This window comes from Cryptomeria japonica, chromosome 10 (genome assembly GCF_030272615.1).
Source record: "Cryptomeria japonica chromosome 10, Sugi_1.0, whole genome shotgun sequence".
Lineage (NCBI taxonomy): Eukaryota > Viridiplantae > Streptophyta > Pinopsida > Cupressales > Cupressaceae > Cryptomeria > Cryptomeria japonica.
Genome location: NC_081414.1, coordinates 195412741 through 195701098, shown reverse-complemented (window position 1 = coordinate 195701098; position 288358 = coordinate 195412741).

Sequence of the window (288358 nt, the reverse complement as noted above, 5' to 3'; positions counted from 1 at the left end):
TATATCCACTATGTATATCAGATCACAATGAATGAGCTCATTGCTCTGGACTTGCAAACCAAGGCTAATTTTTCTTGGGGAAAGATACAAAAAGAGGAATTGCAAACCTGAAGCTAACTACAAAAAGGCAAGATACAAAAACAAATTGAGAAGATAGATGTCCTGATCATGAAGCTATCCTTGAACTCTACATGAAGTGACCAATATCAAAACACACAACTCAGACCTCAACTATCATCACTTAGTTTCATACCTCTGCCACAACCTCAAACAACTTGCACATCTTTCAATAACTACTCTTCTTCTCTAATCTTCACCAAATCTCTTTGACTACCTTCACACCATACACTTTCTCTTACACTCTTCCACACATCCACTTTGCTCACACATCCACACAACCACACAACATTCTTATATACAAGATAGATCATTAAAGCTTGAACCAAGTTGGCCTGAACCAAAATATAGGTTTCGAACCAAAAACACACATGCTGATCCACTCCAAGAGAAAGAGGGGACCAAAACACATCTTCCAAAATTAATTCACCAATCTGTAATCACCAGAACACAAATAAGATTATATCAACATGCAACACAACCATATAATTAATTATGGGTCAAAACATAACCTCCAGTGCAAATAACTCTAATCCGGATCTCCACATGCTATTATGAGACACATAACACATTAGATAACCTTTCATGAATCATATCTAGACCCAAATATAGGTCTAACATAGAATATCACAACCAACTATGAACAATGCCACAAAATCCAGAGAACACAAAGATATTTTCGGGCCACCAAACTAGCATATTCATAATGCAAAAAATATATTCAATGAAGATAACAATATCAAACAACATCAACGACACTTTTCCTACCCGAACACTTCCGAAATAACCAATAGAACAACTGCAACACCAATAGAACAAGATATTTGTGCACCACAGACAATCCAAACCAACAACTATCTAGAACCACAAGTTTGACATCAATGACAACCACAACAACACATACTTCCAACATTCTTCCTCCTGCACTCTACCGTTAATTGATTTGGGGGAAAACACAACTAACAATGTTTCAAAAATTTAAGCCCAACAACATGACTAGTTGTCACATACCAATAGGATGAACTCTATTATTTAGCATGATTACACTATAATTAGAACTGAAGAAAATAGAAGGGAAGCCATGTGGAGTGCATATAGAAAGAGGGGAGCGTAAGGGAAAATAATGAAAAGAAAGAAATGAAAGATGAAAGGAAAAAGTAGACAAATAAAAGGGGATAGGGAGGGCGAGAAGCAATAAAAGAGGAAATAAATTAGTATATTGTGTAAGATATGCCATTGCATGGAAAGGGGAGAGAGTGGTACCCAATGGAAGCATAAATCACAAAAAATAATAAAATAAGTACACAATTCATGAATTATTACATTAAAGATCTCAATTTCCTAAACAACCAAGAATTTCAGAGGGGTGATGGGAAACACCCAATCCCAAATTGGTAAAACTATCTAAGTGTTGGAATTTCCAAATATCCTTTATGGTATGAAAGAGTTCCTCACTAATTATTTTGATAAAGTTAACTTATAATTATCCCCCATAACATATTATTTTTGAAAATCAAGCTACACCCATGAGAAGTGAAAAATGACCCCCTGCAATAAATGAAAAAAAGTCTTCAACCTAGAGGAGTGAGAAAAGATCTTTTGCATTGAACAAAGAGGCCATTTATATTGATTCATCTTCACCTTGATGTTGAGGTTGAATTGAATCCAATTCAAAATATGGTACACCTTGTTTAGTTTCCATGTTTGCATATTTATCAGCCAATGTGTTGTCTTCAAAGTAGCAATGCATTATTTCATAAGAGTTTAGTTGATTAAGAAGCACTAGAATGTTAGTGGTTAAATATATCCTAACTTATAGTTTTTTTTGCACTTCTTTGATAGGATATTTTAAAAGAGCCTAGAATCACATTGAATTTATTAATAATGTTATTTTTTAGTGCTAAATTCAAACTCAACTAGAGAGAACTAGCCTCTGTGATATTGTTCATGTTCTCAAGAAGTTTTTCAAGTGTTACAATCACAACTTTCTTGGAAATGATCCCTTATTATTTCTCCTACACCCACTTTTCTCATATTTCCTTTAGAAGCACCATCAAAGTTCAATATAAGTTTATTCATCAATGGGGGAATCCATATATAATATTTTCTTTATCTGTAGACACCTAAATTTGTCATAGCCTAATTAAATAAATATTTCATCCCAAGTCTTCTATTAATGAAATCGATTTTTATTTATTTAATTAATTCATTTATCCTTTTCTATCCTTAAATAAATATTTTTATTTATTTAAATTATCTTTTCCCAAAACTAAATAAATATTTTTTTATTTAATTGGCCCCACTTCTTCTATTAATTAAATACATATTTATTCATTTAATTAATTCATCATATTTTTCCCTCCATGACACTTGTCATTCATCTCTTAATTTACCTTTAACCACCTCTTTAATATTTTCTCATTTTCTATAACTACCCTTTAATCCTAGCTGACCATTTATCCCTTCACCTCTTAATCCCATCCCTCCATTTCCTAAGGTATTCTCTATATAAGAGGACTCCTTCATCCTTTCCAAACCCTAACAAGCGAATCGATCTTCATTCAACCTTTCATAGCGATCAATCACTCAAATATCTACACAACCACAATCCATTCTTTGTTGAGCTCTTGTGCACAATGCAAAATCTGAGAGCAACCACATCAAACAAGATCAATGGAGATCAAACCCTACTAAGCATGTGAATGGTATAATCTTCCTATTTTGTTGTGATTTGAATGCTTTAGGTTCTTCATTGGTGTATGGTGGATTTTAATTGTAGAACTAGGGTTTTTATGTGGTTGGATCTTTATTTGGTTTTACAATAGTTTTATCATTCCATTTTCACCATATACACTATCAATTTTAGTTTTTTTGGCTATATGATCCCTTTTGAGGTAAATGGGATAAACATTTCCACCATGAGGAGAATGATTTGTTGAATGGAGTTGATTTTAAAAGATGATTCATTACATTTTTTCAAAATTGAAGCATATTTTATCTTGCACTGTTGACAAATCATTTATCTTAGTTCTAAATATGCTCTTGTTATGTTCCAACCATATTTTCCATATAAGAATGGATGGACTTACTTCCTATAGAGCTAAAAAAGTAGAGTTTTGATTTATTGTAGCCATTTCTAACATTGACTTGTAAATTTGCAATTGAGGAGGAGATGATTCATATCTTCATAAGCTCCTCCACATAATACACTTTAAAACTTGTAATTCTCAAACCTAAGAGGGAATGGTGAGAAATGATCAATTGGGAACCATGTGATTCCTCATTTGATTCCCTATCACCATCTAATATTGGTTCCTCTTCTTCTTCCTCACCCAAACCTTCGATATAGAATTTAAAAAAAAAACAATATTTATGTCCTTGAATATATTTGCTGTCATAGTTGAAACATAATCCTTATGCACTCTTCTCCTCAATTATTTTTGGAGTCAACCTATTAGGTTGACTGTGTAGGAGAGCTCTTTTCTTTTATGTTTATGATCCCTTAGTTTTTTTATTTGCAAAGGAATTTTTTATCATTGTGGTAGGCATACTTACTATCTCTAGTTTGAATATTTTTGTAAGGTCTTTTCTTGTAGTGTTTAAGTTGTAGGCTTTGTGCATCATCATTAAGAGTTTTTGACTATCAGATTTATTATAGAAAAGAGGTTCTCTATATTCATCCTAAAAAAAGATTTTGTAACCTCAATAAATATCCTAGGGCTTATGTCAACCAAACTAGGAGAGAATCTCCAAAGATGTTAAGCCCATGGTTATATAGTATGGTCACAACCAATCAAAGAAGGCTTAAAATTCACCTCCAATCTTTAAAAGAAGTTCCCTAAAATTTGTGAAAGAATGTCTTTAAAAAACAAATCTCTAAAATTTGTAAACTTATTTGAAAGGGCATTTTTTTGTGAATTTGGGAAAATTGTGAAAAAAATTAAATTAATGTAACTTTTGATAGAAAATTCAAAATTAAGTTCTATTTTTTAAAAGTGAATATTATTTATACAGATCCATTGTACATAATTTCATACTAAAATTATAAAGTTCCACTTTTCATTCAAATTGGACTTGCCTATGTAGTAAAATTATAAAGTACCAAAATTTTGGGGGGTTTCCATTACTAAACTAGGGGGGGTGGGGGGGGGGGTGTTCTTGTATTGTATCCACTTCCTTCTCTATTTTCCAATTTTCACTTCTACTTGATTGAAAAAAATTAAATTAAGCATAGATGAAAATCTACTTGTTACTCCTTTAACTCCATTTAATTATTATCAATAGAAAACTAAGGTTAAACTTATACTAAAAAATAAGGAGTTATATGTTGAACACACCACAAGACTAAGAGCGGGGGTGAATCAATCTAGACCTCAAAATGAATAACTTTTGATCTTATAAACTTCAAACCCAAACTATATAATTACTACAATAATAAATCATGAAAGCATAAAACACAACAAGCACATGAACACCAATTTTAGGTGGAAAACCCTAAGTAGGGAAAAACCATGGTGAGTGTTGGATTTTGCCAAGATCAAGAAGTCATTGAAATGTACAAGATAGAGACATAATATGGGACAAGAATAAACTGTATTCTCATCAATAGAAAATGATCAATAAATGTTACATACAATGTAGATGAGCCTGCTTATATAGGCAAGGCTAGGGATATGTATGAGCACACAAACATGACATGTGGCTCAATAAGAAACAAGGGTAGGTAGGAAATAGGTGTGGGTAGGTAGGAGAAATAATATAATATTCCACATGAGGTGGATCACCCACCGAAGGTGGAATTATCACTCCACAATAAGTGGATATGATAGTGTAATAACAAGATCATCACCATAAGAGGTGGAATTTCTCCTACACACACTATCCCAATGTGGCACAAACACCCAAGTGTCTCATATCCAAACTACTATGAAATGCATTATCCTAAGTAAACTTAAGTAAGTGTAATAATATCCATGATGAATAATTATTTACACCAACAGTGAGAATCACACTCACAATATGAATATAATTTATTACAATGTTGCCTCTGAAATACAGTGCCCCTGGGAGGACTTGCAAAACTAAGGTGCACAACCTTAGGGTAAGATACAAAAAGATACCAAGAGACTCACTATCTTCTGGTAGAGAAAGGAATAACTACATTGAAATTAACAAGATCTCTTGATTATGAAATTATCCTTGAACCACTATGTCAAGTGACCAATATCATAGCAAACACTATCTAAGGACACTGTCACACTAAAGATATCATCATCAATGCTCTTCACAATTGACTTTCACACATCCAAAACACCAAATCTTCTTACAAATCATTCACATCCACTGCACATCAATTCACACATATCACATGCCTTCACTCACACATACACACTCCTTTATATACAAGTTTATTTATTAAAACCCTTGACAAGGTCAACCATAAAAAAAATACAATATTACAAAAATTTAGCCACCTGGACCAAAAATATCCATTCTGGTCCAATCCAAGAAATAGAGAGGACTTAAATACATCACAACATATCCATCTAAGTTGACTCACGCAAACCATATTTGATAATCATATCCTCAAAATTTGGCATCAAAATAAACATGTAGAAAAATATTAAAGCACATTAACTAGTTGGCCCAAAAACTATCCTCCAATGCAAATTACATAATGCAGATCTCCACATGCCACAGTGAGAGCCAAAACACTAACCAAACTCATTATCCAAATCAAACCCTAACCAAAAGAATATGATCCAAGTAAGATGAGACAACCAGACCAACTTGAACACAACAAAACTGAGCATGCTGAACATAAAACAACATAACTTCACTTGCTAGTCAACTTGACACACAAAAATTGAACTAGAACATTGAACAAATCAAATGAAGATGTCCTCCAAAACAAAACACTTGAATCCACATATTTGGAAGCCACAAAACATTCTCTAGACTACTTCTAATAGACAACCATTGTCAGAAACAACAATAACCACCTCTACCATCTAAGCAATAGAGGACCTACAAACTTGATAGTGCAATATACACAAATCCTGAAATTTATATCTAGAGCCGCAACACATAATCTTCAGATATTAGAGGAATGCAAAGCATTCTTCCACTAAGACATAAAAAACTCTTTGTTGCATAAATATTGTTTCTTGCATATTGAAACTTCCACTACACTTTCCTTTCGGAAACACCTCAACATCTTCATTAGAACACACAACAATACCAGAATACCCATTTTCAGACCATTTGCAACACATAGTGACATCAATGACAACACAAGATAGGTTAACATCAATGACAACATAACACAACAACTCAAGTTTTCAATATTATATAGAGTGACAATGGGGACTAGAAAATAATATTTGTTGAGATTTCTAAAGTTAAGTGGTTCAACAAATGTGATAGAAAATTTGGATTCTTGTCACATCTAGATATTTATTTTGAATTTCTATTTCATGTTGAATCGTTAAATAAACCTAAAGTTTTAGATAGATTTAGAGAAAATATTTTGGAATAAAATAAACTGAGAAGCGACGAGTTGGAGAATGAGCTAATTAGTTTGAGTTCTCATTCTTTTGAAATGTTATAAGTCTTCTTCATTAGATTTAAATAACTAAGGTTGCATCTAAAGGAGTATGGAATAGAGAAAAGAAACACGATTAGTTATTTCTTTCTATCCTCTCCAAGCTAGATCCTAATTACTCAACTTTGAGTTTCACCTTCTAGTTCACCAAGAGTGCTACGGGTGTCATTTGAAAAATTACCATTTTAAATGAATTTATTACCAACCTAACTAGGGAGAAAGATAAGCTAATTTATATCTAGGGAAATTGAAGTCTATGAAAGATCATGTTGTTATTACTAGGGATGGGAAACCACAAGCTTGAAGCCAAGGGAAAAAGAAAAATGACAAGAATATTGAGAAATAATAAAAATATTAATAAATCCAAACCTAATAAAGAAAGAGGTAAGTGTGCCTATAATAAGTAGACTGAACATGATATGCACATGTATGAAGAAACATATTGATCATATTTTTCTCATCTACTTAAGAAGAATAATATAGGGGCCTTTGAGTTCATCAAACCATCCTCATCAAACTAGAAATTAAATTGTAATGGTATAAAACAAGGCTTTTCCTCTAAATTAAGATAATAAAGCCAATTATTTTACTTGGGAGACAACTAAATTGAAAGAGGGGTGAATCCAATGGATCTAGCTGATAGTTCTGATACTAAATTTAAGTACAGATCCAATAGCCAACAAGATGAGAGGGGGGGGGGGGGTGAATCATACAAATTTAATCTTCTATAAAAACATCAGATTCAACCTCGGTAACATATACTTCAGTAATATAACCAAAACTATTAAACATGCAAACTCAAAAGCATATAAACATCATAAACCTCATAACACCAGATTTAACATGGAAACCCAAATAGGGAAAAACCACTGTGGGATTTCGGACCCACTAAGAAATATACTCTTCTAGAGTATGCTCGATTAAAAGCAAATCCTGTTAAAGATTACAAACACATTGCTAGATGTGACCCGGTTAAGGGATTTCCCTCAGATTTGTTAGGATCTTCACCTTGTTAGAAGTGACCTTGTTAAAGGATTTCAAACACTCAATCAAAATGTCACCTTGCTAGAGGGTTTTACAAATAAGACTGTTAAGTCCACTCAGTTAAAAGATTTTCTGTCACTTTCACAAAATAACAGTAATAAAAATCTATCTGCAACTTCACATCTAAAATGCTAAAGCAGATTCTTATTTGTTCAATACAATCTAGACATAGAACTAATCTTGTCCATCTGCTAGGCTTCTATACTCTGTTATTCAAACAGATCTTCAAGCTTCTGTGCTCGGTAATCACTATGTAGCATCCTTGTGCATACACTTGCTCGCATGCATTGTTTATCAACAGTTCCCTATTTATAAATAATTAGCTAACCGCTTAATCTCCTTGATCACATTTCCCATGATCAATCATAGCCATCAGATCTTCAATCTTGTCGAGGTTCAATGCATCTTTTGATCTGAAAACGTTTCACCTCGCCTAGGAACTTGCATATATTTCTTGGAATTGGTGCTAGGGTATTGCGATTCAATCTACACTGTAGATATTCATGCCGATCTTCCTTTGCCATAGATTCATTAACAAACTATATTTACGACATACCAATCATTTAATCAGTTCCAGTTCATTAGCTTCCTTCATTAAATAACACATGTACCCATTTAATGCATTTTGTTATAGCTCGGTTACAACTCGGTAAATACTAAACTTCACTCGGTAGACATTCTGCCTTCATTAACCGATAGCGATAACCTTAGGGTTTACCGACTAGGTTCCTTAGGGTTTACCGACTAGGTTCTTTGCTTGGTAACATAGTAAAGTATTAACCTTACAATTTACAACATATGTATGATGTCAAAACAATCTAAACATCATGATCTCATCATTGTTTGACTCGGTAATAGTTGCCCATTGAATACCTTATTCATCATAATCTTTCCTGTGTCTTTTGATGACATCTTTATATTCTTCAAATCATACTTCTCAAGATATGGCAACAACATACTGAATTAGAAAATCAATATCTTGACATCAATGACAAAATAATAATATCAAGACAATAAACATCCATAAGCAGTTATATCCATAATCATCAACAACCTTCTCAATATCCTTATTGAAATGTCAACAATCCTTCATTGTCTCTTATAATGCTATATTGCCAACAATCTCCCCCTTTGGCATTGATGGCAAAACCAATTGATTTGACCTTAAAAGATTTGGATTGTTATGATTCTGGAATGCTGAAATGCTCTCCCCCATACATTAGACTTCTCCTCTTTTCTCAGTCTTCTTTCCAAACTTCAGTCTTCTCCCCCTTTGACAACAATACCAAAAAGTAAAGAACTAAAACATAATTTCTTCTTGTATGAAGTGAATTCTCGCTGTAATGTGTTTCAATTCAGTCTCGGTCAGAGCATTTTGTCTTCAATTCCTGTATAATTTCCTGTACACCTTTAGAAAACATCCTAAAGTGTGTAATGCAACATCAACTCCTAAAATATATTCGATAGAGTCATCGAATTGATGCTTTCACCAAACTCGGTCAGTGAGTAGAAGATAGGGGTAGGACCCCTAACTTATTTCTGAGATATTCAAAAGTGTCCCTTGGTAGTGGCTTGGTGAATATATCTGCTATTTGTTCCTTTGTGCTAACATACTCCAACACCACTTTCTTCTCTTGAGCTTCTTCTCTAAGATAATGATATTTGATAGAGATGTGCTTTGTCTTATAGTGCATAACAGGATTCTTTGAAATGTTAATGGCACTAGTATTGTCACAGAATATAGTTACTGGCTCGGTAACTTTCTCCTTTATACCTTCCAACAGTTGTTTGATCCATGCAATGTTGGTACAATTCAATGCTGCAGCAACATATTTAGCTTCTTCTGTTGACTGTGAAACACATCCTTGTTTCTTGCTAAGCCAACTCACTAGTCTTTCTCCTAAAAAGAAAGCTCCTCCACTTGTGCTTTTTCTGTCATCAATGTTGCCTGCCCAATCAGCATCAGTATAAACTTTTAAATCAAAATCATTTCCTTTCTGATATACTAAGCCATAATCCTTTGTGCCTTTCAAGTATCTAAAAATTCTTTTGATTGTTGTCATGTGTGTTTCCTTAGGATCTGCAGAGAATCTTGCAACTATACCTATTGCATGTGCTATGTCTGGTCTATTGTGAACAACATATTGTAGTTTTAAAATCATGGATCGGTAAAGTGTCTCATCAACAGATGCATATTCATCATTCTTTGACAATTTACAGTTGGTAGTCATAGGAGTACTTACTGGTTTTGAATCCTCCATTCCAAATTTCTTCAAGATTTCCTTTATGTACTTGGATTGAGTAATAAAAATCTCATTTTTCATTTGCAGTATCTGTAAACCTATAAAATACATTATCTCACCGATTAATGACATCTCAAATTCTTTACTCATTTCATTTCCAAATTTCTTGCATAAATAGTCATTTCCACAAAATATAATATCATCAACAAATATGGCTGAGATCAGTATTCCATTTTCATCATTCTTCATGTACATATTGTTGTTCTCACTTGTCCTTATAAAACCAATCTTAATCAAATAAGAGTGCAATCTTTCATACCATGCTCTAGGTGCTTGTTTCAGACCATATAAAGCTTTGTTCAATTTACATACCTGATCTCTATTATTGTCTTCAACAAATCCTTAAGGTTGTTCAATAAAAACTTCTTCTTCTAATATTCCATTCAGAAATGCAGATTTGACATCCATTTGATATACCTTGAAGTTTTTGAAAGCAGCATATGCCAATAATGTTCTTACTCCTTCAAGTCTAGCAATAGGTGAAAAAGTTTCACCATAATCAATTCCTTCTTCTTGAGCATAACCTTTGCAAACTAGTCTTGCTTTGTTTCGAATGACCTCTCCTTTTTCATTTAGCTTGTTTCTGAAAATCCACTTTGTACCAATTACATTTTTGTCCTTCGGTCTTGGGATTAATGTCTAGGTGTCATTCTTCTTGATTTGATCAATCTCTTCTTTCATAGCATTTATCCAATCTTCACTCTTAAATGCCTCTTTCACTATTCTCGGTTCAAATTCAGATATAAAACATGTGTTCTATCTCAGTTTGTTCCTTGTCATCACTAGATCATTCTTATCTCCTATAATATAACTTGGTGCATGATGTCTTCTGACATACTTGGCTAATACAGGCTCGGTAGGCTCTATATGATCTTCTTCATCACTCAGTAATTGGATATTCTCTTCATTTTCTTCAACAATCTTCTCAGTAAGACTTCTCGGTTGAACATAGACAATTTCATCATAGTTTTCTCGTTCCTTGGAATTTCCTTCATCATTTCTTTCTACAAATTCATCAATTTTCACATTTGCACTTTCAACTATTTTGTTAGATGATTTGATTAGACATTTAAATGCTTTGCTTCTAGAAGAATAACCTAGAAATGTTCCTTCTTCACTTTTCTGATCAAACTTGCCATTTCTATCATCTTTGTGAACATAGCATCTACTTCCAAAGATTTTAAAATAACTTACATTAGGTTTATTATCATACCAGATTTCATATGGTGTCTTCAAAGTACCTTTCTTCAATTGTACTCGGTTCAAAGTGTAAACTGCTGTGCTTATTGCTTCTCTCCAAAATGTTTGTGGCACCTTCTTTTCAATCATCAGTGTTCTACCACAATCCACAATAGATCTATTTCTTCTCTCAGCTATTCCATTCTGCTGTGGAGTTCTTGGTGGAGAGACTTGTCTTTTAATACCATGATCATTGTAGAATAAGTTGAATTCATCAGATGTGAACTCTCCTCCTCTATCTGATCTAAGACATTTCAGTTGTCTTCCTCTTTCATTTTTAACTCTTGTCTTGTACCATTTAAACATTTGAAAAGCTTCTGATTTTTCTTTTAAAAACATTACTGACATCATCCTTGAATAGTCATCCACAAATAATATGAAATATTTATCACCATAATAACTTTGAACTTTCATAGGACCACAAAGATCAGTGTGCACTAGATCTAAAATTCCCTTAGAAGTGTGAGACTTACTTGTAAAGTTTGATCTTGTCATCTTACCCATCTGGCATCCTCGGCACATAGCATTCTCAAGTTTTTCAAGACTTGGTAGACCTCTTACTCGGTGCTTCTTACTTATTTTGATTAGATTATCAAAATTTACATGACAAAACCTTTTATGCCATAACCATGTATCATCTATCTTTGCATACAAACACTTGTTATGAGTTGAGTCAAGGTGAAATGTGTTACCTTTTGTTTTTGTCCCAGTAGTAGCTAACTTTCCATTCTTTTCATGAACTTTGACAATTCCTTTTTGAAATTCTATTCGGTAACCTGTGTTGTTTAGCTATGCTACACTCAACAAATTGTATTTCAAACCTTCAACCCAATAAAGATCATTGCATCTTGCATTGTCAAGAAGTGTTATAGATCCTTTACCTTTCAGCAGACATGGTGCATCATTACTAAATCTAACATAGCCTCCATCATAATATTCTAATATAACAAACTTGTGTTTATCTCCTGTCATATGATGTGAGCATCCATTAGCTATGATCCAAGAATCATTAGTGTTTATGTGAGATATTAGGTATTTTTCTTCATACCTTTCTTCATCTGATCCATCTTTGATAGCCACATAAACTACTTCCTCTGTATCAGTTTCATCTGATTTATCATCATTGGATTCCTCATTGGCTATTAAGCATGTCTTTCTATCTCTTCTTCTGAAGTCTTGGTGTCCTCTGTAATGATTATCTTTTTGTCTGTCATCTCAGTAATCTCTCTTTTCAGTAGAATCTTTGTTAGGACAGTTAGAGGCCATATGTCCTATCTTATCACAATTGAAACATTTCAAAGGTAGTTTTCCTTTGTGCTTACCTTTTCCTCTCGGTAACCTTTTGGCTAATAGTGCTTCAAACTCTTCTTGCTTTTTGATTTCCTCATACAGTTTGTCTACTTCTTCCATGTTCTTACAAAATCTTTCACTTGCTCCACTGTGATCTCCTTCAGAGTACTTATATTTTCTTTCATTGAAATCATTGGATTCATCAAGATGAAAAGAACTAAATGCAGATTCAACTTTATTTACCGAAGATCCACTGTTATCAAAGTTACTTAACTCAAATGCATGTAGCTTGCCAATAGTAGCATCTAAAGAAACTGGTATATTAGGTATAGACCTCAATTCATTGATTGCAGAGACTCGGATTGCATAAGCCGGTAGAAGGGTTCTCAACAACTTACTTGCTATATCCTTTTCTTCAATAGTTCTACCTGCTCTTTTGATTTGATTGACAATCTCCTTTAGTCTTGTACTGTACTGAGTTATGTTCTCACCTTCATTAATCCTCATAGATTCAAGTTGTCCTCTTAGACTATCTACTTTTGCTCTTTGAACATGTTCATCTCCTCCATATACTGATATGAGCTTATCCCACATTGCCTTTGCATCATTGTAGCCTTCTAGATCATTAAAGTCTGAATCGATCAATGCAGATGTTATTTCACTCATTGCTCGAATATGTTCTTGCTTTGCCTTTATCTCTTCCATAGTCAATGGATAGGTGCTCGGTGTAACAAAATCATTCTCCAGATAGTATACAACATATTCTCCAACTCCTATAGATGCAGCTTCATCCTTTTTTGTCATGTAGAGAAACTTGACTTGTTCAGCTTTGGTGCATCCCTCTTATACATCTTTGGATCTTTAACTCAAGTGGCTTTAAACTTTTCTTCTAGAGTCCAAGGCTCTGATACCAATTGATAGTTCTGATACTAAATGTAAGTATAGATCCAATAGCCAACAAGATGAGAGGGGGGGGCGTGAATCATACAAACTTAATCTTCTATAAAAACATCAAATTCAACCTCAGTAACATATACTTCAGTAATATAACCAAAACTGTTAAACATGCAAACTCAAAAGCATATAAACATCATAAACCTCATAATACCAGATTTAATGTGGAAACCCAAATAGGGAAAAACCGCTATGGGATTTCGGACCCACTAAGAAATATACTCTTCTAGAGTATGCTCGGTTAAAAACAAATCCTATTAAAGATTACAAACACATTGCTAGATGTGACCTGGTTAAGGGATTTCCCTCAGCTCTGTTAGGATCTTCACCTGTTTAAAGGATTTCCAACACTCAATCAAAATGTCACCTTGCTAGAGGGTTTTACAAATAATACTGTTAAGTCCACTCAGTTAAGAGATTTTCTTTCACTTTCACAAAATAACAGTAATAAAAATCTATCTGCAACTTCACATCGAAAATGCTAAAGCAGATTCTTATTTGTTCAATACAATCTAGACATAGAACTAATCTTGTCCATCTGCTGGGCTTCTATATTCTATTATTCAAACAGGTCTTCAAGATTCTATGCTCGGTAATCACTATGTAGCATCCTTGTGCATACACTTGCCCGCATGTATTGTTTATCAACAGTTCCTTATTTATAACCGCTTAATCTCCTTGATCACATTTCCCATGATCAATCATAGCCATTAGATCTTCAATCTTGTCTAGGTTCAATGCATCTTTCGATCTGAAAACGTTTTACCTCGCCTAGGAACTTGCATATATTTCTTGGAACTTTTGCTAGGGTATTGCGTTTCAATTTGCGCTGTAGATCTTCATGCCGATCTTCCTTTGCTATAGATTCATTAACAAACTATATTTATGGCATACCAATCATTTAATCAGTTCCAGTTCATTAGCTTCCTTCACTAAATAACGCATGTAACCATTCAATGCATTCTATTATAGCTTGGTTACAACTCGGTTACAACTCGGTAAATACTAAAATTCACTTGGTAGACATCCCGCTTCATTAACCAATAGCGATAACCTTAGGGTTTACTGACTAGGTTCCTTAGGGTTTTCTGACTAGGTTCTTTGCTTGGTAACATAGTATAGTATTAACCTTACAATTTACAACATATGTATGATGTCAAAACAATCTAAACATCATGATCTCATCATTGTCTAACTCGGTAATAGTTTCCCATTGAATACCTTATTCATCCTCTTATTCATCATAATCTTTCCTGTGTCTTTTACCGACATCTTTATATTCATCAAATCATACTTCTCAAGATATGGCAACATCATACTGAATTAGAAAATCAATTTCTTGACATCAATGACAAAATAATAATATCAAGACAGTAAACATCCTTAATCAGTTATATCCATAATCATCAACAACCTTCTCAATATCCTTATTGAAATGTCAACAATCCTTCATTGTCTGTTATAATGCTATATTGCCAACATTAGCCACAATCCAAATAGGAAAAAAGCTGAAATTCTAACTAGATTCTTTGGTTTTTAGTTTTCCCCCACTTTCATTTGAAAATTGGATGTAAATTAGGAAACTAGGGAAAAACAAGGGATAATAGAGGAGAGACAACAAAAAAAGGTTGATACAAATATCCCACAGAGCCACAAACTAGGATCTAGGTTAAAGAAGAGATTCAGAACCTTCTCTCGAAAGGTTGGGTTGATTTTTCAGGACCAGGTAGTATAGCTTCACCTTGGTCCTCTAGCTTTCACTCTGTCGAAAGTTGAACCTATTTGCCATTATCAACCCTATTAAAATATTTGAGTATAGATTTTGAGTCAATTACTTATACATAGAAAGAGAGAAGAAAGTGTTGTGGATAGGGGTTTGCCTTAGGTGAAACCCTAGTTTAGGAATCAACCTTGAATTGAATAATGTAAATACTAAAGTAAATGCTAAAAGATATATCTCAGATCTGCAATTATTGACGAAAGGATTGATGATGAAACTCTCTTTGAATATAATCACAAATATTGAATGTAATGGAATGATAAATATATGAACATGAAAAACCTAATCAAATACACATGCTTGCATGAATATTGATGTAACTTTGGTCCATAGTACCTAAAGCATGAAATGCTGTCTTGAACCTCTGGAAATGCTTGATGATGAATTCTTGATAGATGAACACATATTATGGATAGGTAGTGGATGTCAAAGTGAATGGATAAGATGTCTTTATATAGGGCTATGTAGGTAAATTACTAATTAGGTTGAGCTCCAATGGTCAAGTGCAACCATGGTGACCAAATTCCATCAGGGAGGGAGAGAGCCTCTCTGATCCTAAATTAGGACCTGTTTATGGGGGCCCAGGGCATTGGGGGGAACCCTAGTCCTTGAAAATCAAGACCAAAAACTCAGAGATTGGGGGACGGTAGCTCCAAGATGGGGCCCACCCATTGGTGTCAGCAAGTGACATCAAGTTTGGAGTAAAATTGGACCACAACGAGCTTAGGGGGAATGGAAATGGGACACACTAAAGTAGGAGCATGAACATGAGGTGTAAATTGTATTGGTTATTGTTTATGATGCTACATTTAACCCTCATTTTAATGAGAGTACGAGCCTATGCAAATACTCATAGTAAAGTGGAAATATGAGAGAGAGGAGAAACTAGGAGTGCGATTACAAGGAGATAAGACATCACTAGTTTTGAGGAACCAAGCCCCCAATCTTAGGATCTTAACTCACACTATCACATGCAAGGACACACAAAACAAGACAAAGACAAAAATCTAAACAAAGACAAAAGACACACAACACAAGGGATTAGTACTAAAAACAAATAGCTCCAAGTCAACTAGTTGAAGAGACCTTAATAATCAAATGTCTGAGCCACTAATATCATTCTTGGAATGCTATCAGAAGAACAAAAGTGGTCACATAAAAAGAGAAAGAGGATACATCAAGTGATGAACCGTAATCCACAAACAACAAAGCTATGAGATTGTGGGGAGGAGAAAAGAGAGGACATGGATGCCACAGCCTAGCAAGCTACATTATGTTAGGTGATCCATAAGAAGAAGAGCAAGAGGGGCCATGTAATCGATAGGCTGACAAGCTGTGTTATGCTAGGTGACCCATGGGAACATGAATACTCATGGGACACCAAGCTGTGTTATGTTGTGTGATTCATGTAAAGAAGGAGAGTCAGAATAGTCTAGCAAGATGTGTTATGCTAGTTCCACTCATCTCGAAAAAGGAAGAGTTGAACGGTCTAGCAAGCTATATTATGCTAGTCAAATCACCCTACTACATATGTTGTTGTCTAGCTTCAGGAGTTAAGCATCACGTATAAGAGATAAGTCTAGTTTTGAGCATGCATGTACTTGTATGAGACATGAAATAAAAATAAAATATGTATAGTATTGGGAATATCTTGTATAAGAACTAGGTCTGGTTTTGAGAATGACACTCCGTATAGGACATATAAAAAGGTTGCGTTTGGTTTTGGGAATGAAGCATCTTGTGCAAGAGTTAGGTCTAGTTTTGATAATTTACACCTCATATAAAACATGCAAAATAAAAAATAATACAGTACAAAGAGGGAAATATGTATACCCCCACATTAAGATGTCATCATAGAGGTATGTTGATGTCTTAAGGAAGCTAGAAACAAAGATACACACCTTCAACACCAAGGAGATATCGTTTAGGCAATAATTTACATAAATCCAAGCCAAAGAGACTAGCCTCTTATAAGCAAGGAAAATATAGTTGTAAAAGAGATATCTTGCAGGTGGTCAGATTTCTCGCCCCCGTACTATGATAGGTCTATGTACCCGTACCAAGAGAAAGGAAGCTCCAGATTTATCATGGATGAGTTGGAGGCTATCAATAGGAAATTTATTCAAAAGAATACAAATATGTTGCATTCTTATCAGTAGGTCTCTGTTTCTTCTGGTCTTATTCTTTTTTGTGTTTTAGGTTGTTTTGTGGGCTTGGCCCAAGTTGGTTTAGCTTTTGCTAATGGTCAAGGTCTTTGATTCTTATTCTCTAGTTATTACTAAATTTTTGGGTTTTGAGTCCCTATTAAACTTGTTTAGCTTAATAAAAAACAAGTGTAAAGGGAATCCTTTGGAGGAGAAGGAGGAAGAGATCTTTGCTCAAAGACATGTGCCTCTAAGAGAAGATTTTGACCAAAAATGACATCATTGATCAAAAGAAAGGAATGAAAACAAGAATTCAAACCTTCCTCCTATTGCTAGGAAAAAGTGATTCTTGATGAAGGATAACACACTTTTGACCCAAATTGAGGTTTTTTTTTTATAATAGACATGAATTTCCAAGTGAAGAAGAGGTTGTACACAAGGATACACACCTCTTGCATAAGAGAGAATCCTTGAGAAACAAACAAATTCACACAAGGAATAGCATTTTATCATAAGAAAACACCACACAACAAAAGAAAAGTGGACCCTTAGAAAGGATAGGAGAAATCAATGCCCCCAAGCATAGGGACAAAGAGAAGGATTACACAACCTCGAAGGAGAGATTATACATAAAAGGTGTAGCACTTCAAGAAAATAAAAGATCCCAATAAAGGAAAAATTATGTACTCACATGAAGGAAGATTCTATACTATAAAATACATCAAAATATGCAAAATATAACTCAAAAGAAAAGGCAATCTTTGAAAAGGAGGAAGGATTAAATATACTATCTTTACCCCTCAATTGAGGAGACAAGGAAGAATTGTTGCTGCCCAAGTATGATTGGAAATGAAGATGAATCACCACACATGACAAAGAGCCCCTAATAAGGTTAAACTACTAGTGTTATAGGGTGAGGAGAAACATAATAAGGTGAATGGAGTGCTAAGGCATTACCTCTTCACCAAGAAAAACTGAAAGATCAATTGTAAGAGCTATGCGAGATTGATCATATTGGTCTTAAAAAAAATCTTTAAAATACTTAAAATTTCCAAGAGACTGAGAATAAAAATGATGAAAAAGGCAACACTAATCACCTTCTTTATTCTTATTGTTATATCTTATGAAAGGAAAAATAACATTCTTATCATACTTTAGTGTCCAAAATATTCTTGTAGCTAACTTCTCTTGATTGCCAATAGCCCGGTAGGTCTTGTCTCTTGAGATGTAGGACAAAATGTAATGGAAGGAGGATTGTTTTTTATTATTTTGAGTGTTCCATTATCAATGAGTCCTTGTATTTCATTTTGAAAATTAGGACATTTATTTGTATGGTGATCATTAGTTTGATGATATGTGCATAAGGGACTATTTTAGGAAGAATCACATTTATATGGATGATAGAGTTTATGTCTTGCAAGATACTCCTTAAACCTTTGAACTTTAAGGAGACAATCAATAGATGAATTATGAGGATGTCTTAGGTATTTTGTACTAGCTTGTGAAGGAGGGTTTATAGGGACCTTGATTCCTTGTACATATTTTCCAAGTCCTTGTCCACTACAACCTTGTTTTGAGATTATATTATAACCACTCATATAAGAATTTTTCAATTGTGAAGAAAAAGGACTATTATCATGAATTTCCTTAAAATTTATAGTGTAAGGGAACATAGAGTAATCAAAGGGATGAGTAGATTAAGAAGGGATATACTTTGTAAGGGATTCTCCTTTCTATCATCATTCATGTCTTGTTTGATAGGTTGGGAAGGAGGGTCCTTATCATCTAAAGATTCATCTTTACTTAATGTTATGTGAGGAGATAGGTCATAAACAAAATGTTGAACACACACTAGATGTTGAGAGGGGGGGTGGTGAATCATCATAAACTAAATTTATGAACTTCAATATTGCCCCTAACAGATTTATCAAAGCATTCACTTTAAGGAGCATTAAATGAAGTCATCATAAAACAATTCACACAAGAACAACAATATTTTCTACATGGACAAACTAAACTGGGAAAAACTACGGTGAGCACCAACTCATAGAAATGATCCACTATATAGAAATGTATTACAATAGTGAGTTCACTGGTCCAAACTTGTAGACCAAGGCTAACTACTCTTGGGGCAAGATACAAAAATGACTTGTAGACTTGATGCTAACTAGAATAGGGAAAGATATAGTATCATAACTTATAGAAAATAGAACTGTATGAATAAGATCATCTTAAAATGATGATTACAGTCTATGTTATAGCAGAAATTCTGACCTTCCTAAAATATACAGACATCCGAGTCTTTGGATCACTGATCTTATATCCATTGTCACCTTTGTACTGCAATACCTTGTAAGGTAACAAATCCACTCACATTGTCATCCTTACATCAAGTCACACTCGCATATCACTAGAATTTTCTATACTATTGCATATATTAGTGTATTCCGCACTCGCATATCATATCTCTATATTTTGTCTATCTTGTGTATGTACATGTATACCAATCAAGAGAAAAAATATCTTCACCAAGTCATCCTAAAGAAATATTGTAACTTTTATGCACATTTCTAACCCAAAATATCCAACCGAATCAAATATGAAACACATAAAATATAATTTGGACCAAAACCAAAATAGAACGAGAAACACTAGACCAAAAGAATACTTTATACATCATCACCAGACCAAAAATAAGTTTCATATCTAACTCTAATAGCATAGCCTGAACACATGTACCAATCATATCAATTTATAATGGACTAAAACAACCAACATCCGAACCAACTATCCTCACCATCAAATTGCTAATGCAACCTATCCAAGTCCAAAACAAAGCACCAATCCATAATGACCTCCAGTCCAAAAGCATAACTATAAGCACCTTATTACTATAACTGACTCTATTGATGTCTTGACTAGATCCCATCCAGATCACACTATTTGACATTAATGACAACAAAAAATGTAATTATAATACAAAATGCATAACATCATCTTGTTGATCTCATCCATGAACCAGGATTTCCCCTCAGATAGTCTAATGGAAATATGGCTCTAGGGTAGTTCCTGTCCCACCATGTGATGTAGATATATGTTGTACAACCATGTCATCATTAAATGGGACCACTATGTCTTTATCCTCATCATCTGAGTCTGTCAACTTTTTCTCATCAGCAATAGGCCTAGGGACTAGTCTCGGTCTCATGCCAGCTCGAGAATGTCATATGAAGATCGATATGGTTGACGGAACACCTTTCTCTAAACCAAATTGTCGCCTCACTCGATCAAAATGGAATGGGATGACAATGTAGCTATGGTGACCCTCTAAGAAGCAATTCCTCTGCATGAGGGAAAGCTATCTGCATTGATCTGGCCAAGTGGCCATCCACCAGTATGACCTCCACTTGATATCATCTAATCTCAACCTCTCAATAGTCACTCTCCAATATAACAAATAACCCCTCTGCCATGGTGTAATGAGTAGATAAGCATATGAATTAGGACCATCAATGTCTAAAACCATTACATGTAATGTGCTCAAACATCCATATCTACAGAAGGGTGGAAGTCATCAAACTCCATCCCTCTCCATATACAAAATCTCCTAGATCATGGTAGAGATGGGCTAGCATGTTTCGTTCCCATGAGAAAACAATGCGTTGCTCCTCCATCACACAGATAGCATATGTGAGACCCCTGTGCATGTGACTACCTCATCCATATTGAAATATGGCTAGGCCCAATGTAGCTATCATAAATATGCTCACAAGTGGAACACTGTCAGTGGGATGGAATATTCAATGAATGAGTATCTGACACCTCATCTCTCTGTGTATCGCTCGATCGATACAATATATCTGCTCTCTCCTCATTGATATCAATGTGCGATTTGTCTAATATCTAATAGTCTATCCTCTGATAAGGATTCTGAGAATGCAGTACACATCCTTTAGTGTGACTATCATCTCTCCCACAAGTAGGATGAAGGTGGAGGTATGCGAATCCCATCTCTCTATCAAAGCTATGAGCATTGCCGGATGGCACTTGATGGATGGAAAATTGCATATATACCACAAATCTACTTCCTTAAGAAAATTCCTATCCTCCTCTGATATTCATGGAATCTTTCTCCTTAGATTCTAATATGTGAGTCTTGCAGTATGCTCTCGTATGTACCACAATCTCAATGAACAATTAGTTTTCTATCCACAACCCAAATCAATCAATTCATCACATACAACCTGATCCCATGCATTCCTTTGGTCACCCTGTCTAGGGACTGTGGTGCCCCAGTGGGACTATGGCGCCATGGGAGGACTAGGGCGCCCAATAGGGACCATGGTGCCCTAGTGGGACCATGGCGTCCTGGCGGGGGCACATGGAATTAGAGTTTTTCTTTCTGCTAAGCATAGTCAACTTAGTCAAAAGAAAGGTCAACAAAAAATATATAAGTGGTTGAGTGGACCTACCTCGTGAAACAGGTGGTCCTCAATCACAAACTATCCTAGAATCTCCATCTATGTGGGCATCTTGGGTCATCGTTGAGGGATTCTAGGTGCTACATGGGCTCCTCTCATGCACTATGAGACAAAAGGGTGAAAATATCAAATGAATAGTGTCATTTTTACTATTTAAAGTTATACACTTTTCTAAACCCTGATTCTACTTTTTGTTCTTAACCATTCATATCTTGATCTAGGGAACTCTGATTTCTGCACTGTTGGTTGTGTTAGAATTGCGTCTCAATTCTCTTTCTTACCAAGTGTTCCCTGATGCCCTTCGATCTTGTATCAAGATTTGTTGTGAGCATTTATCATCACCTCCTTTCACAATTTGATGTGGTAAACATGATACCCTATTTCAACTCACTAATTAGAAAGTCAAAACATGGGGTATATAACTATCCTCAAATTTCATCATTCCTTAGTAAGCATTTAGGTTATTTCATGATTTTATCTAACAATGTGGTTTTGTAGGATGTATTTCCTAACAGTGTACTGCAGATAACGGTGGGGGCTTCGTTCGACACCTTATGGATATATCCTTTTTTAGGAATGTTTACTTTTATGTACTTTAGCTTTCATATGCAGACAATTTCATATGACCACTAAAGTGGGGGCTAAATGTAGCATCACAAATTGTACACCTTTAATTGGGTGGTACAATTTCATGCTTAGGTTAGCACCCACTTTAGTGTGTTTCATTTTGCATTTTTAAATTCCCTTTAAGCATTTAATTAAATCTAAAGTCCTCATTTTATCATTCCACACATCATATAATTGGGCCCTTAATCCTAAGTGTACCCCTTTTTATTTTATCCTTTTAATTAATCAATTCATTAAAAACCCTAATTAAGTCCCATTTCGATCTTCAAGGCCCGATTTTGCATATCTAAACATCTTGAATTTTTGCATCAACTTGGAAATCACTTTATAATCACGATACATTGCATCCCTAAAAAAATGGAAAAAAGTTTGTCGGACCATGGTAATTCACCATGGTCTCGACTTTTTCTCCTCAAATTTTGGGATCATGTTTTGGTGGTATTATAATGTTTAAATCTAGTTTTGTGCAAAAATATATCGATTCTAGGTCAACCTTTGATAAAAAACAAAGTTAGGGTTTCATACATATAGCCTTTTCTTTCCTCAATTGAAGGACCCATTCTCTAGCAATTGAAGGAGCATCTTGTGAAGTGAAAGTACAGGTTATGTGAATTCTTCAATCAGTAATCAAGCATTCATCAAGTCTACATCAACCATTCTTATCACCAATTGAAGCTTTGAAAATATTGAAGAATAATAGGAGATCACCGACTGTCGATTGACTTGTACCTCTCCCTTAGGGTTTGGTATGGCTTCATGTTATTTTCATATCTTTGTATGAGTTTCACAATATTTATTTTTAGATCTATATTATTGCTTTAGATCCGTTATTGCATTTGTGATTTGAAGCATTTCTTATTTACATAATGTTCATTTAGGGTTTATACTCAAAGCATAGGGTAGAACTATTTTTTTTGTATTTTAGCTCATTTAGGATCTTGTAAGCACATACGATTATAGCATACACATATTTCAACACATTATTATCTATTTGTGGAGGTGGAAATCACCAAAATGAGGGGTTTGAATAAGGAAAAACCCTATATAGCCACCTAAACACTATTTTCCAAGTTACAAGAGCAAGTACAGGAATCTGACGAAAGCACGATCTTTCGGGAAGAGAAAACTCGCAGGTGTAGATCCAGATCAAAAGACAGGTCTTAGTCCTCTAGGACCAAGGTGTCCAAATCCTTGGTCCTCTGAGTTTTTTGGCTTTCTGTGATAGTTTAGCTGATCAGAGTCTTAGTTTGTAGTTTCTACAGGAACAACATAGTTCAATAATAGGGACCAAAGTGCCCAGTGCCTTGGTCCTACTCAATCAAGCTCAATTTCTAGAGACAGGTGCATATTTGAGTTTTATTTTCAGTTCGGTACTTTATACCTCAGTTTTAGTTATGCATTTTTCTATATTTCAGCTTATATTAGTATTTTTAGTTATCTCCTTAGTATAGATCACATCACTATATTTTGCACATCTCCTTTGCATATCAATAAAGGAATAGAAAACCTAAAGATATTCCTTGACTCTCTCTTGCAAGAAGTGTTCAAAGTGAATCAACTCCTTAGGCTCTTTCATATTCCAATATGTGAATGAGAGTGAGATTAGGTCCTAGTTTACTCGATTCCATTTTCACCCTACACAAATAGTGAAAGCTTTAGATTCTGAATGCATAAAATAAATCTGAGTATATCTTGAGACTGTTGGCAACAATGCAACAAACTGAGAGGGAGGGGGGGGGGTGAATCGGTTTGCTCACAAACTTAACTTAATCACAATTTTAGATCTGATAATTAGTAATGAAAGCACAAATGAACAACACATCAATAACACACATAACACCAATATTTTTTGACGTGGAAAACCTGGTTAAGGGAAAAAACACGGTGGGAACCTACCCACAATGAGGTAATACCCTATTAGGAGTAAATGAAATATTACAATGGGGAATGCACATGCATTCAGGCACACTACCTAGATCTGACTGCTCAAATCACATAACAAGAGGGGCTACAACCCTAGGAAGGCTCACTGCCTTATAGAACATTTAGATTACATCTGGAGGATTATGAACTGATAGAATAGCATCTCCTCATGCCTGATTATAGTTTCGGTTAAGCACATAACACCAACTCTTCTCTTTCTCACTTCTTCACACTCCTTCACACTTCTCTTCTGCTACTAAAAGATCGAATCAATGTTGACACACACAGATAGATCTCTTGCATGATTATTGCATTTATTTATACAAATCATCAACCTATATTTCAAGGTCGGCTCAACACTCATCACAAATTACAAAAAAATAACCTCACACGCTAAAAACATACATGCATACCAAAATAATGGTAGATAAGACATAATATGGACCTAAATCAACTCCTTGAACATGCAATACCATCAAGAATTATGCATGAACATCCATAACATGCCACAATCATCATGAAAGTCACATAACAAGAAGAACACCACTGGATCAAGAAAATGATCAATAACGTGCACAATGATTAATGCAGACAAACAAAATGAATAGAACATGATATAGAAGCATCCACAAGCATCATGAATTACTAGAACAATAATCACAATATCACCACTTACTAGAATCTTCATCATCAATATACCAAACCTCAAGATCACACATTGAACTGACTGTCAAACTGAAAGATTCACTTGCAGACCTCCAAATCACGAGTTGTCTGAATTGAGGACACACTTGAATATCCCAAACACTCTGCCAAATTTGCAAACCAAGATATTGCAATTCAGGAGCAATGCAGAGAAGAATCCATAACACTGAATAACATGAACAACTGAAGAATCAACCGCAATACCGGATCACATAACTCGATTAAATCACCATGTGAACCTCTGAAAATTCTGCTGAATCAACTAGAGATACTTATCTCAAAACTCTTTAATCCATAACAACTCATCTACAACACACTAACCAAACCAACTCGTCCAATCTGACTACAACATTTTAATACACAGAGGAATATGTTGACATCAATGACAATACATCATTCCAACCAACTTCTCAACAATATCCAACATAGACATCATCAATGAAGGAAACATAATACTAAGATCTATTCATAGAGTCAACATTCCTTGGACCACATACATTCAAATGAATAAAATCTAAAAGTCTCTTAGCTTTATTAACTCCTTTAGGAAACAAATATCTATTTTATTTTCTGTAGCATCCTTAATGGTACTACCTTACAATTTAGTCTGCATTTTGGGCCCTCACCTTGGTGTGCATCCCCTAAGGCTTAATTAAGACCAAATTATGCCTTCATCATGCAAATATTAATTCATTTTCAATTCATGCACTATATGGCCCCTTAGTCTAGCCCCAAAATAGGGTAGGACTAGGGTGTGGTGCTCTAGTCCTAATTGGGAACAAGGCGCCATGCCCTGGTCATCCTTAATTTGGCCCTATCTTGGCCCCCTCTTGCATTTTCAAAAATAAGCAGGAAATCCCTCTTCGTGTCGGCTCGTGCCAAAAAAATTAGCATGTTTTTCATCGGGAAAGTATATAAGGAGGTTTTCGGCTATCATTTGCATAACACAGATATAGAGGAGACATGAAACAAGGGCAAAATTATAATCATGAAGCATTCAAGCATTGAAGTATTCATCATCAAGCATTTCTAGAGGTCTTCAAGGCTGCACTCTGTTGGCCAGGAATTGATTGTGTTGCGCTGATATTTTGTCATTGATGCCAACACTAGCTATTTGGATGCTTTACCAACACCCTTCTGGTCCTGGTGAGTTGAGTAGTTTCTGGTTGGTTTCGAGCTGACATGATCCGGTATGGTCTGGTATGGTTTGGTTATGGAATTGGCTTATTCATGATACTCATGTTCATATTTATTAAGTTGGTTTTGGTCTGGTGATCAGATGCTATCCTGTTTGCTTGGAAGATTGGCTTGTGGTTCCGATGAGGGTTTCATAGGTAGAGCTTTTGATGAAGATCTTTGATGATATGCATAAGTGGTGTTGGTGCAGCTTTTGGTGGACATTCAGGATGCTATTTGTGATTTTGTTCAAGACTTGGCGGATAGAGATCATTGCTTTTGTGTGTGGACCTATATTGGGTCCCAGTTGATCTAGGTTATGGACCGACTTAATATAACATATGGATTGGACCTCTCGATGTGTTTTTGGGATTTCTTATGTGCTGGATATTATTTGTTTGGTCTAAGGCCGACATGTTTTATAATTATGTAATTGGTTTATTGCCTGGTGGCCGACCTAATTGTTTATGGTCGAGGGTTTGTATATATATGATGTAAGATCTCATTGTAGATTATCATGGGATAGGATCATAGGTATAAGGTAAAGGAATGAGATATAATGTAATTGTTGGCATTTGGCATTATAACAAACAATGGGAGATTGTTGGCATTTCAAAAGGATATTGAGAAGGTTGTTGATGATTATGGATATAACTGATTAAGGATGTTCACTATCTTGATATTATTATTTTGTCATTGATGTCAAGAAATTGATTTTCTAATTCAGTATGATGTTGCCATATCTTGAGAAGTATGATTTGAAGAGTATAAAGATGTCGGTAAAAGACACAGAAAGAATATGATGAATAAGGGGATGAATAAGGTATTCAATGGGCAACTATTACCGAGTTAGACAATGATGAGATCATGATGTTTAGATTGTTTTAACATCATAAATATGTTGTAAATTGTAAGGTTAATACTATACTATGTTACCGAGCAAAGAAGCTAGTCGGTAAACCCTAAGGTTATTGCTATCGGTTAATGAAGGCAGAATGTCTACCGAGTGAAGTTTAGTATTTACCGAGTTGTTACCACATTGTAACTGAGCTATAACATAATACATTAAGTGGTTACATGCGTTATTTAATGAAGGAAGCTGATGAGCTGGAACTAATTAAATGATTGGTATGCCGTGCACGAAGTTTGTTAATGAATCTATGGAAAAATAAAATCGGCATGAAGATCTACAACTTAGATTGAACCGCAAATACCCTAGCACAAGTTCCAAGAAATGTATGCAAGTTCCAAGGCAGGGTAAAATGTTTTCAGATTGAAGGATACATTGAACCTAGTCAAAGTTTGAAGATCTGATGGCTATGATTGATCATGGAAAATGTGATCAGGGAGATTAAGCCGTTGGCGAATTGTTTATAAATAGGGAACTATTGATAAACAATGTATGCGGGCAAATGTATGCACAGGGATGCTACATAGTGATTACCAAGCACAGAAGCTTGAAGACCTATTTGAATAACAAAGTATAGAAGCCCAACAGATGGACAAGATTAGTTCTATGTCTAGATTGTATTGAGCAAATAAGAATCTGCTTTAGCATTTTAGATGTGAAGTTGCAGATAGATTTTTATTACTGTTATTTTGTGAAAGTGACAGAAAATCTCTTAACCGAGTGGACTTAACAGTCTTATTTGTAAAACCCTCTAGCAAGGTGACATTCTGATTGAGTGTTTGAAATCCTTTAACAAGGTCACTTCTAACAAGGTGAAGATCCTAACAGATCTGAGGGAAATCCCTTAACCGGGTCACATCTAGCAATGTGTTTGTAATCTTTAATAGGATTTGCTTTTAACCGAGCATACTCTAAGAGAGTATATTTCTTAGTGGGTCTGAAATCCCATAGTGGTTTTTCCCTATTTGGGTTTCCACGTTAAATCTGGTGTTATGAGGTTTATGATGTTTATATGCTTTTGAGTTTGCATGTTTAGCATTTTTGGTTATATTACTGAAGTATATGTTACCAAGGTTGAATTTGATGTTTTTATGGAAGATTAAGTTTGTATGATTCACGCCCCCTATCATCTTGTTGGCTATTGGATCTGTACTTACATTAAATATCAGAACTATCAGTAATATCATTCAGGCAGAGGATTTGGTCAATCATTGGAGATCGTATTGGGTTTATGTAAGAGGATTTAGTCCTTCGGTATTGAGCTTAACCAGAACTGTACTTAGGCATAGGAGATGCTATCTTTTGCAGTTCAACACTTCTCCAGATTTTAGTCTGGATTTCTATGTAGTCAGTGAGACTCCTTTTGTGATGAGCAGTGCTCTTTAGGCTGCTGGTCTTCCTGCAAGTGTAGGCCCCTCAATTATAATTCACATACTTACTGTAGAAGTATTATCTGACTATGGGTAGGCTTCCCATCGTGGTTTTTCCCTTTACTAGGTTTTCCACGTACAAATCTTGGTGTCATGTGGATGGTATTTATTCTGTGATTATTCTTTATGCTTAATTGGTTTAAGTACTATTCTAGTATTTGGATTAAGCATTCTAGTATTAATGTTTTGGGTTATGGTATTAGAGTTTTAATTGCGAAATGTTTTGGTAATCTGAGACAACTGATTCACCCCCTCTTAGTTGTCTCCCGGTTATTTGAACTGTCTAACACACTCTTCATTTATCAATTGTGGAGCATCATTATATAATTCATATGCAAGCATGTGTGCGTGATTAGGGTTTTCTCATGTTCATGCCATTTCATACAACACATGTGATTACATTCAAGAAGCAAAGCATCATTATTAGTCATTGCAGATCTGAGGTATATCTTTCCATTATTTATTATAGTATTTAAAATAATTCAATCAAGGTTAATTCCTTAATGAGGAATCGACTTAGGCAAGCCCCTATTCCCAACTTATTTCCCTTTCTCTGTGTGTGAAAGAAATAGGTACATAGTTGCAATCTTGAGAATTGGTATTATTTGCAAAGATGAATCAATCCGTTTTGGTATGCAAAAAGTTAGGAGAACCAGAGTGACGAGCGCTTCGATCTCAACATTTTTGGAGCTTTTTCATGAATCAGGTCTGAATTTGCTTATTTTTCTTAGACCCAGGTGCATGCCTCAATTTGCTGACTGTAGCTCAATGTTTCAACATTTTTACCTTCATTTTCAACACTTTTTACTAATTACAGCAATTTGAGTCACAAAAGAGGGAAAATTAATTCACACACCCTTGAATCCAATTAGTACTCAATCCTTATCATTACTGGTTGGTGATTGAATCTATTTGATGATAGTTCTGATACTTAATATAAGTACAGATCCAATAGCCAACAAGATGAGAGGGGGGGGGTGAATCATCCAAACTTAATCATCCATAAAAACATTAGATTCAACCTCGGTAACATATATTTCAATAATATAACCAAAACTGTTAAACATGCAAACTCAAAAGCATATGAACATCACGTGGAAACCCAAATAGGGAAAAACCATTGTGGGATTTAGGACCCACTAAGAAATATACTCTTCTAGAGTATGCTCAGTTAAAAGCAAATCCTATTAAAGATTACAAACACATTGCTAGATGTGACCCGGTTAAGGGATTTCCCTTAGATCTGTTAGGATCTTCACTTTGTTAGAAGTGACATTGTTAAAGGATTTCAAACACACAATCAGAATGTCACCTTGCTAGGGGGTTTTACAAATAAGACTTTTAAGTCCACTCGGTTAAGAGATTTTCTGTCACTTTCACAAAAGAACAGTAATAAAATCTATCTGCAACTTCACATGTAAAATGCTAAAGTAGATTCCTATTTGTTCAATACAATCTAGACATATAACTAATCTTGTCTATCTACTGGGCTTCTATACTATGTTATTCTAACAGGTCTTCAAGCTTCTGTGCTCGGTAATCACTATGTAGCATCCCTGTGCATACACTTGCCCACATACATTGTTTATCAATAATTTCCTATTTATAAACAATTAGGTAACCGCTTAATCTCCTTGATCACATTTCCCATGATCAATCGTAGCCATCAGATCTTCTATCTTGTCCAGGTTCAATGCATCTTTCGATCTGAAAATGTTTTACCCCACCTTGGAACTTGCATATTAGTCTTGGAACTTGTGCCAGGGTATTACGGTTCAATCTAAGCTGTAGATCTTCATGCCAACTTTTCATTGCCTTAGATTCGTTAACAAACTTCATTCACGACTCACCAATCATTGATCAGTTCTAGCTCTTCAGCTTCCTTCATTAAATAATGCATGCAAACATTTAATGCATTCTGTTGGAGCTCGGTTACAACTCGGTAACAACTCGGTGAATACTAAACTTCACTCGGTAGACATTCCACCTTCATTAACCGATAGCGATAACCTTAGGGTTTGCCGACTAGCTTCTTTGCTTGATAACATAGTATAGTATTAACCTTTACATTTTACAACATATGTATGATGTTAAAACAATCTATAACATCATGATCTCATCATTGTCTGACTCGGTACTAATTGCCCATGGAATACCTTATTCATCCCCTTATTCATCATATTCTTTCTTGTGTCTTTTACCGACATCTTTATAATCTTCATATCATACTTCTCAAGATATGGCAACATCATACTGAATTAGAAAATCAATTTCTTGACATCAATGACAAAATAATAATATCAAGACACTAAACATCTTTAATCAGTTATATCCATAATCATCAACAACCTTCTCAATATCCTTATGAAATGCCAACAATCTTTCATTGTCTATTATAATGCAATATTACCAACAATCTCCCCCTTTGGAATTGATGGCAAAACCAATTGATTTGACCTTAAAAGATTCGGATTGTTGTGATTCTGAAATGCTGAAATACTCTCCCCCATACATTAGACTTCTCCTGTTTTCAGTCTTCTTTCCAATCTGTAGTCTGCTCAGTTTTCTTTTAGTCTTCTCCCCGGATAGGTCTTCTTCCTCTATATTAGTCTTCTCCCCTTTATACTAGTCTTCTCCCCCTTTGACAACAATTTCAAAAACTAAAGAACTTAAACATAATTACTTTCTGTAAGAAGTGATTTCCTGCTGTTGTGTATCAACTAAGTCTTGGTTAGAGCATTTGTCTTCAATTCCTGTTCCCTGTAATATTTCTTGTATTATTTCTGTACACCTTTAGAAAACATCCTAAAGTGTATAAATCAGCATCAACTACCAAAAGATATTCGATAGAGTCATCAGATTGATGCTTTCACCGAACTCGGTCAGTGAGTAGAAGGTAGGGGTAGGACACCTAACTTACTTCTGAGATACTCAAAATTGTCCCTTGGTGAAGATATCTGCTATTTGTTCCTTTTTGCTAACATACTCCAACACCACTTTCTTCTCTTGAGCTTCTTCTCTAAGATAATGATATTTGATAGAGATGTGCTTTGTCTTAGAGTGCATAACAAGATTTTTTGAAATGTTAATGGCACTAGTATTGTCATAGAATATAGTTACTGGCTCGATAACTTTCTCATTTATACCTTCCAACAGTTGTTTGATCCATGCAATGTTGGTACAATTCAATGCTGCAACAATGTATTCAGCTTCTATTGTTGACTGTGAAACACATCCTTGTTTCTTGCTAAGCCAACTCACTAGTCTTTCTCCTAAAAAGAAAGCTCCTCCGATTGTGCTTTTTCTGTCATCAATGTTGCTTGCCCAATCAACATCAATATAAACTTTTAAATCAAAATCATTTCCTTTCTGATATACTAAGCCATAATCCTCTGTGTCTTACAAGTATCTAAAAATTCTTTTGATTGTTGTCATGTGTGTTTCCTTAGGATCTGTAGAGAATCTTGCAACTATACCTACTACATGTGCTATATCTGGTCTGCTGTGAACAACATATTGTAGCTTTCCAATCATGGATCGGTAAAGTGTCTCATCAACAGATGCAGATTCATCATTCTTTGACAATTTACAATTGGTAGTCATAGGAGTACTTACTGGTTTTGAATCCTCCATTCCAAATTTCTTCAAGATTTCCTTTATGTACTTGGATTGAGTAATAAAAATCTCATTTTTCATTTGCAGTATCTGCAAACCTATAAAATACTTTATCTCACCGATTAATGACATCTCAAATTCTTTGCTCATTTCATTTCCAAAGTTCTTGCATAAAGAGTCATTTCCACAAAATATAATATCATCAACAAATATGGCTGAGACCAGTATTCCATTTTCATCATTCTTCATGTACATGTTGCTGTTCTCACTTGTCCCTATAAAACCAATATTAATCAAATAAGAGTGCAATCTTTCATACCATGCTCTTGGTGCTTGTTTCAAACCATATAAAACTTTGTTCAATTCACATACCTGATCTTTATTATTGTCTTCAACAAATCCTTTAGGTTGTTCAATGAAAACTTCTTCTTCTAATATTCCATTCAGAAATGTAGATTTGACATCCATTTGATATATCTTGAAATTTTTGAAAGCAACATAGGCCAACAATGTCCTTACTCATTCAAGTCTAGCAACAGGTGCAAAAGTTTCACCATAATCAATTCCTTCTTCTTGAGCATAACCTTTGCAAACTAGTCTTGCTTTGTTTCGAATGACCTCTCCTTTTTCATTTAGCTTGTTTATGAAAATCCATTTTGTACCGATTACATTTTTGTCCTTTTGTCTTGGAATTAATGTCCATGTGTCATTCTTCTTGATTTGATCAATCTCTTCTATCATAGCATTTATCCAATCTTCACTGTTAAATGCCTCTTTCACTATTCTCGGTTCAATTCAGATATTAGACATGTGTTCTGTCTCAATTTGTTCGTTGTCATCACTAGATCATCCTTATCTCCTATAATTTGACTTGGTGCATGATGTCTTCTGACATACTTGGCTAATACAGGCTCGGTAGGCTCTGTATGATCTTCTTCATCACTCGGTAACTGGATATTCTCTTCATTTTCTTCAACAGTCTTCTTGGTAGGACTTCTCGGTTGAACATAGACAAATTCATCATAGTCTTCTGGTTCCTTGGAATTTCCTTCATCATTTCTTTCTGCAAATTCATCAATTTTCACATTTGCACTTTCTACTATTTTGTTAGCTGATTTGATCAGACATTTAAATGCTTTGCTTCTAGAAGAATAACCTAGAAATGTTCCTTCTTCACTTTTCTGATCAAATTTTCCATTTCTATCATCTTTATGAACATAGCATCTACTTCCAAAGATTTTAAAATAACTTACATTAGGTTTCTTATCATACCAGATTTCATATGGTGTCTTCAAAGTACCTTTCTTCAATTGAACTCGGATCAAGGTGTAAACTGTTGTGCTTAATGCTTCTCTCCAAAATGTTTGTGGCACCTTCTTTTCAATCATCAGTGTTCTAGCACAATCCACAATAGATCTATTTCTTCTCTCAGCTATTCCATTCTGCTGTGGAGTTCTCAGTGCAGTGACTTGTCTTTTAATACCATGATCATTGCAAAATAAGTTGAATTCATCAGCTCTATCCGATCTCAGACATTTCAGTTGTCTTCCTCTTTCATTTTCAACTCTTGCCTTGTACCATTTAAACATTTGAAAAGCTTCTGATTTTTCTTTTAAAAACATCACTGACATCATCCTTGAATAGTCATCCACAAATAATATGAAATATTTATCACCATAATAACTTTGAACTTTCATAGGACCACAAAGATCAATGTGCACTAGATCTAAAATTCTCTTAGAAGTGTGAAACTCACTTTTAAATCTTGATCTTGTCATCTTACCCATCTGGCATCCTCAGCACATAGCATTCTCAGGTTTTTCAAGACTTAGTAGACCTCTTACTCTGTGCTTCTTGCTTATTTTGATCAGATTATCAAAATTGACGTGACAAAACCTTTTATACCATAACCAGGTATCATCTAACTTTGCATGGAAACACTTATTCTGAGTTAGGTCAAGGTGAAATGTGTTACCTTTTGTTTGTGTCCCGGTAGCAGCTAACTTTCCATTTTTGTCATGAACTTTGACAATTCCCTTCTAAAATTCTATTCTGTAACCTGTGTTGTTTAGCTGTGCTACACTCAACAAATTGTATTTCAAATCTTCAACCCAATAAACATCACTGCATCTTGCATTGTCAAGAAGTGTTATAGATCCTTTACCTCTCACCGGACACGGTGCATCATTACCAAATCTAACAAAGCCTCCATCATAATCTTCTAATATAACAAACTTGTGTTTATCTCTTGTCATATGATGTGAGCATCCACTATCTATAATCCAAGAATCATTTGTGTTTATTTGAGATATTAGGGCTTTTTCTTCATATTTTTCTTCATCTGATCCATCCTTGATAGCCACATAAGCTACTTCCTCTATATCAGTCTGATCTGATTTATCATCGTTGGATTCCTGATCAGCTATTAGGCATGTCTTTCTATCTCTTTTTTTGAAGTCTCGGTGTCCTCTGTAATGATTATCTTTCTGTCTGTCATCTCGGTAATCTCTTTTTTTAGTAGAATCTTTGTCAGGACGGTTAGAATCCATATGTCCTATCTTATCACAATTGAAACATTTCAAAGGTAGTTTTCCTTTATTCTTACCTTTGCTTCTCGGTAACCTTTTGGCTAATAGTGCTTCAAACTCTTCTTGCTTTCTGATTTCCTCATACAATTTGTGTACTGCCTCGATGTTCTTACGAAATATTTCACTTGCTCCACTATGATCTCCTTCAGAGTACTTATAGTTTCTTTGATTGAAATCATTAAATTCATCAAGATGAAAAGAACTAAATATAGATTCAACTTTATTTACCGAAGATCCACTGTTATCAAAATTACTTAACTCAAATGCATGTAGCTTACCAATAGTAGCATCCAAAGAAACTGACATATTAGGTACATACCTCAATTCATTTATTGCAAAGACTTGGATTGGATAAGCTGGTAGAAGGGTTCTTAACAACTTACTTGTTATATCCTTTTCTTCAATAGTTCCACCTGCTCCTTTGATTTGATTGACAATCTCATTTAGTCTTGTACTGCACTAAGTTATGTTCTCACCTTCATTCATCCTCATAGATTCAAGTTGTCCTCTTAGACTATCTACTTTTGCTCTTTGAACATGTTCATCTCCTCCATATACTGATATGAGCTTAGCCCACATTGCCTTTGCATCATTGCAGCCTTCTAGATCATTAAACTCTGAGTCGGTCAATGCAGATGTTATTTCAATCATTGCTTTAATATGTTCTTTCTTTGCCTTTATCTCTTCCATAGTCAATGGATAGGTGCTCGGTGTGACAAAATCATTCTCCAGATAGTATACAACATATTCTCCAACTCTTGATAGATGTAACCTCATCCTTTTCTGCCATGTACAGAAACTTGACTTGTTCATCTTCGGTGCATCCCTCTTATACATCTTTGGATCTTAAACTCAAGTGCCTTTAAACTTTCTTTCCGGTGTCCAAAGCTCTGATACTAATTTATAGTTCTGATATTTAATATAAGTATAGATCCAATAGCTAATAAGATGAGAGGGGGGGGGGGTGAATCATCCAAACTTAATCATCCATAAAAACATTAGATTCAACCTCGGTAACATATATTTCAGTAATATAACCAAAACTGTTAAACATGCAAACTCAAAATCATATGAACATCATAACACCAGATTTAATGTGGAAATCCAAATAGGGAAAAACCACTGTGGGATTTCAGACCCACTAAGAAATATACTCTTCTAGAGTATGCTCGGTTAAAAGCAAATCCTGTTAAAGATTACAAACACATTGCTAGATGTTACCTGGTTAAGGGATTTCCCTCAGATCTGTTAGGATCTTCACTTTGTTAGAAGCGACCTTGTTAAATGATTTCAAACACTCAATCAGAATGCCACCTTGCTAGAGGGTTTTACAAATAAGACTGTTAAGTCCACTCGGTTAAGAGATTTTCTGTCACTTTCACAAAATAACAGTAATAAAATCTATCTGCAACTTCACATCTAAAATGCTAAAGCAGATTCCTATTTGTTCAATACAATCTAGACATAGAACTAATCTTGTCTATCTGCTGGGCTTCTATACTCTGTTATTCTAACAGGTCTTCAAGCTTCTATGCTTGGTAATCACTATGTAGCATCCCTGTGCATACACTTGCCCACATACATTGTTTATGAATAGTTTCCTATTTATAAACAATTAGGTAACCGCTTAATCTCCTTGATCACATTTCCCATGATCAATCATAGCCATCAGATCTTCTATCTTGTCCAGATTCAATGCATCTTTCGATCTGAAAATGTTTTACCCCGCCTTGGAACTTGCATATTAGTCTTGGAACTTGTGCCAGGGTATTGCGGTTCAATCTGAGCTGTAGATCTTCATGCCGACTTTTCATTGCCTTAGATTTGTTAACAAACTTCATTCATGGCTCACCAATCATTGATTAGTTCCAGCTCTTCAGCTTCCTTCATTAAATAATGCATGCAAAAATTTAATGCATTCTGTTATAGCTCGGTTACAACTCGGTAACAACTCGGAGAATACTAAACTTCACTCGGTAGACATTCCACCTTCATTAACCGATAGCGATAACCTTAGGGTTTACCGACTAGGTTCTTTGCTTGATAACATAGTATAGTATTAACCTTTACATTTTACAACATATGTATGATGTTAAAACAATCTAGAACATCATGATCTCATCATTGTCTGACTCGGTACTAGTTGCCCATGGAATACCTTATTCATCCCCTTATTCATCATATTCTTTCCTGTGTCTTTTACCGACATCTTTATAATCTTCATATCATACTTCTCTAGATATGGCAACATCATACTGAATTAGAAAATCAATTTCTTGACATCAATGACAAAATAATAATATCAAGATAGTAAACATCTTTAATCAGTTATATCCATAATCATCAACAACCTTCTCAATATCCTTATGAAATGCCAACAATCTTTCATTGTCTATTATAATACAATATTGCCAACATTTGATTCACCCCTCTTTTGAATGTAATGGTCAAATTAGCGGTTTTCATCTCTATCATGGTGGAAACCATCGTTGGCAACAACAATGAAGGAAAACTGAGAGGGGGGGTGAATTAGTTTTCAATGGATGAACAAACTTAACAACAAATACAAATCTGATAAATTGTAACAATAAAAAAGATAAACAAATTGATAGCACAATACAGAACACCAAGATTTAGATGTGGAAAACTCGGTTAAGAGAAAAACCACGATGGGAACCTACCCACAATAAGATGATACTGTACAGTAGTTGTTAGCAATTGACACTTTATTGGTTAGGTTTCATTATGTTGTTATTGATGGCAACATGATTTTGGATTCTGAGTTCGTATGGTGTACCGACAGGCACTTCACAGACTCTAGACCAACACCGACACCAACAAGATAGAATATTTCTTTGGTCACCGGTAATGTTGGTCAACATGGTATGGTAAAGATCAACGATATTGGAGGCCGACAAATCTTGGATTTGGTATCGGCGACTTGTTTTAATGCTTATTCATTTATTTTATATGGCTGACATGAAATGTGATATTGTATATATCTTTGTAAGCCGACATAAGGCATAAATTTGTATACGATATATAGGGGAGATTGATTAGATCATTTTTTAGTAAGATGATAAGGGATAGACATGTGGAATGGATATATGGATGTAATGTAATGCGAAATATATCTGAGAGACTATGTATGTGAGGAATTTATTGTAAGGGTTATTCCAGTATTGAGGTTTAGGGTTTTAACCAAAACATACAGAGCTTAAACCGGAACTGTATTCTGGCATAGGAGATGCTATATTGAGAAATTCACACTGCTTCGGATTGTTGTCTGGATTGTTATGTAGCGAGTGAGGCTTCTATTGTGACGAGCAGTGTGCTCTAGGCTGCAATACCTTCCTGCAAGTGCAGGCCTATCATATATTGTAATATCTCTTCATATGGCTAGTGAATTGATATTGTGGGTCACAAATCCCACCGTGGTTTTTCCTCATTGAGGTTTTCCATGTATAAATCTGTGTGTTATGTTTCTCATTTATGTGTTTGGCTTATTGGTTGCATTACTTCTTTCAATTCTATTTATACTGGTATACCGATTGGTGTATGAATATTTTGTTAAAGCTAAAATCTTCTATTCTGGTATAACACTAATTCACCCCCCTCTTAGTGTTATTAGTTTCCAAGAATTGGTATCAGAGCCTTGTGCCTCAGAGGAAGTTTAACAGCTTGAGGAAGATCCTGAAACCAAAATCATTGAATATGGCCTTGGAGAAGCAGCTTGAGATGGGACTTGAAGATTATGATGGTGAAAGATTGAAGAAATTAAAACTACAAGATGAATTGAATTCTGCTAAAGAATTTATTCTTGTCCTACAAGAGAGACTATTATTTGTTCAAGCTAGGTGAAAGGAACTTTTGCAAAATCAGGATGATGAAGAGAAAAAAGCACTTAAGGAAAAATGTCAGAAATTGAGTCAGGATAACATGGTTATGAAGAATGAAATGCAAACTATAACTATGAGGATGTCTAAGGATATTGAGGACAGAAAGAAAAAGGAAGAAAATCTTGTTGTATCCCTGAAGAAAAAATTTGAAGAACGTGGTAGGTTGACTCATGACAATGAGAGGTTGAGGTCTGATTTGGTACAATCCTAGAGTAATGAGAAAGAGATTGAGAAACAAATGACAGTACTAAGAGATGATTTAACTGCGGCAAGTGAGTGCAAAGAAAAATTCAAGATCAACTCAGCACAACTTGATGAGTTACTGAAGAGACAAAGGCAGATTGGAGATTCCAGTGGACTTGGATTTGAGAAAGGACAAAGTTTCGGTACTTCTAATGAAGATCAAAACCATAAGGCACCGGTAAGGCAATTCAATGCTTATAAATTCAATGGTAGATGTTTTATTTGTAATAGATTTGGTCACATGGCTAGGCAATGTAGAAACAAAGCAAATCAGAACCCTAATTTTGCACCCGATAAATGTTCTAAATGCAATAAAATTGGTCATAAGACAAAAGATTGTAGAATGAATGTAAAATGCTATGCTTGTGGAAAAATTTGACATATGGATAATCAGTGTAGGTCAAGCAATTTCACTGGTTTTAGCAAGGCAATTCAAAAGAACAATGTTACATGTTATGCATGCAATGAAGTTGGACATATTGCTAAGTTCTATAGAAGTTGAAATCCATCGGTTGGCAATGGAGGATCAAATGATAAAGGCAAAGAGAAGGTTAATGAAATTCGACAAGATCATACTCAGAGATGGGTTAGAAAGACTGAATAGCAATCATCAGATGGGAATGTCCCAGTTACCTATCTGACAGAAGAGGCTGCTCCTACATCGACAATGAGCTCATCAGGTAACTAAGGCAGATGCCTTAGGGGTAGGCAAATTTCATAGAAGATGATGCATATGCCCCTGGAGGATATTTTGGAAGATGTTCCAGATATTGGAGAGGATTATCCGACATTGACATGTTCAAAGTGAGATCCGGTATCATTCACCAGCAGTCATTTATGTCAACATAAAATTAGGGTTTTCTCAATCAAAGAGTTTTTTAGTGGCGAATCTTCGCCAATTGGTGGATTCCGCTTTTTTTTTTGAGGAAATAGGGAATAGTCTGGGGCAACATAGTAGTCAAATTGCCCAGAATTTTGGGGTTAACGGTACACTATATTCTGGCTTTGCTATTGACCACACACCGTTCGACATGCATTCTCGTAATATTCACCTGGAATCACTCGAATGTGGGTATTAGATCACCTCTGTTATTCGCTAGAAATAGTAAAATGACCACGTACCCAGGACCTAATTCACCAATGGTAAATTTAATGTTCATTGCAGGCATCAGCCAAATTTGCCAATATCAATTAAAATATTATAAGCATTCGAGGACCCATTTCGCCCCACTTAAATCAAGATGCATTTTGAAACGCCCGTGCAATTCACCAAAAATGCAATCATGGATTGATATAAATACACTCTTTCTTACAATTTGTTCATGTCTGACTAGTAAATTTGGGAGCTCTCGATTCGCATTCACAATTTGAGTTGGAATGTTGAAGTTCATTGTAGGGCAGAGGGCCAGAGTTACAATCCTGCAACTCAGGCCCAAACATTCCTGATTCCTGATTCAGAGAATTGAGAAGGAATAAAGGTGAGTAATAATTTCTTCATACTTGATAGTATTAGTTTTAACTTTTAATTTGTAGTGAGAGGTCAAGACTCAAGATGTCACAGTCAGACATGGGTGAGACTCAGGGTGGTGAAGGGATTGAGATGTCAGACAAGGGTGAGACTAAGACTCCTTAGGGTGGTGAAGGGATTGGGATGTCAGACAAGGGTAAGACTCCCCAGGGCGATGAAACTAAAGGGATTGGGAGGCCATCAAAATGCCCAAAACTTAAACTTAAAGAAACTACCATAAAGTCTTACTTTGGAATTGGCAAAGTTTTTGGTCCATCAACTTCTGTCATTGCAAAAGCCATTCATAGTAGCTCACCACCACCACAAGGTGGGATTGTCATTGAGTTAAATGCATCAAATGAGGATGAAAATACCAACATGGCTAAAGATATTCTAAGAGATACACAAAATAAGGTAATTCACTCAGATGAAAATTCTAGTACTGAAGATGATGTTGGTAGGAAGAAGAGAAAAAGGAAAGTAAAACTGAGGTGAGAGTGGGAGATGAAAAGGAGTTTTAAGAATGATTGGGTAGCAAAGTACCCATTCATTGAACCAGTCCCAAACAATGATGAACAACCAACAGAATGCAGTTTTAAGATTTGTAGCTAGAAAACTAAAAGAGAGAAGAAGATGTAGTTAAAGCTTGACACCATAGAAAATCATATTGGTAAGGTTTATGAAAAATAGATCATAGACGGAAAGGAAACACCAGTAGTAAGATATAAATCAAAGGAAGAATGTCTTCATGTTAAGTATGTCGCAGAATATGAAGAGCATAACCACAAAATGACAGTGATTGGTAATAATGGATTTGGAAATACAATCAAGGTTGGGCTTGAACATGCAGTGAAAGATGCAAACCTGACAAAGATTGTTTGGATGAGTTTTATTTTTCATATTCTATCGAGAGGGCGTCCTATGAAATATTTCCCAGAATATAGTAATTTATTATCTTTTTTGAATATTCCTCACTATCCTATGTCACATTGGTCAATAAACGCTGGATGGGAAATGGCAAACTGTCTCGCTGAGGTGGAAAAGCAAATTTTACAAGAGAGTGTAAAAGAGTCAAAATTCATTTCATTATCCATAAATGAATTTACTGCGGTAGATAACACTGCTTGGGTTTTTATGCATGTGTATACCATAAAAGAACACGTTCGCCGAGCTCATCTACTCTGTGTTCGTAAAATGAGAGGCAATTCAATAGCAGAAAATTTATATTTGGAAGTTAAGAAAAATTTGAATGAAATTGCTGGTATAGATGACTTGACAATTGCCAAGAAGTTGGTGTGTGTTGAGCTGCAGTAATGCAAGGTCAAAGGACCGGTCTGCGCAAGATTACAAACTAGCATTGCACCATACATGGTTGGCATTCACTGCATGGCCCATCAAATAAATTTAGCATATAGAATTGTAAGCAATTTCCCTACAGTGTCAAAAGTTGAAGATTTGGTGCATGAGCTCCACTCATACTTCTGCCAAAGTCCTAAACATTTTGCAGAATTTTAGATTTTTGTTGAGGGAGTAACAACAGGAAACAAGCTTCTCAGGGATGTCGAGACGAGATGGATCTCCTTGCATGGACTAGTGGAACGAGTTTTAACAGAATATCAATCCTTGATCAGACTAATGTATGAGCAACGCCTCACAGTAGACAAAGCTCCTGATCTCTTACATAAGTTAAGTGATATAGAGACTCTATTAACTTTAGCTAGTCTTCTCCCCATGCTGGATTCAATGAAAAAACTTGTTAAGAAATCCCAAGATAGAACTATGTATATCAATGAGTATAGCACTCTACGTAAAATGACATGCTTGGGCCTGGATGGTCTATATTCAGATGTAACAAGGCGAAGCCCAAATTTTTTTAGGTGGCAGATAATTACAGATTTGAATCATGCTGAATTTTTTTTACATCAATACAAAAAATGAGTTATGTGTCTTTGTAAAAGGATTTTAGATACCAATGCACCAATCTAAGATGGGCAAGTGAGGTAGAGCACTACCAGTTAAAAAGGAAGATTTTGATAGGATTGTTAAATCTGTTAGTTATAATTTGAAGTCTATTGCATATGAACTTTCAACTGAGATTCATGAAAGATTCCCTCGAGAAGAAATACTTGAAGCCATGGGTTGTGTGTATCCTCAATTTTGGCATTTAATTGGAGATAATCCAAATGACGCAAAGGTGTTTCATAAAAAACTAGAGGAATTGATATTGACATTTTCAAAAGATGCATATTGCAATGGACAACCAATAGAAGGAATTTTAAATTCAGTTTATCTTAAAAAACAATGTAAATGCTTTGCATTGTTTATGAAACAACAGTTGGTTGACTTGGAAAATCCATTTGAACCCGGATCAATCACAAGGCTTTGGAAAAGGATAGATCAAAGTGAAGTATTGCGTATTGTAATACCAGAATATTTGAAACTTGCTGATTTATGTCAAACAATGATATTGAGGTTGGTGGAAGATGAGAGCGTTTTCAGTGCATTAGGGATTTTGAAATCAAAGATCAGAAACAAATTAGACAAAAAATTGGAAAGTTTCTTGAGGTTGTTTGTAACTCAGTATAATGTTAGAGATTTTCCATATGATAGGGCACTGGCAACTTGGAATTCCATGCGTGAAAGACGAGGGTTGTGCAACACTTTAAAAGCTGGTGGTGCTATTGCTAGTGCTGAGACAAATGATAGATCGTAGTCTCAGAGTCAACATGAAGACGAAGAAATTTTTGAATACCTGACTCAGAATGAAGATGAACTTGTTAGTACTAGTCAGTTTCTGGATCTTGAGTCCATCTGGAATATAGAAGCCTCAGACTGAGTCACTGAAGTGAATTAGTAGTTAGTTTATAGGTATTTATAATTATACTATAGTTCTTGAGTCATATTATAATTTGCAATACTATAGTTGTCATTGATGATTTTTGATATTGTATTCCTTGAATTTGTCAATAAGAATGGATACTTATTTCATATTTTTAATTGTGAATTTGAATTATTAGTAAACAATTAGAATTTATTTTTTGAATTATTAGTAAATTGGTTCTACATTATGTTGAACATGAAATGCAACAATTTGTGTCACAAGATCCACAAAATTATTCATATCGCATAATTGTTAGAACCTTTCTACTATTCTACATTAAATGCTTAACATGATGTTCATGGCAATTAGGGTTTCGTGTTTGTTTTTTGTCTTAGCTGGCTAGTAAACCAAAGTTGTCGTGCGTTAAAAATCTGAGGTTTCCTCTCTTTATTTGTCCATGTCAACGTCAAGTGTGGTCAAATGGTTGGTCAGACAATGAGACATGTTTAATGTTTCAGCTCTAACTTGCAGATAAATTTCATGTTTAACAATTTAAGTGGCGAGTTAGAGAGTGTTGGTTTGGGTTTAAATCGCGAGGTCTCTAGTTTTTTGGGTGTTAGCATTTTATGTTAGCGAGCTGGAGATTGTAAATGAAATTCCTTTGGTCATGAGGTCTCAAATTGGTTTGATGCCATGCATTATAGCCGCGAGAGTTAGCGAGTAAGTCATTAATGGTCTGTGTGCCACTACTTGCACTTGTTTATGAAGGTAATTAACATAAAACATCGATTTTTGTTGGTATCGTTGGGTCGCTGCGGTCAATAGATAAATAGTTTTGAGATTTTATGGTTATCACTAGCTTGCAGGTTCTTTATCATCAAGTCAGTTTAAATCATGAGCTTGTGAGTACTAGGAGATTTTAGTTGTCGCTACCTCGCAAGATGTTTTGCACTTGACCATTTTATGTTGCGAGGTTGCGACTGGGTGTGATTTTATGTTATCGGAAGGTCGCAAGGTGTTCGCGGTTAAGTCATTTCAATTTGTGATCATGCGATGTGGTTGGTATCACAACTTAGTTGGTTTCATCGCTTGCTCACAGGTTTTGAAGTTGTTTAGCATTTTATGTTACGATTTGGCGACAGGTAAGTTTTGGTCTGATTTTGTGGTCATCGCATGCTCGTGGGATTGTAAGTCTTAAGCCAAAAAGTGTTGCGAGCATGCAAAGGTGGTTAAGTGTCTTGTTGTCGTGGGATCACAAGGGTTTAAGTCAAGTTAAGTTTTGAGTTGCGAGCTTGCGATGAAATAAGTTGTTTTGTTAGATTTGCAGTGGTCGCCAGCTCGCAGGTAAAGAAAGTATTACAAATGCTGTTGCGAGGTTGCGACTGAAGGGCTTGATGAAGATCAACGGCTATCGCTCACTCACGAGATTCTTTGAGGATTCATAAAAGGGGTTACGAGATTGTGATTATTAAGAAGATTTGGTAGCATTATCGCTAACTCACCGGTTACTTTCCAAATTGTTATAACTGGTTGCGAGTGTGTGATTAAAGATGGGGATTGACACATGGACTTGTTTGTCGGGTTTTGTAAAATTTTTGAATGGCAATCACCAATCAAATAGAAGGGTGTGAATCAAATTTTGCTCGAGTACTTCAGCTTTGAATTAATGCCACAGTAGCTAGTTCATGCAAGTGTGGCAATTAATGAGACTTGAGAGAAGTGACGACGCCCAAATACCATAAATTGCATGATCGAGATGAAATTTTGTATAATTGCATTAATGCATTCTATCTTCTAGGTAATCCAGTGAATTGAGATCTGCAACAACGTTGGAGAATTCAGAGTGTTGGGTGTGGGAAAATTTTAGAAAATTATTTAAGTTTTTCTCCTAAAGGTAAAATGAGCAAGGCGACGAGTGAAACTGGAGGTTCCAAGCCCAAGGCCATTAAGGAAAAGAAGGATAAGAAATACAAAGAATAATTTGTAGATTTGTTGCCAGGGACTTCTGTTGCTTTGAATACAAATGATTTGGCATGGAAATATTTATGGAGCCAATGCAGAAACCTGACCACGCTTCATATGACTGGTACTGCTTTGTTTCATTATTTATGGAATAATAGGGTTAAGGGTGTCTTGATGTCAAACCCTTGGGATTTAAATATGGCAAAGTTAATTGTGCCAGATGTGTATGTTGATGTGGATTTGATCAAAGAGTTGGCCAAATGCTATTGCCCAATATCTAGGGTAATCAGAAGAAAGAACCAGTCTGCCCTAGTTTCAATTAATAGAGCTAGCTTTGTTGAAGCTTTCCAGATTACTGGTACTGCATATATAGATATAGATTTGGAGCAGATTGCAGAGGATTATGACAAATACAAAGGTGTTATCAAGAAGCATGCAATGCCCATATACATGCCTAGGGTGAATAGGAAACCGGTTATAATTCCAGATAGTATCAAACCACCATTTTAAATCACACCTTTCCACCATTATATGCATTGTACAATCTATGGATTATGCAGAGTGTTGGGTTTTGATGGAGATTCAATAGTGTCAGCTGAATTACTGATGATGGCTATGGACATTCAACACCCAGACGTTAACAAAGATTATGATTATGTGGGCTATGTGGTTGAACACATTCATAATGCTCTAGTTGAAATTTAGAGTGGTGGACCCAACCCTACATTCAAGCATTATTCATTGCCGATGCATTTAATCTTGTTCTATAATGTTGAGTTCATGGATAAATAATTGGAGCTTTTCAAAAAAGAATTGGGTGTCTTAATGCGAATACAAAGATGGACCCAGTTTTGGGACAGTAGTTCTCCCCATTCTTCTTTCCTTTTCTTTGAAATTTGGATTGGTTTGCCAATTATGGAAATGCTAGGAATAAATAGGGAAAGATTGTCAATTAATGTTAGGACAGTTTTGAGACCTTACCAGTATGTTCCAAACTGGTCTATTTCACATAACTGGGGGGAGTTTTTCTTTTTTGATAACTTTACTATGATCAGAGTCTATGGGTGTCCTCAGCCTCCCCATATTTTACCAAAATTTGTTCCAATTAGGATTGCTTTTATGGAGTTTATTTGGCAATTGACCCTAGTTGAAAAAGAATACCTTGACAAACACAAGAAGGGTTCTCTTCTTCCTAGGATTTGGGTTGTGTCTTATTTTACCATTGGTAGGAGTTCCTTTGATGAAGTAAACAATTTCCTTAAACAGTGTAGGTTGGTTAATGTTGTGTCTAGATTCTGTGATCCTGAACAATTTATTAAACGTGCATTGTCAAAAATGACACCTTGGGCCATAATAGAGGGTCATGAACCATTGGATGATGAAGATGTGGTTAGAAATTTCCTATGAAAAGAGGAAGTACAAGAAAGGAGAAGAAAATGGAAAAAATTCATGAGAGTTGAAGCAAAATTAAAGGTTGTTGACCCTAGTTTCTTAGGTTTTTGCCCTGATAACCCGTACCTGGAGAGGATTAACAGAATGCTGAGTTTATATGAAACTTAGATGGAACAAATGCCTCAAATTCCAGAAGTGGTTGCTTAGCAGCAAGACCCCCAAGATGAACAATCTTCACATGGCAAGAGGCCACTTAGTGTGTCTGTTGATGATGTAGAGAGTGGGGATGAAGTTTAATCTACCGGAGTGCCACCTGCAAAGAAACAAAAAACCAAAGAGGTCGGTGCAATTGTGAGGAGAGACCCTGCTAGAGCAATTGTTATAGAACAACGACACTACTTTCATCAAATAAGGACACATCTCAGAGATGCAGGGCAGAATGAAGAACATGGAGAAACAAATGAAGCCCTTGCTCAAGGATTTGATGAGCGTGTGATGTTGTCAAATGAGTTCATGAAAGATGATGAATTTATTAAGTTAGATGAATTTAAAAGTTTTTTGACAAGGTTGAAACAAAATCAATTAAGACAAAATCTGATCATAGAGGAAGGAAATGTAGAAAAGAAAGAGGAGATCATTAAGGCACTGGAGGAATATGATCCTGAAAGGGAGCAAATATCTGTGGAACAAACAAGATAATTGATTAAGAGTACTGGTATGATTATGATGCCTGACTAGGATATCCAATCTATTTTTATTATTGATCAGATTAGGAAGCAAGAGGACCCAATGTTTAAAACTGAATTTGAAATTGGAGATGTAATAAGAGGATCAGGATTTAATCCTAAGTCAAAGAAACTTGTGATGAATAATGATGAACAACAGATACCCTAACTGGTACTGAGAGGGGGGTGGTGAATCAGTACAGACAAAAACTTTCTCATCAACTTATCAAGTTAAAGCAATACCAACCAATTGTCTTCATTACTGAACTTAACCATGGCAATACCAGTTAAACACAGTAATAATTCAGACAACATAAACTGATAAGTCCGAACACTTCAAATACATTCAATACTTGAAAACAACTTCACCAATAAACATATGCATGTGGTATAACTGTAATACCATAACCTAATAACTCTGCATGCATAATCACTCAAACAAAGAACCCTTACTCATCACATGAAAAATGCACAACACATGACACACAAATTTTTCACGTGGAAACCCAAATGGGAAAAACCATGGTGGTGATGAATACCCACAAGCTTATTTTTGAACTCTTTTGAAGCTCGAACTGTTAGGAGCCTAGTCTAGTTAAAGACTTTACAATAAGGTTCTGCTAGGAACCGATCCTGTTAAAGATCACCTGGTTAATGGATGGCTATATACCCTATTAAAGGTTGAAACCTTGTTAAAGGTTACCCCGCTAGAGAATTTAAAGAACTCAATAAACTTGAGTCACCTGGTTAGAGGATTTACAGTAAGCCTATTAAAGCTACCTGGTAAAGGGATTTTCCAACTGTTGAAATGGTTAGAAGACAATCGGTAAAAACTCTGATCTGATAACAACACTACATGCCAAGGCAGATCCTTTTCAGTTCCTCTACTTCTGCAATCACACTCTGCAGTTTTCTCTTACTGGTCTGGCAAGTATCTCATCACTCGAATACACACAACATTTTCCAACAACTTACAATAATAAACATCATCGACCTTAGAGACAACAATTAGGTCGGTAGCATAAACCCTAAACCCTAAGCATCTTTGGTTTACAATACAAGGGGTCCAATCTTGACCGTCCAAACACTTTGCATAGAGTAATACAATCTCAAACATATCACAAGACAATCTGCATCGTCCATTCTTCACCGCACATGGGAATTAGTAACTCATTACGCTTTCTTCTCATACCGCCAAGAAGAATGTTCATTCCCGAGGTAGACTTTTAATGCAGTTGATCTTATCATGCAAGATCCTCAAGGAAATCCTTCACTTGCACAAAGCTGATGTGGTACCTTGATCTCATCCTCATCTCTTAGCTAACTCATTACATAATGTCATCGGTTGCATCACACAAGCTAGATTGCCAAACCGAAAAACCCTAGAGATGAGACTACCAACCAGTAGTCACACTTAGTGAAACCCCGACACCGGTTCAGTGCATTTCTTCATACCGGTTCACCAACTTCTTTCAATCTACATACTGGTTCACTTACACTTATTGACATCAATGACAACATACATTATCATCATATCAACATGCCAGTTCACCATATGCCAACAATCTCCCCCTTTGGCATTGATGGTAATACTCAGTGTAGCATTGCAACTGTAGACATCATAGACTAGTGTATCTTCATTATCAGATATCTTCTCCTCCATACATTGGATATCTTCTCCTCATACATTAGATATCTTCTCCCCCTTTGACAACAATACCAAAGTGGAGGCACAAGATTCCATTCTCTACTATGCTACTCCCCCTATGGAGTAACATCCTTCAACACATCAATCCAGAAAGATTTGACATTGTAGTACCTGACTGATGTGGAGCACACAACTCTAGTTGACTTCATGAAGGGGCAGAACCCCTAATTCACCTATCAAATAGGTAAATGTAGTTTTTGGTAAGGGCTTAGTGAATATATCTGCTAGCTGCTCCTTACTGAAAACATGTTGTAGTACAACCTCCTTATTCTAAACTTTCTCTCTCAAGAAGTGATACTTAAGCTCAATGTGCTTAATTCTAGCACGCAATATCAGATTCTTGGAAATATTTATTGCATTTGTGTTGTCACAAAATATATTCACTGATTCAGATACAGATACTTTGAAACCTTCCAATACATGTTTCATCTAGATTGCTTGAGTGCAGTTCATAAATGCTGCCACATATTTTGCTTCAGCTATAGACTGAGAAATATAGCTCTACTTCTTGCTTGTCCACAAAACTAGTCTTCCACCAAGAAAGAATGCTCCACTGGTTGTGCTCTTCTAGGCATCCACATTACCTTCCTAATCAACATCAATATATACTTTGAGGTTATAGTCACCATTATATGGATACCACAATCCATAGTCAACTGTTCCTTTTAGATATCTGTTAGTGAACAGATTTTTGTTCTTTGCATTCAAATGATTAATTTTAGGACTTTGTTACCTTCTTTTAAGAACAAATGGTTCACTGAACAGTTGGGTCGGCGATTGTTCAATCACCTCCCTCTGAATTTTTGCCTAGGTACAGCTCCCTATCTAGATTTTTCATAAAGTATGTTCTTGTTTTTTTTTTTTACATTTATATCCAAATGAAAGCTTTTAACTAGAAAGCGTATAAGGCCACCTATATCATTCTTAGATGAAAGGCTATAACTTTCCTCATATCTCATAAATAATGAAAACTATCTTCTTAATTTTCAAAATATGTAATTACAGTAACTGAAACAAAGTTCAATATACTTCTTCCAAATAAAGACGAACAGATTCAAAGAAAATGAAACTTTTCCAGAGTAAACAACATATTCAAAGGAAAGAACATCAGAGGAATAATGAAAAACTGTGATGAAATAATCAAATACTGCTTCTTGATCGGATGAACATATGCAAAGACATGTTATCTATTCGGATTCAAAATACACAGATCTTTCTTCTCCCCAAAAACAATATCACCAGATTTCACATACATATCTTTATGTAATCAAAGACATAATGATACATCTGCTAATCTTTTTCCACCATAGATTTCAACCATCTGATTCCTCCTTTGATTAGGAATAAGAAAATACCAAAACAAACACACGTTCCAGTTTTTTTTAAATCAGTTACTAAAAATCTAACCCTTCTACCATCGATTCTACTTAATTTATAGTCTAAACGGGGGGGTCTTCCTAAAAACTCGACCACTCCCTGATAAAACAGTTACGAAACCAACAGAAAGTATTTTGGGACAGTTGTCCCAAAGTTTTTGCATAACTATGAAAAATGTTTTGTTTTTAAAAATAAAGAAAACAAGCCCAAAGCGGATGCATTATGTTATATCTCATCATCACCCTCTTCTCCATCTTCACGAGATTCATGAGCAGCCGTGAGTTCTTGGATCATTGATTGGCTTGGGACTTTCATTGCATTAAGCTTCGCCTTTGCCACCTCTTTATTCCACTTGTGTTGCACCATTTTATCTGATAATTACTGACTGAAAGGTGAGCACCCACCACATGATAGTTTTCTTAAGCACGAAAAGTTGGCATTCATCAGATACCAGCTTAATTGAATGTTCTGTGAGAAATCTGGTAGTTCCATACTCTTCGATTTTGGTAAACAGAGGCAGGACATTTTGCCATTTGTGCTCTTCTTTCTCCCATGGTACAAGCTGATTTTGGATTTCGAAAATCAGGCCCTGTACTTCATCACACAACTTCCGAGAGTTGATAATGTATTTTTCACCATCTTTGATTACTTGTTCAATCCATTTTTCAACTGCTTCAGCGATGCTTTTAGCCCGTTGAACTTGATCCATCAACTTCCTATTTTCCGGAGAAGTTGGGTCAAAATTCTCAGTGGCATGGGTTATTGGCATTGCTCCAAGGAAACCGATGCTCTCGATGAACTGAGCCAAAACACTTATATGTCTTTTAAGTTCTCTTTTCTCCCGTCCATCCTTCTCTGACTGGGTAAGCATCTTCTTCACTGACACTTGGAAAAAATGGTTATCTGTATCCCTGCTCATCTTTCCCAATTCTATTTTTGTTGTTTCAAAATCATCAGAACCGGCCTCTTTGTTCTCATCCCTTGGTTTATAAGAAGCAATTTCCGCCATCCATTTACCAGTTTCCTCGTCATTGTTTAGGTGCGCGGTGGTCTTGAACCTCTTTAGCTTTGGATTCTTCTCAGAGTACTTGGCAACCATCTCCTGAATTGGAATGGTCATAGGAAGAGCTCCTTTTCTTGTTCACTGAGGTTGTTAACCATTTAGGAGTCACAGCAGAATGAGAAGTTCCTTCAATCATCTTTGGGGGTGGCGTCATTGCTACAGTCACTGTTTGAGAGTCCAGAGCACAAGCAACTTCACCATCCAAATCTTCAATTTCAAAGATCTGAGCTTCAATTACGACATCTTTGGCTCCCATATCCTTGACCTGGTCCATCCTCTTCTGGGCAACAGTACATGATCGAGTATGCCAAGGGGTACTGAAATCCAGAGTTGGGCTAGGTCTGTGTCTAGGCTGAGCCGACTTGATTTCCTTACCTGCATGAACAGGAGCACTGTTAGAAGGACATTTTGGTGAAGACATACTTCTCATAGAAAGAGGCTTGGCATCCGGCTTCATTGATTTCTTCTTGGCCACCCATGCCACTGTTCTGTCCAGAACTCGTTTGGTTCTCGATTGAATGTCATCATTTTCCTCTTCATCCCAATTAATTGGGGGCATTTCAGTCTCTGCGTGGGCTAAATACCCTAGTTCAAATAGTTCAAGATAATCTTCTTCAAGCCCTTTAATATCTATCTTTATTTGCAGAGAAATAACCTGTTCCAACACCAGTCTCATATTTTCTCTTTTGAAGACTTCAAGTTCATCCGAACAGTCTTCCCAGAAATCTTCTAACTGTGGCATGGGAAGATAAGGCATTAAGCCAAGGCTCCAAGAAAATCCTTTGTTGTCAAACCCTTTTCTTTCAGCATACAGAGAGAAATTAAAATTTCTAAGGTCTGCTCCTATACTTAGTGCATCAGACATTGAATTACAGGATAACACTCCCAAATGTATTGGAAAATGACCTTCCCACTTGTCCTTAGGCTATGCCTTCTTGACCACGGAAGTCAGTTGTCTACATATTTCTGCTAGGACAAAACAATCAAAATAGAAATGCGGAAGCTTGAAGGGTTCCTCTTCAAAGCCTCCCACTCGTATATAGCAAAAACGTGGGAACTGGATGTAAAAGCTTCCGAACTTCTTAATCAAGGACTGTGCATCATCTGAAATCCATTTGGCTTTTGCACCTTTCAGTTCATGACACATATCGCCCAGGAATGCATTATGTACCCTTCTGAAATCTTGTAGGGCATTGTCTTTTTGTAGCATTGGATAAAACTCATACAGCGGAACATCTTCTTCAGTGGACTGTTTGGGTATGCCAGTTAACTCCTTAACACAGGCCAGACAATACAAAAGATACGAGGACATGAAAAAGTTATGCTGAAATTGCTTGGCTAGACTCAACTGCTCTTTCATCGAATCAGCAATTAACTCCGCCCAATCCAGATATTGTTTTCCTTCCAGAACTAATTGTACATAGCAATATATCCAATCATCAAAGCTATAAGCTTCGGTAGAAACTCTAGCTCGATGCAACAAAAGCATTACATCATGGATATGTGGCAACATGTGGTTCTTGTTAGGATTTTTAGGCAGTCTAGAACCACCTCTCTGAGGGACTTTCAACCAGTACTTCACCACATTATTCCTATGTCCATCTCTATCTGCATTGAACTCACTAATTGACTGAGTAGGGGAGAAATTAGAAAACTGAGAATCTGGTATTTTGAACACCAAAGCAATCACTTCGCGGTTAATGGCGAGAAGGGTTTCGCCGTTATCTCTTTTAATAGTTTCAGATATAGGGTCATATCTGGCGATACACTCCCGAACAAGCTCTGGACAAGGGATTGCTGGAGGAAAGGTTGTAGCTTCTAAAAGTCCACTACTCACAAACTCTATACAAAAAGACTTATCAACACCCCTGAACACCCTTTCTTTCAAATCTTCAAGGTTCTCACCCTTCAGGTCAGTATCACTAACTATGGCTTCTGTGGACGCCATGCTTAAGACGTTTCCAAACAAGTGCAGGGTGGACTTCATGATTTCAAAACAAGAAACCCAAACTTGATTGCAGTGAAACCAAACCTCTGTATGAGAGAAAATGCAAGGGAAAACATTGGAGAAATAATGAGAGAGACTCACCTTCACAGCTGTATAATCAGACGATGGCTAGCGGCAAGAAAAAATCCTATCCAGGGACAATATAAACACAAATCCAGCAGCAAGAGCAAATGCAGAACACAAATGATTTTCATACCTTATAAAGAAAGGTAATAATGCAGACACATTAAATGCAATGATTTCACAATTTCATTCCGAACGCGGCAAATTGATAGATTAGACCCCCACACGCATGCATTGAATGCATGGCGGCGTACTTTAAGAAACTACCAGTTCCTGCAACATTCACTTACTTTGAAAAAACCAAAGAATGACATCACTTTACAATATGGTTCTGCCTCTCCATATTTAGCAATAAATGCACTTCTCGAAACATTAGAAATAGCGGGACCCACCAGCATCGAACCTGTGTGAACATCTTGAACCAACTTCTTGAGTGTTCAAGTAGTTCAAGATGTACACCGCGTCAAACTGTTGACCACTTTGCTGTGTTGAACACGTTGAACATATTTGAACCCTTTGATCTTAGTTCCACAAGTTCAACACAAATGTTATGTCACCGAACAAGAAAAAATTTATTAAAGAGTCGCTGCAAAAACTTAGAGAAAAAGTTAGTACAAAGAACCTTTTCTGAACACTTCGGAACCTATTGAACCTAAATGAACACCTTGAACCTAGTTTAGAATGGTTCGACGTGTTCAAGGAGTACAAAGAATTGTCTGAACTTGAACGAAAATGGCTAGAGAAAGGACTTGAGGCTGCATTTAAAGACTTGAACCAGGGTAATATGGTATGAACTAGGACTCCAACATAAAAAAGGAAATTATGACCCATTCTCGGCATGAAGGATAAATGACGTGGTAACAATATCTAAGAATCCTCTTGACAACTAGCAAGTGGGATTCTTTAGGACATTTATGAAAATGAGCTACTATGCCCACTGCATGAGCAAAATCTTGTCTGTTGTGCACCACATAGTGCAACTTATCGATCATTGACTGATACTCCTTCTCATTCACCAATCTGAGTCATCTTCCTTAGTCAGTTTACAACCAGTCACCATCGGTGTACCAACCAGTTTGCTCTCCTCCATGCCAAAGGTCTTCAATACCTCTTTGACATACTTGGACTGGGTAATATTGATAACCTCTTTCATTTGCTAAATCTGTAAACCAATGAAGAAATTTATCTTTCCGATCAGAGACATCTCAAACTCTTCATTTCATCTACAAAAGCATGACTCATTTTATCATCTCCTTCCAAAGATTAAGTCATCTACAAATACTTCATAGATCAGAATCTGATCACCTTCAAATTCTAGATAGATGTGGCCATCCTCACTTGTTCTCTAAAATCCAATCTTCACAAGATGAGAGTATAACCTTTCATACCATGCCCTAGGTGCTTGTTTCAATCCATACAGGGCTTTATGTAATCTACACACTATGTTACTATCTTCTGATAAGGCAAACCCTTCCGGTTGCTCAATATACACTTCCTCTTCTAGGATTCCATTCAAAAATGCAGACTTCACATCCATCAGATAAACCTTAAATCCCTTAAATGCTGCAAATGCAAGTAGCATTCATACACCTTCTAGTCTAGCCATAGGAGCAAAGGTTTCTCCATAGTCTTCTCCCTCCTCCTGATCATATCCTTTGCATACAAGTCTTTCCTTGTTCCTTACAACTGTGCCTTCTTCATTTAGCTTATTCTTGAAGACCCATTTGGTACCTATGACATTTTTGTGTTCTGGTCTGGGTACCAGAGACCATGTTGCATTCTTTTCTATCTGGTCTAACTCCTCTTCCATTGATTTAATCCAGTCCTCATCTGTAAGTGCTTCTCTAGAAGTCTTGGGCTCTAATTCAAAAATCATGCAAGAGTTTTCTTTCACTTTTCTTATTGTGAGTATCCCTACATCTTTATCTTCTATGATTTTCTTCGGATCATGATGTAGTTTCACATATCTAGGAATGCCTCTAGCTTGATCTCCTAGCTTTTCTTCTTCTCCTTCACTTACCTCTTCTTCTTTTCCTACTGCAGCTTCTACTAGTATAGGAACACTGAGATCTTTACTTATTTCTTTCTTAACCAGTTCCCAGAAGGCTATACCCGGTTCATCTTCCACTTATTCTCTGTAGGTTTCCTCAGGTTCCTTAGGGAATTCATCAACCCTGACATTGATACTCTCAACAATTTTCTGAGTTCTATTGTTGTAGCACTTGAGAGCTTTGCTCTTAGTGGAATATCCTAGAAATATTCCTTCATCACTTTTACCATCAAATTTTCTCAAATGTTCACCTCTCTTGATATAACACTTACTCCCAAATACTTTAAAGTAACTCATAGTGGGAGTTTTCCCAATCCAATACTCACAAGGGGTTTTAACTCTACCTTTCTTGATGAGTACTTGGTTCATAGTATAGACTGCAGTGCTCACCACTTCTCTCCAAAAAGTGTGAGCAACCTTTCCTTGGATCAACATTGTTCTAGCCACTTCAAATACAGTCCTATTCTTCCTTTCTGCTATGCCATTCTATTGTGGTGTCCTTGGGGCAGACAACTGCCTCTTGATACCGCTATCTTCACAATACTTGTTGAATCTATCAGAAGTGAATTCACCTCCTTGATCAGTTCTTAGGCATTTTATTTTTTGACCACTTTCCTTCTCTACTAATGCTCTAAAGGCTTTGGACTTTCCAAACGCCTCAGAATTGTCTTTCAAGAATGTGACCCACATCATTCTTGAGCAGTCATCAGTAAGAATCATGAAATACCTATCTCCCTAAATACTTCTAGTTTTCATAAGACCACACAAATCAGTATGCACAAGATCAAGTAAGTTTTCTGCTGAAAAAGACTTACATTTGAAAGTTGAGGAAGACATCTTCCCAAGTTGACATTCTCTGCACAAGGAATTCTCTAGTTTGTTTAGCAAAGGCAATCCTCTTACTGCCTTGATCTTACTAGCCTTTACAATATTATCAAATTTCATATGACAAAGTCTCCTATGCCATATCCAACCGTCATCAAACTTAGCCATTAGACATTGATTTATCTTGGCATTCAACTGAAATAAGTTACCTCTAGTTTGCTTACCAGTGGTAATAAATTCACCATTCTTTCCAATTATAATGCAGACTCCACCTTTGAACTCCAGAATAATTCCTTTATCATTCAACTGAGCAACACTCAACACATTATGCTTAAGACCTTCTACCTAGTAGACATCATCTACACTACTCTTACTATTTAGTGAGATGGATCCTTTACCTTTCACCAAACATGGTGCATCGTTTCCAAATATGACAACACCTCCATCATATTCTTCTAGAGATAGAAACTTTCTCCTATCACTAGTCATGTGGTGAGAACAACCACTATCAATTATCCACTCATTAGAGTTATCAATGCGAGAGACAAGTGCTTTCTTGTCAAATACTTCTTCATTTACAACTACAAATACTACGTCTTCATTTTCTTCATCCTCATATTCTTCATCAATAACACCTTCATCCACTGCAACAAGAGAATTTCTTCTATTTCCTCATTTATACTTTCTAAACCTCTTCGGTTTATCCTTATTGTCATTGTTAGGATACTTAACATCTATATGTCCTATCTTATTGTAGGGAAAACATTTCAAATGAAGCTTACCTTTGTATTTTCTAGTACCTTTTGGAAGTCTCTTGGCAAGAAGAGGTTCAAACTCCATCAGAATTTCTTCATCATCCATACCTCTACTTTGCATGGATTTGGTACTTGCTCCTTTTCCTTTTCTGGTTGGTGCAACAGATGCTCTAAAAGTTGACTCAGTCTTCTGAACACTGCCATCATAGCTATTCAACTCATATGCAGTTAACTTTGCAATGATAGAGTCTAAGGATACCTTGGTTTTGTCAATAGACCTTAGTTCCTAGATATAAGAAACTCTGATTGCATAGACTGGTAACAATGATCTCAAGACTTTACTGACAACGGTAGCATCATCAATCATTCCACCAATGCTCTTGATATGTCCAACAACAGTCTTGATTCTTATGCCATATTGTTGAATGGTCTCACCTTCAACCATCCTCATGTCTTCAAATTTTCCTTATCTTGTACATCAATGAACTCAATATTAGACACACTGCTAATAAGTGCTTCCATGACTTTCCCATTTTCATGAATCTCTTTTCTGATCATCGGTCAGAGTGCCAGTGGGAGTCACATAGGCATTCTCAACATAGCTCCAGTGTTGAGCACCCAAACTTTTGATATAGATCTTCATTCTGTCCTTCCATATTTTGAAGTTATCTCTATTGAACTTAGGACCTTCCCTCTTCATCAAGGCATGATCTTTTACCTCAAGTAGTTAAGCTTATATCACCGAGGACTTGGAGCCACTCTGATACAAATTGATGAATAATGATGAACAACAGATACCCTAACTAGTACTGAGAGGGGGGGTGAATAAGTACAGACACAAATTTTCTCAACAACTTATCAAGTTAAAGCAATACCAACTGGTTGTCTTCATTACTGAACTTAACCATGGCAATACCGGTTAAACATAGTAAGACTTCAGACAACATAAACTGATAAGTCTGAACACTTCAAATACATTCAATACTTGATAACAACTTCACCAATAAATATATGCATGTGGTATAACAGTAATACCATAACCTAATAGCTTTGGATGCATAATCACTCAAACAAAGAACCCTTAATCATCACATGAAAAATGCACAACACATGAACAAATTTTTCACGTGGAAACCCAAATGGGAAAAACCACGGTGGGGATGAATAGCCACAAGCTTGTTTTTGAACTCTTTTGAAGCTCACTTTGTTAGGAGCCTAGTCTGGTTAAAGACTTTACAATAAGGTTCTTCTTGGAACCGATCCTGTTAAAGATCACCCGATTAAGGGATGACTATATACCCTGTTAAAGGTTGAAACCTTGTTAAAGGTTACCCAGCTAGAGGATTTAAAGAACTTAATAAACTTGAGCCACCTGGTTAGAGGATTTATAGTAAGCCTGTTAAAGCTATCCGATAAAGGGATTTTCCAACTGTTGAAATAGTTAGAAGACAACAGGTAAAAACTCTTATCTGATAATAGCACTACATGCCAAGGTCGATCCTTTTCAGTTCCTCTACTTCTGCAATCACACTCTGCAATTTTCTCTTACTGGTCTGGCAAGTATCTCATCACTCGGATACACACACAACATTTGCCAACAACTTACAATAATAAACATCATCAACCTTATAGACAACAATTAGGTCAGTAGCATAAACCCTAAACCCTAAGCATCTTAGGTTTACAATACAAGCGGTCCAATCCTGACCCTCCAAACACTTTGCATAGAGTAATACAATCTCAAACAGATCACAAGACAATCTGCATCATCCATTCTTCACCGCACATGGGAATTAGTAACTCATCACGCTTTCTTCTCATACCACCGAGAAGAATGTTCATTCCCAAGGTAGACTTTTAATGCAGTCGATCTTATCATGCAAGATCCTCAAGAAAATCCTTCATGTGCACAAAGCTGACATGGCACCTCGATCTCATCCTCATCGCTTAGCTAACTCATCACATAATGTCATCGGTTGCATCACACAAGCTGGATTGCCAAACCAGAAACCCTAGAGATGAGACTACCAACTGGTAGTCACACTTAGTGAAACCCCGACACTGGTTCACTGCATTTCTTCATACCGGTTCACCAACTTCTTTCAATCTACATACCGGTTCACTTACACTTATTGACATCAATAACAACATGCATTATCATCATATCAACATACCGGTTCACCATATTCCAACAACTTTCTGCTTGGTCTTTGGCCCTTTCCACTCAAACGCCCCACCTTCTAAATATCCGAGTAGAAAAGAAAGTTGTCAGAATGATCTGGAATTTGCAGAACACAACTAACATAGAGATTGCCTCATTTTTGATTCAAGTTTCTTTCATGAATTTATCAAAAATAGAGGATTTGCCAATAAGAAACACATAAACATATAGCCCATTGATTAAATTATCTAAAAAATATGAAGAGACACTGATGAAGAAGGGTACTTTGGAGGAAGAGTTAGTGGAGTTTAAAGAAAAAATTGCAAATGAGCCCACTCCAATACAAATTACAAAATAAGTACAAGAAATACTAGCTGATGTGACAACAAAAATGGAGGAATACACAAAGAAAATTGAAAAGCTTGAAAAGGAACAAAATGTCAAGGCTATCTTTGTTGTGTCAGGAATTTTGAAACACAAGATTAATGTATTGAAAGGAGAATTGATGGTAGTGCATGATTTGCACATTTCTTTGAAAGAGGCAAGTAAAACATCCTTTGAGGCTGCCGCTTTTCTTGGATTTTTGTTCAATGTTTGGTCAGGAAGAAGAAGATTAATGGATAAGCTAGATACTACAATGATGTATAGTGGCGAGTTCCCTCCCAAGATCAGTGACACTAAAGACATGGTGGTGGTAATGAATGCAACTTATGCATTTTTCACAGGGAAGATGTGCTTATAAATGAAAAAGCAGACATTTGGGGAAGGTTATAGTAAATTAGTGCCTTCAATTTATGGTAGTAATGGAGATTTGAAATCAGTTTCTGATTGGACCAGTGAATTTGATTTGATTCTGGAGGAGGAAGAAATAATCAAGCATATAGATGAATAGGTTGATGCTGATTTCCTTAATGGTATACTTGATTCACTGTTGAAAGTTGAGGTTGACTATGCAAAGTTTATTGTTGAGGCCAGGGCAGTTACAGATGCGAAATGGATAGATTGTTGCAAAGTTGGAAGAGGTAAAGGCATTCAGTTGGCCAACAAACAAAGAGGTGGATAGGTGGCAAGCCATGCTAAAGCAAAAGAAGAAATGTCAAGTTGCTACCCAAGATTCCTCAAAGTAATTCTAAGCTTGTTGAATCCTCATCCTATAAAAGGATCCCAAGATTAATTTATGAGGGATGGCCACTTTTTTTTTAATCGGTAGAGAGGGATGGCCAGTTAGCCACTTTTATTGATGTTGAAAACTCTGATATAGTTATAATAGTTCAACTATTCAAGAATTTGATAAGTGCATAGTTGAATCACATTTTGAATTTACTTTTTGATATCATTATGAATATAATATCAATATCATTTATAGTTTGAGATCTTCACATAATTGTCTTTGCATTGAATTCATGTTTTCACTATGAATTGAATGGTCAAGGGTTTTTTCAGTTTACGTGTCTGCAAGGCAAATTATGGAATTGTTCTAGGATTTCTTGTAAGGAAAGTGTGTGAGCTTGAATTTCATCCTTAGAATATTACCTGCAATAAGTTATTTTCACAAAATACAATGGAAATGCATACAAGAAATCCAAAATCCACCAATGAAACTGCATGAAATAAATATTAAAATAAAACACTATTTCACCTTCATGGCTTATGTCTCATTGTGTCCTAACTCCACTGTTCCTGGTTACAGATGGTGTGCTCTAAGACAATGCATTGTTGGCCTCCAAGATGGCATATGAAGAATAGACTGATAACTTGTAGTTAACTGATAGTATGATATGAAAAGCTACATGATTATGCTAAAATGACTATGCTATATGATTATATTGCTAAAATGATATTTTCTATTTGCTAATTGCTTCAAAAACTCACGGATGCATATGAATGATTGAAAACTATTTTTGAAGACTAACCCTCTCAACCGAAGCTCTTGAATTTATAGACCTTGAGAGGATTAGCTAATGTGGCTCAGATCAACGGTCTTGATCAGATTTGTAGATTTGAATGGCTATGAGCAAAGGTGAAGGTTGAGAGAAAGGGGGAAGGAGAACACAAGTGTCACTCATCTCACCTTGACTGGGTTGCTGACTGAGAGAATCTAGGGATGGTTGGAGGAAATGTAGGCATGGTAGGACAAGTGGACTCAAGTCCTTCCTAAGATGTAGAGGGTGTTGGAGAGAATATAGAAAATGGTTATGAAATATGTGTACGTACACAATTTTCATTAATTTTGGAGGTTGAGGATAAATCATGAATTAATATTTAAGGAATATTAATTTCCTTAGCCACATGTTTGATGAGTTGGCAAAGGGAAGATGAAGTGGAGATGGAGGATGAGTTGGAAAAGGGATTAAATAATTTTGAGAATTATTTAATATTTGAGACTATAGGATAGGAGAATAACTATTAAATATTAGATATTTAATTGCTTGGAGGAGATAATTAAATATTAGATATTTAATTAACTTGGTTAGAGGAATAATTAAATATTAGATATTTAATTAATTTGGTTAGAGGAATAATTAATTAGAGGAATAAGATAGATGAATTAATTAATAAAATATTAATCAATAGAAAGACATGAAAATAAATTAAATAAATTAATCTTTTCAAATGAACTATTTAATAGACGAATAATTATTAAATAAATATAAAATATTTATTTAATTGCTCATAGCCAATTTTTAGGTGTATACATTTTGCCCCTCTTTGAAATGATGTCAAGACAACATTGTTTCAAAGATTAAATCAAGTCTTGATAGTGTGCCTGATAGAGATAAAATCCTAATTGTGTGCCCCCTCAGGAGATTGATCGTGAAATTGTTGAAAATTTGGGTTTGAACGATTAATTTCGTGATAATTGATAAAAAAAATTAGTCAATTAAATTCATTTGTAAAAAAACAAATTAAATTGCTCCATTGTTGAAATTAATTACTCTTCTAATAGTAAATATAAAATTAACTAAGGTTAATTTAAATTCATTGTTATCCTTGTCAGCTTTTGGAGAGAATATTTCTTGCTGAGGTGGCGAAATGGTGGTTCCCGTGGAGAACCATTGATTTGAGTGTGTGCGGTGATATCAGCGACCGGTCGAGTATGGTTATCCAGTATGTTTCCTATCTCGAGCTTTGTTTTCATGTTTTCATTCAAATTTTCATGTTTTAGGCGCGTTTTTGAATTTTGAATTTTTTTTAAATTTTTGCGATTTTAGATTAGCGCATTTGCAATTTCCTTTAGCACATATGCCATTTTGTTTAGCGCAAATGCTTGATTTAGCGCTTTTGCTTTGTATGTTAGTGCAAATGCATAGATTGTTAACGCTTTTGTGTGTTTTAGTGCTTTTGTTTGATTTGTTAGCGCAAATGAATGAAATGGTAGTGCTTTTGCATAGAATAGTGCATATGCATTGTTGTTTAGCACATATGCTTGATAGGATAGTGCTTTTGCTTAGAATAGCGCATATGCTTGTTGTTTAGTGCATATGCTAAAAAAGATAGCGTTTTTGTTCAAAGTTGGTATTTTTGATAAGTGCGAAGGTTTAAAATCACTTTTGGTGATTAGATTTAACATGTGTAATACACATTGTTGATAAAATAGAGTCTTGATTGAGTGATTTTATGGTTGATAGACAGCTTTGATTGCTCGATCGAGTAGCTTTGAGTAGGTTGATTGATAAAGTAGCTCTGATTAGCCTGAGTGATAAATTGGATAATTGAGTAGCTTTGATTAGCTTGATTGATAGATTTGATGATTGAGTAGCTTTGTTTAGCTTGATTGATAGATAGATGATTGAGTAACTTTGTTTAGCTTGATTGATAGATAGATGATTGAGTAGCCTTGTTTAGCTTGATTGAGTAGCTCTAAGAAACTGATTTAGTTTCTGATGCAAGAGCTTAGCAGAGTTTTGAGTAAACTCAATGATTGATAGTAAACCATGATTGATAGGTTTAAAATGATTTGATAGCTTAAGTTGCTTCAATTTGATTTGATAAAATTGATAATTGATGATTGATTCAATTTGATTTGATTGATAGATAGATAATGATAATTGATTGATTTCTCTTTAAAAAATAGGAGAAACATGATGTTCTCTAGTGTCAGGAGAAATTACTGGCCATACGTCATTTAGTTCCAAAGTTATCCCAAGCTGAGATTAGACACATAGATGCCTGTGGTTTATGTCATTTATTGTTTATGCCAGAGATTACGCATAACAGATGTTTGTTGACTGCATTAGCCGAGAGATGGCATAGTGAGAATAACACTTTCCACCTACCGATGAGTGAGATTAGTGTTACCCTAGAGGATGTCTACAAGATTCTGCATATCCCGGTGACTGGGGAGCTAGTGCAGTATGATTATCAAGATCGCGTTGGGACCGAGGCTTGTAGAGTTGTTTTTGCTGATGAGAGCATCAGTAGAGGAGAGATCCAATGGGTAGACATGGTGATGTACTATGAGACTCTTCCTGTTATTCTTGTTGGTTTGATTGGGGGATTTATATGTCCTGATAGGCGATGTCGAGGTTTATCGGTTGGATGGGGTGAGGTTCTACTGAGTATGATGCAACATCGTACACGATATGCTTGGGGTGTTTGTATGCTAGCACATTTATATCATGATCTTCACCAAGTTGTGTATGATGAGAGTGCTAGTTTATCTACAGGATGCATGTTATTGCATATCTGGTGCTGAGAGCACATTGCTATTACTCGGCCTATCCATCAGAGAGTTCATGGAGAGAGGCAGCCATATGTTTATTTTTATGCAGGTGTTCTTACTCAACCCAAGCTGGGTAAGATGGAGTATTGGCATTAGGTTCTTGATTCTTTGGATAACATCACTTGGAGACCATATGTTGATTGTGAGCCATGGATGGATGATGCATAGACATTACCATTTATCATGCAGAGTAGATATCTCATTGGTCGGACACCTTTCATTGTTGAGCGACAGTTGATTGGTTGGATTTTGAGACAGTTTGGTATCATTCAGCCTCTGCCTACTGGTGTGATGATATATGCGCGACGATACAGAAATAGGCAAGATTGGGGACCATCTTTGTCATTTGAGATTGCTCATGCAGAGTTTGTTTCTACTCTGAGAGTGGCTTATGATATGAGATTTCACATTATTGATCTTGGGGTTACTGCAGAGTATGCTTAGTATTTATTAGCTCATCCATTTCCTCGGATTACGGATCCGGTAGATCCTCCTCCTAGCTCAGGAGATGACGATGATGATTCAGATGATCCTGTTAGCAGGAGACAGATACGTAGACGAGAGCTTAGAGATGCGCATGAGGCTGGGAGAGGTGGAGATGATGGTGGGGATGGAGGAGGTGGTGGTGGTGGACCTAGACGGAGAGGACGGTGATTGAGAGTCTGCGAAGGACCATTTGGACTAGCTGGCAGAATTGAGAGACCACGTCCTATGGGTGGGAGAGATATTGGACGGATTGGGAGGGATACTGGCAGGGTAGGGATGAGATCAGCTAGAGGATTTCCAGTGACAGGGGGCATGGTGACTAGATTGGATGGGGGTTGCGGCAGAGGCCTTGTTTTTGGACTGATTTAGCCAGATCCTAGAGTTATTGCAGCTCATGGTGGTGATGATGAAGATCCTGAGGATCATGTTCCCTTGATTAGATGACAGGTTTGGAGAGTTACTCAGACTGAGATTCTAGCAGTTGGACAGGTTGGTGGGGAGGGGATTGGGGTTCATGCACCACAATAGGATTTACTAGAGCAGGTTGCACCAGTGCAAGATATGCCATATGTGGTTATACCAGAGCATGATGTGCCAGGGCATGATACTATTGACAGTCTGAGAGCACAGATTGATCAGCTTCGAGCACAAATATAGACTCTTATGACTGAGAGAGACACAACTATTAGGAGACAACAAGATACTCAGGGTCTTCTAGATCATATTCATCAGGTTGGATCAGCTACTCTCTCAGCAGACACTATTAGAGCATTATTTTGGGCTGGGAAGGAGACTTCCTACTGGCGTTGATGATATGAGGAGGTAGTTGTAGAGAGCCAGAGAGCAGGTTGTTATCAGACCACCATGTTGATGGATACTAGCAGTGGTGGGGTCATGGGACCTCCTCAGAGGAGTGGTGAGCATGGTAGCTAGGCATTTGGAGGATCTTCTCACCCACAACTACAAAGACAGACAGAGTCAGGTGGTGGTGGTACAGGACAGCCGTGATTTGATTTGAGGCACTTGTATTGTTTATTGGATATCATTGTATACTTGGACTTTATTGTTTTATGATGATCTATATGCAGACATGGATTCTATATGATGATGCTTTTATTTATGCATGTTACTCTATTTGATGATGTTCTTATTTATGCATGTATGCTTTGATTTTATGGATGCAAATGAGTAGATGAATAATGATACGATGATAATAACTTACACATGATGCAAATGATAAATGTTTTTTTTTTTTTTGATTTTTATGATTTTACTTATCCTGGATGCAATTGAAAATGATTACTTAACTTAAATTATGCAAATGATCTATATGAAAATGCAAATGAAATGATTGCTTAATGCTTACGATGATGTATATACAAATGAAATGTTTTTTTGATTTTTTTATGCATGCAACTAAATGATAAATGGAATGATAATGCAAATAATAATGATACACTATATGATGAAATAATATGTACCTATGATGAATGAAATGCACTTAATTGAATGCAATTAATGCAATGATTTATACAGATTTACACATGAATGATTGATTTGTTTTTGATTTATATGTTATGCTTATAATGATTATGAATCTAAGTGAAAAAGATACAACTAAATGATCTTTATTGGAATGATAATGTAGATAATGATGATACACTACATGGTTAATGAAATGCACTTAATTGAATGCAATTAATGCAATGATAAAATTCAGCTAAAATGAAATGGATAATTATTAAAAATGAATGCACCTGCAATGATTAAATGCAAATTGTTTTTGTTTGTCCAAGTATACTCAATCTTTATTTATAACCATTGACCTGCTAATGAAATGATATGCTTATAATGCAATTGATCATGAATGCTTATAATGCACTTGAATAATGAGCTAATGAAATTATCTAACTAAAAACTGTACTACCATTCTTCATATGCTATCAGGTAATAGTACTTGATTTCATCATTGAGCTGTAAATGTTGTAAGAAAATACAAGCAACTTGACACAATGATTCAAGATGACCTGAGTATTTCTTACATGGATTTTGATATAGCAAGTTAATACAAGCAACTTGATATAATGAATCAAGTTGACCTGAGTATTGCTTGCATAACAGACAAGGATTATCCCCTTTCATGCATGACTTGGAACGTCCTCCTTGATCTTTTGCTGATCATATCCTGAGACAAGGTCATACCGTAGTAAGAGATAAACCATAGACAACAATCAAAGAAAATAATCATGCCCCATCATAGCTCCTCTAGTCATGGACATCCTTGAGTCACATACAGTACATGATTAGCAATAAAATCAAGATATAAACACTGAATCTTGTATGTCATTCACATGTTCTTATGGCCTTTAACTGATATAATCATCTTGATGAATGATATTTGATAATCCTTTATAGCTTGCTAATTGATTCTTCAGTTTCTGAGTTTGACGATTTAGTTGTAGATGAGATGCCTTGATTTTCATTGCTTTGTTGCTTGTTATCTATTTCAAAACCCTAGATGTTTTTGGTTTTTTCTAAGTTTTTCGAATGTTTTGGATTTTCTAGGTTTTCAAAAGATCACCTTAGCAAAAAGAATTTTGAATTTTTGCCCCCAGCGGAAACAAAATTATTATGGATATATGAATTGATCAAGATCCAAACCATGACAAAATAGAAATGTAGATTGATAGATACTGATAAAATCTAAGACAATGACTACGACAAGTATGTCAAAAGGTTATAACTGTTGGTAAGCTGCATATTTCTTGCTAAATGGTTTAGAGCAATGGATGTGAAGTATGGAATGGATAAGCTCAGATAGATGAAAGTGATAAGTGTGAGAGGATGGAGTGGATAGGTGCGCAAAGCGATCTCATAGATGGAGGAACTCACTTTGTAGATAGTGCCTGTTTACCAGGTTTTCACCATCTAAATTTATTGCATTTTTGTTGGATTTTATATATACTTTTTATTGAGTTTTTTAGGACTTTATATGCTTTTTGTTGATTTTTTTTCAAGACTTTATATCTCAAGCATAGAATTTCTTGCGATGGATAGAATTGATAGGTTCATCAAACCAATCACCTTCTGGAGTAGATAATTTGTATGCTACTGATCCATATGTTGCTACTATGACAAAATGTCCTAGGCAATTTGGTTCAAATTTTCCCTTCTTTTCTCGGTCTTGCTGATTTCTTGGATTCTCCCTTAGAACTATGTCTCCAATCTGGAAAATGCGCGACTTGACTATGTGGTCATAGCTTCTTACCATTCTTTGTTGATATACTTTTAAATGATCTGTTGCATTTTGGCGACACTCCTGAATCAGTTCTAGTTCCTGGAGTCGAGAGACTCTTTGTTCTTCTTATGGTATAAGACCATGCAAGGATACTCGTAGAGAAGGTATCTCTACTTCTATAGGTAATATAGCTTCTGATCCATAGACCAAACAATATGGAGTTTCCCCTGTTGGAGTGCAGACACTAGTTTTATATGCCCAAAGAGCAAGATTTAGCTGAATGTGCCAGTCTTTTCCAGCTTCATTGACTATTTTCTTCAAGATTTTTAAAATAGTTTTGTTTGATGCCTTAGCTTGACCATTACCTTGTGGATAATATGGAGTAGAGAATCTATGTTGGATATGAAACTATTCACATAGCTCTTTCATATGTTGATTTTTGAACGGTCTTCCATTATCAGTGCTAATGGTCATAGGAACTCCATAGCGATAGATTATGTAATTCAAGATGAATGATGATATTTGTTTTCCTATCACTATTGTTAAAGGCACTGCTTCAATCCACTTAGTAAAATATTTAGTAGCAACCAAAATAAACTTATGTCCATTAGAAGATGAGGGATTGATCTTTCCTACCAAATCTAGGCCCCACTGTGAAAATGGCCATGATCCTGTCATAGGATACAACTCTTGTGCTGGTGCATGAATTAGATTTCCATGAATTTGACATTGTTTACACTTTCTAGTATAGGTGAATGAGTCTCTTTCCATAGTAGGCCAAAAGTAACCCATACAAATAAGTTTCTTAGCCAATGTTAAACCACTTGAGTGTGTACCACAAATACCCGCATGAATGTCATTAAGAATTCTCTCAGATTCATCTTTTTCAAGACATCTCAAGAATGTACCATCTAGACCATGCTTATATAGGATATCAACAATAATGGTATAGTGAGAGGATTGGCAGATAAAGTTTCTTCGTTGATTACGAGATAATTTCAAAGGAAGGATATGATCTTTTAAATATTGGTAGGTTTGATCGTATAAGGATTGACTGGTTCCTGATATATGGCAAATTCAATAGGTATGCTGGGATTGAATGGTAGGGGTTAAGATATCTTCCACAAGAAATTTATAACGTTGTTGATTCTCTTTATTTTGCAAGAGAGATGCTATTGTAGCCATTGCATCTACTGCTTTATTCTCATTTCTGGGAATCTGGGTGAATGTGATTTCTTTAAAATGTCCTTTAAATTCCTCCACTAGCTGTTTGTACGACATAAGCTTATCATCCTTTGTTTGATATTCATCATTTATTTGATTAATGACAAGTTGTGAATCACCATAGACATGTAGTTCTTTAACATTCCATTCAATGGCCATTTTGAGCCCTATAGCCAATGCTTCATACTCTGCAGTATTATTGGTGCATGGAAATCTCAGTCTATATGATTTCAGAATTGTATGTCCTTGAGGTGTTATAAAAAAGATTCCTGCACCTGATCCATATTGAGTATAAGAACCATCAAAGTACAATTCCCAAAAGTTTGTACTTACTGTCAAGATATCTGCATCAGGAAATTCGATGTGCAAAGACATGTCATTTTGTAGAGGTGCATCAACTAATTGATCAGCAATGACTTGTCCCTTGATGGCTTTCCGATCAACATATTCTATGTCAAATTCACTCAGTATCATAACCCATTTGGCTAGTCTCCCCATTAATATTGACTTGCTCAATAAATATTTGAGAGGATCTATCTTTGCTATTAGTTTTACAGAATGAATCAACATATAATGTCATAGCTTCTGAGTTGCAAATACAACTGCTAGACATATCTTTTCAATTGATGAATAATTTAACTCATATCCGACAAGTGTTTTGCTGATATAATAAGCTGCTCTTTCTTTTCCTTCATCATCATGTTGAGCTAGGAGAGTGCCTAATGATACACTTGTTGTTGAGACATAGAGTAACAAGGGTTTCCCTTTGGTTGGTGATATCAGTATTGGAGGACTCATAAGATATTCTTTTATTTGCAAGAAAGCTTCTTCACATGTTAGATCCCATTTGAATGGAACATTTTTATGTAGAAGATGGGTAAAGGGAAGACATCTATCGGCCAATTGGGACACAAATCTTTTGATTGATTGCAACCTTCCTTGTAAAGAGCGCAATTGACTTATGTTCTTAGGTGATTCCATCTCCATGATAGCTTTAACTTTTCCAGGATCGACTTCAATGCCACGAGCTGATATAATGTACCCAAGGAGCTTTCCAGAGGTTACCCCGAATGCACATTTCTTTGGATTTAATCTCAATTGATATCTTTCCAGCCTGTCAAAAATCTTTCTTAAAATGTTCAAATGTTCTTTTCTTGTGTGAGATTTTGCAAGTATGTCATCGTCATAATCTTCCATAAATGTATGCATCATATCATGGAAAATTGTCGTCATAGCCCTTTGATAAGTCGCTCCTACATTGTTAAGCCCAAATGGCATAACATTCCAGTAGTACATTCTGTTCCCCATGCACAGGTGAAAGCTATCTTCTCTTGATCTTCAGGTGCGATTCTTATTTGATTATATCCTGAGAAGCCATCCATTAATGAAAACATCTCATGTGCTACCGATAAGTCCACTATGATATCGATGTTTGGTAGTGGGAAATCATCTTTTGGACATGCTTTATTCAGATCTCTGAAATCTGTACAAACTCTTATGCTTTTATCTGGTTTTGATACTGGTACAATACTTGAAACCCATTTTGGATAAGCCATTGGTCTTATGAAACCCACTTCCAATAGTTTTTTGAGCTCAGTTTTTACAAGGAGAGCAATATGTGGGTGCATCTTTCTTAGCTTTTGTTTAACAGGTTTTGCTTTAAAATCCACATTAAGATGATGCATGATAAGATCTGGGTTAAGTCTTGGCATATCTACATAAGACCAAGCAAAATTTATTTGTCTTTTCTTAAAGAATTCCATGTATTCTTTCCTCTCTCTTTCCAATAATGAGGCAGCAAAATGAAGTATTTTAGGATCCTTTGATGTATCAATGTTTACTGCTCCTGTTGGTTCTATCAGGATAGCAGATCTCTCTTGAAAATATGTAGGAAAAATGTCAAACTTTCCATCTTCTGGCGCCTCAAGGAGGTTTTCACCATCAGATATTTTCTCTTTTGATTGATCTAATGTTTCCATGAAATGGTTTTCAACAATAGGTTTCTTTCCTTGTTTTATTTCACTTTTGCGACTAAAAAATTTGACATTTTCTTGACTATGAGAAACATCACTTGATTCTGTAGTGGAAGATATCTTAGGTGGTATGGGTTCAATAGCGTTAAGGTACACAACTAAGTCATGATCATTGAAAAAGACATTTAGTTCATGGTTATATAAATTATCCCAATCAATTAGTTCAGGATGAAGAAGAGGTAAATCATAATCACTGTCATCATTAGGTGTTTCAATGTTCATGACATAATGATCATAATTTAGCATAGAATAGGTATTGTCATAGATTGAATGTTTTTGAGAATTGTCTTTCTCAAGCGTTTCCGAATTAGTCTTAACAAGATTAATATTAGCATTTTGTAGTTCACACTCAAGTGGTTCTTCAATTGATGTTTGTCCCTTAAATGAATGGATTATATCAGCACACACGTCTTTGGTACTGCAAATTTCTTCTTGATTGACTTCATTTGCATTTTGGAGTTGATAGACTTGTGTACATGATAAAGAGGATTCTTTTAACAGATTTTGTCTCCTTTCAAACTCATCTTCTTCTGGACTAATAGTTAATCCAACTTGACTATCTCTTATTTCTTCTATGGTTCTTGCATATCTTATCCTTGTTTGCACTTGTTGTGGCATTGTGTTGTTGTTTTTGTCATTCTCTTTTCTTTTCGCATACGCCTCTTTTCTCTGAATTCTGAGTTTCTCTTGTCTCCTTTTTAATTTTATCCTTTGTTCTGTAATAGACAAGTCTTCTTTTGTAATAGCTGCTTGATCTTCATTGTGCTCTTTACTTGATGTAGTAGATAAGGCATCTGGTCCCCATTCATACTCATTGGAATCTATTTTTGAATTCTGATCTAAGATTACTCCACTATACCATACTGGAATGTCATATGGTGCAAAAAGTTTCTGATTTCTGTCATTTCTATTTTTACTGCTTCCGGAATATCTTGTTCAGATTTTTCTTTTGTTTGTATTTCTAGGACTTGCTGACAAGATTTTTCATTCCTTGGGATGATAATCTCCTCTTCTTTCTTTTCATGTTCTTCTTGCTCTTTTTGTTTACTGGTTACTGTTTCGGCCCCGCTTGATGTAGCTTTTCTTGCCAATTGTCTCCTTTAGAAACTGATTTCTTTCTCCATTTTTGCTATTGATGATTATGTTTCTTTTGATTAGACTTTAGGTATCCCAAACCATATTTATCTTCTATGGATTGTGAGTGCAGACAAATAGGTTCTGAAATACCTTGATGTTGCTTGCCAATTGGTCCTTTCCCTTCATATCCCATCTTTTGCATGATTTCATATCCTTTGCCATATTATTTTATGGGAATATTGACTTCTGTTACTGTTGCTATAGTTTTATATTCATCCTTGTATAACCAATCAAGAATACTTTTGTCTTCATTTTCTTCTTTAAGAGTTCCAGCACTAAGAAATGTCCCTTTAAACATATGTTTTGATTTTCCTGATGATTTTGATTGAATATCTATAGGTTTTCCATATGACTTAGGGGAAAGTGGAAAATTATTTAAAGAATACTTTCCCATTCCTTCATCATTTAACTTGAGCTTTTCTTCAAAAGTTTCCCATAACTTTGCTTGAATTTCCTTGGTAGGATATGCTGATTCTTTGTTATGTGGAACTGTGATATCTTGTGTTGGCTTCAAATTATTGCAATATTGACTGGAATTTGCAATTATAGTGATTTCTTTTCCTTCATGAGGAAATTTTACACATTGATGGTATGTAGAAGGAACTGCTTGCATCTTGTGAATCCATGGTCTTCCTAGAAGAATGTTGTAGGAGAGATTCAAATCTAAAACTTGACACAATGTATCCTTTTCCATAGGTCATATCCTTATTGGTAGCACAACAGTTCCTTAGAAGAATGTTCTGCTTCATTGTAAGCCTTGATGGTTATTTTCTTTTTCAGGTCTACTGCATTCTCTAAATATCCCAAAGCTTTTATCAAGCTTAAAGCACAAATGTTTAAACCAGCTTCTCCATCTATGAGTACATGTTTGACATGAGTTTTATTAATGGAGACTTCAACATGTAAAGGAGCATTGTGAGGATGTTGTAAGGATGCATCATCATTTTCAGAAAATGATAAGCAATGAGGAGCTATAAGATGTCCTACCATGTTTTGGAATTGATCTATATCCAAATCTTTTGAAACCGTTGTTTCCACTAAAGATTTCTCCAAAATTTGTTTATGCATAGGTGAAACTTTGAGAAGTTCTAGAATTGATATTTGAGCAGGTATTCGTTGTAATTGCTCTACTAAATTGTATTGTTGTGATGTAGACGTTGGGTCTTTTGCTATACCTGGAAAGGTTACCTTTGCTTTGCTTCTTGTGATAACGTTGATTGGTTTTGAAGATGGATTTTTGTTAACAATGATCACATTTACTACATCATCGTATGTATAAGCGTAATTCACTTTGGTTTTCCCTTTGTCATTTTCTAATCGGGATGATTCACCTTTATCATAGTTCCGAAGTGGAGTTTTAAAAGCTAAGTGTGATTCATTTGTCTTATGGCTATCCACTGTGATGGTTCCATTATCAATTAGATCTTGGATAATGTGTTTCAATCTTTGACAATCATTTGTTAGGTGTCCTTTATTTCGATGGTAATTGAAAAAATGATTGTCATTCTACCAATTTGGCTTGACTGGTGGTTCATAAATTCTTGCTTCTGGTAAAACAATCAATTTGTTAGCAAGCAAAGTTTTTAGAGCTGATTCTAAAGATTCTCCAATGTTTGTGAATTTTCTCTGAGGATTAGAGAAAAAGGACTTGGTTTTATTGTTTTCTAGATTGTTGTTGCTTGGGATTTGACTTGATAGATTAAGAATTGGTTGTTGTTTCACAGTATTGTTATCATCATTTCCTTCATTGCTGACATTCCTATTCTTTGACCAAAACTTGGGTTTCTCATTGTTGTTGTTGTTGTTGCTGTTGTATGAATTATTGTAAAGTTTTAGTTCTCCTTTCTTTACCATTGCGTTCTCTATTTTCAGACCATTTTCAATCATTTTGGCAAAAGAGGGAGGACATTGCATCCTTAGTCGATAACTCATTTCACTGATAAGATTATCAATGAATATTTTGTTTAACATTGCAAAGATCTAGCATTGTTATTTCACTCCTTATATTGTAGGAATATTGTGAAATAAATCTATTTACAAGTTCTTCAAAGGATTTGATCCCAGATGGTAATCTTGAAAATCACTCCATTGATTGTCCATTTAAACTCCTAGGAAAAAGATGCATAAGGTTAGTTTCATCATGAGCAAATTCCATGTTCATGGTACAAAATTCCTTAATGTGATCTTGAGGATCAGATCTTCCATCGTATTTGTCATATTTAGGAATCTCGCAATGTTGAGGAAATGGTATCATATTTAGCTTTTTATCGAAGGGATATGGGCATATGTCTTCTAATGAATACTTCTTGGAACTTGTCCCATTTTGCATGTCTTGTATCTGCTGTTGTAGAGTTTGTATTTGTTGAGTAAGGTTTGATAATGGATTATCCACATTGTTTCTTTTATCGTTACATTCTTTTCTTTTGTCATCCCTTTCTTTCCTTGTTTCTCTGTTACTTTCTTTGTTCATATCTTCATTATTTTTCTCATCCGTGTTTTGGGTGTTACTTGTTTCTGCATCTTGTTTTAAAATTTCTATGTTAAAGTCTTGTGGTAGTTTAGCTCCAGATTTTGCCAACATTAAGAGATATTTCTCTTTTTGTTTTGCCAACAATTTTTCCATTAGCCTATCAAATTTGAAGTCTTGTTCAAGGTCTCTAATGGTGCTATTGATTGCTTCTTCGTCAACAGCGGTAAATCCAAAAGTGTGGAATATAGGAGTATCTTCTTCCTCCATTTGTTGTTGTTTTCTAAGTTGTTCGTGTAGGGCTTTAGTCCAAACTGGCATGTGTTTATTTCAAAGTTGTTTGAAATTTTCAATGGACAAAGTCAATAAGTGATTATTGGTTTAGGAAGATATGCTTTATTGATCTTACCACTATTGTTTGTTCGTTGGGATAAAGTGTCTCTTTGTTGAAAAACACATCTTTGTAGAGTTTCACCATTTAATTCTGTACCACAACCACATAAGTAGTGACAAAAACGGTGTAGGAATGTCCTATGTTTCAGTAAGATCTTGTGATTGATATACAAGAGTCTTATTCTCTTCTGAGTAGCTTTGTAACTGGGTTTTCTTTTCTTAAGGTGATATTTAAAAGTCATATAAGCATTTGACAGTTTACAAGTTTGATTCCAATGTTGGTGCAATTTTGGTTTTGATGTAACCTAAGTTCAAAATAGGAAAGATATATCCAAGATTAGGAACCTAGTATAGATTGATCAAGCTTTGTGATAGAGGATTTGATTATCCTGATGAGAGACTTGTCAAGGATGTTGATTTTTGCACTTAAGATGTTTGAATCAATAGCTTGTTGAATGTTGATGTTTATAGAACCTTTTAGGAATAACCTATAGGATTAGCAACCTAGTTGTTTGAGCTAGTTTGAAAATACGTGATGGTTTAGAGACAAAACCTACCTCGAGAATCATTTTGATATTTTGATGTTTTGATACTTTGATTTCGAGCTGGTGTTTCAAGTGTTGGAATGCTTTTTGTTTTATCCTTTTGATCACACTTTTCCAGAAATTTGTTGATTTTGATCTTTTGTAGATGATAATTTTCTTTGATTTTTGACCACCATTTGGAACATGTTACAGACATAGAAGACACAATTTTTAATAAATAAAAAGCACAAGCAAGTACAAATCCTTATGCCAGACTGAGACAATAGTTGTTGAATCTCACATGGAGTTTCCCCCGAGGCTACACTTATTGAAAGCAGATATTTAGATGCTTGACCCCACTGGCCCTACCCTTGGCACTCACTTCTTTGGGGCAGCCAAACACCAGATTCTATGAAATCTCCTCATGGCAAACTTTATATCTCTACTAGGAACTGTATGTGTGTGAGCCGCTTCAGAGGTCCGACCTCCTGCGCCAACAACTAGAAGGATTTTGGCAACTAGTACAAGTGGTTTTCAGTAAAGGCTTCCGGTCATGTGGCCATACATGTGACACTTTCAGCTCTGTAAATACAAAAGGTTCCCAGCCTATAGAGGTTACGCTCCATAGGGTTTATGGGGAAACATAGTGTCACTATGAACTTATCAGCACATGTTGTTTGAACTTTCGTCACAAACACGATTTATTTATAGTGGATCGGAAGGACTTGGTATTATCCCATTTCCACTTTAGGTCGTTCCCCTCTCATTGGCCCCCTCAAGGCAACTCGGGAAGGTAGGCCCTCTGAAGGATTAATTGCTTGAAAGTAAAGAAAGTGTAAAAAGAGTGGGTTTGGCTTTTTGATCACCCAATTAAGGGGAGAGCATATACCTACCACTTTCGAGACATGGAATACAAGTGTTCTTTTTAACTTTCCATAGCAATGTGATCTATCCTCTACTTGGAGATGTTGCTCCAACAAGCATGGTGTTTATTTTATCCTTTCATAGCAAATGATTTTCTAATCTAGGAATTGGAAATCCTGGTCAACAAAATGAAAATCATTGCAAAAAGTAACTTGCTTCGTAAGAATGGACAAGTTGATTGCTCTTTTTAACTTGCAAAAAAATAAGATTGATTGTGCTTTTTTTACTTTTGCAAGAAAATGAAAAATTATTGTTCTTTTTAGAGCCCAAAATTTGAGGTGTGAATCCTAATTTTGCAAGAAAGTAAATGTTTGATTTGTTTGTTCTTTTTACCTTGCAAATGTGATTATTTTTAGAGCCCAGAAACAAGTGAGGTACTTTTTCGAACACCAAATTGAAAAATGAAGTTCTTTTTACCCAAAAGGAAATATGAGTTCTTTTTAACCAACTTTGAAAAAGCTAGAGAAGAAATCACTAAATCCTAACTTAGCTCCTCCAAATCTGCAAGAAATTGTTAGAAACCTGCAATAAAAAAAGAAGTTAGTGAAAATAAAAACCTTAGGTGGGCTTCCACAAGCCTAATTTCAAATCACGGTTACAAACTTTTCTGTCAAATGCGCTAACCTACGATGCAAAAGTGCTAACTTGCGTTACAAAAGCGTTAACCTGTGTTACAAAAGCGCTAACTTGCGTTACAAAAGCACTAATTTTTAGACAAAAGTGCTAACCTGCATGACCTATGCGCTAACCTATTATGCAAAAACACTAATCTTCCAATAAAAGCGGTAACCTACATGACATATGCGCTAACCTATGATGCAAAAGTGCTAACCTACATGACATATGTGCTAACCTATGATGCAAAAGCGCTAACCTACAATGCAAAAGTGCTATCAAAATTGACATATGCGTGAATCTACATTACAAATGTGTTAATTTTATTTTTTGCGAGATTTTTAAAGGTATATGTGAGGTCTGGCCCCACGGTGGGCGCCAAAATGTGTGAGCTTGAATTTCATCCTTAGAATATTACTTGCAATAAGTTAGTTTCACAAAATACAATGGAAATACATAAAGGAAATCCAAAATCCACCAATGAAACTGCATGAAATAAATATTAAAATAAAACACTATTTCACTTTCATGGCTTATGTCTCATTGTGTCCTAACTCCACTGTTCTTGGTTGCAGATGGTGTGCTCTCAGACAATGCATTGTTGGCCTCCAAGATGGCATATGAAGAATGGACTGATAACTTATAGTTAACTGATAGTATGATATGCAAAGCTACATGATTATGCTAAAATGATTATGCTATATGATTATATTGCTAAAATGATATTTGCTATTTGCTAATTGCTTCAAAAAATCACGGATGCATATGATTGATTGAAAACTATTTTTGAAGACTAACCCTCTCAATGGAAGCTCTTGATTTTATAGACCTTGAGAGGATTAGATGATGTGGCTCAGATCAATGGTCTTGATCAGATCTACAGATTTGAATGGCTATGAGCAAAGGTGAAGATTGAGAGAAAGGGGGAAGGAGAACACAAGTGTCACTCATCTCACCTTGACTGGGTTGCTGACTGAGAGAATCTAGGGATGGTTGGAGGAAATTTAGGCATGGTAGGACAAGTGGACTCAAGTCCTTCCTAAGATGTAGAGGGTGTTGGAGAGAATATAGAAAATGGTTATGAAATATGTGTACGTACACAATTTTCATTAATTTTGGAGGTTGAGGATAAATCATGAATTAATATTTAAGGAATATTAATTTCCTTAGCCACATGTTTGATGATTTGGCAAAGGGAAGATGAAGTGGAGATGGAGGATGAGTTGGAAAAGGGATTAAACAATTTTGAGAATTATTTAATATTTGAGACTATAGGATAGGAGAATAACTATTAAATATTAGATATTTAATTGCTTAGAGGAGATAATTAATATTAGATATTTAATTAACTTGGTTAGAGGAATAATTAAATATTAGATATTTAATTAATTTGGTAAGAGGAATAATTAATTAGAGGAATAAGATAGATGAATTAATTAATAAAATATTAATCAATAGAAAGACATGAAAATGAATTAAATAAATTAATCTTTTCAAATTAACTATTTAATAGACGAATAATTATTAAATAAATATAAAATATTTATTTAATTGCTCATAGCCAATTTTTAGGTGTATACAAAAAGAATTAAAGTTCTTGGGGTAGTTTCAGTGAATCATTTTTTTATATACAAATATGATGATTATATCATTTGTATGAATATGGGTTGTGTATGTAATGTCATATTCATTCCTGTTTATCTGCAAAATAATCTTATTGAAGTTTATTATCAAGTTGTCTTTGAATTGTAAGTGACTCTATGCCTTGGGATAAGACACTGGTCTGTTGTCTTGATGTTGTCTTGGTGAAGTGACCTTCCAATTATAATAGTTGATTCATTGTGGGTGAATATGTTTTCTTGTTTGCCTTTGATTATGAAAGTGTGATTTGTCTATAACATCTATCATGGAATTGAATCCTCAAAAGATACTCCCTTTAATTGAGTTGCATGCATGTGTTACTAATTATGTTGTATTCCTATCTATTGTTAGAGTATTTGGGTATTTACTTGATTAATTAAACATTATTTGTTTAATTATTTAAGTTCCCTTTATCTCTTTTACACTTAAGCTAACTTTAGGTGCATCTAATTAATTTTTTTAATTAATTATTATGTGCAAATCTAGGTTTTCCCTTTTTAGGGTTTCTTGACCTATTAAAGGTTGAGTTCTTTCTTTTCATTGTAAGAATCACATTACATATTTTTGTGAATATTGAGCTCTCTCTTTTTGAGCATATTCTCTGTGTATTTGTTTTTCTGTGATTTGCTTCATTGCTTCTCCTTGTAACATGTTTTTTAGCTTGCAGAGATTAATTGGGCTCCTATGGTGTTGTATTTTCTCAACTCCTATATGGTATTAGAGCTTCAGATCTGCAGTTGCCTGCTCTTGTTTTGAGAATTTTTGCTTTGGAAGCAGATCTGGGGTTTTAGGAATTTTTTATGTACCTAGGGTTTGAGATTTTTTTTTCTGAGCACTTTGGGCCTAAACGGACCTCACCATCGTGCTCAGAAGGCCTGAAAACCCCTATGGTCATATAAAATTCGATCTATTTTGGTTTCTGAGCCTCTGGGTGAATTTTTTTCTCAGATCCAGGCCGTACGACCCTAGCACGTAGATCGAGAAAAAAATTTTGAATTTTTTTTTTTTGCCTTTTTACGGCATGCAGGTTGAGTTTTTGCTTTTTGATTAAAAAAATTTTATTGCAAAAAAAGAAAAAAATAGGGTTTTTTATAAAAATTTTGGCAAAAGTTTTTTTTTTTTTTTTGGGGTTCCCACGGTACGCAGCGTTTATTGCAAAAAAAGAAAAAAATAGGGTTTTTTATAAAAATTTTGGCAAAAGTTTTTTTTTTTTTTTTTGGTTCCCACGGTACGCAACGTACTGTGGGACCCCTGCAAGTGTCAGTACGACCCCCTGCCTCCACGCATATCCTGCAGGCTCATACGCCGCCTCAGGCCCCGCTCCCTTTGGCCCGCACCGACATTTTTCTCCAGGCCTCCCTGTCGGCTTCCGACCCCCGCTGGTCTGGCCACCTGCCGGCCTCCCTGCAGCCTCCGGCAGCGCCCAGGTTCCCGACTGCCGCCTGTTTTCAACGCCTATATACTATCGCTTCCTGCGGCCCTCCACTCCTAGCTGCCACCTCCCCGCGCTGCCAGCCATCAAGCTCCCTAACCCACCACTCGCTTGTGCCCCCGGCCTCCTCCTACGGCTCGTTGCCGTCTGCCTTCCTCGCTCAGCCCGCTCTGCACACATGGACTCCGCCCTGGCCCCCGCCGCTCCACCGCCTGGCCCCGTCGCTGCTTGACCCTTTTTTTCGGCCAGCCACCACTTTACCACTGGGCCACCACCCACTGGCCACCCACTGGCCACCGGACCACAAAAGTGCAACCAGACCCCTTTTTTAGCTTTTTCAGGGGGCGGTTTGGTTTTTTGGCCCTATCTTGGGCATACGGAGTCATTTTTTCAAAAACAAATAGGCGTCGGAAAGCTTGTTCCAAGGCCAACCTCATAGTGTTGGTAATTTTTTCCAAATTTGCTGTTTGAATATGTTTTTTTGTAGTCAAAGTGAGGTCTCTTTTTTGTACTTCGGGAGATGTAGAATGAGCATCCGACCTCCATTTTTCGAAAACTTTATATTTTTGGAAAGCATGTTCTATTTACTTTCTAGAAATATGAGTTTTTTTTCTAGATTTTTCTCCATGCATATTTTATTCAATTTTTTGCTTTTCAGCACTCTGGTGGATATCGTGGTTGTTTCAGGTCCTGGGATCTCTTTTCTGCGTAGGGTGTCTCTGTTTTGATTCTCGTTTCTATTTCTAGCGTTCTTATCATTATAGCTTGTAATTATGCAAACGCACTGAGATAAAGTGCCATCATGCATTGTTTACTTGGAATCTTGCATATCTTGTGTCTTGTTGTACATGCACTATTGATCAAGTGCCATGAGGGGGTTGATGTTTGTCTATTGTTTGCCATCTTCCTTTGTCAAGTGAGTATTCCTTCCACAACATTCGCCTCATGATGATGTGTCTCAGCACCTTGGATGTTCTTGGTTCTTCGTCATGCAGTTTTTTTTGGCTGTCGTTTTCAGTGTTCTTGTCCCTCTCCCACTTTTGCATTATAGGGAGGTTTATCCTGTTGGTTCTAATGCTTGCATGGTTCGATTGATCAGCTCTTCAAGCTTTGGTTTCTCATGCCATCTACATCTTCGATTTTAGTTGTTTTTGCCTTGTTTGCCTCCTGATTCGAGTAGTGTCATTTGAGGGCACTCATGCAGATTACAGTCTTCTCTACTTAGTCTTGTTCTAGTTCAGTGGATGTTCTTCAGATCAACAGTTATTCTTCGACAGAGTTTGCAAGTTCTTCATGCTTCAGTGATATTCTTTTCCATCTCTTTTTGGAGTAGAGTTTTGTTCCCACGTGGTTTTCTCTATTTCTCCAGTTCATAGAGATTTCAATGTATTTGGGTACCTGATCAAGCCTTGTTGCTGGGACCCATCTTTCATGCTTTTAGTAGTTGTTCTAGGTTTTAGCTTCTCCCTAAGTCTAGCTTAAGGGGGGTGTTAGAGTATTCGGGTATTTACTTGATTAATTAAATATTATTTGTTTAATTATTTAAGTTCCTTTTATCTCTTTTACACTTAAGCTAACTTTAGGTGCATATAATTAATTGTTTTAATTAATTATTATGTGCAAACCTAGGTTTTCCCTTTTTAGGGTTTCTTGACCTATTAAAGGTTGAGTTCTTTCTTTTCATTGTAAGAATCACATTACATATTTTTGTGAATATTGAGCTCTCTTTTTTTGAGCATATTCTCTGTGTATTTGTTTTTCTGTGATTTGCTTCATTGCTTCTCCTTGTAACAGGTTTTTCAGCTTACAAAGATTATTTGGGCTCCTGTGGTGTTGTATTTTCTCAACTCCTATATCTATTTGTGGTGTTTGGTACTTTCATTTAAATACTCTTATGATTTTATATGCTATGGATGTTTAATATTTATGTAATATATATGGAGGTGTTCTATGACTATCATGTACATGTTTTCCCTCTTCCATAAAGTTGACATTTCCTCATACCTATAATCAAAATGTATCTCGACCTTTGTATCCTTGCCATTATATATATATATATATTCCGTAGTGAACATTCAAGATTTCTTGTATCTTATCCATCGGTATGTTTGACAAGTTTTCTGGGACCTCAAAACCCTCTTCTCTTAAGTAATTCATCCACCAATTACAATGAGGTGAATCTTTAATATGTTTCCAAAGTCCAGAATAATATAAATTCTGCATTCCTGGGCATAATAAGAAGCATTAAATAGAAAATTACATACACCATAACAATGCAACAAATGAAAAAACTCATGATTCTATTTATTTGAAAGAGATAAAATTATACACCAGAGAGAAATAGATCATAATTAAATATCTATTGAATAAAATTACTACTTCCGTCACAAAATAAATTTATATATAACTCCTTCAAGAACTTGCACAAAGCTTGACACTAAATGCTTTTCATTTTCTTTGTAAATGACTATACAACTTGCTCACTTCACCTAGAGTATAGAATCACTACTGGAACTAGAAAAGGAACCCCAAAGGCACCAGAATTTTGGAACCCTCAGGAGACCCCCCCAAAAGGAACCCTTCTAATGGCCTTGATTTCCCTTTTTATAGAAGAAAAGGGAGCAACAAGCTTCAGGCCAAGAGGCACATGTCAAAAAAATATTTACTCTTAGGAATTACTATTAGGCCTAAAAGGCCATATGCAAAATTCTGTTATAAAAATATTCTTTATCCATGCGCTTGTCATGAATTAAAATTTTGAAAATTTGTAGAAGCAAAACTACTTGAGCCATGCCATTATCACCCTGATGCCTTTAGATGGAATGTGAGATGTTACATTCTGTCTAACAGATCGTTTCCCTTCTTGGAAGGGATACTGGGACCTAGCAAGAAGTAAAGTCGCCCCTAAAAATTAAAATAGAGGAGGAGCTTCGACCTTTAATTTCATGCCCAAGAACAGAGAAAATGGAAAGAGGAGCTCGAGCCTTCATGCCCAAGATCAAGGAAAGTGGAAAGAGGAGATTTAGGGTAAACGTAATATGTTGGGGAGGGGTCACCGCTTCCATGTTGTCACAAAGATGACTGGCTGCCACTCTCAACCCAAACAAATCCTTCTTTCATTCCTCCACGGGCTCCTTCTTCAAACCCCCTACCATCTTGTGGTAGAGTAGAAGCAGAGGATGTGCCATGCGTGGCCTTTCTTGATAAGAAAAGGCTTTCACACCCCCTCTGATAATCCTTCTCACTTTCACATCCCCTCTGATAATAAACAAACTCACACAGGAGAAAAAAACACCCATTCGGTATCATAGAGCATACAACAACTCCATGCATGATTCTTCTCAAACATCATCTTCCTTTCCGAGGAAAAAAACCACTCTCAGAAAATGAAAAAGGTTTTTTTTCTCTTCTACCAATTAAGTCACCACTCCATTGTATTTATAACCTTTTAACACTTCATCTGGTGATGCTCATTCACGTGAAAAATCATCATTTTGGTGTTTTTCAACATGACTATTCTAGAAGTCATGCCTATCAAATCCACTGCATTCTGCTAAGGTTCATCTTTTGTTATGATTTTTTTCTCCCTTGATTGGACACATTCTGCTTCAGAATCCTTGACAACAAGCAACCTGAGCTCTGATTTCTCAGAGAAATCCATGATCTCCCATCTCTAACTCAGAAGCTATCCAATCCTTTTATGCCTTTGAAATCATCATCCTCTCTTGTCTAATCAACCTCGAATTAGGAGAAACCTTCAAACTAGTCCCTCAGGAATGAGTTAGCATCCAAGCCTTAAAAATTCCTCGTACATATTAGCTTGCCACCACAGTTGTCGCTAGCTCTCATGTTTGTTTAATGTTAACATTTTTAGGTTGCGAGCTAGTGACCAGATAGTTTGTGGTTATCGCCAGCTCGTGAGGTAAAATGTCTAAAGACGTGATCAAGCCGCGAGCTGTCAACAAGGTGTTTTGGGTTTACATCATGAGGTCTCTAGCTGTTTTGGTGTTAGCATTTTATATTACCGAGCTGGAGATTGTTAATGAAATTGCTTTGGTCGCGAGGTCTCGAGTTGGTCTGATATCATACATTATAGCCATGAGAGTTAGCGAGTAACTCATTTCATACAGTTGTCTCTAGCTCTCATGTTTGTTTAATGTTAGCATTTTTAGGTCGTGAGCTAGCGACTAGACAGTTTGTGGTTAAGTTTTATGGTTATCGCCAGCTCACGAAGTTAAATGTCTGAAGACCTGATCAAGTCGCGAGCTTGCGAGTGAAGTGCTAGCGGTTAAGAGATAAACAATTTTATGTTGGCGAGCACGCGACAAGGGTTAAATTTACCACTATCTCCAAGTTGCTGCGGTGATGAGGACAACATTTGTGATCGAGAATTGGTGAGTGGCAGTTAAGTTTCCCTTATTCGCTAGAACTCGAGGTTATGAAGGCTTAACATTTTTAGCATGCGAATTGGAGATAGAGTCGTAAGGGCTTGTCACTAGGTCACGAGATTTTCTAAGGGCAGTCTTTCAGGCAGAGAGTTGATGACTATGTGCCACATGTTTTAATGACTTGACGGGGATTGCTGAGGTGCCAATATATTTTTTTTACATTTTGGAAAAAGGTTGAAATCCCAATATTTTTTTTATGGTTTGAAAATATCTTGAAATTGTCAAATTTTTTTTTTTATGATTTGAAAATAGCTTGAAATCGCCAATATTTTATTTTTATGGTTTGAAAATAGGTTGAAATTGCCAATCCAATATTTTTTTTAATGGTTTGAAAATAGGTTGAAATCACCAATGCAAATATTTTTCTTGTTTTAAAAACTTTACAATTCGCCCATGCAAATATTTTTTTGGTTATAAAAAAATTACAATTCGCCAGCATTTTTCACAAACTTTGAGCGATCACGGCTGATTCACCAATGGAGATTATTATTTTTTCTCTGTAAACTACAAAAAATCGCCAGTAAAATTAAAAATTTCCTCGGTTTTTATACAACTTTCGTTAGGTTTTTACACCTTGTCCGAGGGGGGTGGGGTTTCTTAAAGTTTTCCCTGTTCTCGATGGATAAAAGGTCAATTACACTTCATTATTATTCTCCCAGCATTCAGAACAAATTCAGAGTGATTCAGAGTGATTCAGAGTGACTTATTGCAATCAAAAGCTATTCAAAGGTGATCAAATTTCTTCTTGAGCAATCACAACGACATCTGGAAGAATTTGTTGGAGGTTTTCACAGGCAGAGTTCTAAAGGTATTTTTCTTGAATCATGGAATCAGGATCATCTTCTACTCCTATTTTTGTTGCAAATCCAACTATAGTAGAAGTTAAGGACTGCCCCAGGCCAATTTTCAAATGGTATCCACATGTGGCTACCAAGGAAGATTCGGTTGGAGCGTTTTCTCGCATCTTGAAGGGAGTGGTATATGTGGAAGATGTTAGGGCCTATATTCATTGTAATATAGATGACTTAGGCACTTGAGAGATCAAGGGAGTGCATATGAATGAACCCATGGGAGAATTTGGTAATATCAAACCGACATTTAAACACATGGAAGATCTAGGGTTCACTGATATTCTGGATATTCCGGAGTTTGAGGATGAGATTGTCAGATATGTACCAAGCAGAGTACATGGGGAACTCATATGGCTGGACTGACCCTACATAATCACTAAGGAATCCATCTGGGCAATTACTGGTTTGCCATCGGTAGGGAAACATCTGGATAAGAAAGTATCAAATGAATTTGTAAGGAAGATCACCGGTGCTAAATCAGACAAGAGATCGATGAAGGTGAGCACCATCACCGACACCGACATCAAATTTGGCATGATCATAGGCTACAAGGTAACTCAGTCTAACTGACTGAATTCAGTTTCAAGTTTATGTATTCTAGCCACTTATAGAATGATGAGAGAAAATATCAAGTTAGATCTTTGTGACTGGATGCCTGAGGAGCTTTAGGGAAGATTAAAGGTGAGAAGAAGGGCACCTTCTGATATGGAAATCTATTGGTCTGCTCAATGTTATACTTTTTGAATGATACTCCTAGTTTTGGAAGGAAGCAATGTGCTTTTGACATCTAGGTAGGAAGACAACTTAAGAAATCAATTGCTACATTGGGAAGTCTTAAAGATGATAAGGTATGGGGTTACTTTAAAGCTTTTCAGAAACCTATGAGGTCTAGAATAAGAGTACCTAAGCATATAGTAGAGAAATACTCTACCAACATATGTTTCATGGTCAAGAAAGATGAGACTGTCATGGAGGTAGTCAAGCCCCAGAAGAATTGGATAGCTGAAATGGGCTATGAGGTGGATGCATTAATTCTTGATGCATATGCTAAAATTCTACTTGATGCAGATATAGATGAAATAGAAAAACCTTGTGGAATAGCACAAGAAAAGACGCTTGAGGTTGAAAGTGAGTTCAACTGAAAGAAGAGGGAAAAAAAAGAAGGTAAGGCAAGCAAGTTTGTACATGAGGTTTTAAAGGACAATAAGCCACTCATTGATGCTATCCTGGAGAAAGGGAGAAAGAGGAAGGATCTGGTAGTTCACATTGAACTTGTGACTGCAGATTCTGAGCTTAAAGATGACACACCATTAGCATTCAAAAGGGTTGTGAGGAAGAAGCTGGAAGAACCTAAAGTAGAAACAAATAAACAACCAGTTAGGAAGGTCACCATCAAATTACTAGCACAGAAGTAGGCACCCAAGGCTACACCATCAGCTGCATCTAGTACCCACAAGAAGGAGGAAGAAGAGTGACATTGATTTGGCACTAGAGACTGGTAATGTAACAATTATTCCACAGAAGACTTGTGCTGAAATTGTAGATGAAATTACTAAGGATGGGATGCTAAAAAATGTTAAGTCTTATTATGATACATTTGAAGATGATGAACTAAGAGAGGTAGAGGAAGCAATTCTTCTATATTTAGACATCTATAAGAAAGCATTAATTGAAATAGAAAATCAAATACTAACAGAGCTATACAACATGTTAGATGCTAGAAGGTTATCTGCAATGCAGGAAGACAAACACATTAAGATGCAAGAAATTTTAGCTATATGTGTTTCTATAACTCCAGATGAGATGGAGAAGACAATTGAGTCTGCAGATAGGAAGGTTTTTAATAGAAAACATAGAATATCTAGCCCGATGTTAGGAAGGATGAATGAGATAATAAAGGAGACACAGAAGGGCTGGATAATTTTTTTGGGAGAGCATAGAGGATTCTTCACTTCACCAGAGACAAAGACTGATACTGTAGATACATCGGTTGAAGGGAAAAGTAAAGGAGTTATGGGTACTCCACCCTCAGTTTTGAATAATATCAAGATAGTGGAAATTGAGCCATCGGTTAACACAAATGTACAGATGAATACATGGACACCAGTTAATACAAAGAACATTGTACATGATACTAACATTGAGGACACTTGTCCTCCAAATACTGATGGAGGAGGGAACCACAAACAAAGGTATTATAGATCAATCCATAACTATTTTGCATAGATTGGTCCCAGAATGTGAGATTTAGAATGAAGAAAGCCCTTCTGACAAGCTTAAGATAATAACAAAGCACATCCCTAAAGATTTTCAATCATTACAATAGATCTTTAACCGACTAGCATGTAAAAAAATCACTTTGACTAAGAGAGCCGCTTTTGATAAGATCATTGACAGAGAGAAGAAAAAGAATGAGGAGAAGTTAATTTTGATAGAAAATTCTTTGAAACAAGGTACTAATATATATACAGGGTATGTTGCAATACAAAGATTCTTACAACAAAAGTAGATGAAAAGATAAAAGAAATACAAGACAATATTGCTAGTATTGCTAACTCTTTTGATGGACTAACTTCACTAACCACATCTATTGATAGACAAATTTTGACTTTGGAGAATCAAATTTCTGCTCTTGAAAAGGAAAGAGATAAGATCATTCAGAGAGCCAGAAGTCTCAGAGGTTTGGTAAGTCGAATATTGGATTCACTTGGTGTACATAAGAGGGAATGCATGGTCATGCTTAGTAAGCCCACACCGACAGAAGTTAATGAGAAAGAATCACTTGCATATTTATTGAGTGGACTTGTATCTATCTTTGAAACATTCAAAACCGACTGGGATACTTATGTGGAATTATTGGAGAAATCTTACCCGAAAATCTTGAAATTGGTCAAGCTCTCGTAAGACATTTTTGGAGGTGTTTAGTGTACAGTTACTATTCTTTGACATTCTTTTTACAATTTTTAGGTATTGATGTCAAAGAGGGAGTAGTATACATGTGAAAAAGAGTGAAGGGTTCCATACATTAGGGGGAGTTATGGAGTTTTTGGAATTTTGGAGTATTGGAGCATTTGCATATTCAGCTCAGGGGGATCAAGGCAGGATGAAACCGACAGTTGAAACCATAACCATTTTTCACATGAGTGCTGCCATAAATTCCAAAGGGGGAGATTGTTGACAATTGACACTCTATTGGTTAGGTTTCATTATGTTGTCATTGATGGCAACATGATTTTGGATTCCGACTTCATATGGTGTACCGACAGACACTTCACAGACTCTACACCGGCATCGACACTGACAAGATAGAAGATTTCTTTGGTCACCGACAATGTTGGCTGACATGGTATGGTAAAGATCATCATTATTGGAGGTCGACACATCTTGGATCCAACATCGACAACTTTTTTTAATGCTTATTAATTTATGTTATATGGCCGACATGAAATGTGATATTGTATATATCTTTGTAAGTTGACAGAAGGCATAAATTTGTATAGGGTATATAGGGGAGATTGATTAGATCATTTTGTAATAATATGATAAGGGATAGACATGTAGAATGGATATATGGATGTAATGTAATGCAAAATAAATCTGAGAGACTATGCATCTGAGGAATTCATTGTAAGGGTTATTTCGGTACTGAGGTTTAGGGTTTTAACTAGAACAAACAGACCTTAAACCGGAACTGTATTCTGGCATAGGAGATGCTATATTGAGCAGTTCACACTTCTCCGGATTGTTGTCTGGATTGTTATGTAGGTAGTGAGGCTCCTATTGTGATGAGTAGTGTGCTCGAGGCTGTAAGCCTTCCTGCAAGTGCAGGCCCATCATATATTGTAATACCCCTTCATATGGCTAGTGATTGATATTATGGGTCACAAATCACACCGTGGTTTTTCCTCATTGAGGTTTTCCACGTATAAATCTGTGTGTTATGTTTCTCATTTATGTGTTTGGATTATTGGTTGTATTACTTCTTTCAATTCTGTTTATACTGGTATACTGGTTGGTGTATGAATGTTTTGTTAAAGCTAAAATCTTCTATTTTGGTAAAACATTGATTCACCCCCCCTCTCAGTGTTATTGGTTTCCAATAGTAGTCTGAATAGCACTACATTTGCTTAGAGCTTACCCGGTTAAGGGATTTCACTTTTGCTGTAATTGTTATAAATCAACAGGTTTTATTGATCTGTCTGAATAGCACTACATTTGCTTGATTAGATCCTTTTAAGCTTCAATCTATCTTTACTCAAAGTGCAGATCCATTCACCAGTTAAGCAACTACACACTCAACAGGTTTCTACCAATCTTGCCAAAAACTTTTACAAACAACTTCGTCGACCTTAAATACAAATCAATTAGGTTGGGAACACAACAAAAACCTAATTCTCATGATTGAGATTACAAACAAGTTGGTACAATCTTGACCATTAGAAATCATAACAATCTCTTCACATTCTTCAAGAAAATTCGAACCGATCCATGATCACCACTTCATTGGACTTTGTAACTCATCACGCGCTATGCATTAGATACAATCCACTTTGCTCCTTCCCTAAACAACAAACAAACATGCCAATCTGAACTTATCCTCATACAATGATCACACGTGTCTCCATCATTACCGCTCATCAGATAATAAACCAACAAAATTGATAGGTTAGGGTTTAACAACTGATAGGGTTTACCAGTTACATTGCATAGAAAGGTTTAACCCTTTACACCGGTTTACCGGTTTACAAAATCTTCCACAAATCTCTTCCTTCCGATTACTAGCCAATATAAAAAACAACAATATTAGCAATAACATGAATACCATTACCTGTTCAATTGACATCAGTGACAACATATCATTAATGCAATCTATATGCAAAATGCCAACAAACTAAAAATGCCAACAATCTACACATATGATTCAATCCTTCTGCAATCTTGTCTACCAGAGCATTGTTCTTGCATTTGCAGTACTTTGCAATTTGACTGGTTTTGTTGCATGCTCAAAAAACAACATTATTCTTCATGGGTCTGAAGCTCATCTGATTCTATCTTGTCCTACACTGATTAGAGATATGTCCAAACATTCCACAAGCATAGAATCTTCTGTTATGAAAGTTATTTATTACTACTCTACACACATTTGAATTTTTTTCAAAGTTATTGCATATGAAATACTGACCGACAAAGGTAGTTGTAGGAACATTATTCATGTTGTTCATCATATTGTTATTGTTCATCATTCCATTATTCATCCTACTTCTACACTGACTCACCATATGACCAAACTTGTTGCAAGTAAAACATCTACCATTAAATTTATGAGCATTAGGCTATCTTATTGGAGGATTCTTGCTCTTCTTCTGATTAGGTTTTGTATTGCCTTGTCCAGGTCCAGAGGATTCACCTTTCTCAAATCCTAGGCCTCACATATCCTTTCCATGTCTCTGACTTTCCAGCATCTCATCAAGCCTTGTTGAACTAGCTTTGAATTTGTCTTTGTGTTCATCAGCAATAGAAAGTTCATCCCTCAAGGTAGAAATTTGTCTTTCAAGTTCTTGACTATTGTTCCTTGATTGTGTCAACTCAAGATTCAATTGATCATTCTCATAGGTAAGCGTGAAGCATTTATCAACTATTTCCTTCAATGATTGTGCGAGATTCTCTTCATTCTTCTTCCGGTCCTCAATTTCCTTATTCAGTCTTATCACAATGGATTGTATCTCATTCTTCAAAGCATCATTCTCTCTCTCAAGCTTGTCAAATTCATCAACTTTGTCCTAGTATTCCATGATCTGATCTTCTTTCTCCTTAAACTTGTCCATTAATTCCTCCCTCTTTTCTCTACAGATACTTGCTTGATCCTTTAGCTCACTAATGAATTCATCAGCAACATTCGGGTTCTTCTTCAAGGTACAGACCTCACTTCTAGCTGCATCAAGATCGTCAAGTGCCACATTGAGTTGTCTATGAAAATCTAGAATCCATTGAATCAATCTCCTAGATCTTCCTCAAGTGGTTAAGCTTCCTTAGAGGAACTAGGCTCTAACACCAATTGTTAGAATTAGAGATCACTAAGAAGGGGGATGAATCAGTGATCTACTTGAAATCAAATCCTTAAACTTATTCTTTATCCACCAGTTATCAATGCATAACAGAAAAGATCGACAAAGAATACATAAATCCACAACACTAAAATTTTTGCATGAAAACCCGAAAAGGGAAAAACCACAGTGGGGATGGAACCCACAATATTCATATACTATGGCCAGGAGTACATAAATATTACATAGATGGGGAATGCAATTGCATTCAGGCTCACTGGCTAGAGCTGACTGCTCATTTACAATTGATCGAAAGGTTACAACCTTAAGGGAAGTCTCATTGACTAACAATTTGATTATAATGAGAAAATACAATGAAATGAACTCTCAATTAGAATTTGACTATGCAAGAATGAGTTCCGGTTAAGCATTGAATTTCTGACTGTCTTTGCTTTGTTGAATAATCTATTTCTGTCTCAGTCAGCTACTAGTTGGTCTCAAAGAAAAGTGCGCACGTGAAACTATGGTCAATCACACCAAAATGGTTCACCATACCACTAACTCACCGAAAATCAATCGCCAAATAAATCTTATATATCCAGTCTTAACACAAAAGCAATCTCCTTCAAGTCGGCTTCAAGAAGTGTAATGTGTAGCTCCAAGTCGGCTTCAATCTTGAACAAAACATAGAATTAGACCAAAATATTATAATCAGATGCTTCCTATGGGTCTTCCCAATCACCAAGGTCACAAAAACAATCACCAAAAACACCAGAATCATCAAAAATCATTCCAGACCAAAATATTACTGAAATACCCTATTTTACCAGTTAACTGCCTACCGGTCACCTCCGTCTTTCAGATAAGATGAATCATGATTGCCAGATCATATCACCAAGAAGAGTTGCCATCAATGAAAACCTTAGACAAATATGCAACTACTGAAAGTCACCTGAAATCACTAGATGAGTGTCAATTGCCAACACCTTGGTCCATGTTGTTGAATTGATTTGTAACTCTGGAATGTGTTGACTAAGATCCAAATATGCATAATTGCTAAAAGAAGCCAGAAAACTAAGAGGACCAGGGTGCTGGGTGCCATGGTCCTAGACCAGGGCACTTGGTGCCTTGGTCCTAGAAGATTGAGACCTGCTAATAAATCTGGACCTGTGCCTGCTAATTCTGTCTTCCCAAAAGTCCGTAGCTCTGTCCGAATCTTATAAATGTACCTACAGGATGGAAAATGGTGTATGGGTGGCTATATAGAATTTTTCCTTAGTCAAACCCCTTATTTTGGCGATTTCCACCTCCACAAATAGTAGATAATGTATTGAATTTGTGTGTGCTCTAGAATCTCATATGTCTACAAGATCCTAATGAGCTAAAATGCAAACTTTAGAGTTGTACCCTTTGTTGAGTGCAAACCCTAAATGAACACAATGTAGGTAAGAATGCTTCAAATCACAAATGCAATAATGGATCTAAAGCAATAATGTAGATTTGAAAACAACTGTTGTGAAACTTGTATAACTATAAAACTCACCATTGCTTAACTAGAATTAAAGGGAAATCATGAATCCCTATCTAATTAAAGAAGTCTAAACAAACCAATGAAATATTGCATGCATGACAATAAGGATGTAAAATATCTAATTAAAACTCCCTATTTCATAAATGCAAATGGCTTCCATTGTTCTTCTACTTCTTGTGGTATGATGGCTCTCAGATTGTGCTGCTAACCTGCAAGTGACACAAGAATTTGAAGTACGTGATTGTTGAAAATGAAGAATTGATCCTAAATTTATAGAATTTTGGGTGAAATTGAATGAGAGGTGAAACTCAAGTGAGCTCATATGCTGATTTATAGTTGAACTGCTGACTTGGAGGTGAAACAAAATGATTAAGAGGTGGAACTCAATTGATTGAATAGATAAATGAGTTAATTGATTGAGAAAAAATCTGTTTGAAAGATGAAAAAGAATGATTGGAGGAGAATTAAAGAATGATGCAATTAATCAATTAATTGAATTGATTAATTAAAATATACTAAACTGTTAACTGATTGATGACTGATTGAATACTTTATGGAAAAAAAGCAAAGTGGAAGATAGAAATAGAGATTGGAAAGATAATTGATTTAATTAATCAATTAATTGAATTGATTAATTTAGCATGTGTTGTAGGATCTTTATTGAAATTCAATTCCTTCTTTGCATGCTTTTGAACTTGGTTTAGATTTTCAATTTAATCTTTGCATGATAATGAATTCTCACAATTAAATTTAATATTTGGATATATTTAGAACTTGACTTGGAAATTCAATTTGATTTTTTTGAATTTAATTTTATTTAAATTGAACTTGATTTTGAATTCATGCAAACTTGATTTATGAATTCAATTTGATTATTGAAATCATGAAATTGAAATGCAAATGTAACGAAATTAGATTAAATTGGAAGAATATGATGTTGGTATTTTGGTATGGTTTTGTCATTGATGTCAACACCTACTGAAACACTAGCACTTTGGAGATCCACCAACATTCACTGGCAAGCAAGTAACTATTGCACAGTTACTGGTATATGAGTCACTGACAGGATATAATGTTCAGCAACACTTGGAATGATATGGAAGACAGTTGGTAATGTCAAAGACATCGTGTGGACACTTTGTTTTGAAGAATTAATCATTGGTATATTCATATTTGCATATTTTCTTTTACCGACAAATAGGTCTAGGGTTATCTAGGGTTACACCGGTAGGCTTATCTTTTCCAGATCAACATGGCACGCTATGGAGATGATTTATTATTGTTGTAAATGCATTAAGCCGACATTTTTTATCGGTTATTGCATTGGATACTATATTGGATGTAAAATGTTTTTTGTTGTAATATCTTGTAGAGCCGACCTACTAAAATTGGTCTTAGGTTATCCTATAAATGTAAGATCTTATTTGTAAGATCGAATGTGGAATGCGAAAAAGAATAGTGTGAAGGTATATGTGAGATTAAGAAGAGGTATACACAAAGACATCATTTGAAGATGAAGCTAGGTTTTTGTAGAAGCATATCAGCATTACACCGGTATTGAATCCAGCATATGAAGATGCTATTTTGTGCAGTACATTCTTATTGGATTTAACCATCCAATTTTAGTCAGTGTGACTCCCATTTTGTGATTGAGCAGTGAGCTCTAGGCTGTTGGCCTTTCTGCATGTGCAGACCCCATTTATATATACTTACTATCTGTAGTAGTATCATCTGATTGTGGGTAAGGTTTCCCATCGTGGTTTTTCTCCTTACAGGGTTTCCACATACAAATATTGGTGTTATGTGTTGTGGATGAATCTATGTTTATGTTTCATGCATTAATGTCTACCGGTATAGCAATTTACTATTAACACTGTCTACCGACACACTTAACTGGTTTATCGGTATTAAGCACTAAGTTGGTTAATTGGTTTTTGGTTTAAATTTATGAGACAACTGATTCACCCCCCCCTCTCAGTTGTCTTCGGGACATAACAATTGGTATCAGAGCCTAGTCCTCTTTTGCAGAATTTTAACAACTTGAGGAGATCCAATGTCTACTAATTATTTCAGGAAGGACAGTCCTAAACTTTATGGAACCAACTATGGGATATGGAAGATCAAGATGGAGACACATCTAAATTGCATTGGTAAAGACATCTGGGAAGTTACAAAGAATGGTTATACTGCTGCTGTAGCTGGTCAGACTGCTCCAACTACCTTAGCTAAAGATGAAGAGAATGATTGCAAATCAAGAGAAGCACTTTTGAGCGCATTATCAGATCAACAAATCATGGGATTATTAGATAGGTCTAGTGCTAAAGCTATTAGGGATCATTTGGAAACACTAAATGAAGGAGATTCCATAGTCAAGATTGCAAAACTTGAAAGCTTCCGAGACAGGTATGAACATCTGAAAATGGAAGAAGATGAAAGGATTTCTGCTTTTATGGAAAGGGTAAATGAAATTGTTTCAAAAATCTTAAGAGGATTTCCACCGGCATATAAAATTAAGGTTACTGCTATAAATGAGTTGAGAACAATGCCTAATACATCAGTAACTAGGGATACATTGATTGGAAAACTTTCAGCCTTTGAAATTGAGGAATTTGGTCCTGTTGCTACTATAAAAACTGATTTGGCCTTTAAAGAATCAACATCATCTGCTCCATCATTTGACAAATCAGACTGGAAAGCCTTTTATGCAAGAGAACTTGAAGAAACCAGGAAGGAGAATGAAGAGCTTGAAGAACTTGAAGCACTATTTGCAAGAAAAATGCCAAAAGGTCCAGTTGGGAGTAAGTATGAAGGTAAAGCACCCTTTAAATGTTTCAACTACAATAAGATTGGTCATATGGCTTCGAGATGCCCTGATAGACATGCTAGACTAAGAGAAGAAGCTAGAAGAACATACAAGCCTAATCCTGAATATCAGAGATACAAATTTAAGAAGAACAAAGACAAATCCTGTTACATTGCTGATGAAGGTGTGACTGATGATTCTGATGAGGATCCAATAGACAATGGATGGGTTTTTGTTGCTATAACAGAAGATCAACTGACACCTACTGTTCAATCGGTAGAACAAGCCCTAGCAGCTAAAGTTGAAGTAAAGGATGAATGGATCATTGACTCAGGATGCTCACATCATATGACAGGAGACAAAGGTAAATTCTTGAACTATCAAGAATACAATGGAGGTTTAGTAAGATTTGGAGATGAAAAAGTCTATTCAATCAAAGGTAAGGGTTCAATATCTCTTGATGGTAAGCATAACACTAACAATGTCTACTATGTTGAAGGATTAAAGCATAATCTTTTAAGTGTTGGTCAATTAGTTGAGAAAGGATTTCAGTTTCAATTTAAAAATGGAAAGTGCAAAATCATGAATAGAACTGGTTTGGAAATTGCAACTGGTAATCAGACTAGAGGTAATATCTTTCATTTGAATAACAATGAAAAGGCATGCTTGAACTCACATATAGATGAAAGTTGGTTATGGCATAAGGGACTATGTCATGTAAACTTTGATTGCATGGTAAAGATCAGTACTTCTAAGGCAGTTAAAGATCTACCTAAAATTGTGAAACCTCAGAATACAATTTGTAAGGAATGTCAATTTGGAAAACAAGTTAGAGCTAGTTTCAAAAGTATTCTAGAAAAATCCAATAATGCTCTTGATTTAATTCACACTGATTTATGTGGTCTAGCTAGAACTAAAAGCTTACAAGGTGATAGATATTTCATGCTAATTATTGATGATTATTCTAGAATGTGTTGGGTTACTTTTCTCATAGAAAAATCAGAAGCACTTGGAAAGTTTAAACTGTTCAAAGCAATGGTTGAGAATGAAACCGGTAAGAAAATCAAATGTCTAAGATTAGATCAAGGAGGAGAATTCACATCTAAGGATTTTAATACATTCTGTGAAGTGAATGGATTTAGAAGACAGTTATCAACACCTCAGACACCATAGCAGAATGGAGTTGTTGAAAGGAAAAATAGAACTATCTTGGATGCAACAAGAAGTATCTTATCTGAAGTAAATCTACCATATGTGTATTGGAGATAAGCAGTTAGCACTGCTGTCTATACATTCAACAAAGTTCACATCAAAGGTGAAACTAGTAAGATCCCTCATGAACTATGGTTTGGTAATACTCCTACTCTTACTTATTTCAAAATTTTTGGAAGTAAATGTTATATTAGAAGAGATGAGTATATTGGCAAATTTGATCCTAGAAGTGATGAAGGAATATTTATTGGTTATTCATCTAAGAGCAAGGCATATAGATGTTTTCATAAGAGATTGCAGAAAATTGTTGAGAGTACAAATGTAAAGATTGACGAACAATTCAGAGGAACTTCAAGGTATATAGACTCTAAACCGGTAACAAAAATTGTGACAAATGAACCGTCACTAAATCCACTGGTATAGAATGAAGATCCAGTTACCCTGGTACCATAAGAGGATTCCACAGTAATTGAAGAACAACAACAAACTAAGACACCTCGGTATGTAAGATTGAATCATTCTGAAGATCAGATAATTGGAAACAAATTTAAAGGAGTTATGACAAGAGGAAGATTGGCAAATGAAGAGGTATGTCTTATTTCTCAAATTGAACCATCATCTATCAATGAGGCATGTGAAGATAAATTTTGGATTAAAGCTATGGAAGAAGAATTAGGACAAATTGAGAAAAATAATACTTGGACATTAGTTCCCCGGCCTAAAGATAAAAATATAATTGGAACCAAATGGGTATTTAGAAACAAACTTAATGAAGATGGTAAGGTTGTCAGAAATAAAGCAAGACTAGTGTGTAAGGGATATTCTCAGAAAGAAGGAGTTGATTACAATGAAACCTTTGCATCGGTAGCCAGAATTGAGGCGGCCAGATTATTCTTGGCCTTTGTAGCTCACAAGGACTACAAAGTTTATCAAATGGATATTAAATGTGCATTTTTGAATGGAGATCTTGAAGAGGAAGTATATATTGAACAACTTGATGGATTTTCTTTGATAGATGACAATGATATGGTTTGCAAGTTAAGAAAAGCTCTGTATGGATTAAAATAAGCCCCAAGAGCTTGGTATGCAAGGTTGGATAAGTATCTTTTAAAGATTGGTTTTACTAAAGGAAATGCAGATAACAATTTATATTACAAAACAACTAATGATGACATCTTGATTATTGAAGTATTTGTTGATGATATAATCTTTGGAGGAGAAGATGGACTATGTAAGGAATTTTCTATTAAAATGCAGCAAGAATTTGAAATGTCTATGATTGGAGAAATAAAATTCTTTTTAGGATTGCAGATTTCACAGACTGATAAAGGTATATTTTTGAGTCAATCCAAGTACTTGAAAGAATTACTAAAGAAATTTGGGATAGAGAACTCTAAACCGGTAAGCACACCTATGACTACAAATGACAAATTATCTCAAAGGGATGAATCTACACCTGTTAATCCAACTAGATACAAATCTATGATAGGAGGCTTACTGTATTTGACACAAACCAGGCCTGATATTATGAATGCAGTATGTATTGTTTCTAGATTTTAAAGTAATCCTAGGGAAAATCATGAATCAGCAGTAAAAAGGATTTTCCGGTACTTACAAGGCACAACAAATCTTGGATTATGGTATGCTAGAGATGAAAATTTTAACCTATGTGCATGCTAGAGATGAAAATTTTAACCTATGTGCATACACAGATGCAAATTGGGTAGGAGATGTGGATGATAAAAAAAGCACCACTGGAGGAGCATTCTTTCTTGGAAAAAGATTAGTTTCTTGGTTGAGTAAGAAACAGAGTTGTACATCTTTATCAACAGCAGAATCAGAATGTGTTGCAGCAACAACTAACTGTACACAGGTACTATGGCTTAAGCAAATGTTGAAAGACATAAAGGTAAAATGCAAAGAACCTATTACTATATATTGTGATAACATTGCAGTAATTGATACATCTAAGAATCCGGTATTACATTCTAAAACAAAACATGTTTCTATCAAACTGAATTTTCTACGGGAAAAAGTTGAAGAAAAAGAGATAAAACTGGTTTATGTGAATACTAAAGAACAACTTGTAGATATTTTCACAAAACCTTTGCCTAAGGAGACCTTTGAATATCTCAGAGATCAGCTTGGAGTCACACCACCATCGGTAGAGACTTAGACAGTTGATGATTGTCATCAACCGATAGAATTGAAAGACAAATCTTTTACTCCAGTCTTTGATGATAAAGCTACTTCTCAGGGGGAGTAGTTAGTATATTGAATTGATTGGTATTTTGTATGAACTTGATTTTTTTTTAACTTTGGAATTTGATGTCAAAGGGGGAGAGATATCTATGAAAAAACACATTATCTTTTAAGGAGAGATTGGTATTAAAGATTAATCTTTGGATAAACACATGTTGCTCCTAGGGGGAGAAATTGTTGTTTAAAGGAGATTGTTGGTTTTTGGTATTTGGCATTTCTGTTTTGGCACTTTGATGGTCTTTCCATCTCGTGTTGCCATCAATGCCAAAGGGGGAGATTGTTGGTATTTTGGTATGGTTTTGTCATTGATGTCAACACCTACTGAAACACTAGCACTTTGGAGATCCACCAACATTCACCGGCAAGCAAGTAACTATTGCACAGTTACTGGTATATGGTTCACTGATGGGATATAATGTTCACTGGCACTTGGAATGATATGGAAGAAAGTTGGTAATGTCAAAGACATCATGTGGACACTTTGTTTTGAAGAATTAATCATTGGTATATTCATATTTGCATATTTGGTTTTACCGGCAAATAGGTCTAGGGTTATCTAGGGTTACACCGACATGTTTATCTTTTCTAGATCAGCATGGCACACTATGGAGATGATTTATTATTGTTGTAAATACATTAAGCTAACATATTTAATCGATTATTGCATCGGATATTATATTGGATGTAAAATGTTTTTTATTGTAATATCTTGTAGAGCAGACCTACTAAAATTGGTCTTAGGTTATCCTATAAATGTAAGATCTTATTTGTAAGATCGAATGTGGAATGCGAAAAAGAATAGTGTGAAGGTATATGCAAGATTAAGAAGAGGTATACACAAAGACATCATTTGAAGATGAAGCTAGGTTTTTGTAGAAGCATATCAACATTACACTGGTATTGAATCCAGCATATGAAGATGCTATTTTGTGCAGTACATTCTTATTGGATTTAACCATCCAACTGTAGTCAGTGTGACTCCCATTTTGTGATTGAGCAGTGAGCTATAGGCTATTGGCCTTTCTGCATGTGCAGACCCCATTTATGTACACTTACTATCTGTAGTAGTATCATCTGATTGTGGGCAAGGTTTCCCATCGTGGTTTTTCCCCTTACAGGGTTTCCAAGTACAAATATTGGTGTTATGTGTTGTGGATGACTCTATTATTATGTTTCGTGCATTAATCTCTACCAGTATAGCAATTTACTGTTAACACTGTCTACCGGCACACTTAACTGGTTTATTGGTATTAAGCACTAATTTGGTTAATTGGTTTTTGGTTTAAATTTATGAGACAACTGATTCACCCCCCCCCCTCTCAGTTGTCTTCGGGACCTAACATATGAATTTGAATTAGAAGAATTAATGAAATTAAACGATATTGGAATTTGGGGATTTGAAATTTGAATTTGAATTAGAAGAACAAATTAGTTAATTAAATAATTTAAAGAAACTATTTAATTATTTAAAAATTGAATTTAATTAAATAATAAAGATTATTCAACTAAAGGATTAAATCACAATTAATTAAATAATATATATTTATTTAATATTTAGAAAAGGGTTAAATGATCAATTGATTAGAAATAGAAATAGAAATAGAAATAGAAATAGAAATAGAAATAGAAATAGAAATAGAAATAGAAATAGAATAATTAGTAATATGATGAATAAATATGAATTTAGAAGAATAAGATCAATTAATTTAAGGAAATAATTAAAGAATAATTTAATCAACTAGAGGAATAATTACTACATGATTAAGGAGACATTTTTAGGTGTCTACATTTGCCCCTCTTTGAGACAATGTGTTTCAAAGAAAACAAAAAAAAAATTCTACTCCAGTATGCCCCGGTGACGCTTAGGGTGTAAATATGCCCCCTCGAAAAAAGGGGTCAAAAAATTCTGAAATTGATTTTTTCGATACCATGGTAGTGAGTAATTGTGCGAAGTTTCACGCAATTTTGAATTCATTTGAATGGCCTACAAGTGAGTTAAAGTTTGGGGGGACCACGACTGTCAAAATGAAAAAAACCCTAATTTTGAGCTATAAATAGTGATTTGGACCTTTCATTTGGTCATTTGCATTCTTTTGAGTTCATAGATATCTTTGAGTTTTTAGAGATTTCCGGCGAGCGTTTGATCATCATGGATAGCATTAGAGCATGTCTGCATTTGTTCGAGCGAGTGCATTCGTATTAGAGACCACCTTGTACGGGAGGCATGGTAAGTTTCCAAAATTTCATTCAATTTTTGCTTGTTTTTTGTCAAATTTTCAAATTTTTTCTCAGAGCTCAAAACCCTAACCTTTTTGCATTCTTATGTCGATTTTTGCGTATTCATGCTTATTGTAACACATTAGTCTTTAATATTTCATATTCATCTTTCTCTTTTGCATGCATGTTAAATGTTACACATTCAACTGTGATGTTGCACATGCATTGATATTTTGAGTGTTAAACATTACACATATGTTATAAATGTTTCACATAAGTTGTAAATGTCATGCAAGAGTAAATATGTTTGCACAAATGTTGAAAATAGTTGCTTTTCTCTTATGCATTTTTTGATTTTGTCACGTAAGGTACGATATCTGACACTTGCATTATATTATGTTTGCAGGAGAATTATGGCGTACTCGGGTGCAGACAGAGCATACCTAGTGGTCTCGATCTTCGGGGTTAGTTATTTGCTAAGGACATTGCGCTTGTCAAACATTTTGGTTTATATCATGTTCTTCATCTGCCTGAGATTATGGCCAACAAAGCCTTTATCAGTGCGTTAGTTGAGCGGTGGCATTTTGCGACTTGTACATTTCATCCTCCTACTGGTGAGGCATCCATCACATTAGAGGATGTGTGGCGTATCCTTCATATTCCCATTCATGGAGAGAGAGTCATTTATGATCATGAGGATGGTCTTGCAGGACTGTGTGACTTATTTGAGTGCGGGGAGAAAGATTTGCAAATTAGTGGTCACTATGATATACCATGGGATCGTCTGGACTATGCTGATTTGACAGTAGTTCTATGTAGTATTGTAGCACATCCACTCATTCCTGTTAGGAGGGGTCACAAATTTCCTATTGGATGTGGTAGAGCTATTCATGATACGATCATCCATAGGTGTGTGTATGCTTGGAACTCTTGTCTTTTAACCATGATGTACTATCAGATGCATAGTGTTGTGTATTTGAGATACATATCTATTAGTTGCAGTGTGACACCGCTCCAGGTCTGGGCTTGGGAGCATATTTCTATCTCTAGGCTAGTGATTCATATTGATTTGTAGCCTGAGGAGCCATACGCTTTCAGATATAAACCCGATATTAGGCACAGGGGCTCAAGTAACACTTTATATTGGCAACATCAGATTGACATCTTGCAACACTTTATTTGGAGAGCTTACTTGGATTACCCTGGTTGGGTAGATGATGATCAACATTTACCATCTATAGACAACAGAGATTCCTCATAGGTAGGACTGTGAAGAAAGAAGATTATTGAGATGTACTTTCCAGGACGTGTGCTTAGGTAGTTTGGGGAGGTACAAGGAGTATCTACTATTACAACTTATTTTGCTTGGGTTGCTTGAGAGGTATCTGATTGGGGAGCATGTATACAACCGCATGTAGCGGCTGCAGAGTTTGATGCACTTTTGGCATTATAGTGGGGTTGGAGAGCTAGTGTTGTAGATTCAAGCACGACATCACAGTATGACACATGGTGGGCAAGACATATGCCTATTACACATACTGATCCTACACTTTCTATTACACCTCAACAGATATGTCATCAAAGACAATGAAGGGGGGACAATGGGGAGAAAGGAGAGGGAGATAAGGGAGATCATAGAGGAGATGAGGGTGGCAGACAAGATGAGGAGGGAGATGGAGACGAGGACATAGACATCAGTGGAAACACTGAGTCAAGTAGCAATTGGGATGATGATGGTGATGACAGTGACTGTTGGAATCCACGAACACTGAGAGTGGGGGGTGAATCAATGTTCTACTAGAATGATTAATTTTAACTTTATTAAAACAACAACTTAGCAACCGGTAAGCATAAAAGCAAATAACAATAAGTAATAATGCAACCACAAAGATGAACACCATAACACAAATATTTATACGTGAAGTACCTCAATGAGGAAAAACCACGATGGGATTGGAGACCCACAATATCTATCCACTGATCAGATGAATAAATATTACATAAAAAGGGCTTGCATATGTAGGAAGGCCAAAATCCTAGAGTGCACTGTTCATCACAAAAGGAGCCTCACTGACTACAAAAGATCTTCGGACTACAATCCAGAAATAAGAATGAACTGCAAGAATAACATCTCCTATGCCTGAGTACAATTTCAGTTAAGCTCAACGTCGGAGGTCTTAAACCTCTTACACAAACCCAATTCGATCACCTATGATCAACCAAATCCTCTGCATATGATTACAACTTCATTCAAACACAGATAATCCCATAACTACGACCACGATCTACAAAGAGATCTTACATCACATTTATACCAACCCAGGAGATAAAAAATTATGTCGGCCGCCTAAAAGATAATACAATAAATCCATTACATAAACCCGCAAACCAATGATAATCCAAGTCAGCCTAAGACTGAAGCAACATTAACCAAACAATAAATCCAACTAGTCATGCATCGGGAGCATCCAATAACATGTTACATAAACCAGTCCATAACCTAACAAAATATCATAGAATAGGTCCAATGCTAAATGCAACACCATCGATCAATTGGAACATGAACACGATAACCATCACCACCTAGAGAACCTTCTAGAAGCCACACCAAAACTAGTTATCGAATCCATCAAAAGATCTTCAACAAAGCTCTGTCGGTAGAACCCTTATCGGCAGCCAAAAGGCTTACCTGAATATATGATAGCTTCCAGATCACCAAATCCCAAACCAACTGAATGTGACACACATCTGAACCATATGAATGACCAAACCAAACCAATCCCACCAATCTGAATATACAAGAGAATATCGAAGATAGTCTCCAGATCAACATCACAATCCAACCACTCTACCAGAACTCGGTAGACAACCAAACAAGCTAGTGATGACATCAATGAAAACATCAATGCAACACATAATCAATTCCTCCAAATTGCCAATAGTGACATGCCAGAGTTTGAGGATGTTCTAGCTGCATAGAGAGGTGGGGATGGAGGACAGGGTAGAGATGTAGATGATGATGATTTGCAGGTTTTGAGAGCATGGATTCAGAGTCTGGAGGATGAGGTTGTGAGGTTGAGGAAATGATGAAGTGATGAGAGGGAGATACTTTGTAGGGACTATGCTACCTTGGAGAGAGAGAGATTAGATTTGTAGTGAGAGGGATCATCTCCAGAGAGAGCGAGATGATGCAGTGAGGAGGGCTCAGTTGGCACATTATGCCTATGATCAGTATAGGGCCTCTAATATAGGTATGTTGACATGCAATGATCACCTTATTCATTTATCTGAGGAGCGTATGTATTGGCACCGAGAGTATGAGAGATCCATCCCAGAGGGAGAGCGAGTTCCAAGCTACAATTCTTATATATCTGGCAGGAGATCTAGTTCTCGAGGTACGAGTAGTGTGGGTGTCATGGGTCTACCTCGGACATCATTGGGAGATCTTGGGGTAGGATCTAGCAAACGGGATCCACCCAGGAATAGAGACAATGTCGGTAGAGACACTTTGTATCATGTTATATGAGCCTTTAGGCATTTTTGATGATTGTATTCTGACACATTATCATTTTTGAGTTATATATATTGTAGACACCTAAAATTGTCCAGTCTAATTAAATAAATATTTTATTTATTTAATTATCTAAGCCTAATTCTTCTATTAATTAAATAAATCTTTCTTTATTTAATTAATTCATTTATCCTCTTCTAGCCTTATTTCTCATTTGAATAAATACCTTTATTTATTTAAATTATCCCTTTTCCTAAATTAAATAGATATCTTATTTATTTAATTGATCCCACTTCTTCTATTAATTAAATAAATGTTTATTTATTTAATTAATTCATTAACCTTTTCTACCCATGACACATGTCATTCATCTCTTAATTCCTACACTACCTACCCCTTTCATTATTTTATTATTATTTTTACCTACCCTCTAATCATAGCTGACCTCTTTTACACCTCTCAATCTTATCCCTCCATTTCTTATAGTGTCTTCTATATAAGGAGATAATTCCTTCATTATCAAACCTTGGCTAACTCACTATGCATTCAGCCCTGACTACGCTTTCGAACTTGCATATGCAATCAAGCCTACTTGCAACCACATTTCCGTTCTTTGTTGAGGTCTTGTGTACACATAAAATCTGAGAGCAAATATATCAAGCAAGATCAATGGAGATAGGAAGAATGGAGATCCAAACCCTATTGGACATGTGATGGTATAATCTTTGTGATTTCATTTGATTTACATTGTCTTAGGTAATCTTCATATGTTATGGTGGATCTTTGTTGTTGTTAGGCTAGGGTTTTGTGGTTGAATTCATTTAGTCTTTCAATATTATTGTTCTTTCCACTTTTCACCATAAACATATATGATATGCAATCTTAGCGGCAATCTATTATGCTTTGTGTTATTCATATGATGTATGATTGTATGTGGTATATGTGATGCATGTCTATATGGTTTTGAATTGTATGGTTATGAATGCACATGCATCTATTATGACAATAAGTCTATATGAAATAATGCATCTAGATGAACTATATGGTAATGATGATATCAATGCAACTTAAATGACTAAATGAATAAATGAATGCAAAACTATATGTTAATGCAATTCAAATGATTAAATGGATGCAAAATGAGTGACTATATGAATGCAAAATGTTTGACTATATGTATGTGTAAAGCGGAAAAATCGAACCCTAGTCGTTCTCCCCTCCCCAACTCCAAGGAGAGAGAAGGGAGAGTCACTAGGGTTGATGGTTTTCACTTAGGAGGGACTTTACATTCAAAAGAGGGGTTGAAACCCACAAGATCCAATCCCACGCAATGCAAGATTGGATTCTATATGAGTTTCAAGGGTTGTGATAGCAAGGATACCCTCTTTTGTAAAGAATGTAGATAGAAAGATTGAACTAGGAATGCATGTAGAAGCAAGAAAGATTCACTTATAAATAGAGATAGGGATATGATATGAAGCTGCGGACCTGGAATTAGCAGTAAAATGTCGAGACGGCACTGTCCTGCAAATTTGAGCAAAAGTTGACGGGACGATGGCGCCCGGCGTGCACACGGTCCTCCGAAAAATCCGCGAAACGAAGGGGGATCTATTCGTCTCTGCACAAGGATTCTAGATCTTCAATTTCAGCTGCGTACCTGCAACCTACAAACAGAAAAGCGAAGACGATTGGGGGGTTAGGGATTAGGGGTTTGCCCTTAGGTCAAACCCCGGTTTTGGAATTAACCAAGAAATGAGAAATGCTGTAAATGTAAATGACTGTAATGTAAAACAAGTACTAGTACCTTGTTGTAAGGATGTTTGTATCCTTATATGCAAAGGTATAGATGTTGTTGTTTGTTGTATGTTGTATGTTGTAGTATGTGATCTCCTCTTCAATGGTTGAATCCTTGTCTTGAATGCAACACCTAGCCTTGAATGGAGACTTAGAATGATCAATTGCTTGAAGGAATGCTTGAATGCTTGAATATCGTTTTCGCGCCTTTTTCCCTCCTCCTCAAAATGAGAGAGGAAAAGTAGTTTATATACTTGCCAATTAGGGTTGATAGACTGATTTTCCCGACCTTAGGCCGACCAGGAAATGTTATTTTCCAATTTGCAAACAAAAAGGCCCGAAGTCCCATAGGAGACCGGGCCCAAAATAGGGCCAGGGACCAGGGCGTTGGGCGCCATGGTCCTGGGGGACCAGGGTGCTGGGCCCCCTAGTCCTGAAGGACCGGGGCGTTGGGCGCCATGGTCCCACCTCCAGGGACAACGGGGTGCAAGGAGGATCAGGCCAGGGTGCTGAAAAATGCAGTTTTTGGTGTCGTGAGCAAGTTTCGGGGTCTCCATTCAGGTTCAGTGTTGTGTCGCCATCGTGAAGACCCAAATGCAGTCGAAATTGCAAGTGTCAAAATTTTAGGACGCTACATTTAGCCCCCACTTTAGTGGGAGTATAAGCGTACGATCATACTTCCGGTAAAGTACAAGGAAACACCATTGAAAAACTTTCACCACGTCAAGGAGGCAAGATACACCAAGCCCCCAGTGGACTAAGGATCTTACAACTTCGATTGACAAGGTAAAAGGGAAGATCACGAGGGAGAACCATGACTGTCAGTAGTAAGGTTCCCTCACTATGAGTCATGCAAGAAAGATATCAAAAATTTTCAAGGCAAAGCTAAATTTGTCAAGAAATTTTCAAGTATCTTGAAAAGATATGGACGGGATGTATGCCCCCCTACGTTAAAGCGATCACACACGCCTCACTGGGGGTGATTGCTTTAAGGTAGTGATACATATAAGAAATGAGAAAGGAGCATGTTATCGCAAGGATTTAGCCCCCAAGTGTGAGATAAGCCCAAGGATAATAGACACAAAACACAAAGCACAAGGTGACTTCGCCTTCCTTGGGGTCAGTATGCTATATGATAATTCATGTATATCATATGTATGCATGCATAATTGTTCTTCATTCCCCAATCAAGGAAGGTCACCTAGAAGAAGGGAACACATGTGTCTTTTGAGTCAACATGAGAGAGACCAAAAGAGATCTCAATGTTTTGCATCGTCCTCAAGTAGACAACACTAAGGACAACAAATAGAAGAATGAGAATAACATATAGAAGAAGTAACAAAAGAAATAGACGAGGAGAGAATCTGCTATGCTAATGAAACTATTCTAGCACGTCATCTACCCCCCGATCTTGCTGATCAATGTTTCAGGAAGGTAGGGAACACGCTAGAGGAGGAACATCCAACACAGCAGATGGAGCTATCACAAGATCCAAACAAGGGCTATGTTCATATCCCAAGCCACGGTGTTCTTGTCTAGGAGCTAGGATAAGTGCTTTAGAAAATGCGTTAGATAAATGGTTATCAACATCAACATATTCATATTCACTGTCAGAATGAACAGGAGTAACATTTTCATCATGAATAACATTTTCATCTATATCATCATCAAGATTTATAAAAATAGGATCTTTAACTCGTACAGGATCAAGACCATCATGCATCTTATGTTTAGGAGATTTCGGCTCAATCGTCGGCTGAGGAGAAAATGGAATAATGCTTGTTGAAGGTGTTTTTGGGGATTGCAAAGTTTGAGAGACAGCTGCCTGAGCTCTAAGACGACGCTTTCGTCGGTGTTCACGTGCAGAACGATTTCGTCTAGTCTTAGTAGGAAGTTGCGAAGATTGAGGAGGAGGAATGTTGTCATCCTTATCACTTAGGTGTTTAGGTTGTGGTCTCTTAGGCCAAACAATAGGAGAAGAGGAAGGTCTCTTCTCTCCATAAGAGGAAGGAGGAACTGCTCCATATAAAAGAGGAATATTTGGTTTAGGAAGGAGACCAAGTCCATCATGACGAGGAGGGATAGGTCTACTTTTGGGAAGTTTATTAGATATAGGCATAGTCACATCCATAGGAATGGGTGAGGAATCTTCTTGAGGAAAGACATTAGTTTTATCTTTCAAAGGAAGAACTTCCTTCTCAAGAATGATAGGAATATCAAGTTTGGGTGTTCTAGGTTCACTTAGAGATAGGATCATATCTTTTTTCCACTTTTGATAAGATTTGAAAAGATGATCACTTCGCGGAGGAAGAGATTGGAATTGTTTAGGCCAAAAATAATCAATAGGAACACTAGGAATTCTTTCAGTTAGTTTAAAGAGACTATGATTGATAGTAACAACTTCACCATTATGGGGAAATTTCAAACACTTGTGAATAGGAGAAGCAATAGCTTTCATGGAAGATAGCCAAGGATAGCCTAGCTTCACACGAAATTGTTCGGATGATGGAATAATAGCAAAGTCCACATCAAGGGATTTGTTATGGACCTCAATAGGTAATGTAATAGAACCAATTGCAGGAGAAGAAAATGCATCAAATAGTTTCACAACCACATCTGTTTTGTCATAGATCACTTGATTCAATTGCAAAGTAAAAAGAAATTCTTCAGTAATGACATTAACCATGTAAGAAGGATCAATAAGCACTCCACGGCAAGGTGTATTTTTGACTTTTGCAGCTATATATAAAGGACCATCAGGTGCCCTGATAGTTTCACTAGAATCAAAGGTGATGGAAAGTTCTTTAGGGATTTTCTACTGCTCCACAAAGTTAATCACATTCGGAGTCATAGACACAAGATCATCAGGTGAGACAGAGGAATCAATAGTATCAATCGTATTAGAGTTATGAGAAGGTAATGGATCAGTAAAAATTTGAAGATTTTGGTTAGGGGGAGCTACAGATGTATTACCTTTATCATTCACTCCAGAAATAGAAATAGTATTATTATCAATCAAATCTTGAATTTTCCCCTTTAAAGAAAAACATTTTTCAGTATCATGCCCAGGTTGACGATGAAATTGACAAAAAGATTTGTTATCAAAATAAGGTGAAGTAATCTTTGCGGGATCTATTTGCCTTATAGGAGGAAGAGTAAGCACATTTTGTTCCAATAACTTATTCATAATACTATGCAATGATTCATTCAAAGGAGTAAACTTTCTTTCTTTCTTGAAAAACTTAGAAATAGGAGACACACCTGATGCTGCATTCACATTGTTGTTGATGATGTTTTCATTGAATTTAATGGAATCTCTGTTCGGTTTAAACTTTCCAAATGGTTGTTGACTACTATCACCCTTATCACTCGGAGCCATAGGATGTGATTGTTCCATTTGACTCACAGTCAGTTGATAATTGTGAAGAGTTGCGCACAACTGTTGGAAAGAAGTAAACTCAGAAAACAAAAGTTTTTCTCTAATATCTTTTTGTAAATTAGAAATAAAGATTCTTTGAATATCATTGTCAGGCACTGGAAAGGAAATTTGAGCATACAAATGCTTATATCTACCAATGAAATCAGTCACTTTTTCTTTAACACCTTGTTTACAATGCATTAAATCAATCAAAGTAACTTTAGGACTTATATTGTTTTGAAATTGTTGAATGAAAGCATTTGCAAGTTGTTCGAAAGAAGTAATAGAATAGGAAGGCAACGAGCAATACCATTGTAGGGCTTTGTCTCTTAATGTTCTAGTAAACAGTTTTGCAAGCAACCTTTGGTCATAAGCAAAATCAGTACATATTGTTTGAAAGGTCTTAACATGTGTTAGAGGATCACCCTTACCATTATAAAGCTCCAAATGCGGAATTTCAACATGTTTAGGGGGAATAGCTCGAACAATATCAAGAGAAAGTGGGCTCGCAACATCAAATGTGGGCACACTAAACTTAGATTGATTCATAGAGGCAATTTGTTGCTGTAAAGAAGAGACAGTTTGTGCAAGATTGTTAATGGTCGCTTCAGTTGAGGAGTTCATATTAGACGTGTTAGATTGTGATGGAGGTGTTATGTTATTGAAAGAAGGTAGAGAGTAAGGTGGTGGGACACTATGGTAGTTAGTCATAGGAGATGATTGGATAGGAGGAACACTACAAGGAGGAATGGAATGGTTAAATGAATTGCCCCCTTGCGTCATGTTCATTTGTGGAGATATAAGAGGAACACTCACTGAAGGAATGAATGAAGAAGTTGGATTGAATGAAGGAAGAGGGTTGATTGAAGAAGAGGGATTGCCCCCATGACTGGTGATCATAGGCGGAATGTCTTGTATTGAAGTAGTCATTATGTTTGATGTAAAAGTAGGTATACTAGCAATAGGAGTTGTCAAAGGAATAGAATGATTGACTTGAGTAGGAGGTTGTGTATAACATAAGGTTTCAGCACAACTCTTCATAGGCATCACATTTGAATCCACAATGTGTGCAATACCACGCAAAATATCAATTCCATTCTTATCACTTTGAAGCATACGTTTTAGACCCTCAATTAAAGGAAGAGCTTGACTATCAGGGTATTCTTGAGACATCCATTGTCGAAAATCGTCAAATTGGTTATCCAATTTTGAAAGTTGTTCTACAGAAACCTCATGGAGAGCTTCTTCATCATTAAGAGGATTAGAGGAATTACCCATGTCCTCGTTAAAAAGGCCATTCAAATTAGGTTCCATCTCCTCGGTAATTAAACCTTGGAAGGACTTGATTCTAAGGCTTCGTCTAACGGGAATAGTGTAAGTAGGGCTTATTGTTGTAAAACTCATGCACTAAAGAAAGAGAGAAGATTTTTAATTTTAGAGGTAGCAAATTTCAGTAAAACCAACCAATCTTCTAGATTTAAGCTGTTAAATACAATCAGGACAATCTCCCGAAATTTCGGAAAAAATGTTCGGGACCGTGGCGCTCGGAGTGCACACGGTCCTCGCAACTTTTTTTGAAATTTGCAGGGATGAAAGTTATGATGATTTTACAGCTAACCTGAAAAAATTGAGTGAATTTACGATCTGTAGATAGGCCAAATTAAAGTTGCAATCTCAAAATTGAACCCTACCAAGATTGTCGAAAAATGCAAAATTTGAATTTTGAAAAAGAGAGGGAAACTGAAATTTTGAATTTTATGATTTTAGAGGGAATACCAAAAGCAATGCAAGTTTTGAAATTTGAAAATTGACTCAATTTCACGCAAAATTCAATTTTGAAAGCGGAAATCAGAGTTGTTGTAATTAAGCACTTAATTTCAAAAGTCACAAATTGCAAAAATTTGAATAAATCACTGAAATTTCGAATGAATGATAACACACTTTTCAGATTTAGTACTGTAAGAAACACAATTTTGACACAAATTTCAATTTCAACAATTTTTGAATGATTAGAAGCCTCAATCCAAGCAATCGCTAGACCAACTTTGATTGTAATTTTGAAGGTGTTAAAATTGATAAAATCAGCCAAAATTCCGGATTTTAGCAGAAAAATACAGTAAGATCTAGCTCCCGAAATTTCAGAAAAAATGTCGGGGACGATGGCGCCCGGGGTGCACACGGTCCTCGCAACTTTTTTCCAAATTTTCAGGGATGAAAGATATTGTGATTTTATTGCATAATCCAAAGTTACAGCCGATTTGGAGATGTTTTCATTAGTGAAATTGTCGGACAAAGGTTGAATCAAGAGGGTTTCAAAAATTAGGGTTTTGACACTTAACCACTTAATTTTCAAAATTAAAGCACAAATATGAATTGACAATTTGCAATAGAAGGGTAGATCTGAAACAAGCATTAACAATTAAACATTTCACAAGTTTAATTACTTAAAAAGAAAGTTTTAGGGTTTTTATGCAATCAACCTCTAAAATTTGCAAAAGATCAAACATGGAAATATAATTAGGAAAGCAAAATTTTCAGATCTAACCATGAATAATCAGAATGAGGATGTTCACGTCGGGTTCACCAAAATGTAAAGCGGAAAAATCGAACCCTAGTCGTTCTCCCCTCCCCAACTCCAAGGAGAGAGAAGGGAGAGTCACTAGGGTTGATGGTTTTCACTTAGGAGGGACTTTACATTCAAAAGAGGGGTTGAAACCCACAAGATCCAATCCCACGCAATGCAAGATTGGATTCTATATGAGTTTCAAGGGTTGTGATAGCAAGGATACCCTCTTTTGTAAAGAATGTAGATAGAAAGATTGAACTAGGAATGCATGTAGAAGCAAGAAAGATTCACTTATAAATAGAGATAGGGATATGATATGAAGCTGCGGACCTGGAATTAGCAGTAAAATGTCGAGACGGCACTGTCCTACAAATTTGAGCAAAAGTTGACGGGACGATGGCGCCCGGCGTGCACACGGTCCTCCGAAAAATTCGCGAAACGAAGGGGGATCTGTTCGTCTCTGCACAAGGATTCCAGATCTTCAATTTCAGCCGCGTACCTGCAACCTACACAGAAAAGCGAAGACGATTGGGGCGTTAGGGATTAGGGGTTTGCCCTTAGGTCAAACCCCGGTTTTGGAATTAACCAAGAAATGAGAAATGTTGTAAATGTAAATGACTGTAATGTAAAACAAGTACTAGTACCTTGTTGTAAGGATGTTTGTATCCTTATATGCGAAGGTATAGATGTTGTTGTTTGTTGTATGTTGTATGTTGTAGTATGTGATCTCCTCTTCAATGGTTGAATCCTTGTCTTGAATGCAACACCTATCCTTGAATGGAGACTTAGAATGATCAATTGCTTGAAGGAATGCTTGAATGCTTGAATATCATTTTCGCGCCTTTTTCCCTCCTCCTCAAAATGAGAGAGCAAAAGTAGTTTATATACTTGCCAATTAGGGTTGATAGACTGATTTTCCCAACCTTAGGCCGACCAGGAAATGTTATTTTCCAATTTGCAAACAAAAAGGCCCGAAGTCCCATAGGAGACCGGGCCCAAAATAGGGCCAGGGACCAGGGCGCTGGGCGCCATGGTCCTAGGGGACCAGGCCGCTAGGCGCCCTAGTCCTGAAGGACCAGGGCACTGGGCGCCCTAGTCCTGAAGGACCAGGGCGCTGGGTGCCATGGTCCCACCTCCAGGGACAACGGGGTGCAAGGAGGATCAGGCCAGGGTGCTGAAAAATGCAGTTTTTGGTGTCGTGAGCAAGTTTCGGGGTCTCCATTCAGGTTCAGTGTTGCGTCGCCATCGTGAAGACCCAAATGCAGTCGAAATTGCAAGTGTCACAATTTTAGGACGCTACAGTATGCAAAATATGTTTGTTTGACATATGCTAGGATATTATGTTACCCCTTTTGACTTGAATATCCTTTGAAGAAATGTTAGTAGGATGAAAGAGAACAAAGATTGATGATTGAAGAAAGAAATAATGAGGAAAGAATTAACAAACTTAGAAATACGAAAATGTGATGGAATGAGAATGATTGATTCATGAACTTATGTCTTTATTCATAGCACAATATATTCATCACTGAGCCTTATTATGTAACAATGGATATTTTCATATCATGGTATAAGGATCCAAGACATAAAGATATCTCATTGAAGAAACAAACACGTAGCAAACAAGGAGTGAACCCTCCATTCTGGTAATAATGCTAGGAGTCGAGGTATGTGTGACGTTCAAAATATGAAAGTTCTTATCATAGACGTGCCCATAACACCTATCCCAGAACTTCATTGGTTCACATTACAAACAACAAACAAAGAAAAAGATAATGTCCATCATGGCTCCTCTAGTCACTTGTTGAACATGATCTATCACCAAATGACAAAAGATAGAGACTAACTAGGACGAAATTCAGTAGCTATATTGTTATGTGCCTTTGTTCTTGATTGCTTGATGTGATGGTTGATAATGTTTAATCTAAAAAAAAGTGGACCCCGTTTAAGACTGACTTGTCTGATATCGAGTGTATCCATCTCTGTTTAAGACAAGATAATGATCACTTGATACGGATATTAATACGATTGATAAGATAATTTGAACAGTTTGGTTGTAGATGTTGATTAGATAGTTGTATCCTTTGTGAACTTCGTGCGAAGTGTTTGTTGGGTATCTACTAGGGTATTTGTTTCTTGTGAGACATTTTATTGTAAGTTTTTTGATTTTTTTGGATTTGGTGGATTGATATTTGAATGTTTTTGTTTGATTTTTTTGGATTTGGTGGATTGATATTTGAATGTTTTTGGTTGATTTTTTCAGGATCATATTTGAATGTATTTGGTTGATTTTGTGTTTTCTAGATGTTTTTGTATTTTTGTGTTTTTTGGATGCTTTTTGTATTTTTGTGTTTTCCGAATGTTTTTGATTGATTTTTTCAGAACTTTATCTAATTTTTAGGGATTTTTTCAAGACTTCACCTAATATTTTTGTTTTGGGTTTTGTTTAGGACTTTATATGATTTTTTTGGATTTTTTTAGCTATGCCCCTAGTATGCAGACCTGTTATGGTATGATGATCTACATAATTACACATGGAGATAATGATTTTTTTTGGCATGACTTACACTAATGTAGTTTTTATGATGAGGATGCATTTCCTATTCGAACAAGGATGCCTGTGTTTGTTTAGCATTTTGTAATACATCAATTGAATTGGAGGTGCAAAACTTTTCATAGATAAGTTGTCATTCGATCCTCAAGATCCCTTGGACCATACAAAGTAACACACTTAGTGACTAGGATTTACAAATGGAAACATGAAAAAATTGTCCATTGATTCTCAAAAATTTGATCTTCTTTTTCCCATGTGTGTGCAAGTGAGTCAATTCCAGCTCTTTTTTTGACTAAAGATCCTTGGCATCCTATATGACTAGCTAGGTGTATTATTCTAACTTGAAAAGCATCATGGATAGAGCCTCACTGCCAGCAATATTTAAGGGTTCCAATGAGGTTATACACCATAATCTATCAAATATTTCTCCATTGCCAACAAGCATCCATAGCCTCGATGGAGCTATTTGCATGTTCCCATAGTCAATCTTTTTCGTCGCACTTGTATGCGTGATATTTCAATTATATATCATTTCTTTTTTTCCTTGAGATGGATATTAGCATAACACTTATATTTTCTTTTTGTTTTCTTGCCTTGACTTATAAGTAATGAAGCCTACTTGGGTATGATAATTATAGTGGCGCTGGAGAAGAATATTAGATTTTTTACTAGTCATATAATCAACTAGGTGTCTAGAATGAATTAGAGATTTTTTGTTAATGTGTGAGATATAGAAATTGATAGATTTTGGGTTAGCAAGGCACAAATAATGAAATATCCACCCAACCAAAGGTAACACGTCATCACTGTTGGCCACAATAATGAAGGAAAACTGAGGGGGGGGTGAATCAGTTTTCATCGGATTAACAAACTTAAGCACAATCACAGATCTGATAAATTGCAACAACAACAAAGATAAGCAAATAGATGACACAACACAAAACACCAAGATTTTGACGTGGAAAATCTAGTTAAGGGAAAAACCATGGTGGGAACCTACCCACAATAAGATGATACTCTGTAGTAGTATGTGAAAATATTACAATGGGGAAAGCACCTCCATTCAGGCTCACTTCCTAGAGCTCACTGCTCAAATATAATAACCTGGAAGGATACAAACCTCAAGGAAGGTTCACTACCTTAGAAGGAAGTCTCACTGACTTACAAAATATTTGGACAATAATCCAGAATAAAATGAACTGCAATAATAACATCTACTAATGCCCGATGATAGTTCCGGTTAAGAACACATATCTTCTCTACACCACTTCAATCTCTACTCAGTCACACTACCAAAGGATGAATTCACTTGTTCATACCTTTTCCGCTCTCATATAATGCAGACATCACACCCATACACAAGTTACATGAATATGACACCTATTTATACAATTCATCAACCTTGACAACAAGGTCGGCTAAACCCTCAGTACCCAATTACAAAATTACATTACACGATACAAAGATCGACCACTAAACTAATATAATAATATACATGATATAACATGGACCTAAATCAAACCTCCAAATATGCAACACCACCAGAAATCACGCCAAGATTCACCGTTCTTGTGCTTGTGAAGTGTGATACCTTTAGCTGCAACACAAAACACTCAATAGATCATTACAAGCATGGTTAACAAATAATAAGAAAATAAAGATAAACCATGACAAAGCGATCTATCACCTCCTAAAAGACGCGAGTATGGATTTGCTCTCAGATCTTGATAAGCAATCCCAGTGACTTGACTACACCTAGATGGAGGATTTGAGATGATAATGATATGCAAAGATGAGATTGATTATGTTAGATTGATCCAAGAGACTAATTAAGCTAATAATATGCATGATTAAGCTATGATGATGATTCAATTAAGCTAGAAAAGAGATTGATTAAGCTACATGATTCAACAATTATGCTAGAAAATGATCAAATTAAGCTAAATCTAAGATGCAATTGCTTATAACAACAATTCTCAAATGATATGCCTATAATAACAATGCCTAAATTGATAATGAGATGGGATCTTTTGTGCTCCAAAATGGGGGATATTTATAGGATTTCCAAGGCTAGGGGTGAGGTGGCAGGAATCAACGGTCAAGATTGAGTCTGAAGATATCAAGGGTGAAATTGAAGGAGGTTGGAGAGAGGTTGGACGAAGGGGCACTTGTCATCTCTTTGGTGACAAGTGTCAACGATCCTTTCTCATAAAAGGGCAAGTGTCCAAGAGAGGAGACATGTGGCCAAAGTGCCATGTGTCTCAAGAGAAGAATATCCACAGCATAGGAGGTTAGGATAAGGAGGTTAAGATGTGCAAGATAGGATAGGGTTGGTTAAACACAAGGTTAGGTGGATTGGGTTAGGTTAGAGGGATGGTTAGGTTAGGTGGTTAGAAGTTAGGAGGCATGTGGATAATTTGAATTTAAAAATTCAAATAATAGGAAAAGACTAATTAATTTTCAACAACTCATAAATTGATTTGTTTTAATTAATTAGGGGATTAGAAGAATTGATTGAAATGGGGGGAGGATTAATTAATTTGAATTAACTAATCAAAGGGGACTAGGGAATGAACTTAATGAATAAATCCTTAGATTTATTAATAAGTAGATGAACGGGAGAAATTAATCAAATTGCCTAATGAATTCAATTAAATTAGGAAGGGGGATTAATTAAATAATTGCTTATTTAATTAATTATCTTCGGACCATTTTTAGGTGTATACATTTTGCCCCTCTTTGAAGCGAGGTGTGATGGCACGTTGATTCAAAGAATAATATCATTTTGATGATGATATTAGTTTGATAGGATTCCCCAGACATTGATTGATAAATTGTGGTATGATGATGCCCCCTCGGGAGATCAATTGAGATGATTGATTTTTGGAGTGTGTGAATTTTTGCGAAATTGATATCCCAATTAGAAATTATTTGATTTCTGCAACTGTGGTTGATGAAAGTGTGAGTTCTACAATCATGGTGATGTGGTTCTTTATTATTGATAAAACTTGATTGATTAGATTGATAAGATCAAGATTTAGTTTGGTTTCAGGAATGACACCTCCTGTATAAGACAAAGATGATCAAAGCGTCTAGTTTCACGAATGATATATCCTGTATAAGACATGATTAGAAAGTCTAGTTTGAAGAAAGATACATCCTATATAAGACATGATAGAATTGATTTAGATGTGATTGATTGATTGAATTAATAAGGTTGATTGGATAAAGAACTAACAGTTTGGTGATATCAAGTCGCTGGAAGATTCGAACATGTTGATGTTGGTTCTGTTGAGGGGAGGAATATAAGATTTTCGCTGGGTCAACAATATCTTGAGAGAGATGAGTCATCAATCTAATTGCGTATATACTCATGATGATACAATCTGAATGCAAATGCAATGCAAAGCTATGACTGGACTAGTGTCCGGGTTATTGCGTTTTGTCATCATTGAGATTTTTAAAATGTGGGAAGTGAGTGCAAACATTGATGGTATAATTAAACCATGCTGACCTGAGAACTAATTTCCTAGATTTTGATATGGCAAGTTAGCACAAGCATCAAGGTATAATTGGACCAAGATGACTTGAGTGTTGCTTGCATAAAACAAGTAGTATTAATCATTTCAATACGCAAATCAGAAATGTCTTCAATGATATTCTGATGATCATGTCCTAAGATAAATTTGCACATATTAATTATTAATTTACAGACAATAGACAAGAAAAATATCATGTTCCTTCCTTGTTTCTCTAGTTAGAGATATTCTGGAGTCACTCATAAAATATGATAGCGAAAATCAAGATAGAAAAGTTCAACAATCATGTTAAAATCATTATCCAAAAGATACCATCCATTGAAAAGTGTGTGATGTGCTTAGACCGACTTGATAACACAATGATGAACAGTGAGTACCAAACCGGTACTAAGAGGGGGGGGGGGGTGAATCAGTATAGGTACAAATTTTTTTCCTGAACCGGTTTGACTGCAAACAGTGAACTTAACTGGCAATCACTAAAACCGGTCATAAACCAAAATACTACTGGTTAAGCACAATGAGACTGTGAAAGATATAAACCAGAAACACTAATCTTACCATACAAACTACACCCTCATTTCCACATTATCCTTGTGCATAAACAAATATTCTATCATTAGAAATATAATAATATGCTAGATCAACATGATTCACCGCTTGACAGAAAACAACATAGCATCACATGAAAAAGACATCACATATGACACACATATTTTTCATGTGGAAACCCAAATCGAAAAAGCCACGGTGGGGATGAATACCCACAATCTATTTTTGAACTCTTTAGAAGTCCGCTCTGTTAGAAGCCTAGTCTGGTTAGAGACTGTTACAATAGGCTCCGTTAGGAACCGATCCTGTTAGGGATCACTCGGTTAAGGGATGGCTAGAATACCCGGTTAAGGCTTAAAACCTATTAAGGGTTACGTCGTTAGAGGATTTTATGAACTCAATGGCTTTGAGTCACCCTGTTAAAGGATTTACAACAAGCTGGTTAAAGCTACCATGTTAAGGGATTTTCCAACTGTTGAAGTGATTAGAGATCAATAGGTATTACAATGATTTGGTAATAGCACTCAATGACAATGTAGACCCGCTTTAGTTCCTTTCTTCTGCATACACACTCTGTAGGTATCAACCCTCTTATCTAGTTTGGCAAGAATCACATATCTTTGCACTTAGATACACACACAACATTTGCCAACAACTTCAACATAATACACAACATCGACCTTATAGGAAACAGATAGGGCGGTAACATAAACCCTAAACCCTAAACATTTAGGTTGAGCGATTCAGTCGGTTCAATCCTGACCATTGAACACTTTGCATTTGAATAATGGTCTTGAATAGATCTCAAGACATTCTCCATCATTCGTTCTTCACCACTTCTTGGAGGTGATAAACCATCACGCATTCTCCACTGTTTGCATAGACTTCGCACATTCCCGAGATAGATAGGATAAATCTCCTTCATGCAAGATCCTTCACGTGCATGAGAATGATGTGGCAACATGATCTGATCTCCATTACAATGCTAACTCAACACACAATGCCATCGATTGAATCACATAGGCTTGAAACACTTCAACCAGAAACCCTAATGCTGAGACTACCAACCGGTAGTCATACCATATTAAACCTTGATAGAAAACATTCCATATACCGGTTCACTTGGATAAACATACCGCTTCACCTTTAGCACATATACCGATTCTTATCACTATACCGGTTCACTTTGCCAGTTGCTTAACTGCAATAAACCTGCTCGCTCTTCATCATATTACTGGTTCACTCTTCAACATATTACCGGTTCTCTTTCAGCATATTACCGGTTCTCTCTTGAGCATATTACGGGTTCTTTCTTTCAGCATATTGACATCAATGACAACACAATATCATCATGTCAACATATTCTGCATATATACCAACAATCTCCCCCTTTGGCATTGATGGCAATATACAAAGATATCTCTCTTTCTGCATCACATCTTCTCCTTAATACAACAATGCCAAAGTGGAGGCACATGCTTCCCTATTCCACTATGCTGCTCCCCCTGAGGAGTAGCATCCTTCAACACATAAATCCTGAAAAGATATAGCAAAGTAAGATCTGACTGATGTGGAGCACAAAACTTTAGATTACCTCTTGAAGGGGCAACACCCCTAATTCACCTCTTAGAGAGGTAAAAGTAGCCTTCGGTAAAGGCTTGGTGAATATGTTTGCTAACTGCTCCTTATTGGAAACATGTTCCAATACCACCTCTTTGTTTTGAACCTTTTCCCTCAAGAAATGATACTTGAGTTCAAAGTGCTTGGTTCTAGCATGTAAAACTGGATTCTTGGAAATGTTAATTGCACTTGTATTGTTACAAAATATACTTACCAGTTCATATACAAGAACTTTGAAGCCATTCAATACATGCTTCATCCAAATAGTCTGGGTGCAGTTCATAAAAGTTGCAACACACTCTGCTTCTACTGTAGACTGAGAGATACAACTCTGATTTTTACTCATCCATGAGACCAGTCTACCACCAAGAAAGAATGCACCACTGGTTGTGCTCTTCCAGTCATCCACATTACCAGCCCAATCAACATCTGTGAACACTTTCAGATTGAAATCATCATTGTATGGGTACCATAATCGATAGTCAATAGTTCCCTTCAGTTATCTAAGAATCTGCTTGACTGCTACCAAGTGGAATTCTCTTGGACTTTGTTGAAACCGAGCGGTAATACCCACTGCATGTGCAATGTTCGGTCTGCTATGCACTACATAATGAAACTTACCAATCATTGATCGGTATTCCTTCTCATTTACCAATGCTGAGTCATCCTCTTTTGATAGTTTACAACTGGTCACCATTGGTGTACCAAATGGTTTGTTGTCCTCCATGCCAAAGGTCTTCAACCTCTTTGACATACTTGGATTGAGTAATAAAGATTCCATCTTTCATTTGCTGAATTTGCAGTCCAATAAAGAACTTAATCTCCCCTATGAGTGACATCTCAAACTCCTTTTTCATCTCATCTGCAAAGTCATGACTCATCTTGTCATCTCCACCAAAGATTATGTCATCAACAAATACTTCACAGATCAAAATTTGATCTCCTTCTGATTTCAAGTAGATATTGCTATCTTCACTTGTTCTTTCAAATCCAATCTTCACAAGATGGGAGTGCAAGCGTTCATACCATGCTCTAGGTGCTTGCTTCAGACACTACAAGGCTTTATGTAGCCTACACACCATGTCACTGTCTTTTGATAGGGCAAACCCATCTGGTTGCTCTATATACACCTCCTCTTCAAGTATTCCATTTATAAATGCAAATTTTACATCCATTTAGTATACCTTGAATCCTTTAAAAGCTACATATGCAAGAAGCATACAAACTCCTTCCAATCTTGCTACTAGAGCAAAGGTTTCTCCATAATCTTCTCCTTCTTCTTGGCATATCCTTTACATACTAGTCTGGCTTTGTTCCTTACCACTATGCGATCCTCATTCAATTTATTTCTAAAGACCCATTTGGTTCCAATAACATTTTTATGCTCTGGTCTGGGTACCAAAGACCATGTACCATTCTTCTGTATCTGATGAAGTTCCTATTCCATTGCCTTGATACAGTCTTCATCTTTATGTGCCTCTTTGAATAATTTAGGCTCGAATTCAGAGATCATACATGAGTTTTCTCTAACCTTTCTTCTTGTAAGAATTCCTGCATGTTTGTCTCCTATGATCTACTTTGGATCATTATTGAGTTTTACATACCTAGGTATATTCTTAACAGATTCCCCTTTGTTTTCTTCTTCGTCCTCATCTTCATCAGCATCAACATCCACCGGTGTAGGAGCACAATTACTGGTATTGGGATGATTTGCAACCAGTTCCCAGAAGTTTACTACCAGTTCATCTCCTACATGCTCTCTGCCAGTTTCTTGAAGTTTCTCAGAGTTTTCATCAACCCTAATATTGATGCTTTCAATAATTCTCTGAGTCCTATTGTTGTAACATTTGGGAGCTTTGCTCTTTGTGGAATACCCTAAGAATATTCCCTCATCACATATAGCATCAAACTTGCTCTGATATTCACCCCTCTTGATATAACATTTACTTCCAAACACTCTAAAGTAGCTTACCACTGGTGTCTTACCAGTCCAGTACTCATAAGCAGTCTTATCCTTTCCTGTCTTGATGAGTACCTGGTTCATTGTGTAGACTGCAGTGCTCACCGCTTCTCTCCAAAAGGTGTGAGCAACCTTTCCTTGGATTAACATGGTTCTAGCCACTTCAACCATAGTCCGGTTGTTCCTCTCTGCTAAGCCATTCTATTGTGGAGTCCGGGGGGCAGACAGTTGCCTCTTGATGCCATTCTCTTCACAATATTTGTTGAATTCACTGGAAGTGAATTCTCCTCCTCGATCAATTCTAAGGCATTTGATTCTTCTACCACTTTCCTTCTCTACTAGTGCTCTGAAAGCTTTGAAATTTCCAAAGGCTTCAAACTTATCCTTCAAGAATGTGACCCACATCATTCTTGAGCAATCATATGTAAGAATCATAAAATACCTATCTCCCTGCACATTCCTAGTTTTCATAGGACCACACAAATCAGTATGCACAAGATCAAGTAAATTGTCTGTAGTGAAAGATTTACCTTTGAAGGTTGAGGAAGACATTTTCCCTAGTTGACACTCTCTCCACAAAGGATTTTCCGGTTTGCTTAGCGTCGACAATCCTCTAACTACCTTGATCTTGCTAGCCTTCATAATATTGTCAAAGTTTACATGGCAGAGTCTCCTATGCCATATCCAGTTGTCTTCAAACTTAGCCATAAGACATGTACTAACATTAGCATTTAGCTGAAGTAGGTTACCTTTGGTCTGCATACCGGTAGCCTTCAGTTCACCACTCTTTCCTTTGATTTTGCACACTCCAGTTTTGAATTCCAGAGTGAGTCCATTATTATTCAGTTGAGCAACACTCAAAAGGTTGTGCTTGAGACCTTCCACCCAATACACATTGTCAACACTGCTCTTTCCATTCAGATAGATGGACCCTCTGCCTTTGACCATACATGGTGCATCATTACCAAAACGAACCACACCACCATCATACTCTTCTAGAGAAAGAAACTTACTCCGGTCACCAGTCATATGGTGAGAACAACCATTGCCAATAATCCACTCATTGGAATTATCAAAATAGGAGACAAGAGCATTCTTGTCTGAGACATCTTCGTTGACTGCTACAAACACAATATCCTCATTTTCTTCATCTTCTGATTCCTCATCTGTGACACCTTCATCAATTGCTACAAAACAATTTCTCCAGTTTCCTCCTTTGAATTTCTTTAACTTTTCTGGTTTGTCCTTGCTATCACCATTAGGACAGTTTACAACAATGTGTCCTATCTGGTTACAAGAGAAGCATTTCAAAGGAAGCTTACCTCTATATTTACCGGTTCCCTTAGGAAGTCTTTTGGCAAGAAGAGCTTCAAATTCCATCAGGATCTCCTCATCATCCATTTCTCTGCTCTGTCTTGGTTCACCATTGTTAGTAGCTTCTTTGCCTTTTCTAGATGGTGCAGTAGATGCTCTAAAGGTTGATTCAGTCTTCTGAACACTACCATCAAAGCTATTTAGCTCATAGACTATCAAGTTTGCGATGATGGACTCTAGGGACACCTTAGTCTTGTCTATTGACCTCAAATCCTAAATAGAAGCAACCCTTATTGCATAAACTGGTAATAAGGATCTCAAAACTTTGCTAACAATAGTGGAATCTTCCATTTTACCACCCGCACTCTTGATATCTCCAACAATAGTTTTGATTCTTATTCCATATTGTTGAATGGTCTCTCCTTCAACCATCCGCATGTCTTAGAACTTTCCTCTAAGGCTTTCTTCCTTAGCTTGTTTCACATGCTCATCACCGCCATAGATATTCTCAAGAGTATCCCATACTTCTTTGGGAGTTTCTTTATCCTAGACATCTATAAACTCAATGTCAGATAAACTACTAATTAGGGCTTCCATGACTTGCCCATTTTCCAGAATCTCTCTCTCTTTTGGTCATCGGTGAGAGTACCGGTAGGGATAACATAAACATTCTCAACATAGCTCCAATGTTGAGCACCCATGCTTCTGATGTATATCTTCATTCTGTCCTTCCATATTTTAAAGTTATTTCTGTTGAACTTTGGACCTTCCCTCTTCATCATTACAATAGGATCTTTCCCTCAAGCGGTTAAGCTTACAACACAGAGGACATGGAGGATGCTTTGATACCAATTGATAACACAATGATGAATAGTGAGTACCAAACTGATATTGAGAGGGGGGGGGGTGAATCAGTAGAGGTACAAAAACTTTTCCTAAACTGGTTTGACTGCAAATAGTGAACTTGATTGGCAATCACTAAAACCGGTCATAAACCAAAATACTACTGGTTAAGCACAATGAGACCGTGAATGATATAAACCGGAAACACTTATCCTACCATACAGACTACACCCTCATTTTCATATTATCCTTGTGCATAAACATATATTCTATCATCAGAAATATAATAACATGCTAGATCAACATGATTCACCACTTGATAGAAAACAACATAGCATCACATGAAAAAGACATCACATATGACACACATATTTTTCACGTGGAAACCCAACTGGGAAAAACCACGGTGGGGATGAATACCCACAATCTATTTTTGAACTCTTTAGAAGTCCGCTCTGTTAGAAGCCTAGTCTGGTTAAAGACTGTCACAACAGGTTCTGTTAGGAACCGATCCTGTTAGGGATCACCTGGTTAAGGGATGGCTAGAATACCCCATTAAGGGTTAAACCCTATTAAGGGTTACCTTGTTAGAGGATTTTATGAACTCAATGGCTTTGAGTCGCCCTGTTAAAGGATTTATAGCAAGCTAGTTAGAGCTACCCTATTAAGGGATTTTCCAACTGTTGAAGTGATTAAAGATCAACAGGTATTACAATGATCTGGTAATAGCATTTAATGCCAATCTAGACTTTCTTTATTTCCTTTCTTCTGCATACACACTCTGCAGGTATCAACCCTCTTATCTATTCTGGCAAGAATCACGTATCTTTGCACTTAGATACACACACAACATTTGCCAACAACTTCAACATGAAACACAACATTGACCTTATAGGAAACAGATAGGTCGGTAACATAAACTCTAAACCCTAAACATTTAGGTTGAGAAATTCAGTTGGTTCAATCTTGACCATTGAACACTTTGCATTTGAATACAACGGTCTTGAACAAATCTTAAGACATTCTCCATCATTCGTTCTTCATCGCTTCTTGAAGGTGATAACCCATCACGCATTCTCCATCATTTGCATAAACTTCGCACATTCCCTAGGTAGATAGGATCAATCTCCTTCATGCAAGATCCTTCACGTGCATGAGACTAACATGGCAACATGATCTGATCTCCATTACCGGTTCACTTGGACAAACGTACCACTTCACCTTTAGCACATATACCAGTTCTTATCATTCTACCAGTTCACTTTGCCAGTTGCTTAACTTCAATAAACCTGCTCGCTCTTCATCATATTACCGGTTCACTCTTCAGCATATTACCGGCTCTCTTTCAACATATTACCGGTTCTCTCTTGAGCATATTACCGGTTCATTCTTTCAGCATATTGACATCAATGACAACTCAATATCATCATGTCAACATATTTTGCACATATGCCAATAGGACTTTGATAGTTTGATAGTTGATAATTTGATCTCGTGTTTAATGTTGGATGTGTCTTAATTTTTGCTTGATAAGTGTTGCTCGACTATCGTTCTACCTGTTTGATTAAGCTCAAAAGGATCAAAATTTTTGCCCCCAGCTTGGTGCAGGATTTTGCCCCAAGCCTAGAAACAAATTCTTTATGATACAACCAATGATCCAAACCATGGCGAGAAGCCACCCAGGATTCTTGTGTATGTATAAAGGCTTTATTATGGATATGAACAACACTAACATAAAATAATGAATGCAAGCAGATTGATGTATGAACCAATAGATGGAAGACCTAGCGAACAGATAGCGCCTATTCGCCAAGTTTTCACCATCTGTTTTTATTGCACTTTTTCCCATATTTGATTTTTTTTTTTTTTTGAATTTTCTTCTTTTTCACTATTTTTGGATTTTTCTGCTTTTTCACCATTTTTGGATTTTTCCGCTTTTTCATTGTTTTTAGATTTTTTCTGCTTTTTCAGTGTTTTTGGATTTTTTTTCTTTTTCACTGTTTTTGGATTTTTCTACTTTTTCAAACATAAAACTTCTTCAGATGGATGCTATTGATGGGTTCCTCGAGCTGATCCCTGCCTTGTGTTGATAGATGATATGCTTCTGACCCAAATACTGTTGTGACCACAAATGGACCTAACCAGTTTGGTTCAAACTTCCCTTTCTTTTCTTGATTTGATTGGTTTCATGGATTTTCTTTTAGTACTAGTTCCCCAACTTGAAAGACTCGTGGTTTTAGCTTGTGATTATAACTTCAGCACATTCTTTGTTGATATACCTTTAAATGATCAAAGGCATTTTGTCTTCATTCATGGATTAATTCTAACTGCTGCAATCGAGACACTCGTTGTTCTTCATCTGGGATAAGACCTTTAAATGATACTCGTAGAGAAGGTATCTCCACTTCTATTGGTAGTATTACTTCTGATCCATAGACAAGAGAGAAAGGTGTGGCACCTGTTGGTGTGTGGATACCAGTACGGTACGCCCATAGAGCAGGGTTCAATTGAATATGCCAATCTCTGCCAACATCATTCACTATCTTTTGAGGATTTTTAGAATAGTTTTGTTTGATGCTTCTGCTTGCCCATTTCCTTGTGGATGGTAGGGTGTGGAAAATCTATGTTAGATCTTGAATTTCTCACATAGTTCTTGGACATCCTGATTCTTGAATGGTTGCCCATTATCAGTGATAATGGTCATGGGTATTCCATAGCGACAAATGATGTAATTCAAGATAAATGCAATTTGTTTTCCTATGATATTTGTGAGAGGTACTACCTCAATCCATTTTGTGAAATATTTTGTAGCTACAAGGCTGAATTTGTGACCATTAGATGAAGAAGGATTTATCTTTCCTACTAGATCAAGACCCCATTGGCAGAAAGGCCAAGATGTTGCCAAAGCATGAAGTTCTTGTGCTGGTGCATGAATCAAATTCCCATGGATCTGACATTGTTTACATGTTCTAGCTATCTAAAAAGAATCTCATTCCATAGTTGGCCAATAATAGCCCAAGTGTAAGAGTTTTTTTGAAAGGGTAAGACCACTTGAATGAGTGCCACAAATGCTGTTATGGACTTCATTTAAGGCATTCTCAGATTCTTCTTGTTCGAGATATCTTAAAAGAGTACCATCTAGATCTCATTTAAATAGGCTATCCGCGACAAGAGTATAATGGGAGGATTGGTGAATAAAGTTTCTCTTTTGATTTTTCGACAAGTCAGGAGGTAGGGTGTTATATTTCAGGTATGTGTAAGTTGGGCCATAGCGGGAGGAATCATGCCCAACAAGGTGACAGATGGTTTGGGAATCGAGACAATTATGAGAAGGGTAAAAAACTCTTCCACCAGGAATTCATAACCCTGTTGATTTTTATGTGTCTGAAGGAGAGAAGAAAGTGTTGCCATGGCATCTGCTGCTTTGTTGTCATTCCTTGGAATCTGCTAAAAAGTTATTTCTATAGTATTTCTTGATATCATCAACCATCTTTTTATAAGGCATTAAGTTTTCATCCTTTGTTTGATAATCATCATTGATTTGATTGATGATGAGTTGAGAGTCTCCAAAGACTTGTAGTTGTGTAATGTTCCATTCTATAGCCATTTTGATACATGTAACCAAAGCTTCATATTCTGCTGTATTGTTGGTGCATGGAAAACTTAATTTGTAAGCTTTTGGAATTGTATGACCTTGTGGTGTGATGAATAGAATACCTTCTCTTGATCCATGTTGTGTTCCATTATTGATGCCTGCTCCTGGACTGATATTCGAGTGATGTATTATAAGATCTGGATCAAACCCTGAAATGTCTGTATATGATTAGGTAAAAATGATTTGCCATCTTTTGAAGGCTTCCAAATATTTCTTTACTTCATGTTTTGATAGAGAGATTGTTGGATGTAGATCAGTTGTGCCAATTGTAACCACCTTTGTTGATTCTATCAATATTGATGACCTTTCTTGATAGTATTCAGGTAAGGTGTCAAATCTCCCATCTTCTGGTGCCTCGAGGAGGTTTTCACCATTAGGTGCATCCTTTATTTTTACTTTTTCTTGGTCTAATGTTGCCAATAAATGGTTTTCAGCATTAGACCTGATATTGTTTTGTTTATTTTCAGTTTTGCGACTAGGAGATTTGGCACCCACTTGACTGGAAGACGCGTTACAGAAATTCCCGGTGAAAGTTGTTGTGGGTTCGATTGCATTAAGATATATGGATATGGCATGGTCATTAGGAAAAGTATCAATTGCAATATGTCCTTCATTTTCCTAGTCCATAGGTTCAGGAGGGATTAAGGATAAAGGATCCTCATGTTGAATTATGTCAAAGATATTAGGGGTCATGATAGAGATGTTAGAGCTTTCAATATGCGTTTCAATGTCTAGAATGATACTCTCATCAAAATGACCTCTTGTAAGTAGCTCCCGATCATCCTCGATTAAGTCCAAGTCAACCGAATGTGATTCTGATTCAATTGGGCTAGTTCCTAACATTTGCCCTGCATACGAGCAAACTATATCGACACCTACAGGTTTTTCTTCCCTTTCAATTTCATGTTGCTCTTGTTTGTTTTTCCATGATAGCAAATATTCTTCGTTCCCTCGATCTCTTAGCTGCATTTGTTTTTCCATACTTGACAAAATTGAGGCAAATGATTTTTGTTTGGATTGTGTGCTTGCAGATGTTGCCTCTCTGTTATGTGGAACAATGACCTCTTGAGCTGGTTTTAGATTACTACAACACTGCAATAGATTTGAGTCTACTGAGATTGTGATTTCCTGCCCATTGTATGGAAATTTCAGGCACTGATGAAATGTTAATGGAATAGCCTATATGTCATGTATCCATGGTCTTCCCAAGAGTATGTTGTATGGTAAGTCCAAGTCTAGAACTTGGCATGCTGTCTCTTTTTGCAAAGGTCCCACTTTGATGGGTAACATTACAATTCCTTTAGAGGAATGCTCTTCTTGATCATATGTTTTGAATGTGATCTTTTTTTGGGGATCAACTGCATCTTCTGAATAACCTAGAGCATGAACTAGACTCAATGAGAAAATGTCTAAGCCAACTCCACCATCTATTAGGACATGTTTAATGAGCGTTCTATGAATGAGGACTTCAATTTGCAAGTGAGTATTATGGGGATGTTACAAGGAATCAATGCTTAGATATGAAGGATACAGGCTTTGAATATGATCCTCTAAAATAGGTTTGAAGGGTATATTGTTCGGTGAGGATGTTATGGAATATTGTTGCAAGTTTTCAAGAGGTGTAGGAATAGATGGATTTGGAGAGTCAATTTGCTTATGGGGAGATGAGCCATTGCTAGACATATGTGCATGATTTTGATCTTCTTTAGCAAAATCCTTTAGGGATCTCTTTAAGAGTTGCATAAAAGAGCCACCTTTCTTTGAATATGCATTTGAATCCTTGTGAGGTTTTGACATAGTTGGATTTTGATTTTGGACTTGTTTGATTTCTCTGATATGTTGGCTTGTTATTTATTCTTGTTGTATTTTTCTTTGGAATGCCATGTTTCTATGATCTTCAGCTATTCCAAATGTTTTTGTTTCCATTGCAAGGATTTGATTGTCTAAAAGGTGCTTCGATAAGTGACCAACTGTCAATGTAAATATGATAAAATGATATGACACGAAAATATGATTCAAGTGTTTTAAAAGTTTGCAAGTTTTTCTATCTTCGGTTTTGGAGTGCAATGATGATGATTTTGATAAAAACCAAGTCCAATAGGAACGATATATCCTACGATGTGGGACAAGGTTGTCCTAACCAAACGTTGTAGTTTTGTGATAGAGGATGATAGATCCTGATGAGAAACTATGTTTTGAGTGATTAGTTTATCAAAGAGGGTGATGATGCACTTTGAGATGTTAGATCTTGAACTTGTTCAAGGAAAATACTTGAAAATCTTGAGGTGTCTATTTCTAGAGTTCGATTTGACAGATGATAACTTGAACAAGCGAACCAAGGAGACAATCTAAGAACAAAATGGCAGATAATAGGTTTTTATGCTCACTATAAACTGACCAAGAAAATATGACAGATCTGAAAAAGACATGCAAGAAGATAGTTCTGGACAGACAAAGACATAAATTCGTACGACAGATTATACAGCCCCGAATGACAATTTAGACAGGCTCATATGACAAACTAGAAATCTCGCACGACAGAAGACATAAACTCGCATGATCTTTCTCACAGAACTAGGCGACAAATGATGACACAAAATTCTCTACTAAGATGACTCGTATGACAATTCTCACTCTACCAGACAATGAAAGATGACATAAAATTTTCTGCTAAACTGGCTCATACAACAATTCTCACTGGACCGGATGATAAACTAGATGTGTCGTATGACAAACTAAAAAAATCGGATGACAAAGGACAAAACAAAGACAAAAAATTTGTTTGGACAATTTTTTGATTAATGAAGTTTGATGTTTTGCTTCTGTTTTCTAGTTTTTTAGATGTCTGATTTTCTGTTTTAGGGACGAAGACACAACAAACACGCGATATGATAAGTGACCTCAAGCATAGTACGCTACCTAAGGAAGTTGCCTGAGAGATAAAACCTTTGGTTGCAAACTTAGGTACACACCCAATAGCTAATCAAAATACGGCCCCTGATTCTCATGCAATGGATTCTCAACGTCGTATTATCCGACTCCAAATGCTAATGGGGGCACGATATGGCAAGTGTCTTGGGAGAGTTACTATCTCTCTTGCACAAAGATTATCCCCCTTTTGAAGGTGAATCAGGTAGCTTCTAATTTTAATTAGAGTTGGGTTATAAACTCAATTAAGAGGTCTCCTAGCCTTGAAAACCAAGGTTTGATATACCCGAAGGTATGGAGGAGAGCTATTCCCAAGCACCATCGTTGACTTGATTTTCATCCAATCACGTTTGTTTTATAGTGGTTTGGATTACTTGGTGTTAGGCATTCCCACTTGGGTCATTCCCCTCTCACCGACCTTAATGGCTTTGGCCTTATAGGCTCCTCGGGAGGGCAGGCCCACTAAAGATATGCACTATTGAAAGCAAAGGATGAGTCTAGATTTCTGATCACCTAAGAAAGGTGAGAGCATACTTGTGTATCATCAAAACACATAATACATGTTTATTCATTTCCATTAGCAAAAACAAGTGTGCCTAGAAAATTTAAAGAAGACGTAAAGTTTGGTTGAGTCCTCCTAGGCAACCTGCAAAATAGATACGTTAGTAGTCGTGATGTTTGGATGAAATGAAGCTTTGACAAGCGTAATCTTCGATAATCATCCTACAAAAACTAGTTAGGCTTCTGAAAAACTGACAAACAGACCAGGGTTAGCATTAGTAATAATCAAATTCAAACATGAAAACCCTAAAATGCAATCTGCTTTGAAAACACAGAAACATAATTCTGTACAACAATTCTCACTTCATCGTACGATAATTCTCACCCGCTCGTACGAGGACACAAAGGGATTCATACGAGGCAAAAAAGGCAACTCATATGAAATTCTGAATCGGATCCGGCCAAAAACTTGCTAGATTGGAAATTTGATGATGCTAAGAGGCCAAAAATGAGATTTTTGGCCCCATGGTGGGCGCCAAAATGTCGTGCCTCTGAAGTGTGATACCTGCAGCTCCAACACAAAACACTCAATAGATCATTACAAGCATGGTTAGTAAATAATAATCAAATAAAGATGAACCATGACAAAGCGACCTATCGCCTCCTAAGAGATGCGAGTATGGATTTTCTCTCAGATCTGGATAAGAAATCCCAGTGAGTTGACTACACCTAGACAGAGGATTTGAGATGATAATGATATGCAAATATGAGATTGATTATGTTATATTTATCCAAGAGACTAATTAAGCTAATGATATGGATGATTAAGCTATGATGATGATGCAATTAAGCTAGAAAAGAGATTGATTAAGCTACATGATTCAACAATTATGCTAGAAAATGATCAAATTAAGCTAAATCTAAGATGCAATTGCTTATAACAACAATGCTCAAATGATATGCCTATAGTAACAATGCCTAAATTGATAATGAGATGGGATCTTTTGTGCTCCAAAATGGGGGAGATTTTATAGGATTTCCAAGGCCAGGGATGAGGTGGCAGGAATCAATGGTCAAGATTGAGTTTGAAGATACCAAGCGTGAAATTGGAGGAGGTTGGAGAAGAGGTTGGAGGAAGGGACACTTGTCATCTTTGTGGTGACGAGTGTCAAGGAGCCTTGCTCATAAAAGGGCAAGTGTCCAAGAGAGGAGACATGTGGCCAAAGTGCCATGTGTCTCAAGGGAGGAATATCCACACCATAGGAGGTTAGGATAAGGAGGTTAGGATGTACAAGATAGGATAGGGTTGGTTAAACCAAAGGTTAGGTGGAATGGGTTAGGTTAGAGGGATGGTTAGGTTAGGTGGTTAGAAGTTAGGAGGCATGTGGGTAATTTGAATTAAAAAATTCAAATAATAGGAAAATACTAATTAATTTTTAACAACTCATAAATTGATTTGTTTTAATTAATTAGGGGATTAGAAGAATTGATTATAATGGGGGGAGGATTAATTAATTTGAATTAATTAATCAAAGGGGAGTATGGAATGAATTTAATGAATAAATCTGTAGATTTATTAATTAGTAGATGAATGGGATAATTTAATCAAATTGCCTAATGAATTCAATTAAATTAGGAAGGGGGATTAATTAAATAATTGGTTATTTAATTAATTATCTTCAGACCATTTTTAGGTGTATACAACCACAACATGCTACACTACTAGGAATACCACATAACATGAAGGACATCACCGGATTAGAAAAATCACTAATACCGCACACAATGATCAACGCAGACCACCAAAAAAAATAGGACATAATTAGGAAACACCAACAAGCACGTTAGAATCATCAACAACAATTGAACCAACGCCACTCATCAAATCTTCATTGATCAACATCTGAACCTCAAGAATACTCAAACAATAACATCTGTCATGAAGAAAGATAACCTACAGAGCATGAAGTCATGAACCATCTGCAACGAAGATACACATGAATATCCCAAGCAATTTCCCAAAATCTCAGCTCAAGATCTGATCACACCAGAATATACCAGAAGATATACAAAACTCTGCAACCCACTGATCAACAAACTGAACTGCAAACTGGATCATATGATATGATCAATAAGATTCCCGGATCTTTGAAACCAATACATAAAGATGTAATAACACTAGAATTACTTCAAACACCAAATAATGAAGCCAATAAACCAATCTTCAATCACCAGAGCAATAAATCACAAGAATATGTTAACATCAATGACAACAACATAACCTGGCAGCAACAATGTTTAACAATCTCCCCCTTTGGCATTTATGGTAACATATGAATGTCTAAAATAATCAATGCAAAGAAAGAGAACATCTCTAACAAACTCCCCCTAAGATTATGCAGATAGAATTGTTTTTCACATGCTTCTCTCCCCCTATGACATCAATGACAAAGGTCTTCAAAACAAAAAACCAAACTCCCCTCAAAGAAATCGTGATTCTCTCCCCCTAAGACATATAACCAGTCCTAGCCACATACCAACTACTCCACCAGAGGAGCAACATAAAATGATTATTCCGAACAAAAAGATAATATTGTGAGGTCCACCAGATTGATGTGAATCAATGCATCTAGTTCCCATCAGGAGGGGTATATACCCCTAACTTGTCTCTCAAGTAGACAAATGTATCTGCAGGCAAAGACTTAGTGAAAATATCAGCATTCTGTTCCTTTGTAGATACATATTCTAACTTCACTTCTTCTTCACTGACTTTTTCCCTCAAGAAATGATATTTGATTGATACAATGTCTAGTATTTGAATGTTGCACCAGATTCTTTGACATAATAATAGCATTGGAATTATCACAATATATGATAGTAGGTTCATCATAGATAAATCTGATATCCTTCAACATTTGCTTCATCCAAACTACTCGAGTGTAGTTACTAGCAGTAGGAATGTACTTAGCTTCAACAACTATCCTTCTTCTAGTCATCACACCTTTATTCTTATCACCAATGATCTAATTTTCAAAGTGATTCAATCTTACATACCTCAGGGTCTTCTGATTATTCCGATTTTTAGGTTCCTGCACCTTTTCACTGACAACAACAACATCCGGATTAACAACCTCTACCAGATAATTCTTCTTCAATTCTTCAGTCTGATTTATAACAACATTCTAATCATCATCATACCTTCATGCTCTAATCTCTTTTCCATATTTGTCATCAACCTTCACATTTGCACTTTCTACTATCTTTCTCAGTCTCTTATTGTAACATTGATAGGCTTTTCTCTTAGTTGAATATCCCAAGAAAATTCCTTCATCACTTCTTGCATCAAACTTTCCTATATCGTCATCTCTCTTGATATAACACTTGCTTCCAAAAAATTTGAAATATCTCACAGTAGGAACATGACCAAACCATAGCTCATAAGGAGTCTTATCGGTATCACATTTTATATGCACTTAGTGGAATGTGAAAGAACATCGCTAACAACTTCTCTCTAGTAGATCTTCGGAACACTCCCTTCAATCAACATAGTCATTGTAGCATCGAAGACAGTCTTATTCTTCCTTTCAACAACTCCATTCTACTATGGGATTCTAATAGAAGATAATTGTCTTCTAATTCCATGTGTCTCACAGAACAAACTCACCAAAACAAAATTCTCCTCCGTTAGATCTTAGACATTTCACCTTCAATCCTGTCTCAGTCTCAACCTTTTCTTTGAATATCTTGAATTTATCTAATGGCTCTGATTTCTCCTTCAAATAGACAAGCCACATCATTTTGGAATAATAATTAATCAGTAACATAAAATATCTATCACCCTACACACTTCTGATATTTGGAGGTCCACTTAGGTTAGTATGCACAAGATCTAGCAATCCATCAGACATATACTGCTTACTCTTGAAAAACTTTCTTGTTTGCTTTCCCATTTGACATTCCTTACATACTGGATTAGCATGCTTAACAATTTTGGGTAGATCTCTAACAACTTGTGTAATACTAATCTTAATCATTTAATCAAAGTTGACATGACACATCCTCCTATGCCACAACTAACTTTCATCAATCTGATCAATCAAACAACTTTTCTCACTAGCATTCAAATGAAAGATATTACCTTCACTCTTAGTTCCTGATGCAATCTCTATATCAGAGGCATTTAGGATTCTGCATTTTCCATTCTTGAATTGTAAATTATAACCCTTGTCCACCATTTGTCCAACACTTAAAATATTTTGCTTCAAACCTTCAACATAAAAGACATCATCAGTGTTATGCTTACCATCAAAGGAAATAGAACCTTTACCATGGATCACACAGGCTTTGTCATCTCTAAATCTTACTATTCCACCATCATATCTTTCCATATTCACAAATTTTCTTTTATCACTAGTCATATGATGTGAACAACCATTGTCAATCACCCATTCATCTATCTCTTCAACTCTAGCTGCTAGAGCTTTCTCCTTAATAGTGTAGTTTGTGGAATCAACAGGTACTAGTCCATGTTCTTTAATAACAATAAACACAACTTCATCTCCTTATGATTCTTCATCTATAACACTTCATTAACAACATAATAGCAGTTCTTCTGATGCTTATACTTCTGGTTAGGTTTCCAAGTCTTATCATACTTCTCATGCTTCTCATATCTATCATTCCTATCATGCTTATCAAATTTATCATGCCTATCATATTTAAAAATTCTCTCAGGGAATCTAGAAGCAAAATGTCCTATCTTATTGCAAGAGAAACATTTCAGTGGCAATTTTTGATCATATTTACTGGCTCCCTTAGGCAATCTTCGGGCAATCAATGCGTCAAGCTCCTCCAATTATCTTTCTTTCTCTTCAGTCTCTCTCCTCTCTCTTTCATATCTCGATATTTTTCATTGTTTAGGATCATACTTCTGCTTTTTGGATACAGATGCTCTAAATGTTGTCTCAGACTTTCCATGTGATTCACCAAATTTGCTTAGTTCAAATGCAATTATCTTTCCAACTAGCATATCTCTTGTCATAGTAGGCACACTCTGGATCTCATCAATAGTAGCTACCTTATGTTTGTAAGTAGGAGGTAATGATCTCAACACCTTAGCAACAATTTCATCTTCTTCAAGGGATCTACCGACACATCTGATACCTATGACAAGTTTATTCCCCTTAGCCATAAAGGAATTTATGTTCTCATCTTCTCCTATTCTCAAATTCTCATACTTCCCTTTCAAACTCTACAACTTAGCAACTTTGACTTATTTATCTCCTTCATACGAGGTTTCAAGCTTCTTCCAGATCTCATGTGTAGTTTGAAGTCCCATTACATTTTTCATCTTAGAATCAATCAGGGCACTCAACATTGCTTCCTTCGCTTTAATGTTATTTTCAGCTTCCTTGATCTCATCAGCAGTAACCGGTCCATTTAGAGGAACATAATAGGAATTCTTAGTAATCTTCCACTAATCCTCTCCTAGACATCTCAAGTGTACCTCCATCTGGTTCTTCCATATATAATAGTTACTTCCATCAAATCTCAGACTCTCCTTCTTAGAGATAACACTTCCACTTATAGTTGCCATCCCAGATGACCTCAAGCGGCCAAGCTTCTTCCAGAGGAATTAGCTCTAATACCAATTGTTGGCAACAATAATGAAGGAAAACTAAGAGGGGGGGTGAATCAATTTTTACCGTATTAACAAACTTAACCACAATCATAGATTTGATAAACTATAGCAACAACAAAGATAAGTAAATAGATGGCACAACAAACAAAACCATGATTTTGAAATGAAAAATCCGATTAGGGAAAAAAACACAATGGGAACCTACCCACAATAAGATGATACTCCGCAGTAGTATGTGAAAATATTACAATGGGGAATGCACCTACATTTAGGCTCAGTTCCTAGAGCTAACTGCTCAAGTATAATAAACCAGAAGGATACAACCCTCAGGGAAGGTTCACTACCTTACACGGGAGTCTCACTGACATACAAAATATTTGGATAACAATCCAGAATCAAATGAACTGCAATAATAGCATCTGCTAATGCCTGATGCTAGTTCCGGTTAAGCACACATGTCTTCTTTGCACCACTTCAATGTCACTCAATCACACTACCAAAGGATTAATTCGGTTCTTCACACCTTTTCCACTCTCAAATAATGTAGACATCACACCCATACACAAATTACATGAATATGACACCTATTTATACAATTCATCAACCTTGACAACAAGGTCGACTAAACCCTCAATACCTAATTACAAAATTACATTACATGATACAAAGATCAACCACTAGACCAATATAATGATATACATGATATAACATGGACCTAAATCAAATCTCCAAATACACACCACCACTGAAAATGACGCCAAGATTCATCGCAACACGGTACACCACATGAATACCACATAACACGAAAAACATCACCGGATCAAGAAAATCAACAATACCATGCACAATGATCAATGCAGACCACTAAAACAAATAGGACATAATTAGGAAACAACAACAAGCATGTTAGAATCATCAATAACAACTACAGTACACCACTCATCAAATTTTCATCGATCAACATCTGAACCTCAAGAATACTCAAACAAAAACAACTATCATGAAGAATGATAACCTGTAGTGCACCAAGTCACGAACCATCTGCAATGAAGATACACATGAATATCCCAAGCAATTTCCCAAGATCTCAGCTCAAGATCTGATCACAGCGGAATATCCTGAAGGATATACAAAACTCTGCAAAACACTGATCAACAAACCGAACTGCAAATCGGATCATATGATATTATCAATTAAGCTTCCCAGATCACTTAAACCAATACAGAAAGATGTAATAACACTATAAATACTCCAAACACCAAATCACGAAGCCAATAAACCAATATGAAATCACTAGAGAAATAAATCACAGGAATATGTTGACATCAATGGCAACAACAATGTCCAACAGTCACAAGGTGATGTTGAAAATGATTGACCTTAGGATCTCAAAAACTTCATGTCCATATATAAGAAATGAGATGACCCTAGCTTCTTTTGAATGCAAACGGATGAATATTTGGACAGTTGCCTTATTTTATTGATGCTGCTATATGTAAATGCCATAAACATTGTGAATGGACGTATTTGAAAACTAAACCTCATGTGATGCAAAGCCATTTTAAGACAATGATATGCAATGTAGAAAGTAAAAACTAAACTAACCCAACCCTTAGATGTAATATCATTTAAGGTGCATATTTTTCATAGGGTCAAAAAGTGGATCTCCCTCCATGGTAGCCAAGTTATATGCTCCATTTCCTATGACCCTTGTTATGATGAAAGGACCTATCCAATTAGGTTCAAAGTTTCCTAGATTTTCACGTTCTTCTAGGTTCCTTTGATTCTCCATGAGAACTAGATCTCCTACTTCAAAATTCCTTGGTCTTACTCATTTATTATAACTCCTTCTTAGTCTATTTGGGTAGCCTTGTAAGTAATTTAAAGTGGTTTGTCTCTATTTATCGAGCATTTCAAGCTCTTGCAATCTTGCGACTCAATAGTCTTCCTTTGATATGATATATTTTAAGGAGACTCTTAAAGAAGATATTTCTATTTCAATGGGTAGAATTGCATCTGTAGCAAAGACCAATAAATAAGGTGTTGCTCCTGTAGGTGTGCGTACCCCTATTCTATAAGCCCAAAGAGCGAGATTTTACTAAAGATGCTAGTCTCATTGTGTGTCAATGACAACTTTCTTCAAGATCTTCAATATCGTTTTGTTTGTTTCCTTTTCTTGTCCATTACTTTATGGATAATATGGCATTGCAAATCTCTGTTGTATCTAGAATTGTTCACATAGTTCTCTCATTTCTTTATTCTTAAATGGATGTCCATTGTCGGTCACTATACACATTAGAACCCTGTACCAACAGATGATGTAGTTAAGTATGAATTTTCCTATCTTCTTACTAGTGGTGTATGTTAGAGGGATTGTCTCAACCCATTTGGTAAAATATGCAGTAGCTGTTAAGATGAATTTGTGCCCATTGGATGAAGTAGGATTGACTTTACCAACAAGATCTAACCCCTACTGTGAAAATGGCCATGGTGATGTGATAGGTTGGAGATCCCATGCTAGTGCATGAATGAGGTCCCCATGCACTTGACATTGATAAATCAATGATGAACAATAAGTACCAAACTGGTACTGAGAGGGGGGGGGGGGTAAATCAGTACAGTCACAAAAACTTTTCCCAAATCAGTTTGACTACAAACACTACAAATGTCTGACAGACAATAACACCGGTCTGAAATAAAGTGCAACTGGTAAATCTAAGAATAGCTGTGACAAGCATTAACCGGTTGATCACTTAGCTTTCCACTCAACTTAATGCTACACTTCCATTTTACCTTTATGCATGAATAGGTAATCTATCATCAGAAATATAATAACAGCTAGCTCAACATCATTTACCTTCAGACACAAATCACTTAAATCATCACATGAAAAATACTACACATGACACACAGATTTTTCACGTGGAAACCCAACTGGGAAAAACCACGGTGGGGATGAATACCTACAAGTTGTTTTTGAACTCTTTAGAAGTCTGCTCTGTTAGGAGCCTAGTCCACTTAAAGACTGTTACAACAGGTTCTGCTAGGAACTGATCCTGTTAGAGATCACCTAGTTAAGGGTTAAACCCTTTTAGAGGTTACCTTGTTAGAGTATTTCAAGAACTCAATTAGTTTGAGTCACCCTGTTAAAGGATTTACAACAAGTTGATTAAAGCTACCCGGTTAAGGGATTTTTCAACTATTGAAATGGTTAAAGATCAACAGGTATTACAATGATCTGATAATAGCACTCAATGCCTAATGTAGATCCGCTTAAGTTCCTCCCTTCTGCACACACACAATGCAGGAATCAATCCTGTTATCTCATTTGGTTTGGCAAGAATCACGTATCTTTTCACTTAGATACACACACCATTTGGAAAAAACCTCAGCATGAAACACAACATCGACCTTATAGGAAACAGATAGGTCGGTAGCATAAACCCTAAACCCTAAACATTTAGGTTAAGCAATTCAGGTGGTTCAATCCTGGCCATTGAACACTTTGCATTTGAATACAACGGTCTTGAAAAGATCTCGAGACATTCTCCATCGCTCGTTCTTCACCAGTTTATGGAAGTGATAACCCATCACGCATTCTCCACCGTTTACAAGGACTTTGCACATTCTTGAGGTAGATAGGATCAATCTCCTTCATGCAAGATCCTTTACGCACAGAAGGTTGACATGACACCATGATCCGATCTTCATTACAATTCTAACTCATCACATAATATCATCAGTCTAGCCACACATGCTTGGAACACTTCAACCGAAAACCCTTAAGCTAAGACTACCAATCGGTAGTCATCTCATGTTAAGTCTTCATAGAGAGCATTTCATATGTCGGTTCATATTTCATCATACCAGTTCTCTTGGACAAACATACCACTTCACCTATTGCTCAATATACCGGTTTATACCACTATACCGGTTCACTTTGCCAACTATTTAGCTTCAATATACCTGTTCACTTCTTTGCACATAGTCACCACATTGTACCAGTTCACATTTCAACATATTGCTAGTTCACTCTCTAACATATTGACATCAATGACAACATAATATCATCATGTCAACATGCTCAACACAAATGCTAACAATCTCCCCCTTTGGCATTGATGGCAATATACAAAGATCTCTTTTTCTACATCACATCTTCTCCCCATTGATGTAGATATCTTGTCCGCTTCACATCTTCTGCCCCTTTGACAATAATGCCAAAGTGGAGGCACAAGCTTTCCTGTTCCACTATGCTGCTCCCCCTGAGGAGTAGCATCCTTCAACACATCAATTCAGAAAAATTTGGACACTGCAATACCTGACTGATCTAGAGTACATACTTTTAGTTCACCTCTTGAAGGGGCAACACCCCTAATTCACCTCTTAACTACGTAAATGAAGCCTTTGGTAGAGGCTTGGTGAGTATATCTGCTAACTGCTCCTTACTGGAAACATGTTCCAATACAACCTCCTTGTTCTGAACCTTTTCCCTCAAGAAATGATACTTGACCTCAAAGTGATTAGTTCTAGCATGCAAAAATGGATTCTTAGAAATGTTAATTGCACTTGTATTGTCAAAAAATATGCTTACCGGTTCAGATATAGGAACTTTGAAGCCATTCAATACATGCTTCATCCAAATAGTCTGGGTGCAGTTCATAAAAGCTGCAACATATTTCGCTTCTGTTGTAGACTGAGAGATACAACTCTGCTTTTTACTCATCCATGAGACTAGTCTACCGCTGAGAAAGAATGCACCACCGGTTGTGCTCTTCTGGTCATCTACATTACCAGCCCAATCAGCATCTGTGAACACTTTCAAGTTGAATCATTATTGTATGGATACCATAACCCATAGTCAATAGTTCCCTTCATATATCTAAGAATCTGCTTGACTGCTACCAAGTGGGATTTTCTAGGGCTTTGCTGAAACCAAACAATAATACCCACTACATGTGCAATGTTTGGTCTGCTATGCACTACATAATGCAACTTACCAATCATTGATTGGTAATCCTTCTCATTTACCACCGTTGAGTAATATTTTTTTGATAGCTTACAACCAGTCACCATTGGTGTACCAACCGGTTTACTATCTTCCATGCCAAAGGTCTTCAACACCTATTTGACATACTTGAAATGAGTAATAGAGATTCCATCTTTCATTTGTTGAATCTGTAGTCCAATGAAGAACTTAATGTCCCCTATGAGTGACATTTCAAACTCCTTTTTCATCTCATCAGCAAATTCATGACTCATGTCATCACCTCCAAAGATTATATCATCAACAAATACTTCACAGATCAGAATCTGATCTCCTTCTGATTTCAAGTAGATATTGCTATCTTCACTTGTTCTTTCAAATCCAATCTTCACAAGATGGGAGTGCAAGCATTCATACCATTCTCTAGGTGCCTGCTTCAGTCCATACAAGGCTTTATGTAGCCTACACACCATGTCACTATCTTCTGATAGGGAAAACCCATCTGGTTGCTCTATATACACCTCCTCTTCAAGTATTCCATTTGGGAATGCAGATTTTACATCCATTTGGTATACCTTGAATCCTTTAAAAGCTGCATATGCAAGAAGCATACAAACTCCTTCCAATATAGCTACTGGGCAAAGGTTTCTCCATAGTCTTCTCCTTCTTCTGGAGCATATCCTTTACATACTAGTTTGGCTTTGTTCCTTACCACTGTGCTATCCTCATTCAGCTTGTTTCTAAAAACCCATTTGGTTCCAATGACATTTTTATGCTCCGGTCTGGGTACCAAAGACCATGTACCATTCTTCTCTATCTGGTCAAGTTTCTCCTCCATTGCCTTGATCTAGTCTTCATCTTTATGTGCCTATTTGATTGATTTAGGCTCAAATTCAGAGATCATACAAGAATTCTCTCTGACTTTTCTTCTTGTAAGGATTCCCGCATCCTTATCTCCTATAATCTGCTTTGGATCATGATTCAGTTTGACATATCAAGGAATGCTCTTGACTGATTCCTCCTACTTTTCTTCTTCATCCTCATCTTCATCAGCATCATCATCTACCAGTGTAGGAACATTGTTACCGGTACTTGGCTGATTAGCAACCGGTTCCCAAAAGGTTACTACCGGTTCATCTCTTACTTGCATACTGTCGGTTTCCTCAAGTTTTCCATAATTTTCATCAACTCTAACATTGATGCTTTCAACAATTCTTTGAGTCCTATTGTTGAAACATTTGAGAGCTTTGCTCTTGGTGGAATATCCTAGGAATATTCCTTCATCACATTTTGCATTGAACTTGCTCTGATGTTCACTTCTCTTGATATAACATCTGCTACCAAACATTCTAAAGTAGCTTACCACTGGTGTCTTACAAGTCCAATACTCATAAGGAGTCTTATCCTTTCCTTTCTTGATGAGTACCCAATTCATTGTGTAGAATGCAGTGCTCACCGCTCCTCTCCAAAAGGTGTGAGCAACTTTTCCTTGGATCAACATAGTTCTAGCTGCTTCAACCATAGTCCAATTGTTTCTCTTTGCTAAGCCATTCTGTTGTGGAGTCCGGGGGGCAAACAGTTGCCTCTTGATGCCATTCTCTTCATAATATTTGTTGAATTCACTAGAAGTGAATTCCTCTCCTTGATCAGTTCTAAGGCATTTGATTCTTCTACCACTTTCCTTTTCTACCAATGCTCTGAAAGCTTTGAAATTTCCAAAGGCTTCAGTCTTGTCCTTCAAGAATGTGACCCACATCATTCTTGAGAAATCATCCGTAAGAATCATAAAATACCTATCTCCCTGCACACTCCTAGTTTTTATAGGACCACACAAATCAGTATGCACAAGATCAAGTAAATTGTCTGCTATGAAAGATTTACCTTTGAAAGTTGAGGAAGACATTTTCCCCAGTTGACATTCTTTGCACAAAGGATTTTCCGGTTTGCTCAGCACCGGCAATCCTCTGACTGCCTTGGTCTTACAGGCCTTCACAATGTTATCAAAGTTTACATGGCAGAGTCTCCTATGCCATATCTAGCTATCATCAAATTTAGCCATAAGACATGTACTTATATTTGCATTTAGCTGAAATAAATTACCTTTGGTCTGCATACCGGTGGCCATCAAATCACCATTCTTTCCTTTGATTTTGCACGCTCCATTTTTGAATTCTAGAGTGAGTCCACTGTCATTCAGTTGGGCAACACTCAATAGATTGTGTCTGAGACCTTCCACCCAATACATATTGTCAGCACTGTTCTTTCCATTCAGAGAGATGGACCCTCTTTCTTTAACCATACATGGTGCATCATTACTAAAGCGAACCACACCACCACCATATTCTTCCAAAGATAAAAACTTGCTCTGGTCACCAGTCATATGATGAGAACAACCACTGTAAATAATCCACTCATTGGAATTATCAAAGTGGGAGACAAGAGCCTTCTTGTCTAGCACATCTTCCTTTATAGCAACAAACATAATATCTTCATTCTCTTCATCTTCTGATTCCTCATCCGTGACACCTTCATCAACTACAACAAAACAGTTTCTCTGGTTTCCTCTAAATTTCTTGAACCTCTCCGATTTGTCCTTGTTGTCACCATTAGGATAGTTTATAGCAATTATCCTATCCAATTACAAGAAAAGCATTTCAAAGGGAGCTTACCTCTGTATTTACTGGTTCCTTTAGGAATTTTCCTAGCAAGAAGAGCTTCAAATTCCATCAGGATCTCCTCATCATCCATTTCTCTGCTCTATCTTGGTTCACCATTGGTGCTTGCTTCTTTTCCTTTTCTGGATGGTACAACAGAAGCTCTAAAAGCTGATTCAATCTTTTGAACACTATCATCAAAACTATTTACCTCATAGGTTGTCAGCTTTGCAATGATGGAGTCTAGGGATACCTTAGTCTTGTCTATTGATCTCAACTCCTAAATAGCAACAACCCTTATTGTATAGACCGGTAATAAGGATCTTAGAACTTTTCTTACCATAGTGGAGTCTTCCATTTTACCACCTGCACTCTTGATATCTCCAACAATAGTTTTGATCCTTATTCCATACTGGTGAATGGTCTCAACTTCAACCATCTGCATGTCTTCAAACTTCCCTCTAAGGCTTTCTTCCTTAGCTTGTTTTACATGCTCATCACCACCATAGATATTCTCAAGAGTGTCCCATACTTCTTTGGGATTATCTTTATCCTGGACACCAATAAACTCAATGTCAGATAAGCTACTGATTATGGCTTCCATGACTTTCCAATTCTACTGTATTTCTCTATTTTGATCATCAGTGAGAGTACCGGTAGGAATAACAAAAACATTCTCAATATAACTCCAGTGTTGAGCACCCATGCTTCTGATATAAATCTTCATTCTATCCTTCCAAATTTTGAAGTTATCTCTGTTGAACTTTGGATCTTCTCTCTTCATCATTACAATAGGATCTTTCCCTCATGCGGTTAAGCTTACAACACAGAGGACCTAGGGGACGCTCTGATACCAATTGATAACTCAATGGTGAACAATAAGTACCAAACTAGTACTGAGAGTGGGGGTGAATCAGTACAGTCACAAAAAATTTTCCTGAACCGGTTTGACTGCAAACACTGCAAATGTCTAACAGACAGTAACATCGGTCTGAAACAGAGTGCAACTGGTAAAGCTAAGAATAAATATGACAAGCATTAACCAGTTGATCACTTAGCTTTCCACTCAACTTAATGCTACACTTCCATTTCACCCTTATGTATGAATATGTAATCTATCATAAGAAATATAATAACAACTAGCTCAGCATGATTTACCTTCAGACACAAATCACTTAAATCATCACATGAAAAATACTACACATGACACATAGATTTTTCATGTGGAAACCCAATTGGGAAAAACCACTGTGGGGCTGAATACCCACAAGCTGCTTTTGAACTCTTTAGAAGTCCGCTCTGTTAGGAGCCTAGTCCGGTTAAATACTGTTACAACAGGTTCTGCTAGGAACTGATCCTGTTAGAGATCACCCAGTTAAGGGATGGCTAAATACCCGGTTAAGGGTTAAACCCTGTTAGAGGTTACCTTATTAGAGGATTTCAAGAACTCAATTAGTTTGAGTCACCTTGTTAAAGGATTTACAACAAGCTGATTAAAGCTACCTGGTGAAGGGATTTTCCAACTATTGAAGTGGTTAAAGAGCACCAGGTATTACAATGATCTGATAATAGCACTCAATGCCTAATGCAGATCTGCTTAAGTTCCTTCCTTCTGCACACACACAATACAGGAATCAATCCTCTTATCTCATCTGGTCTGGCAAGAATCACATATCTTTTCACTTAGATACACACACACCATTTGGAAACAACCTCAGCATGAAACACAACATCGATCTTATAGGAAACAGATAGGTCGGTAGCATAAACCCTAAACCCTAAACATTTAGGCTAAGCAATTCAGGCGGTTCAATCCTAGCCATTGAACACTTTTCATTTGAATACATGGTCTTGAACAGATCTCGAGACATTCTCCATCACTCATTCTTCACTGCTTTATTTAAGCGATAACCCATCACGTGTTCTCCACCGTTTACAAGGACTTCGCACATTCCCGAGGTAGATAGGATCAATCTCCTTCATGCAAGATGCTTTACGTGCACAAGGCTGACATGGCACCATGATCTGATCTTCATTACAATTCTAACTCATCACACAATGTCATCAGTTGAGTCACACAGGCTTGGAACACTTCAACTGGAAACCCTTAAGCTAAGACTACCAACCGGTAGTAATCTCATGTTAAGTCTTCATAGAGAACATTCCATATGCTGGTTCATATTTCATCCTACGGGTTCTCTTGGACAAACATAACACTTCACCTATTGCTCAATATACTAGTTTATACCACTATACCGGTTCACTTTGTCAACTGTTTAGCTACAATACCTGTTCACTTCTTTGCACATATGCCAGTTCACCACATTGTACCGGTTTACATTTCAGCATATTGCCGGTTCACTCTCCAACATATTGACATCAATGACAACATAATATCGTCATGTCAACATGCTCAACACAAATGCCAACAAACATTGTCTACATTTCTATACATATTTCTAGGCATCCTTTTCCATAGTAGGCAAATAGTACTCAGTTCTCAGTAACTTCTTTTCTTGTGCAGGGCTACTTGAATGTGCACCACAAATTCCATCGTGTACCTCTTATAGGGAAAGTTGCACTTCTTTAGAATTAAGACATCAAAGAAGTGTTCCATCAAGGCTCTTTCTATACAATGTGTTAGCAATAATGGTATGTCTAGTTTCTTGACGAATGAGAGTCTTCTTTTAATTGCTTGACAGATCAAGAGACATATACTGATTATGTAAGTATGTGTATATCTTGTTATACCATGGGGATTTAGGACCCACAATTACACACACATATTCTGATGAGGGAATTTCATATGCCGATAGCATTAATTGTTCTACAATGAACTTTATCTGAGTTTCATTATTAGGCATGTCTAGGAGTGACCCCACTGTAGCCATGGAATCGGCTTCCTTGTTTGGCATTCTTGGAATCTGCTCAAAAGTGATGTTGCTGAAATGTTGTTCATAATCTTCTATGATTTGATTATAAAGCATCAATTTATCATCTTTTGTGTTGTAGTCATCATTGAGTTGATTGATAATCATTTGTGAATCACCATACACTTGTAATTTTTTTATCCTCCACTGTATAGTGGTACTAAGTCCTATGATGAGAGCTTTGTATTCAACTATATTGTTTGTACAGGGAAAATTGATTCTGAATGACTTCAGGATAGAATCACCTTGAGGGGTGATGAAAAGAATCACAACTCCTACTCCATGATTTATGTAAGAACCATCAAAGTACAATTTCCAAGTGGTGGATGCTATCAATGTAAACACAAATTCATCAAGAAAATCTACTAGTAGCGGGTGACTATCTTGCAGGGGAGCTTCTGCTATAATTTGCCCTTTAATTGCCTTTTTGTCCACGCATTCTATGTCAAACTCACTTAAAATCATGACCCACTTGACTAATCTTCCAGTTAATGTTGCTTTGCTCAACAGATACTTGAGAGGATCAAAGCGTGGTATGAGATGAAATTTGTGACTCAGCATATAGTGTCTAAGCTTCTAAGATGCAAAGATTACTACTAGACAAGCTCATTGTATGGGAGTATAATAAAGCTCGTATCCAATAAGGGTTCTACTTATATAATAGATTGCTCTTTCCTTTCCTTGATCATCATGTTGTGCCAAAAGGGATCCCAAAGATGAGTTTTTTGTTGATATATATAGTATTAAATATTTTTCTAGTGTAAGTGGAACTAATACTGGAGTAGTCAAAAGATAATCTTTTAAAGCTTGAAAATATGCTTGGCATTGGTCTGTCCATTTGAAGGTGACTCCTTTCTTGAGTAAATGCTGAAATGGGTGACATTTATCTGCTAGCTATGCTATGAACCTTCTTATGGACTGTAATCTTCCTTGTAATCCCCTTATTTGCTTGAGTGTTGATGGTGGCTACATATCAATGATTGCTTTGACCTATGCTGGATCTAACTCAATTCCTTTGTTAGAAACAATGAAACGTAGAAGTTTGCCAGCTATGACATCGAACACACACTTCTTTGGATTTAATCTAATATTGTATTGTTCTAATCGATCAAATATCTTAGCAAGGACTTTGAGGTGACCTTCTCTTGTTTTTGATTTAGCTAGTAGATCATCAACGTAATCCCCCATGATATTGTGGATCATGTCATGGAATAATGTTGTCATGGCTCTTTGATACATTGCTCCAACATTCTTAAGACCAAACGACATGACGTTCTAGCAATATGTTCCCCATGGGCAGGTAAATTCAATCTTGTGTTGATCTTCTGGTGCAATTCTGACTTGGTTGTATCTCGAGAAACCATCCACTAGCGAAAGTATGTCATTCCTAGCAGTTAGATCAACTATCATGTCTATGTTAGGTAATGGAAAATCATCCTTAGGACATGCCTTGTTCGAATCTCAAAAATTTGTGCAAATTATTATGCCCCCAATGGGTTTAGTCAGAGGTACTAGATTGGATATCCACTCTGCATCCAAAAGTTTCTGTAGTTCCATCTTTACTAGTAATGCGATCTGTGGAAGCATCTTTCTAAGCTTTTGCTTGTATAGTTTGATTCCTAGTAACAACTCTAAGTGATGTAATACAAACTCTGGGTCTAGTCCTATCATATCTGCATATGACCAAGCGAAAGGGATCATGTGTTGTTTAAAGAACTATATGAACTTGTTCTTTTCCTCATGATTTAGTGACTTAGCTAAGTGTATATTGTGTATAACCTCTCCTTTTTCTATATTGATTTCTTTAGTCTCTTGTACAAGCAATGCAATTTTTTTTTGTTCAATAGGGAGATTGTCTAACTAAGATTTACCCTCGTTATCACTTTAATTCACAGCTTCTAACATAGAGGAGCTTGCCTCCCCAAAGTATGCTTTTCTATCCAATTCTATAGAAAATCCTACCTTATGATCATTATAGGGAAACCCTTGTCTAACACCAAATAGCTTCATCATTTTCAAACTAGTCCTGACTTGGTGACTCTTCTTGCCCCCAGTCAATTAAATGTGAATGTATAAGGGGTAAATCCTTGCTTTCCTCTGCTAAAAAAGTCTCTCATATCATGCAAACCTAGTTATTTTGAACATATTTTACTGATATTGGGTGAATTTGTATATCCTTGTAGACAATACCATCATCAATAAGTGGTTGGTTGTTATATGCCATGTTTATTGTTCATGGGCTACTGCTATGAAGAGATAGAAATTTATAGTCATGAGAATTTGTCACACTTTCTATGTATGTTCCCATGTTAGACTCAATGGGTGATAGGGAAACTTCAGCTGTAGTAATGAATATTGGAATCTGTTCCTGACTTGTTGTCCTTATTTCTATGGTAGAGACTTCTCTCAATTTTGGTATAAGACATTCCAGTCATTCTTCATCTGACTCATTTGGTAGAGCTAGGTTTTTTTCCCTTGGTATAATTATGAGATCCATTGGTAGAATCCAGGTATTGGACTCATTTGCAAGTGCTAGTCTTGTTTCTGTTACCACATTTGCAGGTGCTAACACAGTCTCTGTTATCACATTTGCTTGTGAAGATCTTTTAGGTACCATACTATTGGATAATGACACATTAGTTTCTTGTAAAAAGGCCTTGAGATCTTCACCATTTGATTCCTCACAAGGGTATGTTTATATTTTTTCGCTTCTATTAGATGAAGGAGGAAATCTGTATTGATGAATGAATTTGAGGTACTTTTTCTGAGGCTTGTCTAGGCCTATTTAATATGTCAAGTGTCCGTTGTCTTGCCTCTGTTACCTTTGTGATGTGTTTGTATCCTAAACCTTGATTCTTTAGGTTCTCTTGAGGTAAAATAGATTCTATTCTCCCTTGTTTCTCTAATCCCAAGCCTGTGGTACTATCATACCCATGTTTCTGTAGCATTTTGAAACCATTGCCTTACTGATCTAAGGGTAACATGGTTATTGTCATTTCTTCTTCTTCTTCTTTATATAGCCATTAATTGACATCTTCATGTAAGGATTATTTCTGTAAGTCTCCCCATCTAATGAATAAGAACGAGTCCGAGTACTTGACTGTCTCTTTTTGTTTATCTTGTTTTATTAGAGTATTATGAGGTTATCTTTGCACTTTCCAAAGATCTAGGAGAAAGAGATAATTGCCTGTCATTTGATGTACATGTAATGGAATATTACCCACATTTGACTTCTTTGATCTATAAAGAGGATGCTGCAGGTGTAGCTTTCTGTGTTTCTATAATTACCAATGAGTTCATTTGTGTGGTGAGCAGAGCTGCTTGATTTATAGGTACTTAGTTATCCGCACTTTCCTTTAAATGGTTATAATGTTGAAATGGGTTCGGATCACCGTGAATGGTAATTTCAATGCCATTGTATGGAAATTTAACACATTGGTGGAATGTCAAAGGTACGACCTAAATGACATGAATCCATGGGTGGCCTAATAGTATGTTATATCTAAGCTCTCTATCCAAGACTTGAAAGGTAACATCTATTGTGATAGGTCCTACTTGCACTAGTAGTGTAACCACACCTTTTGAAGGGTGTTCTTGTTAGGGTTTCAAGCAGATCTGAAGCAAATATGAACTAACAATTATATGCAGATTTAAATACAAAAGATAAAGAAATAAAACAGGACACAGATAACACAGAGATTTAATGTGGTTCACCCAGAATGGGTTACGTCCACCATACACAGCCGTCCAATCTTTCTTATTATCCAGCAAAAATAGTACATCAACCTTACAATGCCTTAAGCATCCCAGCCACTTATAACATGCATTTTTAGGGCAACAAACCAAGTCGGCCTTTTTATGGTTTTATTACAATGTCGGTTTTCATCAACAAAAAGAACGGCGAGGATACGTGCTGAGTGTACAGTACTTTGCTGATCAATCACCACATTTCAACAATCTCCCACTTAGAGACTGATCAGGCTCCACACTGAACAATCTCCCACTTGGAGACTGACACTACACGACACCACTATACATGCAACATCCGCTGGATAAAACATTAGGACTTGACTGGTATAAATTCCACAATTATCAATCAAGAAGACCAACAGAAACTGATGAAGAAATCAACTTCTCCTGTGGAACTGCCTTTGTGAACATATCAGTAGGATTCTCACTTGTGTGAATCTTCTCAAGCCGTAACTGACCCTCCTCCAAAACAGTCCGAATGAAGTGGTACCTGAGCTGAATGTGCTTTGTCCTTGAATGAAAAGCAGAGTTCTTCGCAAGATGAATGGCACTCTGGCTATCAGTATATAATGGGCTATCCTCTTGTGTCTGACCCAATTCCTTTAGAAAATATTGCAACCAAATCATCTCTTTGCTGGCTTCTGTAGCAGCAACATACTCAGCTTCAGTGGTTGAAAGTGCAACAACCTTTTGCAGCCTAGAAATCCAACTGACTGCAGTTCCCCCTATAGTAAAAACATACCCTGTAGTACTCCTCCGTGAATCAATATCACCAGCCAGATCAGAGTCAACAAATCCACTTAGAGCAGCATTAGATCCTTTGAAACATAATGCCTTCGTAGTAGTTCCTTTCAAATACCGAAGAATCCATTTCACAGCATTCCAATGTTCCATACCCGGATTACTCATAAACCTGCTCACAACTCCCACTGCATGTGCAATATCTGGCCTTGTGCATACCATTGCATACATCAGACTACCAACAACTGATGAATACGGGATGTTAGACATTTTATTAACCTCTTCCTGTGCCTTTGGGCACATCTCCTTAGTCAATTTGAAATGACTAGCCAAAGGTGTACTAACTGCTTTTGCATCCTGCATGTTAAATATTTTCAACACTTTCTTTATATACTCACTTTGGGACAAATTCAAGGTTCTATTTTTCCTGTCCCGTGTAATCCTCATACCGAGAATTTGCTTAGCTGCACCCAAATCCTTCATAGCAAATGACCTGGCTAATTTCTGTTTAAGATCATTTATATGTTGCATGTTAGACCCAGCAACAAGCATGTCATCAACATAAAGCAATAGGATAATATAACTGCCATTATCAAATCTCTTAAAATATACACAATGATCAGAATGACATCTATGATAACCGTGTTCAGCCATGAAACTATCAAATTTTAAATACCATTGTCGGGGTGCTTGCTTTAGGCCATACAGACTTTTCTTCAACCTGCACACCAAGTTCTCCTTACCTTTGACCTCATATCCCTGTGGTTGCAACATGTAAATTTCCTCCTCCAGATCTCCATGGAGAAAAGCTGTTTTGACATCTAATTGTTCAAGATGTAAATCATCTGCAGCCACAAGACTAAGTACAGTTCTAATTGAGGTCATTTTTACAACTGGAGAAAATATTTCATCATAATCTATACCCTTTTTCTGTGCAAAACCTTTTACCACAAGTCTGGCCTTATATCTTTTCTGACCTCCTTCCTCCTCCTTCAGCCGATAAACCCATTTGTTAGGAAAGGCTCTTTTTTCTGCAGGTAAAGGGACTAAGTCCCAAGTCTTATTTTTCATCAAGGAGTCCATCTCCTCTTTCATGCCTAGTTGCCACTGTTATTTGGCATCCACCTGCATTGCTTCTTCATATTCTTCTGGTTCACCAGAATCCGTTAATAAAATAGAATACAAAGAAGGAGAAAATCTTTCAGGGGGTCTACTTGTCCTTGTAGAACGTCTAACACTTGCAGGAGTTTGTGGGACAATCTGTTGTTGCTGAGCATCAGGTACCTGTGGCATTTCATTTTCAGGAATCTTATCCAACACCACATATTCTTGTTTGTCCTGTTCATGCTTCTTTTCCTACATTTGTTCTTTATACACAACCTTCTCATTGAATATAACATCTCTACTTCTAATTATTTTCTTATTTTTAAAATCCCATAACCGATAGCCATATTCATCTATCCCATATCCAATGAAGGTACATTTCTGAGATTTAGCATCAAGCTTGGTTCTGTTTTCTTTATCAACATGGACAAAAGCTTCGCAACCAAAAGTTTTTAGAAAAGAATAATTTACCTTTTTACCAGTCCATGCCTCCTCTGGAATACCACCATCCAAAGGGGTTGAAGGTCCTCTATTTATCAAATAGACAGCAGTATGTACAACATCTGCCCAAAAATGTAAGGGCAATCCAACATGCAATCTCATGCTCCTCGCACGTTCCATGATGGTCCTATTCATTCTCTCTGACACACCATTTTCTTGTGGAGTTCCTGGAACTATCTTCTGCTTTCGAATCCCATTTAAGGAACAGTAATCTTCAAATGCTTTGCTGCAATACTCACCTCCATTATCCGATCTGAGACACTTCAACTTTTTTCCTGTCTCATTCTCAACCAGAGCTTTCCATTTCTTAAAAGTTTCAAAAACATCTGATTTTTGTTTTAGGAAATATACCCATGTTTTTCTAGTTGAGTCATCAATAAAAATAACATAATAACAAGAGCCACCAAGAGATGATACCTGAGCCGGTCCCCATACATCTGAATGTACAAGCTCTAACTTCTCACTCTTCTTCTCTTTCCCAACCTTGAGAAATCTGACTCTTTTCTGTTTACCATAAACACAATTTTCACAGAACTCTAAATCAATCTTCTTTAGTCCTGGCAATAGATTTTTGGAGTGAAGGATTTTCATCCCTTTCTCACTCATGTGCCCAAGCCTATGGTGCCACATTATCGAATCTGTTCTTGCAACATTTATTGTTGTTGTCCCTGCAGTAACTTTATCTGTAGCAGCTAAGGTAGAGTAAGTGTTACCAGTACACAGATATAATGTGCCTACCTTTGCACCTTTAGCTACTACTAACGATCCTTTAGTGACCTTCCACATACTGTCTGAGAAGGTAACTATGCAACCTTCACTACCTAGTTGCCCTGCAGAAATTAAATTTCTTCTTAAATTAGGAACATGTCTTACCTCCTGCAGAAACCAATCATTACCATTCTGCAACTTGATCTTTATCTTTCCTTTTCCAACAATTTGATAGGGCTCATCATCACCCAAATATACCTGTCCAAAATCACCTTGAACATAATCTAGAAAATATTTTCTATGGGGTGTAGCATGAAATGAAGCCCCCCAGAATCTATTACCCAGGAATCATTAACATTATCCAAACATAAGATTAAAACATCTTGTAAAGTATTACTTGCAATATTAGCTTCCTTACTGTCATTTTCATTTTTGTCTCCTTCTTTGTTTTTCCGAGACCAAAGTCTTTCTTTAGATGACCAGGCTTTCCGCAGTACCAACAATCTTTAGGCTCTGATACCAATTGTTAGGGTTTCAAGCAGATCTGAAGCAAATATGAACTAACAATTATATGCAGATTTAAATACAAAAGATAAAGAAATAAAACAGGACACAGATAACACAGAGATTTAACGTGGTTCACCCAGAATGGGTTACGTCCACCATACACAGCCGTCCAATCTTTCTTTCCTCTAGATTGAGAGCGTCCTTTCTTTGACTTCCCTCGTGACTTCTCACTCCCAGGGCCTTTTCCTCTTTCCTTTGATCTTCCTCTGTTCTCCACATTCAAAACACTACCCGATGATGTTGGAGTCTCACCTGTGCTTTTCCTTCACATTTCCTCGCTTACGATAACACCAACAATATCATCAAATACCAAAGTATTTTTACCAGAGACAGAGTTACTTACAGCCATAACCAAGCTATTCCAGCTTTTTGGCAAAGAACATAAAATCAAGAGAGCCCTAACCTCTTCTGCAAAGGTAATTTTTACCGAAGACAATTGACTGGTAATTGTATTAAATTCATTTAAGTGCTCCGCTACAGATCCTCCCTCACTCATTTTCAAATTAAACAAACGCTTCATAAGAAATACCTTATTCGAAGCCGAGGGTTTCTCATACAGCTTAGCCAATGTTGCCATCAAATCTACAGTCGTTTTTGCTTCTGTTATATTGAATGCTACAGACGCCGCAAGGCACAATCGAATGGATCCCAGTGCCTTTCTATCTAAAATGTCCCACTCTTCATCTGATATTGTGGTCGGTTTCTTTGCCTTTCCTTCCAATGGCCGCCACAAATCCTTTTGATACAGGTAATCCTCCATCTGCATTTTCCATATCTGATAATTCTGGCCGTTAAACTTTTCAACCTTGAATTTGGAATCCTCCATTGCTCCCACTCAAATCTGAAAGTCCTGCCAATTTACAGAAAACGTCGCTCTGATACCAATTGTTAGGGTTTCAAGCAGATCTGAAGCAAATATGAACTAACAATTATATGCAGATTTAAATACAAAAGATAAAGAAATAAAACAGGACACAGATAACACAGAGATTTAATGTGGTTCACCCAGAATGGGTTACGTCCACCATACACAGCCGTCCAATCTTTCTTATTATCTAGCAAAAATAGTACATCAACCTTACAATGCCTTAAGCATCCCAACCACTTATAACATGCGTTTTTAGGGCAACAAACAAAGTCGGCCTTTTTAGGGTTTTATTACAATGTCGGTTTTCATCAACAAAAAGAACGGCGAGGATGCGTGCTGAGTGTACAGTACTTTGCTGATCAGTCACCACATTTCAATAGTTCTTCATCATCATATACCTTGATATTTATTCTCTTTGTGAGATCAATGTGAAGCTCAGAATAGCCTAGTGCCTTGACCAACTTTAGTGTATAGATGCTAAGACCAACTCCCCTATCTATGAGCACTCTTCTGACTTTCTTCTTATGTATATAAGCCTCTAGATGTAGTGGATCATTGTGAAGAGGCTTATCAGTAGGAACATCTTGTTCTGTGAAAGCAATACAGGTAGAAGCAACCAAATTCCCTACCATGGATTGAAAAGCATTTTCATCTATGTCCTTGGCAACCATCGATTCTTGAAGAGCTTTATCTAGGGTAGCCTCGTGATTTGGTGATATGCATAATAACTCAAAAAGAGATATTTTCTCTGGGGTTTTCTTCAATTGCTCAACCACATTATAGTTTTGTGTTGTTGGTGGATGATTTGATGGTAGAGTTAAGATCCTAATATTGGGGGCTTGGTTCCTCAAAATTAGTGATGTCTGATACTCCTTGTGATTTTGCTTGACATTCCTCATCTTCTTCATCTCTCTTTCATCTACTTTATTGTGAGTATTTGCGTAAGCTTATACTCCCACTAAAGTGGGGGCTAAATGTAGCATCCTAAATTATACTCCCTTACAATTTAGTCCACATTTTGGGCCCTCATCTTAGTGTGCATCCCCCAATGCCTAGTTAAGACCTTATTATGCCTTCATCATTGAATTCCACCACAACATTGAATTCCCATAACAATCTCATTTATGCTTTCCATGAATGCAATAATCCTTTCATCTTCTTCCATCTTTAGGTTTTCATATCTCACCCGGTAACCATCAAGTTTAGTAATCTTCACAGTAGGTTCACCTTCATTAAGAGTCTCCAACTTATCCTATATAGCCTTTCCAGATGATTTGTTAGTTAATCCCATTATTTTCTGATCAGAAAGTGCACACAAGAGGGCTTCTCTTTCTTTACAATCATTCTCAAGCTCCTTATCCATGTTTTCTAGAGGAGGATTGCCAGATGTCGGATTATGAGGTGTAACACCATTTTGTGTGATCTCCCAAATCTCCTTATCGAGACATGTCAGATGATTCTCCATTTGAATCTTCCATACTGTGTAATTTGTTCCATCAAGGCTAGGAATATCTCTCTGAAAGATATTTCTAGATGAACTAGATGAACTTCAACTATTAGTGGCCATAGGATCTTCCTCAAGTGGTTAATATTTCTACAAAGAGAACCAGAGCTCTGATACCAATTGTTAGACAGTTCAAATAATCAAAAGAGAATTGAGAGGGGGTGGGGCATGAATCAGTTGTCACAGATTACCAGAACCATTAGCAATTAAAACTTTAATATCAAAACCCAAAGCATTAATATCGGAATTCTTAAACCAAATACCAGAATAATAGATAAACCAATTAAGCATAAACAATAATCAGAGAATAAATACTATCCACATGACACCAATATTTATACATGGAAAACCCGGTAAAGGGAAAAACCATGGTGGGAAGCCTACCCACAGTCAGATAATACTTCTACAGTAAGTATGTGAATTACAATTGATGGGCCTACATTTGGAGGAAGGCCAATAGCCTAGAGCGCATTTCTCATAACAAAAGAAGTTTCACTGACTACATATAAATCTAGACTACAATACGAAAGAATGAATGAACCGCAAAGATAGCATCTCCTATGCCTGAGTACAATTTTGGTTAAGCTCAATACCGGAGGACTAAATCATCTTACATAAACCCAACTCGATCTCCAATGATCAACCAAATCCTCTGCTTGAATGATATTACATTATTCACACATTACATATCCATTCCCATACCATGATCATGATCTACAATTAGATCTTACATCATATATATACAAACCCTTGACTATAAACAATTAGGTTGACCACTATACAATAAACCAATTACATAATTACAAAACATGTCAGCCTTAGACCAAACAAATAATATCCAACTCATAAGACATCCCGAAAACACATCGAGAGGTCCAATCCACATGTTACATTAAGCCGGTCCATAACCTAGATCAACTGGGACCCAATATAGGTCCACACACTAAAGAAATGATCCCAATCCGCCAATTCTCGAACATGATCACCATCAACATCTTGAAACTCCACTTGAAGCCGCACCAACACCACTTATGGATATAATCAAAGATCTTCATCAAAGCTCTACTAGTGAAACCCTCGTCAAAACAACAAACCAAGCTTCGAGGAAAACAAGATAGCATCCGATCACCAGACCAAAACCAACTGACTGAATATGAACATGAGTAAGCCAATTCCATAACCAAAACATACTGGAGCATATTGGATCATGCCGGATCCAAACCAACTAGAAACCACACAACCTACTAGGACCAGGAGAGTGTCGGTAAAGCATCCAAAACAACTAGTGTTGACATCAATGATAAAACATCAATGCAACACATAATCAATTCCTCCAAATGGTCAATAGTACATTTTAGGAGAAGGATCAACATCATGGGAATTATTGATAGAATTGTTGATAGTCTCTTCTTGCACCAAAATGTTATCATACATAGGATCAATTTTGGGAAATGGACTAGGAGTAGGAATTAATTCTTTATCCATAGAGGGAAGTTTATTAAAAGATGGTATAAAGTGACTAAGAAAGGTAGCTATAATATATTCCTCTATCACTAAAGGATCCACATGGGGGGTACACTCTAGGAGAAGGATCAAAATTACTCTTCAAGGATTCATGCTTGAGAGGAATATCTTTGAAGGAAATATTAGCAATCTCTTTTTGAACTAAGGTATCCTCATGAGTAGAACCAATTTGGGGAGAGGAAGTGTTATTAAGGGATTGGTCAATCATATCACCCTCTTTCACTATAATATCTTTTTATTTCATCAAGGTACTCTCAATGGGGAGAAACAAATTAAGAGAACAATCAACATCATCATCCAATGGTTCATCCCAAATAGGGAGATCATTGAGAGGATTGTTAACAATGTTTTTTTGTACAATGGTGTCCTCATGGGTAGGACCAATTTTGGGAGAGGGAATAACACTATCTATTAATGCTTTGTCTTTAGGAGGAAGAGCATTAATAAAGGTGTTATTGAAATCATCTTCTTTCCTCAAAATGTCTAAGAAATGAAGAAGTTATGTGATTACCTAAATGCAAGTATAAGAATACATAAGCAGTATGAATACACAATGCATATAATGATTTTTTTTAATAGATTTTTAATGGTTTTTTTTAATAGAAAAGAAACATGCAATAGCAAGATCTAATTAAGAAATGTAGATCTAAGAAGGTTGGGTTAACATGGGGCTCACCAAAATGTGTAGCATAAAAATGGAATTGGGTAAATTAGGACCTAATCGCACTCTCATTCATACATTGGAATATGAAAGAGCCTAAGGAGATGATACACTTTGACTAATTCTTGCAAGTGAGAGAGAGCTAAGGAATATCTTTAGGGTTTCTATTCCTTTACTGCTTATGAAGAGGAGATATGTAAAATGTAGAAATGTGATTAACTAAGCTAGAGAGATGACCTAAAAATGATGAAATACAAGGAAATGCAGAGCAGAGACTGAGACACAAAGTACATAACTAGAAATGGAATTCAAATGTGCACCTATCACAAAAATTTGAACCAGACCGAGGAGTTTGGCACCTTGGTCCTTGATGTTTGACTAAGTTGAAACTCTGGAAACCAGAAACTGAGATTCTACGCTGCTAAAATACCATAAAAAGATAGAAAACTTAGAGGACTGAGGAGGTGGGTGCCTTGGTCCTAGACTGAAGAGGTGGGCGCCTTGGTCCTTGTTGTTCAACTGAGTTGAAACTCTGGAAACCATAAATTGAGACTCTGCACTACTAAAGTGCCATAGAAATCTAGAAAACTTAGAGGACCGAGGAGGTGGGAACCTTGGTCCCAGATCAAGGAGTTCGATGCATCGGTACCGGAAGACTAAGAGCTGCTTAGATATGAATTTGCACTCATGTGCTTTTCCTTTTGCAAATATCGTGAGCTTGTCGGATCTCTGTACCTGCACTTGCAACTTGAAAAATGGTGTAAATGGGTGGTTATATAGGGTTTTGCCTTAGTAACTCCCCTTATTTTGGTGATTTCCACCTCCACAAATAGCTGATAATGTATTGAAAATGTGTGTACAGGAATCTCATGTGTGTATAAGATCCTAAATGTGCTAAAATGCAAGAATTAGAGTTCTATCCTACAATATGAGCATAAAACCCTAAATGAATGTAAATTGAATGTAAATGCTTCAAATCACAAATGCAATAATGGATCTAAAACATTAATGTAAATCTGAAAATAAGTGTTGTGAAGCTCACATAGAGACATGAAAAGAAAATGAAACTATACCAAACCCTAAGGGAGAGGTACAAGCCAATCAACAGTTCTCCTTTTTTTCTTCAATGTCCACAAAGCGTCAATTGGTGATGAAAATGGTTGATGAAGACTTGATAAATGCTTAATTTTTTGTTTGAAGACTCTGCATAACCTGCACTTTCACTTCATAAGAGGCTCCTTCAGTTGCTAGAGTTGTTGGATCCTTCAAATGAGGAAAGGAAAGGCTATATGTATGAAACACTAACTTTGTTTTTTATCATAGGTCGACCTATAAATGATATTTTTTTGCACCAAGTCAGATTTAAACATTATAATACTACCAAAACATGATCCTGAAATTCAGGGAGAAAAAGTTGGGACCAAGATGAATCTGTTACTACTTATCAAATTGCCATTAGTTTCATATCCAAAGTCATACTATATTCTAGTCGATTAGTATTACCGAATCATGCAGTTGGTACACACAGAGAAGTCGGTATGGACAGTCTAGTCAGTTACTAATGAAAGCAGTCAAAAAACACAGTATTCACCGAGCTGTTTATCGAGTAAAGGTTCATGGCTACCGAGTGGTATAATTAACTCATCGAGTTGATATTCACCGAGTAAAATGTCTTACTAGATACATTGAACTTGGACATGCACATGAAAACGTGTTACAAGATCGAGGCACATCTAACCGTTTTTGTGTTGGAAATTGCACAAGGAGATTGTGTATGATTACAAGATCAATCTAACCTATGAGATATTTTGTTTAATCGAAGAATCTTTTTGTAAGATCGAAGTAATAAATCAGATCACCGCTGTAAGAGATCTATATATACAACATGATTCTAGGGTTAGATATATGACACGATATGATGTGATAAGAGATGCAATGAGATAGCAGTGTGTATGCATGAAGGAAAACTGTTACAAAGACATAGAGAGGTCACCGAGAAGGTTATCAGTGAACAGTCGAAGAACAGAGTAAATAGAAGGGTTTACCGAGTTTCATTATGGGTTACCGAGGTATGCTACAAGCTAGGTAATCTTATTCAAAGCACATAGAATCTACTTTAGCATTTCAGATGTAAAGTTGTAGATATTTGTAATGATTATATTGTAATATTTTGAAGTTGTAAGAGAAACCTTTAACAGGGTAAAAGACTCTAACCAAGTCTATAAATTGTAAATCCTTTAACCAGGTGCTACACTTATATAGTGTTGTATAAATCCTTTAGTAAGGTAGATCTAACTGATCTTAATACTCCTAACATGGTAAGCTATTAGAAATAGCTAAATGTAGCTCTAACTGAGCATTCTTTATTATTGTAGTAGTGAAGTTGTGGGTGCCATCCGCACCATAGTTTTTCTCTCTAACCAAGAGTTTCTGCGTGACCAAAATATATGTGTTATGGAGTGAATCATGTATGAATGTTATCTGTTGATTATAGTTTTGTTTTATGTTACTGCACTATTCTGTTTATGCATAACAGTAAGGTTATTACATAAGAAAAGTTTTGGGGTACTGATTCACCCCTCCCCTCTCAGTACATTAGCTTTCTATATTGGGCCTAATAATTGGTATCAGAGCTTGAATCTTGGAAAAGGGTTTAACCACCTGAAGAGAAAGATCTTAGCAATGGAAGGCTACAAACAATCTCGAAGGATTGTGCATCTTCACGAAGAGCTGGATAGTGCAAATCAAGTGATTGCAGACATGCAGAGGCAAATGCAAAAATCTCTGAAAGTAAGGAGAAGATTATCTGATGACTTGTAGGATTCTCAAGAGCTAGTGGAACAAATCGAGACATCATCTAAGAACAGTATATCTAAAGAAACTGAAGAAATGATTGGAATGTTGAAAGAAAAGAAAAAAGCATTGGTTGATCAACTAAAAGCAATGAAAAGAGAACATGAACATTTCAGTACACAAATGACTGAAAATCTAGATGCATTAAGGAGAGCTGAGGATAAAGCAAGAGATCTACAAAGAGAGAAACAACAACTTGAAGCACTAGTATCTGATAAGGATGATGAAATCATAAGGTTAACTGGTATTCAACAAAATATGGCAGATCAACTAGGTTATGCACATCATGAAGCAATTCTGAAGAATGATGAAAATCAATCATTGAAACTTGAAGTATCAAGGTTGACTGGTGAACTTGAAACAAAAAAGAAATCCAAAGAATCATTCGAGAAGAGTTATGAAGAATCAAAGATGTTGGATGAGCAATTGAATACAAGAAGACTCTACAAAGATGGAGGACTCGGTTATAAAGGAAATAATACTACCGAGAAAGGAGATTCATCAAAACAAGCTGAAAAAAGAAATAACATCAAAAGGAAGAAGCCTATTTGCTACTACTGTGGAAATCAAGGTCATACTGCCAACATATGCCAGATCAGAAAAGGTAAGCAACCGAATATCTCTAAGTCCAATGGATATTGTTATAATTGCAATAAATATGGTCACATACCTAATCAATGTAGAACAAAGTCTACTAACAACCATCAGAAGGCAAAATTCAAAGGGTTTTGTAAAAACTGTAATAGATATGGACATAGTACCGAGAGATGCTGGTTTAAGCAAAAGAACAACATGAAGTATCCACACCGAGCAAACACTGGAGGTTACCAAATTTACACAGATTCTCATTGACAATATGCAGTAGTACCATGGGATTACAATACGAGGATATGGTGCGAATGTTGTGGAAGATATGGACATATAATTGCCAACTGTTTTATAAGGTTTGGAATGAACAATCGGAGATCATGGATAAATCCCAGTATGGCATGTTTTCATTGTCACAAAATTGGACATTTAGCTGGAGATTGCAGAGATCAACCGAGAAGAGACACTGAGGAGATAAAAGAAAAAGTCAAGATGATTTGGAAAAAGAAAGAAGTTATGTCTAATGAAGAAAGCTCCTTACCTACCGAGTTAGGTGCACCTATTTCAAATTAGCCAAGAAAAGGTATGAAGGGACTGCATTCTTTAAAAGATAAATCATAACAACTCCTAGTTTATTATGAACAAGAATTCAAAAGCTGCATAGTTAAGATACAATTAGTCAGTTAGTATACTATATAGGAAACCTGTCAAGTCGGCTATCAAAGAAAAGTTGAATACTCGGTGAAAATAGAAAATGAAGTAAATCGGTAAAAGGTGAACTGAGTGCATTTAATACCATGACCTAACCTTCAGGGAGCTCGATAAGGTATTTTTGAGTACTTAAAAGTATTTTCGTGGTCATTTTCATTCACCCAAGTTTTTGAGAAGCAGAGCAGAGCGAATCAAAGCAACCAAATTTCATTTAGAGCAAATTTTCAAGGTATTTACATCAATCTATTCACACTGTTTAGCTGGTTTCTAATCTAGTCAAATTGCTAGTGTCTACCGAGTGTGAAGAGTAAGCTACTTGTAAACCCTAAGGATAACCTGTCGAATTTTTACTCAAGATCTACCATGGCGCCCAAGATCCAAGACCTTGTAGTTGTCCAAAATGTGGAGAAGCCATCTCTAAAGTATTCCCTAACTCCTAAAGTCACCTCAGAACCGGATGATAAAATGACATTTTCACTCATCCCGAATCGAGTCTTATTGGTAGAAGATGTCAGATTCTTTACCAAGTGCCGTGTCGAGGAACTCGGTCATGTAGAGATTAGTAACACATATGATGAACTGTGCACTGATGGCAAACTAGATAGTAAATTTGAACATATTAGAATCAAGGGATTAACTGAAGCCCTAGTCTATCCTCGTGTGTTCAAACCCCAATGGGTTAAGTTTGTATTGAGTAGAGTACATGATGATTTCATGTGACTACAAGAGAAACCATTCAAGATCATGAAGGAAGTCATTCACCTGATCACTGGATATCCCATCTACAATCATGCTCGTGCACAGAAAATGATATCACAAAAGGAGCTAAACAGTTTAACCGGAGTAGAATCTGTTTATCGAGGACTAAAATTGAATAATGTCACTGATGTCGAACTGAAATTTGCAATCAAAGTCATTGGTTACTATTTCTTCCAATCTGCAAGGGAAAATAGTGTACCATGTGCTGCAGTGGACCTGGGCTACAAAATAGTAAAGAAGGGAATGAAAGTAGACTTGTGTGAAGTACTACTAAAGAACTTATTTGAGAACTTGAACACCATAAGGAAGCCGAAGAAGAACAACTCGGCAAACACACTCAAGTTCAGTTCACTACTTGTCTGTATGTTTTTCTATTTTGAAAAGTTCTTTCCCTCAGTCGGTAAAGTAGTATGGGAGCTACACCGACCTATCACCCATCAGATCAATGATTACATCAAGAAGTTAGGAGATAACTTTAATGATGTCATGGATGATTACTTTAGCAAATTCCAAGAGAAAATGTACAACAGGTATAGGATCCCACCACAACTGGTTGAAAAATACAAGGACAATATTTGTTTTGAAGTCGACACTGATTATTGCTATGTAAATGCTATTGAACCAAGGATTCAGTCATTGCAACCAATGGGTTATGAAATTGATTATGACATCACACAGCAACAAATTGATGCCTACGTATCATTGCCAAGGCATGCAACTAAACTAAGGTATGGAACCTATGAAGAGGTAAAAGAGAAAGTAAAAATGAGCATTGTAGTTCGTAAGGCTACAAGGAAAGCAACAAAGATGATAAAAGCTTTGTCTGAGAAATTCAGAGAAGAATCTTCATCTACACCTGTCAAAGGAAATCTTGCCATTACTGAGGAAGAATCAAAAGCACAAGAGGCTGCAATAACATTGAGCACAGAGTTGCCAAAGGGAAAAGTTCTCAAAAGAAAGAAACAAGACATTACAAAGGCCCTACTGACTCCACCAACAAAGAGACCAAACACCATAGCATCAGCTGCATCACCGAGAAAGAAACAAAAGACTGTTGCCGCTCCTAAGGTAACAAAGACTTACAAGAAATCTACTCGGAGACTCTTTTGGCAAAAGAGTTGAGTGATACAGAGTCTGATGATGCTAACAAATTCCAGATTGTGAAGAGCAAAAAGGCAAACATTTACAGTGTTGAAAACTTTTGTGCCAATCTCAAGGAATACAGTGGATTTGTAGGATTCAGATATGTTAAGTATGAGTTTAGGAACAATAATGAGAAATGACAAACTGAAGAAGCTGTCATATGTACACTTCTAAAGTTTCGGTTAGCACCATTGGAACTAGCAAAGTCACTTCCAAGTGAACTCTACTCACATATTGATAACAGATGGAAATATGCAATGGATTCAGAGAGACAAATAAGAGAAAGAAGTCTTGTCCACTTATTTCCTGACATGTCCATAGCTGAAATCAAGGAGCATTTGTCCACATACAATTCAAAATTTCTTGTGAAACAGAGAGCCTTAAAATTGATGAGTGGGCTATATATTGACGTGGAGAATGAGACTAAGGCCAAGTGGTAGGAGATCTTCAAACCAAAGGATGTCGGTGAACAATCTCAAATTGAAATTGTTGATGTCACCGAGCAAGATCCAGATGTCACCGAGCAAGGTCCAGACCTAGTTGACACAATAAAAATTGATGAAGATGTAATGGATGAAGCTGCATCGGAGCAAGAAATGATTGAAGGCACCACTTATGCAAAACTTGTGTCTAGTGAATCAGTCTTAGAACAAGTTTAACCTTATCCGCCGGTGAAGCCAACAGTACCAACCGAAGCCCCCAAGGACACCAAACAAGTTACCAAAGGTAACAAATCTGAAGCTGCAAAAGATACAGGTAACAAGTCTAAAGCTGCAGCAGACACAACAAAAGATCAATCATCTCAGGGACAGACAAGCACAACAAATATTACAGCAGAGATTCCTAGCACTGAGCCATCCAAAGACACTGTAACTGCTATAGGAATAGTGCAAAGTGTTGCATCTACCGAGCAACCTACCAAGGGACAACAAGCCTCACAAGCACTTGTCTTAGTGCCCCAGACAAAAGGAAAAGACAAAAAGGTGAGAAAGCATGGTTTTAAATTTGACTTATCTAAACCGATCGTGTTGCCCAATGTCGACATCTCCAAATTAAAAGGGCAAGCACTCACTGAATTCGGTGAGCTATGCAAAGCAAAGGCCAAAGAGGAGAAACAACTGGCAATACAGAAAAAGAACAAGGTACTTCAAAAGGTTAGAACACTGCTCACAGAAATGCTACCATTAGCAACAGTGTCAACCAATGCATCCATCCATATTCAGTTGGATGAACTCCTTAATTAGATTGAAACATTTGGAGTTGATGCATCCGAATACCTAAGCAAGCTCAAGGATAAAGAGCTCATAGCAAAAATGATAGAGGAAGTCCAAAAATCAATTGCTATTGGCAAGGTAAAACTTGTCAAATTCATTGCTGAGTTGACCCCTCAACTCAAGCACATTCTTTATTTATTGCAGAAATTGTGTACATTTTCTTTATTTATTAAAGACATCAAAAATAAAACTGATGCAATTGAGAAAGAGATCACTGATCTCTCCTCCAAGTTGACCACTGAGCCTAATTTAGTTCAGACCTTTTTCAAAAAGCTACAACAGCTCATGGCTCAACAGTTAGAACTAAGGAATGAAGAGCATAAAATTAGGATGGATATAATGACGCTTCAAACATTATTCCTTCCTCATCTCTCATCAGTCCAAGAGCAGCTTGACCGAGCTACAAGCTTATCAAATACCCAAGAGGGAAGCACTCTTGATGGCTTGATATCACTCTTATCTGATATTCAAGCACAGAACTCATTAATGGAAAGTCTCAAGGACTCACTCTCAGTCACCCTCACTGACGCCCAGACCAAGTATAAAACTATTTTTGATCAGTTACCACCTCCGGATGCAAATTAAGTTTTTAATGTTTGTCAAAAAGGGGGGGGAGTAATTTTATGTTACTACACAGGAGAGGAAAGCCCAACAAAGGGGGAGTAATTCTACACTTGGAGACTAGTACAGTTTTGATAACACAATTTTGAGTATTATATACAAGGGGAGTCTACCGTGCAGAATATACAGAGCATTCAGAGTACACAAGTACAGTACAGAACCGAACCAAACATGCAAATTCAGAGTTATGTACAGGATAATGATAAGGGGAGCATATCTGCATATACTATTGACTATTGTACATTTTGTCAAGTAAATTTTTTTTAGTTATGACTTTGTTAGTAGTTTTTGTCAAACGTCTCAACTAATGTCAAAAGGGGAGATTGTTACTACTTATCAAATTGCCATTAGTTTCATATCCAAAGTCATACTATATTCTAGTCGGTTAGTATTATCGAATCATGCAGTCGGTACACACAGAGAAGATGATATGGACAGTCTAGTCAGTTGCTGAAGAAAGTAGTCACAGAACATAGTATTCATCGAGCTGTTTATCGAGTAAAGGTTCATGGCTACCGAGTGGTATAATTAACTCACCGAGTTGATATTCACCAAGTAAAAAATCTTACTAGATACATTGAACCTGGACATGCACATGAAAACGTGTTACAAGATCGAGGCACATCTAACCGTTTTTGTGTTGGAAATTGCACTAGGAGATTGTGTATGATTACAAGATCAATCTAACCTATGAGATATTTTGTTTAATCAAAGAATCTTTTTGTAAGATCGAAGTAATAAATTAGATCACCGATATAAGAGATCTATATATACAACATGATTCTAGGGTTAGATATTGACACGATATGATGTGATAAGAGATGTAATGAGATAGCAGTGTGTATGCATGAAGGAAGACTGTTACAGAGACATAGAGAGGTCATCGAGAAGGTTATCAGTGAACAGTCGAAGAACAAAGTAAACAGAAGGGTTTACCGAGTTTCATTATGGGTTACCGAGGTATGCTACAAGCTAGGTAATCTTATTCAGAGCACTTAGAATCTGATTTAGCATTTCAGATGTAAAGTTGCAGATATTTGTAATGATTATATTGTAATATTTTGAAGTTGTAAGAGAAACCTTTAACAAGGTAAAATACTCTAACCATGTCTATAAATTGTAAATCCTTTAACCAGGTGCTACACTTATATAGTGTTGTATAAATCCTTTAGTAAGGTAGATCTAACTGATCTTAATACTCCTAACAGGATAAGCTATCATAAATAGCTAAATGTAGCTCTAACCAAGCATTCTTTATTATTGTAGTAGTGAAGTTGTGGGTGCCATCCCCACCGCAGTTTTTCTCTCTAACCAAGAGTTTTTGCATGACCAAAATATATGTGTTATGGAGTGAATCATGTATGAATGTTATCTGTTGATTATAGTTTTGTTTTATGTTACTGCACTATTTTGTTTATGCATAACAGTAAGGTTATTACATAAGAAAGTTTTGGAGTACTGATTCACCCCTCCCCTCTCAGAACATCAGCTTTCTATATTGGGCCTAACAGAATCAGCTCGGTCCAATCAACTTTTTCCTGAATTTTTAGGGATGCGAAGTATCGTGATTATAAGGTGATTACCAAGAGGATGAGATGGTTCAAGATGTTTTGATATATGAAATCGGTCCTTTAAGGTTGAAATAGGACATAATTAGGGCTTTGATGAATTGATTAATTGAAATAATAAAATAAAAAGGAGCACTCTTAGAATTAAGGGCCCAATTTTATAATATGGAGAGGGATGAAAGAGGACTTTAGATTTAATTAAATTTTATTAATTAAATGCTTAAAGGGAAAAAAATACAAGATGCAACACACTAAGGAAGATGCTAACCTAAGCGTGGAATTGTACTACCCAATTACGGGTATACAATTTATGATGCTACAACATTAAAGTTGTATGAATGAATGCAAGAAATATGAAGTGAAATAAGCTATTATCGAACAAATGATTTTGATAAAAGTAATTGATGATAAATGTAATCACATGTGAAATAACAAACCAATTAGATTTTGTGAATATCATTATAAAAAGTTAAATCTAAAAACACCCAATTAAAAATATACAAAATTGTAGAAGTGTCGAGTTCACCAAAATGTAATGTTGAGAAATAAGAATTCACTAGTTTAGCTATGTAAACAAGGAATGATCTTGCTTCCAATTTTCATTATATTAAAGAGGGATGAAGTTAGTAGATTTAATCCCAAATTTTTGAACAAGACAAGGGTTCTTGGGGTGACCTTGACCTTAGAGTGTCACATGTAGGTAATAGGTATCTTTCTAGAATCAAGATGTAGTGTTGAGCATTATTTTAAATTTTTGCCAAAAAATTTTCAAACATAGGTGCTTGGGGTTACTTTGTCCTTTACTTTTAACCTTGAAAAATCTAGATCTAATTGTCTCTCTCTGTTCCTCCCAAATCCATAATTGTGTCTTTAGATACTGCCACCTACACATGCAAATGAGTAAAATGGTGTTGAGGATAGGGATTTGCCTAGGTCTAAACCTAGGTTTGGAATTAACCCTTGAATTGAATTGAAATTATAAATTTAAAGTGTTGAAGGAAAATATTGAATGTTATACCTTGTTGAACCCAAGGTAGGACTAAGAGGGGGGTGAATCAATCTAAAGAAAAATTAATGCATCTCATACACAATTAATCAACAACACATATCCAACACATGGACATTAAGAATTTCTATGTGGAAAACCCAAACGGAGAAAAAACATGGTGAGCACCCGCCTACAAAATATATCCACTATGTATAAAAGATTATAAAGAAAAGAGCTCACTACTCCGTATTTGCAAATGAAGGCTAATTGCTTGTTTGCTCTTCACATACTTCCTCTCACAATCTCAACTCTATTCTTCGCACTCTCGCTCTTCACACTCTTTCCACACTCACTCTTCTACACCCAACTCAATCATACACATATTCCTTATATACATTATAGATCATCAAAGCTTGAACCAAGTCAGATTGAAACAAAAATATACCTTCCAGACAAAAAACACATGTTGATCGACTCCAGGAGAAAGAGGGGACCAAAACACATCTTGCAAAGATCAATTCATCGATCTAAAATCACAAGAGCATAAAAAACATCATATCTTATACACACTACAACTCCATATAAGAAATTAATGGCCAAAACATATTATCTAATCTAAATAACTATAATCATGATCTCCACATGCTATGGTGAAACCCATAACACATCAAACAAACTTCCACAAATTATATCCGAACCTAAGGATATGTTTAACATAGAATATCACAAATAGCTATGAATAATGCCACAACATCTAGAGAATACAAAGATATTTCTGGACCATAGAACCATCATATCCATGATACAAGAACTATAGAGAAAGAAGATAACAATAAAAAATAACATCAACAACACTTTCGAGACTCAAACACTTCCGAAACAACCAATAGAACAATTGCATCACCAAGATAGCAAGATATCTCTGCACCAAAGACATTCCAAACCAACAACTTCTAGAACAACAAGTTTGACATCAATGACAACCACACCAATAGAGACTTCCAAAAATATCCCCCTTTGTTATTGATGGAAACACTTGACTAAACTCAACCAAAGCTTGATCAATCTGCAAAAACAATATTGTTCAATATCTCTTCCAAAAATTAAAACTCTTTATTGCACATTATCTCCCCTATCAAAAGTATCTCAAAGCTACTTAATTTCTCTATCTCTCCCCAAAAGATGACTTCTCTATGTCTCCCAAAAGACAACTTCTCTATCTCTCCCCATTTCCATCAAGGACAAAGGTCACAACAACGCTACACACACCACTGCTCCCCTTGCGAGAAGCCACAACATTAATCCAAGAAAAGAAATAGGCATGAAATCTCCCCATATAAAGATGCATCTGCATAATGCTACTATCTAGAAGGATGGGAAATAACCCCAAGCTTCTTCTGAATAAACTCAAATGTATCCTTTTTTGCCTTATTGAAATTATTTGCAACTCACTCTTTTGTAGAAATGCACTCCAATCGAACTTCCTTCTTAGCAACTTTCTCCTTTAAGTAGTGATATTTGATTGAAATGTGTTTTATTCTTGAATGCATAATTGGATTCTTTGAAATGTTTATTGTACTTGTATTATCACACATAATATGAATTTATTCATCATATATTACCTTGATATCCTTAAGAGTCTGTCTCATCCACATTACTTGAGTACAACACGATACCACTTTAATAAACTCTTCTTTAGCAGTAGATAGGGAAATTGAATCTTGTTTCTTACTAAACTAGGAAACCATCATGTCTCCTAAAAGAAAGCTCCACCACAAGTACTCTTTTGATCATCAACACTTCCAAACCAATCTGTTATTTTTATAAGGAGCCTAATCAAACTTAGAGATTACTTTTCCCTCTTTTATCGACATATTTTCCCTCCAAATTATTCAATAGGGGTTTGTGGGCAATGAACCAAGATGGGGTCAAGTGGAAGCACCACTTGCGGGATCCAGGTGCAACGCCATGTCTTGATAAAATAGCTAAGGGTTAGGGTTTTTCATTGATTTTTTAAAATCATTTTGCAGTGGTATTGAGTGTTGGCTATTGATACTACTAGGATATATTGTTGTCATTGATGTCAATATATTCCCATGTTCTGCTATTGCAGAGAGCTGTTTGGTGTTTCAGTGATTACATTGAGTTGATATGGTTGGTTTATCTATTTGGGATGCTATAATACTTCATTCTTTATTGGTTTCAGTGATCCAAAAGTTGACTAGATCATATCATTTGATCCAGTTTGAAGTTTAGTCTTTATGTTAAGTGGTTGGCAGATTCTGGTATTTGATCCATTGTGCTCTGGTATGATCACGTCTTTGGTTTCAGATTTGGGAGAATGTTTTAGATATTTATGTGTATCTTCATTTAGATGGTTCATGATTTGGTGCTCCACAAGTTACCTTTCTAGTTCGAATTGCTGCTGTTAAGTGTTCTCGTGAGTTAGCATGTTGATAGATGAAGATTTGAATAAGTGGTGTTGGTGCAGCTATTGCGGATGGTTCTAATGTGCTTGTTGGTGTTTCTTGATCATGTCCTATTTGTTTTGGTGGTCCATATTGATCCTTGTGTGTAGTATTGGTGTTTTTGCTAATCTGGTGATATTCTTCATGTTATGCGGTATTTCTGGTGGTGTAGCGTGTTGTGGTTGATTGTGGTGAGATTTCGAATGGTGATGCGTGTTTGGATATTTGATTTAGGTCCATGTTATATCATCTATGGCATTATTTTGGACCGGTGGTATATTTATATATCATGTGATGTAATTTTGCAATTAAGAGTTAGGGGTTTGGATGACCTTGTAGTCAAGGTTGATGAATTGTATAAAAAGGTATTAGATTCATGTAATTTAGGTTTTGATATGGTGTCTGCATTATTAGAGAGTGGTGTATGTGAACCTCAGTGAATTTATCCTTCGGTATGGTGTATTTATAAGAGATTGTTGCAGAGCAGACAAATAATCTTAGCCGAAACTATGATCAAGCATAATCAAATGCTATTTTTGTAGTTCATGTAATTTGGATTTTAGTCCGATCATTATTGTAAGGTAGTGAACCTTCCTTGAGGGTTGGAGCCTTTTGGGTCATTATATTTTGAGAAGTGAGCTCTAGGTAGTGTGCTTGAATGCATGTGTATTCCCCATTGTATTATTTACACATACTACTGCAGAGTATCATCTTATTCTGGGTAGGTTCCCACCATGGTTTTTCCCTTAACCGGGTTTTCCACGTCAAAATCTTGATGTTATGTGTGTTGTTGTTATTGTGTTTATATTTATTCTTGCTACAGTTGATTGAAATATGAGATTGTGCTTAATTTATCTAATCCAGTGAAAAATGATTCACCCCCCCTCTTAGTTTTCCTTCATTTTTGTTGCCAAAAATTGGTATCAGAGCTAGATCCTTAGGAGGAAGATTGACCGCTTTAGGAGATCCAAGATGGCAACTTATGTGTTCAAGAAGGAGAGTCCTAGATTTTAAGGAAGAAACTATAATTTTTGGAAGGAATAGATGAAAGTTTATTTGAAGTGTCTTGGAGATTAGTATTGGAAGATTACAAAGAATGTCTACAATGTTCCTCAAAATGGACCGGTTACTGCTACTAAGATGAAGGATGCTAAACATAACATAAGAGCTAAGGAAGCATTGCTGGGTTCCTTGACTGATTCATAGATGACTAATGTGATGGGTTTGAAGATTGCACATGAGATCTAGAAGAAGTTGGAAACCTTGTATGAAGGAGATGCGCAAGTTAAAGTTGCTAAGTTGCAGAGTTTGAAAGGGAAATATGAAGCATTGAAGATGGGTGAAGATGAAAATATAACATCCTTTATGGCTAAGGTGAATGAGCTTGCCATGGATATCCAATGTGCCAGTGGAACCCTTGAAGGAGATGAGATTGTTGCTAAGGTGTTGAGATCATTGCCTACTGTGACAAGAGAAATGTTGGTTGGAAAGCTTCCTGCATTTGAGTTGAGTGAACTTGGAGAATCACATGGAAAATCTGAGACTGCATTCAGAGCTTTTGTATCCGAGAACCAGAAGTATGATCTGAGAGAAATTTCATGTTAGGTATCCAGATATGAAAGAGAGAAGAGAGAGATGGTAGAGCAAGAAAGAGAATTGGATGAGATTGAAGCCCTTATTGCTTGGATATTGCCTAAGAGAGCCGGTAAGTATGATGGAAATTTACCCTTGAAATGTTTCTCTTGTAATAAGATAGGACATTTTGCTTCTAGACGCCCTAAGAGAATGTCTAGATATGATAAGCATGATAAATTTGAAAGGCATTATAGATCTGATAAGTATGATAGATATGAGAAGCATGATAAGAATGATAAGACCTATAAGCCCTATCGGAAGTGTAGAAATTAGAAGAGATGCTATTATGCTGCCAATGAAGGTTTGATAGATGAAGAGTCAGAGAATGGGAATTCAGAAGATGAGTTTGTATTTATTGCTATCAAGGAAGATGATCTGGTACCAGTGAATCGTACAAGCTACATTGTTGAGGAGAAAGCTTTGGTTCCTAATATTGAAGAGAAAGATGAATAGGTAATTGAGAATGGTTGTTCACATCATATGACAAGTGATAATTTTTTTTTGTGAGTATGGAAAGGTATGATGGTAGAATAGTGAGATTTGGAGATGAAAAAGCTTATGTGATTCATGGTAGAGGTTCTATATCTTTTAATGGTAAGCATAATACTTATGATGTCTTGTATGTTAAAGGTTCGAAGTATAATCTTTTGAGTGTTGGACAATTGGTTGACAAGGGATATAATTTGCAATTCAAGAATGGTAAATGCAAGATCCTAAATGCCTCTGGTGTAGAGATTGCATCAGGTAGTAAGACTAAAGGTAATATCTTTCACTTGAATGCTAGTGAGAAAAGTTGTTTGATTTATCAGATTGATGAAAGTTGGTTTTGGCATAGGAGAACGTTTCATGTTAATTTTGACTGCATGGTAAGGATAAGTTCTACTCAAGCTGTTAGAGATTTTCCTAAGATTGTGAAGCCTGCTAATCTGGTATGTAAGGAATGTCAGATGGGAAAGAAAACAAGAACTTCTTTTAAGAGTAATCTGTATTCATCTAATGGATTGTTAGATCTAGTGCATACTAACTTATGTGGTCGTACTAGAGTGAGAAGCATACAGGGTGACTTATATTTCATGTTTCTGATTGATGATTATTCTAGGATGATGTGGGTTACCTTTCTAAGAGAGAAATCAAAAGCATTGCAAAAATTCAAGATATTCAAAGCTAGAGTGGAGATTGAGACTGGGTTCAAGTTGAAATGCCTGAGATATGATAGAGGAGGAGAATTTACATTAGGAGAGTTTGATACATTCTGTGAGAGGAATGACATTAGAAGATAATTACCTGCTTCTAAAACCCCTCAACAGAATGGAGTTGTTGAAAGGAAGAACATAACCATTTTGGAAGTTGCCAGGACTATACTAATTGAAGGAAATGTTGCGCAAAACTTTTGGAGAGAAGCTGTTAGCACTGTTGTTTACACATTCAATCAAGTGCATATTAAAGGTGATTCCAGTAAGACTCCTTATGAGTTATGGTTTGGTCATGTTCCTACAGTTAAATATTTCAAAGTTTTTGGAAGTAAGTGTTATATCAAGAGAGATGAGGATATAGGAAAGTTTGATCTATAAGATGTGATGAAGGAATCTTCTTGGAATATTCTACTAAGAGCAAGGCCTACCGATGTTACAACAAGAGATTGAGAAAGATAGTGGAGAGTGCAAATGTGAAGGTAGATGAATATCTTGGAAAGTAGATCAGAGCATACGGTTATGATTTTGATGATGAAGATGTTGTTCCTAAGCCTGTGCAGATTGAGATCCTAAAGCAGAATGATCCGATGGAGACAGTCAATCCGGATATTGTTGTTGCCGGTGAAGAAATTCAAGAGCTTGAAAATTAGAATAATCAGAAGACTCTAAAGTATGTAAGACTGAATCATTCAGAAAATCAGATTATTGGTGATAAGAATAAAGGTGTGATGACTAGGAGAAGGATTTGTTGGTATTTTGGATATGTTGATATGGTTTTGTCATTGATGTCAATACCTATTGACACTTATCAACTCTGGCACTTAAAGAATTGGCAATGTTCACCGACAAGCAAGTGACTTATGCACAGTTACCGGTATCTGGTACACCGGCATGATATATTGTTCACCGACACTTGGAATGATATGGAAAACACTTGCTTATGTCGAAGACATCGTTTGGACACTTTGTCTTGAAGATTTGTTCATTGGTATATTCGTGTTTGCATATTTGCTATTACCGGCAAATAGGTCTAGGACAAGCATCGACAGGCTTATGTATTCCAGATCAGCACGACACGCTATGGAGATGATTTTGTTGTTATTGTAAATGGATTTAGCCGACATCATGCATCGGATATTTTTTTATTTGTAAATTGATTTTATTGTAATATCTTTTAGAGCCGACCTACTAAAATTGGTCTTAGGTTATGATATATATATAAGATCTTATTTGTAAGATCGATATGCAAATGTGAGAAGGATTGTAATTCAGTATATGTAAGAATAAGCAGAGCTATACATGCAAACATCATTTGAAGGTTGAAGGAAGGTTTTTGTGAAGGCAATCAGAACTACATCGGTACTAAATCCAGTATATGAAGATGCTATTTTGAGTAGTACATCATTATTGGATTTAACCATCCAATTGTAGTCAGTGTTACTCCTATTTGTGTTTGAGCAGTGAGCTCTAGGCACTTGGCCTTTCTGCATGTGTAGACCCCATTTGTATACACATACCATCTATAGTAGTATCATCTGATTGTGGGTAAGGTTTCCCATTGTGGTTTTTCCCCGTACAGGGTTTCCATGTACAAATATTGGTGTTATGTGTTGTGGATGTTATTGTCTTTTTGTTTCATGCATTAATCTTTACCAGTGCTGCAATTAACTGATAAACTATTTACTAACATAAAGTTTGGTTTACCGGTATTAAGCATTAAGGTTGGTTAAGTTGTTTTTGGTTTAAATTTATTTGACAACTGATTCACCCCCCCCCTCTCAGTTGTCTCTGGCATCTAACAGGATTGTTGCTGAAGAGATATGTTTGATTTCAAAGATTGAACCTAAAGATGTTGCAAAAGCATGTAAGGATGAGAATTGGATAAAAGCAATGGAAGAAGAGCTGAATCAAATTGTAAAGAGCAACACTTGGGAGCTTGTTCTGAGACCTAAAGACACGAATGTAACTAGTACTAAATGGGTGTTTTGAAATAAACTGAAGGAAGCCGATGAAGTTGTCAGAAACAAAGCAATATTGGTATGTAAAGGGTGTTTTTAGATGGAAGGAATTGACTATGAGGATACTTTTGGAAGTTGTTAGATTGCTTCTTGCATATGCTGCTTATAAGAATTTCAAGGTATATAAGATGGATGTTAAGTCAACCTTTTTGAACAATGATCTTGAAGAGGAAGTCTACTTTGAGCAACCATATTGAATTTCTTAATGAGATGAAGGAGATATGGTATGCAAATTGAAGAAAGGACTCTATGGACTTAAGCAATCCCCTAGAGCTTGGTATGCTAGATTGGATAAGTATTTGTTGAAGTTGGATTTCTGTAAAGGTACTGTTGATAGTAATTTATACTTTAAGGTTGATAATGATAACATTTTGATCGTTGAAGTCTTTGTTGATGATATTATTTTTGGAGGAGATGATGATTTGAGTATGAAGTTTGCTGATGATATTTAAAATAATTTGAGATGTCTATGATAGGTGAAATGAAATTATTCTTAGGATTGTAGATTACTTAGACCGGTAAAGGTATTTTCATTTTTCAATATAAGTATGTGAAGGAATTGTTGAGAAAGTTTGGGTTAGCTGAATCTAAACCCATTGGAACTCCTATAGTGACTAGATGCAAATTTGCTAAGAATGATGAATCTCAGAAAGTTAATCAGACTTGGTATAGATCTATGGTTGGTGGATTATTGTACTTAACTTAGACTAGAGCGGATATTATGGAGGTTGTTTGTCTTTGTGCTAGATTTCAAGCTGATCCTAAAGAGACTCATGTTACTGCTGTGAAGAGGATTTTAGATACTTGAAGGGGACTATTGACTATGGTTTATGGTATCCAAAAAATGATGATTTCCTGTTGTGTTCTTATACTGATGTTGATTGGGAAGGTGATGTTGATGACCGAAAGAGCACGATTGATGGAGCTATCTTTTTGGGAAAGAAGTTGGTTTCATGGTCCAGTAAGAAGCAAGATGATGTATCCTTATCTACTGTTGAAGCTGAATACATTGTTGCTGCTAGCAACTGTACTTAGGTAGTTTGGATGAAGCCGATGTTGAATAATATTTGAGTGAATTATGATGAGCCTACTATTATATATTGTGACAATTCAAGTGCTATCAATATTTCTAAGAATCCGGTACTACATTCTAAAACAAAGTATGTATCAATTAAGTATCATTTCTTGAGGGATAAATTTAGTGATGAAGAAGAGAAATTGGAATATGTATCTACAAAGGATCATATTGCAGATATTTTACTAAGCCTTTGCTTGTAGATATATTTGTCTATTTGAGAGACAAGTTAGGGGTCTTTTCCCCTCCTGATGAGAACTAGATGCACGAAGTTGCATCAATTCGGTGGAATTTAGAGTCTTGTCTTTTTATCCGAGTTGATGAGTTGGTGCTGCTACTCAACCGAAGTAGTTAGTATGTGGTTCAGATATTTAGAGTTGCGAGTTTATCCTAAGGGGGACCGATTCTCCTTCCTAGAAGGTGAGTTTTTGGGAGAAATGCATGATCTATATTCTATCTTTGGCATTGCTGTCAAAGGGGGAGAGAGGCATGTGAAAAACTGCTTTATCTTTGAAGCTTTGTGTACATGATCTTAGGGGGAGTTTGTTGCAGATTGCTGGTATTGATTCATTCCTTTTTATTGATTGTTTTTCACATTCATATGTTGCCATCAATGCCAAAGGGGGATATTGTTGGATATTGCTACTGCTAGGATATGTTGTTGTCATTGATGTCAACATATTCCTATGTTTTGGTGTTGCAGAGAGTTGTTTCATGTTCTGATGATTGCATTGAGTTGATATTGGTGGTTTACCTATTTGGGATGCTGGGATACTTCATTCCTTATTGGTGTCAGTGATCTAAAAGTTTACTTGATCATATCATTTGTTCCGGTTTGAAGTTTAGTCTTTTTGTTCAGCAGTTGGCAGATTTTGGTATTTGATCTATTGTGCTCCGGTATGATCATATCTTTGGTTGTGGATTTGGGAGAATGTTTTGGATTTTCATGTGTATCTTCATTTCAGATGGTTCATGATTTGGTGCTCCAGAAGGTATCATTCTAGTTTGAATTGTTGCTCTTAAGTGTTCTTGTGGGTTGGCGTGTTGATCGATGAAGATTTGAATAAGGGGTGTTGGTGCAGCTATTAAAGATGGTTCTAATGTTCTTGTTGGTGTTTCCTGATCAAGTCCTATTTATTTTGGTGGTCCCTATTGATTGTTGTGTACGGTATTGGTGTTTTTGCTGATATGGTGATATGCTTCGTGTAATGCGTATTTTTGGCGGTGTAGCGTGTTGCAGTTGATCATGGAAAGATTTCCAATGGTGATGCATGTTTGGAGATTTGATTTAGGTCAATGTTATGTCATCTATGACATTGTATTAGGCTGGTGGTATATTTATGTATCATGTGATGTAATTTTATAATTAAGGGCCTTGTAGTCAAGGTTGATGAATTGTATAAATAGGTGTTAGATTCATGTAATTTGGGTGTTGATATGGTGTCTGCATTATCAGAGAGTGGTGTATGTGAACCTAAGTGAATTTATTCTTCTGTATGGTGTATTGAGCAGAGATTGTTGTAGTGCAGACAAATGAGCTTAACCAAAACTGTCATCAAGCATAAACATATGCTATTTTTGTAGTTCATGTAATCCGGATTGTAGTAATTTCATTATTGTAAGGTATTGAACCTTCCCTGAGGGTTGGAGCCTTCTGGGTCATTATATATTGAGCAGTGAGGTCTAGGTAGGGTGCCTGAATGCATGTGCATTTCCCATTGTAATATTTTCACATACTATTGTAGAGTATCATCTTATTGTTGGTTGGTTCCTGATGGAGGACCATCCCCGATTCATAGCAATCTTGCATCAACCAAAAATATTTCCTTTCTATTTTTCTTTCTTTTTGCAGTTTGAACATTTCTTTCTATGTGTCCTAGATTTGGCTCACCAGATCCTATGGAGTTGGATTTTACTTGAAGACTTGATCATATTCCTTATTCCCAAACTGCGAAGCATTTGGATCTTTTTCTGACAAGTTATCTCTATTGGTTTCCATGACAATTTCCTATTACTAGTTGCCTGGACCTATTTGCATTTGTGATCTACCAGATCCTTTCCAAAGCTTGTGGAGCCCTAAGAGTTGATTCTGATGTTTCTTGGCATGTGGCAAACCTTTTCCCATGGTCTACACTTCATCCTTTGGATTTCTCGGAAGAATTTCTTTGGCAGAGGCTGACCTTATTGGTTTTGCATGTTAGGTCTTGTTCTTTGTGTTTCGATACCTTTTTGGGCCAAATGGATCCCCTTGGATTGTATAAATCATTGTAATTGAGCATCAGAATTTAACCAAGTAGTTAGAATGAGCGTAGAAGATAGATCTTAAGATTGAAGGTCCCGGTTGTGACCTAATATGTACTTTTAGCATGTTTTAGCAGGTCTGTGAGTTGGTTTCTGTAACTCGGTTGTTATCGGTTGGTTGTAATCAGTTTTCATAAAATAGAATAATCTATTTTGCATTTCCTCCATCATATCTTTGTGTTTCCATTGTGTTTACTCTTGCTGACCAGTTTAGATTGATTTCTTTGAGGTCCCTCCTAACCAGTGACTGCTTCAAGTGGTATCAGAGCAAGTTTTCATTCCCGAGGTTGTGTGTCCTAAGATTTTTGTTGTAGGGTGGTAGAATTGGATTTGACCTATAGCTATAGAGGACTGGCGTACAGATGGTATGAAGAGGAACTAGGAATGGTGGAGCACGTGGAAATGCAGACCTTGCTATGATGGAAATGTTATGAGGGATAGCAACTTGGTTGGAAGCCGTGGAGACAGCCCAGAGAAGAGGCCGACACATCGAAGATGTAAGTGAAGATGAAGGAGAAGAAGCCCCATTAGAACAAGTAAAACCATCGACGGTTGATCCGAATGAGGAAAGGTTTTTGAGGGTTTTGAGTAGGGTGAATACTAAACCTCATTTTACCCCACCGAAATATGATGGAAAGTTGGATTCAGATGAATTGATGGATTGGATCTCGTGTTGGCATTATGTGAACCGGTATGAGGACATGATGACATTGTATGTTGTCATTGATGTCAATATGCTGAAGAAGAGAGAACTGGTATCATTGTGAAGTTGTGTGTTTGTTCAAGGTGAACCGGCATGTGGATATGGGAACCAATACATTGAAGCTTTGTTTGACTACTGGTTGGTAGCCTCAACTTCAGGGTTTCCGGTTGAAGTGCTTCAAGCCTGTGTGACTCAACCGGTGACTTTGTGTGATGAGTTAGCATTGTAATGAAGAATAGATCATGTTTCCACGTCAGCCTTGTGCGTGTGAAGGATCTTGCATGAAGGAGATTGTTCCTTTCTACCTCGGGAATGTGCGAAGTCTGTAAACGGTGAAAAGGCATGATGGGTTATCAGCCACCATGGAAGCAGTGGAAAACGAACGATGGAGAACGTCTTGAGATCGGTTCAAGACTGTTGCATTTAATGCAATGTGCTCAATGGTCATGATTGAACCGTTTGAATTGCTTAACCTAATAGGTTTAGGGTTTAGGGTTTATGCTACTGACCTATCTGTTTCCTATAAGGTCGTTGTTGTATTTCTTTCTGAGGTTGTTGGAAAAAGTTGTGTGTGTGTATCCAAGTGAAGAGATACGTGATTCTTTCCAGACCAGAGGAGAGAAGTGATACCTACAGAGTGTAAGTGCAGAAGGTGAAGAGGAGCTAAAGTGGATCTACATTGGCATTGAGTGCTGTTACCAGATCATTATAATACCTGTTGATCTCTAACCACTTTAACAATTGGGAAATCCCTTACCAGGGTAGCTTTAACCGTCTTACTGTAAATCCTTTGACAGGGTGACTCAAAACCATTGAGTTCTTGAAATCCTCTAACAAGGTAACCTTTAACAAGGTTTAATCCTTAACTGGGTACTCTAGCCATCCCTTAACCGGGTGATCCCTAACAGGATCGGTTCCTAACAGAACCTATTATATTAGTCTTTAACCGGACAAGGCTCCTAACAGAACGAACTTCTAAAGAGTTCAAAAATAGCTTGTGGGTATTCATCCCCACCGTGGTTTTTCCCAGTTGGGTTTCCATGTGAAAAATCTGTGCATCATGTGTGGTGTTATTCATGTGATGGTTTAAGTGATTTGTGTCTGAAGGTAAATCATCTTGATCTAGCTGTTTATATATTTTTGATGATAGATTACCTGTTCATGCACTAGGGTGAAATGGAAATGAAGTATTAGATTGTATGAAAAGATAAGTGTCAACCAGTTTATGCTTTTCTCAGTTATTCTAGGTTTTGTCGATTGTACTCTATTTAAGACCAGTGTTATTGTTTATCTGCTAAAGCACAGTGTTTGCTGACAAACCGGTTCTAGGAATGTGTTTTTGTCTGAACTGATTCACCCCCCCCCTCTCAGTACCAGTTTGGTACTATCCGTTCATCATTGAGTTATCAATCCCCCCCCTCTCATTACCAGTTTGGTATTATCCGTTCATCATTGAGTTATCATCTCGGAGGTGGAGAAATATTATAATTTTGAAAACACTGTAGAAGAAAGGAAGGTGAAATATGCTTGTACCTGGTTGAAAGGTCATGCATCTCTTTGGTGGGACCATTGGTAGGTTGATAGACAAAGAAGAGTTAAAGAGATGATCAAGACATGGGATCAGATGATTGCTAAGTTGAAATGAAAAATTCAGATAGCTGATTATCAAGTGAATTTGTTCCAGAAGTTGTAAAATTTGAGACAAAAGGAATCTAGTGTGAAGGCATACATGAAAGCATTTTACAAGTTGAATATTAGATCTAGACATGTTGATGATGAAGTTGAACAAGTTGAAAGATATTTGAATGGATTGTAGGTGTCTATACAAGATGAACTTAGTTTGATCAAATTATAGTGTGTTGAAGAAGCTTACCAGTATGCCCTAAAGGCAAAAGAGAAGCTAAACAAAAGACATGAGTAGAGACATAGAGGCAGAGGTGGAAGGTTTACCAGAGGAAGATTTTAAGGAGGAAGAGGATATACCGGAGGTAGAGGAACCTATACAGATTAGAACAAGGACAAGAAAGTGAACAAATAAGGTAATTCATACTAGAAAGATGATAGAAATTTCTAGCAGAGGAGAGAACCAGATGGCTCCCAGAATGAGAATTTTGGAAGACAAGACAAGAGAACATTTAGAGGAATTTTCTATAAGTGTGGAGGAGAAGGACATCGTGCTTTTGAGTGTAAGAAGACATAGAATACTAGAAAAGCAACAGTGGTGGAAGAAAACCCCACCGGATCAGATAATAAACTGGAAGATGGAGAATTGTTGATGATGAGGAGAGGTTTGTGTCATACCAGGATGGATGAAGAGCCCTTGCAGAGGAAGAATTTGTTCAAGACCATATGTAAGGTATCCGATAAGTGTTGTAAAGTTGTTATTGATGGTGGTAGTTCATATAATCTTGTTTTAGAAGAGATGGTGAATAAGTTGAATTTGGAGAGATTGAAACACCCTAAGCCTTATCAAATAGCATGGATTTAGGATGAAAATAAGTTGTTAGTAAGTGAGCAATGTTTGATGAAATTGAAAATTGGGAACTATCATGATGAAGTCTTGTGTGATATTATGTCTATGGACATTTAACATCTTTTGTTGGGTAGACCTTGGTAGTTTGAAAGATAGGCAACACATGATGGGAGGAAGAATACATACACTATTGTGGCAAATGGTATGAAGCAAACCTTGTTTCACTTGGAGGAACCTTTGAAGAATGAAGTCTATATGAATGCTATAATTTGTTTGGTAGATGGAAGGAAATTTTTGGATGGATTGAGACATGAGAATGTGTGTTTTGCCTTAATTCCTAGGAAGATTGAGAATCCAGAGCATGAAGAGGAACAATCGGAAGAGATAAAAGATTTGCTGATAGAATATGAAGACATCATTTCAGATAATGTACCTAATGGATTTCCACTTGTGAGAAGTATCAGTCATTGCATGGACTTGGTTCCCAGAGCTAGTTTGCCTAGCAAAGCTGTACACCAGATGACACCGACAAAGAATGAAGAACTGAATATACAAGTGCAGGAGTTGTTGAAGAAATGTTTGATTAGAGAAAGTATGAGCCCTTGTGCAGTATCAACAGTATTAGCACCTACAAAGAATGGAGAGTGGAGAATGTGTACTGATTCTAGAGAAATAAACAAGATCACAGTGAAATACTAGTTTCCTTTGCCTAGGATGGATAAAAAAATGGACTATTTGAGTGGAGCCAAATACTTTACAAAGATAGATTTTAAGAGTGGATATCATCAGATTAGGATCAGAGAAGGAGATGAGTGGAAGACAACATTTAAGATAAATGAAGGACTGTATTAATGGTTGGTGATGCCTTTTGGGTTAACTAATATATCGAGTACTTTCATGAGGCTGCTGAATGAGGTATTGAAGAAATTCTTGGGTAATTTTTTTATTGTATATTTGGATGACATTCTGATTTTCAGTAAGACAAACGAGGAGCATTTGTTGCATTTGAGACAAGTTTTGTAGAGGTTTAGAGAAGAAAAGTTGCTGATAAATATGAAGAAGTGTACTTTCATGAAAGATGAGTAAGTATATTTGGGATTTGTGATATGTGAGGATGGTTTGAAGATGGACCCTAAGAAAGTAAAAGCAATTGTTGAGTGGCCTACACTGCAAAGCATTGAAGAGGTAAAATCATTTCATTGATTGGATAGTTTCTATCGGAAGTTCATCAAAAATTTCAGTTGAGTTTGTAACCCTATGACTGAGACCATGAGGGGAGATCAAAAGGAATTTAAGTGGACCGCAAGAGAAAAAAAAAGTTTTGAACTGTTGAAGTAGAAAGTGACTAAGTAGCATGTGTTAGCTTTATCGAATTTCAATAAATTATTTCAAGTGGATTGTGATGCAAGTCTTTCAAGAGAAGTCTTTAGTTAGGAAAGGAGAGCAGTAGCTTATTTCAGTGAGAAATTGAATGATGATCAAAGAAGATATTCAGTGTACGATCAAGAGTTTTATGCCATAGTTAAAGTCGTGAAGAAGTGGAGATATTACCTATTGGCTAAGGAGTTTGTGTTGTATACAGATAATCAATCTTTGTAGTATTTGAACAGTCAGAGTAAGTTGAATCAGAGAATATGAGATGGGTAGAATTTTTGCAGTGTTACACCTTTGTGTTGAAGCATAAAAGTGGGCAATCTAACAAATTTGCTGATGCATTGAGTAGGAGAAGGAATTTGCTGATAGAGATGAGAGTTACAATATTAAGATTTAAAGAATTGAAGACTTTGTATGATGATGACCCAGATTTTGCAGAACCTTGGAGAGCATGTAGAGAACTGGTTATGGTAGATAGAAGCAAGTGGTTGGATTACTTCATTCAGGATGGGATGTTATTTAGAGGAGTTCAGTTGTGCACACCTAAGATTTCTATGAGGGAGAATCTGATAAAGGATAAACATAGTGAAGGATTAGCCGGACATTTTGGTATTGACAAAACAATAGCATTGGTGAGTGAGCAGTAATTTTGGCCCTATATTCATAAGGATGTTATGAAATATGTTCAAATTTGTAGATATTTTCAAGTTGCAAAGGGTAGTAGTCAGAATGTGGGATTGTATAAACCTTTGACAGTACCGGTAAGACCTTGGGAGGATATAAGCATGGATTTTATACTTGGATTGCCTAAAACATCGAGAGAGAATGATTCTATATTTCTAGTAGTGGATAGATTCTTTAAGATGGCTCATTTCATACCTTGTAAGAAGACATGAGATGCAATACATGTAGCAGACCTATTTTTCAAGGAAGTAGTGAGATTGCATGGAATACCTAAGAGCATAATTTCAGATAGAGACACTAAGTTTGTTGGCTATTTTTGGAGAACACTTTGGAAGAAGATGAAGACATATTTGAAGTTCAGTTTTACTTTTCATCCACAGACTGATGGAAAGACAAAAGTAGTTAACCGAAGCTTAGTAAATTTGTTGATATGTTTAATTTAAGATAAAACCAGAAGTTTGGATTTGATCCTTGCACAAGTAGAGTTTGCCTACAATAATTCAGTAAACAGGAGTACCAGAAGAACACCTTTTGAGATCGTTACCAGAGTGCATCCTAGAGGTATATCAGAATTAAGAAATATTAGCAGTGAAGATCAGAGAAGTTCAAAAGTAGAAGACTTTGCAAACCACATGGAAACCTTGCATATTCAAGTTAAGCAACATTTGGAGGACATGAACAACAAGTATAAGGAGAAGGTAGATGAGAAGAGGAGATATAAGGAAATTGAAGTTGGTGATGAAATGATGGTATATATGTGAAAATAAAGATTCCCAGTTGGAACTTATAACAAATTGCAGATGAAAAAGTTTGGACCTTGCAGGATTTTGAGGAAGATCAATTCTAGGAATGCCTATAAAGTGGAGTTACCAGATAGTCTGAGTATCTCACTTGCATTTAACTGTTACCTATTTTTGCTAGCAAGCTCAATCAGGTAGAGCTTTAGAGTTTTTAACATACAAAAGGTACGCATTTATTCTACTATTATTACATTCATGCACATGAAATGAGAAATTAAAAGAGTACAATTTTATGACTTCATAATTTAGAGAAGCTAGAAAAATACACAATTTATGAAGAAAATAATCTTTTATTGATGGATGTACAATGTTTTACATAAGACACTAGACTAACTGATACGGTGCAAATAAGGAACATACTATATGTTTGCAAATTCAAAAAAGAGATAAATGCAAATGCACAAAAAGAAGGGTGACTTGTCATTGCCTGAATGATGAGTCCTCTTTGATCGGCTCTTGGTTGCCTAGCTTGCATCTGGTGTGTTGCCTCCTCACTGCCCCTGGGTACCTGCATTCGAGAAAATGCATTATAGCAATGAAAAGTCATCATTCTTTAAATGCACATGCACCTACAAACATACAATATACCCCTCATGTGCATCAGAACAACTAGTGTCTCATTAGGCTCAAGATACAGACATTAAATCAAATCAACAAGAAATCAGACATGCATTGTTTTTATCTAACTTGTTTGCTTCATGTGCAGATACAAGAAAAGTAGCATGGTTTTTCATAAAAGATAACATGTGGGGTAAAATGTGGATCCCACAAGGGTTGAGCCCAACATGCTGTTAAGCATATGATAGCAGACCTAAAATCAGTCATAAAACCTTCGTGATAGTGCATACCAAAGGAATAAAAGATCCATAAGAGGTCTTGAAAGACAGTCAAAAGATTGTTAAAACAATATACACTCAATGACATCTTTGACCTGAGACAAGAAGTGCAATATCCATCAAGGTATCATAGAGCACATCCAAAGAACAATCAGTTGAAAGATATTCATAATAGTCAATGGCACATTATAGAAAGGATTTTGAAGAAGCTATAGTTATAGTGATAGCAATCAAGAGGTGAGCTACAATCCAATGACTTAAAGGTGGTAGTCAAGTTGCTGAAGATAGTTAGAAAGATTTGATAATAGCCCTAGATCAGCTACAAGATATAGTTAAACACAGTTATAATGACAGTTGTTTAAAAGCAATATTTCCATACTTAAAGCCTAGAGTCTAACAAAGATCAAACTCTAGCAATAGAGAAACTACATTCACCAAAATATTAATGCATAATGATCAGTTTGAAAGCACAGTGAAGATAGCAACATACTAGGTAGAACATTGTCATAGCAGTGTAGTAGGGTGAATATTTTGAAGTAATAAAAATCATCATATGCTCCTTCATCATAGTCACAGTTCAAAACAGTGGAGTAGAGCAATATCAAAGACCCTTGTAGCAGAATGATAACAGTGAAGTACCCTGTGAAATAAAGGTTTGTAGAATTTAAGATCTTCAATCAAATCTGTGACATGACATTCAACAAAAAGTGCAACATCAATCACAAAGCTAGATTATTCAAATAAGTGACTAAGTTACATACAATAGGAAGATTTGCAAAATAATAAGCCACAGTATGTGAGTGAGCCCTCATCAATGGGTGAATGCAGTCTCATCAGTCATGAACATTGAATGTAAATACATGATACATTCTCAGGTCATCCCCAATGCATCCAAAAGACATTCATATCAACTTGCAGGTGAATGAAGGTGAAAATTTTGAATACTGGTTACAAAAATAGAGATCACATTCACTACCAGTTAAAACGGTGTAAACATAGTCATGTGTTTTGATTGTTTCTCAAAAACCCAGATGTCAAATGATCTAATGTTTTTCCAAAAATTAGAAGAATAAGAGACGAAAAAATAATAAAAATCCTGTGAAAACCCAGTGTACAATTTTCAAGAACCCTTCACCAGTCTGAAAGGGTACAAAGAAAGAGAATTCACAACCAAGAATTCATTCTTGAACAACAAGAGAAAGAACAATGAAAATTGCAGCGTCTATCAAATATCTGGTTACCATGCAATATAAACCCTAGAAATTGCATGAATCTATTTGAAATTTAAATATCTAAATGGTATTTCTCAGATAGACAGAAATATGCCAAGGTAGTGAGCTGATGAAGATACAGGAGGATAAATGTCAAGTAAAAGATACAAAGAAAACATGACAGTGACTTAACTGCGAACCTTCTAGAACAGTCATTATAGTTCCAAAAATAAGGGTGATCAGTAATGAGCATTAAGAAAACATAGCACAAGGTAATACCAGAAAGAATCAAGTAGATCTGAGATGAAAGTGAACTCACCACACATTCTTTCAAGAGTCTTCACCAAACATGATGCTACAAACTTCCAAAAAAAAACCTAGCACTCCCATGGCAGCCACCCTCAAGCAGGAAAAGAGAAAAATAAAAATAAAGATCAACCTTTTCATCTTTTGTTTGCTTTGCATTAGGGTAAAAACCCTAATGGATGATGCTAAGGAAAAATCTTTTTGCCTTTATTTTCACAAAATCCTCTTTCATAACATGCTGTGACTTTTTCTCTTTGTATAATTTTTATTAGTGTTTGCTTAAGACTTAAAAATAAAAAGCCACTAGGTCTTTAAGTCATGCCAAAAATCTTATATCATTTTGCATTCATTTCATTTGTAAATCTTTATTGAAAGTGGTGATTATAAATCACTTAAAGTAAAAGATATTTTATAATGCAAAATAAGAGTTTTAGTTGCATTGGAGCTGTATAAGTTGGTTGAAAAGAAAGGGGATAGTTGAATAAAGCCGTTTCTAGTAAAAATGGGTGATTTCTCACTTAATAGGTAGTTCGAGTCAAGTTTAAGAGTCCTAGTGGATAAAGGTTCAGTCAAAGAGAGTTTTGAAACACCCAACTACTTTATTCTTGGAGTTACATCCCTAATTTTAAGGGATTTTCTGTTGCATCCGCCCAAGAGGTTGTCTTCTTTTTGATAACTATATTTTACAGTTTGGAGTGAGATATCTTTCAGTTAGGTCCTTGATTTCAGGGAAGACTTGGAGGTTTTCTCAGCTCATCATTTTGGAGCCAAAATTTAAATTTGAATTTTGGAAGGCATTTTTTGTATAAGTGATTATTTGTCACTCTTTTTCTAGGGTTTTGGAGTTTGTACTTGTTCAGTAGTAGAGATCCTTGCTCTTGTAACTAATTATTTATGAGTATTTTCAGATTTCTCATGAGTAATATTCAGATTTTTGTAAGCAGTTCTATAGATTTGGAATGCAAATAGCTCTTGATTCTCAATAAAGAAGTTATCCTTCTCATTATTCTTGGTTTTTCAAGTGTTGTTTGTGAATTTTATGGTAAAATATTATTTGATCATTTATTTCATCAGATTCCTTCAATGTTGAAGCTAAGAATGTTATGTCATAGTGCTGGTCTATGTTAGTGTTTTCATTCTTTTGCATCAAAACTATGAGAACCTCATTGTTCTCCTTTTTTTATACAGCAGAAAGTCAGAACATTTCATAAGAATCATTTTTGCAAGCATAAGTAGCAAAGTTGTGAGATTGCATAGCTTCAATACTTAAGCATTTTTGTGAGTTCGTAAGCATTTTAGATCATTTCAGTCATTGGTGGATCACCTAGCAGTAGTTAATTTTCAGTTTTATGCATATCTTCCTATCCCTTTTCCGGTCATATTTCATTAAGTTTTAGGTGATCAAATAGGAAGTCGACCTATAATCTGGAGCTCTTCTCTCATAATAGGACACCCACCGCCTAAGAGTAGTTCAATGTGTCATGGGATTGCAGGAATTCAATCTTGCATTAGGTGCAAATCCTCATGACAACATTAACATTGTAGATCTTCATGAGTATCATTAACCAAAATTCTGTGAGGATAATATTGTAGACTTGGAGAAAGAATTGCCCCAGAAGGATTCAGATCAGATTGAAGACATTTTGGACAGTAGGATTGGGCATAGTAGCCAGAGTAGTCGATATAAGGAGTATCTTGTGAAGTGGAAGCACATACCAGTTGAAGATTCATCTTGGATTTCTCAGGTAGAGGTAGACCGCCTTGGTTTTCCTCTGACCCCAGCAAAGTGAGAGACTCACTTTTTCAATAATCCTGGGTGTTTGATGTAGGAGTATCCTGGTTCATAGCAATCTTGCATCAACCAAAAATATTACCTTTTTGTTTTGCTTTCTGTTTGTAGTTTCAACATTTGTTTCTGTGTGTCTCCGATTTGGCTCATCAGATCCTGTGAAATTGGATTTTACTTGAAGGCTTGATCATCTTCCTTATTCCCAAACCACAGAGCATTTGGATATTTTTTCGGCAAGTTATCACTATCAGTTTCCATGATAGTTTCTTGTTATCAGTTGACAATTTCCTATTATCAGTTGACAATTTCCTATTTGCATTTGTGATCTACCAGATCCCTTTTGTAGCTTGTAGATCCCTAAGAGTTGATTCTGATGTTTCTTGGCATGTGGCCAAACTTTTCCCATGATATACATTTCATCCTTTGGATTTCCCAGAGGAATTTCTTTGGCGGAAGCTGACCTTGTTGGTTTTGCACGTTAGGTCTTGTTTTTCAGGTTTTGATCTCTTTTTGGGCCAATCGGATCCCCTTGGATCGTATAAATCATTGTAATTGAGCATTAGAATATAACCAAGTAGTTAGATTGAGCGTAGAAGATAGATCTTAAGATTGAAGGTCCCGGTTGTGACCTACTTTGTACTGTGAGCATGTTTTAGCTGACCTATGAACTGGTTTCTGTGACCTAGTTGTTACTGGTTGGTTGTAATCAGTTTTTATGAAATCAAATAATTTGTTCTGCATTGCCTCCATCATATCTTTGTGTTTCTATTGTGTTTACTCTTGCTGAATGATCCAGATTGATCTCTTTGAGGTCCCTCCTAACTGGTGACTGCTTCAGTTCCCATTGTGGTTTTCCCTTAACCGAGTTTTCCACGTCAAAATCTTGGTGTTATGTGTGTTGTTTTTATTATGTTTATCTTTAATCTTTCCGTAGTTGATTGAAATGAGATTGTGCTTAGTTTTCCTAATTTGGTGAAAACTGATTCAGCCCCCCTCTCTCAGTTTTCCTTCATTGTTGTTTCCAACATTGAGTTGCAAGAGATTACTGGTTTTAATCGGTTCGATTTGTTGGATAATAATATTGGACTCTATGTTTAATGGATGTAGCCTGAGTTTGGGTGAACCACGTTAAAAAATGTCTCTTCAGTGTTATTATTTCCATGTTTTTTCATTCCTTTGTTTAATCTTTATTTGTATTTAATTGATATTTGTTGCATGCAATTCCTACCATATGCATTAGTATAGGCTTTCAAAATGAAATCTCCACCTTTTTTGAACCAAAGTCTAAAGTCTATAGTACCTTTCAAGAAAATTCTTTTAACAACTTGCTCATGTGTCACCTTTGGATTTGCTTGAAATATAGCTACTAGACAGACAACCTACATGATATTTGGTTTGGACGCAGTCAAATACACCGATCCACCAATCATTGACTTGTACTTATATTCAAATTTTAGAGACTAATCATTTTTGATCAGCTTAAATGCAACTATTAAAGGAGTTGTAACTAGTTTGCAATCATCAAAACCAAATTTCTTCGATATCTCCTTTACATCCTTTCTTTGAGAGAACACAAATTCTATTTTCAGATTGAATAATTTGCAACCCAAGAAAGAAAGACAACTCACAAATCATTGATATTTTAAACTCTTCCTACATCTCTTCAACAAACTCTTTACATAAACTAGCATTTCCTCCAAATATAATGTCATCAACATATACTATAACAATTAACAACTTATCTCCAACAATATTGAAATTAAAATTACTATTTGTTGTCCTTTTCCTAAAATTTTATTCAAACAAATACTTTTGTAATCTTTCATACCAGACTCTATGTTGGCATTGTGTTGTCATTGATGTCAACCGGTATAGGTTTTTACCGATATCACTGACATTGATGTCAACTAGTGAACAAGAGGCTGTTGACATTAGAGTTTGATGTCAATCAGAATAGAAGATGGATCGGTATGGGAGATGTGTTGTCATTAGTGACAACCAGGTCACCATCTTCATGCAGAAGGTAGAACCGATGTGTATTGGTATGCTAGAGGTGCAATAAAGTGACCACTTTGTAAAAGGGTTGTTGATATGGTGTTGCATATAACCAGAATGAAGAGATTAAATATTGGGCATTGATTATGTTGAAGTGGTGGAATGCTATTTCGTTCACATAAACACCGAAGGAGAAGTATGAATAGGCCACCGGATTCCTTGTGTAAGGTTAACTAGCAGGACTCCCACCAGTTGAAGAAGTTGTCACAAACTAGGTGATAGGTTAACAAAGTGTTGCTTTAGAGTGCAGGTTGACTTATGGAAAACCACTAGGACATATGTCAAGCTGGAGATGCATCCGCATAATGACAACTATGTCATGTTTGTGCAATATCAGATGCAGAAGGCAGGTCAGTGAATGAACAAACCAGATGATCAAGTAAAAGATGAGAATGCTTCCAGAGTCTGAGATTATTTAAGCCTCCAAAGAGTGTGATCAGAAATAGACACTAGATAAGCAAGTGAAAACAAGGTGTGCTACCAGGACAGTGAAGGAAGAATGAGGAGTTGAGATGGTGTGTTTGTCATCTTGACAAACCAGTTGAGAGGAGAACCAGTTTGATGAAGAAGGATGCTAGTGAGTCTGCAGGAATATACATGGTGATACTGGGATGCTGAAGGAAGGTTGATGTAGAATAGTTGGAGTGTGATGACTTGGTGTTATCAATGTGTCTCTCCGGCAAGAATGAAAGTATGTTGTCCATCGACAGACACATCTACTAGAATCTGCATTGGTGATAGTTGACATATTATGTCAACCAGTGAAACATCAAAGAAGAGATAAGGAAGATAAGGATCTCACCTGATAAAGACAAGTGCAACAAACTGAAATATAAGGAGAGTTGTCAGAGTATCTATGGTGCCGACAAGTGAACATATTTACAGAGGTGTTTCACCAGTAGATCAGTGAAGTGCAGACATATGGGTTACACCGACAAGTTAGAAAAGGTGATGGCAGGAAGGATGGCAAGGTGGTTAGTGCCGGTAGGGTTAGTGAACCGGTATGGGTGTACTGGTTATGTGTGTGGTCGGTGACCAAGGTGAACTGACAAAGTAGTGTGATGAGGTGGATATCGACTGTGATGCCACATGGAGCTGAGGTGGCGAATATGCAAAGGTCGATGTTGTCTAATGTCAAAGAGGTAGTTGTGATTGGTTGACATTAAATGTTGATTGCAAGAATCACGGAGGAGTTGCAGAGTGTGCAACTTGATGAAAGATGAATGACAGAGGAAGATCAGGGATTTGCTGGCACCATGATCGATGTCTGATAGCCGACTGCAGATTGACCTCGAGAAGGAAACAACTGGATCATAAATGTGTCAACTGATTTGGAGGCTAAAGAACAGGGTTAGATTTGCTATTTTTAGCAAATATGCGTTGGATGATGGAAAATGCATACAGATGCATTCCTCCAATGTATGTGATCGATCCAAGGCAGATTGGATTGGATCTGATGAAGATTTGATCGGTGGAAGAAATCCTAACCAACTGAAGTTTGAATTGGTTTTTGGCGGGAAAACGTGTTTATATAGATGAAAGCCAAAATCAATGAGGGGTGTTGGTTGAATGATGCTGAATGGGAATACTATGCTGGATAGAGTGTTGGTATACCTCTGTGAGTAATGAAATCAGTCTAAGTTTGCTTGGCGAAGATCTTAAGTGTCTGAGTATTAGAAGGAGAATCAGTAAGAGGGTTTAACCGGTAAGGTCAAGGCTACTGGTGATAAGGTGGTAGAGAGTGAATGCAAGTTGAATGAAGAAACAAAGGAATCCAATCAAGCAAGAATAAATGATAGAGAACTGACAGTGACAAATAGCTATGGACAAGATAGTGGTAAACCGAAAGAGAAGAGGCAGTATGTTGAGTGAAGAAGGAACCGGTAAGCAGGAACAATGTGAGGAAGAGAGCAGAGAGTAATAGAGGAGATCCAACAAGATAGTGGCTAAGTTGTTTAAGATTTAGTCAGAGTAAGAAGAGAACTGGTAAGGTAGAGAAGACACCTTACTAGAAGGAAAGATTGTGTTGAGAGGTTACAAGATTCACTTGTAACTAGATTACTACCTTTGTATTTGAATATAATGTATTGTGTTCACTTAGTTGTAGCTTGGTGTAGAGGTTGTAGCTCGTTTACGTGGGTGCCCATAAAAGAGTAGGGTTTGGTTCTCCTTTGGGTTGTAGCCCATAAATTAGTTAGGGGTTGTAGCTCCTTGGGTTGGTGCCCTAAAGCAGGGGTTGGTGCTCCTTGGGTTGGTGCCCTGGTGCAGGAGCACCTAGTTTTGAGTGTAATTTCTTCATTTTGGTGTGTTTGTTCATATTTTGGTTTGGGATGGTGAATAAGAGTCTTCTATTAGGTCCTCATATGTTTTTTCAATGCTTTGGTAGGTTGAATGTCCATAGGACAATGCATTTGCTCAATTTTGGCTTGTAAGCCCTTGTAAGCCTAAAATGGCATAATCTTGCATTTTGATATAAAATGTCTTGAATAGCCTTGTTTGCAATTGGGAAATGTTAAAGTAGTGTTTTTTAGTCATCCTAGATGGTTTGGAGGAGAAAACAAAGCATGTAAAGCAAAAATTCACTTTTTGGCAAAAGTTGTAAAAGTTGCTTGACAATTTTTTGCGACGTTGAGCAACTTTTTGCATTTTTGAGAAAAGGGTTGGTTAGGAAACTGATGGAGAGTTAGTTAGGTGATAAATGGAATATAAATTACTTGAGCATAGTTTTAATAAGGTTGGTGAATGCCTAGAGAATATTGGAATACAAATTGGAGACCATTTTTGAGTTTTTACCTTGTGTTTTCTAAGAATTAGAGCAGCAGTCCGTACTTAATGGATTGATTGCATTGTTGTTATTTGCTTATTTTTTGTAAATGTTCTTGTAGTTCTCAAGAAGCATCTTGATTATTTTTTGTGCATTTTTGAATTGAGTTGTTAATTTTGTAAGCTCTCAGTTTGAGTAGGGGTTTGGGAGGCCCAAACATGGTTCCAGCTTGAAGTCCTTTGAGTTCTTCTTCATAACCCTTGGGAATTGAGCCATGGAACCTTTTTATAGTTTACATGGTCTTTATTTTCATTTTGAGGTCATTGAAAGGCTAATGAGCATCATTTCCTAGGTGAGCTCAGTCATAGCCCAGTTAGGAAATGAATGAAAATATGCAAGTGCTTGCAGGGATGAGGATGGTTGGAAGTGCAGAGTGTTTGACATGAACAAGTGGGGTGTTGCAGAGCATATGTGTGAGTTTGGAGGTGTGGAAGTTCAGGGAAGAGACCAAACCCTTGGAAAAAGACCAAAACAAGCCTAAAACCACCTAAAACAAGCATTTCTCGGGTTCCGTACTTGTACGGTCAGACTGAGATTTCTCATTTCACAAATTGGAAAGTAATTCCAAAATAGTATTTGGATCACCAAAGAGTTTGTGTGGGTCTTTGGGGAAATTGTGAGCAAATTCACAAAAATCAGTTAGGTAGGGCTAATTGGGGCTCTAGGGCTACTAGGCCTAGAAAATAGGAAAAGAAAGGAGCGATGGGGAAATAGACCAAACCCTTACTCTAAACCATTTGATTACCCTTGTAAAACATAGTGAACACTTATTTCAACCTCTGTAAGAATTTTTTAGGAGTTTGAGTGTGTAAGGTTGGATTTACCATTGTGAATCTCAACCATGCCTGAGCAACCAGTGAGAACATCTTGATTGGGAGCACTCCTAAAGAGTTGAGGTGTCTAAATTGATTAGTAGACTAGATGAACAATGAAGGGAGCCCACTAGGACAACAATTGACATCCTTTTAAGAAAGGATAGACTCTCTTTGAGTACACCTCCCTATCATAGTGGTATCAGAGCAACCAAGATTTGGGAAGAAGCTAGTACATGATAGACACTGAATCACTAGGAGAGAATAGTCTAAGGATGGTGACCAATGCAGAGCTAGCCAAGAAGGTAGAAGATCAAGAGGAAGAAAATAGGCTCCTCAGAGAAAGATTACTACAACTGGAGAGCAAACTAGACGCAGTTGAAGACAAAACTGAGAAAGTGACAATTAAGGTCAATGAAGGGAAGGGTAAAGAAGTTGTAGAAGAGGATAGGAGACTTGAACTAGACTATATTCTACCCGAAGAACCTTTCCTGAAAGCAATCAAAGCCTTAGGAGGAAAATCCCTAGAAGGAATGCCACTTTTTTTTGGAAAAATGGAGCCTGAGGTAGTCCTAGAATGGATAGAGGGATTGGAGAATCACTTTAAATGTGATGGAATCAGTGAGGCACAAAAGGGGAAGGTGGCCAAGTCTAGATTAAGAGGAGCAACACTGACTTGGTGGAAATTTATCCAAGAAGAGAGGCAAAAAGAGGGTAAGAACCTCGTAGCTACGTGGAAGGGCATGTTAGCCAAGGTGAAAGAAGCATACATCCCTGAAGATTATGAGATCCAGTTGCACAAGAGGAGACAAAATTTGAGACAAAGAGACTTGGATGTGATTAGCTACACTGAGGAATTTTAGAAGTTGTGTTTGAGATCCAAGGTGGTAGAGGATGAGAACATCAAGGTAGCCATATACTTGAATGGCTTGAGATGGATTATTCAAGAGGAATTAAGCTTGTTATGCCCCAACATCATGCATAAGTGCTATCAATTGGCACTGAAGGTGGAGGAAAAGAGAAATAAGAAGCAAGAAAAAAGAAATAAAGGCAGAGGTAGGGGAAGAGATGACATAGGTCAAAGAGGTAGTTTTGGTGGAAGAAGTGTAGACCAAAGATTCCAAGAGGAATCCAAGTTAGGTGAGAAAAATGGGGATTCCAATAGCAAGAGAAACTATAGAGGAAGGGGATCTAGAAACTCTAGTAGAGGAAGGTCTAGTGGATTAGGAAGAGGGTCCTATTTTGCCACCATGAAGTACTACAATTTCCATCAACATTGACACCCGACCTATAGATGCCTTGAGAAGTCTTCTTCATCCCAAGGAGGTGAGAGGAGAGTAAATTATGCTCAAGAGGATGCAACAAACATGTAAGCATCAGAAGTAATTTTGGATTCAGAGGTTGGAGAGAACCTCATGATAAGAAGAGTCTTGATTAAAGAACTGGTTAAGGAGGAACCTAGCCAAAGGAGATCCTTGTTTAGAATAAAATGTAAGATCATGGGAAAGGTATGTAGAGTGGTGGTGGATTCAGGATCCACAGACAACATAGTGTTAGAGAAAGTGGTGAGTAAGCTCAATTTGCCAGGAATACCACATAGTGATCATTATAGAGTTACATGGCTCAACAAGGGGCAACATGTTCTTATAAATGAAAAAACTTGGGTGGAGTTCACTATAGGAGGTTGCAAAGACAAAATCATGTGTGATATCTTGCCCATGGATGCTTGCCACCTATTCCTAGGTAGGCCATGGTAGTTTGACAAAAAGGCAATACACCATGGAGAGAAGAATGCTTATACCTTCCAAAAGGATGAAATCACCTACAAATTCCAGTCCATAGGAGACCAAGTAGAGGACAGATCTAAAGGTCCTAATGTGCTGATAGTTGGTGAGAAAGAGTTCATCAACACACTCAAGGAGGGAGAAGGAGTGGGGTTTTCCATTGTTGTAAAGCCAAAAGAGGGAAGCAAAGAGAAGAAGGTAAGCATTCCTAAAGAAGTGCAACAAGTCCTAAATCAGCTTAAGGACATCATTATTGATGGAACACAAGCTACATTGCCTCCTCAACATGCCATAAGTCATCAAATTGACTTTATTCCCAGAGCTTCTTTGCCCAATAAGGCAGCTTATAAAATGACATCGAATTAGGAGATGGCCAAGCAAATACAAGAAATCCTAGACTATGGACTAATCAAGAAGAGCATTAGCCCATGTGCAGTACCCACCATTTTGGCTCCAAAGAAGGGAGGTACTTGGAGACTTTTCACTGACTCTAGAGCCATAAACCAGATTACTATCAGGTATAGATTTCCCATCCCAAGAATTGAAGACTTGATGTATTGTTTGGGAGGTGCAGAATACTTCACCAAGATAGATCTCAAGAGTGGTTACCACCAAATTAGAATAAAGGAGGGTGATGAATGGAAGACAACCTTCAAGACTACATAAGGAATCTGTAAATGTCTTGTTATGCCATTTGGACTCACAAACGCTCCTAGCACATTCATGAGACTCATGAATGTGTTGGTATTATGGATGTGTTGCATTGGTTTTGTTGTTGATGTCAACACTTGTCAACACTTATCAACACCTATCTTTCTGGAGATCTTTGGTTATGTTCACTGGCATGTTCAGTGACTTATGCACAGTCACTGGTATCTGGTTCACCGATAGTTATATTGTTTAGTGGCACAGAGGATGACTTGTTATCATCTAGAGGTTACTTGGTTATGTCGAAGACATGGTTTGGACACTTGGTTTTGGTGATTTGGTTATTGGTCTAATCAAGTTGGCATATTTTCTATTACTGGCAAACTGGTCTAGGTTATGGACTGGCATGCATTATCTATTCCATATCAGCATGATACGTTATAGAGATGATTTATTGATTGGTTATTATTGTAAATGCATTGAGCCGACATGATGCATCACATATTGATTTATTTATAATTAATTTAATTATAATATTCTTAGTAAGCTGACCTACACATTTGGTCTTAGGTTTTGGTATATATGTAAGATCTCAATTGTGAGATTAACATGATATAGAGAATAGGAGATAAGATAAGGTTGTGATATTTAGTATATGTGAATATAAGCAGAGCTACTCATGCAGACATCATTTGAAGATTCAAGGAAGGTATGAAGGAGATAATTTGAGCCTAACCGGTATTGAATCTAGCATATGAAGATGCTATTTTGAGTAGTATATTATCTAGGATTTAACCATCCTATTGTAGTCAGTGTGACTCCTATTTTGTGATTGAGTAGTGAGCTCTAGGCAGTCGGCCTTTCTACATGTGTAGATCCAATTTGTACACACATACTATTTGCAGTAGTATCATTTGATTGTGGGTAAGGTTTCCCACCGTAGTTTTTCCCCTTACAGGGTTTCCACGTACAAATATCTGTGTTATGTGTTGTGGATGTTATTTCTCTTTCTGTTTCATGCATTAAAATTTACCGGTATTGTCATTCTGTTAAACTGTCAACCGGAATTAAGTTTGGTTTATCGGTATTATGCATCAAGTTTGATTAAGTTATATTTGGGTTGAAATTAATAGACAACTGATTCACCCTCCCCCCCTCTCAGTTGCCTTTGGGTCCTAATAGAATGAAGTACTCAAGGACTACATTGGTAAATTTGTTGTTATGTACTTGGATGACATCTTAATTTTTAGCAAGTTTAAAGATGAACATCTTAAGCATATAGAAATTGTATTGAGTAAACTATCTGATGAGCAACTAACCATCAATTTGGGGAAATGTGAGTTTATGAAACAGGAGTTGGTGTATCTTGGGTTTGTAGTCTCAAGAAGTTATTTGAAGATGGACACCTCTAAGGTGGAAGCCATAATCAGTTGGCCCATACTAAGGACAACAAGTGAAGTAAGAAGTTTCCATGGCTTGGCTCAGTTTTATAGGAAGTTCATCAGAGGGTTTAGTGAAATATGTGCACCCATGCTTGAGAAAATCAAGGGAGTTATGAGAACCAAGTTTATATGGACAAACGAAGAACAAAGAGGTTTTTATCTCTTGAAGACAAAGGTGGCTACTCAACTGGTACTTATCCTACCAAGATTTGACAAGCTCTTCACCATTGAATGTGATGCAAACAACATATTAGTTGGAGCAGTTTTGAGTCAAGACAATAGACCGGTTGCCTTCTTTAGTGAGAAGATCAATGATGCAAAGAAAAGGTATTCTTCCTATGATTTGGAATTGTATGCACTTGTCCAATCTCTTAGGAAATGGAGGCATTACTTTCTGCCTAAGGAATTTGTGGTTTACACTAATAATCAAGCTCTTAGCTTTCTTAATTCTCAAGAGAAGTTAAACTATAGGCATATTAAATGGGTAGAGTATTTGCAATCATATACCTTTACCATTAAACACAAGAAATGACAATGTATTAAGGTAGCTGATGCATTGAGTAGGAGGTTACTAACAATGCAAGAAGTACAGCTCAAGGGAATTGGAGTGGATAGTTTCAAGAATTTGTATGAAGAAGATGCAGACTTTGCTGCTGTCTACAAGGCTTGCCAAAGGTTTGGAAACCATTTTCATAGTGAATATGCAGATTACACCTTGCAAGATGACCTTTTGTTTAAAGGAGGACAACTATGTGTGCCTAAAGGGTCTATGAGATAAAACTTGATGCAAAAGAAGCATAATGGATGCTTGAGTAGACATTTTGGTTTGAATAAGACTTTGGAACTTGTCCAAAGGTTCTACTTTTAGCCTAAAATGCAAAGAGATATCAAAAGATATGTGGAGCAATGTGTGGTTTTCCAAAGAGCTAAGGGTACATCTTCTAATGCTGGTCTTTACCAGCCTTTACCTATCCCCAACTGGCCATGGAAGTGTGTAAGTATGGACTTTGTTGTTGGTCTGCCTAAAACTAAATTAGGTTTTGATAGCATCTATGTTGTGGTAGATAGGTTTAGTAAGATGGCTCATTTTATTCCATGCATGGCCACGCATGATGCTAGCCACATTGCTCACTTGTTTTTCAAAGAGGTTATTAGAAATCATGGTTTACCTATCGGCATTGTGGCAGATAGGGATGCAAAGTTTATTGGTCATTTTTGGAAGACTTTGTGGCAAAGATTAGGTACTAATTTGTCTTTCAGTTCAGCCTATCATCTCGAAATGGATGGCCAAACTAAGGTGGTCAATATAACACTTGGAAATCTACTTAGATTCCTAACAAAAGAGTATGGTCAATCTTGGGATAAGACCATCCATCAAGCTGAGTTTGCCTACAATGATAGTGTGAATAGGTCTACCAGTAAAAGCCCTTTTGAGGTGGTGTATGACATTCATCCTAGAGGGATTTTGGAGCTCAGAGATGTGGGAAAGATGGTACAACAGAGTGGACATGCCTTATACATAGATCAATATATGCAAGAGATTCATGAGCAAGTTAGGATAGCCCTATTACACACTACTCAAAGGATCAAGGACAAAGTGCATGAGAAAAGAAAATAAGGCAATACTTTAGAAAGGTATCCCTAGCAAACTTTAGATGAGGAGGATATGTCCTTGAAAAGTTTGGCCAAATATGGCAATAATACATACAAGATAGACTTACCCGATGATATGGCTTTATCACCCATTTTCAATGTGGCAGATTTGGTGCAGTATAAGGGAACACTTCCAGTAGAAGATAGCAGAGTCTTAGAGGTCTCTTAAGCACTTTTAGACTTGCCCTTACCAGCTGCACCCATTCCCCAAGCCGAGAAGGTGTTAGATTCTAAGGTTTTGAAGAAAACAAGGCATACCGCCTATATGGAGAACTTGATCAAGTACCAGCACCTTCCAACATCAAAGGGTACTTGGATACTTGAGGCAGACTTCTCTAAGCATGGAGTTCCACTTTCTATGTTGCCTCAAGGAGTCACTTGACTTCTTTTCATTGGGGGAGTATGGTGCAGGAGCACATAGTTTTGAGTGCAATTTCTTCATTTTGGTGTGTTTATTCATAGTTTGGTTTGGGATGGTGAATAAGATTCTTCTATTAGGTCCTCATATGTTTTTCAATGCTTTGGTAGGTTGAATGTCCATGGGACAATGCATTTGCTCAATTTTGGCTTGTAAGCCCTTGTAAGCCTAAAATGGCATAATCTTGAATTTTGATGTAAAATGTCTTGAATAGCCTTGTTTGGCATTGGTACATGTTAAAGTAGTGGTTTTTAGTCATCCTAGATAGTTTGGAGGAGAAAACAAAGCATGTAAAGCAAAAATGCACTTTTTGGCAAAAATTGTCAAAGTTGCTTGACAACTTTTTGCAACGTTGAGCAACTTTTTGCATTTTTGAGAAAAGGCTGATGGTATGATGAAAGAATAAGTATGCATTAGAATACTAAGAGGGGGGGGGATGAATCAATATATTGAAAAAATTCTTATACAAAGTTCCCAAACTCAAACTCAGTCAAACAAAGTAAACATATCTCAGTCAAGATCAATATTCATAAGAATACTTGATGTCAACAATGCTTGATCATAACTCAACATATTCATCTCTCAATGCTTCTACATAACATGCCTTATTAGAAATTAACCATATCAACAAATAAGATCATAACCACAAAAGCATTCACCACTTGACACAAATGTTTATATGTGGAAAACCCAAATAGGTAAAAATCATGGTGAGATGGGACTCACAAGGATAGCTATTTGAACTCTTTCAAAGTTTGCCCTATTAGGAGCCAAGCCTGTTAAAGCTTTATAATAAGTCCTGTTAAGAACTAATTCCAGTTAGGAATCCCCCGGTTAATGGATTTACAAATATGCCTTGATTAAAAGTACAATACCTTGTTAGGAGTAACCTTGCTCGAGGATTTAAGAATCCAAGCTGATGGACCACCTCGTTAGGGGATTTAATGAGTAACCAAGCTTGTTAGAGCTTACCTGGTTAAGGGATTTTACTTCTGCTATAATTGTTAGAAAACAACAGGTTTTCTTGATCTATCTGAGTAGCACTACATTAGCTTGATTAGATCCTTCTAAGCTTCAATCTGCCTTCACTCAAAGTGCGGATCCATTCATTGGTTGGGCAACAACACACACTCAATAGGTTTTCTACCAACCTTGCCAACAACCTTTACAGCAACTTCAGCGACCTTAAATAGAAATTAATTAGGTCGGTAACACAACAAAAACCTAATTCTCATCATCAAGATTACAAACAAGTGGGTACAATCTTGATCGTTAGAAATCATGCCAATCTCTTCACATTCTTCAAGAAAATTCCAACCACTCCATGATCACCGCTTCATAGGACTTTGTAACTCGTTACATGTTGTGTATTAGATGCAATCCACTTTGCTCCTTCCCTAGACAATAACAAACGTGCCAAAACAATTTGAAGATCATCCTCATTCAATGATCACACGTGTCTTCATCTTTACCGCTCATCAGATAATAAACCAAGAAACTTGATCGGTTAGGGTTTAACAACTGATATGGTTTATCGGTTACATTACATATAAATATTTAACCCTTTACACCTTTACACTGGTTTATCTTACAAACTAAACATATAGGTTTACAACATCTTCCACAAAGCTCTCTTTACCAGTTACTAGGCAATATCAAAAACAACAATATCAACAATAACATAAATACCATTACCGGTTCAATTGACATCAATGACAACATATCATTAATGTAATCTCTGTGAAAAATACCAACAAACTCAAATTACCAACAATCTCCCCCTTTGGCATTGATGGCAATACAAATCTCAACGCTTCTGATTGTTGTTGAGATTGGTGAATAGGAATCCTGGTTTACATTACCAAGTATTCACCTTGCTTTGTCTATCTTAAGCCTATTGCTGGTTCACCTAATTAGACACATAATTCTTCTCCTCAGTCACATAATTCTTCTCTCCATTTGACAATAATGCTAAAGTGAAAGTAAAACATGTAATTATGCTCTCCCTGTGATGTTGATGCCCCCCCTGTGGAATACATCAACATCTTCATCAATCCATGTAAAATTTTGCAAGTAATTCAGGGACTGATGCAATCAGCGTCATGCTCAACTAACTTCATGAAGAGGGACAACCCCCAATTGACTTCTAAAACACTCGAAAGTGGTCTTAGGTAGAGGTTTGGTAAATATATCCGCAAGCTTCTCCTTGGTAGAGACATGCTCCAAGATAACATCTTTACTTTGAACTTTTTCCCTCAAGAAGTGATATTTTAGTTCAATATGCTTAGTCCTTGCATGCAAAACAAGATTTTTGGAAATGTTTATTGTACTTGTATTATCACATAAAATCTTTATTGGTTCTGATATTTCCATCTCCAAACCTTGCAAAATGTGCCTCATCCACATATCTTGTGTGCAATTCATATAAGTTGCTACATACTCAGCTTCAATAGTAGATTGTGAAGTGCAACTTTGCTTTTTACTACTCCAAGAGACTAGCCTTCCTCCTAGAAAGAATGCTCCACTAGTAGTACTCTTTTGGTCATCAATATTTCCTACCCAATCAGCATCTGTGTTTGCTTTCAAGTCAAAATTTCCACCAAATGGATACCATAACCCATAGTCAACAATACCTTTCAGATATCTAAACTCTATCAGATGTGCCTCCTTTGGATTCTTTTGAAATCTAGCAACAATACCAACTGCATGGGTAATATCCGGTTGACCTTGAACAACATAGTGTAATTTTCCAATGATTGACCTATATTCCTTTTCGTCTATAGACTTAGATGCATCTTCCTTGGACAATTTACAGCCTGTAACCATTGGGTTCCAACTGGTTTACAGTCACTCATACCGAAAGTCTTCAAAACCTCTTTCACATAATTGGATTGAGTAATGAAAATACCATTCTTCATCTGCTGTATCTGTAAGCCTATGAAATTTTTTATTTCCCCTACTAATGACATCTCGAATTCATTCTTCATTTCATCTTCAAAGAAATTACTCATGTCATCATTACCTCCAAATATAATGTCATCTACAAATACTTCACTGACTAGTATATCATCTCCTTCAGACTTGAGATAAATGTTGTTGTCATCACTGGTTCTAGTAAAGCCTATTTTTATCAGATGAGTATGAAGCTGTTCATACCATGCTCTAGGTGCCTTCTTTAATCCATACAAAGCTTTACGCAATTTGCATACCATGTCTTCCTTATCTATCAATGCATAACCATTAGGCTGCTCTATATAAACCTCTTCTTCCAGTATTCCATTCAAGAATGTAGACTTGACATCCATTTGGTATGCCTTGAACTTCTTATGAGCTGCAAATGCAAGCAATGTTCTGACAGCTTCCAGTCTTGCTACTGGTGCAAAATTTTCTCCATAATCCTCTCCTTCTTCTTGTGCATAAGCTTTGCATACTAACCTTTCCTTATTGCGAACTACAACACCAGCTTCATTTAATTTATTTCTGAACACCCATTTAGTACCTATAACATTCTTGTTTACTAGTCGGGGTACCAGGGTCCAAGTGTTGTTCTTCTCAATTTGATCCAACTCCTCCTCCATAGCTTTCACCCGATGATCATCACCAAATGCCTCCTTAGCACTTCTAGGTTCAAAGGTGGAGATCATGCAAGTGTTTTCTCTTATTCTCCTTCTAGTTAGTACTCCAGCATCCTAATCCCCAATTATCTGTTCAAGACTGTGATTCAGTCTCACATACCTAGGAATAACATGATCATTCTCTTCAGGTTCAACTTCTTCATTACCATCTTCCTCTGAATTTATTTGTTTCGATTGAACAAGTACATCAGGATTTTCTTTACTGGTTTCTGATTTAACAGTTTCAGGTTCCAAAAGCAAAATGCAAGGATCTTCATCCTTCTTCTCAGAACTGGTTCCTTCTGAAAGTTCTGGACATTCATCTACATGAACATCAGTACTTTCAACAATTTTCTATGTCCGATTGTTTAAGCATTTATAGGCCTTACTCTTGGTGGAATAGCCAAGAAATATGCCTTCATCACTCTTAGATTCAAACTTGCTTATGTAATTACCTCTTTTAATAAAACATTTGCTTCCAAATATCTTAAAATAGCTAACATCAGGTGATCTCCCATACCAGTACTCATATGGGGTTTTGTCCTTACCTCTTTTCACCAGAACTTGGTTCAATGTGTAAACAACTGTACTTACAACTTCTTTCCAAAATGTTTTTGATACACCTCCTTGTATCAACATAGTTCTAGCCTCTTCAACCATTGATCGATTATTTCTCTCTGCTATACCATTCTATTGTGGTGTCCTTGGTGTAGAAAGTTGCCGCTTGATACCATTATCATCACAATATTTAGTGAGCTCTGCAGAAGTGAATTCACTGCCTTGATTTGTTCTTAGATATTTAATCTTTTTGTCACTCTCTTTCTCAACTAAGGCTCTGAATGCCTTGAATTTACCAAAAGATTCATTCTTATCCTTCAAGAATGTGACCCACATCATCCTTGAATAATCATCAGTGAAGATCATGAAATATCTGTCACCTTGAATGCTTCTTGTTCTTATTGGTCCACATAGATCTGTATGAACCAAATCTAACAAGTGCTCTGCTGAGAAGGACTTGCTCTTAAAAGTTGAAGAAGTCATCTTTCCTAGTTGACATTCTTTACAAAGAGCATTAACCGGTTTGTCTAGCTGAGGTAGACCTCTTACTATCTTAGACTTGCTTACTTTAACTATATTGTCAAAATTTATATGACAAATTCTCCTATGCCAAAGACATCTATCATCTATTTTTGCAATCAAACAGTTGCTAACTTTAGGATTGAGATAAAATAGATTACCTCTGGTTTGTTTCCCGGTTGCAATCAATTCACCTTTGTTGTCAAAGATTTTGTACATTCCATTTCTGAACTCCAGTGGGTATCCTCTGTCATTAAGTTGTGCCACACTTAACAGATTGTGCTTTATGCCTTTAACCCAATAGACATCGTCAGCACTGCTCTTACCATTAAGATAAATAACTCCCTTACCTTTAACTATACAAGGTGAGTCATTGCCAAATCTGACAACACCGCCATCAAATTCTTTCAGGGAAATAAATTTTATCCGATCACCGGTCATGTGATGTGAACAACCACTATCAATGATCCAATCATCAGAGTTGTCCATTTTGGATACTAGTGCCTTCCGATCTAATATTTCTTCCTTAATAGCTATAAACACAATATCTTCACTAGCATCAGCATCAGATTCTTCATTAGTAATACCATTGTCAATAGCTACAGGACAATCTCTCTTTCCTTTACCCTTATATTTCTTAAATTTATCTCTCTTGTATTCATTTTCACCATTAGGGTAGTTTGCTGCTATATGACTAATCTTGTTGCATGCAAAACATTTTAAAGGTAGCTTACCTCTATATTTACCAGTGCCTCTAGGCAGTCGTTTTGCCAACAATGCTTCAAGTTCCACTAAGCTGTCTGCATCTTCAACATCTCTGTTGGATCTAGATACATAGTTATGGTCGGTATCTCTACTTCTTCTCACAGATGGGTTAGAGACAAAAGCTTGAAATGTAGATTCTAATTTCTATACACTACCATCATAGCCATTTAGTTCAAAAGCAACAAGTTTGCCAATAATAGAGTCAAGAGTTACCTTTGTCTTGTCAATGGATTTCAACTCCCGAATAGCTCCAACTCGGATAGCATAGACCAGTAGCAAGGTTCTCAATACCCTATTGATTACTATCACATCTTCCACTTTCCCTTCTGCACTCTTTATCTCACCAACTATCTCTTTAATCCTTTGACCATACTACTGGATATTCTCACCTTCAGACATCCTCATGTCGTCAAACTCTCCTCTTAAACTCTCCTCTTTGGCAATCTTAACATGTTCATCACCGCTATGAATCTCTTCTAATTTTTTCCATACTTCATATGCAGTTTCAAGACCATGAACATCTACATATTCAGCATCAGACAGGGAACTGATAATAGATTCTAATGCCTGGTGATTTTCTTGTTGTTCTTTCTTTTGATCATCAGTCAGGGGTCCATTAGGTGTAGTATACTTATTTTCTATATGATCCCAATACTGACTACCAAGACTCTTAATGTAAATATTCATTCTGTCACTCCATATTCTATAGTTATCTTTGTTGAACTTCAGACCTTCTTTCTTCATCATGATCTACACGATCTTTTCCTCAAGCTGTTAGGCTTTTAGATTAAGAGTACCTGAGTCGCTCTGATACCAATTAATGGTATGATGAAAGAATAAGTATCTGGTAGAATACTAAGAGGGGGGGTGAATTAGTATATTGAAAAACTGATACAAAGTTCGCAAACTCAAACTCAGTCAAACAAAGTAAATATATCTCAGTCAAGATAAATATTCATAAGAATACTTGACATCAACAATGCTTAATCATAACTCAACATATTCATCTCTCAATGCTTCTACATAACATGCCTTATCTTAAATTAACCATATCAACAAATAAGATCATAACCAAAAAAGCATTCACCACTTGACACAAATGTTTATACGTGGAAAACCTTAATAGGTAAAAACCACGGTGAGATGGGACTCACAAGGATAGCTATCTAAACTCTTTCAAAGTTCACCCTGTTAGGAGCCAATCATGTTAAAGCTTTACAATAAGTCTTGTTAAGAACTAATTCCGGTTAGGAATCACCTGGTTAAGGGATTTACAAATATGCCTTGATTAAAGCACAATAACCTATTAGGAGTAACCTCGCTGGAGGATTTAAGAATCCAAGCTAATGGACCACCTTGTTAGAGGATTTAATGAGTAACCAAGCTTTTTAGAGGTTACCCGGTTAAGGGATTTTACATCTGCTGTAATTGTTAGAAAACAATAGGTTTTCTTGACCAGTCTGAGTAGCACTACATTTGCTTGATCAGATCCTTCTAAGCTTCAATCTGCCTTCACTCAAAGTGTAGATCCATTCACTGGTTGGGCAACTACACAAAAGTCAACAGGTTTTCTACCAACCTTGCCAACAACCTTTACAACAACTTCATCGACCTTAAATAAAAATCAATTAGGTCGGTAACACAACAAAAACCTAATTCTCATCATCGAGATTACAAACAAGAGGGTACAATGTTGACCATTAGAAATCATGACAATCTCTTCACATTCATTAAGAAAATTCCAACCACTCCATGATCACCGCTTCATAGGACTTTGTAACACATCACATGTTGTGTATTAGATGCAATCCACTTTTCTCTTTCCCTAGACAATATCAAATGCACCAAAACAATTTGAAGATCATCCTCATTCAATGATCACACATGTATTTATCATTATCGCTCATCAGATAATAAACCAACAAACTTGATCGGTTAGGGTTTAACAGCTGATAGGGTTTACCAGTTACATTACATAGAAAGGTTTAACCCTTAACACCTTTACACTGGTTTATCTTACAAACTTAACATACAGCTTTACAACATCTTCCACAAAGCTCTCTTTACCGGTTGCTAGCCAATATCAAAAGCAACAATATCAGCAATAACATAAATACCATTACCGATTCAATTGACATCAATGACAACATATCATTAATGCAATCTCTATGCAAAATGCCAAGAAAGGGTTGGTTAGGAAATCGATGGAGAGTTAGTTAGACCACAAATGGAATATAAATGCCCTAAGAATGAATGTAATAAGGTTTGTGAACACCTAGAGCAGATTGGAATACAAATTGGAGACCATTTTTGAGTTTTTACCTTGTGTTTTCTAAGAATTAGAGCAGCAGTCTGTACTTAATGGATTGATTGCATTTATGTTCTTTTCTTATTGTTTTGTACATGTTCTTGTAGTGCTCAGGAAGCATCTTGATAAGTTTTTGTGCAAGTTTGAATTGAGTTGTTAATTTTGTAGGCTCTTGGCCTGAGTAGGGGTTTGAGAGGCCCAAACATGGTTCTAGCTTGAAGTCCTTTGCATTCTTCTTAATAACCCTTGGGAATCGATCCATGGAGCCTTTGTATAGTGTAAATAGTCTTTATTTTCCTTTAGAGGTCATTGAAAGTCCAATGAGCATTATTTCCTAGGTGAGCTCAGTCATAGCTCGATTAGGAAATGAGTGAAAATGTGAAAGTGCTTGCAGGAATGAGTAGGGTTGGAAGTGCAGAGTGTTTGGCATGAACAAGTGGGGTGTGGAAGAGAATATGTGTGAGTTTGGGTGTGTGTAAGTTCAAGGGAGACACCAAACCCTTGGAAAAAGACCAAAACAAGCCTAAAACCACCTAAAACAAGCATTTCTTGGGTTTCATACCTGTACGGTTAGACTGAGATTTCTCATTTCACAAATTGGAAAGTAATTCCAAAAGGGTACTCGGATCACCAAAGAGTTTGTGTGGGTCTTTGGGGAAATTGTGAGAAAATCCACAAAAACCGGTTAGGTAGGGCTAATTGGGGCTCTAGGGCTACTAGGCTTGGAAAATAGGAAAAGAAATGAGCGATGGGGAAATGGACCAAACCCTTACTAAAAACTAGCTGATTACCCTTGGACAACATCATGAACACTTATTTCAACCTCTACAAACATTTTTTAGGAGTTTGAGAGTGTAAGGTTGCATTTACCCTTGTGAATCTCAACCATGCTTGAGCAACCAGTGAGCACATCTTGATTAGGATCACTCCTAGAGAGTTGAGGTGTCTAAATTGATTAGTAGACCAAATGAACAATAAATGGAGGCCACTAGGACAACACTTGAATGCCTTTTAACAAAGGATAGACTCTTTTTGAGTACACCTCCCTATCATGCCCTAAACATTGTAACTTAGTTTCATTGTGAGGCTGTATTGGAGCAGTAGACTCTAGCAACATTGCTCACCAAGGTTTTTCCCATCTTGGGTTTTCCTCATACATACTGGTGTTATGTGATGTCCTTTTGTGTGAATGCAATTGTGATGAGTCTCCCCACTAACCGGTAAGTTTGCATTGTGTTAGATTCCATAACTAATATACTCACATAGGTCAATTAAAGGGAAAAAGTTTGAGAACCACTGATTCACCCCCCTCTTAGTGGTGCATTGTGTCTAATAATTGGTATCAAAGCCTAGGTACCATATTTATCAAGCTTTCTATCGCTTGGGTAGATTTTGGCTTAAGGACACAATGGTCTGTTTAGTGTCAATCATTTCTCCAGTGTTTAATGGATTAAACTATGCCATTTGGAGTTGCAGAATGAAAGTCTACTTGTCCTCCCTATGATATGATGTCTGGATGGTGGTTGTTGATGGTATCCCTAAGAATGTCAATCCTTCCACCAGCTCTGAAGAAGAAAGAAGATGCAAGTGCATTGATGAAGCCATGAAGGCTATTTTCTATGGACTCGCTGGTGATGTTTCCTCACAGGTGGATAAGTGTAGATTAGAAAAAATTCTATGGGATAGACTATAGAAACTCTATGGAAATGAACCCTGTACCACTGAATCAACTTGTGAGAGTGAGAAGAACTTTGTAGCAGATACATGTGCAGATGACAAAGGTAGTTCAGATTGCTGTAGTAGCATTGGTGATGAGGAGACTCATCTCTTCATGGCCCATGAGATAGACATTGAGAATTACACATCAAAAGGGGATAATGCAGATAGATCCCACCGGTATGATGTGTTTGGTAGAAACAATGAAGAAGATGAAGAGGAAGGAGACAAGGTAGATAGATCTAGCCGACAAGATCTATTTGGTAGTGAAGAAGAAGAAGAAGAAGACACAGAAGTTGATTTAGAAGGTGAATTCCTATGTGCGCTTGATGAACTAGAAAATGTTAGAAATGAACTTAAGAATTACAAGAAATCAGTTCATGAAGAATGCATCCAGTTGAGAACTTGCCTAGAAGATTCAAACAAAAAGGTCAGTTTATTGACCACTCAACTAGATGAGGCAAAAAGAATGGCAGACAATTTGAAATGAATCTTGGATGACAAGGAGAGAAGATGGGAAGAGTTTCTGCTAGATATGAAGTCTAGGGACAAAGGATGTCAAGACTTGATCCATGAAATGGAGAATTTGAGAAATGAATACAAGCTGTTTAAGAATGTTGCGGTTGTTGAGAAAAACCAGTTGATCAGATGTCTTGAAGATCTTGAGACATGTGTCTCAGTGTTGAAAACTCATCAAGATGACACCATGAAATGCAGGTGCAATGATTTAGAGTCAGAGCTGGATGCCCAAACGAAAGTGTGTGAGATGTTGCAGCAAAAAGTGGAGACTAAAGGAAATGAGTGTCCTAATCTTAAGGATTAAATAACAAAGCTTACTTTAGAACATGAAAAGTGCCAAGATGAGCTCGAACTAAGAAAGAAGTATGATGGTGGCACTGAAGCCTTGGATAAGATGTTAAGCCAACAGAAACATTCCAAGGACAATGGAGGATTAGGATGTGGTAATGGTAAATGATCTACAAGCAAGGAGACATCCCACAAAGATATTCAATTTGTCTCCTAAAATGGAAATGGAAAGGGTCAGACCTTCACTGCCAGAAATGCTGCAAAGAAAAGGATAGATCTGACTACAACTGGTGAGGACATGAAGCTGAGGATGAAGAATGGTGTTGCATGGAGGAACAATGGAGATCTAAAAGGAAAAGGGGAAATAGGAGAAGATAGCTTCACCAGAAGAAAGAACATGAGAAGGGAGCATGGAAGGCCTTCCACCAGTAGAAGACAAGGAGATTTTGCTACCCACACATCATGTCAAGTAAGGAAGAAGAAGGGATTTGATGGAAGACCTGTAGAAAATGGACAATCTTGGATCCATTCTTGGAGAAGAAGAAATGAAGTTGCCAAACTGGTAAGATCACCTCATGTTTGGTAGAATAAATTTGTAAGTAATAAGCCTCCTTTCTCTGGTTATTGTTTTGCATGTAAAGATTATGGCCATAGGGAAGAAGAATGTAAAATGAGGTCTAGGAATAGATAGATTGTTCTTCCTAGGTATAATAAATCAGATGGCTATAGATTTCATGCATATAAGAAGAATGTTTCACAAAGTAGAAACATGCATGTTCCCTTTCCCGAGTTTCCTAACAAGAATCCTTGCACAACTCCTAAAAATGTAAACATTGTGTGTTATAACTGCAATGGATTAGGACATAGAAGTTATGAATATAGGAAGAAGAATATGCATTCCTATGGAAACTAGAGGATCAATCATGCTCAGTATGAAAGCAGTTATAGGGGATATGAACAACATAGACCTACTTGGTACAAAAAGAGAAGTGCTCCTACAAAATCAAGGGATTCAAGGAAACCGGTAACCAGCCATAGTGGCATGATCAGAAAAAGAAGAGCAAATCGGTATGTTAAAAGGTTCCCAAATCATGAGATTGGCATGGACGTTGTATGCTACTATAGCACTGATTGGAGAGAGAGAACCAATGAGGTGAAGAAGGTTAACACTGCTTCCAAAACTGTAGATGTGGAAAGGAAAGAAACCAAGTAGGCACAAAGGAAGAAGTCAGAAATTAAGAGCATGGATTGACATAGTGCATTCAATGCACAGGTGATGTCTCCTATGGATTAAAGGAGATGCAAGACTCAGGGGGAGTTACATCTTGAACAAATCATTCACCCCTTAGTTGAAAGTAGACAAGGAGATGAACAAGTTGCTACCAGTAAGAGGGAGAAAATGAGATGGTAGTGTGTGTGTAGTTACCACCTTGACTACACATGGAAGATGGTTTATTGCTACAACTGAAGTGAATAGTAGCAGAGGTAATTGGAACCAAGAGATAAAGGTAAAAAGGAAAGTGTCCTGATAGAGATAAGAGACCGGTATGTGCAGCATGTTATGGGCACAGATGTTGACTAGTGTTGTAGATTATGTAAGTCAATGAGTTGAGGGATCATTGCAGTAACTCTAGTAGCTTGGATGGATGAATTTATGTCTCAGGTGGTATTGGAAAGGACCTGAATGATGTATGTTGGTCCGAGAGTTGATCTTATGTGCGTACATCTTTATGGGTCAACCGGTTGGTTATGTGACATGCAGTTGGCATTGTGGTCATGATGGTGGATGTCATAGGTATATATGTTAGTCCCGATTTAGGACTTGACAGAATAAGATGAATATCAGAGGTTTGTGTTTCAGGGGGAGTTCAGGGCCATATCTTTTGATAAATATCAGACTGCTAAACTTAGTAGCTATTTCGGTGGCTATTTGACAACACAGCTAAGGTATGGTGGTGTCTAAGTCTTCCATCTCATGTGCTACTGATTGAGATGGTATACAAAAAAGGGGGAGAAAGAGACTGCATATATAGTAATGCAGAGCATCAATTGGTATCAATTGGTAGCTGACCTAGGTTCCCTGTGTGTTTCCCAAAAGGAAAAAGTGCCTGTAGTGTCTTGGATGGAATGACCCTTTTCCATTTTTGTCAAAGGGGGAGAAAGATACTGTAGTATACCAGATACTACATGTGTTGACATCAATTCCAAAGGGGGAGATTGTTGGCACTGTGTTGTCATTGATGTCAACTGGTATATAATGTTACCAGTATCACTGAAATTGATGTCAACTAGTGAACAAGAGGTTGTTGGCATTAGAGTTTGATGTCAATCAGAATAGAAGATGGACCGGTATGGGAGAAGAGTTGATGTGTTGTTATTAGTGACAAACAGGTGACCATCTTCATGCAGAAGGTAGAACCGATGTGTACTGGTATGCTAGAGGTGTAGTGAAGTGACCAATTTGTAAAAGGGTTGCTGATATAGTGTTGGATACAAATAGAATGAAGAGATTACATGTTGGGCATTGCTTGTACTAAAGTGGTGGAATGCTATTTGGTTCACATCAACATTGAAGGAGAAGTATGAGCAGGCCACCGGATTGCTAGTGTAAGGTTAACTAGCAGAACTCCCACCGGTTGAAGAAGCTGTCACATGCTAGGTTATAGGTTAACAGAGTATGTTGCCTTAAAGTGCAGGTTGACTTATGGAAAACCACCGGGACATATGTCAAGCTAGAGATACATCTGCATAATGATAACTATGTCATGTTTGTGCAATATCGGATGCAGAAGGCAGGTGAGTGAATGAACAGATCAGATGCTCAAGCCAAAGATGAGAATGCTTCTAGAGTCTGAGATTAGTTAAGCCTCCAGAGAGTGTGATCAGATATACACACCAGATAAGCAAGTGAAAATAAGGTGTGCTATCGGGACAGTGAAGGAAGAATGAGGAGTTGAAATGGTGTGTTTGTCATCTTGACAAACCAATTGAGAGGAGAACCGGTTTGATGAAGAAGGATGCTAGTGAGTCTATAGGAATATACATGGTGATATTGGAATGCTGAAGGAAGGTTGATGCAGAACAGTTGGAGTGTGATGACTTGGTGTTATCAATGTGTGTCTCCAACAAGAAGGAAAGTATGTTGTCCACCAAAAAAATACATCTACCAGAATCTGCATTGGTGATAGTTGACATACTATGTCAACTGGTGAAATAGGAGAGAAGAGATAAGGAAGATAAGGCTCTCACCTGATAAGGAAAAGTACAACAAACTGAAAGATAAGGAGAGTTGTCGGAGTAGCTATGGTGTTGACAAGTGAACATATTTATAGAGGTGTTTCACTGGTAGAGAAATGAAGTGCAAACATAAGGGTTACATCGACAGGTTAGAAAAGGTGATGGCAGGAAGGATAACCAGAAAGGTGGTTAGTGTCAGTAGGGTTTATGAACCGATATGGGTGTACCGGTTATGTGTGTGGTCGGTGACCAAGCTGAACCGACAAAGTAGTGTGATGAGGTGGATACCGATTATGATACCATGTAGAGATGAAGTGGTGAATATGCAGAGGTTGGTGATGTTTGGTGTCAAAGAGGTAGTTGTGATTGGTTGACATTAAATGTTGATTGCGATAATCAAAAAGGAGTTGTAGAGTGTGCGGCTCAATGAAAGATGAATGCCAGAGGAAGATCAGGGATATGCTGCCACCATGATCGATGTCTGATATTCGACTGTAGATTGACTTCGAGAAGGAAACAGCTGGATCATAAATGTGCCGAGTGATTTCAAGGCTAAAGAACAGGGTTAGGTTTTCTATTTTTAGGAAATATGCATTGGACGATGGAAAACGCGTACAGATGCATTCCTCCAATGTAGGTGATTGATCCAAGGCAGATTGGATCGGATCTGATGAAGATTTGATAGGTGGAAGAAATCCTAACCGATTGAAGTTTGAATTGGTTTTTCGTGGGAAAACCTGTTTATATATATGAAAGCGAAAATCAATGAGGGGTGCTGGTTGAATGATGCTGCATGGGAAGACTATGCTGGACAAAGTGTTGGTATACCTCTATGAGTAATGAAATCAGTCCGAGTCTTCTTGGCAAAGATCTTAAGTGTCTGAGTATTAGAAGGATAACCGATAAGAGGGTTTAACTAGTAAGGTCAAGGCTACCGGTGAGAAGGTAGTAGAGAGTGAATGCAAGTTGAATGAAGAAATAGAGGAATCTATTCAAGCAAGAAGAAATGATAGAGAGCCGACAATGAAAAATAGCTGTGGACAAGATAGAGGTAAACCGAAAGAGAAGAGGCAGTATGTTGAGTGAAGAAGGAATCAGTATGCAACAACAATGTGAGGAAGAGAGCGGAGAGTAATAGAAGAGATCCAACAAGATAGTGGCTAAGTTGTTTAAGATTTAGTCAGAGTAAGCAGAGAAATGGTAAGGTAGAGAAGACACCTTATCGATAGGAAGATTGTGTTGAGAGGTTACAAGATTGACTTGTAACTAGATTACTACCTTTGTATTTGAATATAATGTATTGTGTTCATTGAGTTGTAGCTCGGTGCAGGGGTTATAGCTCCTTTGGGTTGTATCCCATAAATCAGTCAGGGGTTGTAGCTCCTTGGATTGGTTCCCTAAAGAAGGGGTTGGTTCCCTAAACATTGTACCTAAGTTTCATTGTGAGGCTAGATTGGAGTAGTAGACTCCAACAATATTTCTCACCGAGGTTTTTCCCATCTTGGGTTTTCCTTGTACATACTAGTGTTATGTGATGTCCTTTTGTGTGAATGCAATTGTGATGAGTCTCGCCACTAATCGGTAAGTCTGCATTGTGTTATATTCCATAATCGGTATACTCACATAAGTCAGTTAAAGGGAAAAAGTTTGAGAACCACTGATTTAGCTCCCTCCCTCTCAGTGGTACATTGTTTCTAACACTCTAGGTGCTTGTTTGAGTCCATACAATGCTTTCTTCAGTCTACATACCATATCTAGATCTTTTATTAGTTTGAATCCATCCGGTTTCTCAATGTACACTTCTTCTAGATCTCCATTCAAATATTGATTTGACATCCATTTGATAAAATATAATTTTTTTATAAGTTAAAAATGAAGGAAACATGTGTATAGCTTCCATCCTTTCTCTCAGAGAAAAAGTCTCTTCAGTGTTTCTTCCTTCCACCTAAGAATATCCTTTACATAATGGTCTTTCTTTATTCCTTGTAACTTGTCGTTGCTAGCTCATTCAACGTATTTCTAAATACCCATTTAGTTCTTATTACATTCTTGTCCATCAGTCTAAGTACCAAGTCCCAAGTCGTGTTCTTTTGAATCTTATTCAGTTCTTCTTCCATTACTTTTACCCAAATTTCATCTTTACTTCCTTCCTCACAAGTCTTTGGTTTAGTCATTGATAGAAAACAATAGTTGGCATGTTCTTGAGCTTTTTCAATCTTCCTTCTTGCCTGAATACCTTTTGTCTTATCTCTAATTATAATTTTCTGAGTGATGCTTCTAAACATACTTAGCAGAAGCTTTTGCTGAGTCTTCCTCTTCTTCTTTTTTCCCATTTGATTCCTTCTCCTTTCTCTCTTCCAAATCAACTGTCTTCTTTGTAACAATCTCAACCTTCTGTGCTAGCAAACATTTACCCTCCCTTCTTTCCTTGATGTAGTATACATTTTCACCTATTTTAAAACTCCTTCTACAACTCTTCTACCAGTCTTCCCTTTTCTTATCACAAATTTGGTGCTACTAAACAAAACTTCATAACATTTTCTACACATCTAACTAGCACTTAACAAAATATGTCTTAACCCTTCAACATGATAAACATCATCAGTTTAATGCTTACCATCAATAGAAACACTTCCAATACCTTGAATAGCTGCACCATCTTCTCCTACAAATTTCATTGATCCTCCATCATATTTCTTGAGATTAATAAACTTTTATTTATCATCGGTTAAATGATTTGAACATCTAGAGTCAATAATCCATGTATTCTATTCTCATAGTGAGAACTTGACCACAAAATATATCCACTATGTATACTAGATTACAAAGAAAAGAGCTCACTGCTCCAGACTTGCAAGCCAAGGCCAACTACTCTTGGAGAAAGATACACAAGAGGACTTGCAACCCTAAATCTAACTATAATAGGGCAAGATACAAAATAGGACTTGCAAAACTTGAAGCTAACTGCAACAGGGAAATATACAAAATGATCTGAAAAGAAGGATCTCCTAATCATGAAGTTGCCCTTGAACTTTAGATCGAGTGACAAACATCAACACACTCAACTCAAACCATAATTGTTAACACTCTATCTCATATCTCTTTCACAGTCTCAATACAACTTGCATATCATTCAAACACAACTCTTCTTCCACTCTTCTTCTCTTCTCTTCATATACTGTCTCTCACAATCTCAACTTTGTTCTTCCCACTATCACTCTTAACAACCTTTCGACACTCACTCTTCTACACCCAAATCAATTATACATATATTCCTTAAATACAAGATAGATCGTCAATGCTTGAACCAAGTTGAGCTGAAACAAAAATATACCTTCTGGACCAAAAACACATGCTGATCCACTCTAGGAGAAAGAGGGGACCAAAACACATCTTCCAAAGATCAATTTACCAATCCACAATCACGAAAACATAACAAACATCATATCTACATGCTAAACATCCATATAATCAATTAATGGTCAAAACATATTCTCCAATGCAAATAACTCTAATCCTGATCTCCACACACTATGGTGAGACCCACAACACATCAAACAAACTTCCACAAATCATATCTGGACCTAAGGATAGGTCTAACATAGAATATCACAAACAAATATGAACAATTCCACAACATCCAGAGAACACAAAGAAATTTACGGACCACAAAACCATCATTTCCATGATACCAAAACTATATCCAAAGAAGATAACAATAACAAACAACATTAGGAATACTTTTTAGACCCGGACACTTCTTGAACAACCAACATAATAACTGCATCATTGACATAGCAATATATATCTGCACCATAAACATTCCAAACCAACAACTTCTAGAACAATAAGTTTGAGATCAATGATAACCACAACAACACATACTTTCAACATACCTCAAGCTTGCTGAAGTGATTGAAGGTTGATAATGCAACTATCTTTGAATGTGATCACAAGTGTTGATGTAATGACATGATGTGATTTGATAAGACAAAAATGTATCGATCATAAATACATGCTTACAAGAAGATTGTTGTAATTTGTTGCTCCATAATACTTAGATCTGAAGAATGCTTGAAGAATATGGTGGGATGAAATGTTGCCTTGATGCTTGAAGATGATGTGGGTATGATAGAGTGCTTGTGACATGAAAATAAATTGAAATAATTCTCTTGTATAGGATTCTCAAGGTATTTAAAATATTAGGCAACCTCCACTGGCCATATTGAAGCATCATGATTGGGAACTAATTGGTGGGAAGTGAGCATTGGCATGTTCAAATTTGGGTCCAATTTTCAGGGACAAGGATGACCCAGATGTACTTGTCTAGGAAAAGGGCATCCCAAATGCCCTTGGCCACCCAAGATAGTATAATCAAGCCTAGGATGAGCTGTAATTATCTTGAGACATAGGTTTAGATCACCATGTAGACAAATGACATTATTTTTGGAGTACAGAGGCTAGAAATAGGCTTGGATAAGAGCTAAGAGGAAACACACTAAGGCAAGGGCACAAAAAGTGGTGTAAATTGTATAAAGTTACAATTTATAATGCTACACTTATATTGTGGATTTACTTTATTTTGATGATGCTTTTTATCACTTTGATAATCCATGTCACATGTTCCAAAGGTAGATTCTTCTTCAAATTATCATAGCGAGGATAGTGATGAGGACACAACTTCATCCACTAAACCACACACTTTAAAGGATAATATTTAGTACTTAGTTGTCCCACTTCTCACCCACTTTGGGTTAGATAGACACTAGATAATTTAGGTACTTAGGTAGAAAGTTCAACAAATGATAGATGTGTCATCAACCCTAACTGCAAAAGGTTAGTCTCATTATTTTTGAAAAAAAAATAGCAACATAGGGCTAGGAAAACCTCTAAAAATGTAGATTCAAAAAGGAAATAAGTTCCACTAGGCATTCCAAAATATGTATGCTAAATTTGAACCTATTTGTAAACCCTAATAAGATCGAACCACTAACCCTAGATGCACAAACTAATTTAACAAATAATTAATATAGAGATCTACCATGCATGCAAGTAACATATAAAAATAAAGATTATACCTTCAGATCCATTGTAGGTTTGTTTCCATTTTTCTCTTATTGTACATGATCTTGTATTTGATGGTGTTTGCTCTTAGATTTATGTTGCGCTTGCACAAGAGCTCAAAGAGGAATGGATGTGGTTGTAAAAATATAAGGCTATTATGTACTATGATGATGCATGATCTAGAATATTTTTTTCATTATGTAAGTATGATAATGATTGTTTGATTCATTAAAATAGAAGGAAGAAACCTCTTTCATAGAAATCACCAAGAGAATCAAGGGTTTAGATTAAGGGGTTAAAGATGGATGACCATGACAACATAAATAAAAGAGAGTCAATGAGACTAGAGGGTAGGTAAAGATGGAGGAGGAGATTAAGTGGTGGAAAGGTAAAATATAAGAATGTATATGATTAAGAGGTTAATTTAAAATGAAGGGCTAAGACTAATGAGTAGGTAATTTAGAGGGATGTATTACCATATAGAGATAAGGAAAGAGGAAAAATTGTTAAGCAGAATTTGACATGTCACATGCCTACAAATTTAGATTATGATCCATGTAAACAAGTTGGAGGGCTAGGATTAGAAATAAGAGGATAATGAATAAATTAATCAGCTAAAAATATTTATTTAATTTATAGACGGAAAAGGCGGGGAAATAATTAAATAAATAATAAATATTTATTTAATTGGGCTAGGACATGTTTAGGTGTCTACACTTACAACCACTTTTGGGTTCCTCTGGAGCCTCCATGGCCTTCTAAAATTGACTTTGAAGCTTTCATTTGACATCCTAAGAAATTGATACTTTAATATATTTAAAACCAAACATGATCTTGCCACAAAAACTTATTAGCACGCTTATTTAGCTAATTTGAAGGTTTGGGGAGGATTTCAGACCAATTTGTGCTCAAACAAAAACTCAATAAAAATATTAATCTTATGTATATGCAAGCTTGAGACATTTTTTCCTAGGAAATCCTACGTTAGGGGCTTATTGAATTAGAAATTTCACTCCTATAGGTGCCACTCCATATTCCAAGTCTCTAGTTTTAAAGCTATCATATCTATAGAGGCCAAGTTACCTTCTTGAAGCAGTCCCTAAGGGTGTCCTTGCATCATTTTACTAATGACAAAGAATATAGAGTCTCTAGATTGCATGAGCTAGAGTCATTCTCAATGATCTCAATGAGACATGGCAAACTCATTAATGTTGAACACACCCTGAGAGCGGGTGAGGGAGGGGGGCTAAATCAATTTAGACCTTTAATTAAAACATTTATACTTAAATTTTATTTACCAAAACACTTTACACCTATCTTTAACTTCATCAACAACACGGACAAGTAGAGAAATGAAATACAATGCACAAAAGAACACTAGAATTGTATGGAAAACAAAAAATAGGGAAAAAACATTATGTGAGTCAGCTCACAATCTATGAAATGAGTACAAACCTATTTTAGGCTCATTGTCAATGAAGCACACTGCCCCCTAGAAGACTTCTAGGCTGAGATGCACTATGCCAAGGAAAGATACACAAATATTTGTAGGTTGATGCTCACTACTCCAGGGCAAGATACATAGTCTTATTAACTGAAGATCATTTCTCTAGGGCAATATATAGTCTTCTTAAAATATGAAGCTACACTTGAACCACTATCACAAGTAGGTAACTCAAACAACAATCACCACCACACTTTTACTATCTTCATATTACGAAACTCTATAAATGATATGATCATTAAAGTGAACTCACACACATTTTAATTTATATTTTTAAATTATAGTGCCACACACCTCAACCATAGTTCCACTCACCTCACATCATAGTGCCACCCTCCTCACTTCATAGTAGTGAAATTTTCACAGAGCATAAACAACATGTCCAAATCCATAATACCAAATTCTAAAATGAGAAGGAATATAAAGCATTCTTCTAGCCATACTTTAAATACTCTTTCTTGCATATCACATCTCCTCATACCAGGTGGAAACATTTTGGAAACAATATTAACTTGAAGAAGAGTACCAGAGACAAATAAAACACATCCTAACCATTGTCATCATGCTAAAGATCCACAAATTATTACCATTAACACATCATACTAAATGTAGACATCAAACACCAAGGAAGGTGGATATCCACAACCTAAAGAAACTGCAATTAGCAATGACTATCTCCTAATATTTTACCAAAATATATTTTAAAAACCAATACAAATTGTAGGTTGACAATAGATGACAACACTCCCAACACTTTCCCCTTAATAGCACGAAACAACTACTCATCAACAAGAACACCTCATCAAGGACAACAAATATTGTCATACATCAAGTTGACATCAATGCCAACACATATCACCAACAATTAAACCATATTCAAGCTTATCAAAATTGTCTTTGTCATAGCTATAACAAGTGAATCAGATTCCACAAGTTTGAGATTAGAGACCCATTCTTAAGAGAGAATCCAATAATAAACAAGAAAAAGAGAAGTTAGGAAAGCTAGAAACTAACTAGCTAGGTCCTTACATCACTACAACAACCTAAGGATCTGGTGCATACCAACTTACTATAGTTGAAGGTGAACAACTCGAACAGATGATTAGTAGTAGGCACCTCAAATATTTCTACACCCGATCCTCAAAATTCCCATAAAATATAAACAAAACATAAAAAAAATCTGGAAAAATGGTAAAAAATAAAAAAAATCATCACTGTGATGAAAAATTGGCAAACATGCATTTTGTATGACACAAAAAAACTGAACAAAATAAAAAAAATTGAAAATAATTATAGAGAAATAATCCTCCTGTAGTGAAAACCACTTCAGTGGCACCTTGGGCAAGTACTGTGGTGGAAGCCTGACAAACATCTGCCATGTGTAGTGAGTCATGGTTGTCCATCTATCATAGTTCTTTCTGGTTTTCCATAATAAATTGTCTATCTTCATCTATAATAAATGTCCATTCCATTCATAATGAAACTTTTTCCACACCTATCATGCCCTAATGATTGTTGATGTTTAGCATCATCCTATCACATCCTCTTCATAATAGAGATAGTTCTGCCCCTATTATAGCACAAACCAACTTTGCTCCCAATTGTGGGAACCTCCTTGACTTACTATTTTGGATCGTTTCCTTAGTCACATTAGATAAGATGTTTCACTATCCTAGTCACATAATTTTGTATCACAAATCATCATAAATATTGTCAGACCATAATAAATCTGTACTTTCATGATATATATTGTTATTGCCACAATTTGTAGTAAATTATCTATTTTTGAGATATTCATACTTCAAATAAAAAAGCATGGCATTGTAATATGTTAATCACAACCAAACTACCATGCTATCTTATGGCCTAAAGCAATAAATTGCCTAATTAAATTTATCTGTCTTGATCATAGTGTCATACCTTTATGGATACAATGATCCTAGAACAAGAATCTTATCAACCAACTGTTAGGTCCCAGAGACAACTGAGAGGGGGGGGGGGGGCGGGGGGTGAATCAGTTGTCAAATAAATTCAAACAAAAAACTTATTAACCAACTTAATGCTTAATACCGGTAAACCAGTTAAGTATACCTATAGATAGTGTTAACAATAAATTGCTATACTGGTAAGGATTAATGCATGAAACATAAACATAAAGTCATCCACAACACATGACACCAATATTTGTATGTGGAAACCCTGTAAGGGAGAAACCACGGTGGGAAACCTTACCCACAATTAGATGATACTACTGCAGATAGTAAGTGTACATAAATGGGGTCTGCACATGCAGAAAGGCCAACAGCCTAGAGCTCACTACTCAATCACAAAATGGGAGTCACACTGACTACAGTTGGATGGTTAAATCCAATAAGAATGTACTGCACAAAATAGCATCTTCATATGCTGGATTCAGTACCGGTGTAATGCTAATATGCTTCTATAAAAACCTAACTTCACCTTCAAATTATGTCTTCGTGTATATCCCTGCTTGATCTCGCATATACCTTTTCTTAATTCTTTTTTGCATTCCACACTTGATCTTACAAATAAGATCTTACATTTATACCATACCCTAAGACCAATTTTAGTAGGCCGGCTCTATAAGATATTACAATAAAAACATTTTACAAACAATATAATATCCGATACAATAACCGATTGAACATGTCAGCTTAATGCATTTACAACAATAATAAATCATCTCCATAGCGTGCCACGCTGATTTGGAAAAGATAAACCTGTCGATGTAACCCTAGATAACCTGGACCTATTTGCCGGTAAAAGCAAATATGCAAATATGAATATACCAATGATCATGTCTTCAAAATAAAGTGTCCACATGATGTCTTCGACATTACCAAGTGTCTTTCATATCATTCCAGGTACCGGTGAACAATATATCCTACCGGTGAGCCATATACCGGTAACTGTTGCACAGTTTACTGCTTGCCAGTGAATGTTGCTGGATCTCCAAAGTAGCTGTATTCAGTAGGTGTTGACATCAATGACAAAACCATACCAAAATACCAACAATCTCCCCCTTTGGCATTGATGGCAACACAAGATGGAAAAATCATCAAAGTGCCAAAACATAAATGCCAAATACAAAAACCAACAATCTCTATTTCTCCCCCTGGGAGTAACATGTGTTTATCCAAAGAGTATTTTCAATACTAATCTCTGCTTAAATGTGTTTTACAAAATCTCTCCCCTAAAATCTCTCACCAAAAAGATAATGTGTTTTTCCATAGATATCTCTCCCCCTTTGACATCAAATGCCAAAGTCACAAAAAGTCAAGTTCATACAAAATACCAACCAATTCAATATACCAACTACTCCCCCTGAGAAGTAGCTTCCTCATCAAATACCGGAATAAAATATTTGTCTTTTTAATTCTGCCAGTTGATGACAATCATCAACTGTCTAAGTCTCTACCGGTGGAGATATGACTCCAAGCTGATCTTTGAGATACTCAAAAGTCTCCTTAGGTAAAGGTTTTGTGAAAATATCTGCAAGCTGTTCTTTAGTCTTCACATAAACCAGTTTTATCTCCTTTTCTTCAACTTTTTCCCTTAGAAAATTCAATTTGATAGAAACATGTTTTGTTTTAGAATGTAATACCTGATTCTTAGATATATCAATTGTTGCAGTGTTATCACAGTATATAGTAATAGGTTCCTTGCATTTTACCTTTATGTGCTTCAACATTTGCTTAAGCCATAATACCTGTGTATAGTTAGTTGCTGCTGCAACATATTCTGATTCTGCTGTTGATAAAGATGTACAACTCTGTTTCTTACTCAACCAAATAACTAATCTTTTTCCAAGAAAAAATGCGCCTCCAGTGGTGCTCTTTCTATCATCTACATCTCATGCCTAATTTGCATCTGTGTATGCATATAGATCAAAGTTTTCATCTTTAGGATACCATAATCCAAGATTTGATATGCCTTGTAGGTATCGAAAAATCCTTTTCACTGCTGATTCATGATTTTCCCTCGGATTACTCTGAAATCTAGAAACAATACATACTGCATTCATAATATCAAGCCTGGTTTGTGTCAAATACAGTAAACCTCCTATCATAGATTTGTATCTAGTTGGATTAATAGGTGTAGATTCATCCCTTTGAGATAATTTGTCATTTGTAGTCATAGGTGTGCTTACCGGTTTAGAGTTCTCCATCCCAAATTTCTTTAGTAATTCTTTCAAGTACTTGGATTGACTCAAAAATATACCTTTATCAGAATGAGAAATTTACAAACCTAAAAAGAATTTTATTTCTCCACTCATAGACATTTCAAATTCTTGCTGCATTTCAAGAGAAAATTCCTTACATAATCCATCTTCTCCTCCAAAGATTATATCATCAACAAATACTTCAATAATCAAGATGTCATCATTAGTTACTTTGTAGTATAAGTTGCTATCTACATTTGCTTTAGTAAAACCAATCTTCAAAAGATACTTATCCAATCTTGCATACCAAGCTCTTGGGGCTTGTTTCAATCCATACAAAGCTTTTCTTAACCTGCAAACCATATCATTGTCATCTGTCAAAGAAAATCCATCAGGTTGTTCAATATATACTTTGTCTTCAAGATCTCCATTCAAAAATGCACATTTAATATCCATTTGATAAACTTTGTAATCCTTGTGAGCTGCAAAAGCCAAGAATAATCTAACTGCCTCAATTCTGGCTACCGGTGCAAAGGTTTCATTGTAATCAACTCCTTCTTTCTGAGAATATCCCTTACACACTAGTCTTGCTTTGTTTCTGACAACCTTACCATCTTCATTAAGTTTGTTTCTAAATACCCATTTAGTTCCAATTACATTTTTATCTTTAGGCTGGGGAACTAATGTCCAAGTATTATTCTTCTCAATTTGTCCTAATTCTTCTTCCATAGCTTTAATCCAAAATTTATCTTCACATGCCTCATTAATAGATGATAGTTCAATTTGAGAAATAAGACATACCTCTTCATTTTCCAATCTTCCTCTTGTCATAACTCCTTTATATTTGTTTCCAATTATCTGATCTTCAGAATGATTCAATCTTACATACCGGGGTGTCTTAGTTTATTGTTGTTCTTCAATTATTGTGGAATCTTCTGATGATACCGGGGTAACTGGATCTTCATTCTGTATCGGTGGATTCAGTATAGGTTCATTTGTCACAATTTCTGTTGCCGGTTCAGAGTCTATATACCTTGAAGTTCCTCTGAATTGTTCATCAATCTTTACATTTGTACTTTCACCAATTTTCTACAATCTTTTATTAAAACATCTATATGCCTTGCTCTTATATGAATAACCAAGAAATATTCCTTCATCACTTCTAGGATCAAATTTGCTGATATACTCATCTCTTCTAATATAACATTTACTTCCAAAAATTCTGAAATACTTAAGAGTAGGAGAATTACCAAACCATAGTTCATGAGGGGTCTTACCAGTTTCACCTTTGATGTGAACTTTGTTGAATGTATAGACAATAGTGCTAACTGCCTCTCTCCAATACACATGTGGTAGATTTGCTTCTGATAACATACTTCTAGCTGCATCCAAGATAGTTCTGTTTTTCCTTTCAACAACTCCATTCTGCTGTGGTGTCCGAGGTGCTGATAGCTGTCTTCTGATTCCATTCACTTCACAGAATGTATTAAAGTCCTTAGATGTGAATTCTCCTCCTTGATCTGATGTTAAACATTTGATTTTCTTACCGATTTCATTTTCAACCATTGCTTTGAATAGTTTGAACTTACCAAGTGCTTCTGATTTCTCTCTGAGAAAAGTAACCCAACACATTCTAGAATAATCATCAATAATTAGCATGAAATATCTATCACCTTGTAAGCTTCTAGTTCTAGCCAGACCACATAAATTAGTGTGAATTAAATCAAGAGCATTATTTGATTTTTCTGGAATACTTTTGAAACTAGCTCTAACTTGTTTTCCAAATTGACATTCCTTACAAACTGTATTCTAAGGTTTCACAATTTTAGGTAGATCTCTAACTACCTTAGAAGTACTGATTTTTACCATGCAATCAAAATTTACATGACATAGTCTCTTATGCCATAACCAACTTTCATCTATATGTGCAATTAAGCATGCCTTTTCCTTGTTATTCAAATGAAAGATATTGCCTCTAGTCTGATTACTGGTTGCAATTTCCAAACCAGTTCTATTCATGATTTTGCATTTTCCATTTTTAAATTGTAACTGAAACCCCTTCTCAACTAATTGACCAACACTTAAAGGATTATGCTTTAATCCTTCAACATAGTAGACATTGTCAGTGTTAGGTTTACCATCAAGAGATATTGAACCCTTACCTTTGATTGAACAGGCTTTGTCATCTCCAAATCTTACTAAACCTCCATTGTATTCTTGAAAGTTCAAGAATTTACCTTTGTCTCCAGTCATATGATGTGAGCATCCTGAGTCAATAATCCATTCATCCTTTGCTTCAACTTTAGCTACTAGGGCTTGTTCTACCGGTTGAGAAATAGGTGTCGGTTGATCTTCTATTATAGCAACAAAAACCCATCCATTGTCTACTAGATCCTCATCAGAATCATCAGTCACACCTTCATCAACAATGTAACAAGATTTATCTTTGTTCTTCTTAAATCTATATCTCTGATATTCAGGATTAGGCTTGTATGTTCTTCTAGCTTCTTCTCTTAGTCTAACATGTCTATCAGGGCATCTTGAAGCCATATGACCAATCTTATTGCAGTCAAAACATTTAAAGGGTGCTTTACCTTCATACTTACTTCCAATTGGACCTTTTGGCATTTTCCTTGTAAATAGTGCTTCAAGTTCTTCAAGCTCTTCATTCTCCCTTCTGGATTCTTCAAGTTCTCTTGCATAAAAGGCTCTCCAGTCTGATTTGTCAAATGATGGAGCAGATGATGTTGATGCTTTAAAGGCCAAATCAGTCTTTATAGTAGCAACAGGACCAAATTCCTCAATTTCAAAAGCTGAAAGTTTTCCAATCAATGTATCCCTAGTTACTGATGTATTAGGCATTGTTCTCAATTCATTTATAGTAATAACCTTCATTTTATATGCTGGTGGCAAACCTCTTAAGATTTTTGAAACAATTTCATCCTCACTCAGAGTTCCTCCACAACATTTAATACCCAAAACAATTTCATTTACTCTTTCCATAAAAGCATAAATCCTTTCATCTTCTTCCATTTTCAGATGTTCATAACTGACTCGGAAGCTTTCAAGTTTGCAATCTTGACTGTGGAATCTCCTTCATTCAGTGTTTCCAAGTGATCCCAAATAGCTTTAGCAGTAGACCTATCTGATAATCTCATGATTTGTTGATCTGATAATGTGCTCAAAAGTGCTTCTCTTGCTTTGCAATCATTCTCTTCATCTTTGGCTAAAGTAGTTGGAGCAGTCTGACCAGCTACAACAACAGTATAACCATTCTTAGTAACTTCCTAGATGTCTTTACCAATGCAATTCAGATGTGTCTCCATTCTGATCTTCCATATCCCATAGTTGGTTCCATCAAGTTTAGGACTGTCCTTCCTGAAATAATTAGTAGACATTGGATCTCCTCAAGTTGTTAAACTTCTACAAAAGAGGACTAAGCTCTGATACCAATTGTTAGGTCCCGGAGACAACTGAGAGGGGGGGGGGGGGGGGTGAATCAGTTGTCAAATAAATTCAAACCAAAAACTTATTAACCAACTTAATGCTTAATACCGGTAAACCAGTTAAGTATGCTGGTAGATAGTGTTAACAGTAAATTGCTATACCGGTAAGGATTAATTCATGAAACATAAACATAAAGTCATCCACAACACATGACACCAATATTTGTACGTGGAAACCCTATAAGGGGAAAAACCATGGTGGAAAACCTTACCCACAATCAGATGATACTATTGCAAATAGTAAGTGTACATAAATGGGGTCTGCACATGCAGAAAGGCCAACAGCCTAGAGCTCACTACTCAATCACAAAATGGGAGTCACACTGACTATAGTTGGATGGTTAAATCCAATAAGAATGTACTGCACAAAATAGCATCTTCATATGCTGGATTCAGTACCAGTGTAATGCTAATATGCTTCTATAAAAAGCTAACTTCACCTTCAAATGATGTCTTCGTGTATATCCCTGCTTGATCTCACATATACCCTTTCTTAATTCTTTTTCGCATTCCACACTTGATCTTACAAATAAGATCTTACATTTATACCATACCCTAAGACCAATTTTAGTAGGTCGGCTCTACAAGATATTACAATAAAAGCATTTTACAAACAATATAATATCCAATGCAATAACCGATTGAACATGTCGGCTTAATGCATTTACAACAATAATAAATCATCTCCATAGCGTGCCATGCTGATCTAGAAAAGATAAACCTGTCGGTGTAACCCTAGATAACTTGGACCTATTTGCCGGTAAAAGAAAATATGCAAATATGAATATACCAATGATCATTTCTTCAAAATAAAGTGTCAACATGATGTCTTCGACATTACCAAGTGTCTTCCATATCATTCCAGGTACCAGTGAACAATATATCCTGCCGGTGAGCCATATACCAGTAACTGTTGCACAGTTTACTGCTTGCCGGTGAATGTTGCTGGATCTCCAATGTAGGTGTATTCAGTAGGTGTTGACATCAATGACAAAACCATACCAAAATACCAACACCAACATCCTACCAATCAACATCCTATCAAACATCAACCTATAAAGCATTACTCTATTTGAAACACTCATCTTATGCAAAACAATCTAAATGACTATTGACTTGTTTGGTCCATGAGTCTTTTCTTTTTCTTGATGTATCTTATGTCACGTTTCTATGTTACTTGAGGATATCCAAATATGGTTTGAGGAATGAGGATGGGAGATTGAAATTATATTTTTAATGCTATGGTTGTTGGATCTTCTGTAATGTCCCCTTTCTAGTGCATGTTGTATGAGGTTTTCATTAGCCTATTTCTCTATGGTCCCATAGGCTAACTAGGATATTTAAGGGATCTTGAGGATATTTGGCCTAGAGAGCTTCAGTTGGAGGCGATTCTGAGGTGTTTTGGTGTGTTTTTGGGATACTATTTATAGTAAGTCAGCTGGGCTAGGTTTGGATCGATAGAGAACTCATGAATAATATCCTGTTGATGATAGTGTTTATTTTTATTGGATATTTTAATAATCTCTTGCGATTTTTTTTTTTTTTTTTTAACAATAAAGTTAAGTTTTAAAGTTAAATAATTTTTTTAACTTTATTAATGTGGGAACTTAAGGGAAAAGTTATTTAAAAATTAAAAGTTCCCTTTCACTAGAAGTACTTGGAGACTTGAATATTAAAAGTAAAAGTATATCTATTTATCCCACATTGGCTGGAAAAGTGTGTGAGCTCTCCTAAGAAAGTTAAAAAAGATGCTTAAGAGTTCATTTTCACCATGCTTGGTTGGAGAATTTGTGAGTCTATTTGCTGGAGATAATTTCTCAAAGGTTCTTGAGGATAGAAACCCTATTGAATAACATTCTTCACACTATTGGGAGACACAATCTAAAGAATACATTGGGTGTTTTCATCCAGGAAACACATTGTGCTTCAAAGAGATTAAAAATTGAAGTTAGAGGATTTGATTGACAACCTTTTGGAGATTGTAGAAGGGTGATTGAAGAAGCTCGATTAAGATTTCATTTACTACTATAACCACACTTGCTAGACATTTCTGTACTTGCTGAAGCTATCCCATTTTAAGCATTTATTTCGGATTTTTCTGGACGTAGGGTTTTGGAGTGGAGCAACTGGGTTATTGAGGGTTTGAATCTATTGCTGCTGAATATTTTCTTTGTTGCTGTGACTATTTAATTCCATCTGTACTATTGCTGGTTTGCTACTGTGAGCACCTAGGGTTTGGTGCACTATTATTGTTGATATTTGTAAAGGAAAAACCTCATTTTCCTACGCAACTATTCTAGTTATGTATGAAATTTCTTTCTAATACAAATGTTGTCAGATTAGTGAAGAAAGCTTCTTTTTAGGGTCTATCATAAATTCTAGAAATTATTTAGAGTGTTTCTTCTAAGTTTCATGAAGTTTAATGTATTCAAAGAGCTGCAAGTTATTTATGTATTTGCACAACTATTATGGTTGAATGGACTAGCAAACAATATATCAAAACATTACTTGAAAATTCAGAAAAAAAAAATGTATCAAACTATATTGGATACTACATCTTCTCCTCTTCTTACTAACTTTTCTTTCATTAAATCTCTTCATTCTTTTGAGAGATTAACCTCAAATTTTATTTTTAGTCAATCTCTTTAGGGGGCATTTTACCTCCATCCCTCAGTCATTTAGGGCGCACTAGGGAATTTTGTTGTTGTTGTAAGTTCTACCTATATGGGGGTAGATCCCTATGTTGATTTAAAAAGATAAAAATTATATATAGAGATCTCCACAATAACTAAGGATCAACAAGGATATCCTACAAAAGTAAGCAACACCTCTGCACATATTCAATACTTTGAAATCTCCTCTACACGAGAAATCAACATCATTAGAGTACACCAGCTTATGGAATCTGCCAAACTCATTGATCCTTGCTCCATCTTGGAACTCTTTCCACAAGATACAAAAAGGAATGCATCCTCTACCTTCTAGTTCAACATTGGGGGGATCCTTTGATTCTCCCTCTCCTTCAATCATACTCCCAAAGAAATAAGAAAGAGGCTTTTGCAAATTGCCCAGTTCGATCTAAAAACTCTGGTCTACAACCTTTGGCCAAAAGACAAGGGCCACTATTTCATTGCCAATCTGATATCCAATCTTCGTAGACCCCATCATCTGAATAATATGATAGAAGAATGTCTGCAAAATCTCTCCATCATGCTGATGGTCTCCCCTTAGACATGCATCTAGGATAAGCTCCATATCTCTCAGCGTGTGATAATCTCCTATTAGAAACAACCTCCTACATTATTCTTCTCTTAACTCAGGGAGACACTATCAACCAAAAGAAAAGAAGGCCATACTACTTCACTCTACCAATCAACACTTACATCCCCTGCAAGTCTTAAAATAGCCAATGCTAATTTAGAACATTCCTTATTTTGCCATGAGATTATTTCCAAAGAAACATCGATTTGGTCCCCAAAATCCAAGGCAATCCAACAAATCTTCTAATCAGGATACAAACACCTCTGAAATAATCTCAATTATGGATTTTATTCCTACATCGCTGCTAAGAATTGCTAAAATCATCCTCAAACCATCCTCATTCTCCTGCTATTCTGAAAAGGTATATGCTATTTGTAGCCTGTGGCAACTTGTGAAATCTATGGCCATCCCACAAGAAGAACCTGATCAGTAGGCACCTGCAACCATTCTGAATATTGGATTGAATATCGATCATCCAATCCCTTCCTTGACATCCATAGAGGCCTCTTTTTTGTCCATATTTACTAGCCACCACAAATGTGAGCATACTCTATCTGGGCCCATAATAATCTCTTTGACCCCTTGATCTATCCCTTCCTTAGCAAGGCAATCTGCAACTCAATTAGCCTCTCTGTATATATGGAAAATTCAAAAGTAAAAATTTATCCATCCATTCATTAATTCTAGGTAACCATTGTTCGAAATTCTAGTTTACAACATTCCCTTTTGATACAAAATTAATACAAATTTGAGAATCACATTCAATTTCTAACTTATGAACACCTTTTGAAACAAACAGGTGAATTCCTCTAGCAAGCACGCCCATCTATACAAGATTGTTCATGGCTTTTGCAATATGACCATATAGTACCCATAAGCAATTGCCTCCACTATCTTGAATAATACATCCAACCCCTGGTTCACTTGGATAACCTCGAGTAACCCCAATGAAATTCAACTTAGCCCACCCTATATCCGATGCACACTATCCTGCTACCTGCTTATCCTTAACTTTTTTAGGCTCAATCCATTGTGGAACTTTGAGAGAGCTCCAAGAGGCTTGCATATACTCATCCCATTTGGAAAAGTACATAATATTTTTGGAAGAGATCTTTGCTAACACTACCTTACAGATAGCCCTTCTCAACTCATCAATGAAATGATTCTCTAGACTGCTTAATTTACTGAAAATTCTACTATTCCTCTCTTTCAATATCTTCCAAACTAATAAAAAGGGACCAACCAACCAAATATTACTCCATACCGAATCCATACCTCTAGTGGGCCAGCTACACAGGAAATTAAATAATCCAAGTCTTGTCTAGCAGTAGACCAACCAATAGAATTCATGAGCCAGTCCCATCGCAAAGATGAAAAATGACACAAAAATAGATTATGGTTCATTGTCTCTTCATTATTCAAACACATAGGACAAATACTATGACCAGAGATACCAATAGATTTTAGCCTGTCGCCTATCAAAATTCTACCATGCAATGCTACCAATAAAAAGGCTCCTGCCATTGGAGCTACACTTTTGTTCCAACACAAAATGAACAACCAATGGGAGTCTCTAACATCTCTTTTGAGAAATTCATACTCAACTTTGACACTATACTCCCCAGACGGTGCAAAACACCATACTATCTCATCAATCTTTTGAGATAATGGAATTAGCCGTTTGGATAAAGATTTTTTAAAAGAGCGGCAATCCATGCTTTGAGGAACATATCCCTCCACTGATTTCTAGGTAAACTCCCATTTCTCCAAATCTATAAATTCAACATAATCTACCACAAAAACCCCAAACCTCCTTTCTACCTCATCCAACCAACTGATTTCACCAAAGAAGTTTGCCAACATTGCTTCATCATTCCATGAATCTATCCAAAACTTGGCCTTTCTACCATTGCCAATTTTCCATATAAAATGGTGTGTAATGATAGTTTTGTTGTCCCACAAGAATTTCCAAATAGGTAACCCTCCATTAGAATTGGCAAGAGTGAATATTCTTGATGGCTCATTATCATCCATATACTTTTTTCTCATCATTTTATATCAAATTTTATCTGGTTGCCTATACATCTTCCAAGATAATTTTGCTCCCAAGGCAAGATTTTGCTAATTCAATATCCTTAAACCAGCCCCTCCATATCTCTTGGATAGGCACGAGACCTTGCATTTGATAAGAGGAATTTTATTTTCCTCATTAGAACCAGACCATAAAAATATTTTAAGGATAATTTTGATTTTAGATACTGCACCTGAATTTAGATTGAAGCATGAGAATACATAAATGGGAATGGTAGAGAGAACTAATTTGATCATAGTAATTCTACCCGCCCAAAGAAACCATTTGTATTTCCACGATTCCACCTTAGTTAGGCATTTATTCACCACTTCCACCCAATATTGATTTTTAATGGGTCGCGTGCAAACAAAGGAGCTCCTAAGTGTTTGGTTGAAAGAGAGGATATTTGAAAACCAAGTACTCTTGCAATTCTGCTTTACAAATGCTTATTGGTATTGAAAAAATAAATAGCAGATTTCTCCTTGTTCGTCCTTTGACTAGAAGCTATGGAATAATCTTCCAAGGTATTATTAATAACCTCTACTTCTAGTATCAAGGCCTTGCCAAAAAGAATAGTTTCATTTATGAATTGGGAATGAGTGATAGGCTCTAATTCCTCATGAACCATAATACCCTTCCACAACCTAGCTGCCCTCTTAATTTTGATTTGCCAATGTAATGCCTCTGCCATTATGACAAACAAGAATGGAGAGATAGGATCTCCCTGTCACAGCTCATTGGAAGACTCAAAGAATCCAAATAATGAACCATTCAAAAAAATAGAGAATTCTAGGGAAGCAATACAATTTTGAACCAAATCAATCCATGGATCAAAGAATCCAAATTTCCTAAGAATTGCAATCAAGAATTCCCAAGACACTTTATCGTAAGCCTTACTAACATCGAGCTTGATATCCATACCTCTGAGATGAGCCTCAATAGAATAGATTGTTTCAGAAGTAAGGATGATACTGTCTACAATATCCCCACCTGGAGTGAAGCCATTTTGCTCCTCCAATACCATTGTGCTCAAGACCTTTTTCAATCTATTTTCCAATAACTTTGATATAATTATATATATAGAATTACACAATGAGATGGGCCTGAAAACTGCCATAAAATCACACACATCCTTCTTCAGAATTTGCACAATCACTGTATTATTAAAGTCTCGGACAAATCTCTTTCCTTTTCTGAAATCCTTTGTTAATTAATGAGCATCCTTGGCAATGAAATGCCAGTATTTGTTCAATAAAATCTTTTAAGAATTCCATTGAGTCCTAGAGCCTTGTTAGGGTGCAGCTGAAATGTAGTGACTTTGACTTCCTTTAGAGTGAAAGGTTCTCCTAACATTTGATTGTCTGCACTTGTGATCAATTTGGGGATTGCCTCGAAAAAAGAATCCTGAGAATTACTATTGAGCTAGAAGGGACAACAAAGGATGGACCAGACATATTCAACCACCTCCCTTCTTATACATATTCCTCTCCCTCACACCAATCACTGCTTCTTAATTTGATTCTGTCTACTCTGTTATTCATTCTCCTTGACTTGATAGAGGCATGAAATAATTTAGTATTCAGATCACCATCCTTTAACCATTCTTCCCTTGCTTTGTCATTCCAATAAGCTTCCTCATGAGCCAATAGTTCTGAATTTTTTTGTTTAAAGTCTTCTCCTTATTGAAATATTCTAAGAATATCCCATTCTTGATGATTTTATCACAGGTATCACTGAGCTTTGTCTCTACACTACTCTTTTCTTCAAATATATTCTCGAAACACTCTCTATTCCATACCTTAAGCTTGTTCTTGATAAAGTTCAACCTTCACATTAAAGAATAGCTAATCGAATGTCTAAACTAATTGCGTTCCTTCTACCATGATTCCAACAAATCTAAAAGAGAATTATCTCTCCACCACATAGATTGAAACTTAAAATATCATTTACTTGGCTTCTCTCCAAATTTGACATGCAGAAGCACTGGAAAGTGATCCAAGATAGATATTGGAAGAACGACGGAGGAGAAGGAAAAGTTATCTTCCATCCAAGGGGCATTGAAAAAAAATCTATCCAATCTCTCTGCTATGTTAGTAAAACCTTTTCTTCTGTTTGTCCATTTAAAGGCTACATTGATGGGAATAACATCCACAAGTCTATTGAGTTATACAAGTTTTTTGGAATCAATCATGACCCTGCTATATTTTAAAATACCACCGCTCTTTTTCCCCGGATTGAGAATCACATTGAAATCCTCCCCAACAATGATTCTACACCTTCCTATTCCTACCATAAGAACACTCAAAGTCTTCCAAAGAGCCACCTTTGTTAGAGTAAAAGATTTTATTTACTTGATGAATTCTACATGTTTTCCAGTTTTGCACACTTGCATTTCACTTTGGATCTTCTTATATGAGCTATGTTGTACACACACTATCATAAAGTGCCACACTTCTTTGTCCTTCTTCTTTTGATGACACATATGATGCAATAATTCTGTATTGTAGATTAGGAACTCAATATCAAACCTTTGACTTGTCTCCTCTATTGAGCATGTCAGTATGTTTGTGTAGCCGATGGTTCCCATACCTGGTCTGCGTGCCTAATCTTTATCATCTGTAGTGAGTGATTCATCATCATCGACATTGGTACTTGGTTTTGTCACACTTTGACATTTTTGGTGCAGCATTAGTTCTCATTCTTCATATGGAGGAGCATTTACATGAGATTCTACATTTTTGGAGGGCTTTGTGGTCTTCCTTCATCTCCTTCTGGAGAGGAGTTTTGTTCCCATTGGGTTTTCTCCCTTTCTCCACTTTACAGATATTTGCATGTTGAGATTGGGTACCTCATCAGACCTTGTTGCTAGGACCCAAATTTTCATGTAGTTGCCTTTGTTGCATGTAGCCACATTCATGCACTTAGCTTTTTAGCTTCTCCCTAAATTCATCTTAAGGGGGGTGTTAGAGTAAAAGGTTTTATTTACTTAATTAATTTAATCCTATTGATTAATTAATTAAGTCACCTTTTTCATTTTTCACTTAAGTTAAATTTAGGAAGCTTTTAGGCATTTAATATTCATTTAATATGCATGCATCTCTTAGGTATATTAATAATTATTTTTTAGGGTTTCTATCTTTAGAATTAGATTTATTTAGAAGGATGAAATATCCTTCATTGTAAATTAGACAATAATCAATAAGGAATACAAGCAATAAAATCAATATTATTGTTATTGCCTTCAATTATTTTATTGTTCAATTCTCTCTTTATGTGTGACAAGTATTATTGCAGAAGATAACTGGGCTTGTGGGATTCACATTTCACGAATTCTAACAACCTTTTCCTTAGTTTTAGTGGGCCCATAAACATTCAAAATATGGAACCTCAATCCAGACATCTAATGTGTGCTAGTCGCTACCACTGATAGATGGTACATATTAGAATTCCATAACACGCCTAACCACTCGAATGTCCTATTGCTTCTTCAATCACCCCCTCCCATCTCCTACAATATTTGACAAACAATTGCCCTAATTCCTGAATTAATTTGGTTTCTTGAAGGAGCATAATATTTGCCCCTTTCCTAACTAAGAAGTGATTTATCAAGCACCTCTTGGTAGGGGCCGATAGACCCCTGGCATTCTATGTCAAGATCTTCATCTCTTGCCAAGGGAGTCTTTGGATCCCTTGGTGTTCTTCAAAAATTAGACACACTAAGAAATCATTTCTTTGTAGCCTCGTCCTCCCTTTTTTGTCTGTTCGTCTTCCTTCCTCTTCTCTTCTTACCTATTCCTAACTGTTTTGCTACAATTTGACTCAAACACCTCATTTCCATATTGTTTAAGATATCTTCTCCTAACCAATCCCCTTCTGTAAAGCAATTATCCTCTAAATTTTCACCAGCCATGGTCATATCTCCCTGAATTTCCTCTATTTGATTACCATCTTTAAATCCCAACCTATTTCCTTCCTTCTCCTCCTTAGAAGTCATTCATGCCTTACTGAACTCCTCATGTGTAACTTTGAGATTGAATTCCACCCAGTATATCCAATTTTGGATTATTTCTCTGGGGAGATTCCACTTCCTTCCTAATTGGTTCATCCATTTTAGTATGTACAAGTCTAATAGAACATTCTCCTCCTTGTGCCTGATCCTTAGACTGCATTTTTTCTTCCCCTTTCGTGTAACTGCCGTAACTAATTTATGGAAATTATTAGGCAAAGGGTTTCTTTTCTTGGGCATCCACTTGACATCCTTATACCTCTCCCTCCAACAATTAGATTCTCTATGATCTCTACTCCTGCAATTCTGACAATAGAAATTCTTTTCCACTTCCACTTTTTGGATCCAATGTTTGTTCAAAGCAAATAACTAAATATCCTTAGGGATGGTTCTTACTTTTGCAATCTTCATGTTTGCATAAATATACAAATCCCATTTTCCAAATCTAAATCTATTTCGATCAAGGTACCCAAAGATCTTCCTATCTTCTTGAAGCACTTTTCTGACCAATATTTGATGGGTAGTTATCGAGGCAAATCCATATTAGAGTATCATAAGGATTACGTACTAAAGGATCAAAGTTTTGAGACCATTTCTACATATACAAAGGGTATCCCTTCATCGATCATAACCCTCCTCTCAAAATTCTATCCCTCTCCTCTTCAAAAACAAAGATTGAAATGAAGAAGTTTTTTGGCATAAAGTTTAAGATGCACCCAGATTACCACACTTCCTTGACCCAACTATTGATAGAACCCCTATCTTTTCTAACCTACGTAAATCTACAAATAATGACATGGTTCTGCATTAATTCCATGTCAATGATAATTTCTTCTAAGAGGTCGATAGTCCTTAGTCCCTTGTGCCATATTGAACAACATTCCTTCTTATTCTCTGCTTGTTTTGTTGTGAACACCCCATTGTCCTCCCCTATTTTCTCGCTCTACAACATCCTCTCTCTTTTGTTAGGCACACTAGGGTATTATCTTTCACATTTTTATTGTTTACTTTGAAGCAACTTTAAAATATGTATTTTATCAAAGAGTGAAAAATGTAAATGTTGAAAATTAACTTCTTTATTCTTATCATTTGTCTTGTTTAAATTAATTAAATAATTTTGAGGTAAATTAATAATTAATTATTCTCTTTCTTCTAACATTGATTAAATAGATTTAAATTTTTAAGTTAATCTATCAATTTTATAATTTTAATTATCTAATTAATGTATCCTCTATCCTTTATCTTCAAGTTTATTATAATTAAATTTTTATCTAAACTATAGAATAATAATGAAACAAATAAAAGTTGAGAAAGAAGCATTCAATAATAATGATTTATACCTTAATAATTAAAAATTTATTTTGAGTTGAACAATATTATCTCAATTTATTCTATAATCATTTCAATGAGAACTTCAAAGAAATATTTATAAACCTTATTTTTCTTTGATTATATGTTGTAGACAATTATATTTTTCTTCTACTATAAATTTAAACTTAATGATAGAAAAGAACAAAGAAAATACTCAAAAGCTAATATAGATAATACCATTAAAATTCACAAACTAAACCATTTATAATTTTAAAACTATAAAATATAAATGAAATAATAAAAAAAAAAAAAACAACATCAGTAAAAAGCCTTTTAGATATAGTGTTTGAGAAGAATTATATAGGATTATTTGAGCATATGCATGGGTGTTAGAATCATGAAAGGGGTGAGTGAGAATCTCTATGTTGAAAAATTGATCAACAACAAAAGTTCAAGGGAGGCGACAAGATCTCAATTTGACATAAATCTGATGGATTGTTTGTGTATTGAATCGCTTAACAAGTTTTTGTGATTGATAGTTCCATCTTTTGAATTTTCCATTAAGGTTGATCTTTAATGTTTTTTGGTGCTAGCGCCACAACATTGAAAATACTAATATATTTGCCAGTTAGAGAGCAATATGAGAAGCGACGATCTTACTGTAGACAAAACTAATTCGATGCTCTCTTTCCATGGCATGTATAGATTTGTAGAGAAGGGTCTTCATTTGAATGTAAGGCTGGGAAGATTATTGAGGAAGATCAATGCCACGTTGGTACTGCTGAGTGTCCTGTGCATGGGATATGGGTTCAACATGTCACAGATCCTGGTTTTGTTAGATGAAGACAACAACCAGAAGAATGTGTATCAAAGAACACCTACCAAATGAGATCTAAATCTTCAAGTGCAAAGAATCAGGAAAGAATAATTGTTGGATTGAGAGGAAGATTAATAAATAAAGAGATAAGAAATCTTTAGAATCACAACAAAAGCAGTTAAAAGTGATGAAGAGCCTATTTCTCTTCAGGCTATAGAGTTTTGAAGTTCTATTTGTGATGAAGAGATTGAAATTCAGGAGGAATATGGAGGGGATTTTAGTGGAGATTTTGAGATTTCACATTTCCATTTTATAAAACAAGTATTTGCCTATAGAATTACAACAGTCTATGAGGAAGCAATGCTGACCATAGGGGTTCTTGCTTATGCTATTGGTGGTGAATTTTCTAAGTACATGCCAGAGTTCTATAAGTAATGATTTGTAGACGGTCTTTCAAGATAAAGAAAGGACAGACCAAGAAGCATAAGAGATTGCATTCAAGGTAGAAACAACTTGATGCTTGTAGTCATAGGACTGAGTTGATGTCTGGAAGCATTTATTGAAGGTGAAGAACCTATACAGTTTGTCCTTGCGATCTAGTTCTTCGAAGAGTAGGTCAAAAGGTTGATATCAAATTTAGAGGGAGTCTAACATTTCATCTGAAGAAACCTTGGACAAGGAGGTCATAAGGTTGATATCTGTTTAAGAGGGAACCACACCATCATGAAGATATGCTTAATGTATTCTTCTATGTGAGAGAGAAGTTTGAGTTGCAAGCCCTTGTTAATTGATTCTTCTCTGTGAGGGAGAAGTTTGAGGTGTAATCCCTTGTTGATGCATTCTTCTCTGTGAGGGAGAAGTTTGAGGTGAAAGCCCTTGTTCCACCCTTTGGGAGTAGCCATGGTGGATGTCATGTTGAGAGACTCCATGACTTAGCAGTTGTGTTTGTTCACCCTCTGGGAGTAGCCATGGTGAATGTCATGATGAGATGACGACATCACGTTGAGTGACTCTATGATGGGCACTTGTATTCATATGGATTTCCATACATGGGAGTAGCCATGATGGATGTCATCATGTTGACTACCATGATGAATCATGTTCCACCCTCTGGGAGTAGCCATAGTGGATGTCATTTCATGACTATATTTTTAACAAGGATTGCTCCCTAGCTAAGAGGGAGTGTTGATGTTGTAGCTATGGGAGTCTCCTTATCTCCTTAGCCATGTACAAAAATTAAATTAATTATACTAAGGGGGCCAACTTTGTGAAAGTCAACCACCCTTGTGAAGAAACATATGGTGTCATTGAGGGCCGACACTTTGGGAAAGGGTGCCTCCCTCATATATATAGAAGGTGCAAACTAATTCTCTTATCCATCCATTTTTTATTAAAGAACGACTCATACAAAGGGAAGATCGAATAGCAGAGAAGTTCGAATATAAAGATGAGAAGATCAATTTATGTGAAGAGTAGTTTATATATTATCTACACAGATTGCTCTTGTGAAGAAGGCCAATAAGATTTGTTCTTGTGTGATTTGCTTCAAGGAGTGAAGCAACATATATTGGGCCTGTATCTTGCCCTTTTGTACAACATTATTGCTAGACATATTTGATATATAAAGAAGACATTTATTGTTGGGTTTTTCTCCCTTGAGTAGGAGGGTTTTCCTAGAGTATCTTGGTGTGTTCATTGTTCATTGTGTTGATTTTTCTAATTGCTATTAATCTGATCATAAACACAATAGAGATTCCACTTCTTTCTTGATTGGTCCATCCATTTATGTATGTACAAGTCTAATAGAACATTCTCCTCCTCGTGCCTGATCCTCAGCCTGCATTTTTTCTTTCCCTTTCTCTATAACTACCGTAACTACTTCATGACAATTCTTAAAAAATGATTTCTTTTCTTTGGCGTGCACTTGACATCCTTATGCCTCCCCCTCCAACAGTTAGTTTTTCTATGATCTCTACTCCTGCAATTCAGACAATAGAATTTCTTCTCTTCCACTTCCACTTTTTGGATCCAATGTTTGTTCAGAGAACATAACTGAATCTCCTTAGGGACGGTTCTTACTTTTGCAATCTTCATCCTTGCAAAAATATACAAATTCCCATTTTCCAAATCTGAATCAATTTCGATCAAGGTACCCAAAGATCTTCCTATCTTCTCCAAGCACTCTTCTGACCAGTATTCGATGGGTAAGTTATAGAGGCAAATCTATATTGGAGTATCGTAAGGATTATGTACCAAAGGATCAAAGTTTTGAGACCATTTCTGCATATAGCAAGGATCTCCCTTCATCAACCATAGCCCTCCTCTCAAAAATCCATCCCTCCTCTTCGACAACAAAGATTGCGTTGAAGAATTTTTTTGGCATAAATTTTAAGATACACTCAGATTTCCACACTTCCTTGACCCAATTGTTGATAGACTCCCTATCTTTCTCACCTTGATAAAAATCTACAAATAATGACATGGTTCCGCATTAATTCCCTGTCAATGATAATTTCTTCTGAGAGGTCGATAGTCCTTAGTCCCTTGTGCCATATTGGACAACATTCCTTCTTATTCTCTACTTGTTTCACCGCGGACACCCCATCGTCCTCCCATGTTTCCTCACTCTGCAACATCCTCTCTCTTTTGTTAGGCACACAAGGGCATTATCTTTCACATTTTTCTTGTTTACTTTGAAGCAACTCTAAAATACACATTTTATCAAAGAGTGATAAATGTACATGTTGAAAATTAACTTCTTTACTCTGATCATTTCTCTTGTTTAAATTAAATAAATAATTTTTAGATAAATTAATAATTAATTATTCTCTTTCTTCTAACATTGATTAAATAATTTTATTTTTTTAGTTAATCTATTCATTTTATAATTTTAATTATTTAAATAATGTATCCTCTATCCTTTATCTTCTAGTTTATTATTCTTAAAATATTATTTAAACTATAGAATAATAATGAACCAAATAAAAGTTGAGAAAGAGGCAGCTTTCCCGGTCAAATTTCTATCGTAATTCCTGTGTGAAGCAAATGAAAGAAGCAACCGAGACGAAGGCTACACGGGCAGAGAAGGTTACATGGGCATCTTCTCCATTGCTACTGTTGGAGAGATTTCATCAGGTTGTTTCTTTAAGTATCGTTTGTATTATTATATTGTATTATATGGCAGACGTTTCAATTTGTTTTTTTGTTTGGCTAAGAGAAATCTCATTACGGAATCCCATTTTATGTGTTCAACTGGACGATTTCATTGCCAATGTTGGTTGCACTGAGTTTCATCGGGATTGACGAGGAGAGACTCCAAAACCATGAATAGGTCATGTTCAATCAAGGGATTCTGAATTGGGTTCATAAGAATCACTGTTGGCAATGCAAAATGTAAGACCAAGTGAATAAAGGTCGCGTGCTTTAAATGTATTGCTTTCATTCTAGGGATGTAAGGAAGGAATTTTTGATAACCTTAATTTGCCTTCTGTTAGGGTTTCGGATGATACAATCGAAATTAGTCATATGATTGTATAAAAATAATAAAATGAAAAATATAGAGGGTATATGGTTGTATCATTGCACCAGGGTCTGCCAACACTATGCCCTAACCCCATTGTAACATGTTTCAAGTCAAATTAGAGTTAAGGTTTTAACATATGTTAGGATCAAATTTGCATTGTTTAGATTAATCTTTTGTAGCATGTTTCTTTTTCTTCTATAAGAATTTAGTTTGAACATTTTTTTTAGAGTTTCTATAGATGGCATTTTTGTATGAGTGAATTAATTTGTCTTGTTATTAATTTAAATATTTTATTTCATTTAATTATATTTATGTTTTCAATATAATTAAGATCTTGTATATCATTGAATTTATATATATATTTTTTGTTTTGCAATATGTTTTAAGTTAACCTTTCTCTTTTTAATTAGAATTATCAAATAAATCAATGAAATTTTTTGAAAATCTGAATATATGAAAACAAAAAACTTAAAATCAAACAATAAGTCTATTAAGATGATTGAATTTTAGAGTTCAACTAGAATTTATTAGTTTTAAGGTTAGGGTTAGGTTTTAATTAATCTTAATGTTAGAATTAGAACAGGACTAATTTATGTTTGAGATTTGTAATTTTTAAATTTGTATTTAACGATTAATCTTCATTCGATTGAACACAGTCCGCGTGGAAAATATGAGTCCTGTGACATAGCATTTGGCTGGCATCTTCTCCCACTGTATGTTCAATCAGACAAATTACACAGACAGGAACTTCATTGATGTTTAGTTCAGAGATACTTTTGTTGTGTCTTTCTCGTTGTTTCCAGTCCGCTGAGGCTCTAATTAAAAAATTGATGGCATACAGACTAAGAATTCTATGGCTGTGACTGCTGGTAGGGCGGAATAGAAATTTTTAAATAAGTTGAACATATACGTAAATAGACAGTGTGTTGAGATTTTGTTAGTATTTTTAACCGTTGAGGGTTTTAAAGTGTAATTAAGATGCTTTTTCCAATAAGAGGCGACTTAAATGATTTTCTAAATGCAGCAAAGTAGAAAAATATTGAGAAGATTGCAGTGAAATCAGTTACCAGCCCACGAACAGGTACTAAAAATAGGAAACTCCAACCCACGAACAGGGACAAAAAGTAGAAACTGCCAAACCACGACAGCTACAAAGCAGCAAAATGTTGCCGTTAAATATTTAGCTCAAAGGGTTTATTTTCAGATCCTTGAGAAGAAAAATCTTGTCTGCAACCATTTATTTTTTTTGTTTTTCTGTCTGCGACCATTTTCTTTTTGTTTTCCTGTCTGCAGCTATGGCAACTTCGAGTACTGGACTTAGCACAATGGAACAAATGCTTGAATCGTTGAAGAAGCAGGAAGAAAAGCTAGTTTCTGATTTTCTTCCGCCTCTTCCTCTTAGACCCTTGTCCAAAGCTCGACTCCCGTCTAAATGCAGAATGAGGATAGCTGCTTCTGCAGTTGCACGCGGTGACTCTTTCTGTGCGTTGACTAAGGTTTGATCTGGAAACCCATTTTGAATATGAATAATTTACTTTTTGTATGGGAATGATCATAATTATCATCATCTATGTTTACAGATTACTAGGCTTGAAGAATTTTCAAGAATGACAGTTCAACGTGGGATTATTTCAATTCAGAGTGCGTTTCGAAGCCATACAAAGCGCATCAAATTTAAGAAGCTAAGAAGTTATACCATTTTCTTGCAAGCATGTATGTGGTATTTTGTGCCATCATTGCTTTCTAGGTTTCCACTTTTTTTTTCCAATTCTTCGTATTCTATGTGCTTACAGTAACAATTTTGGTTTCATTTATTCAACTTCTTTTGCCTGCAGTGGTGAGGTCAAGGATAGCGAGAAAAGAATACCTGATATTGAAAGAGAGAAATAAAGCTGCCAGTACCATTCAGAAGGAAATAAGGAGTCGAATTGCTAGAAAAAATTATGCTACAACTTTAGAAAAGTCTAATATTAATTCAGGCAAAGTTTCTGGGCATTTTGATAGTGTACAGGATAAAGAATATGATAAAAGGAGGTCTGCAGTTAGCCAGGTGATGGAGGAATTTGAACAAGGAAAATATATATTTAATGATAATGCCAACATATTGCTGGAGGTTAAGTTACATCAGACAGATGCAGATGTTAATCGCAATGAAAAACTTCATAAAGTGAACAGTAGATTTAAAATATTTCAAAAAACCTTAAAAGATCGATTTTGTGAGAGCAAAACAACAGTGCAAAAACTAGGACAAAATATTCATGCAAAGTTTCTCGCCATTCAGATAGTTGAGCGAATAAGGAATAAGATGCAGGGAGGTCTGCAATTAGCAATTAACACATTTTCCAACAGACTTCGTATGGAATGTTGTTGTGGCTCTTCCATATTCACAGAATTGCTGTAAACGGAGACAATTGTTACATATTATTCTTGTTTCATGATATTATGATTTTCCTCATAAGCATATTTTGAATATTTGGATTCCTTCTTATTTCGACATATTTTTTTATGCATATAAGAAATTGATTTATTGTCAATATTTATTGATGTCTAATACTTATAGACAAACTTCACAATTTTGTTGGTGTTCAAGTTATAATATTATCATAGATTGTATTCATTGTCATAAGAGCCTCACCAATGGCTATTAAGTTGATTAAGATAAAATGATAAGTTGAACATTATTTAGTATTGGGAATGTCTAATCACCTTCATGGAATGGAATACAATATCCCTATTCTATTCACACATTGACCTTTCAACAAATCTGGATTCCAATGTCCAAACATCGTAGAATCCACAAGTGTTTATCTTATCCATCATACCGATATGTAAAGTTAGTGGTATTGAAATTTTATGAGAATGATCCTTCAAGCATATCAACTAAGCATATTATCAGTCACTTATTGATCTTAGCACTTTTGCATGATAGAGTTCATTCCTATTGGCAGTCCATTTTATTGAAATATTTTATGTTTGTGTGTTTGCCTTGAGTAGCATTTTCGTGCGATAGTTTGGTCACAGTTTTAAGATGGCCATCAGTTTAATTCAACATGTGGGAGAGAAATCCATATAAATTAGCTGCAATGGACAAATTCAGGTCATGGCTTAGACAGCTTGTAAATAGTAAAGAAATGGTTATAATATTTCACCCATTCACATGGACTTTGATAAAGCAACTGGGAAGATCCTGGCTTCTTCATTACTGGGGTTTCCCAAGATGATGAACCTGCTAGAACAATGCAAGGATATAGCAGAGGTCAAGGAAGTGAAAAAGGGATGCCATTTGGCTTTCCCCGTGAAAAATAATAAACGAAACCCTTTAAAAAAAACCAAACACTAACCCTAAACCTATGAAAGTAAAATCTGAAAATTCATCATGTGGACTAAATCCTTATCTCGATTTGCAAACTTCAAATCCAAAACCTGAAGCAGAATTAGAAAAAGTAAAACAATCAGTGCCAAAAGCCTCAGTAGGAGATTTTTATGCCTTCTTATTGCATATGATGAGCATGGGTGAATTCTCACAGGGTTTTCTCATGTCCAAACTTCCTAAAATGCTTGAATCACTTTCTGAAAAGTGTCTTAATATACAACACCTAGGATACAGGAAGCTAACCAGCTTTGTTGAACTGTATAGTATCAGTGGACAAGACAGGAGGTGGACCCGTAGGTTTTGTTAGGGAAATAAATCCCAATTCCAACTTCAGTAGAACAAGTGAAGAATTCTGTGTCAACATGGTAATCATGTTGCCAAGTAGGAAGTAAAGCTAGAGGTGAACTGCTCTTCTACTACTGGAAGTGATCAGTCACCAGATAATATGACTTGGAAGGACAATATCTCTCTAGAGAATTTGTCTTGCCAGAACTCTGAGTTGGCCATTACTGAAAGTGAATGGCCATCAACGGGTTTAAACACATTTCCATTAATGGGTTCTCAAGAGTCTAACAAGTCAGATTCGTCTGGCACTCCTCAAGGATCACAGGTTAGTGAATGGGATGACCAATTCTCTAATACGGTTAGTGGCCTATCTGTAAGTGCCAATTCTCACCAGCCTGAAGGATCTGTACAAATCAAACAATCCCTCTCAAGTTTACAGAGTGAGGGAAATATCCCTACTAGGAATGCTGCTCGTGCTGAAGCCTTGCAAAACATGAGAGAAAATAAAAGAATTTGCAAGGAAGTTACTGGAGTCAGTGAAACTGCTAATTCTCAATCTATGCTTCATGTAGCACGTCTTTTGGCAGAGAGCTTACGAATTTTATTTCTTCAAAATCAGAGCCAACATTTATGGAATTGAAAGTGAGTGGTAATATTCTTGTTAGTCCTTTGCAAAGCCTGCTGCCATAAGAGAGTATTTTTAGCACAAAAAGTTTGCAGGACACAAGATTGGACTACAAGCAACCCGGGAAAAATGCAAAGTGTGTGGTAAATGAAGAGACAAATGTTTATTTCATTGTTTCACCAGCAGAAGCAATTATGCAAGTTGCTGGAAGGGCTAAGTTTCATATGCTCAGCCCACAAGAATTCTTTTTGATACGATAATCAAAATAAACCGTAATGCCACTGAACTGCTAAAGTGTTTGAACTTTTCTGATTTTGCAGGGCTGAAATCCATTTATAATTTCTCCATGTGGAAAAAGAGCCAGTGAAATGAGATTACGGGTATAAATGGACTTCAGATTAGAGTGCCATAGTAAATTACCTGTCATTATGGCTGAATGTGTTAGATATTTTTGAGCTATCCCATTGCAAATGTAGACCTTTGGTGTTCTTTTTCACCATTGCTCTGTTGCTCTTTGGTACTTTTGTCCTCGATGACAAGAAAGTAAAAAAAGAAGATGTTGTGTTGGTTAAGTTACATATTTTTTAAGCATGTGGTTATATCCTTCTCGTGGGCTAGTTTAGTGACACGGACATATTGACTTGGCTGAAGTGTTATGTGTTTAAAACATCTTCTTTCGAGCCATGCTGGTGACACGGATAAATGAATAGCTCTGACTTTGCATTAATTTTAATGACATCTTTGGTTTAATATGTCTACGGTCTAAAGGGCATATTCCTCAGGATACTCCTTGTATCGGACAAGTTAAAAGTTTTTTTTGGAAGATGTTTTTGTGTTTCATTTGGTTTTTGAACCTGCTTGGAGTCCGTCAAACCCTAACGCCATGAGAGTCGCAGCGCTGCTGGAGCTACAGAGCTCGAATCAGTTTGTTCAGTTACAGAGAATGAAGCAAACAATGATTTTAATCGAGAGATTAACGGTTGACTGGTTAGTTTGTTTGATTAGTTTGCATTTAACAGGTATGTTTCTTGAATCACATGATTTAAAAGATTCAGAATTTTTGTTCGAAAGAGTTTTTTTTTTTCAGTTATGCAAAATGAAAATAAGGAAATGTTCATGCATTATTTTTGTTTTTCATGACTGGGAAATAAAACATCTTCAGTTTCTTCTCTTTTGGTTGCACAGTTAAAAACAGTTATTTGATTTTTCAGTTTTCAAATCCTGTACGAGGGTTATTCGAAAAGAAATTGTGGTGTTTTGTTTGGGTATAAAACAGTTTGTTTTCAGAACAGTCAAGGAGAGGAAAAACAGAGAAATACAGTGAGAAGAGTGTGAACAAAGTGATAAGCATTTAAAAAGTGCCGTAGTTTACCAGAGATAGCCGAGGGGTTTCTTGAGAATCAATACTCTGTTTTTTGTTACAGAGTATATGAGGCTTTATTGATTTGAAACTATATTGTACAGAGTATATGAGGCTTTATTCATTTGAAACTATATTGTTCAGAGATTGGATAGTGTTGATTTTATCCTTGAAGAATATTGTTGCAAAATTTTTCATATGTACAGACTGGTAAAATATTCTCGCTCCAATCCCTGATGGTTTTGTGACTGCAAGATTTAATTGCATGCATAAAATCACCAATGGCTGTAGCTCGAGTTGAAATATTCATTGATAAGAAGAGGGGTTGGTGCTCCTTGAGGCCTTGTGGTTTCTAAAACTTGTGAACTGAGTTGGTGCTCTTTTTGAATTAATATAAGGGATCGTCCGAGTGGTTTTTCTACCCCAAGAGGGAAAAAATATGGTGTTATGTGCATTGTCGTGTTTCATTCTGTTTTACTAGTTTATGCTCTGATACATCATATTTTAGCTCTCTTTATTTCATACTCTGTTTTGTTGGGTTTATGTAATGCAATATTTGAAGTACTCATTTAGATGTTTCAAGTTTGTGTAAAAATTTAATACCATTTTTTTAAAGGTCTGAATCAAGTGTTTTAGTTGGTTCAATGGTATATTTCATGCTTCATTAATGTATTTCATCAAGGTGTTAAGTCTCAGTCATTTGTGCATACTGTGAATTAAAATTGTCAGGTTCATAAAAGTATAACTTGTTAAAAATTTGTCACACTCTAATTCTCCCCCCCCTCTCAGAGTGTTTCCACTTCCAACATGCTCTAGGTTAGCGTTGGCATGCTCTGCATCTGAAGAATGTGTCAAAGCTCTGCAAATGTTAAGGGAACACACAATTTTGCCATCAATTATGCATTTGAACAAACTTCCATTTGAAACCTAATCCCCAACTATCCCTTTGTATTCTGCACCAGCACCTGCATCATGACAAACTGTTCTTATCGACCTGCAGACTTCGGCAATCCCCACAGCACTACAAATCCTGTTTTGCGAGCCTTCTTTTCAGAAACGGTGTGTTCTCTTGATTTTGACACTCCTGCAAGCCTCCTGCAAAGCCAATGACAGGTAGACAAAACGAGACAAAACACTTCGCACAGAAATTTCTCGTAAAAATGTGGAAGTTCTAATCACCCTTTAAGCAAGAGTTCCATGGAAGGAACTAATAATATTCCTGTATAAATGAACGATTCATGTATAAATGAATGTTCTAAATAATCCCATAGTAAATGAATGTTCTAAATAATCCCATAATTTTACTATATTCTATCACGAATGATTGACTATAATATGATTGGATAAGTGTGTTTTAGTGAAAATATGCACTATAATTTTTAAACTTTAGGTGCAATATAACGATAATTAATTATGAGTCTTAACAATATGTAATAAAAAATCACATTATGTTTTAAGATTTGTAACTTGACAATAGTAATATTATTTTATTAGAACTTAATATTTCTTGTGCATTACTAAACTAGTATGGGATTCCAGATCAAATAGGATGATGCACAGTTGTGTAAAGCTTTTTAAGCCCTTTTTCAAGATCAAAGAATAAGATTGTCAAAATAGGATAATGTGACCTATTAATGTTTCATTATTAATGTGTTGTTATTTGATAATAATTGATATTAAATTTACGAGCATGACATTTGGAATCAAAGTTTCAAGTTGGAATATTGGAGACTTTTGGAGTCATTTGAGTTTTAATTATGTGAGTGGTGGTGTCATGGAATCACGAGCTATAATAGTTAGGATGATTATGAAATTAATTCCAATGAATAAATGTGTGTAAAATTTATAGTATGTTGAACTTAGTTAGATTTCACTTGAGAGGATGAAAATCAATTTTATTGAATAATAAAAGTGTATTTTTAATCATTAGATTAATGATATGGGTTGTGACCTAATGTTACATAAATCTAATGAAAAATTGAGAAATGTGGCGAGGACAATAAAATGTGACCTAGCTAAGTGAAACATAACATAGTTAAGGAATGTTAATTATACACAATCATTGTCTTAACCTTTCATAATTTTGAACCTTATGAAGAGGTAAAAATTAAATTATTAAATGAAGGTAGATTGTAAAAATGATATTTTTGATTAATTTAGGTGGGCTTGAATTCAATACTATTAATAATATTATGATTAATAAATTTTAAACCACTAGAAACCCTTGTTCCACACTTCATGTAATGTGTTCATTTTACTCCATCCTTAAGGATTAATTTAAAAAAGAGAGGATCACCTTTAAAATATTTGTTCATTGACCTCTTTACAAGTACATGTCTCCCTAAATTAGTTTTAAGATAGAAAAACTCGTGTTGTTCATGTAAACATTAAATGCTAGACATTATTAGGCCTCTCTATTAGTGTGAAATCATGTTGAGCATAGATGTTATTGAAATCATTCCTGTGGCGAGTTATGTTGCCTATGGCATCTCTTATAAAATTTATTTTAAAAATAGGGAAGACACCACCTCGGCAATTGTAGGGTACATGGCACATATTCTTTTGATGGAGAACAAATCATTCGACCTGTATGAATTGCTAAAGAGTTGGAAAATATTAAGATGACAAAAGAGAAGAATTATGCTTTTTGGATTGGGTCATTGCTTGTGAGTTTGGTTATGTACTCTTTGGAATCCCTTCTAGCAAAAGATAATATTATATGGGAGTCTGGTGTTCCAATTGCAAGATAGATATTTAGCTATTTTAATAGTTTGGCTAACAAAGAGGAAGTTTGCAATGTCTATTTCAAATCATTTGTGGACATGTGGAGTGTTGGCTCAGTTTCTGTATCTTTCTCTTCCTGTTTTGTAGATTCATCCTCTGGAAAGAAGAAAAGGAAACAATTTGTTCCTGTTAGGATTTCAAAGACAAAGGGAAGCAAGGTAGAATATGTGGTAATTGATGATCCAAAATCCCTTGTAGCTAAAAGAAATTCAGAAGTTGCATAGCAAGAAGCTAGAGATTCATATGATGAGTCTAATTTGCTAAAATTGGTTGATAACATGGATGGAATCAAGAGGATTGGTATGAAATGGATGACTTTAGTTGAGTTAGACATAATTGAGAGCATTCTAATGAAGCATTTGATCTGCAACAACATGAGCCTTGAAGATATTAACTTAATCTACTTCCAGAATCTTTGAATGAGGTTTTGAGAGAAAGAATGTCTGAGTAGTTAGTTAAGGAAAAAGGTCTGGAAATGCAAAATCTTCTGAATGCATTTATTAATGCACAAAAGAACTTATCAACATGTATTGAGAAATTGAGAGATTGTATTTGCAGTGCTAACAAAATCTACAAGTATTGTATCTCTTGGCCGACAGATACAGTGAAGCTCAAAAGTAATCTATTGATGCTAATAAAGATGAACTGACAAATCTAGGCAAGTCTTTTCATTTTCTGAGTGATAAGGATGGTGAGTAGAGGCAAAGAGTTAATTCTTTTCAAGTTAAGCTCTTATTGTTGTAAAGGCAAAAAGAAGACTTTGTGAGCATGTTTTGGAAAGTTAAGGAGATTGTTGAAGCTAAGCTAGAGCATGTTTCAACATTGCTTGAGAATGCAGTCGAGTATGAGCAGAATCCATCTGCTCTAGATAATTTTTCATATTCAGTCAATCTATTAGTTGAGTGTAGAAGTCCTTTAGTATGTATCAAACTAGCTACACATTCTTGGGAAGTTCTTCCGGATCTAAAAGAAAAATACAAGTTTATATTTTCAAATAAGAGCAACTGAAAGTTTTGTTGTGATATTTAAGTTTTGACATTTTTGGGTGTATATATATGTGTTGGCATTTTTAGATTTTTGCCATTTTGCATATAGATTGCATTAATGATATGTTGTCATTGATTTCAATTGAACCGATGAATGGTATTCATGATATTGCTGATGTTATTGTTGTTATTGCTATTGTCTTGTAACTGGTATGATAAAATTTAAGGAAGATGCTGTAAACCGGTATATGGTAGTTTGTAAGTTGAACTGGTGTAAAGGGTTAAACCTTTCTATGTTATGTAACCGGTAAACCCTACCAGTTGTTTTCTATTAAACACTAACCGATCAAGTTTGTTGGTTTAAGATCTAATATCGAGCAGTAATGATGGAGACATGTCTGATCATTGTATGAGGATTAGTTCAGATTGATTTGGCATGTTTGTTTGTTATCTTGGAAATGAGCAAAGTGGATTGCATCTAATGCATAGCGCGTGATGAGTTACAAAGTCCGATGAAGCGGTGATCATGGAGTGGTTGGAATTTTCTTGATTAATGTGAAGAGATTGTTATGATTTCTAATAGTCAAGATTGTACCGACTTGTTTGTAATCTCGATGATGAGAATTAGGTTTTTTTTGTGTTACCAGCCTAGTTGATTTGTATTTAAGGTCGATGATATTGTTTTGTTAAGTGTTGGAAAAGTTAGCAAGATTGGCAAAAACTAGTTGAGTGTGTGGTTGCCTAACTGGTGGATGGATTTGTAGTTTGAGTAAAGGCAGATTGAAGCTTAAGAAGGATCTGATCAAGCAGATGTAGTGCTATTCAAACAGATCAAGAAAACCTGTTGTTTTCTAACAATTACAATAGAAATTGAAATCCCTAACCGGATAAGCTCTAACAAGCTTGGCTACTTTCTAAATCCTCTCACAAGGTGGTCCATCAGTTTGGATTCTCAAATCCTCTAGTGAGCTTACTCCTAACAGGGTATTATGCTTTTCATCAAAACATATTTGTAAATCCCTTAACCGGGTGATTCCTAACAGAATCAGTTCTTAATAGGATTTATTGTAAAAGCTTTAATAGGCTTGGATCCTAGCAGGGCGAACTTCAAAAGAGTTCAGATAGCTATCCTTGTGAGTCTCATCTCATCGTGGTTTTTACCTATTTGGGTTTTCCACGTATAAATATTTGTGTCAAGTGGTGAATGCTTTTGTGGTTATGATCTTTTTTTTTGATTTGATTAACTACTTAACTATTCTGATAAGGCATGATAATTGGAAGCATTGAGAGATGAATATGTTGATATATGATTAAGCATTTTTTATGTTTACAAGATTGAAGTTGTTTACTGGTAAGTTGTGATAACAATCAAACCGGTTGATGTTGGTAATCTTTGAGATATTATCTTGACTGAGTTATTTGTTGATAAGTTTATTTTTGAGTTTGGGAGTTTGTATCAGTTTTTCAGTATACTGATTCACACCCCCCTCTCAGTATTCTACCGGATACTTATTCTTTCATCATACCATCATATTTGTTCTTTCTTTTCTTTTTCATCAAGGAATCCTTTGTTCTTGATGTCAAAAGGGGGAGAAAGGAATATGGATGTTGACGAGTTGCATAAGTAAGGGGGAGTTGTGCACAATTATGTTTTGAATATGTTTTGCAATCAATGACAAAGGGGGAGATTGTTAGACTTGTGTTAATAATATTTTCATTGATGTCAAACCATCTATCTGGTTTTGATCGAACGGTGTATATGGCCCAGATATTGGTTTGGATGTTATGGATGTTGTGAATGATGTATGCAAGGATTGTATGTAGTCACTATGTGCAGTTCAATGTTGCTATTTTAGTTTGAATTTATTATGCAGCATGTTATGGATAGCTTTGGATGATGAATCTTGAGGTTTTATGGAGTTCTCATTCTCATTATCCCAGTGTTAAGTGTTCTCATTGATACGTATATCAATTATGTGTCCCGATGTTAGAAGTATCTCTTCCAGTTTTGTGTTGCAGTTTTCTTGGTACACATGGAATATACTTTTTGGAGATATGGAGCTTGATTTTATGATAATGAGTTAGTATTCTTGGGTCCGGATGACTCTGTCCCATTCTTCTAATCTCGGTGTGTGCATTAGAAATTGGAGTATGTAAAGGAAGCATGCAGAAGTCTTGTGGAGGCCGACATGAACATATTGATAACATGTTGGGCTTGGTCGAAACACTATTTTGTATTTGTTCCCTTTGGTATATATACTTATATATGTAGTAGCATAAGCAAGGAGAAAGAGAAGAAAAATACTAAGTGTGTGATGTGCAAAAGTTGGTAGTGAAGATAGCAGTGCGTGAAGTGCATATTGCAAACAACAAAAGGAGACAATGTTGTTGTGGTGAAGTAGTCCTTTACCAGACCTGCTATAGCACAATTGTACAAAGATCTCTAATCGGATCTGCTATAGAGTTTGAGAAATTTGTAATAGAAGCTTAACCTTAGAACTAGCCTCATGCATTTGGAGATGCTATCCCTTTCAGTTCAACCCTTTTACTTGCAGTGAGCATTCCAACAATTATCCATCTCTTTGTTGTATTTTTGTAGTGAGAAATTCGATATTGAGCCATTTTTGTAATCTGGTAATGAGCCACTCAGTAGTGGGCCACCTCTCTTTGTAAACACAAACATAACTAGTTATATTCTCCTGAGAGTTAACACTCTCCGTTGTTTTTCCCATTTGGGTTTTTCATGTATAAATTCTTGTGTTTATCTTATGGTTGTATTCTTAATGTTAATTTGTATTAACTACTTTATATCAATCAAGTTTGTTTGATATTGAAGTGGAAGGTTATAATTTAGAAGATAAGTTTTAATCTCTAGGAATACTGATTCATCCCCCTTCTCAGTATTCCAGTACATTCAACCTCATCAACAGAGTGTTCCTCGATGTGAGTAGATATATGTATCTTGGTTGGACTTTTTCTTGTTTGCGTTGACATGTCTTCTTATGAACAATCTCCCTTTTGTGAATGTGTTCAATATTTTACTAAAAATCCACATTTTCTTAGCAATGAGAGAAGGTGTGTATTCTTAGTTTCCTGAACTCTTTTTCAAAGATATTATCTTTATCAAATATCCCTTCTATTTTTGGAGGCGAGTATGTTTGGATAAAGATCTCTTCCTTCATGTATTTCTCAAAAGGATCCCTTTATACTTGTTGCAAGTTATCTCTTATACAAATATATTTTCCTTGCTCATAAGTGTTATACCTCTTTAGCTTGGAGTTATGTACATTGTTGCCTAAATGATATCTCCTTGATCTGATGATGGTGTGTATACTTGTTTCTATCTTCCTCAAGACATCAACATAAGGCTATGTTGACATCTTAAGTGGGGCATACATCAAAGCCTCCCTATAACATATGTTCAAGTTGAGGATTTCCTTGTATAATGCCTTTCTTGGTTATCATTTTTTGATTCAAGTTGTAGATTTAGTTGCTTAATGCCTTGCTTGGTTATCATTTTTCAATTCAAGTTGTAGATTTCCTTGCATAATTCCTTGCTTGGTTATCCTTTCTCAATTCAAGTTGTGAATTTCCTTGCATATTGCATTGCTTGCTCATCATTTTTCAATGCAAATCGTGGATTTTCTTGCATAATGCCTTAGTTAGTTATCCTTTTTTAATTCAAGTTGTAGATTTACTTGCATAATGCCTTGCTTGGTTATCCTTTTTCAATTCAAGCTCTATATTTTCTTACATAATGCCTTGCTTAGTTAGATCTTTTTTAAATTCAAGTTGTAGATTTGCTTGATTAATGCCTTTCTTGGTTATCCTTTTCAATTCATAATAAAAATTTCCTTACATGATGCCTTAATGGGATATCCTTAGTGCACATCTTAAATAGGTTGTTGCATGCTCAAAACTAGACTAAAGTATTAGATGAGATGCTTAACTCCTGAAACTAGACAATGACATATATAGAGGGATGTCAATTGATCCCCTTTTTCAATTTCTTTAAGGTAGGTTGACTAGCATAACACAACTTTCTGGAACTTTCAACCCCCCTCATGCTACATTTTTTGATGTGGAACTAGCATAACACAACTTGGTAGAATATTCTGACCCTTCCTTCCTACATGGATTACACAACATAACACAACTTGTTGTCTTATGAGAATTCATGTTTTTGTGGATCACCTAGCATAACACAACTTCTCGTAGAATCCACACTCTCACTTGCTCTCTCTCATGGATCATCTAGCACAAAACAACTTGGTAGCCTATGGCATCCATGTTTTCTCCTTTCTTCTTCCCATGAACTCACACCTTTGCTAGTTGTTGGCTCATGGCTCATCATTAGATGCATGCTCTTACTCTTTTCATGTGACCAATTGTGTTTTTTAATAACATTCCAAGAATGAGATTAGTGGCTGAGACATTTTGATTATCAAGGTCTCTTCAACTAATTGACTTGGACATTTTTTATAGTACTAATCTATTTTGTTGTTTATCTTTTGTCTTTTATTGTCTTTGTTTGGATTTTTCATATTTGTCGTGTCTTGTGTACCCGTGTATGTGATTGCATGAGTTGATATTCAATCCTATGATTAAGAGATCGATTCATCAAAATTAATGATATCCTCTCTCTCTCTCTCTCTCTCTCTCTCTACTTTACCATGAGTATTTTTATAGCCTCATACTCCCATTAAAGTGGGGGCTAAATATACCATCATAAATTGTAACTTTATATAATTTAAACATCATTCTTGTGTGCCTACTATAGCATGTCCCATCCTAGATCTCCCCTTTGGCCCTTTTTACTCCAAATCTAATGTCACCTAATTCCATGATTGAGTGGACCTCATCCTAGGACTATGCCATCATATTTGACTACTTGTTTGCCCTATTTTGGGAGGACAAGGTTGCTTGGGGTGCCCCTATCAATAATAAGGCAACTTGGGTGCCTTGGTCCCCCTCTAGCATGTCCTATTTCAAATAGGACAGACCACTCTCCCTCCTTGATGAGTTTGGGTCCCTATGGCTCAATGTGACTTTTCAAAGTTGGCCTGGCCTAATCGGTAATTTACCTAGGGAACCATGTATAAAGATATCCTATCAATTCATTTCACCTAGAGAAGAAGAAGAATTATCATCACTTTCATACCATAATATTCAAGCATCCATCATCAAGCATTATCAAGCATTATCAAGCATTCAAGGCAATATTTCATCCCACCATATCCTTCAAGCATCATGGAGAAAACTACATCAACTCCATTCAAGAATATGTTTGTATTTGAGTCTTCTATTTGTTATTATGTTATTGCATCAATACTAGTGATCACATATAAAGAGCATTGCATCATCAACTTTAATCAATCATTCTAGATCTAAGGTATTATGTTCTAGCATTTCTTTCAGCATGTACATTTCCTATCTCAATTCAATTCAAAGTTAATTACTAAACCTGGGTTTGACCTAAGGCAAACCTCCATCAAGAAACCTATTTATTTCTTTCTGTATGCAAGGAATTGTCTAAGGAGTTATGAGTAAGGAATCTGACTAAGTAGATGACAACAAATAGACTCATCTTTTGAAGGTGCAAAAAGTGGAGGACTATGATGATTGGCTTCCCTCTATCCCATAAAAATGTAATGAATTTGTCCTAGTGGATTTTGCAAGTCGTCTTGATCCAGAAAACATCAAGTTTGTCTGCCCCCGATATTCAAAGGACCACGATGACCTGCTCCCCTTAGTCCTCAAAATTTTTGCCTGAACTTTCTATCACAGGTTCTGATTTATTTTGCATAACTAGATCTAGGTTTCCAACTCTACATGATATCTAGAACATTTTATTACTATTATTTTATGTTGATTTTGTCTCTAGGAAGCATTTTACCTAAATTGCTGGACATGCTAGGGCATCGTCTTTCACAATTTATTAAGTATGAATATGATCATGTCAATAGAAGGCATATGAGTTAAGGTAGATTCCAATAATAGTTGGAAAAACATCATCACAATTAAAGTGTTACCTATAATTAAAGATTTATTTTGAGTTGAACAATATTATCTCAATTGATTCAATAATCATCTCAATAGAAACTTCAACAAAAAAAAATTATAAACATTATATTTCACTGATTATATGTTATAGATAACTATATTTATCTTCTACTATAAATTTAAATTTAATGATAGAAAAGGGCAATAGAAAATACTCAAAAGCTAATATAGATAATACCATTGAAAATTGAAATTCACTAACAAACTAACCCCCTGTCCCCATGCGGTTGCTTAAATGCATTATCTGCTTAAATTTAAGCAGTTGATGTGTCCCCATGCAAATTTTTATTTAGGGGAATTGGATAAATTGGAATCTCTCCCTATTTTAGTGGAGGAGCTGGTGCTTAGAAATTAAAAATAAGCTTTGAAAACAAGGGGGGGCTGAAAAGCAGCAACTGCTTATTGAGAAAAATGATATGTGGCTCCACAAATTTCTTTCCCTCCTTTTTATTTGCCTCCAATATTTTCTCCTAAATTTACTCCAAAATTATTACATACATTTTTTCATCTAAACTAAAATTTAAGGTAATTGCTTCAAAGATAAGTAGTAAAATTAAATATCCATGGGCCATCAGCTATATAAATTACTCCTAAAAATATTGAGCAATGACTGCTAGCAAAAATAAGCTTAGCAGCCGCATAGAGACCTGCCCTAAACTATTTACAATTTTAAAGCTGAAAAATATAAATCAAATAAGAAAAAAAGTTGAAAAACAACATCAGCGCTATATAACTTTATCCCATTCTACGGCTTGCAAAGAATGCATGGATGCTTTTATGATTTTTCCCACCTAATGCTCACAAAATTAGCAAGTTTCCAATTTCAATCAGGAAAATAGGCTTTTCTTTGCGGCTTCCCCGGTCAGGTTTCTATCGTAATTCCTGGCAGAGAAGGCTACATGGGCAGAGAAGGTTACATGGGCAGCTTCTCCATTGCTATTATTGGAGAGATTTCAGGTTGTTTCTCTAAGTATCGTTTTTATTATTGTATCGTATATATGGTAGATGTTTCCACCTTTTTCTTTGGCTAAGAGAAATCTCATTAAGGAATTCCATGTTCAATCAAAGGATTCTGTATCGGGTTTCTTCAGAATTACTGTTTCTAATGCAAAATGTAAGACCAAGTAAAAAATGGTTGTATGTTTTAAATGCATTGCTTTTATCCTAGAGATGGTTTTCGGCAGGGAGATAAGAAAGAAGTTTTGAGGTTCTGCTGAGAGGCCATTCAGAGGAATCTAGTTAGGGGAAGTGTTTTTTGAGGACCTTAATTTGCCTTTTGTTAGGGTTTGGGATGACACAATTGAAATTAGTTATATGGTTGTATAAAAATAATAAAATAAAAAATAAAGAGGGTATATGGCTGTATTATTGCATCAGGATCCGCTTCCATTGTAACATGTTTCTAGGTAAATTAGATTTAAGGTTTCAACATATGTAGGGTCAAACTAGGCATTGCTTAGACTTGTTTTCGGTTTTTTTTTTAAAATAAGAATTTAGTTTGTTAGATTTCTATGGAATGATTAGTTTTTCTATTAATTCAAATACTTTATTTCATGTAGTTGTATTTATGTTTTTATTATAATTAAGATCTTGTATTTTGTTGTATTCATATGTTTATTATTTTTATTTCAACATGTTTCAAGTTAGCTCTTGTCTTTTCAATAAACATAAGTTATTCATGTTGTGAACCTCTTTGTGGTTCTTTTCACAATCGTCAGATATAATTATCAAATGAATGAATGAAAAAGAAGTGAAAGTGTGAAGCATGAAATCAAAAAAACCCATGTAATGACAATAGAATCAAACAATTAGTCTATTAAGATAATTGATTTTATTTCATTGATGTTAGCATTAAAGTTAAAATAGGGTTAACATTAAGATTAGAGTTCAATTAGAATTAATTAATGTTAAGCTTAAGATTAAGTTTCAATCAATATTAAGATTAAAGTTAGTATTAAGATTAAGATTATAATTAGAACTAATTTATATTTAAGATAATTTTTATCTTAATTCGGGTGAACACAGTTCGGGTGGAAAATATGACTCCTGCACGACATGGCATTTGGCTGGCATCTTTTCCCACCTTATGTTCAATCAGATAAATCACACAGATAGGAACTTCGTTTGTATGAACAAGAAATACTTTTGTTGTGTCCTTCGCATTGTTTCCAGTCTTCTGAGGCTGGAATTAAGAAATTTTTTAAAAAGTGAAACATATACGTAAATAGACAGTGTGTAGAGATTCTGTTAATATTTTTAACCGTTGAGGGTTTTAAAGCGTAATTAAGATGCTTTTTCCAAAAAGAGGCGATTTGAATGATGTTCTAAATGCTGCAAAGTAGAAAAATATTGAGAAGATTGCAGTGAAATCAATTGCCAGCCCACGAACAGTCGCTAAAAGTAGAAACTGCCAACTCACGACAGCTAGCAGCAAGATGTTGCCGTTAAATATTTCGCTGAGAGTGAGAGGGTTTATTTTCAAAGCTTTGGGAAGAAAAGTTGCGTCTTTAACCATTTTTTTTTGTTATCCTGTCTGCAAACATTTTTTTGTTTTTGATTTTCTGTCTGCAACCATTTTTTTTTTGTTTTCCTTTCTGCAACCATGCCAACTTCGAGTACTCAACTTAGCACAATGGAACAAATGCTTGAATCGTTGAAGAAGCAGGAAGAGAAGCCAATTTCTGATTTTCTTCCGCCTCTTCCTGTTAGACCCTTGTCCAAAGCTCGACTCCCGTCTAAATGCAGAATGAGGATAGCTGCTTCTGCACGCGGTGAGGCTGGGTTCTATTGGAATCGTCCTGTAAGCGTATCTGGCCAGACAGAATGCACCAGTACGAACGATGCCACTTTCTGTGCGTTGACTAAGGTTTGATCTGGAAACCCATTTTGAATATGAATAATTTACTTTTTGTATGGGACTGATCATAATTATCATCATCTATGTTTACAGATTACTAGGCTTGAAGAAGTTTCAAGAATGACAGTTCAACGTGGGATTATTTCAATTCAGAGTGCGTTTAGAAGCCATGCAAAGCGCAGCCAATTTAAGAAGTTAAGACGTTATACCATTTTCTTGCAAGAATGTATGTGGTATTTTGTGCAATCATGTTTTTAAGGTTTTTATGTTTTGTAATTCTTCATATACTATGTGCTTAGAGTAACAATTTTGCTTTCATTTATTCAAATTCTCTTGGCTGCAGTGGTGAGATCAAGGATGGCAAGAAAAGAGTACCTGGTAATGAAAAAGAGAAATCAAGCCGCCATTACCATTCAGACGGAAATAAGACGTAGAATTGCCCAAAAAAATTATGCGAAAACTTTAGAAATGGTAATTGGAAAAACCGCCAAGGCTAATATTAATTTAGGTAAAGTGTCTGGGCATTCTGATAGTGGACAGGGTAAGGAATATAATGAAAGGAGGTATGCCATTAGCCATCTAATGGAAGATTGTGAACAAGGAAAACATGTTTTTAATGATAATGCCCACATAGTGCTTGAGGTTAAGTTAGGTCAGACAGAAGCAGAGGATAGTCGCAATGAAGAACTTCAGAAACTGAACAGTAGATCTAAAATATTGAAAAAAGCCTTCAAAGATCGATTATGTGAGTCCAAAACAACAGTTCATAAACTAGGACAAAATATTCAAGCAAAGTTTCTCAGCATTCAGATAATTGACAGAATAAGGAATGTGATGCGGGGAGGTCTGCAATTAGTAATTAGCACACTTTCCAAGAGACTTCGTATGGAATCTTGTTGTGTCTCCTCCATGTTCGGAGACGTCTTGTAAGCAGAGACAATTGTTACATATTATTATATAAATATCGTATGTTTTTCCACATCAACATATTTTGAATATTTTGATTTCTTATTTCGACATGTTTTGTATGCATATAATAAATTGAATTATCGTCCATATGTTTTTGATGCTTAGTACTCATTAATATACACAAACTTCACATTTTGGTTGGTGTGAAATTTCAGATGATTGCTCTAAACGTTGTATATTTTTTTGAGATCCAAATTCAGATGATTACTCTAAAATACTTGGTAATTGGATTCCATGGTAGTAAATACTTGCTCTATGTCTTTTTTTTCATACCAGCCCTGGTATTCATCATCATTCAAATACCTAGCCACAGAAGTAAGTCAGTAAAACATGTGTTCATAGAATTTCAAACTATAACAATTCAATTGATAATGATTTCATAGAGTTGATAAAACAACAACTACTAATTTATAATGTTTAAGAGTAAACTTTGGGTATAAATTGTGAATAAAGATATTAGAATTATCCACAACAGCAATGTGGTTAAGCTTCCAAAAATGTATTTTCCCATTCCCTGTGACCATCTTGATCTTATCTCCTCTCAGTACAATACATCTTAGTGGGCTCTAATCTAGATAAAAAATGCATTTGCCTATTCCCTAAGATCAACTTGATGCATCATTATGCATATCAAATTATTCTTCTCCTCCATTTTCTCTCCTTGAATACTTCTGATTTAAAGGAAAAAACAACACAATGGCTGATACAAAATATAGAATTTACACATTAGAAACCATCATACACCATCATTATCTATCAGACCCCATGTATCATTGTAGTGGATGTTGGGAGCCATAATTTCCAGTACATTCAAAACTTTTTTTAATTATTTAATGATATAGATAAAATATCATAGTTGATATATTCTTTTTTCAATTTAATTTAATTACAATTGATATCAACAATTACCTGATCTAATTGATTAATTTATCTTGATCTTTTAGAATTTTGTATTGAATTCTGAATGAATATGTGGATCAACCATGTTTAGCATGGTTTATTGAACCAAATTCTCAACAAATTTTGTTTTTTCAAAAGTTGTATTTTCTGTTCCAATAAAACTTTCAGATTTTTTCTATTTTGATAGTGCCAACAATAAATCATTTATAGTTATAATAAAACTAAAGTAATTTTAGATGTGTATGAGAATGTAAATTAATTCAGCTGAATCGCTTTGTACATATTGATCTAATGAAAAAAGTCTGAATTTCTTTGAATGGATAAATTTGGAATAGATCTCGTATAATTTATTTGAAATAAGTCTAAATTTATTGTGGATTTTGAAAATCTAAACTATTTATTTGAAATTGTTTCATTTGAAAATAGATTTAAATCATTATTGTCATTCTAATTATAAGAAAACAATAATTTATCAAAATGATTCCTTTTACATTATGTTAATGTGTTTTTGGTCTTTTATTATTGAACTTTTAGTTTTTAACATTTTATTGGAAATGTCCGTGTATCATTTCATATGGGAGCGTATAGAGAGTTAGCTATTTTTTTTTAATAAAATATATTGCTTGTGTAATCTTGTTGTTTTTATAAAGATAAACAAGTAATCTTGTTGTTTTTATAAAGATAAACAGGTTTTACAAGGATCCGAAATCTAAAATGAGAAAAAAATACAAAAGAATAAACAGTTTTTGAGATATTTGTGATTGATTATCTACATTGATTCTTGTAGTATTTTTTTACAAGATTGAGATTTTTCTATGGCTTTGTTAGTAATGTATTTGCAGGCAAAGTTTCATACAAATAGTCATTTTGCAGAGAGTTTCAAAAGACTTTGGAAATCAAACTGTATATTCTTCTCTCTTTCTCCATTTTTAGAGCATGATTCTTCCTTCTTTTGATTACCTGGGAATGCAACAAATCTAGTAAGTCCCTCCTATTTTATGTGTGTTTTAGGGCTTTTATGTTTTTATTTCTTGGTTCCGTGGAGAATTTTAACACTAAATCTATCTCAAGCCTGTACTTATCAGAAGGTAAAAAATGTGCGAGACTGGTTTTGTAAATGGTATATTTAGTGGGGAGGCAACTTTTTTCTTCTCTTTAGTAGTAGAAAACTTGTTTCTAAAAGAAAAATCCCCAATGGAGGGAGTAGAAGGAGGAGTATTAGTCACTAAGGAGTCGTTAGTTGGGCATACCCTAGTGAGTTTGCAAGGGAAGAGGGCAAGGTTGAAATGGTAAAGGTAGTGAAAGAGCCCCTAGTGGAGCAAGATCAAGGGCTTCTTTGGATCCCTCACAATCCAATTGTTAGTTTCCTTCAGTAAGGACCCCGACAAGGAAAGAAGGAAGAAACATAAATAATTGTGTTATTGTAAAGTATTTCATGATTAAAAAACATATTTGCCACATGTCTTTGGGTGCTCCTGTCGATCAAACCCACCTTAAACCTTCACCTTGTCCCAAGACAAGAGGACATACCTCATGATAAGAAGACATACTTTGTCCCACGACTTTTGAATATTGATAATAAAGGTCAAATTGATTATTGTTGATGCTCTATTCTAGTAGGTTAAGACTAATGAATAATTCCTATGAGAAGAGAAATGCTTGTGTCCATTTTATACTAATCCAATGTGTTGTCCTTAGATGCAAGACTCTTATGATAATCCCTTTACATACACAATTCTTATGGAAAAAAATTCTTCACATTTAAATTTTCTCATAGAGTTGTTAATATATTTGAGTATCTCTATGTCTCCATATTCCTTGGTAGGTAATAAAGGTACATTTAGGTTAGTTTCTCTTGTATTTAAAAATTGAGTACATTAAAATTTGATAACAAATTTATGATTAATAGCACTACATTTTCCATTGTCCAGTGTTTTTCATTTATTATTCTTTCCTTTTTTAGGTGAGGTGCAATCAACCAAGAAGAAAATAAATAGGATATAAATGTTGCTTCCATCCATCTACTTTTGATATGTGAGAGAATAAATATCCAAAGAAACTTAAGTATATATTATGTCAATATGATGTAGGTAATTTTATTTTTCATCTAGATGATTGGTAGCATTACAAAATCTATTAAATATAGCCTATTATTTTTTGTTCTAATATTATTTTTTTGGTGCTATTACAATTGTAAAAACTCCATACAAACATGATGCCTCGTAATTTCCTTTATATCTAATTGTTATTGGAATACTATATTACATCAAACTCATTACCAATCCTATCATTACCAGTACTATATTACTATCACATCCAACCATATACTCTAATTTGGTGGTGGGAAATGAAATTGTAGGCTGTCTTTTAATCAGCCAACTCACTACACCTCCAAACAAGGTAAGGTAAACACACAACCACTAGTGGACCTTTGACTGTCTAAGTCACTTGCCCAATTTGCGTCGACAAAACCCTATATGTCCAATGACATCCATATCATCAATACCATGATACACCAAACAATAATTTTTCAAGTACCCCATAAGTCCAGTGCTCTTTTCCTAGGTTGGACATTATAGACACCTAAAATTGTCCCGTCTAATTAAATAAATATTTTTATTTATTTAATTTTTTATCCTAAATCTTCCATTAATTAAATAAATCTTTATTTATTTAATTAATTAATTCATTTATCCTCTTCTAAGTCTTTCCTCATTTAAATAAATACTTTTATTTATTTAAATTATCCTTTTCCTAAATTAAATAAATATTTTATTTATTTAATTGATCCCATTTCTTCTATTAATTAAATAAATCTTTATTTATTTAATTAATTCATTAGCCTTTTCTACCCATGACACATGTTATTCATCTCTTAATTCCTACACTACCTACCCTCTCATTATTTAATTATTTCATCTACCTATCCTTTAATCCTAGCCGACCATTTAACTCTACACCTCTTAATCTTATCCCTCCATTTCTTACAATGTTCTCTATATAAGAGGATACTCCTTCATTATGAACCCTAATCATTCTATTAAGCTAATGAGCATTCTAATAAATTTCTTTCAATCAAATCTTTTTACGATCAAGCTATCAACCACATTTCCGTTCTTTATTGAGCTCTTGTGCATGCATAAAATTTGAGAGCAAATATATCAAGAAAGATCAATGGAGATAGGAAGAATGAAGATTCAAACCCTAGTGGAAATGTGATGGTATAATCTTTTTGATTTTGTTGATTTGCACTGTCTTAGGTAATCTTCATATTTTATGGTGGATCTTTATTGTTGTTAGGCTAGGGTTTTATGGTTGAATTCATTTAGTCTTTCAATATTGTTGTTTTCATTATCCAATTTTCACCATACACATTTTGGCATTCCCGATGGGACTCTTGTCCCTTTTGCGTTTAACATTTTTTGTTGCAAATTTTGTGTTTTTGAAGTTGTAGATCCGACATTTTCCGACGAAATTTTGACTTTTCGCATCTACGCCCTCTGAAATCATGTTTTTGTTTTTATGCCGTGTCTACGAATTCCAAAATCGCATCTGTGTTCCCGACAACATTTTTATTTTCCAAATTGTAGGTTTTCATTTCAATCGTGTCTATGCAGTATTCAAGAGGGTCTGTGAGTTTAAATCGCATCTGTGTTTCCTACATTTTTTTTTGTTTTCTATTTTTCAATTTTCATTTCCTCATTTAGGGTTTTCATTTCGTCTTCCATTTAGGGTTTTCATTTCATCTTGCATTTAGGATTTTAGATCTGGTTTATTTAAGCTAATATCTTGTGATCCAACTAACAAAGTGGTACAACTTGTCTTTGGAAGCAAATCGTGCGTCGAAGGCTCCTATTTTTCATAAAGTGTTTTGGGATTTTGTTAAAATAAACCCAACTTGTTTTCTTGCAGGTAGGGGTAATCATTTGAAACAACCCAAACTACTAACAAATCTTTGTTGCAGGACCTTGGCAACAGTTTGATTTTGATTTTCATTGTGTGCTTTGTTTTCATAGATTAGAAAACACTTCAATTGGTGCACTAAAATTAAACCAGTGTCTTTTGTGTCTTGAGTAATAGACTCTTTCTTTTTAATCTTTAGAGGGCCTGCCTCCCCGTGTGGTCACTAGAACTACTAGTGAGGAGGAAATGACCCAAGTGGTAGCGAGGCAATAACCCCCTCTTCCGAACCACTATAAATAATTGTATCCATGGTGAAAGCCATGGGTAAGATGTGTTTATTAGTCCATACTGAGACTATGTCTCCCCATAAACCCGTTTGATCAAATTTATTTGATCAATAGTAGGGCGTAACCTCTACCGGCTGGGAGCCTTTTGTAATTATAGAGCTGAAAGCGCTGCATGTATGGCCACACGAGAAGATGCCTTTACTAGCACCTTTTTGTTTGAGAAAGCCAAAATCCTTCTAGTTGTTGAGGTAGGAGGTCAGACCTCTGGAGCGGCCCACACACATACAGTTCTTAGTAGAGGTGTACAAAGTTCGCCACGGGGAGTTTTCATGGGGACTGGTGCTCGGCTGCCCCAAAGAAGTGAGTGTCGAGGGTGGAGCCAGTGGTGTCAAGCACCTAAGTATCTGCTTTGAATAGTGTAGCCTCGGGGGAAACCCCATGTGGGATCAACAACTATTGTCCTGGCCAACCATAATAATTATGGTTGTCTTCTTTTAAACATTCAAACATTCAAGACCAAACATCAAAACATTGTGTCTTTTGTCTCTTCAAGTGTATGCAAAACATTTTTACATCAAACAACACACTTTGTTTTTGAGTCATTTTGAGTCTAAACACCTGCAAACATAGAGTCCTCATCAACATTGTGTCCTCTTGTCATGAAAAAAGGGTCAAAAATTCAGATTTGGTCACAACAACAACTTCACAAATTGGAAAAATTGCACCTAGGATTTAAAAACGTATCTGTGTTTGATAAAAATATGTCTGTGTACTTTAACCACGTCTGTGTAAGACAACAATGTGTCTGTGTCATCACGACAAACTATATATTCACAGGATTCTCAGAAACGCGCTTGTGCAGTATCTAGTCAAGTTTGTGTTTAATAACCGTGTCTGTGAAGGATACATGCACATCTATGTCTAGTATTGGGAAAACTTACAATCCAGTCAACAAGAGCAATCAGTTTCAAAATTCTTGAGCTTCCTAGGTCATTTCTTCATGTTTTCATCTAGCATTCAATCTAGTTTTGGGTCTCACAAAGTTCATCATTGCTTTACACCTTGCATTGCATTCACATTTGGCTAAACTTGAGTCAAAAGGTCACTTGCTTGTCCCCATCTTACTTTGTCAACACAATACATACAATAACATTTGGCTAAGTGGTCCCTCATCAATGTCTATCACCTTTGGGTCTCATTTGGTCTTACTTGGAGTCAAGGTCAACTTACCTCATCAAGAGATCCATCATCTCTTTGGAAGTCACACCTACTCTACTACATACATAGTTGGTCTTACACTTTGGACATTGCAAGTACACCTCAGATTCATTTGCATTCCATCCAACTCTCGGTCTTCCATACTCTTTCCATTTTCATCTAGTCTCACACATCTTGCTCAAGATCTAGTTCATGGTTGAAACTCATTCCCAAAAATCTAAGAGGGAAGCTAAAGAGTCTCAAGAGTCTGCAAACATGAGTGGCTATGAGTACAACAACGATATCTTTTTCAATTCTAACCATACCACATTACCTGACATGGACATCTATACAAACATTCAGAATATTGAGAACATGGATAATACAAACAATAATGATGCACAATATGATAATGTCGACAACATTTTAGTACACTTAGAAGAGGTGGAAGATACAATCATGGATCCTCATTTCAACAAGATGATACAAGAAATCATGAGAAGAGATAGACAATATTTCCTACTAGTGATGCTAGCACAAAGTGGAGCTATGATACCTCATGATTTTGACATGTCCCAAATAATAGAAAATTGACCTACTCAAGAAAATCAGGTCAACATGGATCAAAGGAGACCTAATATTGGAGGTAATAGAGGACCACGTTTCATGTCTGAGTCACTATCATTCTTATTTCAAAAAACTGAGATCCCAAATACTCAAGAAAGAACATCTCATGAACAATTCTATCTACGCGGACCCTTATGGAAATCTTATGTGGATAAATTCACCCAACCACATGCCAATACTAAGGACCAAACTCAAAAAAAATTGGAGACCCAAAGGTATGCTCAAAATTTGGACACACGAAAACCCTGTGTCAAATTTGGGGGCAATACACAAGAGAAAACTCATGATATGCCTTATGACCCTATATCAGGTAGTCCCTACACACATTATCATTATAGACCCCCGCCATATGAACATGTTTATGATCAATACCATTCATACATGCATTATTCTTCCTCCTCCACCTGGTGGCTCAGGCTTGGATATGGTCCGAGAAGTCGGTCTCCACCCAAAAACAATTTGGAACAACAAATCAAGGACTTACAAAAAAAGATGGAGGACATTAATACACCAAAACCTGCTTACACAATGAGAGATATATGTCCCTATCCATTTGATAGAAACATTCCAATGCCTCAATTTCCTACACACTTCGTAACACCAAATTTTGAAAAGTACAGAGGCAAAGGGGACCCTAAGGCACATATAAGATAGCTTATATTGAGGTAGCAGCTGAAGAAACATACTTGATGAAATTGTTTCCACAAAGCTTAGGTGAACAAGCTATGGAATGGTTCTCCCAATTTCCACCTGGAATTAAGTCATGGTGTGACTTAGCAGAGGCATTTATCCAACATTTCTTATATAACATAGAGACAAATATATTAGTTTCCACTTTGTGAAATACCAAACAGAAAGATGGGGATCCATTTTCATCATTCTTACAAAGATGGAGGAATTTAGCTAGCAGATGCTCCTACAAAATTCCACAAAAAGAAATGGTAGAGATGTTTACATAGAATGTCAAGAGAGAAATTGGTTATGACTTGAGGAAAGCTTGTTTGTCCACTTTTAAGGAAGTCATTGAGAGAGGCTTAGCAACAGAGAAGGTCTTAATTGAGCAAGGTATCATCAAGATATTTAAAGAAAATACAGAAGATTTTAAAGGAAAGGACAACCCATGATTTTGGAACAAGAACAAGAACACAGTAAATAATGGCATTGTTGATGCTAACACAGTGAGACCAAAAATCACTCTTTCGAGACCAAGTTCTTCTACAAACAACCAAGTAAATACTCAAGGAACTTCAAAACCATGAAGGAAATACACCCCATTGGGAGAACCACTTGAGTCATCTTTTAGGAAGCTAGTGGCAAACAAACTAATAGCAATTCCAGACAATCCTCCATATGAACTTAAAGTTGAACCAAATTGGTCGAATGATAATGAGTACTGCAAATATCACAAGAGAAAGGGACATAAAACAGGAAATTGCCATCGCTTGAAGAACATTATACAAGTTAATGAGGGAGACATTGTCTTCCCTCACATGTGCAGGTAGGTGTATGTCGCTGCCTTCTATTTTCCTCGCCACCCTGATTTGAAAACTTTTTCCATTTCTATGCCATAGTGAGATGACATTGTATCAACATGTATCTAAGCTGGTCATCCTCCACATTAATGTCTTCTACCCACCAAAAAGTCACTCTCTATATCTAAATAACTATTCTCATAGTGAGATGACATCCAATCAAAAACATGAGATGTTTAAGGAACCATTCCCTAAATATGACAAGGGAAAAGCCAAAGCCACATATAATCAAGTCAACTATACCAAAGTATCCTATGACTATGATTCAACAATTAACCACATTTAGATGGACAACTATGTTTCTACTATTATCATAAAGGACAAAAGGCCCGAAAGTTCTACCCAAAGAACCAAAGTTATCCTAAAAGGAATTGGACCTTCTTCCAAATCTACCTCTGAATGTAAAGTCACAACTCGTCGAGGTAAGGTCATCGTACAAGGTGCTCCAGCTAAAACCACCACTTCCTCATCATCCAAATCTAAGTACAATCTAGCAGAATAATTAGGGAAGACACCCGCACTTATCTCAATCCTAGAACTATTGTGTATCTCTCCTTCGCATAAAGTCATACTTGATGAAAATTTGAGAGATACCTCTGTACCCACTGATTTGAACATGGACTAGTTTTAAGCGATGATGGGATACCTTTCCATTCCACATAGCCTCACATTCACAGAAGCTGATGACGCATTTGTCACCTAGCCACATAATGCACCTTTACACATTGAAGCCTTCCTACACAAACATTGAATAAAACGAGTCTTGATAGATGGAGGAGCAAGTTTGAACATTTGTACATTGAATACTCTTAAGTAATTGGGATATTCTGAAAAGGCTGTGAATTCTATACATGCAATCACCGTAAAAACATACGATGACGAAGAGCGCTCATCCAAGGGCACAGTCACCTTACCTCTTAGAGTTAGGTCAGTTACGAAGGATGTCGTATGTCAAGTCCTTGATTTAGATCTCATATACAATATACTCTTGGGATATCCTTGGATTCATGAAATAAAAGTTTTTCCTTCAACATATCATCGATGTATCATGTTTCCACATAATGGAGTTGAAGTGACCATCAAAGGTGATCTGAATCCATTCACATATTGCAATAACCTGCAAGAAAGATCAAAAATAACAATCCCAATCAATCAAGAAGCTTTTCCATCTTTAGCATATGTGTATCCAAAATCCTTAAAACCTTCTACATCAAAACAAGCAAAGTTCAAAGAAAAGTTCAAGGTTAAAGACATGGGATGTGGTGAGTATATCTTTCATGTTGATCAACTCCCACTATCTCCTAAGGTATTCAGTCGACAGGAATAACTTACAAACAATTTGCAATATCAAGGAATTGGGTGTGAACCACCTAGTGTTGTGGCTACTAAATCTAAATGTAAATCTCCTCTAGTGGTGCAAGCAACTCTTGATATCAATAGTCCTAAGAGTGGTTCCACTAAAGAATCTATTGAATGTATCCCCAACCCTCTTGAGAACTCACATAGCTTTACCATTTCATCTACTTGTTGTCCTCGATTTCAGCGCGACAAAAATTGTGAGGCAACCCTAAGAAACTGGTCTATTTCATACCTTACGACCTTCGGGAGAGCTTGATCGACTCCATTGGTTAGCTCGTTTTTACTTTTTGCTTTTCTTTTTATTGTTTTCTTTTAAGATTTGCAGTTTTTCCTGCAGTTTAAAGTCCGACCTGCAGGGTTCCTTCTTTCCAAAGGGAATTGCACATCGGACTTTAAAGTCCGATGTGCAAAGGTTTGATTTTCCCTGCAGATTGGACTTTAAAGTTTGACCTGCAGTTCGGACTTTAAAGTCCAATCTGCAGGTTGTTTGGCCAAAAAGTTGCATGTCGGACTTTAAAGTCTGACTTGCAAGGGTTTTACTCATGCATATCGGACAATGAAGTCCGACATGCATTGCGTGATTAGTAATTAATGGCCATATTAATTGCTAATTTAGGGGTTATTTATTAAGTTTTGGAGTTTATTTCTTCATTTTTCATTTTACGAATTCTCCTCTGTGCATGCCCTCTTCCTTCCTCCTTTGATTTCACTCGCCGTCCTTGCAGATTTCTTGTGTTTTCATTATATTGTCATCTTCAGCCGCTCGAATTCATGTAGGGTTTTTATTTATTTTCCGCATTTTTCCTTTCCTTTTCACCTTCATTTTCTTTTTGTTTGCCGTTGTCTTCGAAGGGCAACCGGATTTTAAAATCCGATTGCCCTTTTAATCCTTCTTTTTCTTTGCCTGCACGACGGGTTTTAAAACTTGATCCGTAGGCTGTGTGCGGAGATTCCCTCACATATCGGACTTTAAAGTCCGATATGCAGGAGGGTAAACTTCGCGTATCAGACTTTAAAGTCTGATATGCGAGGGGAGATTGTTAGATTGACATGTCGGGCTTTAAAACCCGACATGTTGATTGGTTGTTCTTCCCCAACACATCAGACTTTAAAGTCTGATGTGCTAGTCTTTTTGCAATGTTCTACACTTGCACAAGTCCGATGTGCTAATGATTTTTCCCAACTTGCACACTGGACTTTAAAGTAGGATGTGCCAATGATCTTTCCCCAACTTCCACATTGGACTTTAAAGTCCGATATGCAAGAAAATATTTTTTATCTTTGCACATCGGACTTTAAAGTCTGATGTGCAAATTTTGACTCCTAAGGTGCAGATCAGACTTTTTTCCCTGACCTGCTATTTTTGACAGTTTTGCTCCCAAACCTGTTCTGAGTCTGATTTTTTGATCCGATTGATAAAATTTAATTTTATTGATGATGATAACTATTAAAGAAGCTAATCCTCAGTGTTGAATGCAGTCATTTGCAAATGTCAAAGCCCTCTCATGACAAATCAGAGCCTTCTTCGAGTCAGTTGGAATCTTCTCCGGGTAAAACATCAGCAAAAATGATGAAGTACAAGTATGGTAAGTACTTAAATTTGTACCCGGAAAGTTTAGTAGACTCAAACATCAAGGAGATCAAAGATACAGAAATTGGACATGTCAGTATGCAGGAGTTTATTGATCAAGTTGAGAAAGCTCCTACCTGCCTAACAAACCTGATCAAATCTGAGTTGCATAAATATGCACCCTTCCTAGTTGCAGCTCATGATCCAGATTTTGTACTCGTATTAGCGGATCACTTTGATCCGAATACAAGACAGGTTAGGGATTCTAATCAAAATGTCATCATGACTCTGGATAATGTTTTCTTCAACAGTGTTTTCAAAGGTTCTCCAGTTGAGGAAGTAGCTAACATTTCTCAAGAAAGTGCTCAAGAGTACTATGAGAAAAATAAGATCAAATGCAAGAAAGTGATCAATATTGTGTACCTCTCTACTGCCAGAAATTCTACCACCTCACGATGGCCCAAGTATTTTCACAGGAGTGACTTCAATGAGGAGTACAACGACATGGTCACCATGTTATCAAGAGTGAAGGGTTTAAAAGACTCTCACTACTTTCAAAGCTGGATGTGTTATTACATAAATGTAATCAGGAAAGGGGCTGCTAGAATTGATTGGGGTGAGCAAATCAGTGATGCACTCTGCATAAAGTTGAAAGAAGTCAAAGTAAGATTGAAATTTTATATGACTTCTTACCTGGTTTATGCAGCCGCTTCCATGAGGCAATATCCAGGTTTGTCTACTAAAGGTGAAATGAGATTAGTTCATGTTTGGGAATACTTTGATCAAGAATCAAGGAAGACACTTTAGAAGAGTTAATGATGCCTTCTTTGTTGTGTGGAAGTCTATGTTTGATAAGAGCCTGCAGAAGAAATGATTATCAGAAACTGCATATAACAGGGTGTCTCATTTTGGATGCATTTTCCTTCAGTTCCCAACATTCACTTACATTCGGATTGGATGTTTCTTAGGTGTGTTAGGGATCCCATAGATACTGAGAGGGGGGGGGGGGTGAATCAATATCTAACCGGTGATTAGAATTTCTTAACTTAAAACATGCAGAACATAATATAACAGTGTATCGTTATGCAAGAAATAATGCAATAAACAGAATAAAGAACATCCACATGAAAAACACACCATAACACAAGATTTTAACGAGGAAACCTGGTGTGGGAAAAACCTTGGTGGGATTTGTGACCCACAATATTCACTCACTGGCCAATAAGAGAATATTACTTACAATAGGGGCCTGCACATGCAGGAAGGCCAATTGCCTAGAGCTCACTGCTCAATGGGAAGTCTCATCGACTTACAATAAGGATTATACAAATCCAATATCTTGTACTGCTTTACAATAGCATCTTCTATGCCAGATTCAGTACCGGTTCCTGCTCTGTTCTTTACATATACCCCTTGACCTATATTTCGCACAATAGGTTTGCCTAATATTTTCCTATATGCTTCTACTCATCATTCATAATGTCTACAATGATCTCTTTTATATATAAGAGTCATTTTATAATTTGCCAAGTCGGCTTACACATTTTTACAATAGTAAACAAAATATAATATAACAAAATCCTGTCGGCCTCTGTGCCAGTATACTTCCTTTCTTCTGTGCTGGTGCCGGTGTTTTGAGTGCCGTCGTAGAGTGTGATTTACTGATGCCGGTATAATGCCTTTGCTGGTGCCATAATATTGCAAGGTTGCCATCAATGACAAAACCTTCAATCACATACAATGTCTCATTGGAGTGTGCTTATGCCAACAATCTCCCCCTTTGGCATTGATGGCAACACTCATGAGAAATTTCAAAAAGTATCCAAAAATGTGTAGTCCAAAAAATGTTACCAAAAATGTGAGAGCTCCCCCTGAGCATATGATTCCTGTGATTTGAATTTTCTCATCCCACTACTCCCCCTTTGGCATCAATGACAAAGGTTGTCAAGATGTCTGTAGAGTTTGTGGTTTCAACCTTGTAGCTGGGTAGTTATAATTTGAAAAAGATCTCCCAAAATCAAGTTTATACTATCCATAAACTTCTTGCTATCCTTTATTGTTGTCTCTGTTCTCTTCACTATACCGATGAGATGCTGCAAATGCTTTGCCGATGTTTTTCTGCCCTGTATTAGTGCCTCAGAAATTTCCTTCCACAGAGATGCTAGATAGTCCAATCTTGGACTTAGTTTAGATCTCAAATGTTTTGCCTTACTTATTATTCTTTCTTTCTCTCTTTCCAATTTAAGTAGTTCTTCCTCAAAATTTGTTATCTTCTCCTCAAAAACTGATAGTGTATCAGGTGAGTTGACAAAACTATCTGCAAGTTTATTGATTTCATCCTGTACCTTGCTCATTTTCTTGTCAATATCTATAGTCAAAAAGTTTGTTTTACAGGTATCTTTGTACAGATTTTTGTACTCTTTCAACAAATTACACAATTCTGGTAGAAGTGTGTAAAAATCTCTATTACACTTCTTTATTGGCTCATCAAAGAATTTTTGTTTTTCAACTTCTACTTTATCCTTTACTAACTCTTCTTTTATTCTCTCAATGTTTTCTGAGATATATTTACACAGTGTATCCAGTTGTCCTAAAGAAACTTTGTTAGCTATATTACAGTTAGGAGCAATTACCTTCAAAATTTGTATGGTATCATCAATTGCTTTGTAAGCCTGTGAGCTGCAGTCGATTATTTTCTTGATAGAATCAAGTAGTACCTCAGTCACATTGGTTGATTTGAAGCTTGATTATGAATCAATAATCTGAGTATCGGTGGAAGTAACCAAGCTTGTTTTGACCTCTGGTAGGTCTGTTTGTGTTTGCATTTCTTTAAGCAATGGTTTTCCTACTTCACTAGTTGCCGGTGGTACTGTTTCCTTATGTACCAGTTCTGGTTGTTGTTGTTCTGGACCCTTTAGCTCTGTTGGTTTCTCTGTATGTTTCATTGCCTTAGTCCATGTTTCAGTCTCTACCTTTTTCTCTTTATCTTCTGCCGGTTTATCAGTTTCCTCAGTCACCGGAGGCTCACTAGTCATATCTGTCTTTTCTGTTATATCTTTGTCTACTACTATGTTGATCTTCTGAGTATCAACATTCACAGTATATAGGACTTCAGGATTAGGATTATTATCCTCTACATCCATAGTCTCGGCTGCTGGTTGATCTTCAGTAGTTGTTGATTTTACCGGTGGAGTCATCAAAGGAGGTGGGGGTAAGTTGTCTCTAACCTTGATACTAGGTGGTCCACCAACTTTTCCTTTCCCCTTGTCTCTGTCTTTTTGATAGAATTTTATGGGTTTGGGGTTCCTGTACTCTTCTTGTTTTTCTTTCTCAACCAGGAATATATCCCAACCATTTTCTGTTTCCTTTGTTACCTCATTAACTCTTCCTACCATTAAAGCAACGTGTCGGTGTGTAGTAGAAAATACTGTCCGGTTGGCTTGAGCAATTAGGTCATCAATTTCTTGTGGAGAGTTTACCAGATATACAACAAGTAGCTTTTCAATCTTTATTTTCTTATCCAATTCTATCACTGCTTGTCTTCTTGCCTCTAGTCTTTTGAATAATTCATTTGGTATTTCATTGACTACTTCCATCAATAGTTTCTTGTACATATCCATGTGTAATATAACACTATTTTCAACTTGCTCTTTTTCATCAGCTGTTAGAGTGTCATATATTTTCTCTATGTTCTTCAATTTACCTTCCTCTGTGATTTCATTCAGCAGTACATATCAAGAGGGGCCAAGTCTTTGTTTGTCCTTTTCTTCTTCTTGGGTGTCAGTTTCTTCTTTGGGGTGGCCTTTCTTACCGAAGATCTCACTGCTTGTTGCTTTTGCCTTGTCCTCCTGGGTGAGGGTGTGGTTGCTGGTGAGGGATCTCTTTTTCTTACAACTCTTTTGAAAGTTGCAGGCATGTCACTTCCTGAAGAAGTACCTACCGGTGATAGGTGAGTTTCAGGTTGTGGAGCTGCTAACTCATCCTCTGTTATGTCGGTTTTCTTCAATACATCTTCTTTGATGGCTTTTGCTTGTTTGGACCTTTTCCTTACAACTGCCTCAACCTTTTTCACCCGTTTCTTTGATTGACTTTGTCTTTCAATATTTTCTGCACTGCCAAATATTTCTTCCTTAGGTTCTCTGGGGGCTTCCAGAAGTGCTTTAGCATATGTTTCAACTATGTGATCATCTGTTTCATAGCCCATCTTGGTTACCCAAACTGTCCTTGGGATGACCGCTTCCATCCAGATTTCATCTTTCTTAATGATAAAGCATATTTCATCTTTGTATTTGTCTACAATCTTCTGTGATAACCTTACTCTTTTCTTCATTTTGATCTTTAATGCTTGAAAGAAGTCATTAATATTGTTTTCCTTGTTCTCACCCATGTTATTGAATAGTTCTGTTAATTGTTTTCCTATTGATATGTCATATCCAAGTTCTTTGTAACATATACCGAGAACCTGTTTTGTTATATGTAGCATTAGGCATACTAACAGATTTCCAAATCTGAAAGTTCCTTTCTTGTCCTTCTTGATCTTTCCAAGATTTTCAATTAATTCATCCTTTAACCACTCACATATGTCAATTTTTGCATTATCTGTGACCATATCATAAGCACTCTTAATGCATAAACTTGAAACTGAATTGAGTTTATTAGCATGAGTAGCTTTATACCGTAATATCATACTAATGAATCTCACATTGATATCTGTTACATCATTTACTCTTAGAGACCTCTTGTCGAATGTTGCACCAGTTAGGTTTATAACTAGGTCATTGGAAACCTTCTTGGTTTTATCTGGTCTTTTACCGGTGGTCGGTAACCCTGTGATAGCTTTCATAACTTCCTTGGTGATTTTGTGGATTGCATCTAACTAGAAAAATTCTCCATGTACCCTGCTTAAGACTATCCTAATCACATCCTTTGGAAATTTAGGAATGCTAAGGATCTCTGTAAATCCTAAGGTCTCAATGATCTTGTGTTCATCCTTTACATTTCCGGTATTATCACATATCACAGTTTTATACATGGTTTTAATTTCTTCATCTCCTAATTCCTCAATGTTGTAGTGGATGTACATTTTGGGGTCTTTAGCATACACAACTCCCTTATGAATTTGAGAAAAAGCACCTAAGGTATCATCCTTCTTTTCTATCTCGGGAACTAACTGAAATACGGGCCTAGGCCTTTTTATTACTTCAACAATAGTAGGGTTTGCTATATATTCAATTGCAGAGGTGGTTGCCATGATTAAATACCTTTTACTGCCTTGGATGGATGATTGCTTGGAGTGTTCTTGCTTCTTGCTCGAAATGCCTTAGCTCGGAATCTTCGCGCTCTTCGAAAATTTGAAATCTTGGTGAAATGAAATGGAGCCAAAACCTTAATTTTATAGTGTCTTTTCACCATCTACCACATTAATTGCATGCCGGTTAAGTATTCACTTAACATTGTTTGCCGGTAATAAGTAATTTCCAACTTCTTATCTCTAACCGAGGGAATAATAGCACATGTATCAATAGATTGCCAAACCCTCAAGGAATTTTTCTTCAATTAGATGAAGAACTTCTTGCCGATGGAGCACTGCTCTATCCTTCCAGTGAAGCATCACTTTGTTCTGCCGGTGAAGCATTGGTTTTTTCTACTGGTGGAGGAGTATTCCCAATATTTAGATCATCTTTTCTAATCCATTGTTTTGAGAATTCTTGCTTAACCTCTTCAACTTTTTCTTTACCTTTCAAGCTAGAACTTTTGTTGTCTACCGGTGTTCCTTTACTTCTACATAATTTAGCAATATGCCCAATCTTGTTACATGCATAACAAGTTACATTATTCTTCTGAATAGCTTTCCCATAACCTATGCCGGTTTTTGTTCTGCATTGATTGGATAAGTGTCCAAATCTTCCACAAACATAACATCTCACATTCATTCTGTAGTTTTCAGAGTTGTGACCAACTTTGTTGCATTTAGAACATTGACTGGTGGGTGTGTTGATATTCTGATAATTTCTAGATCTACATTCATTTGCTCTATGACCATACTTATTATAGTTAAAGCATTTACCATTGAATTTATAAGGATTAGGTTGTCTTACCGGTTTGTTGTGATCATGAGTATTTGCAGTCCCAGAGCTTTCACCAACTTCAAAGCCAATTCCAGAAGTGTCACCTTTAGGTTTTTGATTCTTCAGCAAGGTGCCAAGTTCCTCTGAGCTTTTCTTGAATTTTTCTTTGTGTTGATTTGCAGTTTCTAGTTCTCTTTCTAAGACTTCTTTTTGTCTCATCAGTTCATTTGAGTCATTCTGAGTATGCATCAGATCTGTCTTCAACATATCATTTTCATAGCTAAGTCTTGTGTTCTCATTTGCTGCATCACTTAGTCTTCTGGTCAATTCTTCTTCATTCTTCTTCCTATCCTCAATCTCTTTGCAAAATCTCAATCATATCCTGCATTTCATTTTTTGTTGTCATGATCTCTTGTTTCAACTTGCTTATCATATCATTAAGTGATTCCTTTTCATCATTCTCATTTTGCAATTTTTCACAAAGTTCTCTTCTCTTATTTCTTGCAACAGTAAAATTTTCTTGAAGTGCCTGAATGATGTCTTGAGCTACTCTTAAATCATCTTCTAATTTGATATTTTCAGCTTTTTTGCATCATAGTCTGTAAGAGCTCCTTCCAGTTGCTTCATCAGATTTTCCATCTTTACCGGTGTCAAGATCTTCCTCAAGCTATTAGGCTTTTGAAAATAGAGGACCAGGCTCTGATACCAATTGTTAGGGATCCCATAGATACCGAGAGGGGGGGGGGGGGGTGAATCAGTATCTAACCAGTGATTAGAATTTCTTAACTTAAAACATGCAGAACATAATATAACAGTTTACCGGTATGCAAGAAATAATGCAATAAATAGAATCAAGAACATCCACATGAAAAGCACACCATAACACAAGATTTTAACGAGGAAACCCGGTGTGGGAAAAACCTTGGTGGGATTTGTGACCCACAATATTCACTCACCTGCCAATAAGAGAATATTACTTACAATAGGGGCCCGCACATGCAGGAAGGCCAATTGCCTAGAGCTCACTGCTCAATGGGAAGTCTCACTGACTTACAATAAGGATTATAGAAATCCAATATCTTGTACTGCTTTACAATAGCATCTTCTATGCCAGATTCAGTACCGGTTCCTACTCTGCTCTTTACATATACCCCTTGACCTATATTTCGCACAATAGGTTTGCCTAATATTTTCCTATATGCTTCTACTCATCATTCATAATGTCTACAATGATCTCTTTTATATATAAGAGTCATTTTACAATTTGCCAAGTCGGCTTACACATTTTTACAATAGTAAACAAAATATAATATAACAAAATCCTGTCGGCCTCTGTGCCAGTATACTTCCTTTCTTCTGTACTGGTGCCGGTGTTCTGAGTGCCGGTGTAGAGTGTGATCTGCTGATGCCGATATAATGCCTTTGCCGGTGCCATAAGATTGCAAGGTTGCCATCAATGACAAAACCTTCAATCACATACAATGTCTCATTGGAGTGTGCTTATGCCAACAAGGTGAACCCTTCATTCTACCAAGGTATCCTTCTGACAACATCATTCTCATGGAGTTGTGTTGGCAACTAATCTATGTGCATGAAAAGCAATCACAAGCACATAAGACCGGTTTGAAGTTCCCAGAATCAATTGGCAGGTACTCAGTTCTAACTAACCCCAAAGCTAAAAACATGGAGGAAGAAATGCAATGGAATACTATGAGAAGATTCAAGGCATGAAACAACTTTGTTTTTTCGTGGAATGAAGAACAAGCTCAAGAGGAGTTACACCCATTTCTATAGGTTTGAAGATGTATGGGAAAACTATCAAAATGAAGAAGATATAAGAAGGATGGATTTCAGTCATCTTACCCTGGAACAGATTGAAAACTTGGATTTGGCAAAGATCCCAATGACCATGGAAGACATTGATGACATAATAGACCCTGTCTATTATGAAAAGAAGATTGTCGACTCTCTGCTCCCACCGGTGCAATGGTCAAAAAAGCAAAGTAAATCTATCACTCAAAGAATCTCTCCTATTTTGGCAAACACCAATGCATGGTTGCTAAATAAGAATCTTAGAATGAAACAACTTCCGACTAGTTCTGGAGATGACGATAATAGTGATGGCCCGATTGGTAAGACAACTACAACTGAAACAAGAACCAAGGCCAAAGCAGATTCACAAGCATTATCCTTAGCTGTTGCAATGCAATCCAAGGGGAAAGGACCCAAAATCAAGTTCACAATTAAAGGGTCCAAGAAAGTTGAATCATCTTCAGCAGTATAGGAGACAACTATGAAGGAATCAGGATAGGAGACTACTAGAGATACTAGAAAAGAGAAAGAGATGGAAGAAGGTGAAATTCCTCAACAAGAGGAAGCACAGGTTGAAGAAACGTCACATCTTGGTGAAGTTAATGTTCCAGCAACTTCACAGGCACCAACTCATTCACAAGTGATTATCCATTCCATCAATTTTGATTCTGATCAAGAGGAAGAGGAACTCGATGATGAGGACCTCTCAACAATTCTTCGCACTATCTAACTTTTCTATCCTGGATGATATTCCTTCAACCACCATTGAATTTTCAATATTGGAGTTTCCTGAAGCTATGGAGCAAGCGTTCGCGGAACAACAAATGATGACTTTGCCTTCTACAGTGGTCATAACAGAGATTCCATCTCAGGTAGGCACTAAAGTTATTTCTACTATGACAGTTATAACATAAATTCCACCTTTGGTTACTACTCAAGTTGTTTCAACTGCACCTTCCACTTTCTCCTTTGTGGCCAAAAATGAAGAAGGATCTGCATCAACAACTATTGCTACATCAGCAGGTATATCACTGGATACTTCAGCATTGATATCAGTCACTGTTGTGAGTTCAAGCCAGTATGCTCCTGAAATACGAAGTGATACTTAGCAAGAAGCTACAACTCCACTAGCCAATCCTAAATTACCACCTTGGATGGAGGTAGTAGCACCTAAGAGGAAGAAACATGTGATTTTTCCTGATGGGTTTAACTTTGAGCAATTGGTTCCTCCAAAGCCCAAGGAAACAAATAAGTCAAAGACTATTTCCCAGGTGTTAGTAGACCCAACCTCTAAAAGGAAGTATGCTAAGGTCACGGTGCCATCATCGGATAAGAATAAGGATGATATACGACTTGAGGATTACATCATGTAAACTGTAAAGTTTGGAGAGGAGATGCATGAGAGTGTTAAGCTGGATTCTCAGACGGCTTTAAACTCTTTGTTACGAAGACTTGACCAAGAGAGGGATGAGAAGAATGAATTAAAATGGAAATGTGAAAAATTGACTAATGTTCTTTTGAAAGTTACCCAATCCTCTCAAGAAGTTGAGCCCATTGGATCCTCAATGGACACTGAAGCTCTCAATAAAATTGAATAGGTAGAAGCCAAGGGACGAGTGGTGGACGAGTGGATAGCACAACTGAAGTCAGAAGGGTCTCATCTCCTAGGTTCAACAGTTGGGTTATTGATAGATTTTGAAGTGATCCAAAGTCAGATGGAAAGTGTCAAAACTTCATTATCTCAAGAGATTGAAAATATTAAAAAAAGTACAACCCTTTGGAGCAAAATGGAGGACTTCAGAATAGACATCCTCGTTGAAAATAAAGTGGTTCCTTCAAGGGACAAATATATCCAAATCTTGTTGCTACTGTCTTACAGGAAAGAGATAATAAAGTTGATGATAGTAGAGCTAGATCGAGATCAGAAGGAAGGTGATGATGAGATTGATCTCATTTCTACTAGGATTGCTGACCTTCCTTGTTATCTGTATGATGACAATTAGAATCTCATTACTAGTGATGCCATCACACAAGAATTTATGTCCTCAATGGATCACTGCACTGGACATGACTTCTCACTTGGTGCATTCAATAAATTACTGGAAATCCAAGTCAGTTTCAAGGTCCTCGCATCCATGTTGAAGGACAGAAAAAAGAAATTTGAAGAGGCTGAGGATACGATCTCCTGTGTTCGTGTGATCACAGATTCTACCCAGATGTCAAACCAAGCAAAGATGGAGGCCATCCTGACTAGGTTCGAGGAATTCCACAAATCAAATGAGGAGGAGAAAAATGAATAAAGTGTCCCTTTTTGGCATTTTCTTTCAATGTAGCTGCATTATTAGATGCTGCAAGTTTTCTTGCAGCTGCATATTTTCTTTCTGCTATAGTTGTAGTCAAGTGGGACCGTGTAGTTGAATTAGTCAGCTGTGCCCATATTTTTCTCCAATTTTCTTATATATAAGGGGAACCCTCATTTGTATATTTTTATCTTGGATTATGCTAAGCAAAACTCTACTAAATTTTTGCCTCAACTAAGACTTTGAGCTTTGTTGTGAAAATTTGATCAAGCAAATAAAGAAAGCGATTTTATTTGATCCCAAACTTTGTGTTGTGTTTAAAAAAGAATTGCTTATATGAGTTAATGTTCTTACATTCATGACTTATATATGTTCTTGACTTTCTTGATATAGGAAGTATTGTTAAGCAGATTAAAGAGCTCTTGAATTATGAAAGTAGACTCTGTGCTCCTTGAATATTTGAGAAATTTTCTATTGTTAAGTAATTAGTAGTAGGCTTTGTATTGCTACTATTGCTTGTAGTTTTTAGGATAAAGGAATTATACTTGAGGACTTTGAGTTGAAAGTTGAATTCCTTTTATTGTGATAATTAGTTTAGTTTGTGTTATATTTGAGAAAGACTTTGTGCTTCTTGTTTATCAAATCTTGATATAGTTTGTTGGATAAATTCGTTAATTTCCTTAAGTATCAAAGTGATAGGGAAATTGTAACAAAGTGAAGGGAGAATGCATTAACTCTGAAAAAAGAAAGTTATATGCCCAACCCTAACCCGCATATTTAAATTTCTTATTAATTAAAGAAGAAATTTCAAAGGGAACCTTCCCTTGATGAGAGGAGAGATTAATTTCTCAATATAGCTGTGAGTGAATCATATATTTTGTCATTGGTACGCTAGTGACAAAATATTCACCTAGCAATTTTTTGGCGACTCTACTGGGGAGCGATGTGCAACCGGTATTTTTTCCCTTTGGGTTGCAATGCTCTTTTCATTGTAATTACCATTTTGCTGATTTTCTCAAAAATTGTAATCTGGCTGATCGAAGTTACACTTGTGGGCATCGATTAGCGGGAGTTGTTGATCCTACTTTTGAGTTTTTGTAGCAGCGTAGTTTTCCTTTTGTGACACCTCCATAGACAC